At 43.7% G+C, this 243793-nt stretch overlaps 1 protein-coding gene across 8 annotated transcripts; it reads right to left on the bottom strand.

The window, feature by feature from the left end:
* Positions 1 to 4950: 4950 nt before the first annotated feature.
* Positions 4951 to 219977, bottom strand: AHCTF1 (AT-hook containing transcription factor 1). 8 transcript variants are annotated; one of them, XM_077283251.1, is made up of 37 exons: positions 219779 to 219977; positions 215895 to 216025; positions 215127 to 215380; positions 214865 to 215045; positions 209091 to 209298; positions 208393 to 208506; positions 208177 to 208258; positions 186352 to 186502; positions 166373 to 166505; positions 166102 to 166280; positions 160860 to 160921; positions 134953 to 135081; positions 134786 to 134876; positions 134610 to 134699; positions 132043 to 132183; positions 124236 to 124340; positions 123396 to 123489; positions 122171 to 122294; positions 115782 to 115838; positions 115347 to 115493; positions 111325 to 111512; positions 111027 to 111171; positions 96767 to 96898; positions 95029 to 95170; positions 93862 to 94009; positions 83872 to 83973; positions 83451 to 83652; positions 83065 to 83265; positions 81725 to 82124; positions 68163 to 68262; positions 59592 to 59671; positions 57503 to 57666; positions 51984 to 53568; positions 34768 to 34907; positions 34567 to 34673; positions 5488 to 5558; positions 5229 to 5367 (listed from the first exon to the last, which is right to left on the bottom strand). In XM_077283251.1, the coding sequence occupies exons 2-36, from the start codon at positions 216013 to 216015 to the stop codon at positions 5507 to 5509; spliced, it is 6351 nt and encodes a 2116-aa protein (XP_077139366.1). In that variant the 5' UTR covers positions 216016 to 216025; positions 219779 to 219977; the 3' UTR covers positions 5229 to 5367; positions 5488 to 5506. The 8 variants fall into 8 exon arrangements, 7 of the variants coding, with proteins under 7 accessions (XP_077139363.1, XP_077139364.1, XP_077139365.1 ...); XM_077283252.1 differs by lacking the exon at positions 5488 to 5558 and adding an exon at positions 7923 to 7997 and having other exon boundaries at positions 5235 to 5367; XR_013221111.1 differs by having other exon boundaries at positions 5351 to 5367; positions 5488 to 5589.
* Positions 219978 to 243793: the final 23816 nt, after the last annotated feature.

Genomic DNA, 243793 nt, shown 5'->3' with positions numbered 1-243793 from the left:
ATTTTAGCTCCAACTCGTCTCTCCTGCCGGCCGGCAGATGGCAGGCGCACTGCGCATGCGCCCGCCATGAGGAAAAAGCCGGCCGGCAGGAGGAGACGGAAGAGGACCCAGGGACACTGGGTGAGAATGATAGGGTCCCCGAATCCCCCTATTTCTCTGTCCTCTGATGTGCGATCACATCAGAGGACAGAGAATTACACATCGTTTTTTTTTTTTTTTGCGGTTGCCGGTAAACTGTTAATTACCGGCGATCGCAAAACAGGGGTCGGTGCAAACCGACCCCGATCATGTTCTTTGGGGTCTCGGCTACCCCCGGCAGCCGAGACCCCAAAGATCTTCCGGGTGCCGGGCGCACTGCGCCCGCCATTTTTCCCCAGAAAAAAGATGGCGGCGCCCATCGGGAGCCACGAGGAGCACCGGGGGAGATAGGTGAGTATCGGGGGGCTATCGGAGGCCATCGGGGACCCTATTTCTCTGTCCTCCGATGTGCGATCACATCGGAGGACAGAGAAATTAAATGGCAAATCGCGTTTTTTTTTTTTTTGCGACCGCCGGTAAACGGTTAATTACCGGCGATCGCAACTCGGGGGTCGGTAAAAACCCCCCGAATCATGTTCTCTGGGGTCTCGGCTACCCTCGGCAACCGAGACCCCAGAGAAAATCTGACTCTGGGGGGCGCTATTCACTTTTTCCACAGCGCCGTTAATTAACGGCGCTGTGGTTTAAGTACCCTTAGCGGCCGCCGTTAAAAGGCGTATCGGCGGTCGTTAAGGGGTTAAACAAATTTTCCCACTAACATGACCTGGTCAGGAAGGTATAGGGTGTAGAGTTTTTGAAGTGCTCTGAAAGCTTTTTCTTTGTTGCAGCCTTTTAATTGGACAACGCCTAGTAGTTTGGATCAGGTGCCATTAGGAGCCACTTCAAAAGTAGTGTCATGTACTTCTAGCCCCTACAAAACATTTTTTTTTTTTTTTTTTTTTTTTTTAACTGAAGCGGGGAAAAAAGTGCTCAATAAGACAATATATAAAACAGAAGACTGGTTTTACAATAGAAATAAAAAGGAAGAGTCTTTCAAACGATATTTCAGGGTTTTTTTTTCAAGGACCAACTTTGAAAAACCCTACGAATGTACCTTTAAGGGTACGTGCCCATGATCAGGATTTGCTGCGGTTTTGAAGCTGCATACTTATGCAGTGTCAAAACCGTAGCAGCCAGATGTTACAGCATAGTGGATGGGATTTCTAGAAATGCGTGCATGTGCGCCTACAGATCACCCACGGAAAGGGACATGCGGTGCTTCTTTCAAATCAACAGCATGTCAATTTCTCTTGCGGAGATGCTAGTCTCTGCAACAGAAATTTCCAAAATATAATGTATAGGATACAGTAAATCCGTAGGGTTCAGTGTACAGTGTGGATTTACCTGTGTTCAACAGAACGCAGCAAAAATACAATACATCCCAAAGCACTGATACTTCCAGATCATGGGCACATACCCTTAACCCCTTTCTGACATTGGACGTACTATCCCGTCGAGGTGGGGTGGGCCCGTATGACCGACGGGATAGTACGTCCAGCGCGATCGGCGGCGCTCACGGGGGGAGTGCGGCCGGGTGTCAGCTGACTATCGCAGCTGACATCCGGCACTATGTGCCAGGAGCGGTCACGGACCGCCCCCAGCCCATTAACCCCCGGCACACCGCGATCAAACTTGATCGCGGTGTGCCGGCGGTACAGAGAAGCATCGCGCAGGGAGGGGGCTCCCTGCGGGCTTCCGAGACCCCCGGAGCAACGCAATGTGATCGCGTTGCTGCGAGGGTCTCTTACCTCCTCCTCGCTGCAGGTGCCCGGATCCAAGATGGCCGCGGCATCCGGGTACTGCAGGGAGGGAGGTGGCTTATCAAGTGCCTGCTCAGAGCAGGCGCTTGGTAAGCCTGCAGTGCTGTGAGGCAGATCGATGATCTGACAGAGTGCTGTGCAAACTGTCAAATCAGCGATCTGTGATGTCCCCCCCCCCCCCGGGACAAAGTAAAAAAAAAAAAATTCCACATGTGTAGAAAAAAAAAAAAATCCTAAATAAAGAAAAAAATATATATATTATTCCCATAAATACATTTCTTTATCTAAATAAAAAAAAAACAATAAAAGTACACATTTAGTATCGCCGCGTCCGTAACGACCCCACCTATAAAACTATATCACTAGTTAACCCCTTCAGTGAACACCGTAGGAAAAAAAAAGAGGCAAAAAACGCTTTATTATCATACCGCCGAACAAAAAGTGGAATAACACGCGATCAAAAAGACGGATATAAATAACCACGGAACCGCTGAAAACGTCATCTTGTCCCGCAAAAAACGAGCCACCATACAGCGTCAAAGAAAAAATAAAAATGTTATAGTCCTCAGAATAAAGCGATGCCAAAATAATTATTTATTCTATAAAATAGTTTTTATCGTATAAAAGCGCCAAAGCGTAAAAAAATGATATAAATGAGGTATCGCTGTAATCGTACTGACCCGAAGAATAAAACTGCTTTATCAATTTTACCAAATGTGGAACGGTATAAACGCCTCCCCCAAAAGAAATTCATGAATAGCTGTTTTTTTTGTCATTCTGCCTCACAAAAATCGGAATAAAGATCGATCAAAAACTGTCACGTGTCCGAAAATGTCACCAATAAAAACGTCAACTCGTCCCACAAAAAACAAGACCTCACATTACTCTGTGGACCAAAATATGGAAAAATTATAGGTCTCAAAATGTGGAGACGCAAAAACTTTTTTGCTATAAAAAGCGTCTTAGTGTGTGACGGCTGCCAACCATAAAAATCCACTATAAAAAATGCTATAAAAGTAAATCAAACCCCCCTTCATCACCCCCTGAGTTAGGGGAAAATAATAAAATTAAAAAAATGTATTTATTTCCATTTTCCCATTAGGGTTAGGGCTAGGGTTAGGGTTGGGGCTAGGGTTGGAGCTAAAGTTAGGGTTGGGGCTAAAGTTAGGGTTAGGATTACATTTACGGTTGGGATTAGAGTTAGGGGTGTGTCAGGTTTAGGGGTGTGGTTAGGGTTACCGTTGGGATTAGGGTTAGGGGTGTGTTTGGATTAGGGTTTCAGTTAGAATTGGGGAGTTTCCACTGTTTAGGCACATCAGGGGCTCTCCAAACGCGACATGGCGTCCGATCTCAATTCCAGCCAATTCTGCATTGAAACAGTAAAACAGAGCTCCTTCCCTTCCGAGCTTTCCCATGCGCCCAAACAGGGGTTTACCCCAACATATGGGGCATCAGCGTACTCGGGACAAATTGGACAACAACTTTTGGGGTCCAAGTTCTCTTGTTACCCTTGGGAAAATATAAATTTGGGGGGCTAAAAATTATTTTTGTGGGAAAAAAAGATTTTTTATTTTCACGGCTCTGCGTTGTAAACTGTAGTGAAACACTTGGGGGTTCAAAGTTCTCACAACACATCTAGATAAGTTCCTTGGGAGGTCTAGTTTCCAATATGGGGTCACTTTTGGGGGTTTCTACTGTTTGGGTACATCAGGGGCTCTGCAAATGCAACGTGATGCCTGCAGACCAATCCATCTAAGCCTGCATTCCAAATGGCGCTCCTTCCCTTCCGAGCTCTGCCATGCGCCCAAACAGTCGTTTACCCCCACATATGGGGTATCGGCGTACTCCGGACAAATTGCACAACAACTATTGTGGTCTAATTTCTTCTCTTACCCTTGGGGAAAAAAAATGGGGGCGAAAAGATCATTTTTGTGAAAAAATATGATTTTTTTATTTTTACGGCTCTGCATTATAAACTTCTGTGAAGCACTTGTTGGGTCAAAGTGCTCACCACACATCTAGATAAGTTCCTTAGGGGGTCTACTTTCCAAAATGGTGTCACTTGTGGGGGGTTTCAATGTTTAGGCACATCAGGGGCTCTCCAAACGCAACATGGCGTCCCATCTTAATTCCAGTCAATTTTGCATTGAAAAGTCAAATGGCGCTCCTTCCCTTCCGAGCTCTGCGGTGCGCCCAAACAGTGGTTTACCCCCACATATGGGGTATCAGCGTACTCAGCACAAATTGTACACCAACTTTTGGGGTCAATTTTCTCCTGTTACCCTTGGTAAAATAAAACAAATTGGAGCTGAAATAAATTTTGTGTAAAAAAAAATTAAATGTTAATTTTTATTTAAACATTCCAAAAATTCCTGTGAAACACCTGAAGGGTTAATACATTTCTTGAATGTGGTTTTGAGCACCTTGAGGGGTGCAGTTTTAGAATGGTGTCACACTTGGGTATTTTCTATCATATAGACCCCTCAAAATGACTTCAAATGAGATGTGGTCCCTAAAAAAAAATGGTGTTGCAAAAATGAGAAATTGCTGGTCAACTTTTAACCCTTATAACTCCCTAACAAAAAAAAATTTTGGTTCCTAAATTGTGCTGATGTAAAGTAGACATGTGGGAAATGTTACCTATTAAGTATTTTGTGTGACATATCTCTGTAATTTAATGGCATAAAAATTCAAAGTTGGTAAATTGCGAAATTTTCAAAATTTTCGCCAAATTTCCATTTTTTTCACAAATAAACGCAAGTTACATCGAAGAAATTTTACCACTATCATGAAGTACAATATGTCACGAGAAAACAGTGTCAGAATCGCCAAGATCCGTTGAAGCGTTCCAGAGTTATAACCTCAAAGGGACAGTGGTCAGAATTGTAAAAATTGGCCCGGTCATTAACGTGCAAACCACTCTTGGGGGTAAAGGGGTTAATGTAGTTGATTTTGTGCACAAACTAAGGCATTAGAAAAAAATGCAACATTTACACTAAGTGGGAACATGGCCTATGACTTAAAAAGGTCAAGGATGCAATACATTTCAGAAAGTCATTATGGAAATCAAGGATCGTTAACAAATTGAAACAGTTTTATGATAAAAGTAAAATATTGTTAATTCTTTCATTTATTTAATATATCAAGAAGCTATAGATACATTTTTTATTATAAAAGGATACAAAATAGAAAACATGTCTGGGAAGAAAATTCCATTGAAATATTAAACTTCAAGCTTTTAAGACCGTTTACAATAATTTATATAAATTCTTCCCAGTGAGCCGATTTTAATATTTTACAGTTTATTTTACACAACACATTAAAATCAACAACGTTCAAAAGGAACAATCATCTGATTTTCCTGCGAGTGACTGGCTTTGATATAATTATCCTTCTCCTGGTTTTCCTTGACTGGTTTTGATCAGTAGCTTTTGTTTCTAAAGACAAAGACTTTGTACTTTTTGAATCACCAGTTGCGTTTTCTGGAGGTGACAGTAGCTGAATCTTGATAGGAGGGGGATCTTCGGCCCTGTAACAATCCAGAAGTAACAGGTTGAAGTGAACAGTAGTAGTAGTAAGTACATTAAATGCATACAGTGAATATTGATGCAATAACATTTTCTATGTATTGGGGTAAGGCTATGCTTACATCTGATTGAGAGGCTCCATCACAGATTGCCATAGACTGTAGACATAGTGCAGCAGGCAGAGCTATTCTTCCTGTCAAAAGTGAGGAACACCACAACAGACCCTATTAGAGATCAACAAGGTCAGTTGGGTGGGCTGTTGAGGTCAGTCAAATAAAAAAAATTCTGACACTGGGTAGTGGTTACAGTTACTAATAGAAATTGTAATACAGATATGAAGAAAGACACTTCTGTATGTCCTGCACTGTGTCCCTTCTAAACTTATTAGCCAAAACTTACTGTCTACTCATCTCTAGTTGTACTATGTTCAACGTGTCCAAAATGCAAACATCTAACAAGATAATAGTAACGATATATGGTATTATAATCCCTGAACATACAGAATCATATCAAATTAGTCCTTTGAAGTTTCCGGTAAAAACATCAGAGTATGTCCATATACCTCATACATTTAATGAAAGTAGTGTGGCGAATAGATCAAACCATTCCAACCAAGTGCCTTAATTGTCCTATTGGTGAGCAACACCTCTCAATACTCAGTCAACAAACTAACAAATGTACACCAGATGTTCGTTCACCTAGTACATAAGTGTTAAAAAAAAAAAAAAACTAACATGTTCGTGTATGCATACCCTGTAAGGGTACTGTCACACATCGGCACTTTTGTCGCTACGACGGTACGATCCGTGACGTTCCAGCGATATCCATACGATATCGCTGTGTCTGACACGCAGCAGCGATCAGGGACCCTGCTGAGAATCGTACGTCGTAGCAGATCGTTTGGAACTTTCTTTCGTCGCTGGATCTCCCGCTGTCATCGCTGGATCGTTGTGTGTGACAGCGATGCGTTCGCTTGTAACCAGGGTAAAAATCGGGTTACTAAGCGCAGGGCCACGCCGATGTTTACCGTGGTTACCAGCGTAAAAGTAAAAAAAAACAAACAGTACATACTCACATTCCGGTGTCTGTCCCCCGGCGTTCTGCTTCTCAGCACTGTGAGCGCCGGCCGGCCGGAAAGCGAGCACAGCGGTGACGTCACCGCTGTGCTTTCCGGCTGGCAGACACAGTGGAGAGAAGCAGAACGCCGGGGGACAGACACCGGAATGTAAGTATGTACTGTTTTTTTTTTTTTTTTACTTTTACGCTGGTAACCACGGTAAACATCAGGTTACTAAGCGCGGCCCTGCGCTTAGTAACCCGATGTTTACCCTGGTTACCCGGGGACTTCGGCATCGTTGGTCGCTGGATAGCTGTCTGTGTGACAGCTCCCCAGCGACCACACAACCACTTACCAACGATCACGGCCAGGTCGTATCGCTGGTCGTGATCGTTGGTAAATCGTTTAGTGTGACAGTACCCTAAGTCTCAGAGCTAAAATCCCACCTTATGTATTACACTATTCAGATTAGCATATCACTTAGAATATATATAGAATAAAAGTGAACAAGAGGGAGAAAAGGATTGGGTTTAAAGAATGTGAATAAAATGTAAACTTTATTGTTAATTAAATGGGATATAAAAAGAAATCAGTATCTTATCTGTATAATTAGAAATCAGTGCCCTGGCATTTTATATCCAGGTCATGTACTGCTGTGAGCCATGGCAGTACGCTCAAACAGGTACTTCTCACAAAATTAGATAATCAAAAAGTTAATTTATTTCAGTCTCAACTTTATCTTGACAATACCTCAGATTCTCTATGGGGTTAAGGTCAGACGAGTTTGCTGGCCCATGAAGCACAGTGACACTGTTGTTTTTAAACCATGTATTGGTACTTTTGGATGTGTGGACAGGTACCAAGTCCTGCTGGAGAATGAAATGTCCATCTCCAAAAAGCTTGTCAGCAAAGTGAAGCATGAATTTCTCTAAAATTTCCTGGTAGACGGCTGCGCTGACTTTGGTCTTGATAAAACACAGTGGACCTACACCAGCAGATGACATGGCTCCCCAAACCATCACTGATTGTGGAAACTTCACACTAAATCTCAAGCAGCTTGGATTGTGGCCTCTCCACTCTGGGACCTTGATTTCCAAATGAAATGCTAAATTTACTTTCATCTGAAAACAACAACTTGGACCACTGAGCAACAGTCCAGTTCTTTTTCTCCTTGGCCCTGGTAAGACACTTCTGGCATTGTCTATTAGTCATGAGTGGCTTAAAACATGGAATGCGACACTTGTAGCCCATGTACTGGGCACGTCTGTGTGCGGTGGCTCTTGAAGCAATGACTTCAGCGGCAGTCCACTCCTTGTGAATATCCCCCAAATTTTTGAATGGCCTTTTCTTAATCCTTTCAATGCTACGGTTATCCCGGTTGCTTGTGCACCTTTTTCTACCACACTTTTTACTTCCACAACTTTCCATTATTCCATTATTATGCTTGGATACAGCACTCTGAACAGCCAGCATCTTTAGCAATGATCTTTTTTGGCTAACCTTCCTTGTGGAGTGTGTCAATGACTGCCTTCTGCAAATCTGTCAAGTCAGCAGTCTTCTCCATTATTGCGGAGCCTAGAGACAAAGGGACCTTTTTAAACACTTTGGAAGCCTTTGCAGGTGACTTGTTAATTATTCTAAATTTACGGAGATGACTTGAGGTTTCATTGGCTGTAAGCCATAATAATCAACATTAACAGAAAAACACTTGAAATAGATCACAATAATTTGTAATGACTCTATATGCGTTTCACTTTTCATATTGAAGAACTGAAATTAACTTTATGATGATATCTAATTTTGTGACAAGCACCTGTATGTCATTGCACACTGCTGCGGTTTCACACTATGTCTTCACAGATAAGGCAGCTCCAAGAATAAAGCTGGCTATGGGATTACAGCCAAAGCCCCCTTTGAGAAGTACTATAATCTGTATGCTACCTCTTTACAATGTTTTCCATGCTTTCTGTGTTGGCAGAGAAAATGGTGAACATCCCAGGAAGGGAAAACACATACAGTGGGGAAATAAAGTATTTAGTCAGCCACCAATTGTGCAAGTTCTCCAACTGAAAAAGATGAAAAAGGCCTGTAATTGACATCATCGGTAGACCACAACTGTAAGAGTCAATATGAGAAAACAAATCCAGAAAATCCACCTTGTCTGATTTGGCAAGATTTATTTAGCAAATTATGGTGGAAAATAAGTAAGTCACCTAAAAAAACACACAAGATTTCTGGCTCTCACAGACCTGTAAATTCTTCTTTAAGAGGCTCCTCTGTCCTCCACTCATTACCTGTAGTAATGGCACCTGTATGAACTTGTTATCAGTATAAAAGAAACATTCTCACAACCTCAAACAGTCACACTTCAAACTCCACTATGGTGAAGACCAAAGAGCTTTCGAAGGACACCAGAAACAAAATTTTAGCCCTGCACCAGGCTGGGAACACTGAATCTGCAATAGGCAAGCAGCTTAGTGTGATGAAATCTACTGTGGGAGCAATAATAAGAAAATGAAAGACATAAAAAACCACTGATAATGTCCCTGAATCTGGGGCTCCATGCAAGATCTCCCCCTGTGGGGTCAAAATGATCAGAACAGTGAGGAAAATTCTCAGAACACCACTTTGGACCTAGTGAATGACCTGCATAGAGCTGGGACCACCATAAAAAAGGCTACCATCATTAACACTATGCCGCAAGGGACTCACATCCTGCAGTGCCAAATGTGTCCCCCTGCTTAAGTCACTCCATGTCCGGGACTGTCTGAAGTTTGCTCGAGAGCATTTGGATTATCCAGAAGAGCATTTGGAGAATGTCATATGGTCTGATGAAACCACAGTAGTTCTGTTTGGTAAAAACAAAACTCGTGTTTGGAGGAGACAACGCTGAGTTGCATCCAAAAAACACCATACCTACTGTGAAGCATGGGGGTGGCAACCATGCTTTTGGGCTGTTTCGCTGCAAAGGGATCAGGATGACTAATCTGAGTACATGACAACATGAATGGGGCCATGAATCATGATATTTTGAGTGCAAACCTCTTTCCATCAGCAAGGGCATTAAAGAGGAAATGTGGATGGGCTTTCAGCATGATAATGATCCCAAGCACACCGGCCAGGATAATGAAGGAGTGGCTTCATAAGAAGCATATGAAGGTCCTGGAGTGGCCTAGGCTGTCTCCAGATCTCAACCCCATAGAAAAACTTTGGAAGGATTTGAAAGTCCGTGTTGCCCAGCGACAGGCCCCAAACATCACTGCTCTAGAGGAGATCTTCATGGACGTATGGGCCAACATACCACCAATAGTGTGTGCCAACCTTGTGAAGACTTACAGAAAATGCTTGACCTCTGTCATTGCCAACAAAGGATATATAACAAAACACTAAGATGAACTTTTGTTAATGACCAAATACCGTATATACTCGAGTATAAGCCGAGATTTTCAGCCCATTTTTTTAGGCTGAAAGTGCCCCTCTCGGCTTATACTCGAGTCATTGTCCCAGGGGGGGTCGGCGGGGGAGGCGGCTGTGACATACTCACCTGCTCCTGCCGTGGTCCCTGCATCTAGAATGGTCTCCGAGCGCTGACAGCTTCTTCCAGCGTTGAGCGGTCACATGGTACCGCTCATTACAGTAATGAATATGGACGCGACTCCACTCCCATAGGGGTGGAGCCGCATATTCATTACTGTAATGAGCGGTACCGGTGACCGCTCAACGCTGGAAGAAGCTGTCAGTGCCCAGAGATGACCATCAGGGAAGATGCCAGGGACCGGACGCAGGTGAGTATAATGGGGAGGGTTAGCAGCATTGTGCGATATTCACCAGTCCTCGTTCCACCGTTGGGCGCCGCTCCATCTTTCGCGTCATCTGCTGTGATGCTCAGGTCAAATGGCGTGATGACGTGGTTAGTGCACGCCCTCTGCCTGAATGTCAGTACAGAGGACGCGGAAGACAGAGCGGCGCCCAGCGTTGGAATGAGGACAGGTGAATATTGCAAGTGCTGGGGGCCTGAGCAACGAGAGGCGAGTATGTCTTTTTTTTTTTTATCGCAGCAACAGCAAATGGGGCAAATATCTCTATGAAGCATCTTATGGGGCCATAATCAGCATTTGTGCAGCATTATATGGAGCGAATATCTCTATGGAGTATCTTATGGGGCCATAATCAGCATTTGTGCAGCATTATATGGGGCAAATATCTCTATGGAGCATCTTATGGGGCCATAATCAACCTTTGTGCAGCACTGTATGGGGCAAATGTGTCTATGGAGCATCTTATGGGGCCACTATTAACCTTTGTGCAGCATTATATAAAGGTATATTTTAATATGGAGCATCTTATTGGGCCCATCTTAAACTTTATGAAGCATTATATGGGGCATACTTTGTATGGAGCATCTTATGGGGCCCATCATGAATTGCATGGAGCATTATATGGGGCTCCTGATTCAATATGGATATTCAAAAACACAACCTACTGATGTCTCAATCAATTTTATTTTTATTGGTATCTATTTTTATTTTTGAAATTTACCAGTAGCTGCTGTATTTTCCACCCTAGGCTTATACTCGAGTCATTAAGTTTTCCCAGATTTTGTGGCAAAGTTAGGGGTCTCGGCTTATATTCTGATCGGCTTATACTCGAGTATATACGGTTCTTATTTTCCACCATAATTTGCTAAAAAAAAAAAATTGCCAAATCAGACAAGATGATTTTCTGGATTTGTTTCTCATTTTGACTCTCATAGGTGTGGTCTACCTATGATGTCAATTACAGGCCTCTCTTACCTTTTTAAGTGGGAGAACTTGCACAATTGGTGGCTGACTAAATACTTTTTCCCCCACTGTATACAGTAAGCAGTGTAGAAAACCTCTCCCTCTTGCTTACTGTTGTCTTTATGTAAGATCATTAGCAATCCCCCACTTACATTACATGTGCTGCATGGAGTTTATCGAATGGGTTACTTTCATGGGATGTAATATCACGTGTGTGTTTTATTTATTTTAAATCTTTATTTTCAATCTCTTCATAAAATATAATGTACAGCTAAATCATATGGTGTGTCCCTGCCTTTGATTTAATATAATGTACAGCTAAATCATATGGTGTGTCCCTGCCTTTGATTTAGACTCGCAAGCCGAGTCCACATCTTCCTGACAGATGATGGACGATTCAATCAGTCATCATATGCCTCTAACAGCTGCAGATGGAGTGTGACGTGATTGTGGGGCGCTGATGGATTGCCATGAAAGCCAGGGGTCTGCTAAAGATCCCGATGCCTGTCATAACGACACTCCTGTGAAAGCCATCGTTTAGATGGTGAACAAGATCGGGATTTTCTTTATAAATAAAGTGAAGGAAATTATTATTTGATCTCTTGCTGATTTTGTAAGTTTGCCCACTGACAAAGACATGCAGTTTATAATTTTAAGGGTAGGTTAATTTTAACATTGAGAGATATAATATCAAAAATAAAATCCAGAAAATTACATTGTGCAAATTATATAATTTGCATTTGCAGTGAGAAATAAGTATTTGATCCCTCTGGCAAACAAGACATAATACTTTGTGGCAAAACCCTTGTTGGCAAGCACAGCAGTCAGACATTTTTTTTGTAGTTGATGAGGAGGTTTGCGCACGTCAGGAGGAATTTTGGTCCACTCCTCTTTGCAGATCTCTAAATCATTAAGATTTTTAGTCTGTCGATTTGCAACTCGGAGCTTCAACTCCCTCCATAAGATTTCTATGGGATTAAGGTAACTGGCTAGGCCACTCGACCTTATTGTGCTTTTTTTTTTTTGAGGCACTCCTTTATTGCCTTGGCTGTATGTTTTGGGTCATTGTCTTGCTGGAAGACCCAGATGTGACCTATTTTTAATGTCCCGGTGGAGGGAATTAGGTTGTCACCCAGGATTTTCCAGTACATGGCTCCATCCATTCTCCCATTGATGCGGTGAAGTAGTCCTGTGCACTTAGCAGTGAAACACTCCCAAAACATAATGTTTCCACCTCCATGATTGACAGTGGGGACGGTGTTCTTTGGGTCATAGGCAGCATTTCTCTTCCTCCAAACACGGCGAGTTGTGTGAATGCCAAAGACTTCAATTTTTGTCTCATCTGACCACAGCACCTTCTCCCAATCATTCACAGAATCATCCAGGTGTTCATTGGCAAACTCCAGATGGGTCTGCACATGTGCCTTCTTGAGCAGGGGTACCTTGTGGGCACGCAGGATTTTAAACCTTTACGGCGTAATGTGTTACCAATGGTTTTCGTGGAGACTGTGGTCCTAGCTTCCTTGAGATCAATAACAAGTTCCCCCTGTATAGTTTTAAGCTGATCTCTCACCTTCCTCAAGAGGTGAGATGTTGCATGGTGCCCCAGATCGATGTCGATTGACAGTCATTTTGTATTTCTACCATTTTCTACTTTTGCACCAACAGTTGTCCCCTTCTCACCCAGCGTCTTACGTATGGTTTAGTAGCCCATTCCAGCTTTGTGCAGGTCTATGATCTTGTCCCTGACATCTTTAGAACGCTCTTTGGTGTTGCCCATGTTGTAGAGGTTAGAGCCTGATTGTGTCTGTGGACAGGAGTCTTTTACAAAAGGTGACTGTCAGACTGCTGTCTTTAATGTAGGTAACAAGTTGATTAAGAGCGTCTAACTGGTCTGTAGGAGCCAGAACTCTTAATGGTGGGTAGGGGATCAAAATACTTATTTCTCACTGCAAAATGCAAATAAATGTATATAATGTGATTTTCTGGATTTTATTTTTGATATTCTCTGTGTGTTAAAATTAACCTACCCTTCAAACTATAGACTGTTCATGTCTTTATCAGTGGGCAAACTTACAAAATCAGCAAGGGATCAATTAATTATTTCCTTCACTGTAGAAGTGCTGATACACATGTATAGTACATGCCATCATATAATCGCAGCTTAAGTCCCTAATGGAACTGTTTTTAAACATATGGAAAAAATACAAAAGTTCAAATCAGTCCCCTTTCGTCCAATTAAATATAAAACAATTAAAAAAAATACACGTTTGGTATCGCTAAGCTCAGGAAAGTCAGATGAAAATATTAAACAAATTCATCCAATCTGTAAACTGCGTAAAGAGTAAAGAAGTTGAAACAAAAGAATTACTTTAGTTTTTTTTTTTTACACTGCAACATTGTAATAAAAGGTAAACAAAATATTTCATCTACACCAAAGCGGTGTCAATAAAAATGTCAGGTCAAGGTGCAAAAAATAAGCCCTCACACATTCCCATATCACAAAAATTGAAAAAACGATTCCAGGTCTCTGAAAATGGCGACCAAAATTATTATTATTATTTTTTTTTTTTTTAAACAAATTTCAAATTATCTTTCACCACTTAAATAAAAGAAAACTATGCATGTTTGGCATCTACGTAATCACATTGACCTGGAGAATCATATTGTCATGTCCGTTTTACCGTATAGTGAAAACGCAAACAATGGTAGAATGACACTTTTTTGGCAATATCAACACACTTGGAATATTTTTCCTGGTTTCGAGTACATTATATGGTAAAATGAAAGGCGTCATGGAAAAGTACAACTCATGCTGCAAAAGACAAGCCCGCAAATGGCTTTGTGGGTGTAGAATTGACTTTTGGAGGAAGGGTAGGAAGATTGAAAATAGCCCAGTCATAAAGGGGTTAATGATTGAAAAGGGAAGTTTTGTTTGTTTATTTAGAATACCTCAACCTGCTGTATAAAGCAAAAATCACAGGCTCAGTGATGGTAGGCATTAGGATCTTCAGCAAATCCTGGCTGCCATAGCAATCCATCGGCATCTTGTGACCATGTCTCGGGATGTTTGATGGGCGCATAGAATGGCGTACCCCATAGACACAAATCCTGGGGGTGACAGGCATTACCTGCTGGGCACAGGCCGGGCAAAGCCTGTGAGCCCGCTCTACACACCCACTCCCGACTTGCACGTACGGCGGATGTCGGTAATGGGTGCACAGTGTGACTTGTATAGTATTGAGTGCACAGGACCAGCTATCCCTCAGTTGAACTACCACAGGTCTATTTTCAGGACATAGTCATCTCACACAGTAGTAGATGGTGGGATAGGTGAATCATGTCAGATATGCAGGATTTAATGCGGCTATGTGGTGAGGCCTCTTTCACACTTCAGTATTTTTGTTTCCGTCCAAATTCGTTTTGTGAAAAAAATGGATCCAGCAAATGTTGCAGCTGGATCAGTTTTTTTCTCATAGACTTGTATTAGCGACGGCTTGTGACGGATGGCCTTCCGCTTCATCCGTTGTACGACGGATCAGTCGCAAATTCTGTGTCCATCGGGCGGAGCCAACGCTCATAGAAACTTTTTTGGGTACGTCATAAAATCACCCAGCGACGGATCCTGTGCTGTCTGTCATTGGCTATAATGGAAGCCAATGGACGCAGGATCCGTTGCTGACCGTCACACACTGGAATCCAGCGACGGATTGAGCATGCCTGTAAGAATTTCCATTCAGGGGAAAATCTCTCTCTTTTTACAATCGGCACAGGATCCGTCTTTTCAAGACTTTGACGGATTGTGACCGATTCTAAAAAACGGATGTGTGAAAGAAGCCTTAGTCAGTACATACTTGTCCAGTTGTGCACTTTGCCAGAAGTTACCGGCTTTTTCTAGGGGCAAATTTGGCTAGCCTCGCGCAATCTATTTAAAGGGAACCAGTCACCCACTTCCCCCCCCCCCCCCCTGGTCGTTTCAAACTAAAAGAGCCACCTTGTGCAGCAGTAATGCTGCATTCTGACAAGGTGGCTCTTTTAGTTCTGGGTGCTGTAACTAGAGAAATAATCAGTTTTATAATTTGTCAGAAATACCTCGTCTTCAGTCAAGGAGGCCGGCATTTCCCCCCCTGCTTCAGACGCCACACAGACGTCACTCAAATCTTCTTGGCGCCAGGCGCCGCCTCCTCGGCGCTGTTTTGAAAATAGCCGGCGCCTGCGCTCTTTTTTCCTGCCTGGTGCAGGCGCAGTGAGCGCTGCCCGTCTTTCCTCATATGCAGTCTCGGTGACTGTGCCTGTGCGGCCGCCCTGCTGGGATTCACAGGTAGGGTGGCCGCGCAGGCACAGTCACCGAGACTGCATATGAGGAAAGATGGGCAGCGCTCACTGCGCCTGCACCAGGCAGGAAAAAAGAGCGCAGGCGCCGGCTATTTTCAAAACAGCGCCGAGGAGGCGGCGCCCGGCGCCAAGAAGATTTGAGTGACGTCTGTGTGGCGTCTGAAGCAGGGGGGGAAACACCGGCCTCCCTGACTGAAGACAAGGTATTTCAGACAAATTATAAAACTGATTATTTCTCTAGTTACAGCACCCAGAACTAAAAGAGCCACCTTGTCAGAATGCAGCATTACTGCTGCACAAGGTGGCTCTTTTAGTTTGAAACGACTGGGGGGGGGTGAAAGTTTTCCTTTAAAGAGAGATTGTCCCACAAAGTACTTTTAATAGATTTAGGAATAATATAATTCCACAACTGGATTTGGGTAAAAAAAAAAAAGTAGTTCCTGTGCCCAGATAATATTTGAAATGTGCCCTGCTATGTATTGTGTAATGGCTGTGTCAGGCGAAGGAGGAAGGAAAATTGTATATAGATATTACAGCAGTGATCGCAGACGCTGCTTTCTGTGAGGTGAAACATTTCTCTGCCTGTTTAAAAACATTGTACCTTACAGAAAGCTTACCCCATGCTGTAATATTTGTATACTCTTTTGCCTTCTCCCCTGGCCAGGAGATGTGGTACGTTCAGAGCATTTTCTGGAGCAGCTCATAAATGGTCAGATACAGCCACACAGTAAAAAAAAAAAAAAAAAAAAAAAGCGCATAGGAGGGGAACATTCATAGGAGGGGAACATTCATAGAGAACTAGATGGTGGCCCGATTCTAACACATCGGGTATTCTAGAATATGTATATAGCAGCCACATAGTATATAGCAGCCACGCAGTATAGCACGGCCCACGCAGTACATAACACGGCCCACGCAGTACATAACACGGCCCACGCAGTACATAACACGGCCCACGCAGTACATAACAGTGGCCACGCAGTACATAACAGTGGCCACGCAGTACATAACAGTGGCCACGCAGTACATAACAGTGGCCACGCAGTACATAACAGTGGCCACGCAGTACATAACAGTGGCCACGCAGTACATAACAGTGGCCACGCAGTATATAACAGTGGCCACGCAGTATATAACAGTGGCCACGCAGTATATAACAGTGGCCACGCAGTATATAACAGTGGCCACGCAGTATATAACAGTGGCCACGCAGTATATAACAGTGGCCACGCAGTATATAACAGTGGCCACGCAGTATATAACAGTGGCCACGCAGTATATAACAGTGGCCACGCAGTATATAACAGTGGCCACGCAGTATATAACAGTGGCCACGCAGTATATAACAGTGGCCACGCAGTATATAACAGTGGCCACGCAGTATATAACAGTGGCCACGCAGTATATAACACAGCCCACGCAGTATATAACACAGCCCACGCAGTATATAACACAGCCCACGCAGTATATAACACAGCCCACGCAGTATATAACACAGCCCACGCAGTATATAACACAGCCCACGCAGTATATAACACAGCCCACGCAGTATATAACACAGCCCACGCAGTATATAGCAGCCCACGTAGTATATAGCAGTGTGGGCACCATATCCCTGTTAAAAAAATAATTAAAATAAAAAATAGTTATATACTCACCCTCCGACGTCCAGCGAAGCTGTCCCGATGCGCGCACAGCTGCCGCCAGCTTCCGCTCCCAGAGATGCATTGCGAAATTATCCAGATGACTTAGCGGTCTCACGAGACCGCCAAGTCTTCTGGGTAATTTCGCAATGCATCTCTGGGAAAGGAAGCTGGCGGCAGCCGCGCGCATCGGCGGATGACAGAAGGTGAGAATAGCAGGTTTTTTGTTTTTTTAATTATTTTTAACACTAGATTTTTTTACTATTGATGCTGCATAGGCATCATCAATAGGAAAATGTTGTTCACACAGGGTTAATAGCAGCGTTAACGGAGTGCGTTACACCGCGGCATAACGCGGTCTGTTAACGCTGCCATTAACCTGTATGAGCGCTGACCGGAGGGGAGTATGGAGCGGGTGCCGGGCACTGACTGGACTGAAGTAGGGAGGGACTAATTCTCGGCCAGGCTGTGCCCGTTGCTGATTCAGCGACGCGGGATTTCCGTGACAGACAGACGGAAGTGCCCCTTAGACAATTACATATAAAGATTGTGGAACTTATGTTTATTTCAAAATCCATTACAGCAATTAAAATGTATTCTGTTTGTGGGAAAACCCCCTCTGACATGCGCCGTACACTGGTCTGCGGGAGGTGTGTTCCCGTAAAGAGCAGTATACGTACGGCGGCGCCATTTCCAGGCATCGTGCAGTGATCGGGTTACGATAGCTGCTGTCCCTGACAGCAGACCATCCCTGCACCTCGCCACGGGGGTCTGTACCGAGCCCCCTACATCGGCGATCGCCGCGATTGGTTGGTCAATTCTGACCAGCCAATCACAGCACTATGTCAATAAAGAGAATATATATATATATATATATATATATATATATATATATATATATATATATATATATATATATATATATATATATATATATATACACACATACACATACAGTGGTGTTCAAAAGTCCTGCATAGGCGTGAAGAAAACTATATGTTTCATACTTCTGCAGCTCTACAGTGAAACTGGTGGAAACATATATGTTTTTGTAATCCCTCATTGTTTGCCATACTCATTTTTGAATGTCCCAAGTGTATTAATTTTATGGCATGCGCATTTTTGATAATTTTTTTTAAAGCATAACCATACCTACACCAGTACAGTGTGTAGAATGGTGAACAGGTTTCTAAGTTTATTAACTTCCAATGCAAGTTCACACAGACTTAAATTTTACTTTTTAAGATGTATTATTTTTTATTTAATTCAGAGTCCTGAAAAGGGCCTTTTGAGTGCATCTTAAGCTTCTAATACTTTATTGGCCAGCCTTTGCTCTTGAGCACCAGCTTGCATCTCTGTGGCATTGAGTGAACAAGCTTCTGCAGATGTTCACGAGTGATGATGTGGTTCCAGGCCTGTATCAGAGCCTCAATCAACTCACTCTTGGTCCTTGGCTGTTTTCTAGATATCTCTAATGATACCTTGTGCCACAAATTTTCAATTGGATTGAGGTCCGGGGACAGAGCTGGCCAGTCAATAGTAGCCACCTTGTTCTTCCAACACCATTGGCTGCCATACAGCCCCAGACCATTACTTTCATTACATGTTTCACAGAGAAGCTCAAACACTCTGGCTTGTACTCTTCATGTGGGAACCTTCTCATATAAGACTTGCCATCATTTCCTAAAATGCAAAAAGTGCTTTCATCACTAATTAGCACTTTTTCCCACTCCTCCTTCCTCCATTTTAAATATTTCAATGCCCACAGTTTTCTCCTTTGTCTTTGTATGGCTGTCATCAATGGCTTCTTTCGGGCCTTGCACCCTTTCAATCCTGCTTCCAAACATCTCTTCCTAACAGTTGATGTTGCTACCTCAATATTGCACTTTTCTTGCCATTCTCGCAGAAGCTGAGGAGAGGTGAGCTTTCGATTGGCAAGGGATGTTCTTATCAGTGCTCTATCCTCCCTTTTAGTTGACTTTCTGGGCCGACCAGATCTGGGCCTGTCCTGGGTAATTCCAAGCTGCTTATGTTTCTGCAAAATTCTTACGACTATACTCTGATTACAGCCGACCTTCCTTGCGATCTGGGGGCCAGTATAACCCTCTTCATGTAGCACCACAACTCGCACATGATCCTCCGCTGACAAAAATCTGAAGGCTCCCATCATAAAACTCTACAGTATGATTCACTAGATAGACCAATAGATAAAACAAACAAACAAAGCAGCAGATGTGATGCAATGTAATGCAATGTGATTGGCTGCCATATCCAGGTTATGATTGGTCACAAGAACCTCATCTGTGATTGGCTAATTTTGGATCTGAAGCTGTACAATATATAGTTGTGCTTTCAATTCCCATATTGTTGCAATAATTTCAGGCAAAACTGCTTCAAAAGCTAAATATATTACAGGGAGAGAATGCAAAATTGTATTCTGAACAAAACCATATATAATATAATATGTCATATTAGCATCGAAGATATTCGACAGAAAACGTTTAAAACTTGAAAAATCAATTTATCCTATGCAGGACTTTTGAACACCACTGTATATATACATATATACACATACATACATATATATATATATATATATACACATACAGTGCCTACAAGTAGTATTCAACCCCCTGCAGGTTTAATAAGATGCAAATAAGTTAGCACCTTCAAACTTCAAACAAGAGCAGGATTTATTAACAGATGCATAAATCTTACAAACCAAAAAGTTTTGTTGCTCAGTTACATTTTTATAAATTTTAAACATAAAAGTGTGGGTCAATTATTATTCAACCCCTAGGTTTAATATTTTGTGGAATAACTTTTGTTTGCAATTACAGCTAATAATCGTCTTTTATAAGACCTGATCAGGCCGGCACAGGTCTCTGGAGTTATCTTGGCCCACTCCTCCATGCAGATCTTCTCCAAGTTATCTAGGTTCTTTGGGTGTCTCATGTGGACTTTAATCTTGAGCTCCTTCCACAAGTTTTCAATTGGGTTAAGGTCAGGAGACTGACTAGGCCACTGCAACACCTTGATTTTTTGCCTCTTGAACCAGGCCTTGGTTTTCTTGGCTGTGTGCTTTGGGTCGTTGTCTTGTTGGAAGATGAAATGATGACCCATCTTAAGATCCTTGATGGAGGAGCAGAGGTTCTTGGCCAAAATCTCCAGGTAGGCCGTGCTATCCATCTTCCCATGGATGCGGACCAGATGGCCAGGCCCCTTGGCTGAGAAACAGCCCCACAGCATGATGCTGCCACCACCATGCTTGACTGTAGGGATGGTATTCTTGGGGTCGTATGCAGTGCCATCCAGTCTCCAAACGACACGTGTGTGGTTGGCACCAAAGATATCGATCTTGGTCTCATCAGACCAGAGAACCTTGAACCAGTCAGTCTCAGAGTCCTCCAAGTGATCATGAGCAAACTGTAGACGAGCCTTGACATGACGCTTTGAAAGTAAAGGTACCTTACGGGCTCGTCTGGAACGGAGACCATTGCGGTGGAGTACGTTACTTATGGTATTGACTGAAACCAATGTCCCCACTGCCATGAGATCTTCCCGGAGCTCCTTCCTTGTTGTCCTTGGGTTAGCCTTGACTCTTCGGACAAGACTGGCCTCGGCACGGGAGGAAATTTTCAAAGGCTGTCCAGGCCGTGGAAGGCTAACAGTAGTTCCATAAGCCTTCCACTTCCGGATGATGCTCCCAACAGTGGAGACAGGTAGGCCCAACTCCTTGGAAAGGGTTTTGTACCCCTTGCCAGCCTTGTGACCCTCCACGATCTTGTCTCTGATGGCCTTGGAATGCTCCTTTGTCTTTCCCATGTTGACCATGTATGAGTGCTATTCACAAGTTTGGGGAGGGTCTTAAATAGTCAGAAAAGGCTGGAAAAAGAGATAATTAATCCAAACATGCGAAGCTCATTGTTCTTTGTGCCTGAACTACTTCTTAATACTTTAATTTTTACTTATATATATATATATATACATACACACAGCACCAATCACAATTGATGGGGTGATCACAACGTCATCTCACCTGATTAGCCCCTTTGGCACCGATTGGCTGAACATCTAAGGGGTTAATCCAAATAGCGATCACCACCCTGCACGCCATCTTTCTCTCCGATTTGGCATGCAGAGCGGTTCTCTAGCCCGTCTATGTCACCTGAGTAAAGAATTCATTGGTGGCGAATTTGATCTCCCCTGCGACTCCTGCCTCCTATGCTGCTGCTCCGGAGTGATCCTCCGGCGATCTGCCTGCTGTACTGTGTGACTCATCTGTGATCACGGCAGCAGCACCTCCCCCCATCCCTGTCCCAGCCCCCCCATCCCCCTGTTCCAGTACCCCCCTCCCCTTCCAATTCAATTTTTAGCACATTTCTTTTCGTGTGAGCGGCGTCCTGCGCAGAGCAGTCGTGCACTTCCTGTCTCCGCAGCACTCTGAACAGTATTGCTGCTGATTATAGACTGCGCCACGAGACTTTTTTCCTTTTTTAGTTAGGCTACTTTCACACTAGCGTCGGGCTCGGCCCGTCGCGGTGCGTCGGGCCGAGGTTCCCGACGCTAGCGTTGTCCCCGCCGCACAACGGGGGCAGCGGATGCTTTTTTCCAGCCAATCCGCTTCCCCATTGTGAGGTGCGGGGACGGAGTTCCGGCCGCGCATGCGCGGTCGGAAAGCGGTCGGAAAAAGCGGACCGTTGTGAGCAAAAAACGTTACATGTAGCGTTTTTTGGTCCCGACGGTCTGCCACAACACGGCGCAATCGTCGCATGACGGTTGCGACGTGTGTCAATCCGTCGCAATACGTTGCTTAATGTTAGTCTATGGGGAAAAAACGCATCCTGCAAGCACTTTAGCAGGATGCGTTTTTCCGGCAAAACGACGCATTGTGGCGGATTGCAGTTAACGCTAGTGTGAAAGTAGCCTTAGTTAGCATAGCGGACGCCGCAGTGTAAGCGACGCCAGTTTTTTTTTATTTTTTTATTTTTAGAAAGAAATAATAGTAAGTTCAGCGTAGTTTTAGATGTAGCGCATTAATGTACCCAGCGTCACAGTGTTTGGTGACAACTGATCTTGTTTTAGAGAAAAAAATTGTACAGAATAGTTTTATAGGTAGGGTGTTAGTGTAGCCAGCGTCAGTCTTTGCTGACATATGATCTTGTTTTAAAGAAAAAAAAAAAACATGTATAGAGTCGTTTTATAGGTAGGGAGGTAGCAGGTTTTTTTATGCAAAAAAAAAAAAAAGCTATCGCCGGGTAATTTCTAGTGCATTATTGGTGACGTCTGTTTTGTAAAATAAAATAATTACCTGCCTCAAGTAAATTTTTAGCGAGTGCATTAGGGGTGACGTTCGTTTTTCTTTAGTAAAAAAAATTAGTTGCGTCGACTAAATTTATAGCGAGTACATTAGGGGAGCGTAGTAAAAAAAGAATTTTCCATATTCGATCCCAAATGAATTTCCCCACTCCCCCCGAAAATTATCAGCCCGTTATTCTGGATTTCATAGTCAGCTCAGGAATCCAGTTTGACACCACTGGCCTCACTGAAATTGACTTCAAATTCTTTTTCAGTGAGTAACTAATAAATCTTATGGTGGCCCAGACAAACTTGTATATGCCACCCATCAATTTTTCATCCAAAATCCCATGTCGTCATACGCCAGATGGACCCCTGTAAATACAGCAGAGATGATGACATTTTGGGGATTTGTGCTGCATATGGACATAATCCAAAAACCAGAGCTTTGGCAATACTGTAGTACTGAATCTCTACAGTACACCAGTATTCCGCATGACCATGACAAGGACATGATTTGAAGCAATCCAAAAAATTTTCATTATAGTGATGTGCACAGTGAGTCCACCCGGAGACGATCCAAACTTTGATCGTCTATATAAAATTCGGCCAGTGGTTGAACAGTTCAGCAGAAAATTTGCTGACGCGTACACACTCCAGAGGGACATCGCTATTGATGAATCTCTGGTTCATTTCAAAGGGAGGCTAAAATTCCGACTATCTTCTCAGTAAGAGGTCCAGGTACGGAATAAAACTGTACAAAGTGTGCGTGAGTACCTCAGGGTACCCCCACAGATTTAGGGTCTACAAGGGTAAAGACACTTATAGATTAACCCCCCTGGATAACCACGCCCCCTCATACTTGTGGTAATTGCTGCACCCACTGCTGGATAAGGGTTATTACCTCTACATCGATAACTTACACCGGCATCCGGCTCTTCAAGACCCTCTCTGCCAGAGACTCAGTTGCATGTGGCGCCATGCAAAAAAAAAAAAAAAATCAGTGAGGCCTCCCTAAGCCGCTAAAAAAAAAAATCGCTGCCAAAAGATCATTGTTGGGGAAAAATTTGTATTTTTTTAATTCTCACGGCTTTACGTTATAAACTTCTGAGAAACACCTGGGGTTCAAAGTGTTCACCACACAGCTAGATAAGTTCCTTGAAGGGTCTACTTTGCAAAATGGGGTCACCTGTGGGGGTTTTCCAATGTTTAGGCACATCAGGGGCTCTTCAAACACGACATGGCATCCGCTCTCAATTCAAACCAATTTTGCGTTCAAAAAGTAAAAAGGTTCTCCTTCCCATCCGAGCTCTGCCGTTCGCCCAAACAGTGGTTTTCCCCCACATATGGGGCATCGGCTTACTCAGGAGAATTTGCGCAACATCGTTTATGGTCCATTTTATCCTTTTACCCTTGTGAAAATAAAAAAATATATATATAAAAAAAAAATCGGGGTTGAAAGATCATTTTTGTGACTAAAGGTAAATGTTCATTTATTCCATCCACGTTGCTTCAGCTCCTGTGAAGCACCTGAAGGGTTAATAAACTTCTTGAATGTGGTTTTAAGCACCTTGAGGGGTGCAGTTTTTAGAATGGTGTCATTTTTGGGTATTTTCTTTCATATAGATTCCTCAAAGTGACTTCAAATGTGATGTGATTCCTAAAAAAATGTTTTTGTAAAATTTGTTGAAAAACTGAAAATTATATAGAGAATCCAATAAATGCAGAGTATCTAAACAGACGGATATAGACACAGCCTTTTTAGGCTCTTCATCTGTATTTCTAGCCTCCTTCGACCTGTTCTTTGTTCTTTTCAAAGTTTCATGATACACACTTGTTTGATATTTATTTTCTGATTTGTCTGATGCGTGTCTATAGCCCTGTCTCTTAAGATATTCTGCATTTATTGGATTCTCTATATAATTTTACCATCCTTTAATTGTAATATCTATATCTGGGTCCGTATATATGGTTCCACAGAATGCACTTATCTGGTAAATGACATGCCTCAATCACACCTATCCTCAAAAAGCTGTCTCTTGACCCATCCTCTGTATCTAGCTATTGCCCTATATCACTTCTCCCCTATGCCTCAAAACTACTGAAACAACACGTCCATCTTGAACTGTCCTCCCACCTCTCTTCCTGCTTCCTCTTCGACCGCTTACAATCTGGCTTCCGGTCACACCACTCCACTGAAACTGTCTTAACTAAGGTCACCAATGACCTGCTAACTGCCAAGTCCAAGCGACACTACTGTGTCCTCCTCCTCCTGGACCTGTCTTCTGCCTTTGACACAGTGAACCATTCCCTATTATTACAGACCCTCTCATCCCTTGGCATCACAGACTTGGCCTTATCCTGGATCTCGTCATACCTAACAGACCGGACATTCAGTGTCTCCCACTCACACACCTCGCCCCTTATCTGTCGGAGTCCCGCAAGGTTCGGTCATAGGGCCCCTGCTCTTCTCCATCTACACCTTCGGCCTGGGACAGCTCATAGAATCTCACGGCTTTCAGTATCACCTCTATGCTGATGACACACCGATCTACATCTCTGGACCAGATATCACCACCTTACTAACCAGAATCCCACAATGTCTGTCCGCTATTTCGTCCTTCTCCGCTAGATTTCTAAAACTTAACATGGACAAAACAGAATTCATTCTCTTTCCCCATCTCACTCGACCCCCCCAAAGGACCTATCCATCAAAGTAAACGGCTGCCCACTCACCCCAGTCCCACAAGCTCGCTGCCTTGGGGTAATCCTTGACACTGATCTCTCATTCAAACCACATATACAAGCCCTTTCCACTTCCTGCCAACTTCAACTCAAAAATATTTCACAGATCCGTACATTTATAATGCAAGAGTCTGCAAAAACCCTAGTCCATGCCCTCATCATCTCCCGCCTGGACTACTGCAACCTCCTGCTCTGTGGCCTCCCCTCGAACACACTCGCACCCCTCCAATCTATTCTAAACTCTGCTGCCCGACTAATCCACCTGTCCCCCCGCTATTCCCTTCACTGGCTCCCCATTGCCCAGAGACTCCAGTACAAAACCCTAACCATGACATACAAAGCCATCCACAACCTGTGTCCTCCGTATATCTGTGACCTCGTCTCCCAAAACTTACCTGCAATCAACCTCTGATCCTCACAAGATCTTTTTTTCCGACAATCGCATACATTTCTCACGCGCATCACCCCTACTCTCTACCACAACATATCAGACTCTCGCCTATCATCAAAACCTTCAAAAGGAACCTGAAGATCTACCTCTTCCATCACGCCTTCAACCTGCAGTAACCACTGATCGACCAAACCGCTGCATAACCAGTTCTACTCTCACCTACTGTATCCTCACCCATCCCTTGTAGATTGTGAGCCCTTGCGGGCAGGGTCCTTTTTCCTCCTATACCAGTCGTGACTTGCATTATTTAAGATTATTGCACTCGTTTTTATTATGTATACCCCTCCACACATGTAAAGCGCCATGGAATAAATGGAGCTATAATAAATAATAATGATTGCTAATCCATGGCCACGTTAGTTGCTGATACTGTAGGTCTGTATTGGGCATCTTTTAGGGTGTATACATACACTCGTATCCAACTGTCTTTCTTGGTAAGCTCCTACTAATTCTATGTATTGTGTGCAATGCATTTCAGCCATATGGAAAACTTTCTTTCACAGTAACACTTTACTATCTTTACTTTTATAGCGCTGTCACCAGCTTTACACTCTGATATCAGCACCTTGGTAATATCTGTATTATGCGATTGATGTTGATGTATATTTTGTTTGCATAACTCTGTGGTTACATGCTCAAAAGCTCTCATTGGATATTATATTAACATTATGCTGCTTATGTTATGTTTCTTCTGATGCCATTATGATTCTTAAAATGAAATTGTGTATAAATGCCGTGATGTATTGTAAATGGGATCATTTCTCTTTTCTGTAGGAAGGTTATTACGGCCGAAAGGTTAATAAACTACAAAATGTTTTTGCACTATTATGGACTCGCCTTATAATAAACTTTTTGCATTTGATCTATAAACTATGGAGTGGATTCCTATTTGTGCACCCAGTATATTTGTTGTGTGCCACTTAGCCTCACTTATTACATGCTCAGTAGTGACCAGTGCTGTGGAGTTGGAGTCAGGGAAGTTGACGAGTCGGAGGTTTGTCTTACCAACACAGCCCTAGAGGTTGCACAGATTTATTTTAGAATCTGTTAAGCATACTTACCATGTAAGAATTAAATGGCCAGATTACTTAAAACTGATTTCCGTACATCTGTTTTAATGATGCGTATGCAGAATTAAAATGTGCAAGCCACGTAATGAATTCAACACATTTTATCAGACATGCACATTGCCAAATATGCTACTCCAGCCAGCAATCATGCCAATGTCATCGTGAATTACTGTGCACTTTATACTGTTTATACACTGCTAGCCCCTAATGTTTGAATGTGCTAGTCAGTTCTTAAGTACGAAGTGATCAGAGAATTCATAGTTGGATCACTCTCAATGCTACATACTTACTAGTTAATCAATAGTGATCCACTAATTAGAGTGAGATAAGGGTATAGATGGTCTTACAACAGACTGGTTTATCAGATAATAGCAACCCCTTCGGTAATTCAGTTTTTTTTGCTCCCCTTCTTCCCAGAGCTATAACTTTTTTATTTTTCAGTCAATATGGCCATGTGAGAGCTTGTTTTTGTGGGACGAGTTGTACTTTGGAACGACACCACTGCTTTTGCCATATAGCATACTGGAATATGGGAAAAAAAGGTAAAGTGTGGTGAAATTGCAAAAAAAGTGCAAGTCCACAATGTTTTTTTTTTTTTATTACCATGTTCACTAAATGATAAACCTGACCTGCCATTATGATTTTCCAGGTCATTAAAAGTTTGTAGATACCAAACATGTATAGGTTCTTTTCCCTTCACCCATGAGAGCACACCTGAGAGCAGGTTCCGCCAAGCTAGGACAGGAACCTACTGAAATAAAAGGGCGGTACCTCTCCCCAGCTTCAGTTGGGTTCCTGTCCTTGATGGGATTCTCCTGCTGAAATCGGTGGTACCCTGTGATAGGTGAAGAGAAAATGATTACCCCAGGAATGTGCTGGTGTTGGAAAGACAGGCTGCGTACCTGTGGCGCTGGCCTTCAGGTGACCGGAAGCACAGTTCATGGGTCCCCCAGGGGCTTGGTGTACGTGCGGGCGGGCACAGTCAGTGCTATTCTGGTTCGGGCCACCGCGCCGCCCTCCCTGTGCCTGCTCTCCGCTGGTTTCAGCGTGGTAGAGTGGCCAGGGTGATCTCTGGAAGTGGCGAGTACCACCGACGTGACGGCTGGAGAGCACGCTGGGTATGGGTGTGTCCGAGTGACGTCAGGGGGAGCGCCGGAAAAAAGATGGCGGCGCCCTACGCGTCACCAGCTGGGACACTCAGGATGGCGCGCCCAGTCAGCTTTCGCGAGGGAGGGCAATTGTCAGGACTGGAAGGGAGGCCCCACAAGATGGCGCTGGCTACCCCTTCTTAAGGATGAGCAGCGGAGCAGGTGGCTGCTGAGGCTCCGACTTATCCTACCTGGTTAAACATGGACCAAGCCAATCAGCAGCAGCCGCCGTAGCCAACAGCTCACCATCAGCGTGGACACAAAGGAGGCAGCCGTCCAAGTGGTAGGAGCAGCAGTTGTCCCAGCCAGAGGAGCAGAGCATCCCAAGGCTCCTCGGCGTCCAGAGCGTGATCTCAGTGAATGTCACTAGTGATGAGCGAGTCTACTCGTTGCTTGGGTTTTCCCGAGCACACTCGGGTGGTCTCCGAGTATTTGTAACTGATCGGAGATTTAGTTTTTGTTGACTCAGCTGCATGATTTATGGTTGCTAGCCAGCCTGAGTACATGTGGGGGTTGCCTGGTTGCTAGGGAATCCCCACATGTATTCAAGCTGTCTATCAGCTGTAAATCATGCAGCTGAGGCAATGAAAACTAAATCTCCAAGCAGTTACAAATACTCGGAGACCACCCGAGCAATGAGTACACTCGCTCATCACTAAATGTCACTATTTGTTACTAGGCACCTTATTGTTTGTTTAAATCACTTAGAGAAACCTAGGAAAACTTTTTCTAAGAAGAGGAACAGAGATTGTGCGCTATGCAAAAACCCGCTAGCGGTGGACTGGCAGAAGGACCTCTGCTCCGACTGCATCCACAGGACCATTAGTGAGGAAACCCCTGACTTTGCAGCAAGCCTTCAGTCCGTTATTAGATCTGAAGTGAAGGGCTCCCTTAAAATCCTGTTAAAGAAAGAGAAGAAAAGCTAAGAGAGGTCACTTCTAACTTTGACTCCACTCCAAAGTCATCAGAAGGATAATACTAAACTGAGTCCTCGTCCTGCTGCTTAAGGCTATTAGAACAACTATGGGCCTAAAAGAGGAGAAAACAGCTAAGTTTCTTGAGGACATGATGTTTGTAAAGTTAAAGGAAAAGAAGAAACTCACCTTCCCGGTCAACACTAAGGTCCAGGCTCTCATTAGCAGAGAGGAGACCGGAGAAATCTGGTGCGCTACCCTCATCCTTGAAAAGATAATATCCTTTTCAGTAAAAGGATGCAGAGGTCATCAAAGAAGTCAGCATTACCCTTTGAAGATTCAGCGGTACTCAGGGATCCATTAGCTAGGAAGGCAGACACTTATCTAGGGCACACATGGGAAGCAGCAGCGGGAGGTCTGAAACCAGCAATCGCTGCAACTTGTACAGCACGTTCTCTTATGATTTGGCTACAACAGCTGGAGGAACAGCTTAAATACAAGGCACCAAGAGAAAGGATCTTGTCAACATGCCTCTATTGCACAGAGCCGCAGCATTCCTGGCAGACACGTCCTCTGACAGACTAGCAGCTAGGTCTGCCGGTCTACCGAATGCAGCAAGTCAGGCTTTGTGGCTCAAGGGCTGTCCAGGAGATCTGCAGTCAAAGAAGAAGTTGTATGCCATACCATGTGTTGGCCAGTTTTTTTTGTTTGGGAAAAAGCTGGATGACATCCTGGAAAAAGCAGGAGACCGGAAGAAGGGATTTCCTGGGTTCTCAGGGGAGCAAAGAAGGTCTTCCTTTCGGAGGAAGAAATTTAATAGGTGACGTTTTCTGGGAGAGAGATTGAAGTGGGAAGGAAGAAGTAAAAGGGAGTTCAGATTCATATCTCCTCCAGCACCAGGATCCTGGATATAAGAGAAGGTCTAAAAATACAGTTTTACCATGTGCAGCGTGAGTCATTTGTAAAAACCCCCATCAGAAGATCAGCAGGAAAACAACTTGCCCTAGAGACGGAGATTCTTGGCCTAGTAGACAAACAGTTTCTAAGCAAAGTTTTGGGAAAACAAAAAGGGCATTTTATTCCCCCCTCTTTTTGATAAAAAAAAAAAAAAAAAAGCCAGATGGCTCATTCAGGACCATCATAAATCTAAAGGGTCTCAATCACCGGATAAAAAAATAAATAAAATCACACCTTCAAGATGGAGTCTGTAAATACAGCCATAAACTTCTTAAGCACAATTGTTTTATGGTGGTAGTCGACTTAAAAGATGCTTACTATCACATCCCGATGCATTCAGACCATCAAATACCCGAGAGTGACCCAGTACATTCAAGGAGTAGTCAGACACTTAACAAGCTCTTTCCTTTGGGTTGTCAATAGCTAAGAGAGTGTTCACCAAATTGGTTGCAGAGATGACAGCTTTTTTTCGTATCCGGAACAGTCATCGTTTCTTATCTGGATGACTTTCTCATAGAAGAAAGATTTGAGGACCCCTGTGCAGTTCAAAGAGGTTACAGTGGTCTTACAAGATCTGGGCTGGATTGTTAACACTCAAAAATGAAGAGTGCAACCCCTAAGAGTGCAGGCCTTTCTGGGTCTCATACTGAACTCTGAGCTTCCCTGTTGGGAACCTTAACGTCCTGCATAATAGCAATCAAATGGGTCCAATTCCACACCAGGCAGCTGCAGTGAGAGATAGTGTCTGCACAGAGATTGCTGAAAGGGCATTTAGAAGGGAAGGTAGATCTTTCTTCAGAGATCAGAAACTCCCTTAGACGGTTGACAGACAGGGCGAATTTAACATCAGGTATCACATAGGTGAGGCCAGTAAAAGAATCACGACAGACACGAGCATCTCAGGTTGGGGGGCACACCCGAGGGGTCAGGCAATTCAGGGGTGTTAGACACCTCCCGAGAAGGGAAGTTCGTCAAATTCAAAGGAATTTGGGTAGTGGAAAATGCTCTACAAAACTTTCCTCCTCTCCTCCTGGGTCGTCACGTCCGCATTATGAAGGCCAACCAGGTCACAGTGGCTTATATCAACCACCAGGAGGGGAACAAGGTCCCACTTCCTAATGGAAGCAGAAAACAACATCTTCCAGATAGCAGAACAACATATTTTGTCCCTTACAGCACTACACTTAAGGGGATCGGAAAATTTTGAGGCAGACTTTTTAAGTCGCAACAAGCTGAAACAGGGGGAATAGGCCCTGAATTCTAGAGTGTTCTAGCAGACAGACCATCTATGAGATAGATTTGTTTGCCGACAGACAGCAGAAAGGTAAAAAGGTTCTGTTCTCTGAACCCCAGGGTATACCCATTTGCAGTAGACACCCTCCAGATTTCCTGGGACTTCTGGATTGCTTACGCCTTTCCTCCAATAGCGATGGTTCCAGCGGTCATGAAAAAGATCAGGGAGGATCAGGAGAGAGCGATTATGATTAGCCCCTTCTGGCCAAAAAGACCATGGTTTTCCCTGCTAAGGACAATGTCACTGTTAGATCCATGGATCCTGCCAGAGAACCCAGACCTTATTATGTAGGGGCTAAATATTCCACACTCAAGCAAAGGGCTTCCATCTAGCTGCGTGGAATTTGAAAGGGCAGTACTGAGTTACAGGGGGGTTTTCGCAAGGTTAGTTTCCACCTTGTTAAAAAGTAGAAAACCCGGTTAGTTTCCACCTTGCTAAAAAGTAGAAAACCCATAACGAAAATCTACGGCAGGGCAAGGAAAAAATTCTTGGAGTTTTTAGGGAAGCCGTTAGGTCAAAAGCCTCCAATTGGTCCCATGCTAGAGTTCCTTCAGACGGGGTTTGAACTGGTGTTTGCTACTCATACAATTAAGGTACAGGTATCTTCTTTGGGTGCATTGTATAGTTGTAACCTGACGGCTAATACTTGGATAGCAAGGTTCATAAAATCCTGTGTAGAGCCAGACCAGTCCCAATCCCGAGAGGTTCCCCCATGGGATCTGAACCTGGTACTAGAGGCTTTGACCAAAGAGCCGTTTGAACCCGTACAGGAATTGGCGGCAAAATATCTTACCCTCAAAACAATCATATTAGTGGCTTTGACATCAGTCCGTAGTGTGAGTGATTGACAGGCCCTTTCTAGAAACCCTCCTTATACACAAATATATGAGGATAGAGTCGTTTTAAGACCTGATCCGGCTTATCTTCCTAAAGTAGCATTGAAGTTTCAACGAAGTCAAGAGATTGTCCTACCCTCCTTCGGTAATAACCCTAATAATTCGTGAGAGGGGAAGTTATATAGTCTTGATGTTAGAAGGGCGCTGTTACAGTATATATTCTTGATTAGCCAGTGGAGAAAAGCCCAGTCCCTGTTTGTAGCCTTCCAGAGAAGTAGTAAGGGTTAGGGGGTAACAAAAGGTACCATTGCCAGATGGATTAAGGAGGCCATTAGTTTAGCTTACTCTGCTAGTGGTGTTCCGCTCCCTGACAGCATCAAGGCTTATTCCACCAGAGCTGTGGAGTCATGCGCAGAGAAAGCAGAGGTATCAATTGATCAAATTTGTAAGGCCACTACCTGGTCCTCACCATCCTCCTTCTTTAGGCATAGATTGGATCTATCCTCCTCTGCTGACAAACTTTGGTAGAAGGGTGCTGCATGCGGTGGTCCCTCCCTAAGGTGTTTCAAATTCTCCAGAAGTCTCTCAGGTGTCCGGTCATGGGTGAAGGGAAAACACCAATGTTACTTACTGCTAGCCATTTTTTTGCAGAACCCATGACTGCACCCGTATATCCCCCCCCTCTTTTTCACATTAGGGGTGTGCACTATAGTTTGGGTGTTATATAATGTGGTGTTGGTAATATGTGTAAATTAACCGAGAGGTCCTCTAATGCTCTGTAACTAACTGAAGCGGGGGAGAAGTTCCACCCTTTAATTTCAGTAGGTTCCTGTCCTAGCTGGGTGCATCCCTCAGGTGTGCCGTCATGGGTTCTGGCGTTTTTTTATTTAGATAGTGAAAAAAAAATCCAAGAGTTTTTAGAAGAAAAAAAAAAAAACACACCAAAAAAGTCATTTTCTGAGACCAGTGGTATATCCATTTTTCTTGATCTGGAACTGGGTGAGGGCTTACTTTTTGTGCGCTGAGCTGCTGTTTTTATTGATACCTTTTGGGGTAGATACAATCTATTGATCGCCCGCTATTGCATTTTAATGCAATGTCATGGCGACCAAAAAAACGTAACTAGCGGTTTGATTTTTATTTTGTTACGCTGTTTACCAAATTCTTTTAATATTTTGATAGATCAGGCATGTCTGAACGCAGTAACACCGAACAAGATTTTTTTTATTGTTTTATTTTGAATGGGGCGTTATTTTTAAAATATTTTTCAAATTTTTTTTCTTTTTTACTTTAGAAGCTGCAATCAATCTATCGCCTGCGCTACACAGAGCATGGATTCAGCCCTGCTCTTTGTAGCAGAAATGCTCACTTGCTGCTGAGCAGCGCTCATAGCTATCTAGCAATGACAACCACATGGATCTCCTGCAGACAGCGGGTTGTAATGCCAAACCAACGGCGCAATCATGTTAAATGCCGCTGTCAGATTGACTGCGGAAATTAAGATGTTAACAGCCACGAGATTCCACCGGGGTCTTTTAGTCGCACATGTCAGCTAATGAAATCAGCTGACATGTGGCAGAAAATTTGCAAGCTCATCGCCAGAGCCCACAGCAAACGGCGGAGGTGACCTTAAACATACCTACAGCACAGACCAAAAGTTTGGACACACCTTTTCATTTGAAGATTTTTCTGTATTTTCATGACTATGAAAATTGTACATTCACACTGAAGGCATCAAAACTATGAATTAACACATGTGGAATTATATACTTAACAAAAAAGTGTGAAACTGAAATTATGTCTTATATTCTAGGTTCTTCAAAGTAGCCACCTTTTGCTTTGATGACTGCTTTGCACACTCTTGGCATTCTCTTGATGAGCTTCAAGAGGTAGTCACCGGGAATGGTTTTCACTTCACAGGTGTGCCCTGTCAGGTTTAATAAGTGGGATTTCTTGCATTATGAATGGGGTTGGGACCATCAGTTGTGTTTTGATGCCTTCAGTGTGAATGTACAATTTTCATAGTCATGAAAATACAGAAAAATATTTAAATGAGAAGGTGTGTCCAAACTTTTGGTCTGTACTGTATATGTCCAATGTCGGAAATGGGTTAATAATATAGGACTCACTAACTATAAATGGGAACAAATGTTTAAAGTGGATACAAAATAAAAAGAAGGAGTTAATGTTATTCTGTCATGACAGAATACTTCAATAATTGAGACAGACCTATTTAATATAGGATTCACAAACTACATTTGGTACTGTGAGACAACATTTTTATATATTTCTGATTTAGAATTCCCTTATTTCTTAATAGAACTAATAAAAGTTATATTTTCATATTATTACTCCAATTGGATTAGACCGTGAATCCAGCTAGAAATTGGAGTAACATTTCTGCAGTAAGGCATGAGTAATGTTTAATGAATCGGTCAAGCAGTTGTTTCGATGTTCTGTCTCCCCATTTCCAAGTATATTGGTGTAGATGGCCGAAACCGAAGTTTTATGCAATTTCATATTGAGCAAAAATTTTGCGACATTGAAAGGTATTTTGAGACGGAATTCTGGCATAAACACACTGTTGAATCAGGCGCAAAAGTCTGTATATATGTAACATGTTAGATGATTTTACTTAAATCAAGAAGGAAAGAAAAAATAAAAATACTTACTGATCTTTCTTTACTCTGTTTTTTGAAGGTCTGCCTCTCGGTCGCTTTACTACTGGTGTGTCAGGAACGTGAGCTATCGGTTCATGCGACTGCGTAATAGTTACATCCTGAAAATTAGGGAAAGGCGTAATTAGGGCTTAAAATTTTCTGTAATGTATAAAGTAAAGAAATGCCCAGAAACATAAAAAAATGATATCAGACCTTTTCTTCCTGCATTACATTGGTAGAGTGTTTTGTCCTTGTCCTCCTTGTCTTTACAGATGGTGGAGAAAACACGTACTCTGAAGCTATTGGTGCTGGCGTCTTAGTTGGAGAAATATTTAGTAGAGTGGTTTGCTCAGCTGCAGAGGGAACAGAAGATCATTACACAAGAAATAGCTGTTCACTTATTGTTACAATTATATCCATGTTTTTTTTTTTGTTTTTTTTTTTTGGGGGGGGGGGGGGTTATTTTTTTATTTTTTTTAAGTACTGTAAAGCTAAAATTGTGCCCTTAAACAGGGCCGGACTGGCCATCGAGCACTTCTGGCAAATGCCAGAAGGGCTGGTGCCAGTAGTGGGCCGCTGCACTCTTCCTCCCCTCCCCCTGCCAGTGCCGCCGCATTCAACTATACCGGCGTCTGACACCGGTATATAGTTCAATGCAATGATGTAGGAGAGAGCGTCTGCTGACGCTCCCTCTCCCATCATTCCCCGCTCTGCCTCTGACACTGCGGGTGCACGATGACGTCATATCATCGCGCACCTTCTGTGTCCCGGGCAAACTGCAGCCGCCGAGACAGGAGCAGGGAACAGCGCGGGCAAGAGGAAAGGTGAGGAGAGTTGTTTTTTTTACTGGGCTGTGGGGCCATTATTGAGATGTGGTCTGTGCCGTGTATATACCACTGTGCGGTCTGTGCCGTGTATATACCACTGTGCGGGCTGTGCCGTGTATATACCACTGTGCGGGCTGTGCCGTGTATATACCACTGTGCGGGCTGTGCCGTGTATATACCACTGTGCGGGCTGTGCCGTGTATATACCACTGTGCGGGCTGTGCCGTGTATATACCACTGTGCGGGCTGTGCCGTGTATATACCACTGTGCGGGCTGTGCCGTGTATATACCACTGTGCGGGCTGTGCCGTGTATATACCACTGTGCGGGCTGTGCCGTGTATATACCACTGTGCGGGCTGTGCCGTGTATATACCACTGTGCGGGCTGTGCCGTGTATATACCACTGTGCGGGCTGTGCCGTGTATATACCACTGTGCGGGCTGTGCCGTGTATATACCACTGTGCGGGCTGTGCCGTGTATATACCACTGTGTGGGCTGTGCCGTATATACCACTGTGTGGGCTGTGCCGTATATACCACTGTGTGGGCTGTGCCGTATATACCACTGTGTGGGCTGTGCCGTATATACCACTGTGTGGGCTGTGCCGTATATACCACTGTGTGGGCTGTGCCGTATATACAACTGTGTGGGCTGTGCCGTATACTACTACGCGGGCTGTGCTGTATACTATGCGGGGTTTGATATATATTATGGGGGGTATATTATATTCTATGGGGGAGGCCGTGTTATATACTATGTGGCTGTGTTATATACTATTGCGGGGGTATATTATATTCTATGGGGGAGGTTGTCATACTATGGGGGGCTGCATTATATTCTATGGGGGGCTACATTATATATTATGGAGAGGTGGGATGATGTATTATATTCTATGGGGGGCTGTATTAGATTTTATGAGGGATGATCGCATCATACTCTGATGGGGCTGCATTATATTCTATGGGGAGGTGGGCTGTATTCTATTCTATTCGGGGCTACATTATATTCTATGGGGGGCAGTATTATATTTATATTCTATGAGGGGTGATTGCATCATACTCTATGGGGGGGGGCTGCATTATACTCTGGGGTGGTTGCATTATATTCTGTAGGGTGGTGGCTGCATTATACTATATGTGGGCTCCATTATACTGTATTGAGGACTATGGGGAATATGTTATACTATATGAAGAACTATGGGGTGCATTATACTATGGGAAGTGAATTGTACTACGTGGATAACTATGGCGGTGCATTATACTATATGGAGCACTATGAGGAGTGTATTATGCTATATGGAGGACTTAGCAGTGTATTTTAATATATGGAGGACTATAGGGAGTGTATTATACTATATGGAGGACTGTGGTGAACATTATAATATATGGAGGACTATGGGGTGTATTTTACTAAACAAGTAAAATGCTGCATATTCAGATTGTTTTTGCTGGAACAAAAATCCTTGTTCTCAGCAGCACATCGCCGGTGTAAACTGTATATGTGCTGCTGATAACATGATCCTGTATGGTGATGTGTTAGTGATCTATTAGTGATCATTCTGTCCCATCATTATTCCTCAGCTGGTGTAAAGAGGCTGGGAAACAAGCGTTGAACAACTTCAGTATTGTCGATCAAACTCATTTAGCGGCCTGAACTCAGCGCATGTAAATACAACCGAAATGCTTCTGTGTGATGTGCAATATGGTAGCATTTGGGGCCCCATTTTAAAACTTTGCCTAGAGCCCCACTTTGCCTAAAACCGGCCCTGCTTACAAGTGTACAAAGATATTATACAGTCACCATGTGACAAGTGGGCCTGTGTAACTTCAAATGCCAGGGCTGAATTTTAGTCCCAGTCCGGCCCTGCCCTTAAAGCACACAGATCAAAATATATAAAAGCAGCAACACATTTGCTTTTTTCTAGTCTATTTGGTGGACGTGAAGACAAGATTTGAAGAAAAAAAAAAAAAAGGATATTTGGTTACTCACCGTAAAATATGTTTCTCAGCACCTTCATTGGGGGAAACAGTAACGTAGCTACCGGGGTGGTCGCCCTGGGCCCCACCCGGAGCTACGCTACTGTAACTGTATTGGCGTGCACATAGTTACGTTATGCGGCAGAGCAGGGAGACTCGATCCCCTTGCACTGCCACCTGGCCATTATGGGGCTCCTGAGCAGGCGGGGGTGGGCCCGGTGCCAGCAGTGGACCCCCAGCCTGTCATTACAAGTTCAACTGTATCAGTTGGATGCCGATACAGTTGACCGCATTGATGAGAGTAGGAGCGACAAGCTCCCTCTCAGCGTCTGACGTCCCTGATGCAAACACTGACAGCGGGCAAGATGACGTCACTTCTTGGCGCCCGCTGTCTAGGACATGAGCGGACGCTTGGAGCAGCGCAGGAACCAGGAGGAGAGGCGAGTATTGGATGTATTTATTTTTTTATGTAGGTGCTTTATATTATATAAAATCTCCCTATGTGGGGGTGCTTTATATTATATAAAATCTCCCTATGTGGTGGTGCATTATACTATATAGGGTCTGCCTAAGGGGGGTGCATTATACTATATAGAGTCTGCCTAAGGGGGGTGCATTATACAATATAGAGTCTGCCTAAGGGGGGGTGCATTATACAATATAGAGTCTGCCTAAGGGGGATGCATTATACAATATAGAGTCTGCCTAAGGGGGATGCATTATACAATATAGTCTGCCTAAAGGGGTGCATTATACAATATAGAGTCTGCCTAAGGGGGGGTGCATTATACCATATAGAGTCTGCCTATGGGGGTGCATTATACAATATAGAGTCTGCCTAAGGGGGATGCATTATACAATATAGAGTCCGCCTAAGGGGGGTGCATTATACAATATAGTCTGCCTAAAGGGGTGCATTATACAATATAGAGTCTGCCTAAGGGGGGGTGCATTATACCATATAGAGTCTGCCTATGGGGGTGCATTATACAATAGAGTGTCTGCCTATGGGGGGTGCATTATATAATATAGAGTCTGCCTATGGGGGGTGCATTATATAATAAAGAGTCTGCCTATGGGGGTGCATTATACAATATAGTGTCTGCCTAAGGGGGGTGCATTATACAATATAGAGTCGGCCTATGGGGGTGCATTATACAATATAGAGTCTGCCTATGGGGGGTGCATTATACCATATAGAGTCTGCCTATGGGGGTGCATTATACAATAGAGTGTCTGCCTATGGGGGGTGCATTATATAATATAGAGTCTGCCTATGGGGGGTGCATTATATAATAAAGAGTCTGCCTATGGGGGTGCATTATACAATATAGTGTCTGCCTAAGGGGGGTGCATTATACAATATAGAGTCGGCCTATGGGGGTGCATTATACAATATAGAGTCTGCCTATGGGGGGTGCATTATACAATATAAAGGCTGCCTAAGGGGGGTGCATTATACAATATAAAGTCTGCCTATAGGTGGTGCATTATATATATATATATATATATATATATATATATATATATATATATATATATATATATATATATATAATTGTTTAAGGGTTTTTCTGTCTGTCTGTCTTGGAAATCCCGCGTCCGATTGGTCGAGGCCGCCAGGCCTCGACCAATCAGCGACGGGCACAGCATGGCGACGATGATGTCATAAAGGTTGCCTCGACCAATCAGCGACGGGCACAGTCTACCGCGAATTCTGGAATCATCATTGTCCATATACAACGGGGACATGCATATTCTAGAATACCCGATGCGTTAGAATCGGGCCACAATCTAGTACTATATAGTTTACCTATGGGGGGTGCATTATACTATATAGTCTGCCTATGGGGGGTGCATTATACAATATAGGGTCTGCCTATGGGGGTACATTATAAAATATAGTCTGCCTATTGGGAGTGCATTATACAATATAGTCTGCCTATAGGGGGTGCATTATACAATATAGAGTCTGCCTATGGGGTGCATTATACTATATAGAGTCTCCCTATAGGGGGTGCATTGTACAATATAGATTCTGCCTATGGGGGTGCATTATACAATATAGAGTCTGCATTATACAACATAGTCAGCTTATGGGGGTGCATTATACAGTCTGCCTATAGGGGGTGCATTATACAATGTAGTATTCCTATGGTGGTGCATTATATTATACAGTCTCCCTATGTGGTTTGCATTATACTATATAGAGTCTCCCTATGGGGGTGCATTATACTCTATAGTATCTCCCTATGGGGGGGTCATTATACTATATTGAGTCTGCCTATGGGGGTGCATTATACATAGTAACATTGTTAGCAAGGCCGAAAAAATACATTTGTCCATAGAGTTAAGCCTATATTCCATCAGAATAAATCCCCAGATCTAAGTCCTTCTAAAGAACCTAATAACTGTAAGATACAATATTGTTATGCTCCAGTTAGACATCCAGGCCTCTCTTGAACCCCTTGACTGAGTTCGCCATCACCACCTCCTCAGGCAAGGAATTCCAGATTCTCATTGCTTTAACCATAAAGAATCCACTTCTGTGTTGGTGGAAAAACCTTCTCTCCTCCAGATGTAGAGAATGCCCCCTTGTGACCGTCACCTTCCTTGGTACAAACAGATCCTCCGAGAGAAATTTGTATTATCCTCTTATATACATGGTTATTAGATCGCCCCTCAGTTGTCTTTTTTCTAGACTAAATAATCCTAATACTGCTAATCACTCTGGGTATTGTAGTTTCCCCATCCCCTTTATTAATTTTGTTGCCCTGAGCTTTTGTATTCGCTCTAGTTCCATTATATCCTTCCTGAGCACCAGTACCCCAAACTGTACATAGTACTCCACGTGCGGTCTAACCAGGTATTTGTACAGAGGCAGCATAATGCTCTCATCATGTGTATCCAGACCTCTTTTAATGCACCCCACGATCCTGTTTGCCTTGGCAGCCACTGCCTGGCACTGGCTGCTCCAGGTAAGTTTATCATTAACTATGATCCCAAAGTCAAACTCCATGTCAGAATAGTAACTATATACTATATAGAACTACAACTATAATATACTATAACTATATAACTATAATACACTATATAGAGTCTGCCTATGGAGGTTGCATTATACTATAGTCTGCCTATGGGGGGGGTGCATTATACTATATAGTCTGCCCATGGGGGTGCATTATACAATACAGTCTGCCTATGGGGTGTGCATTATACAATATAGAGTGTTCCTATGGGGGAGTGAATTATATTATATAGCGTGTGCCTATTTGGGAGTACATTATACAATATAGTCTCTCTATGGGGGTGCATTATATCATAGTCTCCTTATGTGGGTTGCATTATACTATATAGAGTCTCCCTATGGGGGGTGCATTATACAATATAGAGTCTGCTTATGAGGAGTGCATTATACAGTTGGCCTTTTTTTCATAGAATATGAATGATGACACCAAAACTTTTTCTCCACTCATTAGTGGTTGGATGAAGCCATTTATTGTCAAACTACTGTGTTTTCTCTTTTCTCTGATCAAAAGTTCACATACCCCATTTCTTAATACCGTGCACTGCCCCCTCCAACATCAATGACAGCTTGAAGTCTTGTGGTAGATGTGGATAAAGTTCTTTACTTTCTCAGATGGTAAAGCTGCCCACTCATCTTGGCAAAAAGCCTGCAGTTCCTGGGTTATCTAGCATGAACTGCGTGCTTGAGATCTCCCCAGAGTGGCTCAATGATATTGAGATCAGGAGACTGAGATGACCACTCCAGAACCTTCACTTTGTTCTGCTGTAGCCAATGACAAGTCGACTTGGCCTTGTGTTTTGGATCGCTGTCATGTTAGAATGTCCAAGTACGTCCCATGCTCAGCTTCTGGGCTGATGATAGTAAATTTGCCTCCAGTATTTCCTGATAATGTGCTGAATTCATCTTTCCTTCAACTTTGACCATGTTTCCTGTGCCTTTGTAGCTCACGCATCCCCAAAACATCAGCGATCCACCCCCGTACTTTACAGTAGGAATGGTGTTCCTTTCATTATAGGCCTTGTTGACCTCTCTCCAAATGTAAAGTTTATGGTTGTGGCCAAAAAGTTAAATTTTGGTCTCATCACTCGAAATTATCTTGTTCAAGAAGTTTTGAGGCTTGTGTCTGTGCTGTTTTGTGGATTGATACTTTGTGGCATTTGCGCAGTAATTGCTTTCTTCTGGCAACTCGACCATGCAACCCATTTTCTTCAAGTACCTCCTTATTGTGCATTTTGAAATAGCCACATCGCTAGTTTTCACAGAGTCCAGTATTTCAGTTGATGATATTTGTGTGTTTTTCTTTGCATCCCCGAACAATTTTCCTGGCAGTTGTGAACGAATATTTTGTTGGTCTACCTGACTGAGGTTTTGTTTTTACAAAGCCCTTGATTTTCCATTTGTTAATCACAGTTTGAATGCTGCTGACTGGCATTACAATTCCTTGGATATCTTTTTGCATCCCTTTCCGGTTTTATACAGTTCAACTACCTTTTCCCATAGATCCATTGACAATTCATTTGCTTTCCCCATGACTCACAATCCAGAAACTTCAGTGGCTGGATGAAAGATGCAAGAGTCTGTATGGATCCCAGAAACTGTCTCCGCTTTTATACACTCACTGATTACAAACAAACCGGTCACAGGACCTTTAGTAGCCATTCAAACCCATGTGTGTCAATTTCTGTGCATGTAATCAGGCCAAAATCACCAGGGTATGTGAACTTTTGATCAGGGCCATTTGGATGTTTTCAGTTGTCATTATGATTTAAAAAGAGAAAACACAGCAGTTTAACAATAAATGGCTTCACCCAACCACTAACCATGAGTAGAGAAAACATTTTGGTGTTATCATTCATATTCTCTGAAAAAAGGCCAAGAAAGCAAAAATTCGGCCGGGGTATGTCAACTTTTGAGCACAACTGTACTATATAGAGTCTACCTATAGGAGGTGTATTACATAATATAGAGTCTACCTATGGGGGTGCAGGTGCATTACACTATATACTCTGCCTATGTGGAGTGTATTATACTAGGCCTATATAAGGCTATCTAGGCAGCCATCATACAGTGTGAAGATTACAATGAGGGGGCCATCATACAATGTTTGAGCCATCAGTTTGGGGGCTACTAAGGGGTCAGTATACTGTGTGTGGGGTACGATTCAGTGAGGGGGCATTATACTGTGTTTAAGAGAGCATCATACTGTGTGTATAGGGGAGCTGTACAGAGGGGAGACGCCAGACATTATTAAATCTAAAGTGAGCATTTATTGTTATAGGGGAAATCAGGTTACTGTGACTATCAAAGGGGAACACAGGTCATTATTACTTTCAAGGTTTCTAGGGGGCAAAATGTGGACACTTTGCTAGGGCACCTAATGATCTCAGTATGAAAAAAAAGTTATTTTTGGTAGCCATTAAAAGGTATAACTACAAGATTATCTTGTTTTTCACACCGAGAGCATTATTTTTTTTCAACTGGCTAACTAGGACACTTACACGTGGCATTACTATATTCTGGATGGCTGCTTTAGATTTTAGAGGGCAAACAGAACCACACAGTAGTTGCAGTAATAAAGACACGCACGGCAGCAGCGGCTCAGCATTGGGGCATCAGCAGGATAAGGAGTTGGGAATAATCCCATTGTGGACAGTGCTTAAAATATGAGATGTGAAATATGTCTGTAGTAATCTCTGCAGCCAAGTCGGGGCTGGAAGAAGTTGTCATGTCAGTCTGGGCCAGATGGAAAAGAAGGGAAAAGTGAACGATTCCATCAGAAAGAACTTCAGCTGTAAGTCACTATCTGTAACTGTACCGTGATCTCTTATTTGTTCCATAGGACTGGTATCTACCACTGACCATATAATGGTAATATCCATGTTGGTCATTGTGTAGAGATTATTTTTAGCAACAGCACAGACATCTGTTGAGGTTCTCCTTCACTATTAGGGTGTCTCACCCAGTTGTAATCAAGGTTACCAGGTTAGGGGCCCACTCAGAAGTTTTGACCCCCCTGAACCAAAACCCTAGCTACGCCTCTGGGGACACAAACCATGTGTGTATGATGCTGCCACTAGGAGGCTGACACTACGCACAAAAATGAAAAAAAAAAAAAAAAAAATCTCCTCCCCATCAGTGTACACACCTCCAACTTGCACCAAGTTAATCAGTTAGTGAGAAATCAGTAGGAGAAGCAAAGTGTAAATAAAGAACACAAATACACAAAATCTAACACTATAAAAACAGTTAATACATCTGCCAAACATAGGAGGGTGTGGTGTCCCCCAAAAGAATGCTCCGAGACACAGATTTTACAGTGAGTAACCAAAAATTCTGTTTTCTCTATCGATTCATTGGGGGCCACAGGAAACCATGGGACGTCCTAAAGCAGTCCTTAGAGAGGAAAACAGCATAAACTACATTTAGGTCGGAGAACTAGTCACTGCCACTTGTAGGGTTCTCCTATCTAGGCTGGCATCTGCTGAAGTGTAGGCATAAATCCAGTAGAACTTTGCAAACTTGTGAATAGAATACCATGACGCTGCTTTACAAAGCTGTTAGGCGGGTGCTCGATGGTGAAGAGCCCAGGAGTCCCTCGCAGCTCAGGTAGAGTGAGCCCTAATCACAGTGGTAGGCACTCTGTTCTTAACCGGGTATGCCTCTGAGATGGTCGCCCAGATTCAGCGAAAGAGCCCTCAGGGATCACAGAGAGAATTCATTCTCTGGAAAAAGCAGTCCTGGAAAGGAATTGCCCTGACCAGGTCCAACTTGTTCAGAGAAAGGTTTAGAGAAAGGTCCAGAGGGTGAACCAGTGATGGACAGAAAGAAGGGAGGATGATGTCCTCATTGAGATGAAAGGGGGAGACTACCTTGGGAAGATAGTAGGGAACAGGCCGCAAAACCAATGTATCCTGGGTGCAGAATAAGGAAAGAGGATCGACACAAAAGAGCTGCCAGCTTCAAAACCTGCCTGATGAAAGTGATGGCCAAGAGAAAAGCAAACTTCCAAGATAGAAAGGACAGAGAGAAGTCTCAAAGGGGGACACCCAAGTGCCTCCAGCACCAGGTTGAGGTCCCAGGCATCTACTGGGGGAACGATAAAGAGGAGCTGCATTAGCCACCCTTGAAGAAAGGTATTGACCCTAGAACGAGAGGCTAAGTTCATTTGGAAAAGAATGGACTACGGAGAGACTTGGCCCTTGAGCAAACAGAGCTATACCTGCATCAAAACCTGGTCTTTCTGGTAGTCTCCAAGGGACATCTGAAAGCAGATTGACGACCTCTGTATACCAGGCCCTCCTGGGCCAATGTGGAGCCATTAGGGTGACAAGGACTCCTTCCGCCTTGATCTTCAACAGCCTGGGAAGAAGGGGAAGAGGTGGGAAAAAAAACAGGGAAAAGCAAACAGACCAAGGTTTTGCGCCCGCTGTGAGAGGATCGCGGGGGCTGGAAACAAACTGCGGAATCTTTCGGTTCATCCTGAAAACTGAGATCCTCGTCCGGACTGCCCCACTGTAAACAAATCTGAAGGAAGACATCCTGATGCAAAAACCCTTTCTCCTACTGCAAGATCCTTGCTACGGAGAAAGTCGGCGTCTCAACTGTCTAAGCCAGGAATGAGCACTGCCGTGTTCTCTGCCCAGGCAAGGATCTTTGATACTTCGACCAAAGCCAAAGAACTCAAGAGTCCATCCCTGGTGGTTGACATATGCCACAGCCGTGGTTTTGTCTGTCTGGACATGCACCAGTAGGCCCCTGACAAGATCCTGCCAGTGGAAAAGAGACAAAAGAATTACTCCGATCTCAAGAATGTTGATTGGCAGAAAGGTCTCCTTTGACAACCAGTGGCCCTGAATCGTGAGGTTATCGAAGACAGCTTCCCCAGTGGAGGAGACTGGCATCCGTTGTAACCACCTAACAGTGACTAGGAAGAAAGGACTGACCCTGGCGAATGAGGGAGGACAGCTACCACTTTAAGGATGCCCTGACATGAATCAAGAACAGGACAAGATAGATCTGTTCCATCAGGACAGGATGGTCTACTGAAGTGGCCTGGTACGAAACTGGGCTAAGGGTATCGCCTTCACAGCCGCTACCATCCTGCCCAAAACTACCATGGCCAAGAGAAGGGACGGAGATTGCAGGGCCTGAAGAGAGGGAACCCCTGCGTTGGAGGGCTGCCCTCTATTCCTTGGGAAGAACGTCTAAAGGGTGTTGAAAAGCATGGTCAGGGAAAACAAGACCACGGGTCGGAACAAGACAAGATTTGGCCCTGTTTACAATCCAGCCGAGCTGAGAAAAGGTGTTCAGAGTGATGGACAGGCTTTCCTTGGCTAGGGAGAAGGATGGAGGTTTTACAAGGATGTCGTCCAAGTAAGGTATGACCACTAGACCCCTGGTCCGAAGGATGGCCATCTCCACCACCATAATCTATGTAAAGACCCTGAGTGCGATTGCATGGCCAGATGGAAGAGCGAGGAACTGTAAATGTTCCTGCTATACCACGAACCAAAGGAATCTCTGTTGAACCAGAAAAACAGGGATGTGGAGATAGGCGTCTGCTATCCACCGAACACAGGAACTCCTGTGAATCCATAGAAGCAATTACTGGACGAAGTGATTCCATCCTGAAGTGACGTAGATGGACTCTCTTGTTTAGCAACTTGAGATCCAGGATTGGTCGAATGGACTAGTCTTTCTTTTGAACTACAAAGACGTTTGAAAAAAAAAAACAAAAAACTGAAATGTTCCCGAGGTGGGATAGGAACGATGACGTCTATCGACAGGAGTGAGGTAATGGCTGCGAAAAAAAAAAAAACAGGGATCAAGGGCCCTTGGGGAATGGACTTCGAAAAAACGATCTTGAGGTTGAAAAACAAATTCTATTTTGTATCCTGAAAATACCACCTCTCTGACCCAGACATCCTCGACAAATGCGAGCCAAGGGTACCCGTGAAGAACAGAAGACTGTCACCTACCCTGGGGAGCTCCCCGAGTGGCAGTGAAGAGTCATGCAGAGGAGAATCTGCTGTGCCTGCTCCTGAAGGATCTGCATTGCGAAGGCGCCAGGAGGATGTCACAGACATGATCCCTGGAAGGGCAGACTGGTCAGAGACTTCTTGGAAGACAAGTTTGTCTGCCATGCCTTTAGCTAGATGGTTCTGTGGATGGCTACTATATTAATGCAAACTTGAGCTGCACAAGAGGTGGCGTCCAAGGAGGTGGACACTAAATATTTCCCTGCTTATGAGATCTGGTCTGCAAGGAAGCCCTAACAGAACTGCTTAGACAAAGCAGATATAGACTTTGATACCCATGTGGTGGCAAAGGCAGGGCATAGGGTGGAACCTGCTGCTTCAAAGGCTGAGTGGGCAAAGGACTCCAAGAGTTTGGCATTGGGGTCCTTGAAAGATGCCCGTCCATAAGGGGGAGGACCATGTTAGTGTATAGTTAGGAAACCAAAGAGTCCACAGCCGGAGAAACAGTCCAGCATTCAGTGAGATCGGAAGCAAAATGGTATAAGATACAGAGCTGCTTCCCTCTCTGGAAGCGTCTGGTGGGGCTTTCCCTCTCTCTAGTAAAGACCCTTTCAAATTCCTTACGGGGGCAAAAACTTTAGGAGTTTGTCTTGTCCGTCTAAAGGACACCATCTGCTCTGCTGGCTACGTAGCGGTAATATTGATAATGAGAATTTGGCCGAGCGCCACAATGAGATGAGATTCTCGACCATCTCCTTCATGTTAGAAGCTAGACCAGAGCCCAGATGCTTATAGGCTTCAGAACTCAAATCCAAATTTGGCTCAGCTGGTGTGTCTGGGGTGGACAACTGGGAAGAAGCTGTTTCCCGAGATGGGCAAGGGGGGAAAAAGGGAGCAAGAGGGGAATCTGTAGCGACTATCCTGTCTAGCTCTCTTACGGCCATTACTAATGGTGCCCTCCTTTAGAATTAAACATGACAAATTAACTATGACAGGTTAGGGAACAGAGAAGGGAGTTGCTGAGGAGAGTGTCAGTCTACAGAGCAGAGCTTAGAAACTGAAATCTGTAGCGAAGAGTGCATAGAGTAGAGGGCTCAGGAAGGCTGCTTGGTAAGGCTCCTGATAAAAAAAAAACGGTGTCCAGATGCCAACCGCATAGAGGAACAGGCGGGCCCCTCATGTGAAGAAAGGGTGTGCAATCCACGTGCCATTAGAGGAGTAGTGGGGGCATGTCCATGCCGGACAGAAAGAAAACCCGCAGGATAAAGAAGGAAAAAGTGAAGTTAATCGTAGCGGCTATGCCGTACAGAAGCCGGGGCCTAAAGTAGTAAGTGAGGCTGGTGAGGGAGGAGTGGGTGGGTAGGAATAGGGGGCCAGGACTATTATTTGGATCATCTGATCACTCTTGAGTTACGGACTGGGGTCCTGACGCATAGACAGATGAGGGTATGAGGTTGTCTCTTCGTGGGACTACAGAGTGACTGCTTACACTGTATCCCTCCAAGGGATAGAAGTGAAAAAAGGGGAAATCATTACTGAAAAAAACTGAAAATTTTTGTGCATAGTGTGAGCCTCCTAGTGGCAGCAGCATACATCCATTGTTACCTGTGTCCCCCAATGAAGCGATAGAGAAAGTTTGTTTTGTAAATACAATTGAATTATCCCCATTGTTGATCCAGTTACATTCTACATAAATGAGCGGCCCTCAAATAGCCAAAGTTATGTTGACATGTAGCAGGTTTATAGCAAACGTCTGAGGCATTAAACCTGCTCCATAAAGTTATCTGAGACGCTTTCTCCAGTGTGAACATGGAATTTTACAAAATAAATTCAGATGTAATTAAGTGTAGCAATTGTGTATTGACATAACCAAACAAAGCTAAACTTCCATAATGCAGTAATCCTACATCAGATGACAGCACAGAACTAGCCGAGCTGTTAGTTCAGCTCTGGGTGATGTTGCAGAGTAACTGGGGATCAGCACACAGATTTAAAATTTATCATTAGATTTTGATAATTCTAACTAAAAAATAATGTTTAAAAGAAGCTATGGTAAACCTAAAACTTGGTGCCCTAGATGAACCAGTAGACTCTCATTCAGATGTCTGTTTTTAACATGTTCTCCATATTCACAGATAGATCATGCAACCATAAGGGTATGTTCAGTATTTGGTGCAGAAAATGCTGCACAATTTCTGCATTTCTTGGCAGAAAGAACATAGCTTGGAGCAGATTTTTCTCCCTGCTCATTAATATGGGTTAAATCTGAAGAAATAACACTAAAAGAATTAACATGCTGCAGATTTAAAACTGCACCAAATCTGCAAGTCACAAATAAGCAACATGTGCATGAAACTTCAGGATTCTCATTCACTTTATTGGCATCGGGAAACCCTTCAGGTTTTATAACAAATCTGCACTGAAAAAATGCAGCAAAAAGAGCAACGTGTGCACATAACCTAAAGCAAGAAAAAATTTTTTTCAAAGAGGTGTCCAATTTTGATTCAAATCCATCCATACAATTATAAGGGACTTAAAATGCTATCAATATGCTGTTATTAACCCCTTTCTGACCTCGGACGGTATAGTACGTCCGAGGTCAGATCCCCTGCTTTGATGTGGGCTCCAGCGGTGAACCCACATCAAAGCCGCGACATGTCAGCTGTTTTGAACTAGTTAAATGCCGCTGTCAATGGCATTTAACTACCGCTTCCGGCCATCTGATGATCGCTCCTATGTAGCTGAGCCGATTGAGTTGTGCCAGCTTCTAGCCTCCCATGGAGGCTATTGAAGCATGGCAAAAGTAAAAAAAAAAAAGTTTAAAAAAAATTTGAAATAATAATAAAAAATATATAAAAAAGTTTAAATCACCCCCCTTTCGCCCCATTCAAAATAAAACAATAAAAGTAAAATCAAATATACACATATTTGTTATCGCTGCGTTCAGAATCGCCCGATCAATAAAAAACAAAGGATTAACCTGATCGCTAAACGGCGTAGCGAGAAAAATATTTGAAACGTCAAAATAACGTTTTTTGGGTCGCTGCGACATTGCATTAAAATGTAATAACGGGCGATCAAAAGAACGTATCTGCACCAAAGTGGTATTAAAAACGCCAGCTCGGCACGCAAAAAATAAGCCCTCACCTGACCCCTGATCACGAAAAATGGAGACACTACGGGTATCGGAAAATGGCGCAATTTTTTATTTTTTTTTTTTCCTACCAAAGTTTGGAATTTTTTTTCACCACTTAGATAAAAAATAACCTAGACATGTTTGGGGTCTATGAACTAGTACTGACCTGAAAAATCATAATGGCAGGTCAGTTTTAGCATTTAGTGAAGCTAGCAAAAAAGCCAAACAAAAAACACGCATGGGATTGCACTTTTTTTGCAATTTCACCGCACTTGGAATTTTTTTCCCATTTTCTAGTACACGACATGGTAAAACCAATGATGTTGTTCAAAAGTACAACTGGTCCCGCAAAAAATAAGCCCTCACATGGCCATATTGACGGAAAAATAAAAAAGTTATGGCACTGGGAAGGAGGGGAGTGAAAAACGAACAGGGAAAAACAGAAAATCCCAAGGTCATGAAGGGGTTAACATTTGGAAGACAGAAAAGATTTTTTTTTTTATTACATACAAGAAAATGACCAATTAAACACTGATGGTAAAAACGGACACAAGGGCCAGAAACTGAGGAAACTCAGATTTAAAATGCTGAAGAAAAAAACAAAACAAACAAAAAAAACCACATCTAAGGCCTTATTCTGCTCTAACCAACTTTCAGCAGGGGATAGACATCACATTCAACGCAATACATCTTTTGTGGTCCAGTTGCATCTTGTGTCTCCTTTAGTAAATACAGCCATGGATGAAAAGAAGGAGCCCACCAATATCACTAATGTTAGCCCATGTGCACACTTTGCGGATTGGGGTGCAGTATTTTCCGCTCAAAATCTGCATCTCCTGGCAGAATACGCAGGTGCAGATTTGCTGCGTATTTTGTGCGATTTTGTTGCAGATTTTGTGAGGATTTTCTGCATTTTTTACCCCTGCGGATATCTATAATGGAAGGGGTCAGAAACGCTGCAGTTCCGCACAAAAGAAGTAGCATGCTACTTCTTTTGATCCGCAGCGGTTTTCTTGCGGATTTTTCCGCACCATTAGCACAGCATTTTTTACTATTGATTTACATTGTACTGTAAATCACTTTGCGGAACTGCAGCGTTTCTGCGCAGGAAAATCCACTGCAGATCCGCGCTAATTCTGCATCGTGTGCACACAGCCTAAGTGTGGGAAAGCTTTGAATGACGACATGAATGCAGTGTGTCTATGTAACAATGTATGTGGGGAATTTCTGCACCCATGTGTTGTACTACACAACTGACGAAGCCCTATCAGTGAGGGGGATACGCATGGGGCCTCGTTCCTTGGTCCATCCACTGGGTGTATGGGGATATTTTTCCCCTGTCAGTACCGAACAACAGGTAATCTATCCACTTTTAACTCCCTTTTTTTTGCTCTATGGGCTTTCTGGTATTTTTATACAAATGTTTCCCTGCTAAAGGCTTATAAGCCCTGGGAAATGCTTGCCCTATACACCCTTTCCGGATATTTTTTGAGGGGTAATTTTTTGGCTGGGCATTAGACTTATTACTAGCAGTCCCATGAGCCAGTAGGTGTATAGGTGGTTGTTCGGGCATTATATTATGAATGGAATTGTGTATGTGGATATCATCTTAAATGGACTAGGTTCTTTGTTGGTATTTGTATTTTAAATATGTTTTAATATGTGTGTGGTGTACTAATTAAAACCTCTCTTTTTCATATATTGTGTATGGTATCTTGTACATATTTGCGTGGTGTGCATCATTACAGTGGCGCTTCTTTCAATTGTATGTTTCGATATTTACCACTGTTTTGCACCCCGTATGATATACATTTATGCTATGGTAGTGCGCTTGGTGCTCTTCTCTTTTTATAGCTGTACTACAGGTAGTTCTCACACAAGCCCAAAACAGCTGAAAGGCTATGTTCACACGTTAAGCACAAATATATCCCAAATTTGGTATCAACAAATAGGACGGTATATTGAACTCAAAAAGTCAAAACCCAAAATACCTCTCTAAATGCAAAAAGCAAAACGAGGTTAAGAGTATATTTAAACAGACAATGTCTAGAGCAGTGTTCCCCAAATCCGGTCCTCAAGAGACACCAACAGGTCATGTGTTCAGGATTTCCTTAGTATTGCACAGGTGACTGAATGCTTGCCTGTCCAGGTGATGCAATTATCACCTGTGCAATACTAAAGAAATCCTGAAAACATGACCTGTTGGTGTCTCTTTGTCTCTTGAGGATTGGAGTTGGGGAGCACTGGTCTAGAGGAACGGCGTCATACCATAGGGAATATAAGATTGCTGAAACAGTCCTGCACGTTAGGGACTATTTCACGGCTTCAGCACATAACACGTAATATGATTCTACTAAACCATGATAGTTTTATGGGGGTCAGAGTTTTACCCAGTAGGACCATTGTCTACATGTTGCATCAATAATCAAGTTTCTTAGCATGGAACCATTATTGCATCAGGAAACTTATGTCTAAACAAACCTTTTGGTTTTCTCCCACGTCTTGGTGCAGGTGAAGAGAATGCAAATTCAACAGGAGTGGCATCAGGCATTTTAACAATGGTAGATCTAGTCCTTGTTGAACGGGTTGTTCTCTTTTGCTCCTCAGCGACATCAACGGAATCCTCTATATCTGTGGTACCAATATGTTTCTTTGCTGTTTTTCTAGAATTGTCCGTGATAGCCTCTTGTGCTGTGACATTTTCATTTGTACCTTTTTTATCAATTTGATTTTCTGATTTGACTCTAGACCATCTTAAGAGTACCCTTTTAGGAGAATGAGGAGGGCTGGAGTCAGATTTGTTAGACACCCGAGAGGCACCAAGCTCAAAGTGTCTGACCAACTCATTCACAACTCGTTTGCTCCTTCGGCCCCTTGTAGGTGTAGAAACAAGTGGTTCAGTCTCAATGTTTAGTTCACCTTCCCTCTCTTGTACTACTTTGGAAGATCTAGTAATTCTAGTAGGTGTTGTCGGCAATACAGTTTTTGGATCCACAGTATCTTTTGGATTTATTTGGTCATCCAATGCTGCAGCTTTTCCTCTGCGGGTTCTAGCAGGAGAGGCTGACATCTTTGTTACAATTTCTTCTGTAACAATAGTTTCACTTTCTGTGGACTGGGTTTGATCAGAAACAGAGTTTTTAGTTCTTCTAGATATTCTCGTGATAGTAATGGATTGTTGATCCTCTTGTTGGGTTGGTAATGTTGTACTTACATTTTCAGGATTATCCTTGGTTTTTCTACTGCCTCTTTTAGGGGTTGTGGGAAGTGAAAGGGTATTGTTTGTGCTGTTGGATACCTTAGTAGTTCTCCTGATACTTCTGCGAGGCGTTGGAGGTTCTATTAGTACAGATTTGCCTTCAGTTGGAGAAGTGTGCAATTCATCCAGAGTAAGTTGCTGCTCCTCTAGTTTTTCAGGGGGTGTTCTCTTTAGAACTGTGTTAGTGGTAAAATCGTCAGAGCTTGCTTGCTTAACCTTTTTTAAAGGTGTCCTAGCAGCATCATGTGTATTTCGGAGTTTCCTTCCAGTTTCATTTTCAGAAACTGAATCACTATTAACTTCTGCTGTAAAATCCTTACCACTAGTTTCTTTCAGAGCATCGAACAAGTTTTCTGCAATGGCTGCATTGATAGGTTCAGGTATAGAAGGCAGTGTGTCATCAGTAACCCTAGTCCCTTCAGTGGCACCAAGAGCCAAGGCATTTTCACAATTTTCATCACTGCTAACTGTAGCTATCAAATTGACCTTTTCATCAGTGGGATCACATGGATTAATTGACGCTGCTTTTAAGGTTTCATCACCAAGATTATCTGCTTTCAGTGCTTCCTCTATATCATCATCTCCAGCATCTCCTTCAAGTATCAAACTAAAATTACTTGGAGGTACATAATGTTCATCATCCATGTTGTTACTTGCATCCACAGAATCTTTTTCTTCTGCAGATTCATTATTGTTGCAATAAGGATCATCATTATTCTCCCCATTAGGGTCTTCAAATGCTGAACTTATCTGTTGAAATGTTACATCTGGTTCAGAGACTTTAATATTTTCTGTGTAATCCAAATCCTGAAAAAAAAAACAACTTGTAATGTTAATCACACTTCGTGACAGTTGATAAGTAAAATAAAAGGCAAGTTAATGGTCATTTTGCACTTGATGCCTACAGGGGAGGAAAATTGTGTCATACGGTTGCTTAGATGTCTGTGTTCTGCTTCATAAGTGGAAATATAATTCAAAGTGAACAAGTACCGTATATACTCGAGTATAAGCCGACCAGAGTATACGCCGAGACCCCTAATTTTGCCACAAAAAACTGGGAAAACTAAATGACTCGAGTATAAGCCTAGGGTGGAAAATGCAGCAGCTACCGGTAAATGTCAAAAATAAAAATAGATACCAATAAAAGTAAAATTAATTGAGACATCAGTAGGTTAAATGTTTTTGAATATCCATATTGAATCAGGAGCCCCATATAATGCTCCATACAGTTCATGATGGGCCCTATAAGATGCTCCGTACAAAATACGCCCCATATAATGCTCCATAAAATTTATGATGGGCCCCATATAATGCTGCACAAATGCTGATTATGACCCCATAAGATGCTCCATATAAAAATGTGCCCCATATAATGCTCCATGCAGTTCTTTATGGCCCGATAAGATGCTCCATATAACAATGTGCCCCATATAATGCTCCATGCAGTTCTTTATGGCCCCATAGATGCTCCATATAACAAATGGCCCCATCTAATGCTCCATGCAGTTCATTATGGCCCCGTAAGATGCTCCATATAACAATGTGCCCCATATAATGCTCCATACAGTTATTTATGGCCCCATAAGATGCTCCATATAACAATGTGCCCCATATAATGCTCCATACAGTTCTTTATGGCCCCATAAGCTGCTCCATATAACAATGTGCCCCATATAATGCTCCATACAGTTCATTATGGCCCCATAGATGCTCCATATAACAATGTGCCACATATAATGCTCCATGCAGTTCTTTATGGCCCGATAAGATGCTCCATATAACAATGTGCCCCATATAATGCTCCATGCAGTTCTTTATGGCCCCATAAGATGCTCCATATAACAATGTACCCCATATAATGCTCCATGCAGTTCTTTATGGCCCCATAGATGCTCCATATAACAATGTGCCACATATAATGCTGCTGCTGCAATAAGAAAAAAAAAAAAGACATACTCCCCTCTCGTCGCTGCCCACTGCCCCTCAGCGTCCCGTCTCTCCGCACTGACTGTTCAGGCAGAGGGCGGCGCGCACACTAATACGTCATCGCGCCCTCTGACCTGAACAGTCACTGCAGAGGACACGAAAGACGGGGCGGCGGCGGAACAAGGAAAGGTGAATATGAAATACTCACCTGCTCCCTGCTCGGTCCCTGTATGTCCCATGGTCTCCGGCACTGGCAGCTTCTTCCCCTGTTCAGCGGTCACTGGTACCGCTCATTACAGTAATGAAGATGCGGCTCCACTCCTATGGGAGGGGAGTCCATATTCATTACTTTAATGAGCGGTACCACGTGACCGCTGAACAGGGGAAGAAGCTGCCGATGCCGGAGACCATGGGACATGCAGGGACTGCGTCAGGAGCACCAGTAGCAGGTGAGTATGTGACAGTCGTCGCTCCCCCTCACCGGCTGACCATGACTCGAGTATAAGCCGAGAAGGGCACTTTCAACCCATTTTTTTGGCTGAAAATCTCAGCTTATACTCGAGTATATACGGTAAATCAAATTACTCATGCAATACAAAAGGTGTTATAGAATATTGGTCTTGGCCACAAAAAAGTAAAACCATACTTTCATGTACCCAGATTGGAAAACCTATTAATATTACTCATTTGTCTAATTAATGTAGTGCAGAGTATCAAAGAAACATGAAGTAAAGATGCTGACAATATTCAATCATCACAGGAGCTCCAGAAAAGTAAAATTTTGACACTAAGACCATTTTTTGTTCTCTTATGACATCAGAACAAAGCAACATAGCAGAAGACATAGAAGATTCGGATGTCACCAAGGAGAATCAAAATCTCCATGTCTGCACAGGTAAAATGACCTCGCTATAATGATTTCATGGAATGACACTACTGAGGCCAGTTGGACACAATACCCACAATGACTGGTGAAAGCTGTGCTGTTACCAATTCAATCAAAATTATGCCATTAGCTTTGCAAACAAATGGGGCTGCAGCAGAAGAACCAAGGCACGTAAAAGAGAAAAATAATGGTCTTATCTGAGGAAAACGAATAAAGGCCTGGCGCCAAGTAACAGAAAATAACAGCCGCTAATATCATTAACACAATATAACATAAGAACACCAATAATGGAAACACTTATGACAACAAGCACTGTACAGCGAAAGTTAGCATTTTTCTGAGTGAAAGGTAGTGGAAGGTAAAACCAGAGAGATAAAGTTTGATTTCCCTTAAAATGATCCTGTGAGCCTGGCTGTATGTTTGCAGCAAGGTAAGGGTACTTTCACACTTCCGTCTTTTTTGGTCCGTCGCAATCCGGCGTTATGGACAAAAAACGGATCCTGCAAGCTTGCAGGATGCGTTTTTTGCCCATAGACTTGAATAAGCGACGGATCACGACGGATGGGCACACATCGCATCCGTCGTGCGACGGATGCGTCGTGTTTTGGCAGACGCGACGCACAAAAAAAGTTCAATGTAACGTTTATTTTTGTCCGTCTGTTCCGCTTTTTCCGACCGCGCATGCGCGGCCAGAACTCCGCCCCCTCCTCCCCGCTCATCACTGGGCAGCGGACGCGTCGTAAGACTGCATCCACTGCCCATGTTGTGCTAAATTTAGCACAACGTCCGTCGGGCCGATGGTTTGCGATAGCCCCGTACCGACAGACTAGTGTGAAAGTAACCTAAGTTCTGTCATTTCAGAGAAAAAAAATAAATACTCTGAAGAGCCGGCTGCTTCTCCTAGCGGTTTAGTTGATTGGGAAAGAAATCAACAAGAGCAGCGCCAGGAGAAGCCGGTTGGGGCATGGCACCATACCAGTCAGGTCTCTCCTATGGTCCCACACTGGCTCTTCAAACTGATTTTTCTCTCAAACACCTTTGCGTTTCAGAGAATGACATATCTGGCTGTAAGTCCACGTTCACACGTTGAGTACTTGGTCAGTATTTTACCTCACCAATCTGTAACTAGGTCAATATCTTATCGACAGACCATGATGAATCGGAGCCTATGCTTTGCTCACACACCTACAGTAAGCTTAGAAACAAGACTTAAGGTACCGTCACACTAAGCGACGCTGCAGCGATACAGACAACGATGCCGATCGCTGCTGCGTCGCTGTTTGGTCGCTGGAGAGCTGTCACACAGACCGCTCTCCAGCGACCAACGATGCCGAGGTCCCTGGGTAACCAGGGTAAACATCAGGTTGCTAAGCGCAGGGCCGCGCTTAGTAACCCGATGTTTACCCTGGTTACCAGTGTAAAATGTAAAAAAACAAACAGTACATACTCACCTTCGCGTCCCCCGGCGTCCGCTTCCCTGCACTGACTGAGTGCCGGCCCTAACAGCAGAGCGGTGACGTCACCGCTGTGCTTTCACTTTACGGCCGGCGCTCAATCAGTGCAGGAAGCAGACGGCGGGGGACGCGAAGGTGAGTATGTAGTGTTTGTTTTTTTACATTTTACACTGGTAACCAGGGTAAACATCGGGTTACTAAGCGCGGCCCTGCACTTAGTAACCCGATATTTACCCTGGTTACCATTGTAAAACATCGCTGGTATCGTTGCTTTTGCTGTCAAACACAACGATACACGGCGATCTGACGACCAAATAAAGTTCTGAACTTTAATCAACGACCAGCAATATCACAGCAGGATCCTGATCGCTGCTGCCTGTCAAACACAACGATATCGCTAGCCAGGACACTGCAACGTCACGGATCGCTAGCGATATCGTTTAGTGTGACGGTACCTTTAGAAACTTAGAATTACCTGAATCTCCACAAATGGGTGTACGACAGCAGGAATTTCCTCAACAATTAGAACATTCTCCTCCATAATTTGAAGCTCAGCTTCATGTTCTTCTTTCCTTTCTTGATCAAGAATTTCAGAATGGGTACTTTCAATTTCTTCACTGTCTTGAATACTCATCACAGCTGTAGAAAAGAAAAGAATTAAAAAAAAAAGAAAAAAGGGGCAAATACAGACTGTTTATCTTGTAGAACATAAACCCTGAATAGAGAGTACTCTGCATAAATAAATGTAGATAAAATAGGCCAAACGCTTTAGATTCTAGAATGTTGAAAAAGCTTATTTTTGTACTGACTTTTGATGCCTTTTTGTAACAGTTGAAGATTGAATGCAGATATCTTTAGAAAAATATAGGCAAGGTTTTAAAGTTTGGATTTTCATAGGATACTGTTGGGTGCTGGCTGTAGTTGAAAAGTATTTTGATGCCAGATCAACACCGCATAAATGTATGTATATATAAGCCACAGATAACGGACAAAATTGATAAGCAATTTTTCATTATAAAATATGATACAATCTTAAAAAAAAAACAAAAAAAATTTAAAAACAAAAAAACAAAAAAAAAAAACACGTAAAAGCTGTGTGCGCACGTTCCGGATTTTTCACTTTTTTGCGAAAAAAATGCATCCATTAAGCATCTTATTAATAGAATGCAATCCGCAACTTTTGTGCATATGTTGCGTTTCTTTTCCGACCCAGCATATGTCTGAAAAGTATTGGCAACACAATGGACATGCTGTGCATTTTGTTACTGAAAGAATGTCCACAAATCAACAACATTCCTCCACAAAATCTTGACTTATGTTTTTTAAAGCCCCATTCAAATGTACTTTTGTTGCATATCTGATGAAAAAGAGGCCTTAAAGGGGTTTTCCAATGAACAAAGTACATTTTAATTAACAGATCTTGGAATAATAACTTCCATAATTGGATGTGTTTAAACAATGTTCCTGTGCTGAGATAATCTTATAAAAGTGCCCCTGCTGTGTACTGTGTAATGGCTGTGTCTGACCGTGCAGGAACATGGTCTGATCATACCACAGCTCCTGGGCAGGAGGGGAAGCAAATGAGTATACAAACATTACCGCAGGGGGTCACAGCTGATTCTTTCTTTGAAATAAAACATTGTTTAAAGACAGGCAGGGAAATGTTTTGCCTCACAAGAAGAATCAGCTGTGACCCCCTGCTGTCCTGTCTTTGAGTTCTCCCCTGCCCAGGATCTATTGATTAAAATTAACTTTTGTTTGTGGTAATAATGCTCTAAATGTTTCTTGAATAATAAGAACATCCAAGTTTCAATACTACTTTTGAGTAGTAGGTTCTTGTAATATGTGGGAAAACCCTACCCCCCCCCCCCAAAAAAAAAAAAAAAAAAAAAAAAGAGAAAAAAAATGTTAAGTATTTAATGGGAGGTGAAGACACTGTAGACTTAATAAGGAACCTGTCATTGGATTTATGCTGCCTAAACCGCAGGCAACATTGATAGAACTGACTGCACAATTGCAGCCAGATATGTCTCTCTGAAAACCTGTCTAGTATCAAGAAGCCGGCCAAGGGATGAAGAAGACAAAAGTCCACTACCCAACCGTACTTTCAAACTACACTTTCAAATTCAAACAGATTCATCCAGCCCAGAGTTCTTCACAACTGTCTTGATGAGGGGGCATAGTGGAGTCAGAGGTTTCTGATTTATTAAGAGGTGCGCGTTTCAAAAGTGACCCAAGTAAGATTTGTGGCATAAGGTACACCATGTGTAAAATTAAATGAGCGGACGTAGCCACACTTCTGTCCCAGTACCGCACATGTTGGCAGCGCTGGCCAAAACTGGTGAGAAAGCAGAATTAAACTGAACAACTTTTGCTTAAAAATAAAAAAAGTCAATTTCCAAATCTTCCTAGCCAGTGTAAAGAAATGTAATGTTATGCAGGAGAGCAGATAAAAAAAATGTTGGGGTGGCCATCACACTATACAGTGATGTGTTCTGGAACATAAATACTGTAAATTGCAGTTGCACCATTCCCACTGTTTCACAATGACCCTCAGTACTTACAAGACGAGCCACCGCTGGAGGAATCGGACTGCGGCTGTATTTCAGTGGGCTGAGTGTTGTTTTCCACTGGATCTAAAACACTGTATAACAGATGACGTATAAGAGAGTATCCCAAGAATAATAAGCTCTAACAAAACAAAGTCCACAAGCTGTGAAATATAAATATAATGACCAAGATGTAATTGCTATGCTTGTCTGCCAAATACAACTAAAACCTGACAATGTTTGATAGCTCTGGAAAAATACCATTCAAATGAATGGTCCAGTAACCAGAAGTATGCTTGCCGTGTATTCTATAAATATTACATATTTCTATTCTTTTAAAAGGGAACCAGTCACCAGTTTTGCCATGTGTCAACTAAAACTATCAAGTTATTCCAACGCCTGTGCTGCATTCCATAAACAGCTATATAACCTCACTGACACCCTTTATCTACCTCATAAATCTTTAAAAGGTTTCCCACGCTGTATGTTAATCCCATCGGTCGGAGAGGCATCCTTTCTGAGCGCTCTAACCCTCCTCCTAACTACTGCTCGCCATCCTGCCACTGACATAGATGAGGCCTCCTTAGTCCTCCACATAGCTGGGCAAAATCACATGCCTGTGCAGAGAAATCGCCAGCTTGCGCCTGTACACTATGCTCTGCCATAATGTGGGCATAGTCGAAAACATCAGTGCGCTTGCCCACAGCAATGGCGGCGAAACAGCTCCGGTACAAGAGCCAGAAAGTCGTGTGCTGGCGCATGTGCACTGATGTTTTCAGCTCTGCCCGCAGTAGGACAGAGCACAGTATGCAGGTGCAATTTATCTGCGCAGGCGTGGGATTTCGTCCAACATGTCCACGGCAATCAAAGCAGGAGGACGTGGAGCAGCAGCCGGGAGGAGGGGTAGAGAAAGCACAGAATGGAGACCTCTTGGACCGGTCTGACAGGATTAACATACAGTGCAGGAGAACTTTAAGACGTTTTTAGGTGGTATACAGCAGGAGTCAGGGGGTTATGTAACAATTTATGGAATGCAACGCAGGCACGGATTAAGGTTACAGTTTTAGTTGACAGGACAAAACTGGTGACAGGTTCCTTTTAAACTGATGTACAATACTTTTTTGTCTAGATATTGTGGTGTCATAATTGCTATGATGCCACCTGAGGGTCTTGTGCTTCCTTTATTAATGCGTGCAGTGGAAACACATGCCCAGTACAGTCCCACTACCTGCTTTTTGAGTAATTCTGGCTATTGTATGGACCTGCTAGGTATCTTCCAAATTGGTGACTAGCAATGGCTTAACAGTTTGAGCTGTTCAAAAGGGGTTGTCCCCTTTCAACAAAACAGCTCTACTTCTCTTTGAGTCCAATGTGTGGTCTCTGCTGCAGCTCTAGTCTGTAGATCGACTGCGGTGGTGACTTCATACTGAAAGCACTACAACCAAATCAACGAGCTCAGTGTCTCCGTGTCAGTGAGCTGCTGAACTCCGTGATTAGCAATAGTTGTGGAGCAGCATTCGTGTAATGCACATCCTGAACATTAAGTAGGGAGTGTGTAATTCTCACCTTTGGACACGTAACGACCAAGACTTTCAAACTAAATTTTAAGCTGACATATGTGTAATTTATAACATATCTAGTTACTATACCATTTTATAATTCAGTTTAAAAAGCAACGCCAAATGTGTGAAAATGGTCTGAAACACCTGGCAGTAAAGATCTACAGAGCACTTTGCTTTTCTGATCTGTCCATTTTAGTAAGTAATCATATCTCTGTTGCATATTCCTTAGCTCAATTTGTTCATGCATTTCAAACAGAAATTTGGGTATGTGCACAGGTTTAAGATTTGCAGCAGAAAATTCTGCTAGAAATCCTATGTTGGCAGGAAAAATACTGCCTAAAATACGCGTTTAGCTGTGTTTGTTGTTTTTTTACATGAGTTTTTGTTGCAAAATGTTCCCAATCATTAGTAAGAGTGAAATCTGCAGCAAAAACAGTGGAAGAATTGATATGCTGCAGATATAAATCTGCAATGAAAAATTAAGCCACGTGTGCATGAGACTTCAGGAATCTCATTCACTTTGCCGGCACTAGGAAATCCTTCAGGTTGTGTGACAACTGAGCAGAGAAAAAAAAACATGACAAAACTAACGTGTGCACATACCCTTCCAAATTGGAATGTTCTAATAAACTGTCCTCTGGGTTCATTAGTTAACAAACAATAATCTTTATTTTTATATAGCGCTAACATATTCCGCAGCTCTTTTAGTTTGCACACATTACCATCACTGTCCCCGATGGGGATCACAATCTAAGTTCCCTATCAGTATGTCTTTGGAATGTGGGAGGAAACCGGAGAATCCGGAGGAAACCCACGCAAACACGGGGAAAGCATTAAGCTACTTACGGGTAGCGGCATTTTTCGGAGGCCCATGACAGCACCACGAGAGAGGGGATCCGCCCCTTTAGGAACAGGAAACCCACAGATACAAAAGGGCGGCACCTCTCCCATGCATCAGTTGGATTACAGAGCCTGAGAGGACTAACCGCAGTTAATGACAAGCAAACACAAAATTGCATACAATTAAACACAATGACTTTTAATAAAGTAATACACGTGAGAAGATAACATTCCTTCTTTAAATTATTTGGTTGATTATAAACCCAGGATGTGCAACCCCACGTGAAAAGGGAGGGAACTAAGGGTGCTGTCATGGGCCTCCGAAAAATGCCGCTACCCGTAAGTAGCTTAATGCTTTATTCGGACTCCCATGACAGCACCACGAGAGATTTACAGAGATGTAAGCCATTTTTAGGGAGGGACCACAGCCTGTAGCACCCTTAACCCGAAGGAGAGATCTGAGGAGAACCCCAAGTCTAACCTATAGTGCTTAAAGAAGGTAGAAGGGGATGACCATGTGGCCGCCTTACATATCTGGTCGACCGACACTCCAGACCTCTCTGCCCAGGATGACGCCATGGCTCGGGTGGAATGTGCCCTCAGATTCTGCGGAGCTGGACCCCCACCTGTCGTGTAAGCAAGAGAGATAGCCTCCCTAATCCATTTCGCTAATATGTATTTAGATGCTCTAGCCCCTTTCCTTGGACCTTGGTAGGACAGGAATAGTGCATTATCCTTCTTCCAATCATTAGTGACCGAGATATATTGAAGAAGGCATCTCCTGACATCTAAGGTATGGAGCTCACTTTCTTTAGGGTTAGCAGGATTAGGGATAAACGAAGGTAAAACTATCTCCTGCGATCTGTGAAACTGGGATACTACTTTTGGTAGGTAGGCTGGGTCCGGTCTAAGGATAACTCTATCCTGAAGAAATTCTGTATACGGGGGATTTCTAGAGAGCGCCTGGATGTCTCCTATTCTGCGAGCTGATGTTATAGCTATTAGGAAAGCTGTTTTAAGAGACAACATCCTGACTGAGGCTTCATTCAACGGCTCAAAAGGGGGCTTTGTCAAAGAAGAAAGGACCAGATTTAAATCCCATGGTACCATTTTGTTTCTATACAGTGGTCTAATTCTACCGACCGCCTTAATGAACCTCGACACCCAGTAGTTACCCGCAATGTTACATGAGAACAGGGCTCCAAGCGCTGAAACTTGTACCCTTAATGTGCTTGTGGAGAGTTTTAACTCTAACCCTCTTTGCAAAAATTCCAATATTTGACGTATTGGTACACCATCATTAATTTTAAATTTTGAGGAAGTTAAGAACTTTCTCCAGGTTCTGGAGTAGATTCTTGTTGTTATCGGCTTTCTACTTCTTAAAAGGGTATCGACTAATTTAGGAGAGAAGCCTTTATTTTCTAACAATGACCGCTCAAACTCCAAGCCGTCAAATGAAGTCCCTTTACTTGTGGATGGAGTATCGGCCCCTGGGAAAGTAAATTTGGGATGTCTGGGAGTACCCAGGGATCGCCCACTGACATCGTCCTGAGCCATGAAAACCAGGTTCTCCTGGGCCAAAAGGGAGCAATCAGAATGAGTCTCGCCCGATCTTCTCTGACCTTCCTCACCACTAGAGGTAGTAGGTTCAGTGGCGGGAAGGCGTAGGCCAGAGAAAAATCCCATTTTATGAGGAATGCGTCCACTGCCAGTGGATTTTCCCTGGGATTTAAGGAACAAAAGTTTTTTACTTTTTTGTTCTCCCTTGTGGCGAATAGGTCCACCACCGGTTGACCCCACAAACGGACAATCTGTCTGAAGATGTCTCCATTTAGAGACCATTCTCCTTGCTTTAGGACATTGCGGCTGAGAAAGTCCGCTTGTATGTTGTCTTTTCCTGTGATGTGCAGAGCAGTCAAAGATTGTAAATTCTCTTCTGCCACCCGGAGGAGACGATCTGTGATCTGCATCAGAGCCTCGGAGCGTGTCCCTCCTTGATGATTTATATAGGAGACTGCCACCCGGTTGTCTGAGAGGATCCTGACGTGGTGGCCCTGTAGATACATGATGAGGTTTTTAACCGACAACTCGATTGCTAATAATTCTCTCTGATTGGAAGAGGATGTTGAGTATGGTTCCCATTGGCCTTGCACTACAATGTCATTCATGTGAGCCCCCCAACCTGAGGAGCTGGCATCCGTAGTCACAACCCGGGACACATCTATCATCCAGGGAACGCCTGCTGACAAATTATCCCTATTCAGCCACCAATTTAGGGATTTGAGAGTCGCTGGTTCAAGCGTTATTTTTTCTTCTAATACACCCCTCAAGATCTTATCCTTAACCAAAATCTCTTTTTGGAGGGATCTAGTGTGAAAGTGTGCCCACCTTACTGCTGGAATGCACGATGTGAGGGACCCCAACAGGGACATAGCTTGCCGCAGGGTCATAGAGGGTGTATTAACTGCTTTTAGAACCTGATGCTGAATCTGAGTTAATTTATTTTCTGGAAGATAACACTGTTGTGTAGTTGAATCTAGTAATAGGCCCAGAAACTTCTGAATTTTTTGAGGCTGTAACCGAGATTTTTCAAAATTAATTATCCAGCCCAGGCGTTCCAACTTAACTCTAGTTAGCTCCAGTTGGGACAAACAGTGTTCTACAGAGTTACCTACTATGAGGAAATCATCAAGGTATGGGACAATAAGGACATTAGATTCTCGCAAGTGAGCCATCACCTCCGCCACTATTTTTGTGAATACTCTAGGGGCTGATGTTATACCGAAAGGAAGAGCTCTGTACTGAAAATGATAAACAACTCCTCCCATTAACACTGCTACCCTCAAAAACTGCTGGAAATCCACATGAATAGGTACGTGGTAATAGGCATCCTTTAAATCGACTACCACCATAAAGCAGTTTTTGAACAGTATCTTTATTGTCGAGCTGATGGACTCCATTTTAAAGGTATGCTTAACCAAATAACTGTTAAGATGTCTGAGATTTATGATGGTTCTATACGTGTTGTCGGGCTTCTGAATAAGAAACAAGGGAGAATAGAACCCTTTCCCTCTATCAGCCTCTGGAACCTGTGTAAGGACATTTTTTGAACAGAGAGACCACACCTCCTCTTCCAGAGCAGATTGCTCTAGGGGATTAGAACGCAATGGAGTCAACATAAACTTATCCCGTGGGGTATGGCAGAACTCAAGAGTAAGACCCCGAGAAATAGTATCTTGCACCCAGATACTATTCGTGATCTCTGACCATTCTGAACCAAAATGTAAAAGTCTACCCCCCACCGGGGCTCCTAGTCATTTGTCCTCCTTCTTCCTTTCTTTTGAGGAACGACGGAACATATATCCCGTACCTCGTCTACGTCTGTCATCCCACCTAGACCGATCCCTTGAAGGTGAAAAGGTACGCTTCCCTCCGCGACCGAACCTTCTTTTATTAAAGGGACGACGGTAGGACCCCAGCAGATTGGGGAACTTCTTTTTGTCATCTCCCGCCTTCTCTAGGAGTTCGTCTAAGGTGGGCCCGAATAGGTACTCCCCTTTACAAGGAATGATGCAGAGTTTTGACCTTGATTGTATATCGCCTGGCCAACATTTCAGCCAAAGAGCCCTCCTGGCCGCATTCGAGAGACCTGCTGCTCTAGCAGCCATTTTGACAGAGTCAATAGATGCATCTGATAAGAAAGCAGCCGCTTCTTGGATCAGTGGTAAGGCAGTCAAAATAGAGTCCCTTGATGCACCTTCTTTTAACTGAGTCTCCAACTGTTCCAACCAGACCATCATTGATCTGGCTGTACAGGTTGAAGCCACCGCAGGCCTTAAAGAACCGGCCGCCATCTCCCAGGTACTTTTTAGAAAGGTGTCCGCTTTTCTATCAAGGGGGTCCTTAAGGGTCCCCATGTCCTCAAAAGGGAGAGAGGCCCGTTTTGCCACTTTGGCTATTGCCGCGTCCAACTTAGGGGCTTTTTCCCAGTTGGTGACTGCAGGATCATCGAATGGATATCTGCGCTTCTGCGCTGGAGGTAAGGAACCCTTCCTTTCGGGTTTTTTCCATTCTTTATTGATGAGATCCTGGATTTTTTTATTGAGCGGGAAGACTCTCCGTTTTTTCTGCTCCAACCCACTGAACATAATTTCCTCCTTGGAAAGTTGGGGTCTCGGTTCCGTTATGCCCATCGTTCCTCTGACCGCCTTAACCAGCTTATCCACTCGTTCAAGGGGTAGACAGAAGCGGGCGGTGTCCTCATCCGAGGAAGAGGATGACGCAGCTGAACCGGAAAAAACTTCCTCCTTATCCTCTTCCACTGAAGAATCGGAGAGTAACGGAGCTTTGGACTTAGAGCTTCCTCCTTGAGAAAGATCCTTTAAGGATTGTCTGACCTCCATTCTGATCATTTCCTTCAAGCTGGTGGTCATAGTAAGGGATTCCTCCGCTACCTGAGGGGGGTAAGTAAAGCAATCTAATCCCTGTAGATATAATGCTCTCCCCCTCACCCCTTTCCTGAGACCTCACCGTCTGCTGGATACAGGGCCCACATAATTTTTTAGGGCACGAATCAGGTAGGGGAACCCCGCAGATGCCACATTCCCTGTGTTTCGCCTTCCCGGCACATTTCTTTCCCTATAATGGAACATATGAGGGGAATCGTGTCACTGGGTGAACTTTCACGAAGATCACTTACCAGCGCTGCCCAAAGAAAAAGTACCGGAATACGAGGGGGATTTCCACTGGCTGATGCTCCAGACCCCTGTCTGGAGGTGCTTTTGTGGCCAGACTCACTACTCCTCCTGTCGCGATCCTTCCCTTTGGGCTTCTGGGACACCTCTTGCAGCAACTGCACGTGCTCGTCCTCCATCTTCACCATATGAGGCCAGAAGCAAGGGATCACGATCCGGAGTTCCTTTTATAACCCCTCCTCCGGTCAGCAGCTGTGCCTAGCGCTCCCCTGATTATTTCTTCCGGCCTCCCCCTGGTGCAGGCGGTAAGCCTGGGGCTCAGAACGCCGGCGATGCTATTACCGGTGGGCGCCGCCATCTTGGATTCACTGCGCATGCGCAGGACCCCGGAAACCCGGAAGTGACCGCCGACTCCTCCCCCGGCATCACCCGGGCTCCCAGCGCTTCAGTATCGGCGCACAGAGCGGCGAGGACGCCGGACAGAGCCGCATCACCCCCGGATGGCGCCCCCGAGCACCGCCGCATACCTGAGACCCCAGCCACCACAGAAGGAGGAGACCCAGGGGACATACTCACCCGGCGCTGGCCCGGAGACAGGACACCACCGGTGGCTGCTCCCTGCTGGAATGTCGCCACATGCAGCCCTGCCAGGACCATTGCGACATCTACCAGGAACCCCGCACCGGCCGAGGTAGGAGACCCCCTCGCTACCTGAGTCGGCCGGCCGGCCTGGGATCCTTTTGTGAAATCTGCAGGATCCCATCCCGTTAGGAACAGGAAACCAACTGATGCATGGGAGAGGTGCCGCCCTTTTGTATCTGTGGGTTTCCTGTTCCTAAAGGGGCGGATCCCCTCTCTCGTGGTGCTGTCATGGGAGTCCGAATAAAACATACAAACTCCTTGCAGATGTTGTCCAAGGTGGGATTAGAACCCAGGACTCCAGCGCTGCAATGTTAACCACTGAGCCACTGTGCTGCCCCAGAGTTGAGCAAATATGTTTGGAATCAGTTGCCGAATCTGAATTTGCCATATTCGTGCCATACTGCTACCTTAATCGTGCTGAATTTGTGTGTGGTAATCGATTCTGAACATATTCGTTCATTTCTACTCCCATTGACGTTCGGCTGTGTTTGGCAAATATTGCAAAAACAATATTCGCCGCTGATCATAATCGGAACCGAATTTCAAAAAATTCGCTCAACTCTATTCATTATAACCCTGGGAAGAAAAAATTATTGCTAAAACAGGAACTATAGCTAGTAATCGGATTTCAAATTAGCTGGTAGTTACAGCCAAAACTCTAGTATAATAGAGAAAGTAGGGGAAAACCACTCTACAATATGATCATAACTAAGTTCCACAAACAGAATTGGTATTAATGTAGCACATCACTCCTCCACATGTGGTCGGTGTACCGCAGGTTGAGCTAACACTTCCCCTGGGGGGACTTAGCTTGGAATAGTGGGGAAGATATTATAATTCACTGTTACCTGTCAACTAGTGGAACAGGTTCTTGAACAAGCGTTAAGTTCTGTAGTACTTCTGATTCTTTTTCGTTCACAAAATATATATCTTCGGTATTTATATCTTCTGAAATAGATTAAAAAAAAAGTTTAATTCAGAACATTAAAAGGGTTGTCTGGTCCGGTATGAAATGGACCAACTCCTAAAATATTTAATAAATTGGGTAAAGTATTTAGATGCAGTATGTGCCGAATATTTTTTCATGAGAACTTGGGAAAGTTATGAAATCTCTCTCTCTATATATAATTGTCTAAGGGGTACTTCCGTCTGTCTGTCGCGGAAACCCCGGGTCGCTGATTGGCCGCGCCCGGCGATATTGGGGCAGGATTTAAACACCGCTTCACCTTTTACTATTGATGCTGCCTATGCAGCATCAATCGTAAAAACATCTAATGTTAAAAATAATAATAAAAAAAAACAAAAAAACCCCCCATTATATTCTCACCTTCCGGCGTCCGCGGCAGCCTTTCCCGCTCCTCACAACGCTCCGGTCCCAAGAATGCCTTGCGGCAATGACTCGAGATCACATAGCGGTCTCGCGAGATGATGACGTCGCGAGACCGCTACATCATCACGGGTTATTGCCGCAAGGCATTACTGGGAACGGAGCGTCGCAAGGAGCATCGCTAAAGCCCTGGGCTGGATCCGGGGGCCGCCGGAAGGGGAGTATACAACTTATTTTAATTTTTTTTTTTTTTTTTTTTTTTTAAACAGGAATATGGTGCCCTCCATGCTATATACTGCGTGGGCTGTGCTATATCCTGCGCGGGCTGTGCTATATACTGCGCGGGCTGTGCTATATACTACGTGGCTGGGCAATACGTGGTCTGTGTTATATGCTACGTGGGCTGTGAGACTTTCGCCCGGGGTCCTCAAAAACCTGGAGCTGGCCCTGGCATCACTGATTGTTCGTGGCCGGACGGGGCGACAAATCAGCGACAGATGGCAATCCGGCCGTGAATTGGCGCGGCATTTGGTCACGCCCGGACGGCTGAATCCTGTGTATTCATTGTGTTATTCTGAAATCTTCATAAATAAACTACATACATATTCTAGAATACCCGATGCGTTAGAATCGGGCCACCATCTAGTGTCCTATAAATGTCTGTTCTGTACACGACTGGTCTAATCTCTAGAATATATAAGTAGATGTTGCAGTCTCGTACTGATGGCCATACTTGGACAGCAAGGTTAAAATGGAAATCATATGTGGGGCAGATCACAGAAGAACAATGGAAAGAGGTATTGGAGCAGTTTCCCAGACTGTCCCCGTGTGAATCTGAGAGACTCTCGCAGAAATATCTCATACACAGGGTGTATAGAACGCCGAGCTTCCTTTTTAACCCCTTTACCCCAAGGGTGGTTTGCACGGTAATGACCGGCCAATTTTTTACAATTCTGACCACTGTCCCTTTATGAGGTTTTAACTCGGGAACGCCTCAACGGATCCCGGTGATTCTGACACTATTTTCTCGTGACATATTGTACTTCATGACAGTGGTAAAATTTCTTTGATATTACTTGCGTTTATTTGTGGGAAAAAAAAAAGGAAGTTCGGCGAAAATTTCGCAATTTTCCAACTTTGAATTTTCATGCCCTTAAATTAGAGATATGTTACGCAAAATACTTAGTAAGTAACATTTCCCACATGTCTACTTTACATCAGCACAATTTTGGAACCAAATTTTTTTTTGTTAGGGAGTTATAAGGGTTAAAAGTTGACCAGCGATTTCTCATTCTTACAACACCATTTTTTTTTTTTTTGGGACCACATCACATTTGAAGTCACTTTCAGGGGTCTATATGATAGAAAATACCCAAGTGTGACATTCTAAAAACTGCTCCGCTCAAGGAGCTCAAAACCACATTCAAGAAGTTTATTATTATTTATTTATAAAGCACCATTAATTCTATGGTGCTGTACATGAGAAAAGGGGTTACATACAGCGCTTCACAGGAATTTTTGGAATGTTTAAAAAAATGTTAATTTTTTTCACAAAAAAGTTACTTCAGATCCAATTTGTTTTATTTTACCAAGGGTAACAGAAGAAATTGGACCCCAAAGTTGTTGTGCAATTTGTTCTGAGAACGTTGATACCCATATATGGGGGTAAACCACTGTTCGGGCATATCGCAGAGCTTGCAAGGAAAGGAGCAACGTTTGAATTTTTCAACGCAGAATTGGCTGGAACTGAGATCAGATGCCATGTCGCGTTTGGAGAGCCCCTGATGTTGCCTAAACAGTGGAAACCCCCCACAAGTGACCCCATTTTGGAAACTAGACCACCTAAGGAACTTATCTAGATGTGTGGTGTGCACTTTGAACCCACAATTGTTTCACTAAAGTTTATAATGTAGAGCCGTGAAAATTAAAAAATCATTTTATTTCCACAAATAGCCGGATTACTTACCGGTAATGCTCTTTTAATGAGTCCATGACAGCACCCACTGGATGTGACTGGGTGCGGTCATGGCGAAGGGTAAAAATGATCTTTTAGCCGCCAATTTTGTATTTTCCCAAGGGTATTCGGAGAAATTAGACCATAAAAGTTGTTGTTCAATTTGTCCTGAGTTCGCTGATACCCATATGTGGGGGTAAACCACTGTTTGGGCGCATGGCAGAGCTCGTAAGGGAAGGAGCACAGTTTTACTTTTTCAACGCAGAATTGGATGGAATTTTGATCAGATGTCATGCTGCGTTTGCAGAGCCCATGATGCGCCTAAACTGTGGAAACCCCCCAATTCTAACTCCAACCCTAACACACCCTAACCCCAACACACCCCTAACCCCAACCCAAACACACTCCTAACTCCAACACACCCCTAACCCTAATCCCAACCCCAAACACACCCCTAACCCTAACACACCCCTAACCCTAATCCCAAAAATAACCCTAACCACACCCCTAACCCAAATGTAAACGTAATCCAAACCCTAACCCCAAACTTTAGCTGCAGATGCAGCCCCAACTTTAGCCGCAGCCCCAACTTTAGCCGCAACCCCAACTTTAGCCCTAACGGGAAAATGGAAATAAATACTTTTTTTTCCCCTAACAAAGGCAGTGGATAAAGGGGGGGTTTGATTTACTACTTATAGCGGGTTTTTATGTTTGGCAGCTGTCACACACTAAAAGACGCTTTTTATTGCAAACAATTGTTTTGGTGCTATAATTTTTCCATATTTTGGTCAGAGTCATGAGAGGTCTTGTTTTTTGCGGGACGAGTTGACGTTTTTATTGGTACCATTTTCGGGCACAACATTTTTTGATCACTTTTTATTCCAATTTTTGTTAGGCAGAATGAACAAAAACCAGCAATTCGTGAGTTTATTATTTTTTTTTTTTTGGGGGGGGGGGGCGTTTATAACATTCCACGTTTGGTAAAAATTGATAAAGCAGTTTTATTCTTCGGGTCAGTACGATTACAGCACTACCTCATTTATATCATTTTTTATGTTTTGACGCTTTTATACAATGAAAACTTTTTTATATAAAAAATAATTATTTTTGCATGGCTTTATTCTGAGGGCTATAACTTTTTTCGCAGATGACGCTGTATGGTGGCTTGTTTTTTTGTGGGATAAGATGATGTTTTCAGCCGTACCATGTTTATTTAAATCCGTTTTTTTGATCGTGTGTTATTCCACTTTTTGTTCGGCGTAGTTACCGAAATACCGAGATACTAAATATGTGTACTATTGTTTTATTTTATTTATATAAAGAAAGGTATTTATTGGACTACTATTTATTTTTTTCTTTATTTAGGATTTTTTTTTTAAAATATTTTTGTACAGTTATATATATATATATTTTTTTTTTTTAACTTTTTTACATTGACACCACTATATAGTGCCAGATCGCTGAACTGACACTTTGCAGACCACTGTGTCAGATCAGCGATCTGACAGGCAGTGCAGGAGGCTTGCCGGCGCCTGTTCTTAGCAGGCACTGACAAGCCACCTCCTTGCAGGACCCTGCGGCCATCTTGGATCCGGGGGCCTGCTGGGAGGAGACAGGCGGAGAGACCCTTGGAACAACGCGATCACAGTGTTGTTCCGAGGGTCTCAGGAAAGCACGCAGGGAGCCCTCTCCCTGCGTGACCGCTCCTGGCACATAGTGCCGGTTATCAGCTGTGATAATCAACTGACATCCGGTTGCGCTCCCCACGTGAGCGTGGCTATTCGCATATGACGTACTATCCCGTCGATGGTCATACAGGCCCAGGTCACCTCGACAGGATAGTACGTCTGATGTCAGAACAGGGTTAGGATAGGGGTCCGCTCAGATGCAGACTGTCCTAGATGTGGAGCAGAGGATGCGCATTTAATGCACCTGTTCTGGGAGTGCAGTAAACTGGGCTCATATTGGAAACAAAAGTTAGCTCTAATACAAAGGGTGTTTGGTGGTGCAACTTCAGGCAAACCCAAAGGTGTGTGTGCTTGGGCCATCTGGGAGAGTCGACGGACTTTGAATTTCCGCTGGCCTTTGGGTTATTGCGAATATTGTACCAGGTTCGCAAACTTATTGCATCACATTGATTAGATATCCAACCTCCGTCGGTCAATGCACTAATGAACAGGACAAATTATAACATTTGGATGGAAAACGGGGTTTATAAAAAAAGAAAAACAATAAAATTTGAAAATATATGGGGACCATGGTTAAATTTGCCAGGCTAGAGAGCTACAATATTCCCAGGTTTTGTATATAAGGGTAATAAGTAGATATAGTATATAGAAGCGACTATTGTGTGTCATTTACCGTATATACTCGAGTATAAGCCAAGGCACCCAATTTTGCCAGGGAAAACTGGGTAAAACCTATTGACTCGAGTATAAGCCGGGTATACATTGTCCCCGCATCCCTGTCCTGCTATGCGTGGCTCCCCCGTCGCTGTCCGGCTATGCGTGGCTTCCCCCGTCGCTATCCTGCTATACATGGCATTCCCCCTGTCCTCTCCTGGTACGCATGGCTCACCCGTCCTGGTTTGTGTGGCTTCCCCCATCCTCTCCTGGTATGCGTGACTCACCCCCCCCCCCCCCCATCTCGTCCCATAGTTGTATGCATGGCTCTTCCGGTTTCGTCGCTGTATGTATGGCTGTATGTATGTATGTAATGTCCAGGAAGGATGGGAAATCTTGAAAAATGAGATTCTCAAAGCACAAATCATTAACAATTCCAAAAAGAGGGACAAAAAGCATTTAAGGAAACCAGGATGGATGAAGACAGAACTTAAACACATGCTAAAAAGGGAGAGAGAAATGTTTATCAAATGGAAAGAGGGAGGCATAGCTAAAGAAGAATATAATGCTGTCTGCAGAACCTGCAGGGCACGAATCAGATTAATTAAAGCTGACAATGAATTAAAGCTTGCAAGAGACGTCAAAAGCAATAAAAAAGGATTCTGGGGATATGACAAAAGTAAAAAATAGTCAAAGATGCTATTAGGATTTTTACAGGATGAAAATGATGAAATGCTAAGAAAGGATGTTGAGAAGGCCGAACTTTTAAATTCCTATTTTGCATCTGTTATCTCTCAGAAAGAAAATTTAACATCAACTGATTTTCACTGTCCTATTAAAGGAATAGAAGAATCCAGGATATCTATAAACAGAAAGCTAGGAAACAGTTAGCTAACATAAATGAATTCAAGTCTCCAGGTCCAGATGAATTACACCCCAGAGTACTGAAGGAGATAGCAGAAGAAATTTTTGAACCACTCTCCATAATCTTTGAAAATTCTTGGAGAACAGGAGAAGTCCCAGAAGATTGGAGAATAGCAAATGTTGTTTTTATCTTCAAAAAGGGGAAGAAGGTGGACCCAGGGAACTATAGGCCGCCGAGTCTGACTTCCAAACCAGGAAAGATCTTTGAACAAATTAATTAACAACATGTATGTAAGTACCTGGTTAAGAATGAAATGATTAGCCAGAATCAGCATGGGTTTGAAACTAATAAGTCATGTCAGACTAACTTAATTTCCTTCTATGACAGAATCACTAACTGGGTGGATAAGGGAAATGCTGTAGCTCTAATATATCTTGACTTAAGCAAAGCATTTGACAAAGTATCTCACACCATCCTTATTGATAAAATGACTAAGTATGGAATGGGCTCTGTCTTGGGCCCTGTATTGTTCAACATCTTTATCAATGATTTAGATGAAGGAATTGAGGGTACACTGATTAAATTTGATGATGACAAAGCTAGAAGGCATAGCTAATACTAGAGAAGCGAGAGAGAGGATTCAGAAAGATATATAAACTGGGGCAGTGGGCAGCAACTAACAGAATGGTTTTTAACAAGGAAAAATGCAAAGTACTACATCTGGGCAATAAAAATGAAAAAAGCATATACAGAATGGGAGTAATAGGGCTATGCAACAGCACATGTGAAAAAGTCTTGGGTATACTAATAGATCATAAACTGAACATGAGTCAACAGTGTAATGCAGCAGCAAAAAAGGCAAATGCAATTCTGGGATGTATTAACAGAAGCATACAGTCATTGTTGACCTCTACTCCTCTTTGGTCAGATCTCATTTGGAATACTGTGTCCAGTTTTGGGCACCACACCAAAAAAACACAACAAACTGGAGCAAGTTCAGAGGATATCGACCAGAATGGTGACCGGTCTGCAAACCATGTCCTATGAGGAATGGTTACAGGATTTGGGAATGTTTAGTTTGCAAAAAAGAAGAATGAGGGGAGACTTAATAGCTGTCTACAAATATCTCAAGGGCTGTCACATTGTAGAAGGATCATCTTTATTCTCATATGCACAAGACTAGAAGCAATGGGATGAAACTGAATGGGAGGAGACACATTAGATATTAGAAAAAACTTTTTGACAGTTAGGGTGATCAATGAGTGGAACAGGCTGCCACGAGAGGTGGCGAGTTCTCCTTCCATGGAAGCCTTCAAACAGAGGCTGGACAGACATCTGTCTGGGATGATTTACCGTAGTGAATCCTGCTTTGAGCAGGGGGTTGGACCAGATGACCAAGGAGGTCCCTTCCAACTCTACCATTCTATGATTCTATGATATAGATCTCAGCTTTTAGTTAAGAAGAATTTGTGCTGCAGTTTATGTACATGCTTAGTAGGGAAGCTCCTCCTCTACGTAGCGATGGGCAGTCCAGCTCTTTTTGGTGATCCGGCTCTCTTGACTCCGCTCACCAAGAGCCGGCTCTTTTGGATCTTAAATGGATCCCTATTAAATATGTGTTCATTTTAAATGTGTTCACATATTCTGATGTGAATGTTTCCAAAACTCCGCCCACCCAAGGCCAAAACCCAGCCGACTTGCTGTTAGCCCATTAAATTGATGAATGAGTGGAGTCTGGGTCAGGTGTGTAACGCTACATCTGCAGAACACCAAAATGTTATGCCCAGTAAGAGCCATTGAGAGAATTCAGCGGCTCTCACTGGGGTGCTGGCTCTCATCGTTCACAGCAGGGAGCCGGCTCTTTGTACTGGATCATTCACGAATGACCCATCACTACTCTACAGATCAGAGCAAAAAGGCTCTGTAAGTTTTAGTTTGCTCTCATGTTTGCAGAGGTTAGTTGATCTGATGCTCTTCCTGTTCTTAGCTCTGCTAGCAGTTTCATTTTCTTTCTGAGGTATGATTCAGCACAAACGTGCACGCCCTCCCTCCTCAGACTGTGAAGCAGCATTATGACATGAAACATTTACTTATCCTAAGAAATGCCTGAGATTGAATATTCAGAGTAAAGCTATCTAATAATATATATTACAAACTTTAAATTTGTGATCTGTACTATTGATTTATGCAAAGTTTGTGTTGTTTCTATCCAAAATTATACCAGATTCCCTATTTTTGCAGGTATTAAAATATACCTTTGTTTTGTTTTTAGGACAAAATTTTTAGATCAAATGTATATGATTCCAAGATGCCTAAGAAGCTTCCTATTTTAGGAATTTGAGCATTTCACATCACTCTGGCAGTGATAAAAAATAATCCTGCGAGTACTTCCAATCTAAAAAAGAGAATTACAATGCTTACACCCAAAAGTTTTCAAGGCTGTGACTGAGGAAGATCACAGCGACACCAAGAAACCAGAGACCAGCACTTCAGCCATGCAAAGAGAAGTCTCAAACATTAGTTACAAGATATTTTGTAAGTGACAGTTACTGTATCTGACAGCAGATATGTTTAAAAGACAGCTCAGAGCTTGTTGTGAAAGACTGTACCATTATCATTATCTGCACTACCAGCTTTTACAGCTCTACACACTGGGTGTTTTTTATGCTATTTTTCAGCTGCTTTTTACAGTACCAGCAGAGCCTACAAGTTTTCAGAAATCTAGCATGACAGTGCGGCAAACACCACTTCTGATCGACGGTGAAACCATCCCCGCCGGACAGAGAGCCACGGTTCCCAATAGACAGCGTGAGTGCTCAGCTGTGATCGGTGGTATAGTTTACCTCTGGTTACTGGTGTCAGCTCACAGGACTACTGCTCCCATCATCCGAAACCTACTGCCGCTAATAACCTTGAGCAGGAGGGGATGATGGGAATATTCATCAGCCGTTCCTGCGCTGGAAATAAAAGAGAAAAAAAAAAAAAACCCTGTGTGGGTTTCCCCCCTATTTTTGATAACAAGCCGGGCAAAACGCAAAAACAACCTTCAACTGTCAGCTTCAGCAAGGCTGGTTTTCAAGAATAGAGGGGTCCCCACACTGTTTCTTAAATTTTTTAAAATAAATAAAAAAAAATGGCGTGGGGTCCCCTCCATTTTTGACAACCAGCCTTGCTAAAGCAGAGAGCTGGTATTCTCAGGCTGGAAATGGGCCATGGATTTTGGCCCCACCAAGCCTAAAAATAGCAGCCAGCAGCCACCCAGAAAAGGTACATCCCACTTGCCCTGTAGCGGTGTCAAGTGAGATTCATATTTGTGGGGCTGATGTCACCTTTGTATTGTCAAGTGTGTGCGGATTTTTCTGCACTGATTTGGTAAATCCGCACTGCGGAATTACTGCGTTTTTTCCGCTATTTTTGTGCATATTCCACTTGCGGTTTTAATAGATTCCTATTATGGAGCAGGTGTAAAACGCTGCGGAATCCGCACAAAGAATTGACATGCTGCGGAATAAACAACGCAGCTTTTCCGCACGTTTTTTTCCGCAGCATGTGCACTGCAGATTTTGTTTTCCATACGTTTACATGGTACTGTAAACTCATGAAAAACTGCTGCAAATACGCAGCGGCCAATCCGCTGCGGATCCGCAGCAAAATCCGCAACGTGTGCACATAGCCTAATGGAGAGGCGTCTATAAGACACCCATCCATTACTAAACCTATAGTTGTATGGTAAAGACACAGCCAGAATACAGTATTTTATTAGAAATAAAACACACTTTTTCCATTTTTATTTAAAAATAACAAATACAGTTATACTCACCTAACGCCTATTCCACCGAAGCTCCCGTTCTCCAGTAATAACACAAAAACATCCCTCACCTATCAGTCTTTCTGTCCCACACCGTAATCCATGTCTGGGGGAGAAATAGTTTTCAACCTGGACAGTGCCAAGACTTAATTCACGGTGCTAGCGGGGATCTCTCCGAGGTCACCACAGTTCATCCCGGCTGGGAACGAAGCCTCAGTGACCAGAGGTAACCTCGAAGTCACCGACGGTCACCTGACAATACAAAAGTGACATCAACCAATCCTCCCCTTCCCACCGCCTAGAGGGCAAGTGGGAAGAGCGAGGTTAAGTGCCAGAATTGGCACATCTTGTAGATGTGCCTTTTCTGGAGCGGCTGAGAATTGATTATTTTAGCCTGGGGGGCAAGTATCCATGGCCCCTTCCTGGGCTATTAATGTCAGCCCGCAACTGTCCGCAAAGCCTTTGTTGGTTAATTATAGGGTCCCCCATTTTATAGTAAAGGCTAAGTATACAGCTGTGAGCTGATATTAATAGCCTGGGAAGCTCCATGGATATTACCCCCTTCGCAGGCTGTGGTGCGCAGGTGCTGGGAAAGGTCAGAGAGGCCCAGCACCTGCACACTGCAGTACTTTGCTCTGCCCTTAACAAGGCAAAGTACGCCTGCGCAGGAGCCGCGGCAAGAAGACAAGAGTAGGACGCGAGTGTATGAAGATGGGAGGCGCTGGACCTGGAACGCGATGCCAATCGGACCGGACCGCAGCAGGACAGCCCCTGGGTGAGTATAACATAACCTGTTTTTCCTATCTTTCATGATATATAGGGGGCTTATCTATAGTATTACAGAATGCTGGAAATAAGCCCCTGATGCCGGTGGCCTTAGTTTATAGGCCATTTTTGGGGTGACAGATTCCCTTTAAGAGGTTGGTCCTAGTCAATATTTACAGTTCACTCTGAATGAGCCCTTTTTTTTTTTCCTACCAGTATGTTCAGTGTTTTTCATCAGTAGAACACGCACCCATTGTAGTCTATGAGCATGCCTAAATCAATTTTCTATTGGACAGATTGTCCGCAAAAAACCCAAATAGAAATGTCGCTTTTGATCCAATTTGTACATCAAATTTGTCCCCTAAATGGATCCAAACAAATCAGATCCATGTTTGTTTAAGGGAAGCTTACATTTTTTGCATACAAGAAAACTGTCAGAAGCAATGACAGTCACTGGCAAGGTGGTAGAGGGGAGATATGCGTCACTGTGCTTAAGAGTGTCAAGTGATATGAACCAGAGCAGATACCCTGTCCAGACTCCCATGCCTAGCAAGTGAAGGTGCCAAAATTCACGACTTTGGGCAGTGGGGGGGGGGGGGGGGGGGGGGAGGGAATATGTGACAGTCACTGGCAGAGTGGTAGAGGGGAGATATGTGTCACTGCGCTTAACGGCATCAGTGATATGAACCAGAGCATTTTTCTCCAGCACACGTGTTGTGAGGGTTAAGTTAAATGAAAGAACTGGTTTAATGTGGACCTTCATAGAGCGGGTGGGAGAAGGTCCACTTTATCTCCCCTGGCAGACTGGCCAGGACCTGTGTGAGGTCATGATCATGTGATCAAGCACATGATGGGAAAAATCACAGGCTTAGGTTTAACCCCTTCATGACCTTGGGATTTTCCGTTTTTCCGTGTTCGTTTTTCGTTCCCCTCCTTCCCAGAGCCATAACTTAAATATTTTTCCGTCAATATGGCCATGTGAGGACTTATTTTTTGCAGGACGAGTTGTACTTTTGAACGACATCATTGGTTTTACCATGTCGTGTACTAGAGAATGGGAAAAAAATTCCAAGTGCGGTGAAATTGCAAAAAAAAAGTGCAATCCCATGCGTGTTTTTTGTTTGGCTTTTTTGCTAGGTTCACTAAATGCTAAAAATGACCTGCCATTGTGATTTTCCAGGTCAGTACGAGTTCATAGACACCAAACATGTCTAGGTTATTTTTTATCTAAGTGGTGAAAAAAAATTAAAAACTTTGCTAAAAAAAATAAAAAAAATTGTTATTTTCCAATACCCGTAGCGTCTCCATTTTTCGTTATCTGGGGTCGGGTGAGGGCTTATTTTTTGCGTGCCAAGCGGACGTCTTTAATGATACAATGTTGCAGATACGTTCTTTTGATCGCCTGTTATTGCATTTTAATGTCGCGGCGACCAAAAAAAAGTAATTTTGGCGTTTCAATTTTTTTATTCTCGCTACGCTGTTAAGGCTACTTTCACATTAGCGTCGTGCACTGCGACGTTGCGGCGCACCGACGCATACTGTGAAAGCGCCGCACAACGGGGGCAGCGGATGCTGTTTTTCAACGCATCCGCTGCCCCATTGTGATGTGCGGGGAGGCGGGGGCGGAGTTCCGGCCGAGCATGCGCGGTCGGAAATGCTGGACACGACGCACCAAAAAACATTACATGCAACGTTTTTTGGTGACGTGGGTCTGACGCAACTGTCGCACGACGGTTGCAACGTGTCGCACTGCGTCGCTAATGCAAGTCAATGGAGAAAAAAACGCATCCTGCAAGCACTTTTACAGGATGCGTTTTTTCTACAAAACGACGCATAGCGATGTGCAGTGCACAACGCTAGTGTGAAAGTAGCCTTAGCAATCTGGTTAATCATTTTTTTACTGATAGATCGGACGATTCTGAACGTGGCGATACCAAATATGTATATATTTGATATTTTTATTGTTTTATTTTGAATGGGGCGGAAGGGGGGTGATTTAAACTTTTTTTTATTTATTTCATACCTTTTTAAACTTTTTTTTGTTTGTTTTGTTTTTTACTTTTGCCATGCTTCAATAGCCTCCATGGGAGGCCAGAAGCTGGCATAGCCTGATAGGAGCGATCTGATGATCGCTGCTATGTAGCAGAGCCTATGTAGCTTAATTACAGGCTTGCTATGAGCGCCGGTCACAGGGTGGCGCTCACAGCAAGCCGGCATCAGTAACCATAGAGGTCTCAAGGAGACCTCTGGTTACTATACCGACGCATCGCTGACCCTCGATCATGTGACGGGGGTCGGCGATGAGCGCATTTCCGGCCGCGCGGCCGGAAGTGGTAGTTAAATGCCGCGGTCAGCGTTTGATAGCGGCATTTAACTAGTTAATAGCGGCAGATGGATCCCGATTCCACTCGCCGCTATTGCGCGCACATGTCAGCTGTTCAAAACAGACGACATGTCGCGGCTTTGATGTGGGCTCACCGATGGAGCCCACATCAAAGCAGGGGATCTGACCTCGGACGTACTATCCTGTCCGAGGTCAGAAAGGGGTTAAATAATCGAGCTCTACAGGCAAACTGGGTTCATCTAGCCAGGAGGGAGGAGTCTTCAGATGCTTTGTGGCTCATCGAGCACAGATAATCCAACCTGTGTTGCCCCAGAGCGGGGTGCTGCCCGCCACATACGGACTTGTGTTGCAGAATTTTTGTTTTCCTTTTGTTGTTTTGTTCCTGTTTTAGCCAGAAGAGCTGGGTTTTTGCTACCATGGGTTGGTTTATGTTGCCTGACAATAAGCCAACAAGGACTTAAAGAAACTGTGTTCCCATTTTTCCTGCCTCTCTGTGCCGCCACGTGAGTGAACTATCACATCATGAATACCTAATCAGAGCAGCACATGAAGGTCCCGCCACAGACTTGCCCCAAAGCACGAACATATCATTAACTCAAAATTGAAAATAAAGATTAACCAACAACCAGAAGATGGATTTCATCAACCAAGGTATCATTTCAAAATCAGTATAACGGCGCCGACCTGTCACTGTCTGTAGGCTACTGTGCACAATCCTGCTGACAGGTTCCCTTTAAGTCTTATTTAGGATTCAAGCAGATGTTCTTTAAACCTGGTTTGAGCACTGACCACAATGAAGGTCTCCCGCTCTGAACTGAATAGCCTCATAGGCATAAAAAGGCAGAAGGGATATAATTAAATTCCTAATTATGCAGAGGATTCCCTCCAAAACCAATTATCAATCTCTGCTGCCTCTATATGATGCTGTGTGTGCATTACATGTGCTATTCTATCTGCAATCAAACATGAGCACAGTACATAAAGGACATCATGGATGTGACATACCTTTCTCTGGTGTCTCCAGGGCTTCCACAATTGGTTTGTGGACATCTTCAGTTCCTACCACATCTTCAATTACTACCACACTGTCCATCTCAGCCTGTGGCTGCTGTTCACTAACTGAAAAATTCATATTAGCTGTTGAAACCACCTTGTCCTCAGGTGTTGGAGCATAATGATACTCTAGTGTTGTCTGATCAGACCTTGCAGACACATTGCTTGGGTCTTTGCTAGCCTCCATTTTGCTTGGGCTTCCATCTTGAATTCCAGATGACGATTCATCCATTTCATCATTGTCTGAATTAGCATCATTTTCTGTAAGCATAGCCACTCTTTCTGCCCACATAGTCTTTTGACCAGCCTTCTGAACAGGAGAAACTGTGGGTTCTTGCTCAGTTGACAAAATCTGTTAGTAAAAGATTGCTGAATATTAAAAAAAAAACAAAATGTGACAAAAAAACCTAGTGGAATACTACTTAAGGTGTTGACCAAACCATTTTTTTTTTAATATGACCTAAAAAGGTGCCTAATTCATAAGTGTTAAAAACAGTTTAAAGGGAACCTGTCACCCCCAAAATTGAAGGTGAGCTAAGCCCACCGGCATCAGGGGCTTATCTATAGCATTCTGTAGATAAGCCCCCAATGTATCCTGAAAGATGAGAAAAAGGTTAAATTATACTCACCCAGGGGCGGTCCCCGCTGCGGTCCGGTCCGGTGGGCGTCGCGGTCCGGGGCCTCCCATCTTCTTACGATGACATACTCTTTTGGTCTACACGCTGCGGCTCCAGCGCAGGCATACTTTGTCTGCCCTGTTAAGGGCAGAGCAAAGTACTGCAGTGCGCAGGCTCTGGGAAAGGTCAGAGGCCCGGCGCGTGCGCACTGCAGTACTTGGCTCTGCCCTCAACAGGGTAGACAAAGTACGCCTGCACCGGAGCGTGAAGACAAGAAGAGGACGTCATCCTATGAAGATGGGAGGCTCCGGACCGCGACGCCCATCGAACCAGAACAGCAGCCGGAACGCCTCTGGGTGAGTCTAATCTAACCTCTTTTTCTCATCCTTCAGGATACATCGGGGGCTTATCTACAGCATTACAGAAAGCTGTAGATAAGCCCCTGATGCCGGTAGGCTTAGCTCACCTTCGATTTTGGGGGTGACAGGTTCCCTTTAATATGTATATATGTATATATGTGTGTGTATATATATATATATATATATATATATATATATATATATATATATATATATATATATATATATATATATATATATATATATATATATATATATATATATATATTTTAAGCATGCCCAAATCAAGTCAGACTATGCATGATGTCAGACTTACCCCTTTACTAAATTTCTTGCTGATTTGCTCCATAAAAGAGATTTTTGGTTCCCTGGACCGTAAAGGAGGTGTAATTGATCTTCCAGGGGAAACTGAAGGAGAAGCCAAAGGAGTTGTGCGTGCACTGGACCTCAGAATAGACTGGGGAGTGCGTGCAATATAGTCAGAAGACCCTGTGCTTGCCATCATGGCTTTTGCCTTCTAGAGAGGTACACAAACAAAAAAAACAATTTACTACAAATAAGATTTCATTGCATCAACAAATGAAAAGACAGTAGAACAATTGTAATGACTCCAAGCCCGAGAAAACAATGAAGTAGAGTAGAGCTTATGCGATGCATCACAATCTCCTGCTAAACTGAACATGTATTATGCTGACCCCTTACCTTTACCACCATAGGTGTCTCCAGCAAGTTAAACTCAGATGCTTTGGAAAGGTTTTTTAACTGTGTAGATTTGAGAAGACTTGATTGGACAGGGCTCGAAGTCAGCAAGAAAGATCTGCAAGGTGTTTTGTAACTGACATTTGCTAAATCTGTGCCAAAGGAGGGCTCTGCCTGGATAGGGTGGACAAGAGAGCCCAATAATCTGTAACATATAAAACAACAGTTTACAAAAGGTATGCCAATTAGAGATAATAAAAATAAAAAAAAATGGAAAATGCTGTAACAACTGAAGAAGTTGGTTCACACAGGACTTAACGTATTACGGATGGGTAGCCCGCATGAAACAAATCCAAACGCACAGCAAGGATCAGCAATAAAAAGTTTTCGTTTTTTTTTTTTTTTTTTTTTTTTTAACACTAACCCAGACTCTCTTCTAGCTTTCGATATTGGGGTACCAACAAAAGCATCAGGCATTTCCATTTCGGCCTCTTGAGAAACTGGAATTGGGCTTTCATCTGTCAAACTGAAGAAAAGCAATATCACGCTAAGAAATTTCAATAAGACACCTCTCCATTACTAATCCTATAGCTACATGTTAAATAAAGACACAGCCAGAATAAAGTCCTTTAATTGAAAAAATTACACAGACTCCTTTATCATTCTCAATTAAACCATACTTACTGCAACACCTAATTCCTGCAAAGCCCTCGATATCCTGTAATAAAAGTGAAATAAAAAAAACAACAATATACCATACCTGTCCATCATCGTGTCCCACGCCGTAATCCAGGTCTGGGGGATAATTAGGTTAAGTTCACACAGGGCATTTTTGTTGCTCTTTTCTGCAGAAAAACCTGATGATCTTGGCAGGAAAGAAGCTGCGTCAAAAAAACAGGTTTAGGTGCGTTTCTGTATTTTTTGTTGTGTTTTTTTTTCTTCTTTGTCCATGCTAATGTCTTTGGATTTTCAGCAGCAAAAGCGCAGCAAATAATGATACCTGCGTTTTTGCTGCGTCTTTTTCAACACCCATTCAAGTCAATGGGTGAAAAAAATGCAGCAAAAACGCTGAAAGAAGTGACATGCTCTATGTCCAAAAAACGCAGCAAAGCACAAAATACTGATCACACAAAAAACTAATGTGTGTGCATGAGATTTCTGAAATCTCAGGCTTTGCTGGTATTGTAAAAAGCAGCTGAAAATTAGCATTAAAAAACGCAGCAAAAACGCCGTGTGAACATACCCTTAGTTTTCAACCTGGACGGTGCCAAGAAGAGACCCAGACATGGATTACGACGTGGGACACGATGATGGACAGGTATGGTACATTGTTGTTTTTTTAATCTTATTCTTATTAGAGGAGTTTGAGGGCTTCGGAGGAATTAGGCGAGGTCGTCAGTATGGTTTAATTAAGAATATTAACCCCCGGAGCAGTTTTCGGTTTTGCATTTTCGTTTTTCACTCCACTCCTTCACAGAGCCATACTTTTTTTATTTTCCCTTCAATATGGCCATGTGAGGGCTTATTTTTTGCAGGACGAGTTGTACTTTTGAACGACTTCATTGGTATTACCATGTCATGTACTAGAAAATGGGGAAAAAAATTCCTAGTGCGGTGAAATTGCAAAAAAGAATGCAATCCCACACTTGCTTTTTGTTTGGCTTTTTTGCTAGGTTCACTAAATGCTAAAACTGACATGCCGGTATGATTCTCAAGGTCATTACGAGTTCATAGACACCAAACAAGTCTAGATTCTTTTTTTTAATCTAAGTGGTGAAAAAAAATTCCATACTTTCCTTAAAAAAAAAATTGCGCAATTATCCGAGACCCGTCTCCATTTTTCTTGATCTCGGGTTGGGTGAAGTCTTATTTTTTGTGTGCCGAGTTGACGTTTTTAATGATACCATTTTGGTGCAGATACGTTCTTTGTATCGCCCATTATTGCATTTTAATGCAATGTCGCAGCGACCAAAAAAACGTGATTCTGGCACTTTAACTTTTTCTCGCTACGCCGTTTAGCGATCAGGTTAATCCTTTTTTTTTTTATTGATAGATCAGACGATTCTGAACGCAACGATACCAAATATGTGTAGGTTTGAATTTTTTTTATTGTTTTATTTTGAACTAGCTGAAGAGTCCGGAGTTGCCTGGACATAGTAAATATCTGTGGTTAGTTATAGCACCTCACTTCTCTTATTTTCCCATCACGGCTCTCATTTTCCCCATCACATCTTTCATTTTCCCCCCTCACGTCTCATTTTCTCCCTCACACCTTTCATTTTCCCCCTCACTCCTCTCATTCCCCCCTCACTCCTCTCATTCTCCCCTAACACTTGTTATTTCGACCTCACATCTGTCATTTTCCGATCACTCCACTATTTTCCCTCACTCCTCTCAATTTGCACTCACACCTTTTCATTTTCACACCTCATTTTCCCCTCAGTATATACATGTTTGTCATCTCCCTTATATATAGTATACACCTGTATGTCATCTCCTGTATATAGTATATACCTGTATGTCATCTCCCCTGTATATAGTATATACCTGTATGTCATCTCCTGTACATAGTATATACCTGTATGTCATCTCCCCTGTATATAGTATATACCTGCTGTATGTCATATCCTCCTGTATATACCTATGTGTCATCTCCTCCTATATACTCCTGTATATAGTATATGCCTGTGTGTGATCTCCTCCTGTATTAGACCGCGTTCACACGTCATTTGCTCAGTATTTTTACCTCAGTATTTGAAAGCTAAATTGGCAGCCTGATAAATCCCCAGCCAACAGGAAGCCCTCCCCCTGGCAGTATATATTAGCTCACACATACTCATAATAGACAGGTCATGAGACTGACAGCTGCCGTATTTCCAATATGGTACATTTGTTGCTCTTGTAATTTGTCTGCTTATTAATCAGATTTTTATTTTTGAAGGATAATACCAGACTTGTGTGTGTTTTAGGGCGAGTTTCATGTGTCAAGTTGTGTGTGTTGAGTTGCGTGTGGCGACATGCATGTAGCGACTTTTGTCAGTTGAGTTTTGTGTGGCGACATGCGTGTAGCAACTTTTTGTGTGTCGAGTTGCATGTGACAGGTTAGTGTAGCAAGTGGTGTGCAGCAAGTTTTGCGCATGGCTAGTTTGATGCAGCACACAGATGCCCCACGTGTGCCGCAAGTATTACACACACTGACATCTCCGGTACCGGAAATGTCAGGATGTGTGAAAGAGACCTTATAGCGGGTTTTTATGTTTGGCAGCTGTCACACAAGAAAAGACACTTTAATTATTTTTGCATCACTTTATTCCGAGAGCTATAACATTTTTATTTTTCTGTTGATGGAGCTGTATGGGGGCTCGTTTTTTGCGGGACAAGATGACGTTCTCAGCGGTACCATGTTTATTTATATCCATTTTGATCGCGCGTTATTCCACCTTTTGTTTGGTGGTATGATAAAAAAAAACAAGGCAACAAAAAACAACGCCTTATTTTTTTTATGGCGTTTACTAAAGGGGTTAATTGGTGGGGCAGTTTTATAAGTCAGGTCGTTGCGGACGCGGCAATACCAAATGTGTACTTTTATTGTTTAAATTTTTTTTCCATTAAGATACTTATTTAGAGATATTAATAAAAAAATCAATATTTATTCTATTTTTGATAAAAAATAAAAAGTAAAAAAAAAATAAATAAATGTAAAAATATTTTTAACTTTGTCCCACTATGGGACAATCATTTTTTGCAGGCCAATCGCTTCTATAGTTTGTAGATTAAGTAGCATCTGCAAGCCGTAGAAGCTGTCAGCGCTGCACTGACAGGGAGACTTGGTGATCATGCACTGTGCATGATCACCAAGTTTCCTAGTTCTGGAGTCCCGGATGTCGTCATGACGACATTGGGTCACCATGGCAACGATCGGGAGCCCGCGTCACGCAACGGGGTCCAAGATCCAAAGGCAGAGGGGCTTGTCAGCCCCTGTGCAGGCTTTCGTAATGCTGCGATCATGTTCAATTGCAGTATTTCGGGAGTTAAAGTGTCGGGAGCAGTCTGTGACTGCTCCTGGCACCTAGTGCCGGGTGTCAGCTGTGAGAATCAGCTGACACTCGACGGCGATTGGCCGCGCACCCCCTGTGATTGCAGCCGATTGATCCGACGTACTATTCCGTCTATGGTCAAATTGGCCCAGGTCACATGGACAGAATAATACGTCGGATGTCAGAAAGGGGTTAAAGAGTTTGTCCACAAATGGACAACCCCCTATTAAATGGTCCCAGAGTGCTGCACAAATGAAAATCAATTTTTTTGTATTTTTTGATTCTTTATCCTTTCCTTTTTTTAATTTTATTTACTCTATACTTATTTCTCTACTCCCTTTCTTTTACCGCATGTCTGTCTCTGCTCTATTTTTCTCTATCTTTACATTCTATTTTTTCATTGCATTTTTTGCTTCTTTTTCTGCTAGCCATTGTTTCCCATACATACCTCATTCCATCTATCCTTATTCACATACACAATCCAGGAAAATAATTTCCGTTCTTTCCTCCTACAGGAGGCTCTCACTGCAGGGAGGTTATCTTCTTAAGTGACTACTCTGAACATTGTGATATGTCACCTCTGGTCACGTAATATCCACCTAATGCTCCATTAAAGAGACAATGTTTAGCTGGAGCGCAACGTCACTTCCGAGATACAGTATGTCACGCCTTGTATATGGTCCGGCCAATATTATAAGCTTTCTATATAAAGCAGCAGATAACGCCATTATATTAGTGCTATACCCACAGCGCTGTTGTCACAGACCTTGTTCTATGTATTCTCTCTGTGCTGCAATCTAGTAAAATATCAACTTATTCTAGGCTTCATGCGTTTTAAGCAATTCTGGATGATGTGATCGGCACGACCCATAGCAAGTTACGGAAACATTAATCTATATGAAAAACTATAATTTATTGGATTCATACCCTACCATGGCATTAAAATACTCAGCCTCACTGTTCAAAAATCTACAGAGATACACTAAGTGATTGCATGTAATAGAAATTTACTTTAATTGATCTACTGCATCCCCAAGGCAACTGGGCATTAGGTCATTACATTTCTTTGCATCGCAGCATACTATATGTATATGTTTATTTTTGTTATGCTTTATTTGTTTAATGTTTTTTATTATTTTGTTTTCTTTTCTATGTTCCAGTATCTAAGGCTACTTTCACACATCAGGTTTTTTGCATTAGGCACAATCCGGCGAATATTGGAAAAACCGGATCCGGCACAGATTGTGAAAAACTGATGTGACGGATTAATTTTTCGACGGATCCGGCTAGCATATCTAGATTATTGGATAAAAAAAAAATTGGAGCATGCTCAGTTTAAAAGAAAAAGAATCCAGCGCTGGAATCGGTCATTTTCCGCATCCGGCACCTTTCGGCTCCCATAGGCTTCCATTCTAGCAAACAGCTGGACGCGCCAGAGACAAAAACCATTGCTATGGACATTTTTTCCAGAAACCGGAAACGGCAGATTTGCCGGATCCGACGAAAAACGGTCAAAACGCAATGTCATCCGGCGCAATCTGGCACTAATACAAGTCTATGGGGGGAAAAACGGATCCAGCGGCAACATTCGCCGGTTCCGTTTTTTTTTATAAATTTAGCTGGATTGAGCCTGACAGTGAAAACCGGATGTGTGAAAGTAGCCTAATAATGGTCTAATTTTAGACTGAAGAGTCAATTTTACAGTGGATTGCTTATCCAAATAAAAAGTTGCCTGTTATTAAATTTGAGTGAAATCCTACTCGAACACCCACGAAGCAGGAGTGCCACGCATCTTCACGTCTCCTGATGTCACGTAGCTGCTGCAGGTAATCAGTGGCTGCACATTGACAAGAGCCTTCACATTTCTGTCCTGAGCAGAAGAAAAACTTGCAGCAGTCCGGCAGAGTACACAGAATCAATGAGCGATGCTGGTCCATGAAGTGTAGAAATTTTTTACATTTTCCACAGCACCCTGGGGTGATCAAATAGTGAGTCCTTTAATGGACAACCTCCTTAAGCAAAACTTTTGTTTTAAACACGTCAGTTAAAGGGGTTTTCTGATATTGGAAAAAAATATGTATTTTTAATGCATGTATGCATTTAAAATATATATTTAAAAAATAATAATAAAAAAGGCATACTCACTTTCCAGAGCCATACACATCCATTGCAGGCCGCTGCAGAGGTCTTCAAAAGCAATACCTGCTGCACTCAGAAGTCAGATGACCACTGCAGCCTGTGATTGACTGCGGAAGTCAATAAACTAAGCGTACTACATAAGAGAAACATACGTTAAAATTATATTATTTTCTATATCAGATAACCCCTTTAACTGACGTGTTTAAAACAAAAGTTTTGCTTAAGGAGGTTGGCTCCGGGCACATGACAGCTGATCTAAACAGCTGCCATATGTCCCACTGCTGCGGGTGGAATCGCGACCCACCAATGGTTGTTAACTAGTTAAATGTCGCTGTCAATCTCTGACAAGGGCATTTAACTGGCGCTTGCCAGCAGCGCATCGTAAATACCACCCATTGGTGAACCGGTCACATGATCGCGGGTCACCGATGGGTCAGCATGACAACCAGAGGTCTGCAGCAGACCTCCATGGTGGTCATTGCCAGATTGCTGTAAGCGCCTCCCCATGGTCGGCGCTCATAGCAAGTGAGCACTTCTGCTACACACAGGCGATCTGAAAAACGTTTTTAAAAATATTAGAACCAAAAAAAAAAAATAGAAGTATCGCAGCGTTCAGATAATGTGTGTTCAAAAAAATTGTATCTACACCAAAATGGTATCAATAAAAACATCAGCACAGTGCGCAAAAAATAAAACCTCACCCAACCCCAGATCACAAAAAATGGAGACATTACAGGTCTCAGAAAATGTTTTTTTATTTTTTTTTTTTTTTTTACAAATTTTGGAATTTTTGTTCACCACTTAAAGAACCTAGACATGGCTGGTGCCTGAACTCGTAATGATCATAATGGCAGGTCAGTTTTAGCATTTAGTGAACATGATTTAAAAAAAAAAAAAAACACAACTGTGGAATTGCACTTTTTTGCAATTTCACAACACTTTGAATTTTTTTTTCTTCCCGTTTTGCAGTACACGATATGTTAAAACCAATGATTTGTTCAAAAGTACAACTTGTCCTGCAAAAACAAGCATTCACATGGTCATATTGACGGAAAAATAAATGTTATGGCTCTGGGAAGAAAGAGCAAAAAACAAATAAAAAAAACCTGAAATACCCCCCCCCCCCCGGTCATTAAGGGGTTAATGTCTCACTCTTCTATTAAAGGGAACCTGCCAGCAGATTTTGCGGCTGTAAGATGCGGCCACCGCCTTTTAGGGCTCATCTACAGCATTCTATAATGCTGTAGATGAGCCCCCAGTCCGACCTGATGGGTGTCGCAGGTCCGGGGCCTCCCATCTTCTTGAGACACCGCCCTCCTGCTTCTTCATTGCTCCTCGGCATTGCGCTCCTGCGCAGGCGTACTTATCTGCCTTGTTGAGGGCAGAGCACAGTACCGCAATGACAGGCACTGGGAAAGGGCTGAGAGGCCCGGCGCCTGCGCACTACAGTACTTTACTCTGCTCTCAACAGGGCAGATAAGTACGCCTGCTCAGGAGCGCCGATGCTGGGAAGCGATGAAGAAAAAGGAGGGCGGTGTCGCAAGAAGATGGGAGGTGCCAGACCCAGACCTGCGACAACCGTCGGACCGGACCGCACAACCCCCCCTCGTGTGAGTATAATATAACTTATTTTCCTTCACTAGCAGCATTATAGAATGCTGTAGATAAGCCCTCAATGGTGGTGGCCGCATCTTATACTGGCAAAACCTGGTGACAGGCTTCCTTTAATGTACACTACCGTTCAAAAGTTTAGGGTCACTTAGAAGTTTCCTTATATTTGCCTTTTTTTTTTTTTTTAAAGAAAAGCACAGTTTTTTCCAATGACGCTAACAATAAATGATTTAGAAATACACTACGCATTGTTAATGTGGTAAATGACTATTCTAGCTGCAAACGTCTGGTTTGTAATGCAATATCTTCATAGGTGTATAGAGGCCCATTTCCAACAACCATCACTCCAGTGTTCTTATGATACTTTGTTTGCGAACTGTGTAAGAAGGCTAATGGATGGATAGAATACCCTTGAAAACCCTTGTGCAAGTTAGCACTTCCTTTGAGCTAGTTGAGAATATGGAGCATTACATTTGTTGGTTCCATTAAATTCTCAAAAAGGCCAGAAAAAAAAAAAGAACTTTCACATCAAACTCGACAGTCTATTCTTAGAAATGAAAGCTATTCCATGCGAGAAATTGCCAAGAAACTGAAGATTTCCTACAAAGGTGTGTACTACTCCCTTCAGAGGAAAGCACAAACAGGCTCTAACCAGAGTAGAAAGAGAAGTGGGAGATCCCACTGCACAGCTGACAAGTACATTAGAGTCTGTAGTTTGAGAAATCGACACCTTACAGGTCCTCAACTGGCAGCTTCATGAAATAATACACGCAAAACTTCAGTGTCAACATCTACAGTGAAGAGGTGACTCCGGGATGCTGGCCTTCAGGGCAGAGTGGCAAAGAAAAAGCCATATCTGAGACTGGCTGTTAAAAGGAAAATATTAATATGGGCAAAAGAACACCGACATTGGACAGAGGAAGATTGGAATAAAAGTGTTATGGACAGACGAATACAAGTTTGAGGTGTTTGGATCACACAGAGGAACATTTGTGAGATGCAGAACAACTGAAAAGATGCTGGAAGAGAGCCGACGCCACCTGTCAAGCATGGTGGAGGTAATGTGATGGTCTGGGGCTGCTTTGATGCTGGTAAAGTAGGAGATTTGAACAAGGTAAAAGGTATTTTGAATAAGGAAGGCCATCACTCCACTTTGCAACGCCATGCCATACCCTGTGGACAGCTCTTGACTGGAGGAAATTTCATCTTACAACAGGACAATGACCCAAATCACACCTCCAAATTATGCAAGAACTATTTAGGGAAGAAGCAGGCAGCTGGTATTCTTTCTGTAATGGAATGGCCAGCGCAGTCACCAGATCTCAACCCCATTGAGCTGTTGTGGGAGCAGCTTGACCGTATGGTAGGCAAAAGGTGCCCATCAATCCAAACCAACTTGTGGGAGGGGCTTCTGGAAGCATGGGGTGACATTTCTCCAGATTACCTCAGCAAATTAACTGCTAGAATGCCAAAGGTCTGAAATGCTGTAATTGCTGCAAAGGGAGCATTCTTTGACGAATGCAAAGTTTGAAGGAGAAAGTTATTATTTCAAATAAAAATCTTTTTTTTTTTTTAAACCTTGTCAATGTCTGGACTAGATTTTCAATTTATTTGGCAACTCATCTGATTAATAAAAGCATGAGTTTTAATGGAAAACAAAATTATCTGTGTGACCCTAAACTTTCGAATGGTAGTGTATATATTTGAGTTTTACAAGACTAAGCAGAATGAGAAGTTTCTTACTGTAGCTACAGAAGTTTATACAGAAATGGAATCCTGACAAGAGCATTTTAATATGTAGTTGTGCCACAAAAGATACATTTATTCAAACATAGCAGAGGTAAAGTATTGTGTAAAGGTACCGTCACATTTAGCGATGCTGCAGCGATCCAGACAATCCCGATCGCTGCAGCGTCGCTGTGTGGTCGCTGGAGAGCTGTCACACAGACCGCTCTCCAGCGACCAACGATGCCGAGGTCCTCGGGTAACCAGGGTAAACATCGGGTTACTAAGCGCAGGGCCGCGCTTAGTAACCCGATGTTTACCCTGGTTACCAGCGTAAACGTAAAAAAAAACAAACACTACATACTTACCTTCCGCTGTCTGTCCCCCGGCGTTCTGCTTCTCTGCACTGTGTAAGCACAGCGGCCGGAAAGCAGAGCGGTGACGTCACCGCTGTGCTTTCCGGCTGGCCGGCGCTTACAGTGCAGAGAACCAGAGCGCCGGGGGACAGACAGCGGAAGGTAAGTATGTAGTGTTTGGTTTTTTTTTACTTTTACGCTGGTAACCAAGGTAAATATCGGGTTACTAAGCGCGGCCCTGCGCTTAGTAACCCGATGTTTACCCTGGTTACCAGTGAAGACATCGCTGGATCGGTGTCACACACACCGATCCAGCGATGTCTGCGGGAGATCCAGCGACGAAATAAGGTGCTGGCCTCCTAGCTCCGACATCACAGCAGGATCCAGATCGCTGCTGCGTGTCAAACACAACAATATCGCTATCCAGGACGCTGCAACGTCACGGATCGCTAGCGATATCGTTGTTAAGTTGTTCAGTGTGACGGTACCTTAAGAATGAGGTTACCATAAAACTGATCCTCAAACAAAAGCCCAGGCACGTCTTACCTTTTATAAGGGGAGAAGTCTCTACTCTCACTAGCTGCAGACACTTCCTTTATTTTCATCAGCACATTGCGGATAAAGTTGGCTTCGGTAATCACACTCCCTGTTGGAGCTTGCTTTGCAACAGTAGATAAAGGCTTGGGTCTTGTCACTATAATAAACAAGAAACTGTTGCTTAGTGCTGAATATTTCAGATATTTATTTGTATTTTAAAACAGGCCGAGAAGTCAAAACTACAGACATTAGAGGCCTGTAACAGAAGGTGACAATTCTGCTGCCTGCTAGAAAGATTAACTGCAGAATCATGACTGTGTGCAATGAGCACAAAGTAACAGTTCCTCTGTATTTGAAACAAGAGTGGGAGGTCAGGTTCCAACTAGATTGAGAGTAGCGGAAGAGAGTCAAGTCGCATGTGAAAGCAACTATACATATTGTATACATTACCCAGTCAGAGGGAAAATTGTGACAGTGTGAGCACAGACATTAATTTCTGTGTTTTGTGCTCCTCTTTTTTTTTTGAAACTTGTAATTTTGGCTTGTAGGCGGCCTATTATGGCCGAAATGTCGCTTTTCCCATCTACCTCTTTTGTAATCACTGCCATATACTCTTATAGACAGAATAAAAGTTAGATTTTATCTTTATGAGAAGTTTCTGGTGCCTTGGATTTTGGTGGCAAATTTTTTTTTTTTTGTACGTCATACATCGGTGCATCTAATAGACCCACACAGTTCTTACAGAGCTCTGATCAAACCTGGAGGAAGGGGTAGGACTTTTGAGGTCTAATATAACTTATATGCATCAGTGCAGAGACAGATGTCAAAGTGCTGTGAGCGGTGATTGTAGCCCTGACATGTATGACCCAGTAAGTGACTCCCTGGAGTAATAGTTAATTTTCTCCAAGGAGCTGCACTTTCAGGAAAAAGGCTGGGCAGTTTCCTAATGCTAGTAACTTGCAGATTAACTCTATAGCACTAGGTTTATTACCATTATCTTACGTGTCCAGATCCCTTTAAAATTATTTTTAAACAGCTGTAAAAGTAAGCAAAGTAACAAAGTTCATGTATTTCCTGCAAATGCAAAAGTAATTCCGTTATCTTTCCCCTCAAAAATGAATGAAGGTAAAGTCAAAAGGATATTACATACAGCCAAAAGTAAAAACTTGAAGTTACCTTTCTTCCAAACAATAGACTGGTAGGGTCTGGCCCTATCGCTTGCCAGAGTTTGCTGCACTTTTGGGAGTATTTTGCCATAGTGATCCAGTATAGACTTTCTGGCAGCTGCTCTCTCTCGCTGGCATCTGTCAAAATCATTCTGCACAAAAAAGTAAAAGTCTAAAAATACATCCATTTCTAAACGGATTTATCAGATACTATCTTATGAAATGGATTTGTTTTATTTTCAGACACTCCCCTTACAAAATGCAACGTAATCTTAACAAGGTGAAATGAATACAATGGAGTTTGTCAGCCAAAACATATTACAAAATTGTCTGAGGTCGGCAAAAGACTCTGCAATTTAGTCTTGGATCATCCTCAAAGAATCAGCTGCTGCATGGAGATGTGCGGGAACGGAGAACTCCCCATGGAGAAGGCAGAGAATACATGACGGCTGTACACATCGCTGAAAAAAGCCGTGTATACAATTCACATAAAAAAGGTTATAAAATAAATTAAAAAAAGGGAATGATACAAGCAGAGCACAGCAGACAAAGTCATCAACAGGAATTATCATATGATTACAGGACTACGCGTTTCAACATCCGACTGATTTCTTCCTCAGGCCAGTCATGTATACCATTTAGGAAGCCGTAATATCTCATTACACTTCCATCCCAGCAATTATATGACCAACAAGTGTCAGGGGGAGCTGGATCAGATCCAGATGAGCTCTACAGTTCGTTTGAGATGCTACATTTGCTCTGTAATGGTGGCTAAATATGTCACGCCAACAATTAACAAACAAAACATTTGGGGACACTTGAAATACAATTTTTTTATGATCTTAAAAAAAAAAGTGTGAAACACAAATTAAGAGATACTTTAGTGGCCCTTGGTGCAGCGAGCATCATTGGATGTTTCTCGGACGACGTCCTGTTCAAGTCCCTTGACCTTTGCAGTCAACCACAGGTCACAGCGGTGCTGTCAAAGGGTAACCTGTTCAATTCCAGTGCTTGCTCAGAGCAAAAAGCATAATGGCGCTGGAACCATGGGGATAACTGTGGGAGTATGGAAGACTATTTTCAGGGGTTCCTAGCCATGGCCAGCAATGAATTTAGCACAAAAAACCCTTTTAATAGCAAAGATCTGAAACGCGCTTAAGGGTATGTGCACCCGTTCAGGATTTCTTGCAAAAATTTCCTGGCAAAAACGGGACATTTCTGCCAGAAATCTGCATGCTTTTTTTCACGTTTTTTTTCCGGAGCTTTCCCAATGCATTAAAAAGTGGGAAAAACGCGAAAAATCTGCAAAATTAATGAACATGCTGCTTTTTTTTAACCGTGATGCGCTTTTTTCGCTGAAAAAAAAAAAACCAAAAAACGCATCATGTGCACAAAAATTGCGGAATGCATTCTAAATGATAGGATGGATATGTATGCGCTTTTTAATGCGCTTTTATAGCGAAAAAACACGAAAAAAACGCGGAAAATCCTGAACGTGTGCACATACCCTAAAACAGACACCTCCAAACTCATGGGTCACGCTGGAGGCATCTACACATTTAAATGTAGTATTATACGGCACCTCACCACCTCAGTGTTAAGATATATCAGTCAAACTATCTGAAACGTTGATATTGCCCATCACTGGATAAAGACTTTAAAAACCAGATCTATGGAATTACTTTCCCTTATTTTCATTATTTACATATATATTTATGATACTCTTTAAAACCAAACAAAGGACTTACTAGGTGATAATTTTTCAGTGACTGGTTTAGCTGAAGTGCTGGTATGTAATTTGCTCTCTGTAAATGATGTACCAACAAGATCTCTTGATTTTGAATACCTCCGTTTGTGTGCAAAAATGTATGCAAGTATTCCTATAATGAAAAAAAAAAAGAAAGATTCATTAACACTTAATGCAAAAGGAAACATTCAGATACAGTCTCTAACACTGTTCCAACCAGAACAAAAGTGACAATTGTGAAAGAAATGTTATTGTATAACCAGCGCAGGAAAAAGTTCAAACAATTTGTGGCCGTTAACATCTTCATGCCACAGGCAGTTCTAGCATTTCTGACGAGGCCATATAAAGTGTATTTCAAGACACATTGTGGTTTATTTCAGTGGTACATTTAATTGGATATGACTTGCGTTTCTTTAGTTTCAGATATTTTCATAAAGAGAATCTGTCACCAGGTTTTTGCTATGTAATCTTAGAGCAGAATGATCCATAAATTGGAAAAACAGAATTATTGGCTACTAGATTTAGTCTGGACTAGATTTTCAATTCATTTGGCAACTCATTTGATTAATAAAAGTATGAGTTTTCTTGGAAAACACAAAAATTGTCTGGGTGACCCTAAACTTTTGGACGGTAGTGTATGTTATTAAATTCAGTGTCGTACCTTTTTGATAAAAATCCTCACTATATACATGGATAAAATCCTTCAGGGGTGTAGTTTCCAAAATGGGGTCAGTTGTGGGGGTTCTGCTGTATAGGCACCTTAGGGGCGGTGCAAATGTGAAATGGAGCCCGCAATCTATTTCAGCCAATTTGTGTTCCAAAATTCAAATATTGCTCCTTCTGTTCCGAGCTCTGCAGTTTGTCCTAACAGAACTTTTTGATTATATGTGGAGGTATTGCTGCGCTCGAAATAAAGTATGTAACCAACTGTGGGGTCCACTTTTTGGTGTTATGTCTTGCTAAAGTGAGAAAAATTGGGGCTAAAGCAACATTTAACAGGTAAAATTAAAATTTCTCTACCGCTTCTTTGGGGCACACAGGAAACCATGGAGTGTGTGCTGCTGACACTACGCAGAAAAAAGGCTACCTCCCCCAGCAGGCTGTACACTGTCTGATACAGGGAAGATATATATCTTGGTACTGTGTTAGCCAGTAGATAGAAAAATATTTAGAATTGAGAGTATCAACCACTGAGGACTCTCAATTCTAAATATTTTTGTACACACTCTGTGCACTTCATAAAGGGGCTGCAGATGCAGGGGGGCCCCCCCTTTGTGGGTGGCAGGGGCTGGGGAGGGTCTACTGGAGGATTCTCCGGTGTCTGGGTGCCCCAGTCTGACCATGTTATAACAGAATCTTTAAAGATTAAAAATAATGTTGTATCAATGACTGTACTTAATTCCTGCAGTACTCGGGGGTGTATCCCATCCAGCCCGGAGATTTGTCAATTTTAGTGATTTTTGGACGCTGCCGTACTTCCTGCTGGGTTAAGCAGGTGACAATTAATGGGAAATTTTTGTTATCACTGATCATATTGTCTGCCATGAGATTTTCTTGTGTAAATACTGTGGGGAAAAAAAGTCATTTAGTATATTGGCTTTTTCCACATCCTCATCCACCATTTCACCCAGACTATTTTTAAGGGGGCCAACACTATCATTTTTTAGTTTCTTACTATTTATGTAGTTAAAGAATATTTGGGGATTATTTTTGCTCTCTCTGGCAATGAGTCTCTGTCTCAATCTTTGCTGCCTTGATTTGCTTTTTACAGAATTTATTTAATTTTTTGTATTTATTTAATGCCTCCTCACTACCTACTTCCTTTAATTCTCTAAATGCTTTCTTTTTGTCACTTATTGCGCCCCTTACAGCTCTATTTAGCCATATTGGTTTCCTCCTATTTATAGTATGTTTATTCCCATACGGTATATACTGTGCACAGGTCCTATCCAGGATGCTAATAAACGTCTCCCATTTTCTTTGTTTATTTTTATGTCTCAGGATATCGCCCAGTTAATTGCACCAAGATCCTCTCTCATCCGTTGGAAATTTGCCCTCCTGAAGTTTAGTGTCCTTGTCACCCCTCTACTACACATCTTATTAAAGGACACATGAAAAAGTATTATTTTGTGATCACTATTACCCAAGTGACCCGCAAACCTTGTATTTGATATGCGGTCTGACCTGCTGGTCAATATTACCGTATTTTCGGGTGTGTAAGACGACTGGGAGCATAAGACGACCCCCAACTTTTCCATATAAAATATGGAGTTTGGGATATACTCGCCGTTTAAGACGGGGGTCATCTTATATGGCATGTGCGGTCTGGATCGTTCCCAGGGTCTGGAGGAGAGGAGACTCCTTCGGGCCCTGAGATCCATATTCATGTAAAAAAAAAAAAAAAGAATAAAAATAAAAAATCTACTATATAATTGTCTAAGGGTCACTTCCGTCTTTCTGTCTGTCACGGATATTCATTGGTCGCAGTCGCTGTCTGTCATGGAATCCAAGTCGCTGATTGGTCGTGGCAAAACGCTCAAGACCATTGCCACGACCAATCAGCGACGTGCACAATCCAGACGAAAATGGCCGCTCCTTACTCCCCGAACTCCCGTGCCCGCATACACCCCTCCGGTCACCGCTCACACAGGGTTCGTGCCGGCGGTAACGGACCGCGTTATGCCGCGGGTAACGCACTCCGTTACCGCCGCTATTAACCCTGTGTGACCAAGTTTTTACTATTGCCGCTGCCTATGCAGTGTCAATAGTAAAAACATCTAATGTTAAAAATAATTTTAAAAAAAATAAATCATTAGATACTCACCTTCCGCTGCCTTTCCCACTCCTCGCGATGCTCCGGCCGGTCCATGCAAGTGGCACGTTCCGGTGGCAAGGATGGTCTGGGAGAAGGACCTGCCATGACGTCACGGTCATGTGACCGCAACGTCATCACAAGTCCTGCGCGCCTGCGCGAGAAGGACGTGCCGTGACGTCACGGTCACGTGACATCACACCCTGGGACCGGTAGCTGCCGCCTGCACCCCACAGAGGCGACAGAACTACAACACGCCTGCGGAAGGTGAGTATATGTTTATTTTTTATTTTTTTAACCTGTGACATACGTGGCTGGGCAATATACTACGTGGCTGGGCAATATACTTCGTGGCTGGGCAAAATACTACGTGGCTGGGCAAAATACTACGTGGCTGGGCAAAATACTACGTGGCTGGGCAAAATACTATGTCGCTGGGCAATATACTACGTCGCTGGGCAATATACTACGTGGACATACATATTCTAGTATACCCGATGCGTTAGAATCGGGCCACCATCTAGTATGGATATATTTACCTTCATACAGCGCCTCAGCGGTGCAAGCGGCGGCCTCCGTTCCAAAGGATGCATTGCGCGAATGACGGGAGAGGACGTCGCGGTCGCGTGAACGCGACGTCCTCTCCGGTCCTTCGCGCAATGCATCCTTGGGAACGGAGACCGCTGCTTTCACCGCCTAGAGCCGGGGGCCGTCGGAAGGTAATAATATCCATATTTTTTATTTTTATTCTTTTTTTTTTTTTTGCATGAATATGGATCCCAGGGCCTGAAGGAGAGTCTCCTCTCCTCCAGACCCTGGGAACCATCCAGGACCGCTCCCTGCACACGCCGTACCCGGCGTATAAGACGACGCCCAACTTTTGAGAAGATTTTCAGGGGTTAAAAAGTCGTCTTATATGCCGGAAAATACTGTAGGTCTAGCAGTGACCCCCCTTCTTGTTGGATCCCGAACCAGTTGTGAGAGGTAACTGTCTCTCATAGTTGTTAAAAACCTTTTACCTTTGCATGAACTGCAGGTTTCTATTTCAGGGTAGTTGAAGTCCCCCATAATGACTTCTCCTTGAGTCGCAGCTTCATCTATTTGCTTTACGAGGATATTCTCCATTGCAACCATTATTTTTGGAGACTTATATCAAACCCCTATCAATAGTTTATTATTTTTACCCCCTCCCCTTATCTCCACCCACAGCGACTCTACATTTTCATTAGGTTCACCTATATTATCACGCAGGATGGGTTTTAAGGATGATTTTACATATAGACACACCTCCCCCTCGCTTATTTGGCTGCGGATCCGCAGTGGATTGACCGCTGCGGATTCGTAGCTGTATTCCATCAGGTTTACAGTACCATCCGCTGTGCCCATGGTGCGGAAAATACAGCGCGGAAATGCTGCGTTGTATTTTCCGCAGCATGTTAATTCTTTGTGCGGATTCCGCAGATTAGTTCCTTAGGAGGTCTAGTTTCCAAAATGGGGTCACTTGTGGGGAGTTTCTACTGTTTAGGCACATCAGGGGCTCTGCAAACGCAACGTGACGCCCGCAGAGCATTCCATCAAAGTCTGCATTTCAAAACGTCACTACTTCTCTTCCGAACCCCGACGTGTGCCCAAACAGTGGTTTACCCCCACATATGGGGTATCAGCGTACTCAGGATTAACTAGACAACAAATTTTGGGGTAAAATTTCTCCTGTTACTCTTGGGAAAATAAAAAATTGTGGGCTAAAATATCATTTTTGAGAAAAGAAAAATTATTTTTTATTTTCATGGCTCTGCGTTATAAACTTCTGTGAAGCACTTGGGGGTTCAAAGTGCTCACCACACATCTAGATTAGTTCCTTAGGTGGTCTAGTTTCCAAAATGGGGTCACTTGTGGGGGAGCTCCAATGTTTAGGCACACAGGGGCTCTCCAAACTTGACATGGTGTCCGCTAATGATTTGAGCTAATTTTCCATTCAAAAAGCCAAATGGCGTGCCTTCCCTTCCGAGCCCTGCGCCCAAACAGTGGTTTACCCCCACATATGGGGTATCATCGTACTCAGGACAAACTGGACAACAACATTTGCGGTCCAATTTCTCCTGTTACCCTTGGGAAAATAAAAAATTCCGGGCTAAAAATCATTTTTGAGGAAAGAAAAATTATTTTTTATTTTCACGGCTCTGCGTTATAAATTTCTGTGAAGCACCTGGGGGTTTAAAGTGCTCACTATGCATCTAGATAAGTTCCTTGGGGGGGGTCTAGTTTCCAAAATGGGATCACTTGTAGGGGAGCTCCAATGTTTAGGCACACAGGGGCTCTCCAAACGCAACATGGTGTCCGCTAACGATTGGAGCTAATTTTCCATTCAAAAAGTCAAACGGCACTCCTTCCCTTCCGAGCCCTGCCGTGCTCCCAAACAGTGGTTTATCCCCACATATGAGGTATCAGCGTACTCAGGACAAATTGGACAACAACGTTCGTGGTCCAGTTTCTCCTTTTACCCTTGGGAAAATAAAAAAATTGTTGCTAAAAGATCATTTATGTGACTAAAAAGTTAAATGTTCATTTTTTCCTTCCATGTTGCTTCTGCTGCTGGGAAACACCTGAAGGGTTAATAAAATTCTTGAATGTGGTTTTGAGCACTTTGAGGGGTGCAGTTTTTAGAATGGTGTCACTTTTGGGTATTTTCAGCCATATAGAACCCTCAAACTGACTTCAAATGTGAGGTGGTCCCTAAAAAAAAATGGTTTTGTAAATTTTGTTGTAAAAATGAGAAATCACTGGTCAAATTTTAACCCTTATAACTTCCTAGCAAAAAAAATTTAGTTTCCAAAATTGTGCTGATGTAAAGTAGACATGTGGGAAATGTTATTTATTAACTATTTTGTGAAAATTTTCACCAAATTTCCGTTTTTTTTTCACAAATAAACTCAGAAATTATCGACCTAAATTTACCACTAACATGAAGCCCAATATGTCACGAAAAAACAATCTCAGAATCGCTAGGATCCGTTGAAGCGTTCCCGAGTTATTACCTCATAAAGGGACACTGGTCAGAATTGCAAAAATCGGCCAGGTCATTAAGGTCAAAATAGGCTGGTTCATGAAGGGGTTAAAGAGTTTGTTTTCTTCCCTTCAGCAGCAATCCAAACCTACAGCTCAATGCACATCTACTGGCTAACACGGCAAAAATATATATTTTGCTTGTACTTTTCACCACAAAAAGTTTGTTTTACCAACAGATTGCACATTTATACAAAAGGAAAATGGGTAGAAAAGGTACCAAAATGTCAAAATTTTTGCTTACTGTGGCAATACCCAACATGTGGCTGTACAGTACTGCTTAGCCACACAGAGGAGAGCACATTATCGTACAATAGTTTGGGACTCCATATACAGAGCCTTTAAGTGCCAGAAGGACAGGACCTCCCCTCACGTAACTTTATTTTGGAAATTATACCCCTCTGGGAATTTATTTACAAGGTGTAGTGAATTTTAAATGGATGTTGCAGATTTAAAATTGCAAATCTGCCACTATAATGCCAAATACATTGTAGTGCCCAAACATTATGCCAGCTTGTGCTTCTGGAAACATTCATCCCGTAGTTAAAGCAGGTGCTTATCGCTACAGAAATTCCTATATGTGGTTTAGGGACATTGTGTGGCTCAGAAGGGAGGGAGCATTTGGATTTGGGAGTGCAGAATTAGCTTTATTTCTTTTGCAGGGAGCAATTTTGCTTTTCCAGAGCCTGTGCGCTACCAGTAAAGTGGAAGCCCCTATATTTCCAATGACAGATAACGGACCGGAGTGGGGACTTATTTTTGTGAATTACAGCTTTTATTGGGAACATGTTGCATCACATTTATTCTGTGTTCTAGGCGGAGCAATTGCATTGGAGTTTCCATCTAAATCTCCCTTAAAAAAAGACAGACCCCGCCTGATCATAGGCCAGACGGCGTCCACAGTGCCGCATTATAGGGAACCTTTCGCCGGGTGTTGGGTCTGAATCACGTATTTCAGAGAATTACACGGAAACTCCGGTGTAAGCGCACACACACGCTGTAAAGCGCAGGATAAATGTGAGCCAAGCCTTACTGCAGATCTTTGGGAGGCAGAATCACAAAAACAGTAGGTCAAGAATTCGTTTGATCTATTTGTTACGCCTTCTCTAGAGCAGTACAAGACAGCTATATTCTGTGGGTCAGTATGATTACAGCGACACCAGACTTCCGTTAGTTTTTTTTTTATGTTTAGCTGCTGGCACACAAAAAAAATCCTTTCTTTTTCCTTGCAACATAAGATTTTCAGCCCCATATCTTGAGGGTTATATTTTTGACAGTCATGCGAGACAGACAGCAGACAGTCATGTGAAGACTATAGCTTTTTTTTTTTTTTTTTAATTTCTCCGCTGACGGAACAGTATGACGTCTTTTTTAAAAAAAAAAAAAAAAAAAAAAAAAAGGTGAGTGACGTTAACAGCTATACCATTTTCATTTACATTCGTTTTTTTATTGTGCTGTATTCTACTTTTTTGGTGGTATGGTGAAAAAGCATTTTTTTTTTTTTTTTTATTATTATTATTTTAAAATGTGTTCACTGAAGGAGTTAGTGTGACAGTGTCAGGCCACATGTACACGTGGAGTATTTGGTCTGCATCTCACATCAGTATTTGTAAGCCAAAACCAGGTGTGGAGCAAAAAGAGGAAAAGTATAATAGAAACAAGTCACCATTTCTGCTTTTATTACTCATTCCTGGTTTTGGCTTACAAATATTGACCCGTGAAATTATTGATCGGCTCGTTCAGGATGCGGTGATACCAAATGTGTACTTATTTTTACATAAATATACAGATTTATTGGAATACTATAAATATTCTATATATACACACACATACTTCTAAGGGACTTTAACTTTTAGGCTATGTGCCCATGTTTACCAGAAGACGGCCAAAATTGTATAGCTCTATCACAACATATACAATATATTTCCCCAAAGAAAAAAGGTGAATCGCACAGCAAAATGTAATAAAATATATTATTTTATTAAGAATAAACACCAATATTAATCATTAAAATTCATAACAAAAACAAGATAAAGAAAAAATGATAATAGGGATAGTGACACCAATGAACAATGCTCAGCAAAATATGTTGTATATAGTACCAGGTATAAATTCAAACAGATAAGCCCATGAGGCTAGGGGAAATAGAGTTTAGCGCATGCAAAGAATAAAGTGGTGGCCTATATACATATATACGCAAGTGCACAACTGCTACAAATAGCTAGTATATAGTATCAATCAGTATGCTCATGATACTTAGAGCCAACACATCATGCAGAAGAATCATAGATAGTAAACAGGAATCCCCAACATCCACAATGGGTATAACTACAAGTATTGCATAGTACTGGAGAGTAATGGAGGTAATACCGACCTAAATGCTGAGCATAGAAGAGGCCCCCATGCGTATATATGTATATAGGCCACCACTTTATTCTTTGCATACGCTAAACTCTATTTCCCCTAGCCTCATGGGCTTATCTGTTTGAATTTATACCTGGTACCGTATACAACATATTTTGCTGAGCATTGTTCATTGGTGTCACTATCCCTGTTATTTTTTCTTTATCTTGTTTTTGTTATGAATTTTAATGATTATTATTGGTGTTTATTCCTAATAAAATATATTTCCAGGTCATCCACCTGACAGCACCATGGAGGTTGTCCTTCTTATCCACAGTGGGACAGGAAACCACGAGAGTATAAAAGGACCCTCCCCCTACCAACCGTCAGTGTTTTTCCTGTCCCACTGTGGATAGGAACGACGAGAGTAAGGCCGACAGGCTCCGTTCGGAGAGTGTGGATCGGGGGGTTTAGGCCCTTATCACCCTTCCCACTTCAAGACCTCCGTGGGCTGAAACCCGGCACAGGGTCCCTCAGCTTACCCAGTGCAGCGCTGCTCCTGGGATGGCTGGTCGCTTCCTCCTGGGGGGCTCTCGTCCGTGCACGCCGCCCGAATTACTCCCTGGTCCGGGACCTCCTCTGTGAGCTGGCGTTTCATCATGCGGTCCCGGAGTGAACCAGCGGCCATTGCCGGCATACCACGCGCTGCAGCCCGGCGTAGTTACTTCCGGGTTGCGGTCAGCGGTGGGCGGGGCGGCGTCTCCTCCGCATCATTTCCGGGGCATGTCGGTGAGCGCAGAGCGCTCCAACGCGTGGATCAACTCAGGCCGGCGAGGATATAAGGTAAAGGGGGGTAGGGACGTCTCCACTGACCGGGGCATAGTCCGACATGGAGGATACCGACAGGTTGGAGACAGAGAGCCAGGCACATGTGAGTTCCCTAAAAGGGGTAGCCACTAAATCCCTACCATCCATCCACCAGTCTGCATCTTTTTAAAACGGGGCTGCTTCTTTTTTATAGGGAGCCCTTACCTCCGCGGATAAGGAGGTTAAGAAGTCGGGGAAATATAAGAAGTGTCCCATTTGCTCCATAAAACTAAAGGACTCGTGGCAAAAACCCCTTTGTGAGTCATGCACTAACCGCATTGTGGGAGAAGAACAAGCCTCTCTCATGTCTGACATGAGGGCTATTATCAGAGAGGAGGTACAGGCGTCAGTGTCTGGTTTAATGACTCCTCAACCCACACAGCCTGATACCAGGAAAAGGATGAGAGATTTGGACTCTTCATCTGAGGGGGCTTTGTCCGAGTTGGATCTGGAGGAAGACGAGTATAGAGATCCTCCAGAAAGAGGGAAGAAGTATTTATTTTCTTCTGTGGACACGGACGAGCTACTAGGTGCAGTGAGACGCACCATGCAAATCGAGGAACCTCCAACATCTTGTTCAATACAGGATGAGATGTTTGGCGGGTTATGTGCTCAGACCTCAAAAGTTTTTCCTGTAAACTCTCATATACGTTCTACGATTCTAGAAGAATGGGAGGAGGCTGAGAAACGTCTGACTATTCCAAAAGACTTCGTCTCCCTTTTGATTCACAGGAGGTCAAGGATTGGGAGGACATTCCCAAAATAGACATTCATTTAGCTAGTCTCCAAGAGAACCGCCATACCCTTCGAAGACTCCTCTAACCTAAAGGAGCCTATGGATAGGAAGGCAGACAGTCTCTTAAAAAGAGCCTGGGAGAGTTCGGCAGCTGTAATACGTGCAAACATAGCGGCTACATCAGTAGCACGATCTATGCACTTATGGGTAGATGATCTGGTAGATCAACTTTCATCTAAAACCCCTAGAGAGGCTATATTGAAATCCCTACCTCTTCTAAAAATGGGGACAGATTTTCTAGCAGACGCATCGGCAGAATCAGTGAGGTTCACGGCCAGGAGTCAATCCTTGTCAAATGCGGCCAGAAGAGCCATCTGGCTCAAAAACTGGTCGGGGGATGTACATTCAAAAAATAAGCTTTATGCTATCCCATTCTCAGGTGGAAGAGTATTTGGGCCAGTTCTGGATGACATCTTAGAGAAGGCGTCAGATGATAAAAAGGGGTTTCCAGAAGAGAAACGCAAAAAGTTTTAGCCCTTTCGTAGGTCCCATTTTAATCAGAAAACTGACTATAGAGGGAAAGGGAAACAAGGGAGGTGGAGCTATCCAAAAGGTGGGGAAGCTAGAACCAAAGGTAAAGAGTCCACCTTTTCAGGTTCAACATCAGGATACCACAGAAAATGATGCCACCAGTGTAGGGGGGCGCCTGACCAGGTTTCTGGGGGGGTTGGCAAAAGATCAATACAAGCCCGTGGATCTTACAACTGATTGCTCAGGGTTACAGAATAGAATTCTCTTCGCCTCCCCCACAAAAATTCCTAATCTCCAGCTCCCAACTCGTCTCAACCTCTCCCATGTGGGTAGATATTCAAGACTTACTAAAAACAGCTGCGATAGTCCCAGTGCCTCCCCAAGAAATAGGACAAGGGTTTTATTCAAGCCTATTTTCCATAATAAAGCCCTCGGGGGAATCAAGAACAATTATAAATCTGAAATGCCTAAATACATGGGTAGTATACAAAAGATTCAAGATGGAATCTATAAAATCTACGATTCCCCTCTAAGAAAAAGGGGTGGTGATGTGCACTCTAGATTTGAAGAGTGCGTATTACCACTTCCCAATTTACCCAGGCCACCAAAAATATCTCAAGTTTGCAGTAGAAAAAGAAGGCAGGATCTTCCACTAACAGTTTTGCTGCCTACCGTTTGGCCTAGCCTCAGCTCCAAGGGTTTTTACGAAGATTATGATAGAGGTAGTGGCCTACCTAAGAAATCAGGACATCATGGTCGTACCGTATCTGGACGACTTTCTAGTGGTAGCGGACACGGTAAATCAGCTCAGAACCGACTGTCAGTCTTTAATTTCCACACTGCAGAACTTGGGGTGGATCGTAAATTGGTCAAAATCCGATCTAGTACCCAGACAGAGAATAAAATTTCTCGGAGTCATACTAAACTCAAGTGTGAGAATGTCTTTTCTGCCGGAAGAAAAACTGCGAGGCATAGTAGACAGAATTCGTCAGTTCACAAAGAACAGAGTTTCCATCAGAGAAGCCATGAAGGTCCTGGGGCCGATGACGGCCTGCATACCCTGCGTAAATTGGAGTCAATTTCACTCTCGACGACTTCAGCAAGCGATTCGGTTATCCTGGGACAGCAGACAGGGGTCGTTGGACAAAGTGATACAGCTGTCAACTCAAGTAAAGACTTCGTTACGCTGGTGGACAAATCCCAAAAATCTGCAGCAGGGAGTTGCTTGGATTCATTCTCCCGAAGTCATAATTACCACGGACGCAAGTCAACAGGGCTGGGGAGGACACATCCAGGGAAGATATTACCAGGGTCAGTGGAGTCAGGAGAACAGCAGACAGTCCTTAAATTTCAGAGAATTGCTCGCAGTCTGGAAGGTTCTATCCTCCGCCCAGTCCTTGATAAGGAACATACATGTGAAAATACTCTCGGACAACACAACAGCAGTAGCTTTCCTTCGACATCAAGGTGGTCCGAGACACAGGGCTATGCAGCAGTTGGCAGAGCGATTTTTCAGATGGGCAGAAGAAACGGTACTCTCGATCTCGGCTGTACATCTGGAAGGTACCAGAAACCAAGTGGCGGATTTCCTGAGCAGAAGAACAGTCTTATCGACAGAATGGGAATTAAACAACGAGGTATTCAGAGACTTATGCCAGCGTTGGGGGAATCCAGCCATGGACCTCTTTGCAACCAGACAGAATGCAAAGGTCAGCGTCTTTTACTCACTGAACCCTCAGGAGAACCCGACCGGAATCGATGCCTTCTCCCAATCGTGGAACAGAGGCCTGTTATATGCATTCCCTCCGCTCGCGTTAATACCAAGGACTCTCAGGAAAATTGCAGAAGATAAAGCCAAAGTCCTACTTGTGGTACCGTTCTGGCCAAAGAGAAGTTGGTTTTCCCTATTGAAGAGAATGTCAAAGGAGAAACCAGTTTTTCTTCCACGAAGAACAGACATACTCTTTCAAGGTCCCATTTTCCACCAGAATCCAGAAAGTCTTCGATTGTCGGCCAGGATCCTGAACGGCAAGTTCTAAAAGCGAAAGGCTTGTCAGATGAAGTTATTTCCACGCTTCAAGCAAGTAGGAAGCCGGTAACCTCTTCCATCTATACTAAAATTTGGAAAAAATTCTGCAGCTATTGTGGAGAGGCGACAGTCGATACTGTTCAACCTAATATACCCCAAATCCTTGATTTTTTGCAATCTGGTTTTAAAGCGGGTCTTAGACCCAGTACTTTAAGGGTACAAGTGGCGGCCCTTAGTGTCTTTTATGACTGTACCTTATCGGCCCACCCCTGGATTAGTCGGTTATCCAGGGCAGTTGCACAGTTGCGAGGTTAAAACCATTGATAAGGAAAACTGTCCCACAATGGGACCTAAATTTAGTCCTTAATGAACTATGTAGACATCCGTATGATTTAGGGAATGATCTAGATATTAGTAAATTGTCCTTAAAAACGTCTTTCCTTGTAGCCATCACTTCGGCAAAAAGACTGGGTGAGCTTCAGGCCCTCTCTATCCAGGATCCTTATTTGCAGGTCTTTAATGACAGGTTGATTTTGAAACTGGATCCAGCTTTTCTCCCGAAGGTGGTCTCGGATTCAAATATGAATCAGGAGGTCATACTCCCTTCCTTTTTTCAATCGCCTAAAAATCAAAAAGAAACTCTCTATCATAACCTAGATGTTAGAGAAACGGTTCTTAAATACCTAGAGGTAACTGCACCCTGGAGGGTGGATAATAATCTTTTTGTTCAGTTTAGAGGCCCAAACAAGGGTAGAAAGGCGTCTAAATCCACGATCGCGAGATGGATTAGATCCACAATAATTTCGGCCTATAAGGCTCAGGGAAAAAATCCACCGGGGTGTATCAAAGCACACTCGTCTAGATCAATGGCAGCCTCATGGGCAGAAAAAGGGGGGGCTTCAGCAGATCAAATTTGTAACGCCACATCCTGTTCTAATCTTAGTACCTTTTCCAAACATTATAAACTAGACGTAATGTCGACACAACTAGGGTTTGGCAGGAAGGTGCTCCAGGCAGTACTCCCACCCTAAGAAGTAATCTGCTTTGGTACTTCTCCATGGTGCTGTCAGATGGATGACCTGGAAAACGGTAATTAGTCTTACCGGTAATTGTATTTCCAGGAATCCATCCTGACAGCACTGTTAGTTTCCCTCCCCATGCTAAATCACTAAAAACTAATGTGATGTAAACATTTGTATCTTGTTTTGTTTCAATAAACTATTCTTTTTGGCATCCATCCAGATGTGGTACTTTGGAAAATCACTGACGGTTGGTAGGGGGAGGGTCCTTTTATACTCTCGTAGTTTCCTGTCACACTGTGGATAAGAAGGACAACCTCCATGGTGCTGTCATGATGGATTCCTGGAAATACAATTACCGGTAAGACTACTTACCGTTTTTATTACATTTTGCTCTGCGATTCAAATTTTTTCTTTGGGGAAATATGTGCCCATGTTGAGGATTTCTGTGTGGATTTTTCCGCTCAGTTCTTGAAAAAGCTGCAGGTAAAACGTACTGCGCTTTACCTGCGGATTACCCGTGGATTTACAGCGTTTTTTGTGCGGATTTCACCTGTGTTTTAACACCTGCGGATTCCTATTGACATGGTGCTGTAAACCGGATGGAAAACTGCTGTGAATCCGCAGGGGCCGATCCGCTGCGGATCCGCAGGCAAATCCGCAACGTGTGCACATAGCCTTATTACTCTGATCACTGGGATAGTGCATTACACATGTCAGTGTAAACAAAACGTCTCAGGGGTGCCCACTGGGTGGGAGACTGAACCCCCTCCCAGATCCCTCTAAAAGCTGCCATAGAAAGACAGACAGAGTAAAGAAACTTTCTACAGTCATGGTTACACTGACTTTATAGCCTCTTACCTGTTCAGAATCTGTGAAAGTAAGCTTCAGCAAATCTTCCATAAGTCCCATTTCTTGACATGTTTCATACATATGTTTCAGCAGCTCTTCAACTTTCAATCGGCTAGAGTGGAGCTTTTGCAGATTCCAAGCCTCAAAGATGTGCCTACAAATTGTGATACATCATTAAATATACAGCCAGTGGATATTCTAAACCTATAGCTGTGCCCCATTTCATCATGATATTGGAATTGTATATGCAGAACACTCCAAAAGACAACTAGAAATTAACATGTGACAAGGGCAGCAAAAAACTTACCTGTTTGATAGAAATACAGTCATGTGAAGCTTAACCTCTGCACTGTTGGATATTGGAGGCTTCATAACTTGAATATAGCGTAGGGCCTGTCTGTGGTCTCCTTGGCACATTAAGGTCTCTATAATCAGATTGTGCTGCCATGTCATTACCTTACTTGTGGCAGGATGAAGAAGACAGTCCACTGAATTCTAGAAGTGGAAAAATTATCTTTTATTCGTGCTTAAAGGGAACCTGTCAGCTACAAAAAAAAACACATCATTTATCTGCAAATGTAGTGGTAATAATGCCCCTTGCACATTGATTGACTGGCTGTCTGTAGACAGTCAATGCACGGTGACAGTGATTACAATAACACTCAACGTGTATCGACAAGCAGCTCCCTGCACCATCCTATGGAAACAAGAAGCTGTATAAGAAAGAGAGAATGAAACTTAACCCAGGGGATTTTTCATTTTTGTGGTCATTTGTTCCTAAACTTCTCTGTTGAAATACATATGAGGGATTGTTTTCGCAGGATGAATTTTACAGTCATACCAAACATGCAGCAGTTTCTATTTAAATAAAAACCTTTCACCAAATTTTTCATGTTTAGCAGGACACACGATGCAATAGTGGCTGCAGAGAGGAATTTATTTTTTGGCTCTCTGTTGAGGTGATATTAGCAAAGTATTTTGCACCTAACAAGTTATCTTTTGTCAAGTGCAAGAGTTTTTGCTTTCACAGGTGGTTGTGTACTTCTCCCCACTGTATGATGCTGACCAATCATAAGCAGGCAGCAACACAGCAGAAAAAGGACACGCCCCCACCATAGCTAAGAAAGGGTGTCTTAAGGTACCTTCACACTAAACAACTTTACAACGAGAACGACAACGATTCGTGACGTTGCAGCGTCCTGGATAGCGATCTCGTTGTGTTTGACACGCAGCAGCGATCTGGATCCCGCTGTGATATCGCTGGTCGGAGCTAGAAGTCCAGAACTTTATTTGGTCGTCAGATCGGCGTTTATCGTCGTGTTTGACAGCAAAAGCAAGGATGTCAGCAATGTTAAACATGGAGCTAACGACCTGTGAGAACGATAAGTGAGTCACCGCTATGTCACAGGATCGCTCCTGCATCGTTGTGGAGCTGCTGTGTTTGACATCTCTACAGCGACCTAAACAGCGACGCTGCAGCGATCGGCTCGTTGTCTATATCGCTGCAGCGTCGCTGAGTGTGACGGTACCTTTAGTGTGAGATGTAACTCTTCTAAAATGTGCTAAGTGTCAGTGTAGCGGAGATCAGCTGTATCTCATAACAAACCATTCAATCAGCTCTCCTTTTAAAGCACTGTCACATGTAATGTATTGCCTCTACCCCCACACAGTCTGTTCAAAGTTGTGTCGGTATCACACTTATGTCTGATATACTCAGAGCAACTTGTAAATCACTCTACAGTGAGATCAGAGCAGGCTGACATATAACACACAGGAGTATGACAGAACGGGAAGGCTGCTCCTATGTGAGACAAAACAGCCCTGATCTCACTACAGAACAAGTACAAGTTGCCCAGAAAACAAAAGACATAAGTGCGATTACATCTTACTGACAAAGCTGCTTGAAGCCATCTATGATGGGGGCGTGTCCTTTCTCTAGTATGTTGCAGCCTGCTTATGATTGGTTAGCATCATACAGGTGTAAGAACCACATGCCACCAATTAAATCTCTGTGATAACTGATTAGGTGCAAAATAGTTTGACAGCTAAAATCTCTGCAAAGAGACAAAATTATATATATATATATATATATATATATATATATATATATATATATATATATATATATATATATATATATATATATATATATTTTATTCTACTCTGCACCCACTATTATATCCAGACTTCAGTTTAAGATGAAACATTTGATACCAGGTCCTCTGAGTGCTCATTAAAAAAATGAATACAATTTTGCTTTTTGTTGCCATTTTCCTAGACCCGCAACTTTTTTGTTGTTGATGGGGCTGAGTGAGGGATTGTTTTCTGTGCACGATCCAAACATTTCATTGAAAAAATTTTTATGTCCATACAAATGCTTTGTTTTCTTATTACTACTTTTTTTTAGGTCGTGAGGTGAGCAAGAAAATGCTATAGAGCAGTGTTTCTCAACTCCAGTCCTCAAGACCCACCAACAGGTCACGTTTTCAGAATATCCTTAGTATTGCACAGGTGATCATTTCATCACCTGCTCAAGCATTAATTCTATCACCTGGGCAATACTAAGGAAATCCTGAAAACATGACCTGCTGGTGGGTCTTGAGGACTGGAGTTGAGAAACACTGCTATAGAGTTTACCAATGGGTTAATTTGTTACCTATTTTAATGGATCATACTTTTATGATCCTGCAATAGTTTATAGTACATACAAGGGTAATCCAGAATATAGTGAAGATCGTGGCACTAAGATGACAGCGACAGGGGTCTTCAGCAGATCACAGGCTATCATAGTAACTAAAATCAGTCCCCACCAGATTGGCAGCAGTGTTTAAATGGGTAACAGTAGTGACTGGAAGTCAGCTCTAGCCGCGGCTGTTAGAGACGGATGCCGGCACTGTCATATAGCCAGTATCAGCCAAGTGTGGAGAAGCTCAGCTCCTAAGCCCACTCTACACATGCAGACCCCTGTTAATTCATGTCCTAATTTTGGAAACCGCTCACTTCTTGTATCCTTTTCTCCAGTAACCTTTCTAGACATGATTTAATAATCATTTACCTGCAGACTATCACAATATATGCAGATAAATAGCTTATTTATTTTTTTATTTATTATTTTTATATTCTATGGATCTGGAATTGAATAAGCAGGAGTTTCCAGTAGTGGTCAGTCCCTTAAAGGGAACTTGTCAGCAGGATTGTGCACAGTAACCTACAGAGTGTCAGGTGACACTGATACCTTGGTTCATGAAATCTGTCTTGTGGCTGTTTCTTAATATTTTCAGTTCTGTGTTAATGATCTGCTCGTGTCCTAAGGCGGGGTCGGTGTATGTGGTGCTCTGATTATATATCCGCAAGGCAGACTAATGATAGGTCACTGTCGCTCACTGACCTGCCCCCTAGTTTGCATAATAAATACCTGTACATGCTGAATAAAAAGAAAAGAAAAAAAACGCTCTTGCATAAAGGTGCAGGCCGTGGCACCTGCGCTGCAGCATTATCGCATGGTTACTGTGCATTTATTCCTTTTGCAGATTTACTTAAGTGAGGAAAAAAAAAATGGAGCCCGGGGCGCCTGCGCAGTACCAGCTATCGGTTTGTATAGAGATGCGATAGCTGATGTTGCGCAGGAGGCACCATCTTGCTGTAAAAAAAGAAAAAAAAAGTCCTCCATGAAGATGGCGCTGCCCACGTATGCGTAATTGCAGCTATTGGCGATCTCCGAAATCTGCTACTGCGCAGATAGCACCATCTTGGATGAGGACATTTTTTTTCCTTCTCCAGCAAGATGGCGCAACCAACGCCTGCGCAAAAGCAGCTATTGGCTCTCTGTACAAACCGATAGCTGCTACTGCGCAGGTGCCCCCGGGCACCATTTTCAAAATGACTTTTTCCTCGCTCAAGGAAATCTGCAAAAGGGAATAAGCGCACAGTAACCATGCGATAATGCTGCAGCGCCGGTGCCACGGCCGCCACCTGCCTGCAGAAGTGTTTATTTTTCTATTTAGTATGAGCTGGTATTCATTATGGAAACTAGGGGGCAGGTCAGCGAGGGATCAGGGACCTGTCAGCAGTCTGCATTATGAATAAATAATCAGAGCACCACATGAAGACCCCCCTCCTGGCCTGACTTAGGGCACGAGAATCTCATTAACACAAAACTAAAAATAAAGATTAAGAAAAAGCCACAAGATGGATTTCATCAACCAAGGTATCATTTTATCCAGTATACCAGCGCCGACCTGACACACTGTATGTTACTGTGCACAATCCTGCTGACAGGTTCCCTTTAGGGGTACTACTATAACATAGAAAAAAAAAAGGCAACAATACCTGATAATCATTATGATCCAAGAGCCAAAATCCTTGAATAAGTTTTATTAGACCACAAGGGACCGAAAAAGCTGTGGGAAATGATTCTATGGAAGAATCAGGCTTATCTGGGAAAGAGTACATGACATCCAACAAAAAATAGACTGTCTGGTATATAAAAGGTTAAGGTTATTTGCAATACACCAGCTCCTAAATAATTATCAATACTATACACAAAACTGTTAGTTTTGGTTTAGACAAAAGATCTCTAGCTTAATTTGTGCAAGAAATTAGTGAAACTTCGGCTAACAGTGTTGCATGCTAAGCCATGCCTTTTTCCACTAAACCATACTTTTTTTGTCTGGCAAGGTGCAAAAGTAGTCTAAAACACAAATATGGTGTAAAGTATGGAATACATTTTTGTTTTATGCCACCTGGTAAACATAAGAAGGATACAATTGTATGCTTGTTTATTTCATCTGTATCTTCTACTAGATATAAGTCTAGAAGTGCCTGCAACACACAATGTTAAAGTTGAGTTAGCAAGAATAGAAAAACATTAAAAAGCAGTATTCCCATCTCCAAGTCTCTGTCCCAATATGCAATAGTTGTAATAATAATATTAGCAAATCCCTCCAAATAGAAATGTAGCATAGTTCTTTAGATTCCCTATACAATAACTTAGGTATCCATGGATATTAACCGCTAACTGTCACTATACGAGTGATCTTAACTATGCATACCTATGCTACTGCTATGACAACTAACAATGTGCAGGGATGGTCTCCTATCAAAGACAGTAGCCATCTGGACTGTCACACTGTGATTCAGGGCAGTGACTGGACCTTGCAGCGCAGTACATCTACCTCAGTTTGCAGGATTGCACTTCCCATGTACGGCTGATGTCATGAAGCAGTAAATAATACCATATCACATATCATTCTTCTTCCTAGTCTAAAGTTTAAGTTGTCTGACTAGATCGCATTTTCTTGATTTTATGATTACAGGGGCAGCCATATCGGGCAAGGTTTTAACACTCAATATGACACACTTTTTTTTTTTTTTTTTTAACGGGGATAAATGTCCCTCTTCAGAACATTGAGCATAAAAGTTCTGCGCTGGTTAGGGTCCCAACACCCAGACACAAACCAATTAGCAAGTCAACACCCATCCTGTGATCATCACCCAAACGGTGATACAGGGTTGCCTGGTTAAAACAAGTTAAGAGAGAGGCTTTACAGATATGAAAAGTAGCAAAAGACTTATGAGGAGAATGAAAGTTTTTATGTTTCAGTTTTACTTTTTTCATTTTTCATTCCACTATATTGAAATTAAAAAAAAAAAAAAAAAAAGAGAAAAAGATGTTCAACATGCCACATAAAGTACTGAAAAATGGGAAGAGAACAGCAAATTAAAAATTAGATTTTCACACATATTGCAGGACACAGAACTGTGAGCATTCCCGAAAAGTCCCAATGGCTGGTAAAAAACAACAAATGACCATTTAACCTGCATACCAGACTGCAGTACCATCTATCACAAGTTGGCACAAGCAGAATCCCCTGCATAAATCTTGAAAAATGTTACCAAATGTGGACAGAGGCCAGGTGGCAGACAACCTGACTGTCCAGGAGGCTCCTACCACCCTATCAGCAGTAATCTTGAAGAGTGGAGACTTACCCTTGGGCCCCGTTAGCTTCCTTAAGTGCGGGAACCCAGAAGTATCATTTCTCCTTGCAGAGAGTGACATGTTAAGCATGCTGAGATGAGGAGACTTAAAGCCGCAATGTCCTCTGGGAAATATGCAAATTGTCTCTTTAGAGAGGAAGAGAACTAGAACTCTGGTGCCACCTATTGGAAGTAGCAATTCTAAAAGTCAATGTTGACCCTTTATCGAGCCTTGTCACATGACTTAGGGTAATAGCCAAACCAGAGTCTCAATTTGCAGACACTGTTTCGGGGTACTGCCCCTCGTCAGTGCAAACTATGAGATCTGGTTTGGCTGTATGAGAGGCATCTGACAGGGACCCAAGAAGGATCGTTTCTCCTTGCGGAGAGTGACATGTTAAGTAGCGATGAGCGAATATACTTGTTACTCGAGATTTCCAGAGCATGCTCGGGGGTCCTCACAGTATTTTTTTAGTGCTCGGAGATTTAGTTTTTAGCGCCGCAGCTGAATGATTTACATCTGCTATCCAGCATAAGTACATGTGGGGATTCCCTAGCAACCAGGCAACCCCCACATGTACTTATGCTGGCTAACAGATGTAAATCATTCAGCTGCGGCAAGAAAAACAAACTCTGAGCACTAAAAAATACTCGGAGGACCCCCGAGCATGCTCGAGAAATCTTGAATAACGAGTGTATTTGCTCATCGCTAATGTTAAGCATGCAGAGATGAGGAGACTTAAAGCCGCAATGCTCCTCTGGGAAATATGCTTCGTTAAGTGCAAAACTGATCAAAGTAAAAATGGTTATCTTGGAAGTTGATCAGCCTAGCGTGGTCCATTAGGGATCACAAAAAGAAAATTGAAACATTTCCGTAAAAGATAGGTAGGTCCTAATGGTTCTTACCCCATCTATTAAGTGGAGAATGCACTCCCATGGATGAAGGGAATGATAGGTAAAAGGAGGGGAGAACAAAGAACAATTGATGTGGAATGCCTAGACCAACCTTTGGAAAACAATATAGCACGGAGTGCAAGGAACAAAATGTGCTGATAGAGAGCAAGTAAGAGAGCCCTGCAAGAAAGGGAAGCGTGCTCAGGCACACTGTCAATGGAGGTTATTGTCACCAGAAATTATACCTTCTGTGAAAGAAATATGAAAGATGCCACTATCTGCTGAACTTCTATCTGAGGAATACTGCATGAGAGAAGAGCAAGATAGATGTTCTAGACATTAGCTACCTGGGAATCAACAGATGGAGATTTGACAAACAATTACCGTATATACTCGAGTATAAGCCAAGAATTTCAGCCCATTTTTTTAGGCTAAAAGTGCCCCTCTCGGCTTATACTCTAGCCATGGTCCCAGCGGGTCGGCGGGGGAGGGGCAACGGCAGGAGTGGCGACCGTCACATCATACTCACCGGTTCCCGGCGCGGTCTCTGCACTTCCTTGCTTCTCCGATAGTCTCCGGCGCCTGCAACTCTTTCTGTGTTCAGCGGTCACGTGGTACCGCTCATTAAAGTAATGATTATGGAAGCGACTCCACTCCCATAGGCGGAGCACATATTCATTACTTTAATGAGTGGTGCCATGTGACCACTGAACACAGGAACAAGCTGCCGGCGCGCGCCGGAGACAATCGGAGAGGCAGGGACATACAGAGAGACCGCGCCAGGTGGGGGTGAGTATGACGGGAGAGGGTGAGCCATGCGATATTCACCTGTCCCCGTTCCACCGCCGTGCTGTGTTTTCTGCGTCCTCTGGCTGACGTTCAGGTCAGTGGGCGAGATGATGTGGTTAGTGTGCGCCCTCTGCCTGAACAGTCACTGCAAACCTGGAAGACACAGCGGTGCAACGGGAACAGGTGAATATCGCAAGTTTCGGGGGTCTGACCCAGCGGCGACTCTGGCACCTGACCACATAGCGCGCCGGTGACTCGCCAGCTCAGGACACCGGCGCCCAGCGATGAGAGGAGAGTATGTCTTTTTTTTTTTTTTTTTAAATCGCAGCAGCATATGGGGCATATTATTCTATGGAGCATCTTATGGGGCCATCGACCTTTATGGAGCACCATAAGGGGCATAATATGCTATGGAGTATCTTATGGGGCCATCAACCTTTATGGAGCATTATATGGGGCATAATATTCTATGAAGCATCTTATGGGGCAATCATTAACCTTTTATGCAGCATTATATGGGGGCATATTTTAATATGGAGCATCTTATGGGGCCCATCATGAACTTTATTGAGCATTATATGGCGCTCCTGATTGAATATGGATATTCAAAAACACAACCTACGGACGTCTCAATTTTACTTTTATTGGTATCTATTTTTATTTTGAAATTTACCAGTTACTGCTGCATTTCCCACCCTAAGCTTATACTCGAGCCAAGAAGTTTTCCCAGTTTTTTGTGGCAAAATTAGGGGTCTCTGCTTATACTTGGGTCAACTTAGGCCGGGATCACACATGCGAGAAATACGGCCGAGTCTCGCATGTTAATACCCGGCATTGCCGCCGCCAAATCAGGAGCAGAGCGTGCCGCTGCATAACAATACATGGAGCCACACTCTCTGCTCCAGAGTGCTGGGTATTAACATGCTAGACTCGGCAGTATTTATCGCATGTGTGATCCCGGCCTTATACTCGAGTATATACGGTACTCGTGTATAAGCTGAGGTTTTCAGCACATTTTTTTGTGCTGAAAGTGCCCACCTCGGCTTATACACTAGTCCTGGTCCAGAAAGCCGGTGGGGGAGGGGGAGCCAGCCGCTGTAGCACAGTGACAGCTGCAGCCGCCGGCTTCCAGAAGAACTCAATACTCACCCTCTGTCGCTGCATCTCCGTCTTTGCATCTCTGTCCCGGCGCGGTAGCTTCTTCCCGTGCTGAGCGGTCACATGGTACCGCTCAATAAGGTCATGAATATGGACGCGACTCCATTCCCATAGGCGTGGAGCGCATATTCATGACCTTAATGAGCAGTACCACGTGACCGCGCAGCAAAGGAAGAAGCTGCAGCAGCGCAGTTCAGTGATCGTGCGAGTATGACGGGGGAGGGCAGCCATGCATACAAGATGGGACAGGGGAGCAATACATGCAAGAATGGGAGTGGGGGAACCGAGCCATGCATACAAGATGGGACGGGGAGGGGAGCCATGAATACAAGAATAGGGGGGGGGGGGGAGGAACAGCCGAGCCATGCATACAAGGTGGGACAGGGGGTGGGGCTGAGCCATGCGTACAAGATGGGACCGGGGGAGCCATGCATACAAAGGGGGAGCCACACAGAGCAGGACAGGACGGGGGGACCACACATACGGGGATAGGAATGAGGGGACCATACATACCCGGCTTATACTAAAGTCAATAAGCTTACCCAGTTTTCCGTGGCAAAATCAGATGCCTCGGCTTACACTTGGGTCGGCTTATACTAGAGTATATCTCTGCAAGGAGTACATTACCTCAAACCTCCTAGAGGAGCGTATGAGTCAGTCCGTGTTTCCATTCTTTGGAAAGAAAATCTTCATGGTTGGGAAAGGTGAATTATTGCAAGGAGTGGCAGCGGAAGCGAACTACTTCCTGGGAAAGAGAGGAGGACTGTACTCACTTGACCTCACAGCCCAGAAAAAGGTCATGCATGGCGGAAGCTAGCTTAGTATCCTGTTCAGACACAGAATTGGGAGTCAGAGGTAAACCCTGGAGAATCAGACTGGGCAAGGGCACATGCAGTCTCATCCACCGAGGCTCTGTCACAGGAATGCCAGAGGATGTGTGTGAAGCGATCCTGTCTTGTGAAAGCATCTGTGCAGAGAAGTAGGCACCTCAATTTCTATGCGAGACAGGGCAAAGTTACTCAAATTGAGAAAGAAAACTTTGATATCTAGCAAAATGGGCTAGAAAGCAATCCAGAGACCCGACTATGGACTGGGAAAGGATGGCCAGGTTACTTTGAGCCTGAGATAAAGACCTGGCCCATGCTGATTAATTCTTAAAGGGAATCTGAGGGGTCGTGAGCAGGAAAAGTGTTAAGGCAGCCTCGCAGACCACATGTTTAACATTGGTCGCAGCGCAAAAACAAAATAGGGGGATCAGTGCAACAGGGGAAGGTTTCCCGAGAGAAGTTCTCCCTTCGAAAAGGACATGGTACATGGAAAAAACTAGAATAGGACCAAGAGGATGCCTAAACAGTATCAGGGAGAGGTTCATAAGTCGTAAAATCATGGAACTGTGTCCCAAAATGATGTTGGCAGTAGAAAGGTGGCTGGAGCTGTATAAAGGTGGAGTAGACGAGCAGGAAAATGAGATGCAGGCAAAGCAGAGGTAAGGTAGGGCTAAAAGCCAGTAAAAAAAAAAGTGGCCCTCCCACAAACAGCGTGAACAGTGCCGACTGACAAAGAAAAAAAAGCCTGGTCTCAGATTAACCTGACCAGGGAGTGGGCACAGGAGATAAAACAGTTGTATGATATAGCACTGCAAGTCAGATTTAAAAATTAGGAAAATAAAATAAAAGGAAATACAAACCCAGGATGGAGCCCCTAAGGCAGAGCTTTGGAGGAGGTATTGAGTAGGTGGCAGGGTGATTCAGAGTAGGTTGCGATATAATACTCAGCCTACCAATTTCTTTGGCTGCCCTACCAATTTCTTTGGATGCCCTACCAATTTCTTTGGGGCTCACCAGCACTCCACTGAGGAAGCAGCCTTGGGGGATGGATGGCCGGCATGGATTAATGAGAAATAATTACCTAATCGAGTTGGACAACCTTCTGTCGCCCACTAAGCAATAGGGAACGTCACATGAACTACAAAACCAGACATTCGAAATAGTAGGATATCTGACAACTTTTGTTAATGCTACCAGATAACTATAAAGGCCTAAAAAGTAATCACTGTATGAAACTCAATAGGATATACTATAACTTGATCATCAGTGGAGGTCCATAGCAGAAATAGATCAGATCCTTTACATGCTGTTTTACTCTGAACATGCATTTAAATGAGGCTCAGATGTAATTTCCACTTCAGCATCCATTTAGCATCAACACTTTGGAAGAGAAAGAACTTTGGCCTCTTCAATGTACAGATAAATGGGGTCTAGTGATAGGACCAGTACAAAAAAAAAAAAATTATGGCAAAACAGTTAACATGAGACAGCTTTATTGGTTTTTCTTACATGCAAGGTAGCAGGTGGATATTTTCCTGAGCCACCTTCGTCTCTCTTCCATAAATGCTCAACTCTCTCTCCAAGCCGAGAAATCATATTATCGATCATCAAGGTTGAAGCATTACATTTTCCTCTGTAATATGGGAATCATAAAAAGTGTTATTTTTCTATCCCTAACCACAATAAAACATTTTTTGAAAAATCATTAATCAGTTTATTTACACCTTAAAGGCAAAGGTCACTTTTGACCGTCAGAATATTTTTTTAATCTCCGCTTTCTGAGAAGTTTTATTTATCTGTTAACAGACATCTACATTTATATACTTACAATATTATTATTATTTATTTATATAGCACCATTAATTCCATGGTGCTGTACATAAGAAAGGGGTTACATACAGACTTATAGATATCGTTTACAGTAAACAAGTTTACAATGACAGACTGGTACAGAGGGGCGAGGACCCTGTCCTTGCGGACTTACATTCTACTATCCTACGTTTTACTATATTAAATTAATTTTTAACTTTTTTCTCCCTCTTAGGAATTTCTGATTTGGATGTTGTCAATAAATATTCAGTCCAGAGTCATTTATATGCTGTCAGGACAGGACACACTAGTGCTTCTAAAACCTGGTAATTGCAGCAACAAAGACAAATTGTAGGTCGGACAGCAATTAACAGCCTCTGATCTATACAAAAGAACCCAAAACATTGTGTCCTAATGATGGCCCCTGAACCAAAAGTTGTTCATTCCAAGTAAAATGTGTTCACGTCCATGCAGCAGAAATGGCATGATCAGTGGGAGAAGGATGAACTTGCATGCATATGGCATCTCACTACACTGCTATATATTAGTTTGTTACAAAATGAGGAAGAGCTGTAGCAAAATAAATGGGAATAATTTAATTTAAAATCTTATAGATTACAGGACAAGCAAACAAAAACACCACCATTATAAAGAAAGATTTGTTTCATAGAATGCAATTTTGGGGCTATAAATTCAATAAAGGTACAAAACTCTTTACTTTAGATTTTTCAGTTGTGTGTCAGAAAAAAAGCAAGCTACCACCAAGAGAGCAGTGGCCTGTCCGTAAATGATGGTCTGATGTCAGACAGTTTGTATGGATGTCTGAGTGAGCCCTAATAGGAGGTTCTGACAAACTGACTAGAAAAAAAAGTGGTAGGTAACTCAAGTCAGCATTACAGAAAACACAGAGCAAGATTTTCACTACCTAGACAAGCGTTCCAACTGTTTCCGACGCTCAGTATAGTAGTGCCGAATCAGCTGATAATTGTAGTATGGCCTGGTCAACTGCAAGGCTCCATCTGACAGAATGAACATGGAAAAAAAAAAAAAGAGAACAAACAAGTATGAAGAAAAATGAAAAAAAAAATGTGCATTTAATATTGCTTTGGTCAAGAAAATAGTGACAATTGCAGCCAAACATTTATTTGTTAAAGGGGTTGTCCAGTCACAACAAATTTGATGATATATCCAAAAAAGAATTTGCGAGTTAAAAAAAACAAAATGTCTAGCTCAAGATCAGAAGTGCATAACCTGTGGCCCAGGATACCCTTCAGTGTGACCCTCAACCATGTGTCTTTGGTCATTTATTTTACATGTCATGGAGAAGACCAGGGGTGCATAGCACTAAAAGCTAATTATGGTGTGTGGTCATTTCTGGGGTAGCCATATTTTGGCAGAATGGGCACAGAAAGGAGTAGAGACGTTAAGGAAATGTCCCATGCATGAATGCTATTAAATTCATTGTAGTTGATAGGAGAAGGGAAACACTTGACTGTCTCAGTGCCCTACATAAACTACAATGCATGGTCTCTTACTTTCTGGTCAGCAAACCAATGTGAAGGGTACCCTCTATTTTCCTGATAGGTGCAAGCTCTATAAATGAAACCAGCAACTATTCGTTATTTATGGTTCATACTTTCATTGGAAAAGTAAATGCGTCAGAAGACACTTTTTTTGACAATATTGCAGCCCACGGGATTGGTTCGATCAGACTCAAAAAGGCTGTGCATTCCTGCTCCAGATGTTTTCTAACCTGGAGGCTTACCTGGGTTATCTGGCAGAAGACCACAACGACAAAACCAAAGGACTACAGAGGCATACTGACTTAAGAGCTTGGTCACGGAAAGTTTATTGGTTAAGTCAACTAATCCTAATGAAGGAAAACAGGAATGTTCGTTAAATCAATAATGAAGCAAACACATGTTAAAATATTTTAATGCATCTTTGAAGCAAATTACTAGGGATAATCGAATAGCTTCGGCTAACTCATTATCCGAATAGTTTTAGCACTTCCCGAATAGCTGCTGCGGTAACCTGGAGTGCCCCCGATAATCATCTGTCCGGTGCCAGCACATGCATGGAGAGCCTGTTTGTTGTGACTGTCACACAGCTGAGACACATGCAGCTGCGCCGCCGAACAGCCGATTATCGGGGGGCGCTCCAGGTATCCAGGATACCGAGGCATCTATTCGGGAAATGCTAGAGCTATTCGCTCATCCCTACAAACTACATATTTGATGATGCTGTCTGACAAATGAAAACTGCATTAGAATAGGTAGTGGTAGCCAAAAATATTTGTAAACTTGATTTCCTTGACTTCAGGGTATTCGGAAACCTCAATGAAATGCACCTCTTAGTGAGAGAAAGGTGTCTTTTTTAAAACAAGTTACATTTCTGTATGGTTCTTACCATTTTGCCATAATCACAAACTAATTCAAATGTTGGTACTCTTGAACCCCTTAAGGACCAAGCCACTTTGTAGTTTAATGACCAGGCCTTAATTTTAAAATCTGACCACTGTCACTTTATGAGGTTATAGCTCTGAACGCTTCAACGGATCCCACATTCTGAGAATCAGACTTTTTTCATGACATATTGTACTTCATGATAGTGGCATAATTTCTTCAAAATTTCTTGTGTTTGTGAAAAAAAATGTAACAAAATAGTTAAACAACATTTCCCACGTCCTTTACATCAGCACAATTTTTGAAACTTTTTTTTTTTTGTTAGGACGTTATAAGGGTTAAAAGTGGACCGGCGATTTTTCATTCTTCCAACAAAATTTACAAAACTTTTTTTTAAAGGACCACCTCACATTTGAAATGACCTTGAGGGGTCTATATGAATTCCCAAACGTGACACCATTCTAAAAACTGCACCCCTCAAGGTGCTCAAAACCACATTCAATAAGTTTATTAACTCTTCAGGTGCTTCACAAGAATTGAAGCAATGTGAAAGGGGGAAAAAAATTAACATTTACCGGTGACTTTTTTCACATAAATTTTACTTCGGACACAATTTTTATTTTCACAACGGTATCAAGATAAAACAATATTTGTTGTGCAATTTCTCCTGAGTACGCCGATGTGTGGAGAAAGACCACTGTTTGGGCACAAGGCAGGGCTCGGAAGGGAAGGAGCACCATTTCATGTTATGAACGCAAAATAGACTGGAATCAAGAGCAGACGCCATGTCGCATTTGGAGAGCCCCTGATGTGTCTAAACAGTGGAAACCCCCACAAGAGACCCCATTTTGGAAACTAGACCCATCAAGGAACTTATCTAGATGTGTGGTGAGCATCTTGAACCATCAGGTGCTTTACAGAAGTTCATAACAGAGCTAAGAAAATGTAAAAAAGAAAAAAAACATTTTTCCCACAATTATTCTTTTAGCCCCAATTTTTTTTTTTACTTTCTCAAGGGTACCAGGAGAAAATGGACCCCAGAATTTGTGGTGCAATTTCTCCTGAGTGTCAATACCCCATGTATGGATGAAAACTACTTTTGAGGCACAACGCAAAGCTCAAAAAAGTGAAGCAGCGCAATATTATAGTCCAGATTTTACTATTATGGTTTGATGATGCTATGACCCACTGGGAGAGCCCCTGAGGTGTCACAACAGTAAAAGGCTCCATAAGTGACACCTTTTTACAAACTACACCTCTCAATAAATTCATCTAGGAGTGTAATGATCATATTGATACCAAAGGTGTGTCACAGAATTGTATACCATTGGGCAGTGAAGAAAAAATAATTTACATTTTTACCACAAAAATTTAGTTTTAGCCACAGATGTAAAATTTGCCCACAAGTGGGTAAAATTGGCACCAGAATTTGTCCTACAATTCCTGCTGAATATAGAAATACCCCATATGCGGCTGTACAATACGTCTTGGCCATAAAGGAGAGTCTCGGTAGGGATGAAGCGCTATTTGCCTCCTGGAGCGCAGATTTTCCTAGAATAGTTTGCGGACTCAATATACAGAGCCCCCAAAGAGCTAGAGAGCAGAATCCCACTGTCAACCCCCTAAGTGACCCCATTTTGGAAATTATACCCCTGCCAAATGCGAATGCTAAAGGTGGTTTATGCACACTGGGGCTTAGAAGGGAGGGAGGCATTTGGATTTGGGAGCGCAGAATTTCTTTTGATGGGAGAGGAGCCATTTAGCTTTTCCAGAGCTTTTGTGCTACCCGTAACATGGAAGCCCCCTATATTTCTGTTAGCAGATGATGGACCTGAGTGAGGACTTGCTGTTTTTTGTGGATTGAGTTGAAGCTTTTATTGGAAACATTTTACATACCGTTTGGGATCACATTTATCCGGCGCTCTACACTGAGCACTTACTTTGGGGTTTTTATCTAAATCTCTGAGCTACGTCACAGATGAAACCCCCAATGGGTCCATTCACTATAATGAGGCAGCAAAGTTAGTTACTCTGGACTCCGTCTGGCCTGTGTTCAGCATTATCCTTCCTTTCAGAGGTGCACAAAACTACCGTGAACCGCGTTTTTATAAACGCCTAAAAAGACGGACACCGCCGGATCACAGGTCCTATGACAATCACAGTGCCTCCTCCATCTGCCTCATTATAGGGAATCTTTTGCTGGTAGTTCTGTCTGAATCACGTATTTTCACAATTTACACGGAAAGCACGGCATAAGAAGTCAGCATAGAGGGCAGGATAAATGTGCCCCAAGCCTTACTGCGGTCTTTGGAAGGCAGAATGAACAAATCCACAGCAGGTGAAGAATTGGTTTTATTTTTTACGCCGTTCCTCCTGCCGTATAAGTGATTAGGCGACTTTATTCTTCGGGTCGGTGCGATTACAGTGATACCAGATTTCTCTTTTTTTTTATGTTTGGCTTCTGTCACACATTAAAGGGAACCTGTCGCCACCAAAATTGAAGGTGAGCTAAGCCCACGGCATCAGGGGCTTATCTACAGCATTCTGGAGTGCTGTAGATAAGCCCCTGATGTATCCTGAAAGAAGAGAAAAAGAGGTTAGATTATACTCACCCAGGGGCGGTCCGGTCCGATGGGCGTCGCGGTCCGGGGCCTCCCATCTTCTTACAATGACGTCCTCTTCTTGTATTCACGCTGCGGCTCCGGCGCAGGCGTACTTTGTCTGCTCTGTTGAGGGCAGAGCAAAGTACTGCAGTGCGCAGGCGCAGATAAAGGTCAGAGAGGCCCGGCGCCTGCGCACTGCAGTACTTTGCTCTGCCCTCAACAGAGCAGACAAAGTACGCCTGCGCCGGAGCAAGAAGAGGACGTCATCCTATGAAGATGGGAGGCGCCGGACCGCGACACCCATCAGATTGGACCGCCCAGGTGAGTATAATCTATCCCCTTTTTCTCATCTTTCAGGATACATCGGGGGCTTATCTACAGCATTACAGAATACTGTAGATATGCCCTTGATGCCGGTAGGCTTAGCTCAGCTTCGATTTTGGGGGTGACAGGTTCCCTTTAACCCCTTCCCGACATGTGACGGAATAGTACGTCACATGTCGGGACCCCCGCTTTGATGTGCGCTCCGGCGGTGAGCGCACATCAAAGTCGCGACATGTCAGCTGTTTTTTTACAGCTGACATGTGCGCGCAATAGCGGCGGGTGAAATCGCGATCACCCGCCGCTATTAACTAGTTAAATGCCGCTGTCAAACGCAGACAGCGGCATTTAACTACCGCATCCGGCCGTGCGGCCGGATATGAGCGCATCGCCGACCCCCGTCACATGATCGGAGGTCGGCGATGCTCCTCCATTGTAACCATAGAGGTCCTTGAGACCTCTATGGTTACTGATCGCCGGTGGCTGTGAGCGCCACCCTGTGGTCGGCGCTCACAGCACACCTGCAATTCTCCTACATAACAGCGATCTGATGATCGCTGTTATGTAGCAGAGCCGATCGGGCTGTGCCTGCTTCTAGCCTCCCATGGAGGCTATAGAAGCATGGCAAAAGTAAAAAAAAAAAAGTTTTTAAAAATGTGAAAAAAATAAAAAAAATATAAAAGTTTAAATCACCCCCCTTTCGCCCCAATCAAAATAAATCAATAAAAAAAAACCCCAACCTACACATATTTGGTATCGCCGCGTTCAGAATCGCCCGATCTATCAATAAAAAAAAAGCATTAACCTGATCGCTAAATGGCGTAATGAGAAAAAAATTCGAAACGCCAGATTTACGTTTTTTTGGTCGCCACGACATTGCATTAAAATGCAATAACGGGCGATCAAAAGAACGTATCTACACCAAAATGCTATCATTAAAAACGCCAGCTCGGCACGCAAAAAATAAGCCCTCACCTGACCCCAGATCACGAAAAATGGAGACGCTACGAGTATCGGAAAATGGCGCAATTTTGTTTTGTTTTTTGCAAAGTTTGGAAATTTTTTTCACCACTTAGGTGAAAAATAACCTAGTCATGTTAGGTGTCTATGAACTCGTAGTGACCTGGAGAATCATAATGGCAGGTCAGTTTTAGCATTTAGTGAACCTAGCAAAATAGGCAAGCAAAAAACAAGTGTGGGATTGCACTTTTTTTGCAATTTCACTGCACTTGGAATTTTTTTCCTGTTTTCTAGTACACGACATGCTAAAACCAATGATGTCGTTCAAAAGTACAACTCGTCCCGCAAAAAATAAGCCCTCACATGGCCAAATTGACGGAAAAATAAAAAAGTTATGGCTCTGGGAAGGAGGGGAGCGAAAAACGAAAACGGAAAAAGCTCCGGGGGTGAAGGGGTTAAAAGACACCTTTTGCAAGAAGTTTTTGCATTGCCATACTTTGAGAGCTATAATATTTTTATATTTTGGCCAACAGTCATGTGAGGGCTTGTTTTTCGCGGAACAAGCTGAATTTTTCATTGGTACCATTTTCGGGCACATGACATTTTTTGTTTGCTTTCTATTCCGATTTTTGTGGAGGCAGAAAGCACAAAAACCAGCAATTCAGGAATTACTCTCTGTTTTTCTCCGTTCTGATTGTGGTAAAATTGACAAGTCAGTTTTATTCTTCATATCAGTATAATTACAGCGATGCAACATTTATATTTTTTGTGTTTTGGCGCTTTTACACAATAAAAACTTCTATAGAAAAAAATTATTCTTGCATTGCTTTATTCTGATATTCTTGCATTGCTTTATTCTGATATTCTTGCATTGCTTTGTTCTGATATTCTTGCATTGCTTTGTTCTGATATTCTTGCATTGCTTTGTTCTGATATTCTTGCATTGCTTTGTTCTGATATTCTTGCATTGCTTTGTTCTGATATTCTTGCATTGCTTTGTTCTGATATTCTTGCATTGCTTTATTCTGATATTCTTGCATTGCTTTATTCTGATATTCTTGCATTGCTTTGTTCTGATATTCTTGCATTGCTTTATTCTGATATTCTTGCATTGCTTTGTTCTGATATTCTTGCATTGCTTTGTTCTGATATTCTTGAATTGCTTTATTCTGATATTCTTGTATTGCTTTATTCTGATATTCTTGCATTGCTTTATTCTGATATTCTTGCATTGCTTTATTCTGATATTCTTGAATTGCTTTATTCTGATATTCTTGCATTGCTTTATTCTGATATTCTTGCATTGCTTTGTTCTGATATTCTTGCATTGCTTTATTCTGATATTCTTGCATTGCTTTGTTCTGATATTCTTGCATTGCTTTGTTCTGATATTCTTGAATTGCTTTATTCTGATATTCTTGTATTGCTTTATTCTGATATTCTTGCATTGCTTTATTCTGATATTCTTGCATTGCTTTATTCTGATATTCTTGCATTGCTTTATTCTGATATTCTTGTATTGCTTTATTCTGATATTCTTGCATTGCTTTATTCTGATATTCTTGCATTGCTTTATTCTGATATTCTTGTATTGCTTTATTCTGAGAGCTATAACTTACTTATCCTGCTGATGGAGCTATATGGTGGCTAGTTTTTTTGCAGGACAAGATGGCGTTTTCAGTGATACTATTTTTATATGCATTCGTCTTTCATCGAGTTTCATTCCACTTTTTCCAAGGGGTATGATGATAAAGCATAGTTTGCTACTTTTTTTTTTTTTTTTTTTACAGCATGACTTATGGATCGGATGTTTACGGACACGACGATACCAAACGTGTACTTTTAATTGTTTAATTTTTATTTTTTTTTTTACATAAAAATGTGCATTTAGTAGTTGATTTGTATTCATTAATTTGTAATATTTTTATATATATTTTTAAATTTGTATTTTCCCTTATTTTTTACCTAGTCCCTTTATGATTTATGATATTTCACTTTGATTGCAGGTATAATAAATTGCAATGCCCTAGCATTGTAGTGCATTATACATATACTGAAAGATTCAGACACCATGCTATGAGCTTTCTGTAGCTTGATGACCCGGGGGCCCCATGATGATGTCACGGGGACGCCGATCTGAAGGCAGAGAGCTCCTGTCCATCTGCCCCCCCCGCTCGATCGCAGCATTTAGGGGGTTAACAGCCAGGGGCGGCTCTGACACAGCTCCTGGCTGTTAGTGCAGATGCTCAGCCACTGGCAGAGCTGGACTGATGCACTGATCGGGCATGAGCGATCATGCTATGATCGGTCAGTCACTGACCAATCACAGCGATAAGGGTGCGGGGACGGACAGCATGGGTCCCTGGACCTCTTCACATGCCTCGCAGCTGTTTTTATTGCACCACAGCAGTGGTGCATTGTATGTAATTCCCCTGCCGTCTCATAGGCAATGTGCACACGTTGTGGATTGGGGTGCAGAATTTTCGGCACAAAATCCGCATCTCCTGGCAGAAAACGCAGGTGCGGATTTGCCGCGGATTTTCTGCGTTTTTGATGCGGATTCTCTGCATTTTTTACCCCTGCGGATATCAATTATGCAAGGGGTCAGAAAAGCTGCAGTTCCGCACAAAATAAGTAGCACGCTGCTACTTTTGTTCCGCAGCGGTTTTCATGTGGGTTTTTCCGCACCATTAGCAAAGCTTTTTATTATCCAATTGTACTGTAAATCACTGTGCGGAACTGCAGCGTTTCTGTGTGGAAAAATCCGCTGCGGATCCGCACTAATTCCGCATCATGTGCACACAGCCATACTCACCAGCTGCCGCCTTCATGGTTTTACAGCATTGCTCCAGTCAGTGTTCGGCGAAAAGTGACCTGCAGGCTGCTCCAGTGTTTCATGGAGTGGAGGACACTTCTCAATGCAAGTTGATGAGAGCCTTTTTCTGGCTCTCAGACTGCATCGTCAAGTAGCTTCTGACTTCCAGGCAGTCAGAAGCTGCACTCACAAGATGGCACTGCGGGCTGGCATGGGTAAAATCTGAAGCCTCCGGAGGGTGAGTATAAGAACAGGGGTAGGGGGCTTACATTCAAAGAGCTACTCCAGGTCTCTTAAAAAAAAAAAATACAAAAAAAAACCAAAAACAAAAAAAAACACACTGGAGTGGTGCTTTAATGATAGGCACGGTTAAAATTCAAGCATGTTTATATTTTAATTATCATCGTTCAAGTTGTTAGGGAAAAAATAAAAACAAAACACAGATGCGTTAGGTAGGACTTTGTGTACCTTGCTTTGTGAGCTCTTTGGCCTCTTTCCTAAAACAGTTCAAGACCGCTGTAAGGTTACTGAGGCGAAGCTGGCAGTGTTGTAGAGACTGCAGTGTCTGAGAATCAATGAAATTGCAGGAACCATCAAAAAGTGGTGTACCTGCAGGAAAGAACACGTTATCTGATTATTTGCCATATGAATGTTTACCATAAAAAAATATGCAAATTGCCTTTTCAGAGAGGAAGTGGACTAGAACTCTATAGCGCCACTTGTTAAATCCTACAAGTCAGTATCGACCCTTTAAGGAGTCTTGCAATGTGACCTTGAATAGAAGCTAAATAAGAATCTCAATTTGCCAACACGGTGCTTCAGGGTGTTGTTTTTATCTGAAGTCACATTGCAAGGCTTGTTAAAGAGTCGATAATGACTTGTTGGATCACTGCTTCCAATAGGTGGCGCTGTAAAGTTCTAGTCCTTTTCCACTCTGAAGAGGCAAATTGCCTCCTTACATTGGCATGCCAGGGCCAGCATGCCACTCTCCACAAAGGAGAACGTTACCCCTTATACCATAAAAGAACTATTCCAGTTCTGCATTACAATCACACATGGGGTTATTTTAATACAGTAGAGATATCACAGCTTTGCTACAACAAGCCCTTGTCTATGATCACTACATGACCAGAACAGATTTTCATATTATGTATGTAAAACAAGTGTAAATGAAGGTTCCCATTCGGTGACTATAGATACAACATTATTATTTATGTATTTATTTTTTAAAGGTTACATTCCCACAATGGAATTTTGGTGTGTTTTTTGATATTCAGAATTTCTGCACCATTTCTCCACCCATTTTGTAAAATAGGTTACTTGCGATTTTTCAAAAATAAACAGTGAAAAAAAAAACTCAACAAACACTCATTGTGGGAACATAGACTAAAAGAAATGCAAGGCTATACTGATCCCTAAGTTTTTAAAGCATTTTAAATAAAGTTTTGGGAGGCACTGTTAGGGTATGTGTCCACGTTCAGGATTGCATCAGGATTTGGTCAGGATTTTACATCAGTATTTGTAAGCCAAAACCAGGAGTGGGTGATAAATGCAGAAGTGGTGCATATGTATTATACTCTTCCTCTATTTGTTCCACTCCTGGTTTTGGCTTACAAATACTGATGTTAAATCCTGACCAAATCCTGATGCAATCCTGAACGTGGACACATACCCTTACACCCCCTGAAAATATCTGTTTAATTTATAAATGAATGTGTCTGTTCTTTTGTTGGGGTAATGAAACCGGCTAGCTGTTTACACATTTCATGAGAAATGTCAAATGAAAAAGGCAAATAAAGTTTCCTCAAAACAAATTATCCAACAGTGATTTTTTTTTTTTAAAGGCATGGATAGGTTTACAATAATAAACGGAGACATACTAATTTTCCAGCACTCTGCTCACAAAGTCACAGGACCGCACTGCATCCTGCGATTGATTGCAGAGGCCAGGTAACTAGAAGAGCACGTCAATGATTGTGACTCCGATGAGTCTCTTTTTAGTCACCTGAGCACTGCAGAATATCAAGTTGTAGCAAACCTGTGACTCCAGAATGTAGCCAGTACTGCTTCCAGAGCTGGCAACAAACCACCAGAGCTGGGTGCAATGGCAAGATCGCCTCCATTTTTTTTTTTTTTTTTAAAGCCATTATGGCCTGAAAAATAAAATACATATTTTACTGTTGGACAACCCCTTCATGATCCTGCGATTATACATTTTTGCGCTTTTGTTTTTACCTCCACTTCTCCGAAAGAAACAACTTTTTTAATTTCTGTAAATAGGGTATAGCGGTATGAGGGTTTGGTTTTTACTGAACGAGTTGTACTGGAAAACGGGGAAAAAATTGTAAATACGATGAAATTGCAAAAAAGTGCAATTCCACAATTTTATTTATTAATTTTTTTTTTTTTACATTTATTTACCATGTTCACTATATGGTAAAACTGACCTGGCAATATGAACCCTCAGGTCAGTACAAGTATGCAGCTATCAAACGTATGTTTTGTTTTTTTTTCTATTTACGGTAAGTGGTGAAAAAAAATATCCGATATTTCTAAGAAAAAAAAGTTTAAAAAAAATGTGATTGCCTCTTACTGACATGCTCCAGCATCTATTGCAGAAATGACGATCTCCAATAAATGCTAGTCAGCGTTCGCATAATATTCACAATGACAAGCCCGGGGTCAGCAGCAGACCCCCAGCTGTCATGACAACTTATTGGAGCACCGCAATCACGTGACAGGTGGGATGAATGACGCGCGTGCGGCTGGCATGTGTTAAATACTGCCGTCCGTAATTGACAGCGGGACTTAACAGGTTAACAGTCATGGGCGGAGCACCTCTGCACACATCAAAGGCAGGGACACCACCTTTGACGTAATTAATTACGTTAATTAATTAATATTTGTTAATGGATAACAAGTATTTAATAAAACATACATTTTACAAGAACTGACATAACTCCTTTAATTGTTGAAACTGAAAGCCATTTTCTCATGTACTTTATGCTTACAAAAAACAAAATATAAAAACTTACAAGTTCTGTCAAAATTGGATTTCGTAAGGACCACTTTATCCCACGTCCATTCAAGCACAAAGCGAAGGTTTGGAGAAGACCTGGGTTGCTCTTAAAAGTGAATTACACAGGTCAGAATTAGGTAAGAAAAGTCAAAACAGCATATTTTACACAAATATAAATGTGCATACATTTACCTTCTTCAATCCATTGCTTGATACAACGGGTTAGAAGACTGATGGAGCTAGTTTCAATGGCAGCGGATAACACAGCTTGTAGCTGTTCTTCCTAAGTATTAAATAAAAGCTGTAAAGACAGAAATTTCTAGGAAGCAAATTATAACATGGCAGTAAAGGGTTCTTACATGAGTGAGGCTGGAAGGCTGAACATCAGCAAGTCTTGGAGAGAGGAGACCAGCTACTAAGCACCTATTATAACCATCCGGAATTTCTTCATTCAAAGATGATCCCGTATTCTTTAAGTAGTGCAGAGTCTTAAAACAAATAATGCAGTATGAGAGCTACAACACTAGGACAACCAAGATTGTAACTAAGAATGCCTAGAGTTCACCATCACTTTATATTGCAAACTAATTTACAGAGGGTACAGAAAGTATTCAGACCCCTTTAAATATTTCACTGTTTCATTGCAGCCATTTGGTAAATTCAAAAAAGTTCATTTTTTCACATTAATGTACAATCTGCACCCCATCTTGACTGAAAAGAAAAAACAAAACAGAAATGTTGACATTTTTGGAAATTTAATAAAAAAGAAAAACTGAAATATCACATGGTCATAAGTATTCAGAAACTTTGCTCAGACACTCATTTAAGTCACATGCTGTCCATTTCCTTGTGATCCTCCTTGAGATGGTTTTACTCCTTCATTGGAGTCCAGCTGTGTTTAACTAGACTGATAGGACTTGATTTGGAAAGGCACACACCTGTCTATATAAGACATCACAGCTCACAGTGCATGTAAGACCAAATGAGAATCATGAGGTCAAAGGAACTGGCCAAGAAGCTCAGAGAATTGTGGCAAGGCACAGATCTGGCCATGGTTACAAAAGAATTTCTGCAGTACTCAAGGTTCCTAAGAGCACAGTGGCCTCCATAATCCTTAAATGGAACCTGGCCGTCCAGCCAAACTGAACAATCATGGGAGAAGAGCCACGATGAGAGAGGTAAAGAACCCCAAGATCACTGTGGTTGAGCTCCAGAGATGGAGTAGGGAGAAAGTTCCACAAAGTCAACTATCACTGCAGCCCTCCACCAGTCGGGCCTTTATGGCAGAGTGGCCCGACAGAAGCCCCTCAGGGGTCATTCCATATCAAGTGATCCAAATATGAATTTTTTTTTACCTTACGTCTTAAAGATTTTTTTTATTTTTTGTTTTTATGAAGTACAACTTTAGTTAATTACAAATTAAAAGTTTAGAATTTTTTTCTTCAGTTAATTTTTTACAGATTTTTAAAGTTTTGAAAAAGCATGGATTTTGACCTGGTATGGCTTTACATTTTTTATCATATCTCGGGCTAGAATTAAGATATAGAGGTGGGAGAGGCATCATTGTTCTCAGAACGGTACCGGCTTTCATTTGATATGTCACAAGACTATGTTTCTTTATATTTTGTTTTGGAGAAATCAAATTAAAAATTTTGATGCGCAATTCTGAAAAAAACGTATGTTTTAAAATTGTGAAAACATGCATGTGTGTTACTTGTGTCCTTGTTTATATTTGTACAGGGATTCAACTTGGGATCTATCACATTTGTATTTTTTTTTAAGCCTTGAATCATCTGATTTTATGTTTGTGTGAGTTTCTTCCTTTTTTCTTTTCAAATTACAAGTTATTGCATTCAACATTTATATGTAACAATAAAGAAACACAAAAAACAAATACCGAAGTGCCAGAACAAATACATCTTAATCATCATAACACAACTTGGTCAGCATTTTCAACCTGAATTCATTGAACAAGCCAAAAGATAAAAGGTGATCACATCCTCAAGTGTGGTTTTCTAAATACAGTCTCGTCCTAATTATGTTAAAAACAAGATTAAAAGAACCAATATTTCTACCACCTATTTATACATGGAACAATTTTTTTTCTACTATATCACTAACCATGTCATTTCTGGAGTGTTTAAGAAGAATAGTACAGTAGTTAAATCCTCGTACTATAAAATATGAACTAATCAAACAAATAATAGTAGGTTTTTACACAGGCCTGTTATCATCAATGTGTCCCTTCTAGTGGGTGAAATGTCATCTTGCCCATAAGCGCTCACTAGCAATGGCCGTTTCCTTTTGTGTCAGAGTATGTGCGGCCTGTCATGGTGCTCGGCTCCACCTGAGTTATATCTGATTTTTGTTCACTTTTACAATGTCTGGTTTTCTTGGATACACAAAGGACGGCGCTGGACCAGAAGGTGCAAAAAAGTCCTTTCTACGTCTTCATTTTCACAATCTTTGGAGAGTCCAGTAGCCGCCAGCGCTGATCATATTCACAGGTCACATAGCCAGTTGTGTCATCCATTGCCGATCTTGTGCCGCCTTCTACCACTTCATGGACGTCACTGTCTTTATTTCCACTACATGGGATGACAGTCCGGTATTGCTGAGTCCGTGTGATGGGTTCTGCTTCCTGTAACCGAGGTTTTCACAAACTCTCCTCCTCCTCCCCGTAGTCCTGGTTTGTACAATACATGGACTGGATGGTAAGAATATTTTTCTCCCTCCATTTGAGGAGTTGCCTGGGTGATAAGATTTGGTGTGAATATGGCCTCTGGAGACCCGAGCTGCTGCCCGTCATCTGCTCTGCAGTCACTGTCCACCCCTGGTCATCCTCAGCCCTAACAAAGCTTCTCCTCTGACCTCTCCTGCTTCTAAGTGGAAACATAATAAAATAATACAGTAATATCTAGCAATCATGGATTATTTGGTAAATCTAGACCCCACACTGTTAGGCCATGTGCACACTTTGCGGTGTGCTCTGCGGGTTTATCCCGCAGCGGAATTAATAAATCTGCAGGGCAAAACCGTTGCGGTTATCCCTGCAGATTTAACGCGGTTTGTTCCGCGGTTTCCGCTGCAGGATTACTCCTGTACTATTGATGCTGCATATGCAGCAATATGCAGCATCAATAGTAATGATAAAAATAATAAAAATTAGTTATACTCACCCTCTGACGTCGCGATCTCCTCGGCGCTGCACTCGGCGGTCCGATTCCAAAGCTGCTGTGCCGAGAAGGACCTTTGTGACGTCACGGTCATGTGACCGCGGCGTCATCACGGTCATGTGACCGCGACGTCACCGCAGGTCCTGATCGCACAGCAAACCGAAGACTGGACGGCCGCGGGCAGCGCCGAGAGGTGAGTATAACATTTTTTATTTTAATTCTTTTTTTTTTTTTTTTTTTACACTATTTATGCTTCCCAGGGCCTGGAGGAGAGTCTCCTCTCCTCCACCCCGGGTAGCAACCGCGCATTATCCGCTTACTTCCCGCAAAGTGGGCACAGCCCCATGCGGGAAGTAAGCGGTTCAATGCATTTCTATGGGTGCAGAATCGCAGCGATTCTGCACAAAGAAGTGACATGCTGCGGGTTTTAAACCGCTGCGTTTCTGCACGGTTTTTCCCGCAGCATGTGCACTGCGGTTTGCGGTTTCCATAGGGTTTACATGTTAATGTAAACGCAATGGAAACTGCTGCGGACCCGCAGCATCAAAATCGCCGCGGATCCGCGGTAAAAACCGCAAAGTGTGAACATGGCCTTAGACCACAAGCTGAGCAGATCTGAAATCAAGATTTTTGAACTGACACTAAGGACGGCCTCACACTAGCGAGTTATACGGACGTATGAGCGCATAAACTACGTCCGTAAAATACACATTGCACACGGCCCAATGATTCTCTATGGCCCAGCTCCTATCTGCCGTATATTACGCATCCGTAATATACAGTCTTGTACAGCCGTAGAAAATCGCAGCATGCTGCGTTTGTCACCGTATTGCACAGAAAAAATCTCCAATGAAAGTCTATGGGGGCGAGAAAAATACGGATTACACACGGACCAGCAGTGTGACTTGCGAGAAATACGCAGCGGTGTTAGTGAAAAGCCGGTAATTCAATTGCCGGCTTTTCATTTCTCCTTCACAAACCCGACATATGAGACATGGTTTACATACAGTAAACCATCTCATATCCCCTTTTTTTTGGCATATTCCACACTACTAATGTTAGTAGTGTGTATGTGCAAAATTTGGGCACTGTAGCTGCTAAAATAAATGGTTAAATGGCGGAAAAAATTGGCGTGGGCTCCCACGCAATTTTCTCCGCCAGAGTGGTAAAGCCAGTGACTGAGGGCAGATATTAATAGCCTAGAGAGGGTCCATGGTTATTGGCCCCCCTGGCTACAAACATCTGCCCCCAGCCACCCCAGAAAAGGCACATCTGGAAGATGCGCCTATTCTGGCACTTGGCCTCCCTCTTCCCACTCCCGTGTAGCGGTGGGATATGGGGTAATGAAGGGTTAATGTCACCTTGCTATTGTATTGTATTGCTGGATGTCCTCATATGAACTCGAGCGTGGGAACTTTTCCAAGGCTCCAGTTCATGAGGACATCCAGCAGAGGGCGCATCACCGCAAATCAAGGTAAGTACAGATCATCCTGCTTTCCTTTCAGTACCCGGGGTTTACAGGGGGAGGCACTCTGTTCTTGACCCGGTAAGCATCCGAAATTGCAGTTCCTATCCAGATAACAATCGTAGCCTTGGAGACTGGAAGGCCTCTTCGCGCACCATCTGGAATGACGAATAGAGAGTCCGTCTTCCTAAAGGGGGCAGTCCTTGCCAGATAGATCCTCACCGCCCTGACCAGGTCTAACCTGTTCAGTGAACGCTCCAGAGAATAAGTCGGAGCATGACAAAAAGGAAGGGTGGACAATATCCTCATTCAGGTGAAAGGTGGACATCACCTTTGGAAGGAAGGAAGGCAAAGGCCGCAAAACCACCTTATTCTGGTGAAGAACCAAGAAGGGGGGGGGGGGGGGAGGCTGGAATGAGCCGCCAACTCCGATACGCGCCTAATGGAGGTGATGGCGACAAGAAACGCGACCTTCCTGGACAGAACGGACAGGGAAACCTCTCAGAGGTTCAAAGGGAGAACTCCTCAGGGTCTCGAGAACAAGATTGAGGTACCAGGGGTCCACAGGAGTCCGGAATGGGGAAGCAGCATGCGCTACTCCTTTAAGAAAGCCTTCCGCTCAGGTCAGAACCTAAGGTCTTCTGGAAAAGAATGGAAAGGGCTGATACCTGACCCTTTAGCAAGGGCAAGGCCAGCGTCAAGTCCTGCCTGGAGAAATGCCAAAATTGAAGGGAGAGAAAATGACCGGTGGAATGTCAATAGACTCACACCAGCAGAAATAGGCTTTCCAGGTCAGATAACACTGCGCAACAAATTTCAGGGACGTTCTTGCCCCCTGAGAAAATTTTCTTGTATCTTATAGATTTTGATATGCTGAACACGAATATGTGCTCCAAAAGTAACACTTTTTATACGTTTGGCATGCTTCAATAGCCTCCATAGGAGGCTAGAAGCTGCCATAGCGTGATCGCCTCTGCTACATAGAGGTGAGGCTCAGATCACCTCTATGCAGCAGAATTACAGGCTTGCTATGAGCACCGACCACAGGCTGGCGCTCATAGCAATCTGCCATCAACAACCATAGAGGTCTCGAGGAGACCTCTGGTTGTGATGGCAACACAGCGATGACCCCCGATCAAATGACGGGGGTCATCGCTGCGTGTATTTCCAGACCCACAACCGGAAGTGAATTTAAATGCCCGCTGTCTGAGATTAACAGCGGCATTTGACTACTTAACCCCCGAGGGTGGTTTGCACGTTAATGACCAGGCCAATTTTTACAATTCTGACCACTGTCCCTTTAGGAGGTTATAACTCTGGAACGCTTCAACGGATCTTGGCGATTCTGACATTGTTTTCTCGTGAGATATTGTATTTCATGTTAGTGGTAAAATTTCTTCGATATAACTTGCGTTTGTGAAAAACGGAAATTTGGCGAAAATTTTGAAAATTTCGCAATTTTTCAACTTTGAATTTTTATGCCCTTAAATCACAGAGATAGGTCACGCAAAATACTTAATAAGCAACATTTCCCACATGTCTACTTTACATCAGCACAATTTTGGAACCAAAATTTTTTTTTGTTAGGGAGTTATAAGGGTTAAAAGTTGACCAGAAATTTCTCATTTTACAACACCATTTTTTTTTTTAGGGACCATTGAAACCCCCCACAAGTGACACCATTTTGTAAAGTAGGGTCTTAAGGAACTTATCTAGATGTGTGGTGAGCACTTTGACCCAACAAGTGTTTCACTACAGTTTAGAACGCAGAGCCGTGAAAATAAATTTTTTTTTTTTTTTTTCCACAAAAGTTTTTTTAGCCCCCAGTTTTGTATTTTCCACAAAAATGATTTTTAGCTCCCCAAATTTTTATTTTACCAAGGATAACAAGAGAACTTGGACATCAAAAGTTGTTGTCCAATTTGTCCCGAGTACGCTGATACCCCATATGTTGGGGTAAACCCCTGTTTGGGCGCACGGGAGAGCTCGGAAGGGAAGGAGCACTTTTTTCAACGCAGAATTGGCTGGAATGGAGATCGGACGCCATGTCGCGTTTGGAGCGCCCCTGATGTGCCTGAACATTGGAAACTCCCAATTCTACCTGAAACCCTAATCCAAACACACCCCTAACCCTAATCCCAACGGTACCCCTAACCACACCCCTAACCCTGACACCCCCCTAATTCAAATCCCAACCCTAATCCCAACCGTAGCCCCAACCCTAACCCTAACTTTAGCCCCAACCCTAACCCTAACTTTAGCCCCAACCCTAACCCTAACTTTAGCCCCAACCCTAACTTTAGCCCCAACCCTAACCCTAACTTTAGCCCCAACCCTAACCCTAACTTTAGCCCCAACCCTAACCCTAACTTTAGCCCCAACCCTAACTTTAGCCCCAACCCTAACTTTAGCCCCAACCCTAACTTTAGCCCCAACCCTAACTTTAGCCCCAACCCTAACTTTAGCCCCAACCCTAACTTTAGCCCCAACCCTAACTTTAGCCCCAACCCTAACTTTAGCCCCAACCCTAACTTTAGCCCCAACCCTAACTTTAGCCCCAACCCTAACTTTAGCCCCAACCCTAACTTTAGCCCCAACCCTAACTTTAGCCCCAACCCTAACTTTAGCCCCAACCCTAACTTTAGCCCCAACCCTAACTTTAGCCCCAACCCTAACTTTAGCCCCAACCCTAACTTTAGCCCCAACCCTAACTTTAGCCCCAACCCTAACTTTAGCCCCAACCCTAACTTTAGCCCCAACCCTAACTTTAGCCCCAACCCTAACTTTAGCCCCAACCCTAACTTTAGCCCCAACCCTAACTTTAGCCCCAACCCTAACTTTAGCCCCAACCCTAACTTTAGCCCCAACCCTAACTTTAGCCCCAACCCTAACTTTAGCCCCAACCCTAACTTTAGCCCCAACCCTAACTTTAGCCCCAACCCTAACTTTAGCCCCAACCCTAACTTTAGCCCCAACCCTAACTTTAGCCCCAACCCTAACTTTAGCCCCAACCCTAACTTTAGCCCCAACCCTAACTTTAGCCCCAACCCTAACTTTAGCCCCAACCCTAACTTTAGCCCCAACCCTAACTTTAGCCCCAACCCTAACTTTAGCCCCAACCCTAACTTTAGCCCCAACCCTAACTTTAGCCCCAACCCTAACTTTAGCCCCAACCCTAACTTTAGCCCCAACCCTAACTTTAGCCCCAACCCTAACCCTAGCCCCAACCCTAACCCTAACTTTAGCTCCAACCCTAACCCTAGCCCTAACCCTAGCCCTAATAAAAATAAAAAATAAAATGTAATTTTATTATTTTTCCCTAACTAAGGGGGTGATGAAGGGGGGTTTGATTTACTTTTATAGCGTTTTTTTATATTGGATTTTTATGATTGGCAGCTGTCACACACTAAAAGACGCTTTTTAAAAAAGTTGTTGCGTCTCCACATTTTGAGACCTATAATTTTTCCATATTTTGGTCCACAGAGTCATGTGAGGTCTTGTTTTTTGCAGGACGAGTTGACGTTTTTATTGGTAACATTTTCGGACACGTGACAGTTTTTGATCACTTTTTATTCCGATTTTTGTGAGGAAGAATGACCAAAAACCAGCTATTCATGAATTTCTTTTCGGGGAGGCGTTTATACCGTTCCACGTTTGGTAAAATTGATAAAGCAGATTTATTCTTCGGGTCAGTACGATTACAGCGATACCTCATTTATATCATTTTTTTATGTTTTGGCACTTTTATACGATAAAAGCTATTTTATAGAAAAAATAATTATTTTGGCATCGCTTTATTTTGAGGACTATAACTTTATTTTCTTGCTTATGATGCTGTATGGTGGCTCGTTTTTTGCGGGACAAGATGACGTTTTCAGCGGTACCATGGTTATTTATATCCGTCTTTTTGATCGCGTGTTATTCCACTTTTTGTTTGGCGGTATGACAATAAAGCGTTGTTTTTTGGCTCGTTTTTTTTTTTTTTTTTTCCTTACGGTGTTCACCGAAGGGGTTAACTAGTGGGACAGTTTTATACGTTTGGTCGTACTGTTTTTTTGTTTTTTTTAGATAAAGAAATGTATTTATGGGAATAATATATATTTTTTTTCTTTATTTAGGAATCTTTTTTTTTATTTTATTTTTTTAACACATGTGGAAATTTTTTTTTTTTTTTTTACTTTTTTTACTTTGTCCCGGGGGCGGGGGGACATCACAGATCGCCGATCTGACAGTTTGCACAGCACTCTGGCGATCTGACATACAGCAGTGCAGGCTTACCAGAGCCTGGTCTGCACCCGGAAGTTCTCCCTGCAGGACCCGGATGCAGCCCCGCGGCCATTTTGGATCCGGGGACTGCAGGGAGGAGACGCTTGGTACAAGGTGAGTACATCACCTTGTACCGATCATCTCAGGGAAGCACGCAGGGAGCCCCCTCCCTGCGCGATGCTTCCCTGTACCGCCGGTACACTGCGATCATGTTTGATCGCAGTGTGCCGGGGGTTAATGTGCCGGGGGCGGTCCGTGACCGCTCCTGGCACATAGTGCCGGATGTCAGCTGCGATAGTCAGCTGACACCCGGCCGCGCTCCCCCCGTGAGCGCGGACGATCGCATATGACGTACTACCCCGTCACTGGGAATTAAGTCCCAGCTCACCTTGACGGGATAGTACGTCATATGGGATTAAGGGGTTAATAGGCACGGGCGGATCGCGATTCTGCCCGCGCCTATTGCGGGCACATGTCAGCTGTTAAAAACAGCTGACATGTCGAGGCTTTGAGGTGGGCTCACCGCCGGAGCCCACCTCAAAGCATTGGATACTGCCAGCAAATTTACAATTCCGTCAGCTGTCAGTAAGGGGTTAATAAACAGTTTACAGTCTACATTATGAAGTTTAAGACACTACATACATGTGCTTCGATGTCAGCAACAAAAGCAATTGTTCAAACGTGTTTTGTAAACGAAAACGAAACAAGCCCTCACACGGCCATATTGCCGGAAAAATAAAAAAGTTATGGCTCTGGAAAGCGGAGCGAAAAAATGAAACCGCTCCAGTCATGAAGGGGTTAAAAACCTCACGTGACAGACCTTTGGAGCACATATTCATGTTCAGCATATCAAAATCTATAAGATGCAATAACATTTTCTCAGGGGACAAGAACTTCCCTGAAATCTGTTGCGCAGAGTAATCCGTGTTTTTAGAAATATAACAGATTATAATAATGTTTCTTATCATTTCTCAAAAACTTTAGTGATCGCAAAAATCTGAAGTCATTTCTGAAATTAGCATGAAAAAAAAAATCTATCTGGAACACTCAAAATTGTCAAAGGGACAAAACCTTTGTAACACAATGTAATAGACCCTGGAAGATGCCAGCTTCCTGGCCTTGATCATGGTGTGAATCACCAAATCAGAAAATCTGGACACTCTCAGAACAGAACAGCGATTTTAACAGCCACTCAAATTGAGCGACCGAGAATTCTGGAGGCAAATCGGTCCTTGGGACAGAAGATCCGGCCTGTCTGGGAGCCTCCAGGGGGCGTCCACGAGAAGATTGACTACCTCTGCGACCCAAGACCTTCTGGGCCAATCCGATGCGATCAGAATGACGGGCACCCCCCTCCGCCTTGATCATCTTCAACAGCCTAGGAAGAAGGGGAAGGGGAGGAAACATAGGGAAGCACGAACTGCGACCAGGGAGTGGCCAGAGAATCGGCACCTAACGCAAGAGGATCGCAGGACCTGGAAACGAACCATGTAACCTACCTGTTCAGCCGGGACGCCATGAGGTCCATGTTTGGAGATCCCCATCGAAGGCAAATCTGATGGAAGACTCCTGATGAAGGAACCACTCTCCTGCCGCGAGACTCTCGCGACTCAGAAAATCGGCGGCCCAGTTGTCCACGCCGGGAATATGCACTGCGGATATCATAGGAACAGTCGCCTCTGCCCAGAGGAAGATCTTGGATACCTCAGCCAACGCCAAGAAATTCAGAGTCCCTCCCTGGTGATTGACATATGACACCGCCGTGGCATTGTCCGTCTGAACTCCCTGAGAAGCCTTTCCCAGTGACGGATGGACAGAAGAATGGCCCTTATCTCGAGGATGTAGATTGGCAGAGATGATTCCTCTGCCGACCAACGTCCCTGGACAGATGGCGAAATACGACACCCAAATTGAGAGACAGTTTGACTCGGGAAGAGAGACGAATCGGACAATCCAGGGAGAGGACAGACCTGTCCCTCTATGAAAGGATGGCCTGCTGAAGTGGTCTTGAGTGGAATTGGGCGAATGGGATCGCCTCCGGTGCTGCCACCATCCTCTTTAAAGACCTTCATAGCTGAGCAGAAGGAAGGAAACCGAGGGCCCTGTAGAGAGAGAACTCCCTGCTGGAGGATAGCTCTCTTCTCTTTGGGAAGGAAAACCCTTGTCTGACAGGTGTTGAACAGCATGCCTAGAAAAATCAGGCGCTGAGTCGGAACAAGGCAGGACTTTTTCCTGTTGACAAGCCACCCGAAATGGGACAGGGTATCGAGAACGATGGCCACACTTTCCTGGACCTGAGAAAAAGACGGAGCCTTTATGAGGATATCATTAAGATGAGGCAAGAGCACTAAACTTTTGATCCTCAAAATGGCCATCAACGCTGCCATGATTTTTGTGAAAACCCTGGGAGCGGTTGCGAGTCTGAATGGCAGGGCAACAAACTGGAAATGGTAGTGCTGTACCACAAAACGCAGGTATCTGATACCCTGGGAAAATAGGGACATGAAGATAAGCGTCTTTGATGTCTACGGAGCACAGGAATTCCTGCGCTTCCATGGAAGCAGTTACTGAACGAAGGGATTCCATCCTGAAATGCCACAGGCGGACCCTTTTGTTCAGTAACTTGAGATCCAGGAGGGCCAAACCGCACCGTCTTTTTTCGGCACCAAAAACAGGTTTGAATAGAAACCTGTGAAACGTTCCCGGTCTGGGATGGGAACGATTACCCCCGAACTGAAAAGGGAGGTGATTTACACAAAGAAACCCGTAACCAGAGAAGGATCTCTTGGTGGACAGGATTCAAAGAATCGATCTCGGGGGTTGCAAAGCGAACTCTATTTTGTATTCTGAGGATACAACCTCCCTGACCTCCCCCGTCCTCCAGTGAGGAGAGCCAAACGTCTCTGGGAAAAAATAAATAAAGGAGACAACCACCCAGCCTGGGAGATACACTGGGATCACGATACGAGTCAAGCCGAGGAAGATCTGCCTTGTCCAGGCCTGAGCGATCTACCTTGGGAGTAACAGGAATGCCTGAAAGGGGTGGGTTTAAAGGAAACTTTCTTCCTAACCTGGCAAGCCTGCAGCCTCTGCTGGTGCGAAACCTCCTCAGTCGTCGCAAAACTGAACGGGACGAAAGGCGAGGTTTGTGCTGGAGGAGAAAGGAACTCAAGCTCCCGGTGGCGCCCTTAATAATTTGGTCCAACATGGAGCCGAACAGACGTGACCCCTGGAAAGGCAGGCTGGTAAGGGACTTTTTTGACGACAAGTCTGCCTGCCAGGCTTAAGCCAAATAGTCCATCAGATAGCGACGATATTGCTGGACGTCTGAGCTGAACAAGACGCGGCATCCATGGAGGCAGATACCAAGTACCTCCCTGCATGAGAAATCTGATCGGCGAGATCAGCCAGATCCTCCGGTCGAGCTCCAGCAAGAATGCCCTGACAGTTGCTTGGCCCATCTGGCTATGGATTTAAAGACCTAACCAGAAGCAAAAGCCGGACATAATGCACAAGCGGCCGCTACGAAGGCTGATTTTGCAAAGCATTCTATAAATTCTGTCCTTGGCATCCTTGAGGGATGCTCCATTAGTAAGGGGGAGGACCGTGTTGGTGGACAGTCTGGAAACTGGCGAGTCCATGGCTGGAGAAGCTGTCCAGTTGGCGGAGAGCTCGGGAGAAAAGGGATACAGGACGCTGAGGTACTTCCTACTTTGAAAGAGTCTGGTTGGGTTCTCTCTTTCCCTGGCAAATACCTCCTCAAATTATTTATGAGAAGACCTTGGAAGGTGGTTTAGACAGTCTAAATGAAACCGCCTGATCTGTGGGTTCCGTAGAGGTGTCCTTGATGCTTGGTCTGGTTGACCGCAACAATGAGGCTCTGGACTATATCCCTCACGTTGGAGGTTTGTTCCGAATCCAGGAACGAATCATCCTGTTTGTGCGTCAGAAAACAGCTCACCTGAATCGGGAGAGGAGGATCAGGAAGAGGCAGACCGCCAGAAAAGACCAGGGGGCGAGATGGAGTGGGAGGACATAGAACAGCGCTCCTGTCTGGATCTCTTGTGGTCTGTGTTGGAGGGCCCAGACGGTGATTCCTGTAACGCACTAGCAACTACGGAAGTCTTAAGGGGCAACATTTCAAGTACGGAAATAGGGTCTGGGACATCTTGGTGAGGTCTGCCACAGTCTGACAGAGAGGAAGCCCACCCTGGAATAGGGGCCTCGCTCTCATGTAGGACAGAAGACGACTCCTGGACGGAGGGCACAGTGGGGTTGCTGCAGTCCTGACAGAGGGGAGAGGACTGACTTTAGGGAAGCTTGTATTTGCACGAAGAGCAGGCAAAGAGGAGGAAGAAGAGGAGGTGGGAGGACGAGAGCACTCTCCCTTAGAATTAGGCGTGATGAGCAGACCCACTAACTGATGCCAGAAAGGTTAAGGGACAGAGAGATGCAGAGTAGAGTGTCAGACTGCAGAGCAGCTACTCATAGTACGTGCAGTCGTTCTGTATTCAGCTTCCAGGCTGTTGTGCTAGGAAGAGGAGGTTCCGCAGGAAGAGGGCACTATCCAGATCCACAACACAGAAAAATGGTGGCCGCAAGAGGGTGCCCAGGTTCAGGAGGGGAAAAAAGCGCACGCTGAAAGGCCTGCTCTAAAGCCGGAAGAGGGAGGAGGAGCCAAGCGCCAGGTCCAGGAGCAGCAAAATGGCACCTGCTCCATACAGAGAGATGAAGCCGAGGGGAGCAGAGCTAAGCGCCGGCAGGAAAAAAGCCCACCCGAAGAGCAGGAATGAGAGGGACGGAGCCAGCACTGCAGCTAGGCCCGAGTGAAGCCGGGACCTAGATTGCAGTTGGTGACCACCGAAGCATGGGGGAGCAGCGCGGAGGGATCTAAAAACATCGCAAAAGAATGCGTGGAGCCCCCAATACCCCCAAAACTAAAGGAGAAAGGCCCATAATGCCCAACTCTGCAGCTAGGCCCGGGAGACGACGGGACCTAGATTACATCTGATGACCGCCGGAGCACAGGGGAGCAGCGCGAGTCCTAAAACGCTGCAAAGGCAACCTGAATTAAGGGGTTCCCCTGCGGCCTCTGCTGGACGCGGCATCCACGTCACTTAAAATAGAGGAAAAACATTTTTATTTTCTTTGATCTTCTTTCTTCTTCGATCTTCTCTTCTTTGATCTTCTTCGCCGCACCTGGAGCGAGAGTGAGAAAGTACTTCCCCATCCAAGAAAGATCGGACGTCCAATAATCCTGCGTTGCGGGACATCCGCATCTCCTCAAACTGACAGGCTCTGGTGGGCATGTGGGTGAGAGACGGAGGCAGGACCGACGATCGGATCACCTAAACACGCTTCTGTGTTAGGGGCTGGGGTCTTGCCGAGTAGACATATGAGGATACGGGATGGCAGTACACGCCGTACTCATAGCCTCTTTGTGGGAGTACGGCAGTGACTGTTCACGCTGTATCCCTCAGTGGTACCTGAAAATAAACAGCGCACACTGAAGTAGATATGGGTCTAAAAAAAGACCCGTGTCCACCTCCTACTGACACGAAGCTAAAACTGATTAACCTAGTGCCAGCCGGTAGGGTGTATACTGCAGAGGAGGAGCTAGCTTTTTATTTGCATAATGTCAGTCTCCTAGTGGCAGCAGAGCATATACCCATGGTTCCCGTGTCCCCCAACGAAGCGATAGAGAAAATTACTATATTTCTGGGGGTTTTTCAGTCAAAATGGGGTGTAGAGTGTACATTAATGAGGAAAAAAATGAACTTTTTTAATTTACCAAATGGCTGCAATGAAACAGTGAAACACCATCACAAATCTCACTTTTGTCAGGGACAAGAGTGTGGAGATCAGACTGAAAGAATCCTTTGTGTCTTTCTCCTGTTACATCTGGCTTATTGCAAGAAACTAGAGCAAAGTTGACATTTCCTTTTATGGAACTAATCACGGGTGCATTTCTTCTTGTAATTGTAACCTCTTACCTAAATACCAGAAGCCGTGCCTTATCTCTGGTATAGACTGTTTTTGTAAGTGATAGTGAAATATGAGTGCTTGTACGCATGTCTGTAAATGTCTAAACTTTTTGCTATATAAAAAGGAGGGGTGAGCGCCCAGTGAGTCAGAGGCGAGCTCCTGGGCTACTCCTGTATATGATCACACAACCTCTGTGCTGCGTGTCATTACTTGGATCTCTGCATCCTGGAAGCCAGGGACGGAAAAGGACTCAACATTTCTTGGCCGCCCGAACAGGGACCCGAGGCGAGAGTATTTGCTCGAGATTTACCTGCGGATACGGACAACGGAGATCTGGGATAATGGACGGCAAATGAACTAAAAAACCTGGCCAGGTAAGAGACATTATTAGTTCTCTTTTATCTGCCCTGTATTATCCGAAAGATCTCTATGAGCCGTGTCACGCTGGGTTAGTCTAGTAGTGAGTAGATACCTATAGAACTCGGGTTACCATATTGTATAGATTTATGAGTCTAGTCCCTGGCAGTGTGTGAGCAGTGTGAAGGTTGTGACATGTTGTGAAAGAAGAATAGAAGTACGTAGAACAATAAGCCACGATTGTTAGAACAAGGTTATTGGTGAAGTCAGCCTAACTGGGTCATGTGGTTGTGTCCTTTTGGGGAGACCTCTGCCCATGCTTGACTCTCCTATAGAACTTGTTTCTACATTCCCTGGATAAGGTGTGATAGAATGAGCCCAGGACGCGGTTTCATGAGCCTGGGACAAGTATGCTAACTGACACAGAAAGTTTTGTGATCTGTATGGTGTTGCTGGGTCTGTTTGTGTGCATAATAGCACTTAAGTACGTCCTGCATATTAGAAGAAACGGAGCAGACGAGCCTTTCAATATTTTAGCTCCTTAGGAGAGAAGGCAATGAGACGCCACCAACAGAGGAAGTGGTTGTCCAAACGTCACCTAGGGTAGTCATAGCTAATATTGAAAAGAAAAATGGGAAATAAACAGACCAAAACTGTCTTAGGACAAGTGGAAGCAGCAGATATCATACAGGAAAGATGTGGAAAGACAGTCAGAAGGCAGATTAGAAGGGTAAGAGAAAAATTGGGAATTTCAGAAGCACTTATGTTCAGTACAGAATGGGAAAGACTGAGTAAAGAACGAGGTGGAATTATCAAAGACAATGGGTGGGAAGAAATCATACACTGTATGATAGAGGTCTCAAAAACAGCTAAAGAGGAGAATTGGAAGTATGATCCAGACACTTCCAAATGGATCATGGGGAAGGGAAAAAGTTGTGACATAATCCCGCCACCTTACCTAGATCCAAAAGCCCAATCATTTGTACCATCTGGAAGAGCAGAAGGAGGAAAACAATTTCCAGCCTTGTATCCCAATCTTGGTGGGGTAGGAGGATGGGAATGTTCACACTGTGGACAACAAAATCCAGATTGGAGAAATGATTGCCTAGCCTGTGGTACACCTAGATATGGCACTGTACTTGCCCCTGTTAGGGTAGTACCAAGACCCTTTAGGGAACCTGGTGAAGGAGGAGTAATGAACACCAGATATCATCAGACCAGACAATACTTTCCTTGGTCCCCTGCTGAGGGTATGTCACTCTTGCATAATGCACCGGATCCCACTCAATACCCCATAAGGTTTGCGCAGTATATACAACAAATCATGCAGACTCATGCTGGGGTCTGGGCGGACGGGGAAGAATTATGTAGAATGAAAATGTCCCCCGGACTTTTTCAGGAATTATTGACACACCTACAGCCCAATAGACCAGTGGCAGAAGGGGGTGCCTTACAGACAGAAGCATCAGGTACCCAGTTCACAGAGGCATTAATAATTTTCATGAGAGGAAAACAGAGGGAAAGGGGGTCTACAGGTGTGATTATGCAGAAATTTGGGCAAAGTATTGAAGAATATAGTCAAGAACTAGAAAATAGCTTTAGGGATGAAGGATTGGATTTGACTGATGCTTCAGTAAGGAGACTTTTTACAAAACAATTAATAGAGGGGCTAGATCCGAAAATCAGAGAAAAATTTAAATCCTCTACTCCAGATTGGAGAACGATTGAACAACCAAATATTGTGAAACAACGATGTTTAGGAATAGCCATGGATATGAGAGAGAATCGTAAGCCTGTTAGAATAGCACAAGCTAATACAGGAGGAAGAGTGAGACACAATTTTCCTTGCCACTACTGTAAAAAGCCAGGTCATTTCCAAAGAGAGTGCATTAAGAAGTTGGCAGATATAAAGTCAGGCAAATTTGTTCCCAGAAATAACCCTCCCCAAACGGACAACCAGCAGAAATCTACCATCATAGATGGTCCCATACCAGATTCAGATTGACTCGATGTGTTACAAACTTCCCTACCAGCTAGAAGACCTATGATACAGGTGAATGTGGGGGGGAGAGAGATTCCATTTTTGATAGATACAGGTGCAACTTCCTCAATTTTGAATCAAGATTTTCTTCCGAATCCGGAAGATATTTCAGAACAAACAACTTTTGCTGAGGGTTATGATGGGGTAATTCGAACACTGCCATATACTGTGCCCCTAGAGGTCTCGTTAGGACCTAAATGTTTTGCATCCAGATTTTTGTATGCCAGAGGTGCCCCAACATGTCTGTTAGGAACTGATGTACTAAAGAAATTAGAAGCTAACATCAATTTTAGGGAAGATGGTACAGTTATGCTGACTATCCCTGATGATGCAGAAACATTAGAACAATATGTCAGAATTCAGGCTTTTGAGGATTATACTGAAGAAAAAGAGTACACCACAGATCTAGACCTCTCAACGGTCCCAGAAACACTGTGGGCACAGGGTGACACTGATGTGGGATTATTGCATATCTCTCCTGTAAAATTATCTGTGCAACCAGGAACTGTTCTCCCACAGCTCAGACAATACCCTGTGAGTGCCCAGCAGGAATTAGCAATTACAAAACAAATAGAGGGTTACAGAGAAAAAGGAGTTTTAGTGGAAATCCAATCACCTGCTAATACCCCTCTGTATCCAGTCAAGAAGAGAACTCTTGATAAGGGTTCTATGCCCAAATATCGTATGGTACATGATCTAAGAGAAATAAACAAAGTTCTAGATCCAATCACCCCAGTTGTACCCAATCCTCATACGTTACTATCACAGATACCAGCCAGTTCTCAAGTGTTTACTGTAATAGATCTTTCAAATGCATTTTTCTCGGTTCCTTTACACCAAGATAGTTGGCATTTGTTTGCATTTACATTTAAGGGCAAACAGTTGGCGTGGACACGCCTTCCACAGGGAATGATACACTCCCCTACTCTTTATTCAAATGCCCTACAAACAGTTCTTCAAAGGTTTGAACCTGAATCACAGGTAGTAATTTTGCAGTATGTGGATGACCTACTACTTTGCTGCCCAGATCTAGAAACTGCAGAAAGGTCCACTGTGAGTTTACTATGTTTTCTAGAAAAAGAAGGATGTAAAGTGAATAGACAAAAGCTACAAGTTTGTCAGACCAAAGTGGTCTTCTTGGGTCATTGCATTTCTCAAGGTAAAAAGCATCTTACACCTCAAAGAACTGAAGCAATAAGACAGATGAATGAGCCTAGAAATCATAAACAGCTACGAGCATTTTTAGGAATAGTGTCTCATTGTAGACAATGGATTATACATGCCAGTCAACTAATGCAACCACTGTATGACTGTGTAAAAAGTGAACCTTATTTGTTGACAAAAGAAGGTCAGATTTCGTTCCAACAATTAAAAGATGCCCTTGTTTCAGCTCCAGCGTTAGGGCTACCAGACTACACAAAACCATTTCAGCTTATGGCTGCAGAAGTTGATTCCCATGCTACAGGAGTTCTTACCCAGAAGCATGCAGGGAAACAAAGACCAATTGCATATCTTTCAGCAAGGTTAGATCCAGTAGCTAGGGCAGCGCCAACCTGTGTACGTGTGGTTGTTGCTGTCTCACTATTGTTGGACAAAGCATCAGAAATTGTCCTAGAGCATCCACTCACAGTTCAAACTACACATGATGTTTATGGGATATTAAACCAGGTCCAACCAAAACACATTTCCATGGCCAGACATTTGCGGCTACAGTGTTCTTTGCTGCTCCCCTCTACTATCACATTTGCAAGGCTTCAGACTCTTAATTTAGCAACACTGCTACCTCTCGAGTCTGAAGGGGGGAATAAGGACACTGATCCACACGCAAATTTTTTCCCTACAGACACACATGATTGTACAGAGCTCATTTTATAAGAAACGGTAGGCTTACCCAATGTATCCGAAACACCACTTCAAAATCCAGATTTAGAGCTGTTTATAGATGGTAGTAGGTTTGCAGATGACACAGGTAATTTCCATACAGGGTATGCAGTTGTGTCAGAATCTGAAACTCTCAAAGCAGAACCACTTCCACCGAAACAGTCTGCACAAGAAGCAGAACTAACAGCATTGATTGAAGCGCTAAAAATAGCTGAGAATCAGACAGCTAATATATACACTGATTCTAGGTATGCACATGGTATTGTGTTTGATTTTGGAGTAATCTGGAGAGCTAGAGGTTACATGACAGCGTCAGGACAACCTGTAAAACATGCTTCTCTGATCAAACAGATCTTAGAGGCTGCACAAGAAACAAAAGAAGTAGCAGTAATTAAGGTAGCTGCACATGTGAGACTCGACACTAGGGAATCTAGGGGAAATGATAGGGCTGATAAAGCAGCCAAAGCAGCGGCAGTTAAACCCTTACGACAGGTTCATACTGTAAACCTCACAGAAAATACTGAAGATAGACTGAGACAAGCACAGGAAGATGCAGGAGAAGAGGAGAGGGACAGGTGGAAAAAGGAAGGGGCAGAAGAACAAGCAGGAATTTGGAAGAAAGATGGACTAATATGTCTACCTAGAGCCTGGTACCCGATTGTAGTTGGTGGACTACACCACCCTACTCATGTGTCTGCGAATGCAATGACACTACTGGCAAAGCAAGTCTGGTTGGCTCCAGGTTTTGGCAACTACGCAAGAGACTATTGTGCTGCATGCGTTATATGCCTGGCACATAATCCCGGACAGACAACAAAGACCCCTATGAAGCACCACGTCCGACCTCTCTATCCGTTTCAGCGATTACAAATAGACTTTATCCAGCTGCCAAAAAGTAATGGGTATGAGTATGTGTTGGTGTGTGTGGACATGTTCTCAGGGTGGCCAGAGGCCTATCCAGTTCGGAAGGCTTCAGCTAAAAACACTGCTGTAAAGCTAGTTGCCGAACTGATACCCCGTTACGGTCTCCCTGAAGTGATCGAGTCAGATAGGGGTACTCATTTCACTGGAGAAATATTTCAAAATGTACTGAAAATGTTGGGTGTTGAAAGTCAGTTACACACTCCGTACCATCCTCAAAGTTCTGGTAAGGTGGAACGCATGAATGGAACTTTAAAATTAAAAATACAGAAAGCCATGGCTGAAACAGGAAAGCCTTGGACAGAATGCCTTCCACTGGCCCTTTACTCAATACGCAATACCCCAAGGGGTAAGACTAAACTGTCTCCATATGAAATTTTGTTTGGCAGGACTGCCAATTTAGGATGTTATTTTCCACAGCAACTTGTGTTAAATATTGAGTCATTGACTTCTTATGTGCAAAATCTTCAGAAACAATTAACTAAGGTGCATGCACAAGTTTTTGCTTCCCTTCCAGATCCTGACAACACAGAAGGAAGTCACAAGTTGGAACCAGGTGATCAAGTCTATGTAAAAAGACACACCAGAAAGGCTCTAGAACCAAGGTTTGACGGACCCTTCCAAGTCCTGTTGACAACACCTACATCAGTCAAGCTTGAAGGAAAGGCATCATGGATACATGCAAGCCACTGCAAAAAAGCAGTACAAAACTCATGATATTGATGTTAATAGTATTAACCACGACAAAGGCATGGGAAAGACTAAATTCTCTAGCCCCTTTGAACAATAGATTCGTACAACATCATAGAAAATTAGTGCATGACTTGTTAAACAATACACAAACCCTGACAGATTGTTGGATCTGTACCCATTCACCGGTATCAGCCACAAGTATACCTTTTCTAGCAGTTCCCGTATCAGCAGAAGAAATATTCGCTTGGCCTAATTGTTCAGACAACCTGGCCAACAACCAAACTGGTAATGCTAGGCTGTGGAATACTACAATCGCCATACCAATTGTGGGATGGGTAGAATTTCCTTGGTGGCAGGGTAATCTCTCAGGGAGTAATACACATCTACAATATTTAGCATTCAAGGGAGGAAAATGGGTACCTAGGAATAAGACTGGATTAACTGATCTAGGACAGGTCCCCACTGAAAATCTACAGCTCAGTTTCAGTACAACCGTCCCTTCCTCTGATGCCTTCAAACCTGTAGTATTGGAAAGATACATACATAATAGAAAATGGGAACATTCTGAGTTGTTCCCCCAAGGTGATGCAAACAGTTGTACAAGTAAGCCAGGAAACTTGATTTGTAATGAATAGTACTATGAGTATGACATTTAAATTAAAGGACGTACAACGACTCAGAGATCAGTATGACAAAGATAATGACCAGAATAAGGATAGCTGGTGGTCAGATACCTTTTCTTTTCTTAACCCAGCCAACTGGTTCAGAGGAATCGGTGGGTGGGTTGCTGGGATTATGCAGAGCATAATACATATAGTTATGATTATTGTAGTCATATACGTACTATTCCAGATTGTGCTCAAGGGTATCTCAGTATGCACAGATAAACTTTGTGTAATAGATGCAAGAGTATAAAGTTTTTTTTTTTCTTCTCTTATGTTATCTTCTAGTGATTCTAATTATTATTACCGTATTAACTTTTTGTTGTTTTGTAAATGTTTTAGTATACTGCCGTATAAAGAAAAAAAGAATGCACAAACTTATTGCAAAACGAAGAAAAGGTTGCGAGAGTTAAACGGAAGAATTAATACTAGATTTGATTCTCTTATTAATAATATAAGTGTGTGTATGTGTAATACCAAAAATAAAGGCTTTGTCTTTGGCCCTATGGTAATAAATAAAAGGAATATGTCAAAGGATGGAATTGTGGAGATCAGACTGAAAGAATCCTTTGTGTCTTTCTCCTGTTACATCTGGCTTATTGCAAGAAACTAGAGCAAAGTTGACATTTCCTTTTATGGAACTAATCACGGGTGCATTTCTTCTTGTAATTGTAACCTCTTACCTAAATACCAGAAGCCGTGCCTTATCTCTGGTATAGACTGTTTTTGTAAGTGATAGTGAAATATGAGTGCTTGTACGCATGTCTGTAAATGTCTAAACTTTTTGCTATATAAAAAGGAGGGGTGAGCGCCCAGTGAGTCAGAGGCGAGCTCCTGGGCTACTCCTGTATATGATCACACAACCTCTGTGCTGCGTGTCATTACTTGGATCTCTGCATCCTGGAAGCCAGGGACGGAAAAGGACTCAACAGGAGCAAGGTTTGCGGCGTAAAGAACACCATGGCTCATGAATATGACAAGCGATGTCGACAAGTTCTGTCCCCTGCAACTCTTTTGTAGCTGTCAGATTTTGGTGTGGAAATGACATGAGTTACTAAATTTTTGTGCAAAGATTTTGCGACTTTAGTTACTCAGTGATTTCCAATGACAAGCAGAATCATGAATGTAACTTTGGGTTTTGTTCAGACATAGCGGCTTTGCTGTAGATGCTTCTGCACCTAAAACAAGTGTAGGCAAGAAAAACACTGCATACAATACATATGGTTTTCATGCGACTTTCTTGGGTGAATTTGAGCATTTTAATTTTTCTATTCATTTTTATGGGTAAAAAGTGTTGCAAACACACTGATACAATGGCAAAAACAAAAAAGAAACAGCATGTGCGTGAGACTGCAGAAATCTTATGCTGGTAAATAAAATGCTGCATGTTTTAGAAAATCATGCAGCAAAAAAAGAAAAAAAAAAAAAAAAAGAAACTGCAAAAACATCATGTGTGAATAAAGTTGCATTTCACAACTCTTAAGGCAAAGGTAGGGGCTTGGTCTAAGTTGCATTTATCTGTTGTAGGCCGAATTAATCTCATTAAGATGATTCTGATGCCCAAGATACTGTATGTTCACCATAACGCACCTATCTGGATACCACGTGAGAAATCCAAACTAATTAACTCTTTATTTAGAAGCCTGGTATGGAGGAGGCAACACCCACAAATCAGATTGGAGACACTTCAACGCCCTAACGACGCGGGAGGTTTGGCTTTACCTAACCCTGAAATATATTTCTTAGCGGCCCAATGTCAGCATTTAAAGGGCTGGGAACATGAGTCGTCTTCCAATGTAGCACAACTTTTGATAGAAAGGGTGGCAAAAAGAAGTCCGGCGGTACAATGTTTAGAAGATGGCTCCCTAGGGATACTGGGGAAAAAATAGCCAACATTATTTCTGATATATAAAGTTTGGGGGCGAGAAACAAATTTGCGGGGTTACTTGTCTTACCAGGTTTTCTTCGCTATGGTTTAATAATAATTTACCAGAGTTTTTGGCACTAGGACATATACCAGAATGGCAAGCCAGGGGGATTCGGTATGCCTGTCAGATTTTAGAGCGGCGGGTGTTGAAACCTTTTTCCCAGCTACAGTCGGAGAATGGTCTTAGGATATCGGGGGGTTCAAATATGCACAAGTACGGCATGCGTTTGTGGCTCAGAATGAGAGGGATTGTTTCCAAATTCAAAGTGATTTAGTATTGGATTACATCTGTGGAGTAGGTTCAACGAGGGGTGTTATCTCATCTCTATATGAAGGATTTACTCCATACTCACTTATTGAGATATCCGATTGGCGCGAGGGCTAAATGGAAAAGAGCAGGGTCGTTTGGAGGATGAAACGTGGGAGTCTGTATTAGAATGGATACCCAGCATTATATTGTACACAGAGTGCATAGATCCCCGAATGTCCTGTACAAAGCTGGGTTGAGATCTGACTCGGAATGCCCTAGATGTAGGAATGATAGAGCTGGGATGTTTCATATGTTATGGTCGTGTCCGAGATTGACTGCTTTCTGGTTGGTGGTTGTAAGCCTGATAGAAGGGGTATACAGATGTGTAATTCCAAGAGAACCTTTGGTGTGCGTGTTAGGGTACGTGGAAGATATAGTTGTGGATAACAAGCTGAAAATAGCAATCGCTAGATTATTATACATGTCTCGGAAGGTTATAGCCAGAAATTGGATCAAAGAGGAACCTTCCTCGAGGGGAGAATATATTAAATATGTGAAGCAGGTCATTGCATTGGAAAAGGGTGTATATCAGAAAAGAGGGAAGATGGGCCTGTACGATAAATTGTGGACGCCCTGGCTGGAACTAGGTTAGGGGAGGTTAAGGGAAGCAAGGCCTGAAGAGGGTTCGCCTATATACTTACGGTTTATACGTTCATAATAAAAGTCATTGTATATGGATAATGTATATAATACTACAGGACATGTAAAGAGAAAAGCGTGAGCTGTCTAAAAGGGAAGGAGGGGGAGGGGTGGGGAAGGAGGGGGGTGGGGAAGGGTGTTAAGGGTGGAGAAAATGAAAATGTATGTCTTAATGTGAAATGTTTTATTGGAATCTTATACTTAATAAAAAATATGAGTTAAAAAAAGTTGCATTTCACACAGTGCTAATATCTTCAGGGAGTTCTAGTTAAACACTGACCAGATTTTAGAAACAAGCTAATAAGGAAATATTTAACACTACACTAATTGTTTTCTTTCGGCAAAATGTAGGATATTATAGGTGTAGCTTTCCCAATGTGTTCAACACACTTTATGGGAGTGGGAAAAAAAATGCATAAATAAAATCAATGAATCGTAAGAAATTCTTTACTGAAATCACTGTAAAACAGTCAAGTTTACGATACAATGTTCTAAAACTTGTCTAAAAAACATGGCAAAACCTGCAAGGAGCTTGTATTATGTGAACTTCACCAAATAAAATTACCTAACCTCAATCTCCTTTTCCCAATCCATTAACATCTACCTGTCTATCCTTCAAGTACAGCCAGCTGCCTATAAAATCATATAATAGTACACAGTGGTGAACAAGTGAGACATGTGAAATGGGTAATGCATATACCATAACAAAGGAGCGGGCATGCTCCACTGCACCAGGAGGAAGGAAAACGAAAGTGACATAGAGTAATCTGCGTAGCACAATGGTAGAAAAGTATTTGCATCTACTGTATATAAACTGTTCTAAAGAAGATTTACTTATTAAAGGGGATCTGTCAGCAGGTCTTTGCTACCTCCTCTGAGAGCAGCATGATGTAGACAAAGAGACCCAGATTCCAACAATGTATCACTTTGGCTGCACCCAGTAAACTTTCTTACAGAGTCTATAGATTTACATGTTAAAGAAGTTGTCTACCACTTGGACAACCATTTCTCATACCACTCGCTTGGCCCCAATAAAATAACGAAGCCTATACTCCCTTCCCGTGCCGCTCCTAGACGTGTCGGCACTTGCTCTTCTGGGGCTCTCGTGCAGTGTTGTGACATGTGACCCTAGTGCCAAATCAGCACTGGCGTCACTGTCCCCGCCTCCTGTCGAATTGAACAAGAGGAAGTGAGATCAGCTGCAGCCCTGACTTCCTCTTATTGTTCGATTTGTCCGAAGGAAAGGACAGCGATGCTGGTGCTGATTGGGCACCGGGCTCACATGTCACAACCGCAAGAGAGCCCCAGGACCGTGAGTGCCAACAATGCTAGAATAGCACCAGCACAGGAGGAGAGGTTACTATTTTTATTTTATCGGGGACAAAAATTTAGATCAAGAAGGGAGTTGTCCTAGTAGTGGACAACCCCTTTAAATCACAGGATGATTAAGGCTACGTGCCCAAAATCGGGAATAGCAGTGTTTTTGAAGCAGCACATTTGCGCTGCGTTCTACATTACAAGCACAATGGATGGGATTTATAGAAATCCCATGCCCACTGTGCTTCTCTTTAAGGCTGCGCAGTCACCCGCGGTGCGAGTTTACGAGCTGCAGCATGTAAATTTCGGTAGCTGCCTATAAACGGTCATTAGATGCAGAAAATCCGCATGATAACCTAAACATATGCGTTTATTAGAACGCAGCAAAAATATGCAGCATCCAAAACGCTACTATTGCTGATTGTAGACACGTAGCCTAAAGCTCCATACCATTCAACCGGACATGTGACATCGAGTTCAGTGTTTTAACCCCTATGTCATGCTAGTTTTAGTTTACAAAGCAAAAACATGCTGATAGATTCTCTTTAAAGCTAAAAAATAAAATAAATAAAATCTCAAGAAAATGTGTCAAAATTTTAGTTTTGAAAGATTTATTGTTCTTTTACCTCTTTCTGAAAGCCGGTGCATGTGATGTGGATAACTCCTGAATTCAACAAGCAAGTAGCATCTTCAATACGCCAGAAAAAAAAACAAACAAAAAATGTCAGAAACATCACAACTAAATTAGAAAAAAAGTTTGGAAAGAAAATGTTTATGACAGCAATGTCTGAAGGCATGTGAAAGTTCATGACACAACATGGCTGCATGTAGAAGGTTCAAGGACATACAAAAATTTTTTTTAGTTTGACGCTCATATTTTGATGGGAACATGTATGTTAGGAATTTATATTTCAGCAGATATTGGAAAAAAAAAAAAAAGTGTTTTTTTTTTTAGCTTTGGAGTGGCGCTTTAAATGTAATGCCTCTGATTCTTCTGCCCCACTCATATCCTCACCCTCTGGAGTCTTCACTGTTTCTGCTCAGATCCCGTGAGGCCATCTTTTGACTGAAGCTGCAGGCAGGTTACTACTCGCCTCAGACCGACGGGAGCAGCGGCGAAACCAATGAAAACGCTGAAGTTGAGTATCAGACAGGGGAATTACATTTAAAGTACATACTCCAGCGATGCAATAAAAATAAAAACTACAGCGGTGCTTTAAGAGTTTTCAGTGTTTTAGGTCACTATGTCTGCAAGTCACTAGTAATGCTAAATATAAAAAAATGGAATAGGCTCCTACGGTTAGCTTTTTATATCTATTATATAACAAAATGTATTCTATAAAACATTGTTCTTAATAGGCTTCTTTCTGAAAGATATTCTTGCTGATGACTCAGGAGAATCACATTATTCCTGGTGATAAATTGTGGGGAGTATGGGGTACAAAAAGGGTTAGCATATATATCCTGCTAACGAGGAGTGGGATGGAGAGATGGCACATCATACCTACTGATGACTGAGTGGAGTAATGTGAAGAGTTGATGATTTGGTCAAGCTTTAGTCACATGGAGGAAGGATAAGGGACAGAAAAGTGACATCTTTCTGGACGACAGGTGGGATGGAGAAGCAGCATTTATTCCTGGTGATGGGGATGAGACGTAGGATGGACAGGTGGCACTTCGTTGCTACTGATAGGGTGAGGAAGAAATTGAGGGGTGGAACACTGTACCTGCTCGTGTCAGGGAAAAGCGAGAGGACCAACTAATAAATGATAGAAGTGAGCAGACCTATAGTCAGTGTAGATTCTTCCTTGTTTGTGGTCTTTGCATAGTTTCCCCAATATAGATACAATGTACATGGTGCCCTGGAGGTATCATGTACACCACACATTGGAGGATGTACATGAAAAGGTCATGGATTTCTTTTCTTGTACATTCTCCAATGTGGTGTACATGATACAATGTACAAAGTGTGCTGGAGGTATCTATATTGGGGAAACCATGCAAAAACTACAAACAAACAAACAAGGATGAATCGGACACACAATCAGGAATGAAATGGACACACCTGTGGGAAAACATTTCTCTGGACCTGGACACAGTATGACAGACAAACGTTTTAATCCTAAAAGGTAATTTTAAGGATGACAGAGAAAAATGTGGGAATTCAAACTGAAAGATATTCAATTCTTTGACACAAAGACTCAATATAACACCTGGATTTGTGACTCACTACATGGATATAATTCACACCTCCACCAGACGGATTCCAGAAGAACATTCCCACCGTCTCTCAATTTGTAAGAAAATTCCTAATTTGATTTCCTTGGCTTATCTTTATGAGGCATCACACCTCCCACCCCTGAACAAATGTCCTACTGTAGTATTCCTTAGATGTTGTGCCTTTTTATTATGAATGTATTTGTAATCCTGCCTCAAGAAGGAGCCTCTGCGCTCTGAAAGCTCACAAAATATATTCTTTTCTGGTTAGCCAATAAAGGTATCACTCCTACACTGTGTTCCAAATTATTATGCACAAAGAGTTTAGGAGTGATAAGGTTAGAATTTTTTTGTTTGTCATTTAAACTCATTGATGGTGATGTGTGTCAGGGCTCTTTATATCACTGAAAGCAATTGCAGATACCTGTGCAAATTAGTTTGGCAGGTGTGTCCAAATAAAGGTAAGACTACTTAAGAAGGCTGTTCCACATTATTAAGCAGCCTACATTTTTTGCCAAAATGGGAAAGAAAAAGGATGTGTCGGCTGCTGAGAAGCAACAAATTGTGGAGTATTTAGGTCAAGGCATGACTACAATCAACATTGCCAAGACACTTCATCGTGATCATCGCACAATCAAGAAGTATGTAGCCGATTCCCAGCACACACGTGTGCGTGCTGATAAGGAAAAATTGAGGACTCTTTCCAACAGGCAATTGTGTAAGGTTAAAAGAGCAGCTGCAAAAATGCCTTGTCATAGCAGCAGACAAGTTTTTGAAGCTGCTGGTGCCTCCAACGTCCCCAGAACAACAAGATGCAGGGTCCTTCAGAGGTTTGCAGCTGTGCGTAAGTCATCCTGTCGACCACCTCTATCCACTGCACACAAGCAGAAACAGCTCCAGTGGGCCAAACGATACATGAAGACTGACTTCCAAACTGTTTTGTTCACCGATGAGTGCCGTGCAACGCTCGATGGTCAAGATGGATGGAGTGGAGGATGGCTGGTTGATGGACACCCCATGAAAACACGGCTAAGGCATCAACAAGGAGGAGGTGGAGTAATGTTTTGGGCTGGAATCATGAGGAGAGAGATTGTCGGCCCCTTTATGATCCCTAAAGGGGTAAAGATGAACTCCATAATCTATGTGTAGTTTCTAAAACAACACTTCCTGCCATGGTTCAAGAGGAAGAACCGTGCTTTCCGCAGCAAGATCATTTTCATGCATGATAATGCACCGTCTCATGCTGCAAAAAACACATCTGCATCTCTGGCTGCTATGGGCATAAAAGAGGACAAACTTATGGTGTGGCCACCATCTTCCCCTGACCTCAACCCCATTGAGAACCTCTGGAGCATCATCAAAAGGAGTGTCTATGATGGCGGAAGGCAGTTCACATCTAAGCAACAGCTCTGGGAGGATATTCTGTCCACATGCAAAACAATTGAAGCAGAAACCATCCAAAAACTGACAAATTCAATGGACGAGAGAGTTCAGAAGCTTCTTTCGAACAAGGGGTCCTATGTGCAAATGTAACATCACCTGGAATAAAGTTTTCACTTGAAAACTGTTTGATTTCATTTTGTAATTAGCTGATAATGCTAATAACTTCACAATTGACCATTCTTTTGTTCAAAATAAAATAAAAAAAAGGTTGAAAACTCTGCTGTGCATAATAATATGGAACATGCATTTTGAGTGTTTATTTTTTTTTAAAAAAATATACTGTTTTCATAGGCAGTTTGTTCCAAAACATTGCACGTATACTAGAATAGTAGATGACTGGAAAATAACAATGACTGCAATTCAGATAGGTAATTTAGAGAAAATATGAGGTAATATTATTCGTATAATAATTTGGAAGACAGTGTAGAATACTACTGTCATCATTGGGCAGAAAAATATTCACATTGATCAGTAAACAATAAATGGCATCACATCTTAATATATACTTAACTTGTAATGTCTTCACATCCTGTTCCGTCCAGATGTGCCCGGATCCCAGAATTCCAAGCGGCGGAAGTTCACCGACCTCCATATTGGGACACCCAAGTGATGGGTGTCTCAATATGGAAACTGCTGGTGGTACAAGCCTCTTGCGCCGTACCACTAGTGGAACAACGTCGCAACACACACACACACTGTATACGCCGTACGCACCACACACACACACACACACACACACACACACACTGTATGTGCCACACGCAGCCGCTTGCGCGGTTCCACCAGCGAGAAAACCGTCGTAACACACACAGAGTATACGCCATACGCACCATACACACACTGTATGTGCCGTACGCACCACACACCGTATACGCCGTACGCAGCCTCTTGTGCAGTACCAACAGCGGAGCACAGTCGTGGGATCAGCCGAATGATTCACTGACCGCCGCCATCTTTGTACAGGAGTGAATGCGCGAAATGCGTGAATCATTCGGCTGATCCCAGCGGCAGATGCGTGACGCGTCTACAGGTAGAGGAAGCCGGTCACATTAAATGGGTTTTCCCACGAACGAAAGTTCATTTTAAAAATTGTCTGTCTTACTGTGTACAGAACATACCACATCTCCTGGGCAAGGGAGGAATCAAAAGACAATACTGACATTACAGCAGGGGATCACAGAGGATTCATTTTGTCAGGCAAAATATTTCACTGACTGTTTTTAAGCAATATTTTACCTCACAAAATGTATCCTCTGCAATCTCCTGCTGTAATGTCAGTAGTGTATTTTGCTTTCTCGCCTGCCCAGGAGCTGTGGTATGTTCTGTACACAGTAAGACAGACAATTTTTTAAAATGAACTTTCGTTCATGGAAAAATCCCTTTTAAAGGGGGATAGCACATGTGGTAGACAGGTCAAAGAAGAGAGCACAGATGGGAGAAGTCAGCACATGGGGAAAGAGTGGATATGTGGGTGAGCACATGGGGGATTCTCAATGCTGCAAAGCCTGCTCCCATCATGACATTACCGCCCTCGCGATGCGATAGCATCGGGCCTCCATCTAGTAATGTAAGTGACCTGATACGGGAGAGGACACAAACATATTTCGCATAGCCTTCTTTCAGGGGGTTTCGCTTTTCTGAAAGTTTAATATCTGAAGCACCAGTTGCTACATTTATAAATATTTTTTCATTTTCTGTTTTATGCTATTTTTTTTAGTTCATTTCTTGAGGTTACATAATATGTAATTATACTTGTATGCAAATACTATTACCCAAGAATGTCAGGGCTGTGGAGTCAGAGCCCATTTTGGTGGAGTCGGAGTCATGGAAATTGAGGCTTCGGAGGTTTGGCTTACCGACTCCACAGCCCTGGTCCTAACAGAAATCCTGAATAGACAGCCCTCAATTGACATAATATGCCAATGAAGGGATAAAAGGTTTATTTTCCTTTAGTTTTCTCCTGTATTCTGTGATCTTCTTTGATAGTTGCGCATACAAAGGGTTAAACAAGGGAAAAAGATTACTCGAATCGGTCGTTACTGCATAATGGCAGTGCCCACAAAATATGAGTGCCGTAATAATATGCCACAGCATGTACTATCAGTCAAGGAGCAGGAGGAGCACATAATCATAACTATATTAAAATGTATAATTTATGCAGAAAAAAATAGATACATTAATTTCTTACTACTTAATAATAATAATTACCAAAATTATAGGTGCTTGGAAAGTAGAACTGCTCTGGCGGTGGATATGCAGGTGGAACACCTCTACTTAAACTACGTTCATGTACAAGAACGTCAAAGATGGTGTCTTCAGTCATGTTGGTCAAGGCTTCAAGAGACCAAAATGCAAAATATGAACAGTTTCTAAGAAACTGACCAGGCCTGTGGGAAAGAAAACAATATTTGGGGTATACATTTTAAGAAATGCTCTCTCTCCTCTCTCGCAAAAAAAAATAAAAATCTTCACCTCTTACCTTAAAGAATCCGGCATCTGTGCTTGATACCAACGATTTATATCAAACACTCCCATGTAAATCGAAGGCTTATTTTGCCCATACGTATTAACTTGCCAGCTAAATATTGACACACTGGTATCAGGTGATGTAACTGAAAGGAGAACCTATTGTTACAAACATTTGAAATGGACAAACATTACTTGCAATCTGTAATGACAAAGGGCTTTCCCTGTCATTGATAAAACTTGTGACCTGCAGGTTAAAACTTATTCCAAGATTTATTGGAAGAGGTTTAAAAGCCACAAAGTACTGCAGAGTACAAGCATATACAGTACAGCATTTTCAGACAACAAAGTCTTTAAAGGGCCACTGTATAAATAAAGCGTTTTGAAACTTATCCAAAATACCTGTCTGCTAGGATTCCTGGGCATGCGCACTGCGTGTGTCAGACGCTCCCCCAGGTCCCCCGCCTTCCAGCCCCGCACTGTGCATAACGCATAACACACTGCAGGGCTGGGATTCCCAAGGTGGGTGGCCGCAATGCCCGCACAGGAGCAGTCTGCAAGCCTGGCTGGGAGATCAGACGGTCAGAGCTTAAACACAGCGCAGGTGCCGGTTTTGAAGCGAAAAAAGCGCGGAGGGGGCGGCGCCGAAAGCCCCTGCAGATTTGAGTGACGGCAGAGTAGCGGTTCAAGCTGGGGAGTGAGGACCCACCTCCCTGGCTAAAGACAGGTATTTTGGATAAGTTTCAAAACGCTTTATTTTGGGAATACTTGAACCAAAAACTAAAAGAGCCACCTTGTTAGAATGCAGCATTACTGCTGCACAAGGTGGCTCTTTTAGTTTATAACGGCTGGAGGGGGGTGACAGTGGCCCTTTAAATGGGTAGTCCACTACTTGGACAACCCCTTCTCTGTTTCCCCCAGTAAAATAACACCCATAATGGAGAGTGAAGCCAGCACTGACTGGCCACAGGGACCCCTGGGAGAGCCCATCTTGACACCTCCTCTGGAATGGCGCAGGAACAACAGTTGAGTATATGTATTTCACTGGAGGAAAACACAGGGATTGAGGAGGGGTTGTTAGAGTAGTGAACAACCCTTTTATTTGCAGTATAAAATTATTAAAACATTTTAAAAAGCATTGGAAACCTAGTATGTTCGGTTTTGGAACACTATTTAGATGTTCTACTGCATGGGTTTTTAACTGCCTAGAAGAGCATGACATAAAATGTTACACATGTTGCATTTGATGACAAATTACATAATCACCGTAGTGCAGTTGAAAGGTTATTTCCATCTTCAAGGATGGGTATATACTTGTAGAAACCAAGTAAGTTTGCAAATGTATTTATTTTTTTATTATTATTATTTTATTTTTAAAAGAACTTAATTGAAGCAGTTGGAATATCTGAACATATAAACATCTTATTCTAAATAATAAAAGAAGGGTGAATGACTTTAGGGTGTACAGAATAGAAAAAAACAAACCTGAAAACCCACATTGGGTGGTTATCAAACCTCTAAATAAAGAGGAGTCTAAGATATCTGCTAAAAATAAGACTCCCACTCAAAATTACAAGCACGGTATTGGTTCATAGTCATACATATAAACACACATGCGCATAACTCAATTTTTATACGAGGAATAGATCCCATTTTGCCTAACCGCAGGGCAGTCTGATTAGCATATACTGCAGCTAGACACAGCTACTCCACTCTGAAGTTTTAGCCTCAGTCATTTTACTGATTTAATAAATGTAACAATCTGATTATCCTCATGTAAAAAAAAAAAAAAAACTATTTTGCTGTTCCCAGGTCAGATTCTAACCATTATTTGTGCTCCTACCAAATTTTGGACCCATACTGCTACTTGTAGGAGAAACGAGCCATGTTTTCTTCTTTCTTCAAAAGGTATGTTGCACTACATGGGCTGTATAGTAACAAGAGAAGCATTTGAACTCCATAGAAGCTCGCTCTGTGACGTACCGCCACAGAGATACAGGTAAATGTGAACACAAGGTTTACTAATCTTTTGGCCCTGTGTACCCAGCCGGTCTTCGGGCACAAAAAAATGTTACATGACCACTGCAGCAGTAATGAGATAATTGTATGTAAGCAAACAAGTGGGAGACAGAAAGCTGGAAACAGAAGTGCAACATCGTATTCCTTTTTTAAGCTTACGGTAATTTAGGTTGCAACTTGGGCCATTAATAAGAGATTGGCCAGTAGTGGTCATCGCCTTTAATTTAATCTAATGCCCAGCATCTAGTTCTTTGAAAGGGTTAGAGGATCTACTAAACAGCAGAAGAATAATTTAAATATTTTGGTGCTTTTTAATTTTTTTTCCCATGCTTTTGCAGAATATTGTTACAAATAATTAAATTTTATAGCTAAGTGTTCTTCTGGGGATTGGAAACTAATTCCTTACTGCAAATTGGTGTATAAAACAGTCATGAGCACTTTGTGTACTCCTTGATCTGTACATCTTGATTGCATTGGTACATCAGCTGCAGGAGCTTAACTGAGACAGGATACTGTGTTCTCCTCAGTCATATGCAAATTGCCTCTTCTGAGAAAAAGAGGACTTAACTCTATAGCGCCACCTGTTGGAAGTAGCAATCCTACAAGTCACAATCAACCCTTTAACGAGTCGTGCAATATGACTTAGGATAAAAGCCAAATCAGTATCTCAATTCGCAGACACGGTGTTTCGTGCTGTTGGCCCTCGTCAGTGCGAAGCATGAGAACTGATTTGGCTAGGTGAGAGGCTCTGGACTGGGGTCCAAGGGGTAACGTTTCTCCTTATGGAGAGTGACATACCAGCTGGCTTGTCAAGGTAAGGAGTCTTATTCGCCGTGCAATGCTCCTCTGGGAAATTAAATATGCAAATTGCCTCTTCTGAGAAAAAGAGGACTTAACTCTATAGCGCCACCTGTTGGAAATAGCGATCCTACAAGTCACAATCAACCCTTTAACGAGTCGTGCAATATGACTTAGGATAAAAGCCAAACCAGTATCTCAATTCGCAGACAAGGTCGCTACTTCAGGTGGCGCTATAGAGTTAAGTTCTCTTTTTCTCAGAAGAGGCAATTTGCATATTTAATTAACCAGAGGAGCATTGCATGGCGAATAAGCCTCCTTACCTAGACAAGTCAGCTGGTATTGTCACTCTCCATAAGGAGAAACGTTACTCCTCAGTCAGAGCAGTTTAACCCCTTAGTGACCAGTCCAATTTTGACCTTAATGACTGGGCCAAATTTTTGAAATCAGATCAGTGTCATTTCATGTGGAAATAACTCTGGAACGCTTCAACGTATCCCACCGACTCAGAGACTGTTTTTCGTGACACATTGTACTTCATATGAAAACATTTGTTTTCTATACGACTTGTGTTTGTGACAACATCGTAAATTTGGAGAAAATTTAGCAATTTTCAAACTTAATTATTATGCCATTAAATCAGAAAGTTATTTTACACAAAATAGTTACTAAATAACATTTCCCACTTGTCTACTTTACATTTGCATAACTTTTTTGCTAGGAAATTATAAGGGTTAAAAGTTGATCAACAATTTCTAATTTTTCCAACAAAATTTACAAGACTTTTTTTTTAGGGACCACCTCATATTTGAAGTCACTTTGAGGGGCCTATATGACAGAAAATAACAAAAGTTGACACCATTATTAAAACTGCACCCCTCAAAGTCCTCAAACCCATATTAAAGAAGTTTAACAACCTTTCAGGTGCTTCACAGGAACTAAAGCAATGTGGAAGGAGAAAGTCTTAGTTACTTATCGATCACGGTATTTTTCGGAGCCCATGACAGCACCACCGAGAGAGGGGATTCGCCCTTCAGGAGCAGGAAACCTACAGATACAAAAGGGCAGCACCTCTCCCACGCATCAGTTGGATTACAGAGGTCGAGAGGACCACAATGGTTAATGGCACAGATTATGTACAACACTTTAACAACCAAATATTTCTTACATGTGAACCTTATAAGAGGAAGAAGTGCACACCCTAAAGAAAAGAGGGAGGGAATCTAAGGGTGCTATCATGAACTCCGAAAAATACCGTTATTGATAAGTAACTAAGACTACTCGATCACCCATGACAGCACCAGCGAGAGAATTACAGAGAGTAATAACTACTTAGGGACCATTCAAACTCCACGCCGTCAGATGAAGGCCAGCCACATGAGGATGGTAGACTGGGCCCTGGGATAGGAGATCTGGAACATCTGGCAGCACCCAAGGGTCGGACACAGACATGGTCCTGAGGCATGAGAACCATGCCCTCCTGGGCCAAAAAGGAGCGATTACTATTACCCTTGCTTTGTCCTTCCTGTCCTTCCTGATTTTCCGCACTACTAGAGGTAGTAGAGATAAGGGAGGGAAGGCGTAGGCTAGACTGAAGTCCCATTTTATGAGGAATCCATCCACTGCTAGCGGGTTTTCTCTGGGATCCAGTGAACAGAACTGCCTCACTTTCCTGTTCTTCTAGGTGGCAAAGAGATCTACGTCCTGCTGACCCCACTTTCGCACGATCAGATTGAAAATGGCAGTTTCTAGAGACCATTCCCCTTGTCTCAGAAGGTTGCGGCTTAAAAATTCAGCTGCGGCATGGTCTTTCCCTCTTATATGCTGTTAAAGATAGAAAATGTTGTTCTGCAAGTTGGAACAGGAGTTCTGTTACTTCCATTAGAGGTTTGGAACGAGTCCTGCCCTGGTGGTTGATATAAGCCACTGTGATCAGATTGTCGGAGAGAACTCGCACGTGATAACCCTGCAGATATACAAGAAGTTTTTTGACTGCCCGCTCTAGTGCTGTTCGTTCCCTCAGTTAAAAGACGCCTCTACCTCATGATGTTCCCATAGGCCCTGGACCATAACCTCACCCATATGAGCCCCCCAACCCATAGGGCTTGCATCCGTGGTGACTACTCGGGTTATATTATACTCCCAGGGAACCCCTCTGGATAGGTTTCTCTGGTCAATCCACCATTCAAAGGATTTTACAGTGGTCCGGGATAAAGTCAGCTGACCTTCTAAATTACCCCCAACAAAACATCCCCTTGTAGTGATCTTGTATGAAACGGTGCCCACTGGACCGCGGGGATGCAGGATGAGAGAGAGCCCAACAGGGACATAGCCTTTCTAACGGACATGGTGGGGTTGTTAGAGGCGTTTTGGACCTGATAACGAAGGCGAATTAACTTGTCGGGCGGTAAACGACACTACAGACTCTGCGAGTCTAAAATTAGGCCCAGAAACTGCTGCATTCTTCTTAGGTGCTGTAGCCGTGATTTTATTTTATATTTAGTATCCACCCTAAACGTTCCAGGTTGGACATTGCAGTTCGTAGCTGCCCCAAACAATGGTCCGCTGTTTGCCTACAATAAGGAAGTTGACAAGGTAGGCAACAATAAGGATATCAGATTCACGAAGGTGGGCCATGACCTCGGCTACAACCTTAGTTAACACACGACTGGCAACTGCAAGACCAAAGGGAAGGGCGCTATACTGGAAGTGCCAAACTGATCCTCTTAAGAAAACTGCCACTCTAAAGAAACGCTGATGGGTTACATGATTGGGTACATGATAATAAGCATCTTTTAAAGTAACACCACCATGAAGCAGTTTTCAAACAACAACTTTATTGTTGAACTTATTTTTTCCAATTTAAATGGACATATTACAAGAAATTTATTGAGGGCTTTTAGATTAATTATGGTTCTGAAGGAACAGTCTGGTTTTCGGACCAAAAATAAAGAATAGAAACCTCCACTAGGACCTTTTTATGACATAGCTCATGGATTTCTGATTCCAGGGCAGTCTGTTCTAAAGAAGAGGATCTGAGGGGAGTAACCTTGAGCCTATTTTGAGGCATGTAGGAGATTTCTAACTTAAGTCCTGATGATATTAGACTTAGAATCCAATTGCAGTTGGAGATCAGGGACCAAGCCAGGTAAAGGGCCGACAGCATACCTCCAACGGGTACTGTTAGTCATTGGGAAGATTTCTTATGGTCTCGGGAAGAGCCTCCAAACATAAATCCTGTACCTTTCGATCCCATTTAACACGCTGCCTGGAAGGCCTACTACGACTGAACCTCCTCCTACTGAAAGGCCGTTTGTAGGAAGTAGTCGGCCTTTAAGATGGACCCTCGTCGGGCTCCGTCCTTTAAAGGGAATCTTACACCACTTTTATGGCATACCAGCTAAAAATATCGCCTTATTAAGCATCTGCTATGCATTCCCTACATAGTTATAGAACCCCCCGACTCCCCCTGTATACTCACAAAAACGTTTTTTTTTTTTTATGTGTCCCCAGCTGAATGTTAATTTATCAATCTGGTCCGATGGGCGTGGTTTCTGGTCTCTACATCACACCCATCGGCTGTTGGTCACCGTCATACATCATAGATAACGCCTCTTGCCCCATGCAACATCTAGCGCCTGCTCAGAAACATAGCCTTTTGCGCCTGCACAGTAGGCTTTGCCCAACTGCGCGCAAAGCCGAAAAAACATAAGCGCACTTATTTTATTCAGCTTTGCCCGCAGTTGGGCAAAGCCTACTGCGCAGGCGCAAAAGGCTATGTTTCTGAGCAGGCGCAAGATGTTGCAAGGGGCAAGAGGTGTTATCTATGATGTATGACGGTGACCAACAGCCGATGGGTGTGATATAGAGACCCGAAACCACGCCCATCAGACCGGACTGATAAATTAACATTCAGCTCGGGACACATTAAAAAATGGTTTTGTTAGTATACAAAGGGAGTCAGGGGGTTCTATAAAGATGTAGGGAATGCATAGCAGACGCTTAATAAGGTGATATTTTTAGCTGCTATGCCATAAAAGTGGTGACAGGTTCCCTTTAACTGGGATTCTAGTTGATCCAGCCAGACCATCATGGATCTAGCTGTACAGGTGGAGGCTACCACCAGTCTCAGGGAGCCAGCTGACATCTCCGAAGTCCCTTTAAGGAAGGAGTCTGCCTTTGTCTAAAGGGTGTTTCAAGGAGCCCAGGTCCTCAAAAGACAGGGAAGATTTTTTTTTTTTTTATAGGCTTTAGCCACAGCTGCATCGAGCTTCAGGGCCTTGTCCCATCTAACCACCACAGGATCCTCAAAGGGATATCTAAGTTTGAATGCTGGAGGCCAGGAACCCCTTTTTTCCAGCCTCTTCCATTCAGCGGAAAAGACCTGCATTTCCTAGGATTTAATTCGCCAAATATTAAGTCTTGTACAAAAGGCTCCGGTCTAAAATCTGCCACCCCAATGGTGGACCTGACCGCTTTAACCAATTTATCCATGCGGTTTAAAGGAAAACAGAAACGGCTAGAGTCCTCCTCTGAAGATGAAGGCGGCCCCGCAGAATCTTCATCCTTTCTAAGGTCAGCCGAGGAATCTGAGTCCGTAAAACTCATTCTGCCACCACTTCCTTTCTTCTTAGAACTCTCCTGAGATAGAGACTTTAGGGACTCCATCACCTCTGTCCTAATAATCTCCCTTAGGCTTGCGGTGAAGTCGGGGGTTTCCTCCGCTACCTGTAGAAGGGGGAAGTATAAGGCACTGCATTCTAGCTAAAGACTAACTATCCCCCTTTTTTTAATTTTTGCAACCTACCGTCCGCTGTACACAAGGATGACATAACTTTTTTGGGTAAGCGTCTGGCAGGGGACATCTGCAAAGGGCACACTCCCTGTGCCTCGACTTCCCAGAACACTTCATCCCCTAGCAGGACAGAAAAAAAAAAAAAAGGGGGAAGACCATCACAGAGTGTACTTTCACGAAGATCTCTTACCCTTGTTGCAGATTAGTAGGCACCGTATCACGAGGGGGACATTTCTCTGCCAATGCTGCTGACTCCTCCACCCTGGAGGAGCTCCTGTGGCAGGACAGAACAATTGCCAGGCTACTACACATTTCCCAGGCCTTCTGCTGGGGCTTTATACAGGGCCTCACAGAAGCATGCTGCTCTGCATTCAGATGCTGCAGGTCCTCCTGCTGCTCCAAGGAAGCTTCTGCCACGTCCATCCAGGTAATGGCTCAGAAGCACTGTCTGCAGGTGTCCAGGACCTTTGTGTCACCTCCCCCCAGAAATCAGCGTCAGCAGGTCTCTGGCCAAGGGCTATCACCCCCCCCTGGACCTGACACCCCCGGCCACCATCCCCAGCGAGCGACACGCACGCGACCCGGCGATATACCAGGAGAAAAAGACGTCTGGAACCCGACTTCCGGAACGGCCTTCCAGGCCCCGCCTGACACGTTACCAGCGCGACCATCGATGAGGCCGCAGAAGCGCGTGACGGGACCGCCCAGACACGTTACCAGCCGAGGCTCCCGGCCCGCGTCACCCAGCCCACCCCCAAACCCGGAAGTGCCACAGCACACCAAGGAGCGCAGGAGGATACTTACCTTTCCGCGCTGGCCCTCCGGAGACGGAATCCTCCGGACACTGCTCCACCTGCTCCGCTCACAGACGTGGAATCCTTCCCGGTCCCACCATGGTGCTTCCAAGGACCCCGCACCGGCCAAGGTAGGGGACCCCCTACCTAAAATCAACCGGTCGGGCCTGGGGTCATGAAAAATCCTCCAGGTATCTGCAGGAACCAGTCATGTCATGGGTGATCGAGTAAAGTCTTAGTTACTTATCAATAACGGTATTTTTCGGAGTTCATGATAGCACCCTTAGATTCCCTCCCTCTTTTCTTTAGGGTGTGCACTTCTTCCTCTTATAAGGTTCACATGTAAGAAATATTTGGTTGTTAAAGTGTTGTACATAATCTGTGCCATTAACCATTGTGGTCCTCTCGACCTCTGTAATCCAACTGATGCGTGGGAGAGTTGCCGCCCTTTTGTACCTGTAGGTTTCCTGTTCCTGAAGGGCGGATCCCCTCTCTCGGTGGTGCCGTCATGGGCGATCGAATAAAATGAACATTTTTAATTTTTTCACAAAAATTTTACTTTAGCTCCACAAGCTTTCACAAGGGTAACAGGAGAAAACAGACCCTAAAATAAATTTGTTGTGAAATTTCTCCTGAGTAGGCCAATCCACTGTTTAGGTGTACAGCAGGTCTCGGAAAGGAAGTAACACCGTTTGACTTTTTCAACACAAAAATGGCTGGAATCGAGAGTGGATGTCATGTCGAATTGCATTTGGAGATCCCCTGACGTGCCTAAACAGTGGAAACCACCTACAAGTGACCCCATTTTGGAAACTTGACCTCTCAAGGAATGTACCTAGATGTGTGGTGTGCACCTTGAACCCTCAGGTGCTTCACAGAAGTTTATAACAAACTGTGAAGGGGAGAAAAAAAAATTAAATTAAAATCACATTTTACCAACAAAAATGTACTTTAGCGTCATTCTTTATTTTTACAAGGGTAACAGGAGAAAATGGACCCCAAAATTTGTTGTACAATTTTTAGTACGCCGATAGACCATAAATGGGGGAATACTACTACTTGGGCGCAAGCAGAACCTGTTAGGGAAGGAGCACCGTTTGTCTTTTTGAACGCAAAATTGTCTGGAACAGAGCGCTGACGCCATGTCAAGTTTGGAGAGCCTCTGATGTGCCTAAACAGTGGAAACCCCAAACAAGTGACCCCATTTTGGATACTAGATCCCTTAGGGTACTCCTATAAATGTGTAATGAGCACCTGAAACCCTCGGGTGCTTCAGAGAGGCTTATAACGTAGAGCTGTGAAAATACAAAACCACATTTTACCCACAAAAATTTACTTATAGCCCCAAATTGTTTAATTTCACAATGGTAAAAGGACAAAAGATGGACCCAAAAATGTGTTGTGCAATTTCTCCTGAGTATGCGGATACCCCATATGTGGAGGAAAACCACAGTTTGGGTGCATGGCAGGGCTCAGAAAGGAAGGAGTGACGATTTGGAATTTGGAACGCAGACTTTGATGGAATGGTCTGCGGGCATCAGGTCTTGTTTTGAGAGCTACTGATGTGCCTAAACAGTGAAAACCCTACATTGACCCCATTTTGGAAACTGCACCCCACCCCCAGGATTTTATCCAGGGGTATAGCGATAATTTTGAACCCACAGGTACTACAAAAGAGTTTGATAACATTAGGTTATCATATTGAAAATTTTCATTTTTATCACAAAAATGCTGTTTTAGCCCCAAATTTGGAATTTTCCCATTTTCCCCAATGGATAATAGGAGAAAACGGACCCCATAATTTGTTGCGCAATTTGTCCCGAATGTGACTATACCCCATATATGGTCAAAAACTTTTGCTTAGGCACATGGCAGAGCTAGGAAAGGAAAGAGCGCTATTTGCCCAAGATAGAGTGTGAATGCCATGTCGCATTTGAAGAGCCCCCCTGACATGTGAAAAATTCATCTATGGGTGTAGTGAATATTTTGAACACATAGGTGCCTCAATGTTATAACACCGAGATGTGGAAATATGACATTTTAGTAGTAAAAATGTAATTTTTGTATTTGCTGCAAATTTGTCAGGTACACAAGGGTTAATAGGCGAAACTAGAACCGATAATTTATAGCTGCCCCATATGTTGTCAAATTACTGTTAGGCCACACATCAAGGATGAGAAGGAAGGAGCGCTATTTGGCTTTTGGAGCAGATTTTGCCAAATAGTTTGCAGGTCTCACATTTGCAGAGCCCCAAATGATTCAGAACACCAGAAAGAAAAAAAAACCTGACAATGTAGAAACTGCACCTCTTAATGAATTAATCTAAGGTTACAGTAACTATCTTATAACATCCACGCCATGCTTTGCTTTTTTTCTGGAGAATTGCTAATATGCCTGTCTAGTACTCATACATTGTGTCCCCACACAGTGTATAGCCCCCATATATTGTGCCCAGTTTATGCTTCTGGCAACATACACCCTGTAAATTGTTAAGTGCTCTCACCCCACTATGATCATGCCAAACATGTTGCCATTTACTGTGGTTTAGGAACAGAGTTCACTGGATTTTATTTGAGGGGGGGGGAAGCCATGTCTTTTCCAGAGTCTTTGTTTTACCAGTAACAAGGGAACCCCCTATATGTTCCAGTGACAGATGACGGACACGACTGGGGGTTGGGTTTGTGGGGGATATATTAGGATTTTTATAGGTAACATTTTGGGATTCATAATATTTTTCGATCGTTTCCAGTATAAGGTTGGATCACATTCTTGTGTTCTATGCTGAGCACTTATGTTGGGGTTTCTGTGTAAGGCTGGTTTCACACTTGCGTTTTTTGCCGCTGCGTTTTAGCGGTAAAAAACGCATGCGTTTTTTTTCTATACTTAACATTAAAAACGCATGTGTTTTTTTGCACGCGTTTTGACTAGTGTTGAGCGATACCGTCCGATACTTGAAAGTATCGGTATCGGAAAGTATCGGCCGATACCGGCAAAGTATCGGATCTAATCCGATACCGATACCCGATACCAATACAAGTCAATGGGACTCATGTATCGGACGGTATTCCTGATGGTTCCCAGGGTCTGAAGGAGAGGAAACTCTCCTTCAGGCCCTGGGAACCATATTAATGTGTAAAATAAAGAATTAAAATAAAAAATATTGCTATACTCACCTCTCATTTTAAAATGCGCGCGTGTCCTGCCTCCCGTGACGTCACGGCTTGTGATTGGTCGCGTCGCCCATGTGACCACGACGCGACCAATCACAAAGCCGGAACGTAATTTTAAAATCCTGAAGGACCTGAAATTACGTCATGGCTTGCTGTGATTGGTCGCGTCGCGGCCACATGGGCGGCGCGCGACCAATCACAAGCCGGGACTTCACGTAAGGAAGTTAAAGCGCGAATTTTAAGCAAACAACGCTGCCGGTTCCCTCGGTAAGGTGCAGGCTGCGTCGGAGAGGTGAGTATAGCAATATTTTTTATTTTAATTCTTTATTTTACACATTAATGTTGTTTCGATACAGATACCCGATACCACAAAAGTATCGAATCTCGGTATCGGAATTCCGATACAGCAAATATCGGCCGATACCTGATACTTGCGGTATCGGAATGCTCAACACTAGTTTTGACGCTTTTTTTGCAACGCATGCGTTTTTTATGCGTGCGTTTGGTTGCAGAAATGCAACCTGTAGTAATTTCTAGCGGCGTTTTTTTGCCGCAAAAAAATGTATTGCTGTCTATGTAAACGCATGCGTTTTCAAGCACATGCGTTTGCATGCGTTTATAAACGCATGCGTTTCTATAGAAAAACACAAGAAAACACAAAAAAAAACAAGAAAACCCTAACCCTAAGGTTAGGATCCCTAGTAACCCTAGGAATCCTGACCCTAACCCTAGGGATCCTAACCCTAATCCTTAGGGTTAGGATCCTAACCCTTAGGGTTAGGATTCCTAGGGTAACGGTTAGGGTTAGGATCGCTAGGGTTAGGGGTAGTTTTAGGGGTAGGGTTAGGATCCCTAGGGCTAGGGGTAGGGTTAGGATCCCTAGGGTTAGGGATTAATAGTGGGTTTTCTAGTTGATTTTGATGATTGGCAGCTGTCACACACTTCTCAGCATGCGTTTCAAAAACGCAAACGCAGGAAAAAACGCATGTAAACGCGTCAAAAGCCGCGTTTTTTTTCTGCATGCAAAAACGCATGCGTCTAAAAAAACGCAGCGTTTGCACGCGTTTACATGCGTTTTTTCACCACCTGCGTTTTTTTTTTTTTTTTTTTAAACGCTGCAGATCAAAACGCAAGTGTGAAACCAGCCTTAATCCCACAAAAATGCGATTCAGACCCACCATAATGAGGCAGATGGAGGCACTTCATACTCCATTTGGCTGTGGTGGTATCTATCTTTTTAGGTGTGCACAGATCTGAGGTGGCCCACACTAGTGCGCTAAAAAGGCACCCAAAAACAAGTGACAGCCTCGGAGACTAGTCCAAAGTGACTCCATCTGCCTCAAGTTAGTGGTTCCGTCAGGGATTTTGTCCCAATAGCGGTTTTGGTAAATTCACACCAATACCCCGACATACGCGATCAGCGGAAAACGCAGGATTAATGTCAGCCGAGCCTCATTCTGATTTTGGGAAAATAGAATTTACAAATAGACCGCAGTGCAAGAATACTTATTTTTAATTTTGCGCGGTTCACCGTGTGGTATAAGTGATAAGGTGGATTTATTCTTTGGGTCGGTGCGATTACAGCCATACGAGATTTATATCGGGGTTTCTTTTTAGGTTTTGCTGCCATCACAAGGTAAAAATGTTTTTTTTTTGTTTTTTTTTTAATAAAAAAAAGTTTTTATCGCCATATTCTGAAAGCTGTAACTTATTTTTTGGCGAACAGACCTGTGTGTGGGTTTATTTTTTTGCGGGATGGGTTGCAGATTATTTTGGTATCGTTTTGCGGCATATATATTTCTTTATTTCTTGATCGCTCCTTATTCAGATTTTTCAGACACAGAATGAACAAAACCCAGCAATTCAGCTATTGTTTTTATTTGATTTTTTTTGCGACATTCATCTGCGGTAAATGTGTTGAGACCGATTTGTTTGCCCAGTTCGGTACGCTTACAGCGATACCAGCTTTAGATTTTTGTTTTTCTGCTCTGCTATTTTCACACACTAAAAACAATACTTAGCAAACTCAATTTGTTTTTGCATCATATTCTGAGGGCTGTAACTATGTTTTAGCCAAATGAGCTATATTAGAGCATGTTATTTGCAAGACAGTTTGGCGTTTTCTTTCACTCCTTTGTCTTTTTACATGACTTCTTGGTCGCTTTTTATTCACTTTATTGTGAGTCACTATGAGGAAAAAAAATGAAAAAGTGTTTTTGTTTTGTTTTTTTATAAAGTTGGCTTAACCCCTTTCTGTCATTGGACATACTATTCCATCCATGTGGGGTGGGCCCTACTTCCCAAGGACGGAATAGTACGTCCAGCGCGATCAGCCGCGCTCACGGGGGGAGCGCTGCCGATCGCGGCCGGGTGTCAGCTGACTATCGCAGCTGACATCCGGCACTATGTGCCAGGAGAGGTCACGAACCGCCCCCGGCACATTAACCCCCGGCACACTGCGATCAAACGTGATCGCAGTGTTCCGGCGGTACAGGGAAGCATCGCGCAGGGAGGGGGCTCCCTGCGTGCTTCCCTGAGACGATCGGTACAAGGAGATGTGCTCACCTCGTACCGAGCGTCTCCTCCCTTCAGTCCCCGGATCCAAAATGGCCGCGGGGCTGCATCCGGGTCCTGCAGGGAGGTGGCTTCACAGCGCCTGCTCAGAGCAGGCGCCGGGAAGCCTCCCTGTTGTGCACGTCAGATCGCCGATCTGACACAGTGCACAGCAAAGTGTCAGATCGGCGATCTGTCATTTTACTGTGACGCTGTAATCGTACTGACCCGAAGAATAAAACTGCTTTATCCATTTTACCAAACGCGGAACGGTATAAAGGCCCCCCAAAAAGAAATTCATGAATAGTTGGTTTTTGGTCATTCTGCCTCACAAAAATCAGAATAAAAAGCGATCGAAAAATGCCACGTGCCCGAAAATGTTACCAATAAAAACGTCAACTCATCCCGCAAAAAACAAGACCTCACATGACTGTGGACCAAAATATGGAAAAATTATAGCACTCAAAATGTGGTAACGCAAAAAACATTTTTTTGCAATAAAAAGCGACTTTTAGTGTGTGACGGCTGCCAATCAAAAATAGAAAAAGCGCTATAAATAGTAAATCAAACCCCGCTTAGTTACGAAAAATTTAAAAAAAAATATTTATTTCCATTTTCCCATTAGGGCTTGGGCTAGGGTTGGGGCTAAAGTTAGGGTTGGGGCTAAAGTTAGGGTTGGGGCTAAAGTTAGGGTTGGGGCTAAAGTTAGGGTTTGGATTACATTTACGGTTGGGAATAGGGTTGGGATTAGGGCTAGTGGTGTGGTTAGGGTTACAGTTGAGATTAGGGTTAGGGGTGTGTTTGGATTAGGGTTTCAGTTATAATTGGGGGGTTTCCACTGTTTAGGCACATCAGGAGCTCTCCAAATGCGACATTGCGTCCGATCTCAATTTCAGCCAATTCTGCGTTGAAAAAGTAAAACAGTGCTCCTTCCCTTCCGAACTCTCCCGTGCGCACAAACAGGGGTTTACCCCAACATATGGGGTATCAGTGTACTCAGGACACATTGGACAACAACTCTTGGCGTCCAATTTCTCCTGTTACCCTTGGGAAAATACAAAACTGGGGGCTAAAAAATAAGTTTTGTGTAAAAAAATATATATTTTTTATTTTCACGGCTCTGCATTATAAACTGTAGTGAAACAGTTGGGGGTTCAAAGTTCTCACAACACATCTAGATAAGTTCCTTGGGGGGGGTCTAGTTTCCAATATGGGGTCACTTGTGGGGGATTTCTACTGTTTAGTTACATCAGTGGCTCTGCAAATGCAACGTGACGCCTGCAGACTAATCCATCTAAGTCTGCATTCCAAATGGCGTTCCTTCCCTTCCGAGCTCTGCCATGCGCCCAAACGGTGGTTCCCCCCCACGTATTGGGTATCATCGTACTCAGGACAAATTGGACAACAACTTTTGGGGTTCAATTTACACGGTTTCCCTTGGAAAAATACAAAACTGGGGGCTAAAAAATAATTTTTGTGGGGGGGAAAAAAGAATTTTTAAATTTACGGCTCTGCGTTATAAACTGTAGTGAAACACTTGGGGGGGTTCAAAGCTCTCACAACACATCTAGATGAGTTCCTTAGGGGGTCTAGTTTCCAAAATGGTGTCACTTGTGGGTGGGTTTCAATGTTTAGGCACATCAGTGGCTCTCCAAACGCAACATGGCGTCCCATCTCAATTCCAGTCAATTTTGCATTGAAAAGTCAAATGGCGCTCCTTCCCTTCCGAGCTCTGCTATGCGCCCAAACAGTGGTTTACCCCCACATATGAGGTATCAGCGTACTCAGTACAAATTGTTCAACAACTTTTGGGGTCCATTTTCTCCCGTTACCCTTGGTAAAATAAAACAAATTGGAGCTGAAGTAAATTTTTTGTGAAAAAAAAGTTAATGTTCATTTTTATTTAAACATTCCAAAAATTCCTGTGAAACACCTGAAGGGTTAATAAACTTCTTGAATGTGGTTTTGAGCACCTTGAGGGGGTGCAGTTTTTAGAATGGTGTCACACTTGGGTATTTTCCATCATAAAGACCCCTCAAAATGACTTCAAATGAGATATGGTCCCTAAAAAAAAAAAAAAAATGGTGTTGTAAAAATGAGAAGTTGCTGGTCAACTTTTAACCCTTATAACTAAAAAAAAAATGTTGGTTCCAAAATTGTGCTGATGTAAAGTAGACATGTGGGAAATGTTACTGATTAAGTATTGTGTGACATATCTCCGTCATTTAATTGTATAAAAATTCAAAGTTGGAAAATTGCAAAATTTTCAAAATTTTCGCCAAATTTCCGGTTTTTTTTTACAAATAAACGTAGGTAATATCAAAGAAATGTTACCGCTATCATGAAGTACAATATGTCACGAGAAAATGTCAGAATCACCGTGATCCGTTGAAGCGTTCCAGAGTTATAACCTCATAAAGGGACAGTGGTCAGAATTGTAAAAATTGGCCCGGTCATTAACGTGCAAACCACCCTTGGGGGCATAGGGGTTAACTGAATAAATGTCATGCTTGTTTTATAGAGCGGTCGTTCCAGATGCAGCGATACCAATAATGTGTACTTTTTTGTTTTATCACAAACACTGCGCTGTGAGTGGCAAAACAGATTTTTGTGATGGCTTTATTTTTACTTTTTTTTAACATATTTTGTTTTACTTTTTTCACTTTTAAACTGTGGGACATTTATAATTTTTACTTTGATCACTTGTCTGATACACTGCAGTATTCAGGTACAGCAGTGCATAAGAGCAGTCAGTGTCTTACGGACACTGCCTGCGAGACCCAGCTGATTGTTGGCTCTCACAGGCCACCGTACCCTGGCGTCATCACATTCTCATTCGCAGGGGTCCGATGGCTACTAAGGGGACCTTGCGACTCCTTTGTAACAACTTAAATACCGGTGTTGTGATTAACAGCGGTATTTAAGTGTTTAATCGGCCCTAATCGGACACAAAACTGTCCAAGGCTGATAATGCAGTGTGTCAGTCGGGGGGGGGGGGGCGCGTTATTTCCTTATTCCCCATCACCTCTTTAAAACGTCAATGAGGGAATAAGTACCCTTAACGATCACAGTTTTAATACTGTATCAGCAGTCGGTAAGGGATTAAACTGGATAAGCCGCTGTCAATAGTGACGCCAGCACACAAGGAATTTGGCAAAGGGAGAGCGCTCCCTATGTCAGGCCATCATCAGCACCTGTACTGTGTGCTGCGATACCTATGGACTATGGCAACTAATAGCCTTTGGGTCTGCCATTCAGTAGAATTTAACAGATACTGCCAGAGTCTGATACGTTATCAGTAAAAAGGGGACAAGCTAGGTGGTAATCCACTGCAGTGTAGTCCATTAGCTATGATCATAAGATTGTATGTTCAAGTGCCCTTGCGTACTATTATTGTAGTGCAAGAATAAAAAGGTTAGAAATATCCTCCCCAAATTCAGTTTCAAACATTGTGTAAGGTAGAAAAAAAGGTCCTTTAAAAACACATTTGGTACCTCAGATTACTATATCATCTCAATATTTATGTTATGTTGTATGGTAACCAACACAGAAAGTATATTAAAGAAAAAGAGGGAACTAAATTTTACATGGTAAAAGTTACTAATAGTCCTCGGTATGAATTAGAAAAAAAAAAAAACAAACAAAAAAAACACGACTACAAGGCTAGACCATAAGGCCAACGAAAATAAGCAAAAAGATATATGATACAAAAAAATAAAATAATTTTCATTAAAACTGGTTTTACTAAGGGTACTTTCACATTGCATTCTGTCTGTCGGGCATATGTCTGAAATCTCCCCTCCCCCCCCCCCCCCCATCCTTCCCTGCAAAACGGGGGCCGGACACATGGGCTGACAGGGCCAATACACTGCAGTGGTGACGGCAGAGCTCACCTTTGCTCTGCCGTGCACTTTTTTCGGGTGTGTAAGCCTACAGGAGGCAGAAACTCAGACACAGTCTACTACGCCCGAATGTCTGCCCCATGTAGGTGTAGTGTCCTGAAAAAAGTTGCTCTGCCGTCACCATTGGAGTCTTGCGAGGGATTTTGGACGTATGCCCCAACGGGACACAGAACACAATGTGAAAGCACTCTAATATAAATTCGTTATCACTGTAATCATACTATAAAACTACCATTATTTATCCCACATGGTGAACACCATGAGAATAAAATATATGAAACAATTCTTGACAATATGACTAACATAATTGCTGTTTCCTCTATACATTCCACCTCCCTTAAAATACTGTAAAAAACATATGTACCATTGAAAATTACAACTAGTCGTGAAAACAAATAAGCCCTCACACAACTACCTACACAGAAAACTGTTAAATGTATTGCTTTGGGAATATGGCAACACAAAAACAATTTAAAAAAGCATTTATTGTTCAAGATTTATAAAACAAATGAAATACAGAAGAAATTGGTTATTGCCATAAACAGGGCGATTGAGAATAAAGTGAACACGCCATTTTTGCAGCATGTGAATGGCATAAAAATTAACACCCCCAAAAAGTAGAATTGCTGCTTGTAATTTTTCTATTTCCACTAACGAATAAAACTCATTACGCAAAAAAAAACAAGGCCTCATTCAGCCATAGCTTAAAAGAAAAAAAAAAATAATGTGATAATGAAAAAAAAAAAAAGTTGTCGTAAAGGCCCAAAATTTAAGGGATTTTACCATTTTTTAAAGCGATTGTATACAATAGGGTGTACAGACCGATCAGGATGGTTTAAATTTATTACATTTGAAAAACTGTAATCCAGTCTGCTTCTGATTAACAATGGCGTAGGACAGTGGTGGCGAACCTATGACACGTGTGCCACAGAGGACACACAGAGCTCTCCCTGTGGGCACGCACGCCATCTACACACAACTAGCGCCTGTAGGAGGAGCTCTGCGCCAGGGTTGGGATAGCAGAGCAGTACGGCGGTGCAGTGCACAGTGTTCACCAGGGGCATTGCTATGCACTTTGATTCAGGGGTCTGTGCCCCGAATCAGAAGTGCGCTGCTCCAAATCTCTTGGTCTGCATGTTTCTATTTTAAATAAAGTATATTTTGCTGTGACGTACAGTGTCTGTGTCTCCGTGTACGCAGGCACGCAGCTTACCTTTAGCCCAGCATGGTGCGGAACCCGATTCCCTGTCTGCTTGGCTCCTCCTCCCGGTTAGTACAGCCTCCCGCTTTCAAAACATCTGCACACACAGGGCTGGGATCTCCACTCATCTCCTGGAACACCAAGTACTCAACATCCACCAATTCAATCTATTTGTGTCATTAGAGCAGCAGTGAGAGGAGGCGGCCCTGTCAGAGATTACTTGCTGCAAATTAGTGACGGTAAGTTTGAAGCCCCATGTTAACTGATCGGTGCAGTGTCAGATTCCCCACACTGAACCGACCAGTGAGCTCCCAGCACAGACACTAAATCTGTGTGTCCTGTCACTGATGCTCTGATTAATCCAGGCTGACCTCTGATCCTATCCCCCTCCTACAGAAAATATATTCGGTGTACTACATACACACACTCACAGATACCCCTGCCTGCCCTCTCTTGCCCCAGCTACTCTGTTTGCCCTGCATGCTCTCTGTTGCCCATGCCTGCTCTCTGTATGACTTGTTTTTTTTATAGACTAAGACCTCAGATTTCAGATTAATTGCACTGTTGGCACGTTGCAACAAATAAATGGGTTTTGGGCTGCAGTTTGGGCAGTCTCTAAAAGGTTCACCATCACTGGCATAGGAAACAAGTTTGTTGTATTTTACATAAAGTCTTTTGGCAGACATTTACAAATTGCAGATCAGTTGCCTTGTAAACGTAATGAAAGACAATAGAAAAAAAAAAAAGAAGAAAAACAGACCATCATGGAGACTGTCTTCTCTTTCACTATGAGCACGGAATTTTTCTATAGTCTGGCAGCCAAGTAACTTCATGCTGTTTGTTTGACTTCTTAAAAACAGAGTATTAGCAGAAAGGTCCAGGTTATACCTTTCCTCACAGTATTCCAAGTTCTGTAAAAAAAATAAAATAAACAGATTATAGATAAGTCATCCCATTCATCTAAATTATGCAACAGTTCATTTTTATATATATACAGGGTGGAGCGCGGTAATTTGCTGATTTGGGAATGAAATAAAAAAATTATGATCATTAGAAAAATGTATTTTATATTTTAATTATACTGAACAGTAATGGAATTTTTAAATTACATGGTTTTAAATAGTGTATCTGGCAAAGGTCGACCTTCGCTATCCACACACTGCTGCATACGTTTTCTGAAGTTTTCATGAACTCTAACAAGCATGTCCACTGGTATTCTGCCAATTTCAGCTTCAATATTGTTCCTTAGGTCTTCCAAGGTGTTGGACGGTTGATATACAGTTGATATACGGTTGATATACACCTTAGACTTCAGGTAACCCCAAAGGAAAAAAATCGCATGGGGCTAAATCTGGTGAGCGTGCTGGCCAGTTCACATCTCCCCTCAAAGAGATAAGCCGTCCAGGAAACATTTGCCTCAAACAATTCATGGTAACCCTCGCTGTGTGTGCAGTGGCACCATCCTGTTGGAACCATGTATCCTCTAGTTCCATTGCCTCAAGAGCCGGCTGAAAATAATCCTGTATCATAGACAAGTACCGTTCGGAGTTCACAGTTATGGCACGACCGTTATCCTGAAAAAAGTAAAGACCAATGATGCCTACTCGTGATATGGCGCACCACACAGTGACGCGGTCCGAATGCAGAGGTCTCTCGTGAACTTCTCTGGGGTTTGTTTCACTCCAGTAACGCATATTTTGTTTGTTTACACACCCACTGAGGTGAAAATGTGCCTCATCAGAAAAAAACACAATTGCGTCACGGGGTATCGTTGCTAACATGTCTTCACAAGAGGTCCGCCGTGTCAAATAGTCCCGTGCTGACAATTGTTGGACCACGCACATTTTATACGGGTGAAAATTCAGTTCATCATGAAGAATCCAGTGGAGAGAACGTCTTGAAATGCCAAGAGCAAATGATTGCTTCCGAGCAGAGCGTTTCGGAGATTGCAGTACTGCTGCCCTAACTCTCTCGATGTTTTGTGGTGTTGTAATCCTTCTCTCAGGTCCCCTTCGTACACATGACACATTCCCTGCTGTTCTGAATGCATTCACCCAATTTACAATTGATTGCCGTCCAGGAACACGTCCGCGTGGAGGAACAGCGAATTGTAAACGAAAAGCACGCTGCACTGCAATGATCGAGTGGGCATTTGAAAAATACGCTTCAACACAAAATGACCTCTCCTCACGTGTCCACTGCATGATGGCAACTGAAAGGCGGAGGAATACAAATCTCCCATCAGCCACTGTAAGCCACACCCACTCTCCCCTCTCTTCGACCGACCGTGCCGCCACAGCATGCAGTGCAAAAAAGCAAATTACCGCGCTCCACCGTGTATATATATCACACACAGTACAGACCAAAAGTTTGGACACCTTCTCATGTAAAGATTTTCCTGTATTTTCATGACTATGAAAATTGTACATTCACACTGAAGGCATCAAAATGAATGAATTAACACATGTGGAATTATATACTTAAAAAAGTGTGAAGCAGCTGAAAATATGTCTTATATTCTAGGGTCTTCAAAGTAGCCACCTTTGCTTTGATGACTGCTTTGCACACTCTTGGTATTCTCTTGATGAGCTTCAAGATGTAGTCACCGGGAATGGTTTTAAATTCACAGGTGTGCCCTGTCAGGTTTAATAAGTAAGATTTCTTGCCTTATAAATGGTGTTGGGACCTTCCATCAGTTGTGCAGAAGTCTGCTGGATACACAGCTGATAGTCCTACTGAATAGACTGTTAGAATTTGTATTATGGCAAGAAAACTGGTAATTAGACCTACCGGTAATTGTATTTCCAGGAATCCATCCTGACAGCACCACTGGAGGACGTCCATCTTACCCTCAGTGGGACAGGAACAACAAGCGGTTAAAAGGACCCTCCCCACTCCACCCACCAGTGAATTTCCAAGTACCACATCTGGATGGATGCAAAAAAGAGTTTATTCAACAAATTTACACCAATGTTACATCACATTAGTTTATTAATACAAATTTGCAGTGGGAGGGAACTAGTAGTGCTGTCAGGATGGATTGCTGGAAATACAATTACCGGTAGGTCAAATTACCGTTTTCCAGTTCACCACCTGACAGCACCATTGGAGGAATAACAAAGAATGGAAACCTAGGGTGGGACTACCGCATGTAATACTTTTCTACCAAAACCTAATTGCTCTGATGAGACATCTAGTTTATAGTGTCTAGCAAAAGTAGAAAGACTGGTCCAAGTCGCAGCCCTACAGATCTGCTCTGCTGAAGCTCTCCCCCCCCCCCCCTCTCCGCCCATGATGTAGCAATAGCTCGGGTTGAGTGGGCTCTAAAAGTATATGGGGGATCCTTCCCCTGGGCTGTATACGCTAGGTTTACAGTAGTTTTAATCCACCTGGTTGACTTCGCTGCCTTACAACCTTTATTTGGTCCCCCATACTGTATAAACAGGTTCGTGTCTCGTCTCCAACCTTCAGTCGACCCTTAGGTATTTCAGAACTGTCTCTCTAACGTCAAGGTTATGATAGACCCCTTCCTTCGTGTTTCTAGGGTGTTGGCAGAATGAGGGAAGTAGTACTAGGCCGGAGGCCTTTTTTAAATCCAAGTTGTAAAAAGTCAAGGATTTTAGGAATGTCTGGTTTTGAGGTATCTATAGGAATCTCTCCTAAAAAAGAGCAATACCGCTTCCAGATCTTGTTATAGATCGCTGAAGTCACCGGTTTCCTGCTTGCCTGGAGTGTGGTGATAACCTCTTCTGACAGGCCTCTGGATCTTAGAGTCAGGCGTTCAGTATCCACGCAGAGAGCTGTAGTGAATCCAGATTGCTGTGTAACACTGGACCTTGGCACAGAAGGTCCTGCCTCTTCGGCATGAGGATAGGCGTTTCCATCGTCATTCTGGACAGAAGAGAAAACCAGCTCCTCTTGGGCCAAAATGGAACCACCAGGATTACAGTTGCTCTTTTGTCCCGTATCTTCCTGAGTGTTCTCGGGATCAGTGGCAGGGGTGGAAAAGCGTACAGAAGACCTTCTCCCCGGTGTTGAGACAGTGCGTCGACTCCCGCTGCTCCCTCTAGAGGATTGAGAGAAAAATGCTTTGCATTTGATCTGGTGGCAAAGAGATCCACTAGAGGCGTCCCCCACCGCTGGCACAGATTGTTAAACACTTCTGGATTCAATTCCCATTCTCTGGGATCTACAGTCGTTCTGCTTAGAAAATCTGCTACCTGGTTTTTGGCACCCTCCAGGTGAACTGCCAAGATGGACCTGACGGATTTTTCTGCCCATCTGAAAATCTGGTCTGCCAAGTGCTGTAGAGATGGGTGTCTTGGGCCTCCCTGGTGCCTTAGAAATGCCACCGCTGTCACATAGTCGGACAGAATCCTCACATGTCTGTCTCTGACCCGAGACTGGGCCTGGTAGAGCACTTTCCAAATTGCATACAGTTCTCTGAAGTTTGATGACTTGGCCGACACTTCTGGACTCCACTTCCCTTGGTAGTATGTCCTTCCTATGTGCCCGCCCCATCCGTACTGACTGGCGTCTGTGGTAACAGTAACACAGGGATAGAGGATCCATGGAACTCCCACCTTGAGGTCTTCTGGGATGGTCCACCAGGTTAGGGACTTCTTTACCGAAGGAGAAAGAACCATCTTCTCCAGAGAATCTTGCCTTCTCTCCCAAGATTTCAGGATTTGCTTCTGTAACCCGCGTGAGTGAAATTGGCTCCATTTCAAACAGGGAATACAGGCCGTCATTAAGCCTAGGACTCTCATTGCTTCCCTTATAGAGGAAGTGCTTTTCCTGAATCGGTATACGTTCTCGATTAACGACTTCTGTCTTTCCTCTGGCAGAAAAGATGTTCTGGCGTTGGAACCTAATATGACCCCCAAAAATTTTATTTTGGAATTTGGAACTAGGCATGACTTTTCCCAATTCACAATCCACCCCAGATCTTGTAGAATGGAGAGTGTGAAGTCGCGGTCGATCTTAAGAAGCTTCTCTGACCTTGCCATTATCAAAAAGTCATCTAGGTATGGTACTATGGCAATACCTTGATTCCTTAGATAGGCGACTACTTCTGACATTAGCTTGGTAAATATCCTTGGGGCCGAGGCTAGGCCAAAGGGGAGACACTTGAATTGAAAGTGATAAACTACCCCTCTGTTCGTCAGGGCGAATCTCAGGAATTTCTGGTAACAAGTGTGTATTGGGACATGGTAGTATGCACTCTTTAGATCCAAGGTGCACATTACCATGTCCTTGTCTATGAGAGGTATTGTGGACCTTATAGACTCCATCCTGAATCTCCTGTACCTTATCCATTTGTTCAGGGGTTTCAGATTTATAATCGTCCGGGAGTCTCCCGATGTTTTTTTTATTGAAAATAGGTGTGAATAATGGCCCTTGCCTCTCTCTGAGATGGGTACTGGGACGATTGCTTCTATTTCTAACAACTCCTGGATGTCTGGCCACATAGGTGAGTTTAAGAGGGGAGAAGATCTGGTTACTACGAACCTTTCTGGAGGAGGACTGGTGAATTCTAATTTGTAACTGAGCAATCACCTGCAGAATCCAAGGGTTTTTGGATATTTTCTGCCAACCCCCCAGAAACCTCTGTAATCGACCTCCCACTCTGTTTATTCGGTTTCCCTGAACCCTGGAAGATGGAGTCTCTACCTTTTCCACCCTTGGGATAGGACCATCTCCCAGTCTTCCCTTTCCCCCTGTAGTCTGTCTTCTGACTAGGCCAGGATCTACGAAAGGGCTGGTATTTTTTAGTGTTTTCCTCAGGGAACCCTTTCTCTTTGTCTGACGCTTTATCTAATATGTCATTTAGAATAGGCCCAAACACTTTAACCCCTGAAAACGGAATCCCACAAAGTTTATTTTTTGACTGAATATCAAGATTGCTCTTCTGGCTGCATTGGATAAAGATTCGCTTCTGGCGGCGAATCGTACAGATTCCGCCGAAGCGTCTGCCATGAAACCTGTTGCCAGCTTTAGTAATGGTAGGGATTTGAGGATAACATCTCTAGAAGTTTTAACCCTGAGATGTTCTTCCAGATCATCCATCAATAAATGCATGGACCGGACTACAGAGGTTGCTGCTATATTAGCACATATTATTGCAGACGAGGATTCCCAAGTTCTCCTCCAGTCCATCTGCTTTGCGATCCATTGGATCCTTCAACGCGGAGGAGTCTTCAAAACGGAATCGCCGTCTTTGCCACTTTTGCTAATGGCACATCTATCTTAGGAACTTCATCCCAAACCTTTATATCGTCTGGATTATAAGGTAAAAGGAGTCTAAAGTCTCTAGGTACAACTAGCCTTTTCTCCGCCTCCTGCCATTCCTCTAATATCATGGAACGGATATGATTATTAACCAGGAAAACTTTTGTGAGTTGAGCATGCACACCGCCAAACATTTCATCTTGGATTGAGGTTTCCTCCTGAGTGTCTTGTAACTGCATGGTGTTACGTACTGCATGTAGGAGTTCATCTGTATCTGCTGCCGAGAAGAGATATTTCTTTCCTCTTCCTAATGGTTTTTCTCCTTCTTGATCCGACCCCTCCATATCTTCTTGGTCAGAAGAAGGGCTGGACTCCCTCTGTCTTTTCCGCGATGTTTGCGGTTCTGTCTGGCTGGTCTGGGGAAGATTCAGGCTCGAGATGGATGAATGAACCTCCTGACATATCATTGCTCTCATATTAGTTAATAATGAGGTCTGTTCTTCACCGACGATCTTAGATGTGCATGATTTGCAGAGCGGTTTCCACCAGTTCTCAGGAAGGAGAGTGATGGGGTGCTACGCCAGATGACCTGGCCTCCAGTCACCAGACCTGAACCCAATCGAGATGGTTTGGGGTGAGCCGGACTGCAGAGTGAAGGCAAAAGGGCCAACAAGTGCTAAGCATCTCTGGGAACTGCTTCAAGATTGTTGGAAGACCATTCCCGGTGACTACCTCTTGAAGCTCATCAAGAGAATGCCAAGAGTGTGCAAAGCAGTCATCAAAGCAAAAGGTGGCTACTTTGAAGAACCTAGAATATAAGACCTAATTTCAGTTGTTTCACACTTTTTTGTAAGTATATAATTTCACATGTGTTAATTCATAGTTTTGATGCCTTCAGTGTGAATGTACAATTTTCGTAGTCATGAAAATACAGAGAAATCTTTAAATGAGAAGGTGTCCAAACTTTTGGTCTGTAGTATATATATATAAGATTTTTCTGTATTTTCAGTATTTTCTGTACAAATACAGAAATATACAGATTTGCCTTCACTCTGCGGTCCAGCTCACCCCAAACCATCTCGATTGGGTTCAGGTCTGGTGGCTGTGGAGGCCAGGTCATCTGACGTAGCACCCCATCCCTCTCCTTCTTGGTCAAATAGCCCTAAGGGCTTGTTCACACTTTGCAGATTTTGCTGCGGATTTTTCCGCAGCGGATTTGGAAAAACCGCAGTGCAAAAACGCTGCGGTTTTCACTGCGGATTTTCCTGCGGGTTTTCAACAGCACTTTCCTATTGGTGCATGTTGAAAACCGCTGCGGAATCCGCAGAAAGAAGTGACATGCTCCTTTTTTCCCGCAGGAATTCCGCGCGGTTTTTAAAGGGATTTTCCGCAATGTGGGCACAGCGGTTTTTGTTTTCCATAGGGTAACATTGTACTGTACCCTGCATGGAAAACTGCTGCGGATCCGCAGCGTCAAATCCGCTGCGGATCCGCAGCAAAAACCGCAAAGTGTGAACATAGCCTTACACAGCCTGGAGGTGTGTTTGGGGTCATTGTCCTGTTGAAAAATAAATGATGGCCTAACTAACCGCAAACCGGATGGAATAGCATGCCGCTGCAAGATGCTGTGGTAGCCATGCTGGTTCAGTATGCCATCAATTTTGAATAAATCCCCAACAGTATCACCAGCAAAGCACCCCCAACACCATCACACCTCCTCCTCCATGCTTCACGATGGTAACCAGGCATGTAGAGTCCATCCGTTCACCTTTTCTGCGTCGCACAAAGACACGGTGGTTGGAACCAAAGATCTCAAATTTGGACTCATCAGACCAAAGCACAGATTTTCACTGGTCTAATGTCCATCCCTTGTGTTCTTTAACCCAAACAAATCTCTTCTGCTTGTTACCTGTCTTTAGCAGCGGTTTCCTAGCAGCTATTTTACCATGAAGGCCAGCTGCACAAAGTCTCCTCTTAACAGTTGTTGCAGAGATGTGTCTGCTGCTCGAACTCTGTGTGGCATTGAACTGGTCTCTAATCTGAGCTGCAGTTAACCTGCTATTTCTGAGGCTGGTGACTCAGATAAACTTATCCTCAGAAGCAGAGGTGACTCTTGGTCTTCCTTTCCTGGGGCAGTCCTCATGTGAGCCAGTTTCTTTGTAGCGCTTGATGGTTTTTGCCACTGCACTTGGGGATACTTTCAAAGTTTTCCCAATTTTTCGGACTGACTGACCTTCATTTCTTAAAGTAATGATGACCGCTCGTTTTTCTTTACTTAGAATTTGTATTATGGCAAGAAAAAAGCAGCTAACAGTCTATTCAGTAGGACTATCAGCTGTGTATCCACCAGACTTCTGCACAACACAACTGATGGTCCCAACCCCATTTATAGGCATGAAATCCCACTTATTAAACCTGACAGGGCACACCTGTGAAGTGAAAACCATTCCCGGTGACTACTGTTCAAAGGTTTAGGGTCATTTAGAAATTTCCTTATTATTGAAAGAAAAGCACAGTTTTTTCCAATGAAGCTAACATTACATGCTTCAGAAATACACTGTACGCATTGTTAATGTGGTAAATGACTATTCTAGCTGCAAACGTCTGGTTTGTAATGCAATATCTTCATAGGTGTATAGAGGCCCATTTCCAAAAACCATCACTCAAATATTCTTATGGTACTATGTGTTTGTTAACTGAGTAAGAAGGCTAATGGATGGTCACAATACCCTTGAAAACCCTTGTGCAAGCATGTTAGCAGAGCTGAGAACAGTTTGGCTGATTAGAGAACCTATAAACCTGACCTTCCTTTGAGCTAGTTGAGAATCTGGAGCACTACATTTGTTGGTCCCATTAAACTCTCAAAATGGGCAAAAAAAAAAAAAGAACTTTCATGTGAAACTCGAGAGTCTATTCTTGTTCTTAGGAATGAAGGCTATTCCATGCGAGAAATTGTCAAGAAACTGAAGATTTCCTACAAACCGTGCGTACAACTCCCTTCAGAGGAGAGCACAAACAGGCTCTAACCAGAGTAGAAAGAGAAGTGGGAGGGCCCACTGCACAACTGAGCAAGAAGACAAGTACATTAATAATAATAATAATAATTATTTTTATATTGCGCTAACATATTCCGCTGCGCTTTACAGTTTGCACACTAACACTAACATCGCTGTCCCCAATGGGGGCTCACAATCTAAATTCCCTATCAGTATGTCTTTGGAATGTGGGAGGAAACCCACGCAAACACAGGGAGAACATACAAACTTTTTGCAGATGTTGTCCTTGGTGGACCCAGGACTCCAGCGCTGCAAGGCTGCAGTGCTATCCACTGAGCCACCGTGCAGACCCATTAGAGTCTGTAGTTTGAGAAATCGATGCCTCACAGGTCCTCAACTGGCAGCTTCATTAAATAATACACGCAAAACGCCAGTGTCAAAGTCTACAGTGAAGAGGTGACTCCGGGATGCTGGCCTTCAGGGCAGAGTGGCAAATAAAAAGCCATATCCGAGACTGGCTAATAAAAGGAAAATATTAATATGGGCAAAAGAACACAGATATTGGACAGAGGAAGATTGGAAAAAAGTGTTATTGACAGACGAATCCAAGTTTGAGGTGTTTGGATCACACAGAAGAACATTTGTGAGACACAGAACAACTGAAAAGATGCTGGAAGAGTGTCTGACGCCATCTGTCAAGCATGGTGGAGGTAATGCGATGGTCTGGGATTGCTTTGGTGATGGTAAAGTGGGAGATTTGAACAAGGTAAAAGGGATATTGAATAAGGAAGGCTATCGCTTCCTTTTGCAATGCCATACCCTGTGCCAATTTCATCCTACAACAGGACAATGACCCAAAGCACACCTACAAATTATGCAAGAACTATTTAGGGAAGCAGCAAGCAGCTGGTATTCTATCTGTAGTGGAGTGGCCAGCGCAGTCACCAGATCTCAACCCCATTGAGCTGTTGTGGGAGCAGCTTGACCGTATGGTATGCAAAAAGTACCCATCAAGACAAACCAACTTGTGTGAGGGGCTTCTGGAAGCATGAGGTGAAATTTATCCAGATTACCTCAGCAAATTAACTGCTAGAATGCCAGAGATCTGCAATGCTGTAATTGCTGCAAAGGGAGCATTCTTTGACGAAAGCAAAGTTTGAAGGAGAAACCGGTTTTTACTTACCGGTAATAGGATTTTACAGAGTCCACGACAGCACCCTTACGAGAGAGGGGATCCGCCCACCATCTGGACAGGAACCTACAGGATTTAAAGGGGCGGTCCCCCTCACCACTCCAGTTTGTGTTTCAGAGCATAAGGGACACTGCCCATTGAGTTAGTACATAATCATATATACTTAAACATTACTAAATACCATCACCTCTAAAAGAGTGATAACTAATGGCACACTACCCAAAGAGTGCAGAAACCAGTGATTTAACTACGGGGGGGGGAATGTGCGGGTGCTGTCGTGGACTCTGTAAAATCCTATAACCGGTAAGTAAAAACCGGTTTTCCTATCGCCACGACAGCACCCTTACGAGAGACTTTCAAAGACTAATCACCTGGGAGGGACTACAGCACTAAGTACTGAACGGCCAAAGTCTAAATTGGCCTTACATGATAGATCAAGACGGTAATGATTATAAAAGGTGGAAGGAGATGACCACGTTGCCGCCTTACATATCACGTCTATGGGGACGTCCGTTTTCTCCGCCCAGGATGAGGCCATGGATCTAGTGGAGTGGGCCTTGATGCCTTCTGGTGGAGTCTGACCTTTGGCAGTATAGGCAAGACATATTGCATCTCTGATCCATCTGGCAATAGAACCTTTAGTAACACTCGTCCCTTTCCTTGGATTCTGAAAGGAGACAAACAGAGCCCTACTCTGCCTCCAGGGTTCTGTTTTGTGTAGGTACTCTAATACTGTTCTTCTAACGTCTAGCATATGACACTTTTGTTCTTCAGCTGAAACTGGGTTATCACAAAATGAAGGTAAATATATTTCCTGACTCCTATAGAATTTAGAGGCTACCTTTGGTAGATATGCAGGGTCAGGCTTCAAGACTAGCCTATCCTGAAAGACCATTAGATAAGGAGGGTCTACTGACAATGCTTGCATATCACTCACTCTTCTAGCAGAAGTCAAGGCTACCAGCAGGGCCGTTTTTAAAGTTAAATTTTTAATGGAGACAGAATCTAACGGCTCAAAGGGGGGTTCTGTTAAAGCATCTAAAACCAAATTTAGATCCCATGGCGGTAATCTAACAATATGGACGGGGTTACTCCGATCCATAGCTTTCATAAATCTAGATACCCATCTATTTCCCGCTACATTGCTGTTATACAATGCCCCCAGAGCTGATACCTGGACTCTAAGGGTATTTACCGCCAAACCCAATTCACGGCCCTTCTGTAAAAATTCCAGAATAGCTGGAATTGGAATTTTATCCGTAAAGGGCTGTTGGTAAAAGGCAAGAAATTTTTTCCAGACCTTACAGTAAATCTTAGTAGTAATCTCCTTTCGGATACTTAAAAGGGTAGATATTAAAGCATCAGAAAATCCCCTCCTTTTCAATAATTCCCTCTCAAATTCCACGCCGTGAGATGTAGAGATTCCACATTGGGATAACGGAATGGACCCTGAGAAAGAAGTTCTGGACTTACGGGCAACACCCAGGGGTCGGTCACTGACATTGCCCTGAGTAAGGAGAACCATGCCCTCCTGGGCCAGAAAGGGGCAATCAGGATTACTCTCGCCCCCTCCTTCCTGATCTTCCTGAGAACTAGCGGAATCAGACATAGTGGGGGAAATGCATAGGCTAGAGGGAACCCCCAATGAATCTGAAGGGAGTCCACTACGGAAGGATTGTCCGCTACCCGAAGGGATGCAAACTTCCTGGTCTGTCTGTTTTCCCTCGTAGCAAACAGATCTATGACTGGTGATCCCCACAGACCCACTATCTGTTTGAAAACTAGCCGATTTAGAACCCACTCTCCCTGACGTAGAGAATGACGGCTGAGGTAGTCTGCCTGTATGTTGTGTTCTCCTCGTATGTGAACCGCTGAAAGCGAGCGAAAATGAGTCTCGGCCATGTCGAATATGTCTGCGGTGGTGATCATCAGAGACTTTGACCTCGTCCCTCCCTGATGGGTGAGATATGCTACTACTGTCGTGTTGTCCGACTGGACTCTTACATGCGAGTCCTGAAGCAACAGTAGCCATCTGAGCAGAGTATTTTTTACTGCCGTGAGCTCCTTCCAATTGGAGGACTCTTGGGCTTCTAAGGGAGACCATTGCCCTTGAGTCCAAACATCTCCTATGTGAGCTCCCCATCCTATTGGACTGGCATCGGTTGTGACCGTGTTGTCTGGTACTATTTCCCAACAAACTCCTTTTGACAAATGTTCTATTTTTAGCCACCATTCTAGACGGTTTAGAGTGGTGGTAGATAGTCTGAGACTTCCGCTTAACCGACCTTGAAGGCTCTTCTCTGTATCCAGGACTTGGGCTTGTAATACCCGAGTGTGGAATTGAGCCCACTGAACAGCCGGTATGCACGCTGTTAATGATCCCAACAGGGACATTGCGTCTCTCAAGGTCAGATTTGGTCTTTTTATCACAGTGCTGACTTTGTATATGACCTTCTGCTTCTTTTCTTCTGGAAGAAAACACAGCCGATTCTCTGAATTTAGCAGAATACCCAAGAAGGTCTGAATAGTCGATGGCCTTAGTTTTGACTTCTCTAGGTTGACCAACCAACCTAGGCCCTGTAGAGAAGATATTATACAGTTTAGGCGATCTTTACACTGGACAAATGAACTACCCACTACCAGGAAGTCATCCAAGTAGGGTATAACTAATGTATCTTGCTCTCTGACATAGGCCATTACTTCCGCAATGACCTTAGTAAACACCCTTGGTGCCATAGATAATCCAAATGGCATTGCCGTAAACTGAAAGTGCCTGACCTGATCGTTTAGGCGCACCGCCATTCTGAGGAACCGTTGGTGATCTTTGTGAATGGGCAGATGGTAGTATGCATCTTTTAAATCCAGGACTGTCATATAACACCTGGGAAAAAGAAGTTTAGTTGCTGATTTAATTGATTCCATTTTAAAGGCATGGTATTGTAGAAATTTGTTCAATTTTCGTAAATTTATGATGTTTCGAAAGTAACCATCAGGTTTGGGGATTAAGAATAAGGGGGAATAGAACCCCTCCCCCTCTTGATCTTTTGGAACTTCTACAATAACTTCCTTTTGTCTCAACATTTGAATCTCTTTTTCCAGGGCCTTCTGTTGGTTTAAGGAACCAGGGGCAGTCAATACATAATAATCCGAAGGTCTTTCCCGGAACTCTAGCTTTAATCCAGACCTAACTATACCCAGGATCCAATTACTGGAAGTTATTTTGACCCATTGAGTATAAAAATGCCTTAATCTGCCCCCTACTGGAAGGTCCGATTTATCGGTAATTTCGCCTACGTCTTGAAGAAGATGATGGGGTGTTGAAGTCTGAATTTCTCTTCTTCGGCTCCGCCGGCTCCCAATTCCGGGCTGAGTAAGGTCTCCGGTATGGGAAACGTCTCTTGAAGGTATTCCTAAAGGTAGGATTGAACACTTTAGGAAAACCTTTCTTCCTATCATCAGCCTTAGCTAGGATGTCATCCAGCACTGGCCCAAACAAGTACTCACCCCTATACGGAATAGTACATAGTTTAGCTCTAGCCTGCACGTCCCCCTTCCAGGTCTTAAGCCATAAGGCTCGCCGGGCAGCATTTGAGAGTCCTGCTGATCTGGCTGCAAGTTTTAGGGAGTCCACCGAGGCATCCGCCAAATATGCCACACCTTCCCGAATCTGGGATAGTGAATCCAGTAATTTGTCACGAGGCACTTTAGTTTTTAGCTGCTCCTCCAGCTGGGCTACCCAGACCATAAGCGATCTGGCAGTGCAGGTGCCGGCAATTGCCGGTTTGAAAGCCCCCGACGATGCTTCCCATACTTTAAGGAACATGTCTGCTTTTCTATCCGCAGGGTCTTTTAGAAGGCCTACATCCTCTAGCGGTAAGGTGGTTGATTTAGATGTGGAAGCCACAGCCGCATCCACTTTAGGAATTTTAACCCACTCCGCCAGGTCTTTATCATCAAAAGGGGTACCTTCTCTTAGCTGATGATGGCAGGAAACCCTTATCCTGCTTATCCCATTCTCGCTTAACAAGTTCTTTCACCGTATCCACTACTGGAAACGATTTACGGCTCCTTTGGCACAACCCTGCAAACATTAGATCTTGGGTTGACCTTGGCTCCTTGTTCTCTACAACCCCCATGGTGGTGCAAACTGCTTTAACTAGTGCGTCCATTCCATCCACTGAAAAACAAGGTCTCCCCTCTTCATCCGAAGAGGATGGTGATGAGGAACGAGAACATTCACCCTCTTGCACAGACGGGCTCGATCCTGGTGATACTTCCCTGGATCTCCCATGCCGACTGCTTTTAAGGGAACTACTAATTTCCTCCCTTATGACTGCCCTGAGGTCTGATGCACGAAGTGGAGCCTCCTCTTCCAAGGTCTGACAAATACAAGTTTGGCAGAGCCTTTTCTGATAACTATCAGGCAGGGGAACCGTACATAAAGCACATTGCTTGTGCTTGGATTCAGCCGATTTTTTGGCCTAAAACAAAGCACAAGGACAGACAGGCCATATCAGCTACTTGGTTCTTTTGTAAACACTCACCAAGGCTGAACTGCATAGTACCGGTCTCTGAGGAGGAGAATCCATACGTGACGTTGAGGCACCTGCCTGCTCCTGCCCCCGTACCACGCTGCTGCTGCTTCTGGAGCGGCTGCTGTCACTCTTCTTGCGCTGGTCAGGCACCTCCACCTGAAGGTGCTCTGTATCCGCAACCGAAGACATCTCTGCCGCACATTCTCCTGCAGTCACCGCTGCTTAATACCGGCAGCCGCGCCTCCTTCCTGCAGGCTCCCGCCATCCGGACAGGAACCCAAACTGGAGTGGTGAGGGGGACCGCCCCTTTAAATCCTGTAGGTTCCTGTCCAGATGGTGGGCGGATCCCCTCTCTCATAAGGGTGCTGTCGTGGCGATAGGAAAAATTATTATTTCAAATAAAAAGCCGGATTACTCACCGGTAATGCTCTTTTAGTGAGTCCACGACAGCACCCTACTGGAGAGAGGGATCCGCCCTGCAGGAACAGGAAACCTATTGAGAAACAAAAGGGGGCGGTCCGCCTTTCCTCCTCAGTTTGGATTTCAGAGTACCCGGAGGACCGCCAGTATTAGGCAAATATCATTTATTTCATTGTTTAAACTTATTTGCTTATGATTAAAAGGATTTTACTCAAATAGTATGTATTATATTAATCTAGGGAGGGATGTAAGAGGGTGCTGTCGTGGACTCACTAAAAGAGCATTACCGGTGAGTAATCCGGCTTTTTACTCTTCGCCACGACAGCACCCTACTGGAGATCTTTCAGAGACCATCACCTAGGGAGGGGACCACCGTGCTGAGGACAGTCCTGCCAAAGTCTAGGTCAGAAGTTGACGATAGGTCTAGCCTATAGTGGTTATAGAATGTAGAAGGATTTGACCAAGTTGCCGCCTTACATATAGTTTCGATCGGGACGTCTCCCCTCTCTGCCCAGGAGGATGCCATCGCTCTGGTAGAGTGTGCCGTTATGCCTTCCGGAGGGTTTTCTTTCCTCGCGGAGTAAGCCAGTCTGATAGATTCTCTGATCCACCGGGATAAGGTGCTTTTTGTTACTCCATGACCCTTCTTGACACCCTGGAAGGAAATAAACAGAGCCCTACTCTGTCGCCAGCTGCTGGTCTTTTCAATGTATTTTAACATTACTCTTTGAACGTCTAGAGTGTGATATTTTTGTTCTTCAGGAGTGGATGGATTACTGAAGAAAGTGGGCAAGATTATTTCTTGTGACCTGTGGAATTTTTTCGCTACTTTGGGTAGGTAGGAAGGGTCTGGTTTAAGAATTAACTTATCCTGAAAGGTTAACAAAAAAGGTGGAGCTATAGAGAGTGCTTGGATGTCACTGATTCTCCTAGCTGAAGTCAGTGCTACCAAGAGGGCCGTTTTTAGTGATAGACATTTAATTGGTATTGAGTCTATCGGCTCGAATGGCGAGTCTGTTAGGGCTTGTAAGACTAAATTTAAATCCCAGGGTGGAATCCTAGGTATGTTAACTGGATTCATTCTTTCGCAGGCCGTAATAAATCTGGATACCCATCTATCCCCCGCGATGTTATGGCCATAGAGGGCTCCTAGTGCTGAAACATGAACCTTTAAGGTGTTTACAGTTAGACCTAGTTCTCTCCCTTTTTGAAGAAACTCCAGGATAGAATGTATCGGAATCTCTGATGTGTTGGTAGATGTATGGAATTGAAAAAATTTTCTCCATACTCTTGTATAGATTTTTGTGGTGGAGGGTTTTCTACTATGGAGAAGCGTATCAATTAAACCCCCCGAGAATTCTCTCGATCTTAGCATCTGCCTCTCAAGTTCCAGGCCGTCAGGTGGAGATTGTCCACCTGAGGATGGAAAAACGGACCCTGGAAGAGAAGGTTGGGCGTTGAGGGGAGGACCCAAGGATCTGAGACCGACATGGTCTGTAGCCATGAGAACCATGGTCTCTTGGGCCAGAATGGAGCTATCAGTACAACTCTCGCCCCTTCTTCTCTGATTTTGCGTATAACTTGAGGTAGCAATATGATCGGAGGAAACGCGTACGCCAGACTGAACTGCCACGGGGCTTGGAGAGCGTCCAGAATGTCCGGATGATCCGCTGGAGATAGAGAAGCAAATCTCCGGACTTTTCTGTTTTTCCTTGTGGCGAAGAGATCTATCTGAGGACGGCCCCAAAGAGATATTATGTCCTGAAATATTTGCTGGTTTAGACACCACTCTCCTTGTCTCAGGGTGTGTCTGCTTAAAAAGTCCGCCTGCTGATTGCTTGCTCCTCTTATGTGCAGCGCAGTAAGGGATGTTAGGTGACTTTCTGCTAAATTTAAGATTTCTGTAGCAGAAGACATCAGAGTCTCTGATCGCGTACCTCCTTGCCGATTTAGATACGCCACTGTGGTGGTGTTGTCGGATAGGACTCTGACGTCTTTCCCCCGAAGCTGTGGGAGGAAATGATATAAGGCGTATTTTACAGCATTCAGTTCTTTAAAGTTAGAGGAGCTGCCGCTTTCCTCTATGCTCCATGACCCCTGGCAATAATCATTTCCCATATGAGCGCCCCATCCATGAGGACTGGCGTCAGTGGTTATGGTATGAGATGGCGTTATTACCCATGGAACCCCACTCATCAAATGGTTTGAGTCTAGCCACCATTCTAAGGAAGTTAAAACCTCCTGAGATAAGGTTATTTTTGCATTTAGGCGCCCAAATAACCGTCTATCCTCTTGTAAAACTTGATGTTGTAGTGTTCGAGTATGGTGTTGAGCCCATCTCACTGCTGGTATACAAGAGATAAGAGACCCTAATAACGACATAGCTTGTCTTAGGGATATACGCGGATTATTTATTGCAGCTAGGACTTTGTGTCTGATCAGTAGAACCTTTACCTGCGGCAGAAGACACTTTTGAGATATGGAGTCTAACTGGAACCCCAAGAACGCCTGACGGGAAAGCGGAGTGAGTCTGGATTTGTCGGTATTGATTATCCAGCCCAGGTCCTGTAGAGAGGAAATTGCGTGAGCTAAACGATCAGTACATTGAGTAACTGAATTTCCTATTACCAGAAAGTCATCCAGATAGGGCACAATCAAAGTCTCCTTCTGGCGTAGGTATGCCATCACCTCTAGCATTATCTTGGTGAAGATCCTCGGCACTGTTGAGAGGCCGAAGGGTAAGGCCGCATACTGGAAGTGACGAACCTCGTTGTTGATTTTTACCGCCACTCTGAGGAATTTTTGGTATCTGTCATGAATGGGGAGATGATAGTAAGCATCCTTTAGATCAATGCCCCCCATCATACAGTTTGGGAATAGGAGCTTTATAGTGGACCTAATGGATTCCATTTTAAATGTATAGTTTTCAATGAATGAATTGAGTTTTTTAAGGTTTATGATTGTCCTGAAAGAACCGTCGGGCTTAGAAATTAGGAATAGGGGAGAGTAGAATCCCTTACCCTCCTGTCCCACCGGCACTTGGACTAGGACCCGTTTTGATATTAGGGTTTGAATTTCAAGCTCTAGAGCCTGTTGCTGTATAGGCGAGCTGAGAGATGTTATAATATAAGACTCGTGGGGAACACGAGAGAATTTTAGTTTAATTCCATCTCGGATGATATTTAAAACCCACGAGCTAGATGTTATTTTCTCCCATTGAGTGGTAAAAAATTTAAGTCTGCCCCCAACTGGTATATCCTCAGTATTTGTTGTCTTTTGGGGGGTTGGGTCTTCTAAACATGGTACCTCTCTGCTTGTCATCCTTAGGAGTCCATGTTGCAGACCTATCCGTTTGTCTCCTCTTGCCAAACGGCCTCCTCTTAAAGGCTCTCCTGTAAAAGGGAATAGAGGATTCAGGAAAAGCTTTCTTCCTGTCCTTTGCTTTCTTGAGTATCTCGTCTAAGGTTTTACCAAAGAGGTACTCACCCTCACATGGGATTGCGCATATCTTGGATTTAGATTGCGCGTCCCCTTTCCAACTCTTCATCCATAGAGCTCTTCTTGCGTTATTCACAAGGCCCGCAGATCTTGCTGCTAAACGGAGTGAGTCGGCGGAGGCGTCTGCCATAAAGGCCGCTGCTCCTCGTATTAAAGGGATGGCTGCTCGTAGTTTTTCTCTCGAGCTTTTGTTTTCAATTTGCTGGTCTAATTGATCAATCCAGATGATCATTGACCGGGCCGCGCAAGTGCTGGCTACTGCAGGTTTGAATATTCCTGTAGCCGCTTCCCAAGAACGTTTAAGGGATGATTCAGCCTTACGATCCAAAGGATCGACTAGTAATCCTGCATCCTCCACAGGTAGAGTGGATTGCTTAGAGGTAGAAGCTACAGCAGCGTCGACCTTAGGGACTTTGGTCCATGTAAGAAGCTCCTCGTCACTGAACGGATATTTACGTTTTGACGCTGAGGGTAAAAAGCTTCTCTGATCCTGCTTCTCCCACTCTCTTTTAATTAATGTTTTCACTGCTGGTATAACTGGAAAAACATCTCTTTCTGTCTGCCAAACCCGCGAACATTATGTCCTGCGCGGTTTGCGCACCCTTAAACTCTTCACACCCCATGGTATTTCGAATTGACTTTACCAAGTTGTCCACACTGTCTAAGGGAAAACATGAGCGTCCCTCGATCTCTGATGAGGATGATGATGCTGAACATGATGACAGGGAGGCGTCTGACAGTACAGGTTGGTCACTGTCGGAGTCTGACACAAGTGTCGGTGTTTTAGACTTAGCACTACGCGGTTTGTCCTGGGTCATATTTTTTAGCTCCTCTCTAATAATGGCCCGTAGGTCCGTAATGGACACTGCTGTTCCCTGTGTTGTTTCCTTAAAGCAGTCTTTGCAAAGCTTTTTGGGGTATGAGTCAGGAAGGGGCTGGTTACACAAGGCACATTCCCTGTGCTTCGTTTTTTGTCGTTTTTTGCTCTAAGCGTATAAGTAGAGAGAGAAAGGGAAAAGAGAGAGAAATAGGGAGACAGCGTCAGCTTAATAGGCAGAGTTCACAACTCACCCAGTGAAGCAAATAATACCGGATCAGAAGGCCGAGATCCTGTTCTGGAACCGTCACTTTTACGAGCGGTGTCCGAGGATCCTCTGGTGTGATCTTTGGCGGGGGGTACTGGATCTCCAGCTGTGGGGTCCATGGCACCTGGGGATGACATCTCTGCATCGCCGTTCTAATGTTTGTGAGCGATTTAAATAGTGCGCCAAAATTTTTTTTTTTTTTGCGCATGCGCAGATCGGCGCCGGCTTCCCCCGCCTTGGATCCGGCCTGGGCGCCCCGGAAGCCCATGATTCACTTCCGGGGTAGCCTGTATTGCGGCGGTCGGCGCATGTGCGGCCCGGGATTCAGCACCGGGCCGCAATGGAGGATCACCTTACCCGGCTCCTGGACATGCTGCCACACCGCACGCTGGGAAGGACGCCGGTCGGCCCTCCCCGGACCCGGCCGTCTGCCCGCTCCATCAGACGAGGAGGGAGCCGTCTAACGGAACTCCCCCGACGCTGCTTCTGAGCCGCAGCCCCTGCCGTTCTCTCGGACACCGCGCAGGCGGCATGCTAGCCCAGGTATGTTTCCCATAACGAAGTCCTGTCGTTCCCGCAGGAACAGGAAACCTAAACTGAGGAGGAAAGGCGGACCGCCCCCTTTTGTTTCTCAATAGGTTTCCTGTTCCTGCAGGGCGGATCCCTCTCTCCAGTAGGGTGCTGTCGTGGCGAAGAGTAAAAATCTTTTTTTCGAACCTTGTCAATGTCTGGACTAGATTTTCAATTCATTTGGCAACTCATTTGATTAATAAAAGTATGAGTTTTCACGGAAAACACAAAATTGTCTGGGTAATCCTAAACTTTTGAACGTGTGTGTGTGTGTGTGTGTGTGTGTGTGTGTGTGTGTGTGTGTGTGTGTGTGTAATATATATATATATATATATACACACACACATACATACACACACACACTCACCGGCCACTTTATTAGGTACACCTGTCCAACTTCTTGTTAACACTTAATTTCTAATCAGCCAATCACATGGCGGCAACTCAGTGCATTTAGGCATGTAGACATGGTCAAGACAATCTCCTGCAGTTCAAACCGAGCATCAGTATGGGGAAGAAAGGTGATTTGAGTGCCTTTGAACGTGGCATGGTTGTTGGTGCCAGAAGGGCTGGTCTGAGTATTTCAGAAACTGCTGATCTACTGGGATTTTCACGCACAACCATCTCTAGGGTTTACAGAGAATGGTCCGAAAAAGAAAAAAAATCCAGTGAGCGGCAGTTCTGTGGGCGGAAATGCCTTGTTGATGCCAGAGGTCAGAGGAGAATGGGCAGACTGGTTCGAGCTGATAGAAAGGCAACAGTGACTCAAATCGCCACCCGTTACAACCAAGGTAGGCCTAAGAGCATCTCTGAACGCACAGTGCGTCGAACTTTGAGGCAGATGGGCTACAGCAGCAGAAGACCACACCGGGTACCACTCCTTTCAGCTAAGAACAGGAAACTGAGGCTACAATTTGTACAAGCTCATCGAAATTGGACAGTAGAAGATTGGAAAAACGTTGCTTGGTCTGATGAGTCTCGATTTCTGCTGCGACATTCGGATGGTAGGGTCAGAATTTGGCGTAAACAACATGAAAGCATGGATCCATCCTGCCTTGTATGGAGCACCTTTGGGATGTGCAGCCGACAAATCTGCGGCAACTGTGTGATGCCATCATGTCAATATGGATCAAAATCTCTGAGGAATGCTTCCAGCACCTTGTTGAATCTATGCCACGAAGAATTGAGGCAGTTCTGAAGGCAAAAGGGGGTCCAACCCGTTACTAGCATGGTGTACCTAATAAAGTGGCCGGTGAGTGTGTGTATATATATATGTATATATGTGTGTGTGTATATATATATATATATATATATATATATATATATATATATATATATATATATATATATATATATATATATATATATATATATATATATATATATATATATATATATATATATATATATATTTTTTTTTTTTTTTTTTTTTCAGTGGCTGTTCTAGACAATAACAGTTTTGTTTGACCTAATTGGGGCTAGCTCCCTCGTATACAAATAGACAGGGTCTATTTTGTTCAGCTACAAGCTGGACCAGGCTAGGGATGTGTTTATGGTTTTTTTCCAATGCTGTGCAACCTGTGCAAATAAACGTCACATTGCTATAACACAAAAATCCATTGTCTGTGAGAAAGTGGCCTACTCCTCAGCAGGAATCCCTACACAGTATATGCAAAGAATGAAAACCAAAGAAGACAGCAAAGGACACAGGAGAGATGTAGGAGAAAGTGAACAGTGGCCACCAGCTTGAAGAAAGTAAAGACCATTGTAGTTAGGGTGACAAAATAGTGATCCTAAAGCAGCAGTCAAACTTGTCTACATCTATAAAGAAAATAAAGTGCTAACAGTGTAGACTGAGAACAAACAATGACAACGTGTGAATGTTGCAGCAGGACAGTGCTCTGGACCAGAACGGTCACTCAAGGAGGAGCACTCACCCATGCTCCCTAGCAACCAGAAATAAGGAGGGTTCAGAGCTGTGAGGTGCTCAAGAGACCACTTGAGAATGCCCCCTTTAAATTACAAACCATACAGAATACAAAAACACAAAAGTCTTACCTCATACATAATTTGTCCTGATGGTAAGGATTTTCTGTCCCCAAAAGCCAACTGCAGCAAATGAAAGCTTAAATCTCTGCCACTATAGTAAAAAATGTTAAAAGAATATGACATGAGTGGAGAACTAATAAAAGACAATTCATGTCTCTTAATTTTCAAATGTAAAACAATTTTGGGAAAAGGATGCAACGTTAGTAGTAGGATTTTAAAAATTACCTTTGACTTGTTTGAACAGCCCAAAGGTAACAGCAGTTTCGAGGGTCATTCTCAGGTTCTTGAAAAGTGACAGAAAAAACAGGAACTCTTCCCCCTTCAATTTGAACATGGTATCTTAAAAAAATAAATTAAAATACACACATTAATAACTCATTAAAATGTCCTACACAAAGTGACGTGATCTGGGATAAATGTACCTGCATGCAGAGTTGCTATAACACATCATGGCTTCTGGATATCCAGCCTGGGCACACATGATGCAGCGAACAATACAAAGAGCCTGCAGGCACGTTTCACACAGGTTATCATTATGTTCAGATGTTTTATGGAGAAAAATATCAAAGCGCTCAACATAGAGCCCCCAGTGCAAATCATTCTGGTGTGCATTCTGATTTTTCCAAATTCTCAGGATCATCAAAATGCTTTTCAATACAATACAACAGAATTTTAAAAAAAATAAGCTAAACTATTAGCTTTGAAAAGAGATCTATTATACACACACTCACTTTAAATCAAAGTTGCATATTAAATTACCGTATACAGCAACTTGTGTGCCCAGAAAAAAAAAAAAAAAAAAAAATGCGGTATCAATTTTCACTAATAAAATAAAGATTTATACAGCCACAAAAGTGAAGAAACTGAATGAAGGAATGCATTTGAACACGAAAAAAAAAAAAAAAAAAAAAAACATTACTTACTCTCGTCTTAAAGTTTTCATGTTCCATAAAGAGAGGTATCCATCAGAGAACCCAACGGCCAGGTGATTAGTTCTACTTATATAGGTGACTGTGGTGACCATGATTCCAGAAGGCGCCAGTAACTGAAGACATAAGTGTCGTCTCTCTCGATTAGCAGCTTCCCTGAGTTTAGGGATTTCTGCAGGTATACCACTAATGACTTCCAGGTCTACAAATAAACCGTTATAAACAAGTATTTCAATAGAAAGTCTGTTTCCTGTACATACATAAGCTGTTATGTTTTTAAGTGTGAAACTAAACTTTCTTGCTATTGTATGAATAGCATAGTATACATTTGTTACATTTCATCTCTGCTGTTGCGCTCTGATTTTCAATGGACTAAGTGGAGACTAGCTATGATGTCTCCCATACAGACATGAAGGACTCTTGCTCTCCTGTCCCTATGCAGCACACTGACAAAAGCAGCATGGATGATCTAATACAGCAGTACTGAGCAGCTCAGCTGTAAATCCAGCAATGTGCTGCTATATAAAACACTAGAAAATTGCAACCAAATATGTCTGCCTCTATCGTTTCGCTCTACCATCCTCTTTGATTTTCTCCTCTCCAAAAAGAATTTAAGAAGTAAGGCGTCACACTGGCGAGTTTTACGACGTATGAGCGCAGAAAATACACCCGTAAAATACGCATAACACACGGCCCAATGATTCCCATATACATATGTGTCTCAATGACAAAATATATACCGTATATACTCGAGTATAAGCCGAGATTTTCAGCCCAAATTTTTGGACTCGGATTGGGATGAAACCGACTCAGGGCGAGTCTGATCGCACGAATCTCCAGAATGTTTATAGGGAGCCTCGACTCCCGAGGTGTCCAACGACCCTGAGCGGAGTGGTGAAGGAACACCGCACCCCAGCCGAGGAGACTGGCGTCAGTAGTTACCACTAACCAGCGGATCGGGAGAAAAGACTTCCCCTGGAGGAGAGATGAACCCAGGGTCCACCATACAAAGGATTGTCGTATCCGCGGAGACAAAAGGGCATGGACGATCGAGGGATAAGAGACTTCTGTCCCAATTGTCCAGCAGGGCCTGTTGCAAGGGGCGAAGATGGAGTTGGGCGAAAGGGACCGCTTCTATTGCAGCTACCATTTTGCCCAGGATCTTCATGGCGAACCGAATGGGTCGCGGGCGAGGGTGGGAGAGCGTCCGAGCTCCGTGCTGAAGCTCTAGGGCCTTGGACCGAGGAAGCAAGACCAGACCCCTTGAGGTGTCCAGGATCATGCCCAAAAAGGAGATCCGTCGGGCAGGAACGGGGGAGGACTTGTCCAAGTTGATCAGCCAGCCCAGGCGTGAAAGAATCCAAGGTAATGTGGACGCTTGCCTCGCAAGCCTGAAAAGACGGACCCTTTATGAGGAGGTCGTCTAAGTAAGGCAAAACGACCACTCCTCGAGAATGAAGAATGGCCATGACGGCCGCCATGACCTTCGTGAATACCCTGGGCGCCGTGGCAAGCCCAAAGGGTAAGGCCGTGAATTGGAAGTGGTCCTCTAGGATGGCAAAGCGGAGGAATCTTTGATGCGGCGGGAATATAGGAATATGGAGGTAGGCATCCATGATGTCTATCGAAGCCAGATATTCCCCTCTTTCCATTGAGGAAATGACCGACCGAAGCGATTCCATCCTGAAGTGCCGTACCTTTACGCACTTGTTTAGGAGCTTCAAGTCCAAGATGGGGCGCACTTTTCCGTCCTTCTTTGGTACGACGAAGAGGTTTGAGTAAAAACCTCTGAACCTCTCGTGTTTCGGAACCGGAACAATGACCCCACTCTGGCGGAGGGACTGAATGGCGCAAAGAAGGGCGCGAGACTGAGCCCCCTAACTGGGGAGGCGAGAAGGAAAAAAACCGAGCTGGAGGGGAGGTAGAGAACTCTATTTTGTAGCCAGACGACACCAGATCCCTGACCCATTCGTCGTGGATGACGGAGAGCCAGGCTTGCTGAAAAAGAAGTAGACGTCCGCCTACTTTGGTGGTGTCGACAGGAAAAGTTCCCGAGTCATTGCGAAGGGAATCTGGCAGGTCTGGACCCTCTGGTCCTGGGTTGCCTAGGCTTGCCTCGCCAGGACTGGTTTGGCCTGAAAGAGGGGCGAACGTCTCTGTCTGAGCGAGCGGGTCGGTCCGATCTGGAAGAGGCGGCAGGCTAGGACCAGGCTGGACTGCTACGAAAGGGCCGAAAACGAAAATATGGTTGGCGCTGGAAAGCAGACTTGGGCCTCTGTTGGGGAAGGAACTTGCTCTTTCCCCCTGTAGCGTCCGAAATAAGCTGGTCTAGCTTTTCTCCAAAAAGACGCCCGCTCTGAAAAGGAAGGGAAACCAGAGACTTTTTAGAGGAGGAATCTGCACGCCACTGGTTCTTCTGATGGTGATGGCGTTTGAAGCCGCCGTAGCTGCACAGTTCGCTGCATCGAGGGATGCGTACATCACGTAATCACCAGCCATGGCAATCTGCTTGGCAAGGTCCGCCACCTCAGACGGGAGAGCCTGTTCCCGTACCGATTTTGCTAGAGCATCTGCCCAGGAAACCATCGCCTTGGCCACCCAAGCCGCGGCAAAGGAGGGAAATAGAGAAGAACCAGAGGCTTCGTAAACAGAGCGAGCTAGGGAATCTAGGCGACGTTCCGTGGGGTTCTTAATTGAAGAGCCATCTGGAACGGATAAGAGTTTTTGAAGCTAGGCGCGAAACCGGAGGATCTACTAATGGGGATTCCGTCCAGTCTTTAACAAGATCTGCGGAAAATGGATACTTCGATTCCAGGGCCTTTCTGCCCGTGAAACGCTTATCCGGACGCTCCCTATTGTCGCCTGACTATATCCAGGAAATCTGGGTGAGAGGCGAATGTCTTATGGGAACGCTTGGCTCTAGTAAAGGAGACAGTAGTCCGGAGTCGAGTTAGGGTCATCTTCCACTTTGAGGGTGTGATTGACTGCCTCAATGAGAGAGTCAACTGTAGATCTAAACTCCGGAGCATCCGGGTCTAAGGATGCATCAGACTCATATACCGAGTCGTGAACGCTACGAGCCCCTAGAGAGGGTGAGCGAGAGGTGGAGCTGCCAGAACCTGATTGGTGAGGAGAGCGCTCAGGAGAGGAAGTGCGGATCCGTTTTCTGGATGACCGTGCCTCTTTCCAGAGAGCGGCCCCTGCTGGCCGACGATTCCCGTTACAAAAGGATCTCTTAAACCATGAAAAGGACTACCCCGCTCCCCAGAGGGGTTCTGAATGGATTTGATGGCATTGGCTAAAAAATCCACGGACTGAGATAGTGAAGCGACCCACGCAGGGGGACTAGCTACCCCGGGGGCGGTGGTACACGCAGAAAAAAAAGGTAGTATGCACCTTTGAGGCGGCTTTAGATCTTGTCTGGGACATGATGTACCCTAATGTAAGATAGACCACAGGGTCTATAACTAAGGAAGCGAGGGCGTACTGCAGGGGAGAACCTGACGTGGTCTCCTTACCCGAGGTCCTGTGTCCCGTAACGAGGGGGAGAGAGAGTCGGCAGTAGCTGGTGACGGTCGGCGAACAAAACGCTGCACGTGCAGGAAGCTGCGGCTGGAACGCTGGAGCGTGCAGAGGAGAATCCAAGATGGCCGCCGAGATTAGAGAGGGGAGATCTCACAGCCGGTGAGAAGCGCCAGGACCAGGGGGCGGCGCCGCAGGATGACGCGAACAGGGGGGCGGAGTCTATCGGGATGCGGCCTGTGCTAGGCCGAAGACGAGGGCTAAATTTGCGGCTTCGGCCCGGCACGCAGCCGCTGGATGCCGGAGGCTAAATGGCCCAGGGAAAAACGTGCCGCCGGTAAAAAGGAGCCCTCCGGACCGCAAAGCGGCCGACCCCCCCCCCCCCCGAGGCACTTACCCCGAAAGGTGGGAGAAAGTGAGTTGTTGCCCACAGGAACCTGTCCGGATCTCAAGAATGGGACGGTGCAGGGAATGGGGAGCCTCCATCCACCATCCCCTGAAAAGGGGGGTGAAGAGGAAACCGTCCGCCTCCTGTCATCATCCGCTCTTTTTCAGTGGTGATGCAGTGGGGGCTGCATGGACGCCATGGTGAAAGAATGCCTCTGTACAGCCGAGGGCGAAGCCTGGTGGGCAGGGCAGATGTCCGGCAATGAAAGGCCTGGCTAAAGAAGAGGATACTGGAGGTAAACAACACCAGTGCTCGTCTGAGAGTCGGGGGGAGATCGGTGCCCTTGAAGGGGCCCGTCGCCCCAAAGGGTTAGCTCAGGCAGTGGCATCCCACGTCGCAGGAGAGGATACGGAGAGGTGAAACTCCCGTTCTCGCCTGTTGTTGGTTCGGGGGAGATCGGAACATGAAAGAATCCGTCGCCCCCTTCGTCCGGAATAGAAAGGTTAAAAATTCTAGTGTGCCTCCTATGGACACTAAGCTTGAACTGGGTCTCTGGAAGCCAGCATGAGGGTGTATACTGCAGGGGAGGAGCTAACCTTTTTTTTGTCTCAGCTTAGTGTCAGCAGCATAACACCCATGGTCCTGTGTCCCCCAATGTGGCGATGGAGAAATAGCTAACATTTCCCACATGTCTACTTTACATCAGAACACTTTTTTTAAGCATTTTTTTGTTAGAAGTTAGAATCGTTCGAAGCTGATCAGCAATTTCTCAGTATTCCAACAATTTACAAAGCTTTATTTATTTACCCTTCTGGTGCTTCACAGGAATAAATGGAATGTGGAAGGAAAAAAAAGTGAATATTTTCCTTCCCCCCCCCTCACAAAAAATTATTGTTATAGCGCCATTTATGTCATGGCGCTTTACATGTGAAAAGGGGTATAAATAAAACACAAGTACAAAAATCTTAAACAATACAAGTGAATACTTGTACAGGAGCAGAGAGGACCCCACCCACGAGGGCTCACACTGTTTCTTTAGCCCCGAATGTTTTACTTTCACAAAACAGGAGAAAATGGACCCCAAAATTTTGTTGTGCAATTTCTGTTGAGTACACCGAAACCCCATATGTGGGGAAAAATATGGCCCTGATCGTGTTCTCCCAAGTTCTCAGCTGCTTCAGGTAGCTAAAACCCCGGAGATTTTCTGACGCTGGGTGGTGCTATAACTAACCTTATTCCCCATGGCCGTTGTAAAACAGCAATGAGCAAATAAGGCCCTTTAACGGCCATTTTAATGCGTATCAGCAGTCATTAAGGGGTTAAAGGACAACATGAAGAGATCATAAAAACCATGAGGAATGAACACAAACAGAAAATTGGAAAAACACAAAGATATTAATGGATTTATGTTAAGCTGTTTCTTGAAATCACAAAAGGGAATTCCAAACCAAGTAAATGACATTGCTGATATGCCACCAGTTAATCTCTTGGACCCTACCCAATTCTCAGGAGTATGCAGTTGGGGCTGTGTTTTTCATTATTTTATTTCCTGCACAAAGGTAGTCCTGGTATCTCAACTGTCCTAGGAAAGGCAAAGAGCTGCATTCACTTGAATTGAGATGTGCAGCAGGTGGCTCCACACCAATGTTCAGAGAGAAAATGTTATTCCTGGGATTGTTGAGTGCTCCAAAGGTCCGACCTCTATTGATTATTTAGTGCTGACAAATCCTAGTAATATGCAATCACATATATGTGATCACCACTTAACACACCTTGAACCTACAAGATTTACATTACATTACAGATTTAGTATTGTTGAAATACATTTTAAAAAATCCTGATTACGAAAGAAAAATACCTGATGCTTCCAACTCATCTTGATTGCATGATATATCATCTAAACATAGATCAATAAGAAGAACATGTCCAACATCTGTAACCACAGCTGCAACGCCAAAGAACCATCTTAGACTCTGGTGTAAATGCTGAGTAGTTGCACTGGCTCCACCATCATTTACTAAAGGTTCAACAGCAGTTACCTGAAAAAGGAAAATATACCGGTAATAATCATTTTTTCCCAACAAGGACTGAGCAAATTTAACAAGTCTACAAGTGCGTACCGAGCCAGGGAGCACGACGGATTTAACAACTTTTGAAATGCCAACATCATACAAGCAAAGAATACTTCCTTCTGCTTCAACCAGACCCACAAGAAGTCCAGTCTTCTTCTGCCATGAAAACTCTTTAACAGCGACAACAGTGGGAGGTCTTTCAGTCACTGTGCTAAAACGGTATGCAGAAAGTCTTTCACCCGTTACAGAATTGGTAACTTCAAGCTGGGGTCCACATGCGAGCCAAGCTAGCCCAGCTCTCCCTTTAAAGAAAAAATAAAAATTAGACACATGCACTGCCAACCTATTGTGAGCATGTAACACTTCATAGTTGTTAATATTAAAAAAAAAAAAAAAAAAAGCAAATTAAAAATTAAGTTTTTACAAGAAACACTCAGCATATTCCCACACAAGAGATATAACTGCATAATAAAGGGGATAATTCTTAGATTCGGGTAAGTCACAACGGTATTTTACAGTCCGTATATGAAACAAAGACTGACTGACCCAAACTTAGAACTGAAGACATGAGGCTGTAAGCCAAGGTTAGGAAGCCTGCCACTAGGTCAGGCATTGCAACCCAAATACGGACCATAACATTTGCTCGTGTGAACACGGCCTTAAGTCCTACTTCACCCCTACAAATCAAACAATCGCCACTTAACAGGAAATATTTTTGAAAACTAGAAAAAAAAAAAAAAAAATTACCATTCATTTGGTAAACTAATGAAAAAACAGACCATTATTATATTAGCTGTGTAATACTGTATCTCTTGCCTGTGGTAAACTTTGCACACAAGACAGATTCCAGGTTAATTTCATCCTCCTGAAGAGCTTCTATTGTGGTCTCCGGAAATTGAAGCAAGCTGCTAGTTACTTGTGCCTCAAGTTTTTGCATCTTAAGTTTTCTTTCGGAAGAAATACAAAACAAATAAGAATTAGATATTAAACAAAGAAAATGGCTTTATTCACACATTACACCATTACATTTGCACAGAAAGAACACTCCAGTCATATGCACCTGTAACAACACAGCATTTAATCTTAATTACCCAGACAAGTATTTTCAGTAGGCCAGGAGACATAGGCTTCTATCCTTGTTGACATGTGAATTTAAGTATTTCTTTGGTTGGTCAAGAAATACAGACTATTGTTGGTAAAAGCTGGATGTTGACTTTTGAGTTGCTGTTTGCTGCAACTCATTGTCTGCTATTTTTGAGGCACAGGGACATTGTTCAATTACCCTATCAATATTTGCTAATTTGTTGATTACTCATGCTGGACAAATTAGGCAGATTGACTAAAGTGAACCTGTCAGCAGGATTTTGCTCAGTAAACTACAGACACTGTCAGGTTGGCGGTGTTATACCGATTAAAACTGATACCTGGGTTGATGAAATCCATCTTATAATTTAATCTTTATTTGTAATTTCACTTAATAAGATTCTCGTGCTCGGGATGGGGCTGTGGGGGAGGAGGTCTTTATGTGGTGCTCTGCTTACATATTCATCTGTATGGCTTATGACAGGTCATCGCTCCTTCACTGACCTGCCCTCTATTTTACATACTGCATAGAACAGAACAGCCTTGGCGCATCCCCTGTACTCCTTCCGGTTATGAAAACTTCATATGGCGAGTTTTCATGAGCCACTGAGCGGATCCCTTCACATCAGGCATCATATCAGCATCACAGCGCCATTATGGCCAAGCCTTTAGTTTACAGGGATAAATCCTGCTAACAGGCTCGCTAAGTGAGGGAGGTAATGTCTAGGCAGGAGCCTGTTACAACCATCTCTTAGGACTGTCACACTTACAGACCAGTAAGCGGAGTATGTGGTGCTGCCAGGGCGATGGTCACACTTACAGGACAGTCAGCAGAGTATGTGGTGCTGCCAGGGCGATGGTCACACTTACAGGACAGTCAGCAGAGTATGTGGTGCTGCCAGGGCGATGGTCACACTTACAGGACAGTCAGCAGAGTATGTGGTGCTGCCAGGGCGATGGTCACACTTACAGGACAGTCAGCAGAGTATGTGGTGCTGCCAGGGCGATGGTCACACTTACAGGACAGTCAGCAGAGTATGTGGTGCTGCCAGGGCGATGGTCACACTTACAGGACAGTCAGCGGAGTATGTGGTGCTGCCAGGGCGATGGTCACACTTACAGGACAGTCAGCAGAGTACGTGGGGCTGTCAGGGCGATGGTCACACACAAACCAGTCAGCAGAGTATGTGGTGCAGTCAGGGCGACGGTCACACTTACAGGACAGTCAGAGTATGTGGTGCTGCCAGGGCGATGGTCACACTTACAGGACAGCCAGCGGAGTACGTGGTGCTGTCAGGGCGATGGTCACACTTACAGACCAGTCAGCAGAGTACGTGGTGCTGTCAGGACGATGGTCACACTTACAGGACAGTCAGCGGAGTACGTGGTGCTGTCAGGGCGATGGTCACACTTACAGGACAGTCAGCAGAGTATGTGGTGCTGCCAGGGCGATGGTCACACTTACAGGACAGTCAGCAGAGTATGTGGTGCTGCCAGGGCGATGGTCACACTTACAGGACAGTCAGCAGAGTATGTGGTGCTGCCAGGGCGATGGTCACACTTACAGGACAGTCAGCAGAGTATGTGGTGCTGCCAGGGCGATGGTCACACTTACAGGACAGTCAGCAGAGTATGTGGTGCTGCCAGGGCGATGGTCACACTTACAGGACAGTCAGCAGAGTATGTGGTGCTGCCAGGGCGATGGTCACACTTACAGGACAGTCAGCAGAGTATGTGGTGCTGCCAGGGCGATGGTCACACTTACAGGACAGTCAGCAGAGTATGTGGTGCTGCCAGGGCGATGGTCACACTTACAGGACAGTCAGCAGAGTATGTGGTGCTGCCAGGGCGATGGTCACACTTACAGGACAGTCAGCGGAGTATGTGGTGCTGCCAGGGCGATGGTCACACTTACAGGACAGTCAGCAGAGTATGTGGTGCTGCCAGGGCGATGGTCACACTTACAGGACAGTCAGCAGAGTATGTGGTGCTGCCAGGGCGATGGTCACACTTACAGGACAGTCAGCGGAGTATGTGGTGCTGCCAGGGCGATGGTCACACTTACAGGAAAGTCAGCGGAGTATGTGGTGCTGCCAGGGCGATGGTCACACTTACAGGACAGTCAGCGGAGTATGTGGTGCTGCCAGGGCGATGGTCACACTTACAGGACAGTCAGCGGAGTATGTGGTGCTGCCAGGGCGATGGTCACACTTACAGGACAGTCAGCGGAGTACATGGTGCTGTCAGGGCGATGGTCACACTTACAGGACAGTCAGCGGAGTACATGGTGCTGTCAGGGCGATGGTCACACTTACAGGACAGTCAGCGGAGTACATGGTGCTGTCAGGGCGATGGTCACACTTACAGGACAGTCAGCAGAGTACGTGGTGCTGTCAGGGCGATGGTCACACTTACAGGACAGTCAGCAGAGTACGTGGTGCTGTCAGGGCGATGGTCACACTTACAGGACAGTCAGCAGAGAACGTGGTGCTGTCAGGGCGATGGTCACACTTACAGACCAGTCAGCGGAGTACGTGGTGCTGTCAGGGCGATGGTCACACTTACAGGACAGTCAGCGGAGTACGTGGTGCTGTCAGGGCGATGGTCACACTTACAGACCAGTCAGCGGAGTACGTGGTGCTGTCAGGGCGATGGTCATACTTACAGGACAGTCAGCAGAGTACGTGGTGCTGTCAGGGCGATGGTCACACTTACAGGACAGTCAGCGGAGTACGTGGTGCTGTCAGGGCGATGGTCACACTTACAGACCAGGTCAGCGGAGTACGTGGTGCTGTCAGGGCGATGGTCACACTTACAGACCAGTCAGCAGAGTACGTGGTGCTGTCAGGGCGATGGTCACACTTACAGGACAGTCAGCGGAGTACGTGGTGCTGTCAGGGCGATGGTCACACTTACAGGACAGGCAGCGGAGTATGTGGTGCTGTCAGGACGATGGTCACACTTACAGGACAGTCAGCGGAGTACGTGGTGCTGTCAGGGCGATGGTCACACTTACAGACCAGTCAGCGGAGTACGTGGGGCTGTCAGGGCGATGGTCACACTTACAGACCAGTCTGCAGAGTATGTGGTGCTGTCAGGGTGATGGTCACACTTACAGGACAGTCAGCAGAGTATGTGGTGCTGTCAGGGCGATGGTCACACTTACAGGACAGTCAGCGGAGTACACTGTGCTGTCAGGGCGATGGTCACACTTACAGGACAGTCAGCGGAGTACGTGGTGCTGTCAGGGTGATGGTCACACTTACAGGACAGTCAGCGGAGTATGTGGTCCTGTCAGGACGATGGTCACACTTACAGGACAGTCAGCAGTGCCAGCTGCCAGCACTGCAGTGACAATCCCCCTCCAGGGAGGATATAGAATGCAGTGTTCGTGTGCAGAGCCCGGGAGCCACGTGGCTGGAGAGATATGACAGCTTTCTCTGTGGTCTTTCCCGCCTAGAGGGAAAATCTCGCGGTGAGGAGTCTGCCATGACTGACCCAGGGCACGGTACCCGAGGCCAGCAGCGTGCACACTGCCTACCCGACAAGTCCGGCTCTGCTCCTAGTCCAGGCAGTGACACGCACGATAAACCGCGCACGTCGTCCCCTCTGCTTACCGTGAACACTATGTAGCAGCCGCCCTAAACCAACTTCTCTCCCCAGCGTCACACTGCGAGCAGGCCTGTTACACACACGGGATCACCACAGCCACCATCTCTGATTACCAAGCGCCGCCCCTTCCTCTTCCCCTGTGTACGTCACGGCAAAGTTTGTCTGTAGAGCCGAGCGTGCTCCGGAAGACAGGGGCGTGAGTTCAAAGCAGTCCTGCCATTGGTTGGTTTGTTTTCTATCATGGGGACGTCACAGAGTGCGTGCGCCCGCCACGTTACGTCACTAAATCTCAGTAATGGCGGGATTTTGTGTTTCAAACTATGCACGTACTAGCCACGTACGTGAGCTGTCAGCGGCTCGTGTGGAAATACCTCAGAGGGGCAGCTGTGGTACACGGACGGCGACATTGTGGCCAGTGTAAGCCGTAACCTATGTCTGTACTGTGCGTAACCCGCACACAGCCAGCCATGTCCATGAGAGACTAGTATAGGCCACAGCGAGTCACGTGACACATGCGATAAAGCAGAATAGTACCATCCCGGCATAGTGACAGAAGGGAGGCGAGCACCACATGAGGGAGGTGGGAGGCATGGCGTAATGTCTGCACCCCGGGGTCCCACTGGCTTTGTGGCTTCCAAGTTCCTCAGGGGTAGCGTGGTGCAGAAACAAAAAAGTGGTCAATCCAAATTGCTGTTATTAGTCTGTTGGAAAAAAAAAAAACTCGTGTGATACTTAAAATATTTCTTACAGCATAAGGGAGAACAAATTTTTATTTATATATTACTGGTCCCTTGTCATATAAAAATTGGGAAAAGCAGCCATTTTCCATTATTTTCCCAGCAATATCATCCACATATACAGTACAGACCAAAAGTTTGGACACACCTCATTTAAAGATTTTTCTGTATTTTCATGACTATGAAAATTGTACATTCATACTGAAGGCATCAAAACTATGAATTAACACATGTGGAATTATATACTTAACAAAAAAAGTGTGAAACAACTGAAAATATGTCTTATATTCTAGGTTCTTCAAAGTAGCCACCTTTTGCTTTGATGAGTGCTTTGCACACTCTTGGCATTCTCTTGATGAGCTTCAAGAGGTAGTCACCGGGAATGGTTTTCACTTCACATGTGTGCCCTGTCAGGTTTAATAAGTGGGATTTCTTGCCTTATAAATGGGGTTGGGACCATCAGTTGTGTTGTGCAGAAGTCTGGTGGATACACAGCCGATAGTCCTACTGAATAGACTGTAAGGCTAGTTTCACATTAGCGTTTAAATCCGCAGCGTTTAAAACGCATCCGCAAGTGGTGGAAAAAACGCGTACAAACGCTGCGTTTTTTAGACGCATGCGTTGATGCATGCGGTTAAAAAAACGCCGCATTTATATGCGGTTTTTCCTGCGTTTGCGTTTTTGGTGCTCATGATGAGAAATTTCACAAGAGAAAAATCAAGATAATCAGACACCGCCAATGGGACTACAGAGGGCGTGTATTATGGGATCTCTATATATAGACCCTAGGGCTACTGAAATTTTAACAGTTTGCTACTGTGTCATGATGGATCTTCGCATGGAGAGCTTTTATTTCAACCTGGATTTCAGCTTCAAAATGTTTCTTGCCTGTGCTTTTGCTTGGGAGCAAGACAGAAATCGCGAAAGATGGAGAAGGAGACAACGTAGGCGTTTTTGGAGGCACCCCATTATCGAACTAAGTGAGAGCCGTGGAGCCTATCACACGCTCTATGCCGAGCTTAATGCCAACCCGGAGAAATTCCAGGAATACACCAGGATGTTGCAAGACTCGTTCCGGGATTTGCTTTCTCGTGTCCAAGGAGCCATACGGCGACAGGACACCTAGCTCCGTAGAGCGATTCCACCGGAGGAACGTCTGCTGGTTACATTAAGGTACGTTCAAAATCTAAACTAATGACAGTCCAAATTTAGTGTTTTCTGACATGTATTTATTGGCTATTTTCCTTTCTTTCTTTAGCGTAACCACACCATAAAAAGAATAGATTGTAATGTTTTTTTGTGTTTGTTTTTCTTCCAGATTTCTGGCAACCGGAGAGAGTTTATCATCCCTCCACTTCCAATACCGGCTTGGAATATCCACCCTGTCCGGAATAGTTGTGGACACCTACCGGGCTTTGTGGAATGTACTCCGGGATGAGTTTATACCCCTACCCACCTTGGACATGTGGCTTGAAATTGCGGAAAAATTCTGGAGTGTGTGTGATTTCCCCAACTGTTTAGGAGCGGTGGATGGAAAGCACATTCGCATTATCAAACCAGCCAGAACAGGATCGGAGTACTTCAATTACAAAAAATATTTTTCTGTTTTGCTCATGGCAATAGCACATGCGGACTGTCGCTTCATCGCCGTGGACATTGGAGCTTTTGGCCGTGGCAACGATTCCCAGACTTTCAAGAACTCGGATATGGGACGCCGTGTGTATGGCAAAAATTTCATTTTTCCCCCGCCACAACCTCTCCCCAACACTCAAGGTCCACCGATGCCATTTGTTATGGTTGGGGATGAGGCCTTTCAGATGTGTGAAAACCTACTGAAGCCCTATTCCAGTCGGGACTTGAACTACACTAGAAGGATCTTTAACTACAGACTGACCAGGGCCCGAAGAACAGTAGAGTGTACCTTTGGCATTCTGGTCGCTAAATGGCGCATTCTTGCATCAGCCATCAATCTAAAAGTGGAAACAGTCGACGAAGTGGTCAAAGCCTGTGTGGTTCTGCACAATTATATAATGGTTAAGGAGCAACCCAACATTGAACTGGATGAACCAGTTGCACACCCACTGCCCGATTTCCAGCATCACCCGCTGCGGTCAACTGCAGCCGTTGGTCACATGCGGGACCAATTTGCTGCCTTTTTTGATTCAGATATTGGACGTGTGTCATGGCAGGACAATGTTGTGTAAATGTCCTGTTGTAATTACATCTGTACCAGTAATTTTCTACAATGATAATAATATTTCTCATTAATAAACTTTAGTTTTGGTTGTGTTGACCGTGTCTCCTATCTTTTTCCTCTCCAAACCAAGGCTGTCCTAAAACTGGCAGTATTTGATCTGTATTTAATATCAGTTTTTGTAATCCAAAACCAGGAGTGGGTGATAAAAGCAGAGGTGCTAGTTAATATGTTAATATCATAATTTACCTCTAATTGTTCCACTCCTTGTTTTGGCTTACAAATACTTATATATAACACTGGCCACATACTGCTAGTTATGGCAGCCATGTTGCTTTATTGGTAAGCTTTTTGACTTCATTGCTTCATGATTCTCTTCTCCTGTATCCATTGGACACAAACTGAAGAGACAATCACTGTCACACTATTATATTCATCAAGTCAGGTGTCAGAAATAATGAATTCATGATAAACATATACAGGCTCATGAATTCACTATTTCTGACACCTGTGCAGGTGAGCATAGATATGCAGTGTGTGACCTCCATTGTCCCTCAATTTGTGTGTAATAGATTATGTATAAAGAAGGGAAAATGGTGGTTATACAAGGCAGTTCTCTACTCACCAGGTCAGGTGTCATAACTAATGAGTTTTTTGACACCTGACCTGTTCAGTAGAGGTCTGCACTGTATTTCCACCATTTTCTCTTCAGACTGCCACACTAGGCACAGACAAAAAGAGATTATGGAGATACATGTAATATTTTTTGGCCCACCTCATATCTGTACACTGTGTTCCAAATTATTATGCAAATTAGATTTAAGTGTCATAAAGATTTAATTGTTTTGTTTTTCAAATAAACTTGTGGATGGTATTGTCTCAGGGCTCAATGGATCACTGAAATCAATCTTAAACACATGTGATAATTGGTTTTCCAGGTGATTCTAATTAAAGGAAAACTACTTAAAAATGATGTTCCACATTATTAAGCAGGTCACAGTTTTCAAGTAACATGGGAAAGAAAAAGGATCTCTCTGCTGCTGAAAAGCATCAAATAGTGCAATGCCTTGGTGAAGGGATGAAAACATTAGAAATTTTCCAAAAACATAAGCGTGATCATCGTACTGTTAAGAGATTTGTGGCTGTATCTGAGCACAAATGTGTTCGTGCTGATAAAGGCAGAATGAGGAAGATTTCTGCCAGGCAAGTTCATCGGATTAAGAGAGCAGCTGCTAAAAAGCCATTACAAAGCAGCAAACAGATATTTGAAGCTGCTGGTGCCTCTGGAGTCTCTCGAACCTCAAGGTGTAGGCTCCTTCAAAGGCTTGCTGTGGTGCATAAACCTACTATTCGGCCACCCTTAAACAGTGTTCACAAGCAGAAATGGTTGTATTGGGCCCACACATACTTGAAGACTAATTTCCAAACAGTCTTGTTTACTGATAAGTGTTGAGCAACCCTGGATGGTCCAGATGGATGGAGTAGTGGATGGCCACCATGTCCCAACAAGGCTGCAATGTCAGCGAGGAGGTGGAGGAGTCATGTTTTGGACCGGAATCATGGGAAACAGCTGGTAAGGCCCTTTAAGGTTCCTGAAGGTGTGAAAATGACCTCTGCAAAGTATATAGAGTTTCAGACTGACAACTTTCTTCTATGGTCTAAAAAGCAGAAACGTGCCTTCAGGAGCAAAATCATCTTCATGCTGACAATGCCCCATCTCATGCTGCAAAGAATACCTCTGAGTCATTGGCTGCTATGGGCATAAAAGGAGATAAACTCGTGGTGTGGCCACCATCTTCCCCTGACCACAAACCTATAGAGAACCTTTGGAGAATCATCAAGCAAAAGATCTATGAGGGTGGGAAGCAGTTCACATCCAAACAGCAGCTCTGGGAGGCAAAGAAATACAAGCAGAAACTCTCCAAAAACTCACCAGTTAAATGGATGCAAGAATTGTGAAGGTGACATCAAAGAAGGTTCCTATGTTATCATGTAACTTGGCCTGTTGGGATGTTTTGGCGTTAAATAGCTTTTTTGTTCAGTGAATGTGACCTCCTAATGCTGCAAATTCCACAAATGAGCATTTTCAGTTCTTTAAAACATATCAAATGTATAAAAATTCTACTGCATAATAATTTGGAACAGTGCATTTTGAGTTTTTATTCATTTTGGAGATTATACTGTTATCATTGGGAGGTTTCTTCAATAAAATTCGATGTATAATCTAACGGGTGATGACTTTTATTAGACTGACTGTCATTTGCACCAACCATTTAGGAAAATCTGATAACAATGTAATTTGCATAATAATTTGGAACATAGTGTATACTAAAGACACACAAAGCTAAAGACACAGTATTTACTGCGCCGGCTTGGGGTAGAGTGATGTAAGGCTGCTTTCACACATCAGGTTTTTTGTTTCAGGCACAATCCGGAAAAAAACGGATCCGTTTTTTTTACACGCCGGATCCGTTTTTTTCCCATAGAGTTGTATTAGCGCCGGATTGTGCCTGAAGGACATGCGTTTCATCCGTTTTGTGCTGGATCCGTCCCTTCAGGCTGTTTTGCCGGACACAAAAAACGCCCCCTGCAACGTTTTTTCTGTCCGGCGAAAAAGCCTGAAGGGACATTTCCTTGAATAAACGCATCAAACGGATGTGTGAATGAACGATTCCGGCTACTGAATCCGTTTTTACACATTGGGCTTGCCCAGAAGCTATGATTTCGATTCTGGTTTGGGGGGAAATCTCCCTCTCTCTCCTCTCTCTCTCTCCCTCTCCCTCTCTCTCCTCTCTCTCTCTCTCTCTCTCTCTCCGCCTAAAAAACGGATCCGGTGCATCAGTTTTTCACACCAGATCCGTTTTTCACACCGGATCCGTTTTTTAGCAAATTTGCCGGATTTAGCCTGAAACAAAAAGCCTGATGTGTGAAAGCAGCCTAAACGGGGGGTGTGAAGAACTGAGGCCTGGCTAACCGTGGAAGACGCAGAGGTGGCAGGAGAAGGGACAATGAAACTAGAAGGGTCTGGAAGTTCGGGGATGGGGCTTGACACATGAGAGGCTTGAGACGCACTGGAAGGGTGAGACAAACCTGACATTACAGACACATTGGGAGGTGAAGGGGGAGGAATGCTAAGAGTCCTTTGTTTTGTTTTTTTTCAGTTTTTGTTTTGGTTTGCCTGGTTGCGGGAGGTCTTGGTGGGCTCATATGGCGTGGAGTGGTGGCGGGTGACCTGTCAGGGTCCGGCTGCACTGTGTCAGAGTCCATAGTGCTCGTAGATCGTGCAGCCATGCCAGAGTCCACAGTGCTCGTAGATCGTACAGCCATGCCAGAGTCCATAGTGCTCGTAGAGCGTGCAGCCATGCCAGAGTCCATAGTGCTCGTAGAGCATGCAGCCATGCCAGAGTCCATAGCGCTCATAGAGCATGCAGCCATGCCAGAGTCCATAGTGCTCGTAGAGCGTGCAGCCATGGCAGAGTCCATAGCGCTTGTAGAGCGGAAGGCCATGCCAGGGTCCTGCTGCATCGTGGTAGTGGCGGTACGGAAACCATGCAGGGTCCTGCTGCATCGTGGAGGTGGCGGTACGGAAGGCCATGCCAGGGTCCTGCTGCATCGTGGAGGTGGCGGTGCGGAAGGCCATGCCAGGGTCCTGCTGCATCGTGCTGGTGGCGGTACGGAAGGCCATGCCAGGGTCCTGCTGCATCGTGGAGGTGGCGGTACGGAAGGCCATGCCAGGGTCCTGCTGCATCGTGGAGGTGGCGGTACGGAAGGCCATGCCAGGGTCCTGCTGCATCGTGGAGGTGGCGGTACGGAAGGCCATGCCAGGGTCCTGCTGCATCGTGGAGGTGGCGGTACGGAAGGCCATGCCAGGGTCCTGCTGCATCGTGGTGTCAGTGGAGGAGGTCAAGACAGAAAATAGAAAATGAAGGCATTGGCTAGGATATACACTGTGTTCCAAATTATTATGCAAATTGGATTTAAGTGTCATAAAGATTTAATTGTTTTGTTTTTCAAATAAACTCGTGGATGGTATTGTGTCTCAGGGCTCAATGGATCACTGAAATCAATCTTAAACACGTGATAATTGGTTTTCCAGGTGATTCTAATTAAAGGAAAACTACTTAAAAATGATGTTCCACATTATTAAACAGGTCACAGTTTTCAAGTAACATGGGAAAGAAAATGGATCTCTCTGCTGCTGAAAAGCATCAAATAGTGCAATGCCTTGGTGAAGGGATGAAAACATTAGAAATTTTCCAAAAACATAAGCGTGATCATCGTACTGTTAAGAGATTTGTGGCTGTATCTGAGCACAAATGTGTTCGTGCTGATAAAGGCAGAATGAGGAAGATTTCTGCCAGGCAAGTTCATCGGATTAAGAGAGCAGCTGCTAAAAAGCCATTACAAAGCAGCAAACAGATATTTGAAGCTGCTGGTGCCTCTGGAGTCTCTCGAACCTCAAGGTGTAGGCTCCTTCAAAGGCTTGCTGTGGTGCATAAACCTACTATTCGGCCACCCTTAAACAGTGTTCACAAGCAGAAATGGTTGTATTGGGCCCACACATACATGAAGACTAATTTCCAAACAGTCTTGTTTACTGATAAGTGTTGAGCAACCCTGGATGGTCCAGATGGATGGATCAGTGGATGGTTGGTGGATGGCCACCATGTCCCAACAAGGCTGCAACATCAGTGTTCTGTCTCCACCATCTAATTTGTTACCTCCAATTATCTGTTTGCATAATTTGCAGTTTCTCAGCCAGTATACAGGACTTGATATATTCATACCTTTATTTATCTGTGTGCTTTGGCTCCCTCTAGCGGTCAGAGTTATGTTGACAGTTCTATTTTTCTGTTATGTATTTTTTATGTCTGATTCTCCTCCCTTGCAATGCTTTATGGTAGCTCAGCCTACATTTCCCTCCAGTTTCCTTTCACTTTCTTCAGTTTGCCTTTCAAGGAAAGATGCTTGCACTTCATCCCCCTTGTGATTGCATTGCCGGTATGTCTTTATGTTTTTCTCTAGATAATTCCTGCTCTATATTAGCCTAGCCTAACTAGTTGTACTCCTAGTTCAGTTACTAGCCTTCTAAATGTCATGCATAACGTTTATCATGTGTAGTATGTATCGTTCTATACCATGTACTGATTCCATGTATATCATTGTTCACAGTTTCACCGCATCAATATACCACTACGTTTAATAAAGCACAGACTCAACCACAGTCTCCTTATTGGACCCGGTATAGCGGTTTAGCTGACTGGATAGCTACATGAGCCTGCCTCATTTAGTGAGGACAGAACAGTGAAACGGCAGCCATCCAACTAGTGGGATTCAAGTCACCGGCTACTCAGAGACTAAATACAGCTACAGCAATCTCTGCACAGCCGAGCACTTTCCCAAGACACCATGTCTCACAAATCGCATAGAACAAGATCTGTTACTTCCGTCTCCTCAAAGACAACATCCATCAGCACCCTCGGTCGCCATTGCCCGCGCAAATGCTGAAGCTGCCAAAATACAAGCGAGCTTTGCTGACCAAGAGATGCAACTTAAATTAGAAAAAGCATGCCTAGATGATGAAGAGAGAAGGTCATGCTTAGAGAGAGCACGCATAGATCATGAGAGAGCCGATCAAGAGAGAAGGACGCAGTTAGAAAAGGCACGTGTGGATGCCGCCTTAGAAAGCCTAGCAGCAAAAAGGGAAGCTGCCGCAGCCCTCGCTGAAGCAGAATCACTAGAAGCTGTACAAAAACCCCAAGCTGCATAGCCAAAGCAGTATGTCGAGTCTGGAGTTTCCACTACAAGACTCACCACAACGCACATCTCAGTATGTTAATGAACTTCCTGATCTAAACTATAACCCTGAACCAGTATCAAAACAAGAATACGACGCCTGCAGCGAAGGGAGCGAAAGTCGTCATGAGGCTCGCCTCCAGGACAGAAACAAACTCGAAAATGTGAGGCAAAACAACTCTGCTAATGACTACCTTGCCCCTCACCAGGTAACCAACATGGATCATCCTGCTGACACCGTACGTCAGGCCAAAGCAATACGACACCGGCTGGCACCACCCTGAGGACACAAACAGGTACGAACGCACCTCACATCACTATCAGGGCGATCCATCACCAGTGTACTCCACACACAACCGGTTCACAACAGAATTTGCCAAGTTCTTCACACGACGTGAACTGGTTGCCAAGGGACTCATGAAATTCACTGACCAAGCTGAAGGTTACAGAGCTTGGAAAGCTTCCTTCCAAAATGTCATTAGAGACTTGGGGCTACAATACAGGGAAGAGATAGACCTGTTAGTCAAATACCTGGGAGAAGAGTCAGTCAAACACGCAGTAAGAATCAGAGACATTAATATAAACCGCCCTGAGACCGGCCTCAAAGAGATCTGGAAGAGGCTGGATGAGTGTTACGGCTCAGCAGAAGTAATAGAAAGAGCCTTGTTCAAAAGAATCGATGACTTTCTTAAAATATCTAACAAAGGTCTCCAGAAACTTAAGAGAGCTAAGCGACCTACTAAAGGAAGTCCAAGTTGCCAAATATGAAGACGACCTACAGGGACTTGCATTTCTCGACACAGCCAGAGGTGTTAACCCTATAGTCCAGAAGTTGCCCTACAATCTACAGGAGAGGTGGCTCACACATGGTTCCACGTACAAATACAAACACAGCGTTCCATTCCCTCCCTTCTCCATTTTTGTAGACTTCATACACCAACAAGCGAGAATTAGAAACGATCCCAGCTTTGACTTTGCAATGCCATATGCCACACCATCACCACATTCAAATCCACGCAGAACATCTGTGGCAGTACACAAGACTTATGTTTCTTCTCCAGGTTCTAATTACAGGTCTGCTGGCTGCTCCCAATCAGAGACAAAGGTGCAGGACCCTGACAAGCAGTGCCCACTTCATCAGAAGCCTCATCCTCTCCTGAAATGCAGAGCCTTCAGAGGAAAATCTATGCCAGATCGCAGAAGCTTCCTGAAAGAAAACGGTATCTGCTACAAGTGCTGCTCGTCCACAACTCATCTCGCCAAGGACTGCAAGGTCAGTGTAAAATGCACAGAATGTGGCACCACAGATCATAACACCGCTCTACACCCTGGCCCAGCTCCATGGAGTACACAAAACACGCTAGCTGACAGTGAGCATGGCGGGGATTAAAGGAACACTGATACAGCTACGCCAGAGATCACTTCACAATGTACCGAAGTCTGCAAAGGGACAATAGACAGTAGGTCCTGTTCAAAAATATGCCTCGTCAGAGTATACCCGAAGGGCCATAGAGACCAAGCTGTGAGACTGTATGCTATCTTGGATGATCAAAGTAATCGATCCTTGGCTAGATCAACGTTCTTTGACCTATTCAACATCCAAGGGCCAAGCACTCCCTACTCATTAAAGACATGTGCAGGTACTGTGACAACAGCAGGAAAGCTACAGACTACCAAATCGAGTCATTAGACGGTCAATTCTGCCTACCACTACCTACGATCATCGAATGTAACCAGATCCCAGACAACAGATCTGAAATCCCTACACCAGATGTAGCAATCCATCACGCTCACTTAAAACGAATGGCACACCTTATACCGGAACTCGACCAGCAGGCCCAGATAATTCTGCTGTTGGGGAGGGATATCCTGCAGGTTCATAAAGTGAGACGTCATATCAATGGACTTCACAATGCTCCCTATGCCCAAAGGCTAGACCTAGGATGGGTCATAATTGGCAACGTATGCTTGGGACGCATGCACGCCCCATCTTCCGTGACAAGTATGCTGACAAATACATTGGAGAAAGGACGACCATCTCTGTTTCAACCTTGTAACAATGAGTTCCATGTCAGGGAACTGCCACACGGCATCCAACTGCCCAACCATTCAATAGACTTTACTCACGACAGCAGTATAGTGTCGGGAAGCTATGAGGATCAGTTGGGGTGCACAGTCTTCCAGAGAACTAAGCAGGACAACCAAGTGGCAATGTCGGTAGAGGACAAGTTGTTCCTAGAGGTAATGGACAAGGGACTCGTTAAAGATGAGACCAACAGGTGGGTCGCACCTCTTCCCTTCAAAACCCACAGAGTACATCTACAGAACAACAGAAATCAGGCATTACAACGTTTCTCCTCTCTCAAACGTAATCTGCAAAAGAAACCAGAGATGAAAGATCACTTTTTCTCCTTCATGTCAAAGATTTTTGAAAACTGTCACGCAGAACTAGCTCCCACTCTCAAAGACTCTGAAGAATGCTGGTTCCTACCCATGTTCGGAGTATACCACCCTAAGAAACCAGGCCAGATTAGAGTCGTGTTCGATTCCAGTGCCAAATTTAATGATGTCTCCCTGAATGACGTTCTACTGACAGGACCAGACCTCAATAACAAACTGCTGGGAGTACTTATGCGCTTCCGTAAGGATTCCATTGCCTTCATCGCTGACATCCAGCAAATATTCCATTGTTTCCTTGTGAGAGAGAGAGACAGGAACTTCCTAAGATTCTTCTGGTACAGAGACAATGATCCTACTAAAGAAGTCACAGAGTATCGCATGAGAGTGCACATCTTTGGCAACAGTCCTTCCCCTGCAGTCGCCATTTACGGACTCAAAAGGTCGGCTCAGGAAGGAGAAGCAGAATACGGAGCAGATGTCAGACGATTCATAGAAAAGGACTTTTATGTCGACGACTGTCTGAAAGCCATGCCTTCAAATGAGACTGCCATCAGTCTTCTCTGGAGAGCCCAGGACATGCTTGCCTGCTCGAACCTTAGGCTTCATAAAATAGCCTCAAACAGCCAAGAACTCATGGAAGCGTTCCCTTCTCAGGACCTATGTAATGGTCTCAGAGACCTGGACCTGGGGTCAGACCCCGCACCAATGCAACGCAGCCTCGGGCTTCTCTGGAATCTACAGTCAGACACTTTCACCTTTCAGGTCAACCAGGAAGAAAGGCCTTTCACACGTAGAGGCGTCCTGTCTACCATCAACAGTCTGTACGATCCCTTGGGTTTCGCAGCTCCTGTTACTATACAAGGCAAGGCCCTACTAAGAGACTTAACTAGGGAAACATCTGACTGGGATGCACCTCTGCCACCTGATAAGAGGATCCAGTGGGAAGAGTGGAAGAACTCGTTAGCGGCACTCTCCAACCTGAATGTGCCAAGACCATACGCCCCTGTGCCATCTACCGAGATACAGAGCCAAAGACTGTACGTATTTGCAGATGCTTCCGTCAAAGCAATTGCCGCTGTTGCCTACCTCAAAACTGTAGACTCCAAATGTCAGTGCCACATTGGTTTCATTATGGGAAAGGCCAAACTCGCACCACAACCAGAACACACTATACCCAGGTTAGAGCTTTGTGCCGCAGTCCTAGCTGTTGAGTTAGCGGAGTTCATCGTATCCGAAATGGATATCGACCTGACACAGACCAAGTTCTACTCAGACAGCAAAGTAGTCCTGGGATATATCCTCAATGAAACCAGGTGATTCTACGTTTATGTTAATAACAGAGTGCTACGAATCAGGAGATCAGTTCATCCAAAGCAGTGGCATTACATACCCACGGACCAGAATCCTGCAGATCATGCAACTAGAGCAGTTGACGCAAGTCGACTAGGAAGCACAACGTGGCTCTCAGGACCAAAACTATTGTACATTGAGGAATGTTTTCCAGACACCTTTGAACTAGTAGGAGAGGACTCAGATGCTGAAATCCGCCCTCAGGTGTCTACACTTCATACAATGACCTCTGTTATCCAGCTTGGATCTTGCAGGTTCGACAGATTCTCAAGTTGGAAGTCACTTACTCGAGCCATTACCTGCCCGACTCATATAGCTCGCTCATTCAGGACCACCAGAACTTGTGGCACAGAAAAATGTAAAGGTTGGCATCTTTGTAAAAATACCTATGTTACCTCTGACTTAGAGTTCTCTAGAAATCACATCATCCTCACTGTTCAAAGAGAAACCTACTTTGCAGAAATCCAATGTCTCATTAACAAAGCTCCAATACCAATGAGCTGCGTATTGAGAAAACTCGACCCATTCACCGACAACAGTGGCCTACTGAGAGTAGGGGGCCGACTCAAGGAAGCTGAGATGGAGTTTGTGGAGAAATTCCCTCTTATACGTCCCGGAAAATGTCATATTGCCTACCTAATCGTACAACATTACCACAATCTGGTCAAGCACCAAGGAAGACTATTCACAGAAGGAGCCATCAGCTCTGCTGGCGTGTGGATCGTCGGTGCAAAGAGACTCATCAGTAGTGTCATCTACAAATGTATTACCTGCCGTAAGCTTCATGGTTCGACTCAAACCCAAAAGATGGCTGACCTACCAGCAGATAGACTCAGCCCAGACCCTCCCTTTACCTGCGTTGGTCTCGATGTGTTTGGGCCTTGGTCAGTTGTTACACGTCGTACTAGAGGCGGCCAAGCCAATAGTAAACGTTGGGCAGTTATGTTCACTTGCATGTCAATCAGAGCCGTCCACATAGAAGTCATCGAGTCCCTTGATACGTCAAGCTTCATCAATGCCTTAAGACGCTTTATTGCCATCCGTGGTCCTATCAAGCACATACGTTCAGACAGAGGTACCAACTTCGTCGGTGCAGCAAAGGAATTAGGAATACCTTCAAATCTAGACTATAAGACTCTCGAGAGGTTCCTCAGTGACCAAAGTTGCACATGGTCATTCAACCCACCTCACTCTTCACATATGGGAGGATCTTTGGAACGAATGATTGGTCTAGTACGGAGAATTCTTGACTCCACTCTTCTTCAAGAAGGAGCAGCGAGGCTTACCCACGAAAGCCTAATCACCTTCATGGCTGAAGCTGCAGCTATAATCAACGCAAGACCTCTGGTTCCAGTTCCTAACGACCCTGAGGAGCCCTTGTTATTGACTCCAGCTACTCTACTTACCCAGAAAACGGGACTGTCCAGTGCCCCTCCAGGAGGATTCGACGCTAAGGACCTCTACAAGCGCCAATGGAGACAGGTACAAAGTCTTGCAAATACTTTCTGGGACAGGTGGCGCAAACAATATTTGTCTACCCTGCAGCCACGTACGAAGTGGCAATCTACTAAACCTAATCTGAACGTAGATGACCTTGTTCTTGTGAAAGACTGTCAAATTCATCGGAACCAGTGGCCACTTGGTCTAGTTACCGCAACGTTCCCCAGCAAGGACGGCAACGTCCGCAAAGTTGAACTAAGGATGACCAAAGGGAATGAACCTAAGACATTTTCCAGACCGGTATCTGAACTGGTCCTATTGTTGCCTTCGGAAGAAAGGAGTAGTGACATCCGTTGATGTCAGACGGGGAGTGTTCTGTCTCCGCCATCTAATTTGTTACCTCCAATTATCTGTTTGCATAATTTGCAGTTTCTCAGCCAGTATACAGGACTTGATATATTCATACCTTTATTTATCTGTGTGCTTTGGCTCCCTCTAGCGGTCAGAGTTATGTTGACAGTTCTATTTTTCTGTTATGTATTTTTTATGTCTGATTCTCCTCCCTTGCAATGCATTATGGTAGCTCAGCCTACATTTCCCTCCAGTTTCCTTTCACTTTCTTCAGTTTGCCTTTCAAGGAAAGATGCTTGCACTTCATCCCCCTTGTGATTGCATTGCCGGTATGTCTTTATGTTTTTCTCTAGATAATTCCTGCTCTATATTAGCCTAGCCTAACCAGTTGTACTCCTAGTTCAGTTACTAGCCTTCTAAATGTCATGCATAACGTTTATCATGTGTAGTATGTATCGTTCTATACCATGTACTGATTCCATGTATATCATTGTTCACAGTTTCACCGCATCAATATACCACTACGTTTAATAAAGCACAGACTCAACCACAGTCTCCTTATTGGACCCGGTATAGCGGTTTAGCTGACTGGATAGCTACATGAGCCTGCCTCATTTAGTGAGGACAGAACAGTGAAACGGCAGCCATCCAACTAGTGGGATTCAAGTCACCGGCTACTCAGAGACTAAATACAGCTACAGCAATCTCTGCACAGCCGAGCACTTTCCCAAGACACCATGTCTCACAAATCGCATAGAACAAGATCTGTTACTTCCGTCTCCTCAAAGACAACATCCATCAGCAGCGCGGTCGCCATTGCCCGCGCAAATGCTGAAGCCGCCAAAATACGAGCGAGCTTTGCTGACCAAGAGATGCAACTTAAATTAGAAAAAGCACGCCTAGATGATGAAGAGAGAAGGTCACGCTTAGAGAGAGCACGCATAGATCATGAGAGAGCCGATCAAGAGAGAAGGACGCAGTTAGAAAAGGCACGTGTGGATGCCGCCTTAAAAAGCCTAGCAGCAAAAAGGGAAGCTGCCGCAGCCCTCGCTGAAGCAGAATTACTAGAAGCTGCACAAAACCCCAAGCTGCATAGCCAAAGCAGTATGTCGAGTCTGGAGTTTCCACTACAAGACTCACCACAACGCACATCTCAGTATGTTAATGAACTTCCTGATCTAAACTATAACCCTGAACCAGTATCAAAACAAGAATACGACGTCTCCAGCGAAGGGAGCGAAAGTCGTCATGAGGCTCGCCTCCAGGACAGAAACAAACTCGAAAATGTGAGGCAAAACAACTCTGCTAATGACTACCTTGCCCCTCACCAGGTAACCAACATGGATCATCCTGCTGACACACCGTATGTCAGGCCAAAACAATACGACACCGGCTGGCACCACCCTGAGGACACAAACAGGTACGAACGCACCTCACATCACTATCAGGGCGATCCATCACCAGTGTACTCCACATACAACCGGTTCACAACAGAATTTGCCAAGTTCTTCACACGACGTGAACTGGTTGCCAAGGGACTCATGAAATTCACTGACCAAGCTGAAGGTTACAGAGCTTGAAAAGCTTCCTTCCAAAATGTCATTAGAGACTTGGGGCTACAATACAGGGAAGAGATAGACCTGTTAGTCAAATACCTGGGAGAAGAGTCAGTCAAACACGCAGTAAGAATCAGAGACATTAATATAAACCGCCCTGAGACCGGCCTCAAAGAGATCTGGAAGAGGCTGGATGAGTGTTACGGCTCAGCAGAAGTAATAGAAAGAGCCTTGTTCAAAAGAATCGATGACTTTCCTAAAATATCTAACAAAGGTCTCCAGAAACTTAAGAGAGCTAAGCGACCTACTAAAGGAAGTCCAAGTTGCCAAATATGAAGACGACCTACAGGGACTTGCATTTCTCGACACAGCCAGAGGTGTTAACTGTTGTGAACTCTGTTTTCAGGCTCCCTCTTGTGGTCACAGGTGGTATTGTGTGACTTTTGTTTTGGGCTCCCCCTGGTGGCTTTGTTTGTTATCCTGCGGGTCTGTGGCTGATCAGCTGCCTCGTTATTCACTTGGGAGTTTCCTATTTAGCTCTGTTTCACTTCCACTTGTTGCCGGCTGTCAGTGTATTCAGTGCTATTCTGATTTCTTCTGACTACCTTGCTACCAGTCTCTTCAAGAGAAGCTAAGTTTCTGTTTTGTTCATTTTTTGATCATCTGTGTTCAATATGTTTCTTGTCCAGCTTGCTAATATGTGATTTCTCAGCTTGCTGGTAGCTCTAGGGGGCTGACCTTCTCCCCCCCACACCGTTAGTTGGTGTGGGGGTCTTGAATTCTCAGCGTGGATATTTTGGTAGGGTTTTTTGCTGACCGCACAGTTCTCTATCTGTTTTCTGCTATCTAGTATTAGCGGGCCTCATTTGCTGAATCTGTTTTCATTCCTACGTGTGTCTTTTCTCCTTACCTCACCGTTATTATTTGTTGGGGGCTTCCTATATCCTTGGGGTTATTTCTCTTGAGGCAAGTGAGGTCTTGTTTTCTCTTTAGGGGTAGTCAGTTTCTCAGGCTGCGTCGAGACGTCCAGGATTTTAGGCACGTTCACCGGCTACCTTTAGTGTGTTTGGATAGGATCAGATTTGCAGTCAGTCCAGCTCCCTAGAGCTTGTTCTTTGCTTAGTAACTTAGGTGGTATTTCCTGTGATCCCCAGCCACTGGGATCATAACAGTACAGCCGGCCAATAAGGTGTTAATTGCATGGCAGAAGCAGGAGAAAAGAAGCCTTGAGAATTTTTTTTTTTTTTTGCCGTGTGTCTAGCTGCTTTGTGTCTAGCTTCTCTCCTCCTCTTAATCTTGGTGTGGCTCTGAACTCAGCTGCTGATATGGATATTCAGAGTTTGGCCTCCAGTGTAGATCATCTTGCTGCAAGGGTACAAAGTATTCAGGATTTTGTTGTTCACAGTCCTATGTCAGAGCCTAGAATACCTATTCCGGAGTTGTTTTCTGGAGATAGATCTAGGTTCCTGAATTTTAAGAACAATTGTAAATTGTTTCTTTCTTTGAAACCTCGTTCCTCTGGTGATTCCGTTCAGCAAGTTAAAATTATAAATACTTTCTTGCGTGGTGACCCTCAAGATTGGGCCTTCGCATTGGCGCCAGGGGATCCGGCATTGCTCAGTGTTGATGCGTTTTTTCTGGCCCTTGGATTGCTCTATGAGGAACCTAATCTTGAGAACCAGGCTGAAAAAGCGTTGTTGGCCCTCTCTCAGGGGCAAGATGAAGCAGAGGTGTACTGCCAGATATTTCGGAAATGGTCGGTGCTTACTCAGTGGAATGAGTATGCCCTGGCTGCAAATTTCAGAAAAGGTCTTTCTGAGGCCATTAAGAATGTCATGGTGGGGTTCCCTACGCCTGCAGGTCTGAATGAGTCAATGACTCTGGCCATTCAGATTGATCGGCGTTTGCGGGAGCGCAAACCTGCGCACTATTTGGCGGTGTCTTCTGAACAGACACCTGAGTCTATGCAATGTGATAGAATTCTGACCAGAAGTGAACAGCAAAATTATAGACGGCAAAATGGGTTGTGCTTTTACTGTGGTCACTCAGCTCATGTTATCTCAGCATGCTCTAAGCGCAAAAAAAGGTTGATAAATCTGTCACCATTGGTACTTTACAGCCTAAGTTCATTTTGTCTGTTACCCTGATTTGTTCCTTGTCATCTTACCCGGTTATGGCTTTTGTAGATTCAGGTGCTGCCCTGAGTCTGATGGACTTGTCATTTGCCAGGCGCTGTGGTTTTGTTTTGGAGCCTTTAAAATTCCCTATTCCACTAAGGGGAATTGATGCTACGCCATTGGCTACGAATAAACCTCAGTACTGGACACAAGTGACCATGTGCATGACTCCTGTTCATCAGGAGGTGATTCGCTTTCTTGTGCTGCATAATTTGCATGATGTTGTCGTGTTGGGTCTGCCATGGTTGCAGACTCATAATCCAGTCCTGGATTGGAAAGCAATGTCTGTGTCAAGTTGGGGTTGTCAGGGAATTCATGGCGACGCTCCTGTGGTGTCAATTGCTTCATCCACTCCTTCTGAAGTCCCTGCGTTTTTGTCAGACTACCAGGATGTATTTGATGAGCCCAAACTCAGTTCTCTACCTCCTCATAGGGATTGTGATTGTGCTATAAATTTGATTCCTGGTAGTAAGTTTCCTAAGGGACGACTTTTCAATTTGTCAGTGCCGGAGAATGCTGCCATGTGGAGTTATATAAAGGAGTCCTTGGAGAAAGGACTTATTCGCCCCTCCTCCTCCCCTCTTGGTGCGGGGTTCTTTTTTGTGGCTAAGAAGGATGGTTCTTTGAGACCTTGTATTGATTATCGCCTTCTAAATAAAATCACGGTCAAATTTCAGTATCCTTTGCCATTGTTATCTGATCTGTTTGCTCGCATTAAGGGGTCTAGTTGGTTCACCAAGATAGATCTTCGTGGTGCGTATAACCTTGTGCATATTAAGCAGGGTCATGAATGGAAAACTGCATTTAATACGCCCGAAGGCCATTTTGAGTACTTGGTGATGCCTTTTGGACTTTCTAACGCTCCTTCTGTCTTTCAGTCTTTTATGCACGACATCTTCCGCGAATATCTGGATAAATTTATGATTGTGTGTCTGGATGATATTCTGTTTTTTTCTGATGATTGGGAGTCCCATGTTAAGCAGGTCAGGATGGTGTTTCAGGTCCTGCGTGCCAATGCTTTATTTGTGAAGGGCTCAAAATATCTTTTTGGAGTCCAGAAGGTTTCCTTTTTGGGTTTCATTTTTTCTCCTTCTACTATTGAGATGGACCCAGTCAAGGTTCAGGCTATTCATGACTGGACACAGCCGACATCTGTTAAGAGTCTTCAGAAGTTCTTGGGTTTTGCTAATTTTTATCGTCGCTTCATCGCTAATTTTTCTGGTGTTGTTAAGCCTTTGACGGATTTGACCAAGAAAGGTTCTGATGTTACTAACTGGTCTCCTGCGGCTGTGGAGGCCTTTCGGGAGCTGAAGCGCCGGTTTTCTTCGGCTCCGGTCTTATGTCAGCCAGATGTCTCTCTTCCTTTCCAGGTCGAGGTTGATGCTTCCGAGATTGGAGCGGGGGCTGTTTTGTCGCAGAGAAGCGCCGATGGCTCTGTGATAAAGCCATGTGCTTTCTTTTCAAGAAAGTTTTCGCCTGCCGAGCGGAATTATGATGTCGGTAATCGGGAGTTGTTGGCTTTGAAGTGGGCATTTGAGGAGTGGCGACATTGGCTTGAGGGAGCTAAGCATCGTGTGGTGGTCTTGACTGATCACAAGAATCTGATTTATCTCGAGTCGGCCAAGCGGCTGAATCCTAGACAGGCTCGTTGGTCGTTGTTTTTCTCTCGTTTTGATTTCGTGGTCTCGTACCTGCCTGGTTCGAAGAATGTAAAGGCTGATGCTCTTTCTAGGAGTTTTGTGCCTGACTCCCCTGGAGATTCAGAGCCGGCTGGTATTCTCAGAGAAGGGGTGATATTGTCTGCCATCTCCCCAGATTTGCGACGAGTGCTGCAGGAGTTTCAGGCGGATAGACCTGACCGTTGTCCACCGGAGAGACTGTTTGTCCCGGATAGATGGACCAGCAGAGTTATTTCCGAGGTTCATTCTTCGGTGTTGGCGGGCCATCCTGGAATATTTGGTACCAGAGATTTGGTGGCCAGGTCCTTTTGGTGGCCTTCCTTGTCGCGGGATGTGCGTTCCTTTGTGCAGTCTTGTGGAATTTGTGCTTGGGCTAAGCCTTGCTGTTCTCGTGCCAGTGGTTTGCTGTTACCTTTGCCTGTCCCGAAGAGGCCTTGGACGCACATTTCCATGGATTTTATTTCGGATCTCCCTGTCTCTCAGAGAATGTCTGTCATCTGGGTGGTGTGTGATCGTTTTTCTAAGATGGTCCATTTGGTGCCCTTGCCTAAGTTGCCTTCCTCCTCCGAGTTGGTTCCGCTGTTTTTTCAAAATGTGGTTCGCTTGCATGGGATCCCTGAGGATCCCAGTTTGTGTCTAGATTTTGGCGGACCTTTTGCGCTAAGATGGGCATTGATTTGTCTTTTTCGCCGGCCTTCCATCCTCAGACGAATGGCCAAATCGAACGAACTAATCAGACCTTGGAAACCTATTTGAGATGTTTTGTTTCTGCTGATCAGGACGACTGGGTGACTTTTTTGCCATTGGCCGAGTTTGCCCTTAATAATCGGGCTAGTTCTGCTACTTTGGTTTCTCCTTTTTTTTGTAATTCGGGGTTTCATCCTCGTTTTTCCTCGGGTCAGGTGGAGCCTTCTGACTGTCCTGGAGTGGATGTTGTGGTGGATAGGTTGCATCAGATTTGGAATCATGTTGTGGACAATTTGAAGCTGTCACAAGAGAAGGCTCAGCACTTTGCCAACCGCCGTCGCTGTGTGGGTCCCCGACTTCGCGTTGGGGACTTGGTGTGGTTGTCTTCTTGCTTTGTTCCTATGAAGGTCTCCTCTCCTAGGTTCAAGCCTCGGTTTATCGGTCCTTATAAGATTTTGGAAGTCCTTAACCCTGTGTCATTTCGTTTGGACCACCCAGCATCGTTTGCTATTCATAATGTGTTTCATCGGTCGTTGTTGCGGAGGTATGTGGTGCCTGTGGGTCCTCCGGTTGAGCCTCCTGCCCCTGTGCTGGTTGAGGGAGAATTGGAATACGTGGTGGAGAAGATCTTGGATTCTCGTATTTCTAGACGGAGGCTTCAGTATTTGGTAAATGGAAGGGCTATGGTCAGGAGGATAATTCCTGGGTTGTCGCCTCTGATGTTCATGCGGCCGATTTGGTTCGTGCCTTCCATGTGGCTCACCCTGATCGCCCTGGGGGTTTTGATGAGAGTTCGATGACCCTTCCTCAAGGGGGGGGTACTGTTGTGAACTCTAGCAGCAAATGTAACTTGCCGTCGTCGAGTGGCATTTTGCATTTTGGACGCATATTCTATCTTGTTCTCTTTTTTGTGAAATATGTGTATCACTTTGTGCAGCCACCTTGTGCAGCACTAATGCTGCATTCCGTGAAGGTGGCTCTTTTATTTGGAGTCCCTTCCAACGCTGAACTATTCATTGCATTCATTGCATTTTGATAAATTATAGCTACTTCATTGCACCTTGATGCATTGAAGCCCCTCTGGTCATCATTGTAGTCATTTATAATTGACATTATTTCGAGAGGATCGTGATTTTCTAATTCAGCAATCCTCTCTTCCTGTATTTCAAATTCCCTCATCATTGTGAAGGCTCTTGCGAGTGGGTTAATTGCTTTCATTTTCTCTCCAAGAGATGATAGCAGTGCTGGGAGGCACTTTTTATTTGCTTGACTTCTTGTATTTCATGCTTCTTCACTGTCAAAGATATAAATCTGGGCAAACTTGGGAGTACTACCCACAGCGGGATGGGACATCAAAATGTCAGTTCGCCAGCATAGTGCTCTTCAATACGTGTCTCATCAATTTGATTGAGAAGTCCTCTAGCAGCAAATGTAACTTGCCGTCGTCGAGTGGCATTTTGCATTTTGGACACATATTCTATCTTGTTCTCTTTTTTGTGAAATATGTGTATCACTTTGTGCATTGCATGTTGCTCGTTGTCATTCAGCATTGGATGCTCTACGTGATTCAGTTACTTCATTTGTTTCTCTTGCTCTGGCCGCCCTCTGTCTGGCTGCATCTGCAGTTCTTCAACAATTTTGTTCGTCTTCTGTTTCATTAAGATGCAGGTTACGCATCCGTATGCGATTCAGTTCTCTACGTGCAGCAGCGTGCTAAATTTGATCCATTTTTGCAATGTTGTCAACCACTGTTGCCTCAGTGTTGCCTGAGTGTTGCCTCACAGTGCTGCCTCACAGTGTTGCCTCACAATGTTACCTCACAGTGTTGCCTCACAGGCTAACATTCAAAAAAGGCTTATGCCTTAACTCGCCACCAGGGAGAGCTCCTCTTCTTAGGTATCCATTGTTACACCCACGCAGTTAGCTGCTAGTGGTAGTAACTATGGACTAAGTTACTGCTCAGCTGTGGAAGACTCATTGCGCACAGACACACAGTTGAGCTGTGGATGACTCATTGTTAACAGACACACGGACATGTCCAAATTAGGTATATTGATAATATATCGATATTAATATTGAGCAGAATTAATTTTGGCCTATGGGTTCGGCCCTTCACAATGGTCACGGTCTCTCTTGTGGCCCCTCGGGAAAATTAATTGCCCACCCCTGTCTTAGTCTATAACTCTTGTACCTAAAACGGATATAAAGATGTAAGTAATAGATAGTGTGCTGTATCGCACAAATATTAGACTAATTAACAGTTTTTAGTTTGGGGTGTAGAATATAGATACTATGCTGTATATCAATAAAGGAGAAAAACTAAAGTATTGACTTGATAATCTCTATCTAGAATATATTGTTCCCTATAGGGCACATCTAGGCACAATAACAATTTACAAAGTTATATTAGAGTGGGCATACCTCAGGCGATAACAATACGTCACCCTATAAATAGATATCCACAACATGGAGAATCAACATAATACAAAATATAAATATACTCCAGTGGAAATCAAGGCACACTGCTCCATTTCCATTAATATCAGTATCATAACCAAAGACCCACATGGTCACACAAAGTATTCATAGGCATTTGTTAAATAATCTTGCCATAGTTGATGGCACTATGAGCTCTATCTATCAGCCATCGGCTTTAAACATACCAGGCAATGCTGTCATACGTAATAGCACTTAAACAAAAAACAGATACATATCAGCCAGCAGTTGTAAACATCCCGATGCTTTTCCCCCTCTCAGACAAGTAGAGGGTTCATCAGGGAAAAAGAATAGTGGCTTCCATCTCCCCCAGTGGCAGAAGGACAAATGCTGCGTGTTCAGATTGTATGCGCCACCATTAAATACGAAAAACAATGGTCACAGGAGAATATCACTTCATGTCCCATGATACAGTGCAGTGTGAGGAACGCAGACTGCGTTCCAGCCATCCACACAAAGGGACTGAAGTCTCCGGCAGTCACAATGGAGCGCAAAGTGTGTTCCAGAGACTATATGGGCATAGTAAGTATTAAAGACTGCCCAAAATGATACCCAATTATAGAGAAATGGACTCAAAGAGATCATAAGAGTATTAGATACCAATAATATGGCACACAATATCAAATACCCAAAACCATATGGGGAAAGATTTTGATTAACTCCTTCCCGACCTGTGATGCCACAGGTGTCATGAAAGTCGGTGCCAATCCGACCTGTAACGCCTATGTGGTGTCACACAATGATCGCGTTCCTGCAGATTGGGTGAAAGGGTTAACTGAAATCTCACCTGACATGCAGGGGGAGTGGTACTTGAGCCCAGGGGGGGTGGCTTCGCCCCCCATGGCTACGAATGCTCTGATTGGCTGTTGAAAGTGAAACAGTCAATCAGAGCAATCGTAATATTTCACCAATGAAAATTGGTGAAATATTACAATCCAGCCATGGCCGATGCTGCAATATCATCGGCCATGGCTGGAGACCACAATCTGCCACCGCCACCGATCTCCTCCCCTTCGTCCTCCGTCCTGTCCTCTGCTCCCCTCCATCCTCCTGTCCACTCCCCCATGCTCCGATCCCAACCCCTGTGCTCCAATCCCACTCCCCCATACTTACTGACCTCCGGTGTCCGTCCGTCTTCTGCATGGGTGCCGCCATCT

This window comes from Ranitomeya variabilis, chromosome 2 (genome assembly GCF_051348905.1).
Source record: "Ranitomeya variabilis isolate aRanVar5 chromosome 2, aRanVar5.hap1, whole genome shotgun sequence".
NCBI classification, from domain to species: Eukaryota; Metazoa; Chordata; class Amphibia; order Anura; family Dendrobatidae; genus Ranitomeya; species Ranitomeya variabilis.
The sequence above is the reverse complement of the archived record's forward strand: the minus strand, read 5'-3'. Positions and strand labels throughout refer to the sequence as shown.

What these genes read in the sequence shown, in the direction of transcription:
- AHCTF1 (XM_077283248.1), bottom strand. Translation starts at nt 216,015, where the DNA reads ATGCAAAAACTTGAGGCACAAGTAACTAGCAGCTTGCTTCAATTTCCG. An exon ending in CCTGGAGACACCAGAGAAAG is followed by an intron (nt 68,263 to 81,724) that starts GTATGTCACATC and finishes AATCTATTTCAG; the next exon opens with AAGATATAAATACCGAAGAT. An exon ending in ATGTAATGCAGGAAGAAAAG is followed by an intron (nt 34,674 to 34,767) that starts GTCTGATATCAT and finishes CCTAATTTTCAG; the next exon opens with GATGTAACTATTACGCAGTC.